This window comes from Sus scrofa, chromosome 4, assembly GCF_000003025.6.
Source record: "Sus scrofa isolate TJ Tabasco breed Duroc chromosome 4, Sscrofa11.1, whole genome shotgun sequence".
NCBI classification, from domain to species: Eukaryota; Metazoa; Chordata; class Mammalia; order Artiodactyla; family Suidae; genus Sus; species Sus scrofa.
In genome coordinates, this window is record NC_010446.5 from 74,210,843 (window position 1) to 74,499,200 (window position 288,358).

The 288,358-nt window shown below is 43.3% G+C and overlaps 4 protein-coding genes, 1 long non-coding RNA gene and 1 pseudogene across 21 annotated transcripts; 2 read left to right on the forward strand and 4 right to left on the reverse strand.

The window, feature by feature from the left end:
- NSMAF (neutral sphingomyelinase activation associated factor) lies at positions 20,646-85,839 on the forward strand. 7 transcript variants are annotated; one of them, XM_021089345.1, is made up of 32 exons: positions 20,669-20,741; positions 24,914-26,090; positions 39,131-39,220; positions 43,678-43,756; positions 43,853-43,920; positions 44,000-44,036; positions 51,470-51,520; positions 53,834-53,905; positions 54,691-54,738; positions 54,837-54,889; positions 62,879-63,008; positions 64,789-64,860; positions 66,311-66,419; positions 68,606-68,782; positions 70,299-70,378; positions 70,875-70,965; positions 71,066-71,129; positions 71,990-72,041; positions 72,144-72,264; positions 72,613-72,744; positions 73,761-73,803; positions 74,105-74,268; positions 75,609-75,717; positions 76,414-76,472; positions 78,919-78,986; positions 79,679-79,746; positions 80,151-80,274; positions 81,130-81,213; positions 82,147-82,297; positions 82,704-82,806; positions 82,907-83,016; positions 83,924-85,839. In XM_021089345.1, the coding sequence occupies exons 2-32, from the start codon at positions 26,032-26,034 to the stop codon at positions 84,016-84,018; spliced, it is 2,763 nt and encodes a 920-aa protein (XP_020945004.1). In that variant the 5' UTR covers positions 20,669-20,741; positions 24,914-26,031; the 3' UTR covers positions 84,019-85,839. The 7 variants fall into 7 exon arrangements, with proteins under 7 accessions (XP_020945005.1, XP_020945004.1, XP_005663139.1 ...); XM_005663082.3 differs by lacking the exon at positions 20,669-20,741 and adding an exon at positions 21,961-22,049; XM_021089346.1 differs by lacking the exon at positions 24,914-26,090 and having other exon boundaries at positions 20,646-20,741.
- On the reverse strand, positions 85,099-146,878 carry SDCBP (syndecan binding protein). 7 transcript variants are annotated; one of them, XM_021088485.1, is made up of 15 exons: positions 146,606-146,878; positions 146,002-146,090; positions 144,568-144,676; positions 139,787-139,856; positions 136,644-136,786; positions 130,147-130,222; positions 127,482-127,531; positions 101,934-101,999; positions 96,808-96,886; positions 94,368-94,477; positions 91,522-91,683; positions 89,594-89,769; positions 88,072-88,243; positions 87,211-87,302; positions 85,099-86,281 (listed from the first exon to the last, which is right to left on the reverse strand). In XM_021088485.1, the coding sequence occupies exons 5-15, from the start codon at positions 136,692-136,694 to the stop codon at positions 86,227-86,229; spliced, it is 1,089 nt and encodes a 362-aa protein (XP_020944144.1). In that variant the 5' UTR covers positions 136,695-136,786; positions 139,787-139,856; positions 144,568-144,676; positions 146,002-146,090; positions 146,606-146,878; the 3' UTR covers positions 85,099-86,226.
- Positions 132,259-161,786, forward strand: CYP7A1 (cytochrome P450, family 7, subfamily A, polypeptide 1). 5 transcript variants are annotated; one of them, XM_005663076.3, is made up of 9 exons: positions 132,259-132,455; positions 132,652-132,706; positions 146,773-146,886; positions 152,468-152,583; positions 154,165-154,405; positions 155,813-156,390; positions 158,476-158,606; positions 159,283-159,458; positions 160,308-161,786. In XM_005663076.3, exons 4-9 carry the CDS (start codon positions 152,504-152,506, stop codon positions 160,605-160,607), a joined length of 1,506 nt encoding a protein of 501 aa, XP_005663133.1. In that variant the 5' UTR covers positions 132,259-132,455; positions 132,652-132,706; positions 146,773-146,886; positions 152,468-152,503; the 3' UTR covers positions 160,608-161,786.
- On the reverse strand, positions 163,909-164,923 carry LOC110260460 (annotated as a pseudogene).
- LOC102158065 lies at positions 177,780-182,292 on the reverse strand. Its single transcript, XR_002343313.1, has 3 exons — positions 181,860-182,292; positions 180,318-180,637; positions 177,780-178,837 (listed from the first exon to the last, which is right to left on the reverse strand). It is a non-coding gene; the product is annotated as an uncharacterized LOC102158065 (long non-coding RNA).
- UBXN2B (UBX domain protein 2B) lies at positions 195,034-226,808 on the reverse strand. Its single transcript, XM_001924982.7, has 8 exons — positions 226,673-226,808; positions 220,493-220,596; positions 215,252-215,402; positions 212,263-212,346; positions 211,365-211,474; positions 207,572-207,709; positions 200,952-201,113; positions 195,034-199,522 (listed from the first exon to the last, which is right to left on the reverse strand). The coding sequence occupies exons 1-8, from the start codon at positions 226,754-226,756 to the stop codon at positions 199,360-199,362; spliced, it is 996 nt and encodes a 331-aa protein (XP_001925017.1). The 5' UTR covers positions 226,757-226,808; the 3' UTR covers positions 195,034-199,359.

Consider the following 288,358-nt stretch of genomic DNA (forward strand, 5'->3'; position numbering starts at 1 on the left):
CACATGCCGTGAGTGTAGCCCTAAAAAGAGTGGCCTGTGGTACAGCAACACTAGGAAGTCCTAGCCAATACCATCCATCTGGATCACCATCACGTTGTTATCCTGGGGCTGGACAGTGTGTAGCAGTGGAGTTCAAAAGTCCTCTTGGGGGAGTTCCCATCGTGGCTCAGTGGAAACCAATCCAACTAGTATCCTTGAGAATGTGAGTTTGATTCCTGGCCTCGCTCATCAGGTTAAGGATCTGGCATTGGCCTGAGCTGTGGTGTACGTCAAAAACTCAGCTCAGATCCTGTGTTCCTGTGGCTGTGGTGTAGGCTGGCAGCTGCAGCTTTGATTCAACCTCCAGCCTGGGAACTTCCATATGCCAAGGGTGAGGCCCTAAAAAAGCAACAAACAAACAAACAAAAATAGCCCTCTTTTGGCCAGTGCTGTGTTCCAATCCATTTCACTCCTTCACAAACCTGATGGAGCCCGAGTGCTGCGGGAGTCTGGCTCAATTAATCAGCGTTAAAATACTTTACCTCTAAAATCATAATCAGGGGAACATGAGCATTTTTCTTGAAAATATTTGAGATGTTTTCCGCTCTGGGTAGAGAGGGAAAATTAAATTACCACATGTGAACTATCTGCATTACAGATTGTCAATGCAAGGGCGGTTCTTTGTCACCATAGCCATGATCGTGACCTTGCTAGTCGGTGATGTGGCAGCTGAGAGGTTATATGGATAAAAAATAGGGTTTCTCTGGTTATTTACATTGACAGTATACTCTGTAAAAGCTATGGGAATAAAGAAAGCTCTTAAACTTGACGTTTTATTTTAGCTGACATATTACTCTTCTTGTTTCAAATATCCCTTCAGCCAAGTTAGAAATTCCAGCCTTTTTATGGTCTAAAGTTCTGTTTATCACAAAGTTTCTTAGTGGCTATTTACTCTAGAATGGCTCTAATACTCTTACTTTCTGGTACCAATTTCCATTCTTTTTTTTCTCCTTTCATTTTATTTTTTGAATTTATTTATTCATTCATTTATTTATTTATTTTGCTATTTTAGGGCTGCACCCACAGCATGTAGAGGTTCCCAGGCTAGGGGTCAAATTGGAGCTGTAGATGCTGGCCTACACCGCAGCCACAGCAACACCAGATCTGAGCCACATCTGTGGCCTACACCATAGCTCACAGCAACAATGGATCTCCAATCCACTGAGTGAGGCCAGGGACCGAACCCAAGTCCTCATGGATGCTAGTCAGGTTTGTTAACCTCTGAGCCCCAACAGGAACTCTGTTTACTTTTGCATTTTTTATTGCTTACAGGATAGTAAAATCTCTGTTATATTAAAGTAACTCATTTGGAGTTCCCATCATGGTGCAGTGGAAATGAATCCAACTAGGAACCATGAGGTTGCGGGTTCGATCCCTGGCCCCGCTCAGTGGGTTAAGGATCTGGCATTGCCATGAGCTGTGGTGTAGCTTGCAGATGCTGCTCATATCGGGCGTTGCTGTGGCTGTGGTGTAGGTCGGCAGCTGTAGTTCTGATTAGACTCCAAGCCTGGGAATCTCCATATGCTGTGGGTTCAGCCCTAAAAAGCAAAAAATTAATTAAAAAAAAAATGTAACTCATTTACAGTCAGTTTACCACAACAACTAGAAATCTTAGCATTTGTGTGGATAGCTAAGTCTATTCTGAGAACCCTGATATTTTTAATCCTTCTTGAAGTGACAGATGTGTCAAGTAAACAAGACATTCTTGGCTAACAATTTTTGCAGTCTCTCTGTCAGAAGCTGCTGGATTTTATGCTAATGGCTTTGTTTATTTAGCAAGTCACAGACATAGTCTCCCAAACTCATTACACTCTTAAAAATTATTGAGGGGAGTTCCCGTCGTGGCGCAGTGGTTAACGAATCCGACTAGGAACCATGAGGTTGCGGGTTCGATCCCTGCCCTTGCTCAGTGGGTTAACGATCCGGCGTTTCCGTGAGCTGTGGTGTAGGTCGAAGACGCGGCTCGGATCCCGCGTTGCTGTGGCTCTGGCGTAGGCCGGTGGCTACAGCTCCGATTCAACCCCTAGCCTGGGAACCTCCATATGCCGCGGGAGCGGCCCAAGCAATAGCAACAATAACAACAACAACAACAACAACAACAAAGACAAAAAAGACAAAAAGACAAAAAAAAAAAAAAAAAAAAAGAAAAAATTATTGAGAACTTGTGTTTAAGTGGGTTATATCTATCGATACTTACCATATTAGAAATTATCAGTGGGGGAGTTCCCGTCGTGGCGCAGTGGTTAACGAATCTGACTAGGAACCATGAGGTTGTGGGTTCGGTCCCTGCCCTTGCTCAGTGGGTCAAGGTTCCGGCGTTGCCGTGAGCTGTGGTGTAGGTTGCAGACGCGGCTCGGATCCCGCGTTGCTGTGGCTCTGGCGTAGGCCGGCGGCTACAGCTCCGATTCAACCCCTATCCTGGGAACCTCCATATGCCGCGGGAGCGGCCCAAGAAATAGCAACAACAACAACAACAACAACAACAAAAAAGAAATTATCAGTGGGAAGTTTTAAACGTATTTTACAATGACAATAATAAACCCATGGCCTGTTAAAGTAAATAGTATATTTGCATAAAACTGCTTTTTGAATGAAATTAATTAGAAGAATGGCACTGTTTCATATTTTGACTTTGTCTTTAATGTCTGGCTTAATAGAAGAAGACTGGGGTCCCATAATATGCTTGTGCATTTAATCCATTGTGATGTGTCATTTTGGCTGAAGTATTTGAAGAAAATCTGATCTCACAGGGCTATGTAGTTAGAAAAAGGAGGAGTGTTTAATAGCCTTCTCACATAACTGTATTTTCTATGTTGATTCAACACTAGAACTCAACAAGTGGTAATTTTGAGAAGGACAGTTGAATGGGGAAATGGAGACCATGTCAGTGAACTTCCTTCTTCTGCTACATGGAACCCAACAATCTGTGTCCCACTCCGAATGGATGTTGGCTCACGTGTAATTTTCTAACTTCCAAATGTTGACAAATTTCATTATTCCTCTGTTTAAAAAAATCACATTTGTTAATATCACCACTAATTTCATCAAGAACATTCTTTTTGGATATTAGGAAACTATCAAGCTCGTGGTGTATGAAGGTTTTTAAAAATTCTAATTTTTGATTCACAGATGTGTGCATGTGTGTGTTTGTGTGTGTTGCTGTTTCAGAGTACTTAGAAAATTTCTTTTCTTTTTTTCTTTCTTTTTTTTTTTTTTTTTTTTTTCTTTTTAGGGCCATATCTACAGCATATGGAAGTTCCCAGGATAGGGGTTGAATCAGAGCTGCAGCTGCCGGCCTACACCACAGCCACAGCAACGCAGGATCCAAGCCACGTCTGTGACCGACACTACAGCTCACGGCAACGCTGGATCCTTAACCCACTGAGTGCATCCTCATGGACACTAGTCCGGTTTGTTTCCACTGAGCCACAATGGGATATCCTATACTGCTTTTTCCCATACATACACACGTAGGATAAAGTTCAGTGTACAAATTAAGCACAGTAAGGGAGGCACAACAATAACCCATTATAAAATAGAACAATTAGAATAATGCACTGTAATAAAAGTTATGTGAATGTGATCTCTCTCAAAATATCTTACTGTACTCACCCTTCCTGCCACAATGTGAGGTGATAAAATACCTACATGAGAAGGGGAAGTGAGGTGATTGATGTAGCCCTTGTGACCCATCATCAGGCTACTGCTGACTCTGGACGATAGGTCTGAGGAAGGTGATCTGCTTGGGGTTGGATGTCAGGACAAGATGAAGGTACGGCTGCGGACCCCAGGCAAGATGCAGAGGGACAGGGCAAGCTTTCATCCTGCAGAGAGTTCCTTTCGTGGCTCAGCAGTAATGAACCCAACTAGGATCCATGAGGACGCAGGTTTGATCCCTGGCCTCGTTCAGTGGGTTGATGATCCGGCATTGCCGTGGCTGTGGTGTAGGTTGCAGACATGGCTTGGGTCCTGCATTGCGGTGGCTGTGGTGTAGGCCAGCAGCTACAGCTCCAATTTGATCACTAGCCTGGGAACCTCCATATGCCACGGTGTGGCCCTAAAAAAAAAAAAAAAAAAAAAAAAGATTTCATCACACTGCTCAGAACAGTGTGCAATCTAAAACTTATGAATTGTTTGTTTCTGGAATTTTACATTTTGTACTTTCAGGCTGAGGTCGACGGTGGGTAACTGAAACCACAAAAAGCAAAACTACCGATAAAGGGGGACTGCTATATCCACAATCCTACCAAAAAGACAACACTGTGAGCAGTTTGATGTATGTCATGTTCTCTGTTTTGTTTAAAGTAGTTATTAGCTCTGTCTATAAAAAGAATAATCGCAGGTAATGCATGTTCTTTCCCCATTTCCATCTAAGATACAACTTACCCAGGTTTTCACTATTTGTTTTCCTTTCTAGAAAGCAGTTCCATCACTTTTTCGGTACAGTCATGTATTAGTTTCCTATAGCTGCTGTGTCAAATCACCATAAACCACATTTCCCTGGTGGCTCAGTGGGATAAGAATTTGGCATTGAAACTGGTGTGGCTCAGGTCACTTCTGGGTCACAGGTTCAACCCCTGACCTGGAACTTCTGCATGTTGTGGGCGTGGCCAAAAAAATAAAAAATTACCATAAACCTACTAACTTCAAACAACACAACTTATTTATTTATTTATCTTTTTAGGGCTGCACTCTTGGTATATGGAAGTTCTCAGGCTGGGGTCTAATCAGAGCTGCAGCTGCTGGCCTATACCACAGCTCACAGCAGCGCTGGATCCTTAACCCCCTGAGCTGGGCCAGGGATCGAACCATGTCTTCATGGATACTAGTCAGGTTCATTGCTGCTGAGCCACAATGAGAACTTCCACAATTTATCATCTAACCATTTTGAAGGGTCTCACTGAGCCAAAACCAAGGTGTCAGCAAGGCCATGTTCCTTTCTGGAGGCCCTGGGGAGAAGCTGTTTCTTTGCCTTTTCCAGTTTATAGATGCTGCCTACATCCCTTGGTCCATGGCCTCTGTCTTCAAAACCAGCAAGCACAGCCATCTCTTGGTCTCTCTTAGCTGTGGTCACATCTCCCCGACCATAACTAGGAAAGGACCCATGTGACGAGACTGGGCAGATCCGGATAATCCAGGATAATCTTGCCATTCTCAAGGTTTTTATTTATGAATTTATTTATTTATTTTTAGGGCTGTACCTGAGGCATATGGAAGTTCCCAGGCTAGAGGTGCAATCAGAGCTGCAGCCGCTGGCCTATACCATAGCAGCAGCGACACCAAATCTTTAACCCACTGAGCAGGGCCAGAGACAGAACCCACATCCTCATGGTTACTAGTTGGGTTCTTAACCCCCTGAGCCATAATGGGAACCCCTCAAGGCTCTTAATTTAAATGCATCTTCAAAATTTCTTTTTCCACATAAAGTAAAGTTTTGAGAATGAAGGTGTGAACATCTTGGGGGAGCTATTCTTTTGCCTTCTTCCACAATAATTAGCAACATGCTAAGGAGGCTTCACTATTTGCAAAAGCAATTTATATCTTTTAAAAGGTAATAGGCTGTCTTCATAGTCTTCACCAGTTATCTTATTTATCAGTCTGTGCTAACATAGATTTGGATGTCTTATTTTGTCCTAACCATGTCTATTTCAAGGCTTATGTTCTAGTTTCCACACTTTTAAAGCATCCAGCAACAGTTAATCCATTTACACCTGTTATTTATGAATATTCTTGAAAAAAAAGATTATATTAAATGGGGCTAGCAACACAACCCTCAGTGATCAAAAATCTAGTCTACTTTGCAATTAAAATCTCTTGGGGGACAAAAAAAAAGGAGTTCCCATTGTAGCTCAGCAAAAACAAACCCAATTAGCATTCAGGAGGACTCCAGTTTGATCCATGGCCTCACTCAGTGGGTTAAAGATCCCACATCGTCATGAGCTGTGCTGTAGGTGGCAGATGAGGCTCGGATCTGGAATTGCTGTGGCCGTGGTGTAGGCCAGCAGCTGTAGCTCCAATTAGACCCCTAGACTGGGAACTTCCATATGCCATGAGTGTGGCCCTAAAAAGCAAAGAAATAAAAAATAAGAAGTAAAATCTTTTGAATGTTGGAATTTTCTCATGACACAGCAGGTTAAGTTTCTGGCATTGTTACTGCAGGGTTTGAGTCAATGCTGTATTGAGGGTTTTGGCCCAGGAACTTCCGTATGCTGCGAGTGTAGGGGGTGAGGGGAGTGGGGAAGAATGCTAATCTTTTTCTTAAAAAAAAAAAATCTCTTGAATGTTAAGGCCACTCATTCACACAGAAACAACCAGTCCTGTTTTCAGCCAATTTTCCAAGTTGATCATCGCCCTAGTGAAGAGATTAAGCAATAAAGGTTGGGTGAAGCAAGTCTTGCTTCTGGAAAAATGAAACAAAGGGAGTCTGTATGTGGGGGTAAAGGGCAAGGGTCAGACACCCTGGAGGGTCTGAAACAACGGGCGAGAGAAGGTTCACGGAAGGAACAAACCACAGATTGTGGACACTACAGTCAGGACATAGACACACACAGAGCACACACGCATGAAGAGGAAATGTATTCATTAGCTAAACTCAGAAGACTAATGGGAGGAGCCCTCTCTGAAATTTGACCAAGATTAAATACAATAGAGGAAATCCAACCTCACAAAGCAAGGTGATAGACGGAGTTGAATCTCTAATTCTTTCCTTCACTTTTCCTTGATTAAATAAGCACGGTCCCAGGTGGCTCAGTACGTTAAGGATCCCACATTGTTACAGCTGTGGCTCAGGCCACTGTTGTGGCTCCTGTTGGATCCCTAGGCCCAGGAACTTCCCCATACTGTGGGTGCAACCCCCCTACCAAAATAAAGATATGCATGGGACAGACACTCTGTGAATTGCTGTGATTGCTATGAATCAGAAATGAGTAATATAATCTCTGTCCTGAAGGAGCTGTTATTAGAGTAAGTTAAACAGGAAGGTAAACACAATTTCATCATCCTATGATCTAAACGTAGACTCTGAACAGGAACCTCAGAGAAGGCTGGGGATTTGGTGTTTACTCTGTTTCACTTTGGGTCGGGGTAGGTAAAGATGGTAACGGGCAGCTCCAGGAGGAAGTGAAATTTGACTTGAATCATGAATGGGAAGTCAGGGGACAGGGAAATTACTAAGCTTTGCAGAGGCGTGGCTGTGTGAACAAGCATATTCGTACTCCCAGTAAAAGCGTCCCTTTCAGGCTTCCAAATCTTAGAGAAATGCAGAAGTGAGCAGTAGCCAGAAGCCATTGAATCACATAATCAGGATCAAACCCCACAGTTTTTCCACCCATCCTGCCATTCTCATCCATCTACCTCTGTTAGCGTTAGTAGCCCAAACTTCTCAAGCCATTGAGGCACATGAGACAACCTTTCTGAATCTGCCTCATCTCCATTCCCCCCCTTTCCCTCAATCCCTGAGTCCTTGGTCCCGTGTGATCCTGGGTTCCCACAGGCAGGACCTTGGGACCAAGAGGTAAGCATCTTCCACACTGCACTGTGCTGCATCCAAACAATTTCTTTTTTCCCTCCTTCAAAAACCAGAATTTTGAAGTTCCCATTGTGGCAAAGCAGAAATGAATCTGACTAGTATCTGTGAGGATGTGGGTTCAATCCCTCACTCAGTGGGTCGGGGATACATAATTGAGGCATAGGCTGACAGCTGTAGCTCCAATTGGACCCCTAGCCTGGGAATATCCATATGCTGTGGGTGCGGCCCTAAAAGGCAAAAATACATACATACATACATACATACTGGAGTTCCCATGTGGCTCAGTGGTTAACGAATCAGACTAGGAACCATGGCCTTGCTCAGTGGGTTAAGGATCCGCCCGATCTGCGGTGTAGGTTGCAGAACACAGCTCGGATCCGTGTTGCTGTGGCTGTGGTGTAGGCCAGCGGCTATAGCTCCGATTAGACCCCTAGCCTGGGAACCTCCATATGCCGCAGGTGTGGCCCTAGAAAAGGCAAAAGACAAATACATACATACATAATACATACCAGAATTTCTTTAGAAGTTAATGGCATCAAGTTTCATCATTGACTGACATCCTGGGAATTCACCTGGTTCAGGAAAGACCTTGGCTCCCTAGTTGCTCTTTCCTAGCCCATCATAACTCTTGATGACATCCACACCTGAATGTCTGACCCAGCCAACCTCCCAGCCGGATGTAAGGACAGGGATCTCCTCTGCTTTGCTCATGTTTACCCCCAGCCCCTAGATTATTCAGGTGCACCGATGTTGGATTAATGAATGAATGCACTGCAAACTATGTAAGAAGATATTTAGAGATAGAGTGGGAAAGATAGAAGAAAGCTCTTAGGAAATATTATGTGCCATGCCAGGAGCTAGGTTTCACCCGCGGAACATATGAGAGTCTCCTGGAGGTGGTCCCCAGCATGTGGCAGAAAATATACATCCCAACAAAGACTTGTCCTCAGATGTCACTAGCAGCTTTGTTCATAGTAGCCAAAAACACCGAACACATCCCGGATTTCCATCAACTGTTGAAGAAATAAACACATTGTGGTAGAACCGTACAAAGATTAGGGCTCAGAATAAAAAGAAAGGATGAACTGGTTTTCTAGGTAACCACACTGGATGAGCATCAGGAACCAGTGCTGGGGGGAGGAAGTCAGACATGTACTACTACAGACTACAGAATTCCCTTTACATGCAAGGCTAGCAAAGGGAAACTAGGAGTGACAGAAAGCAGATCAATGGTATCTAGGAACCAGGCAAGAGTGAGGGATTCCTTACCACAGGGCACAAGGAGACGTTTTAGGGTGATGGGAATATCCATATTACAAGCATGATGGTGGTCACGTGACTGCATACATTTGCGACACTTGATTTTCAACACTTTTTTTTTTTGCCTTTTAGAGCTGCACCTGCCGCATATGGAAGTTACCAGGCTAGGAGTCAAATTGGAGCTGTAGCTGCTGGCCTGCACCACAGCCACAGCAATGCAGGATCCACGCCACGTCTGTGACATACATCACAGCTCAGGGCAACGCTGGATCCTTAACCCACTGAGCGAAGCCAGGGATTGAACCTGTGTCCTCATGGATGCTAGTCGGGTTCGTTAATCACTGAGCCAGGAAGGGAACTCCCAATGACACTCTTGAAATGGATCAATGTTACTGTGTGTAAACTCTCTCTATATAAGCCTGACTGAAAGTGGATTTGCAAATTTACAAATGTTATCGATTACTAGGAGAAACTGAGGAAAGGCAAACTTGAAAATGTTGTTGGAAACACTGAGTCTGGGAGTTCCCTGTTGTGGCGCAGTGGAAATGAACCCGACTAGTACCCATGAGGACTCAGGTTCCATCCTGGCCTTGCTCAGTGGGTTAAAGATCTGACATTGCTGTGAGCTGTGGTGTAGCTCACAGATGTGGCTCAGATCTGGTGTTGCGGTGGCTGTGGTATAGGCTGGCAGCTACAGCTCCGATTAGACCTATAGCCTGGGAACCTCCATATGCCGAGGGTGAGACCCTAAAATGAAAAGAAAAAAAAAATAGAGAAAGAAAAGAAAAAAAAAGAGAGAGAAAGGAAAAAAAAAAAAAAAAAAAGAAACACTGAGTCTGCCCTTCCCTCCCACCCTCTTTGCTCTGAAGCCACTGCTTTCAAGGAAGACTTATGAACTAAGATTGTTTGGGGCTCATGGGTGTATTGACAAGAGTGGAAATTTTGTTTTCTCCCTATGAGGTTACTTAGAGATTTACTATAGTAATGAGGACTTCTTCTGAGTCTTAGGGCTTTTTTTTTAAGGGCTCAGTATTGCCGCTAGAAAGGTAGAGTTACAAAGAAAGTAAACTCTGAGTCAGACAGACACACGGGATCAAATCTGGTCACTGTCACTACTGGAGTGGTACTGGACATGAAATTAAATTGCATAAAACTTCAGTTGTTCTCTTCCAACTGAAATATTTCTATTATGGAAATAATAGAACAGTTTTCAAATTTTGCCAAGATGTCAAGCAGCTCCTAAGGAGTAGCAGGTGACGGCTGCCAGTTCAGCTGGGCAAATGTCCCTAGATTTGGCCGGTCCAGAGACAGTGCAGCCAAATGGACTTGGGAAGTGCAGTACTTAGGGCAGAGCAGGCAGCACTAGCGTCGTGTCAGCCTCTGGCCCCTGCCCCTCAGGTCCCTGGGGAGCGATGAAGAGGCCTGGGTGGGTGTGGTGCCCAGTGGTTCCAAGTCACAGCTCAGGATACCGAGCCTAGGACCCCCCTGCCCCCTGCATCCCCAACCTGGGGGCTGCTGGCAACCGCCCACTCTGTCCTCTGGGGAGACCTGTTCCATTCATTACCCTGAGAAGTTGGCAAGTCTTCTAGGTCCTGGAATGTCTCCAGGGAGAAAGGTTCTCCATCTTTACTCTCCTGGAATGAAAATAAATCCGAGGAAACTTGACTCACGATGCCTAACATGGAGAAGCTGGGGAGATTCATGGAGAATTCTCCCAGCAGGACTGAAGAATAAAAGGAATGCAAAGTACTAAGTTAGTGTCTTCTACCAAGTAATCACATGATAACTTCGGATAGCAATAATATCGACAATTATGATGATGAAGCAACACAGTTAAGAAAGAGCATATTTTTGGGAGTTCCCAATGTGGCACAGCAGAAATGAATCCAACTAGTAACCATGAGGTTGCAGGTTCAATCCCTGACCTTGCTCAGTGGGTTAAGGATCCGGCATTGCCATGAACTGTGGTGTAGGTCACAGACGCAGCTCGGATCCGGCATTGCTATGGTTGTGGTGTAGTGTAGGCTGGCAGCTGTAGCTCTGATTCGACCCCTAGCCTGGGAACCTCCATATGCTGCAGGTGTGGCCCTAAAAAAAAGCAAAAAAAAAAAAAAAAGGCAATAGCATATTTTCTTTAAACATGGCACATCTTTCCTTTTAGAAAGGACATTGTATTTGTTGGAGAAATGTGCTGATAAGTGCTTTTCGCAAAAGCACGTGAGTCCCCTCAGGGTTTGCGTGTTTGCTGACACCAAGATGAAGAGAATAGGATGGATCTGTTCTCTTTTTGTGTGTGTGTTTTTGGGCTACGCTGTCGGCTTGTGGAAATTCCTGGGCCAGGGATTGAACCTGCACCACAGCAGTGACCTGAGCCACAGTAGTGGCAATGCTGGAACCTTACCCCACTGAGCCATCAGGGAACTCCTGGATCTGTTCTCTTTAAGACGTGGAAAGGAACTTGTTCTAAAGCAGTGTTTCTGAGCTGTGGTCTCAACACCAGAATCGGTATTACCTGGGAGTTTAGCAGAACTGCAGATCTCGGTTTCCACCTCACATCTACTAACTCAAAAGCTCTGGGGTGTGGCTCAGCAATCTGCGTGGGTTTCCTTCCTTTTTTTTTTTTTTTTTAATGGCCACATCTGTGGCACATAGAAGTTCCTGGGCCAGGGCCAGAAATTGAATCCAAGCTGCAGTTGTGGCAATTCAGGATCCTTTAACCACTTCACCACAGCAGGAACTCCATTTGTTTTTTGTTTGTTTGTTGGGTTTTTTTGTTTGTTTTTTAGGGCCACACCCAGGCATATGGAAGTTCCTAGGCTAAGGGTTGAATAGTCAAACTGGTCAAAGCTGCTGGCCTACATTACAGCCACAGCAAAGCCAGATCCTTAACTAGCTGGATCCACTGAGGCCAAGGATCAAACCTGCATCTTCATGGATTAGTCGGGTTCATTACCGCTGAGCCACAACGGGAACTCTAGTGATCTGTGTTTTTAACAAGCCCTCCAGATGGTACTGGGGCCCTAGAGAGGCGAGGTTGGGGCAGGGGCAGGGAAAGAAGGAAAAATAGGTATTTGTGAGCCTGGACTCTTTATAGAAGAACAACGTGAGCTTTTCTCAGTGATTGAGTGACTGAGAAAATATGAATATGGATTTTTAAAAGCAGTCTGTATGACATTACTCCTCCCAGGATGTGTGGTTCTCCTGTAAGGACCACAGTGCAGGGGGGTGGGGTGGGGGTGGGCCCAGGTAAAGGGCCTCCCGTGGTGAAAACCAGGACACCTGTAAGAAGCAGGATCTCAGGAGGCTGAGAAAGCCACTCGGACGGAAGCTCTCAGAGACAGGAGGGACATTTGGGGAAGGGTTTTGAAATCCGTGAGCTTAGAGCCAAGTTTATCTACAAATCAAGGCCTGGAGCAGAGAGAACCAGCTTACACATAGGCCGTGATCATAACATTACAGTGGTTAGATGACTCCAACAGAATCTCGAGGGGTTGCCAAGAGACCCCAAGAGAGAAGAACTATTCTTCCTTAAGAAACATAAAGAAGTTGGGGTTAGTAGAGGCAAACTATTACATCTGGAAAGGATAAACAACAAGACCCTACTGTACAGCGCAGAGAATTCTATCCAACCTCCTGGGATAGACCATGATGGAAAACAGTATATGTATGTGTAACTGAGTCACTTTGCTCTATAGCAGAAATTGGCACATTGTAAATCAACTATAATTTTTTAAAAACCCAAGCAAATACAAAAAAAAAAAAAAGACGTAAATAAGGATTATTCTTCCTCAAGAATAAGACTGGAATCTAATGAATGTGGTATCACTCTGTTACAAGTTCTCAGAGAGGAGTCCCCATTGTGGCTCAGTGAAAACAAACCCTACTAGTATCCATGAGGATGAGGATTCGATCCCTGGCCTCTCTCAGTGGGTTAAGGATCCAGTGTTGTCGTGAGCTATAATATAGGTCGCAGATGTGGCTCAGGTCTGGCGTTGCTGTGGCTGTGGTGTAGGCTGGCAGCTGTAGCTCTGATTTGACCCCTAGCCTGGAAACCTCCATATGCCAAGGGTGTGTCCCAAAAAAGACAAAAAACAAACAAACAAACAAAAAAACCTGACTACTAGAATCCATGACAATGTGGGTTTGATCCCTGGCCTGGCTCAATGGGTTAAGGATCCAGCCATGTCTCAAGGTGTGGTGTAGGTCGCAGTGGGGAACTTCCATGTGCCACAAGTGGGGCCCTTCAAAGAAAAAAAAAGTTCTCAGAAATGTAAATGTTCTACTTGACCTACAGCATCTAGTTCTTTGCTCAGCTTATTGGTGTCCTTTTGTTGAGAGGAAAGACCGAAAGGCATGAAACTTCTACATGGCTTTTACTAAAGGTGGAATCCGAAGAGGGACAGGAAAAGGATTTCTAATTCTGACCTCCAAGAAGATGACAGCAGAAAGTGAGAGCCTACTTAGCTTCATTTGCTGTTTTTAGGATAATCTAGCTGTTCAGCGCCTGGTCTTTGGATCTGGACTGTGCAGATTCAGTCCCAGGACCCCTGTTTCTTAGATGGGATCTTGTGCTTCAGTTTCCTTATCTGTAAGATGGGAAAACAGCACCTGTCTCATGTAATTGTCCTGAGGACTAAACAGGCCAAGGCGCACACACAGTGTAAAACAGCTCTTAGTAAATGGGGGTCAGAGGTGGCAGCAGCGTTAGCAGTAATGTCTAGAACCAATACTGTAAGAAAACAGCACTTGAAAGGACATGAGTCAGTGTGTTTGGGGGAAACAGGTAATGAAGAGAGCTGAAAACTTTGTTTCCTGGTGTGGTTAGCTTAAGTAAATACAAACCTCAAGTGAAAAAGTGGGTGCTGGGAGTCATGAAAGAAAGGAAACCAACCTGAAATTCCCTAGACCATAGCAAAAGAGGAACTGGACAGCCAGAAAGCAGACCTGGGCTGGAGAAGTGCTCCAGGGTCGGTTGTGGCCCTGTGACAGTGGTTCGCCTGTAATGTTAAAGAGAAGTCAAAAAATTTAAAAAAGTGTTTTACTAGTCCAGAAATTCACCAGAGAAAAATGCAAAAGGAGGATTTATTAAGATGAACCCCCAAGGTGGTGTTTGTGTACTCTTTCTGGTTTAAAGATGAGTAATAAAGACTATTTGCTGAGTTCCTGTCATGGCTCAGCAGTTAACGAACCCCACAAGCATGCATGAGGATGCAGGTTCAATCCCTGGCTTTGCTCAGCAGGTTAAAGATTCAGCATTGTCGTGAGCTGTGGTGTAAGTTGCAGATGTGGCTCAGATCCCAGCTGTGGCTGTGGCTGTAGTGTAGGCCAGCAGCTGTAGCTCCAATTCAACCCTAGCCTGGGAACCTCCATGTGCTGAGGGTGTGGCCCTAAAAAAACAGGAAAATAAACAAATATTATTTGCTTTTCATTTATAAAAATAACCTATATTCTTTGGAAAACATAAAAGCATAAAGAAAACCAAAATTGTGCATAATCTCTCCACTCAGATACAACTACTGTGAACATTTGCTGTATTTTTTCTGGTACACTTAAAATATACAGAGATTATAGAAAACATATTATATTCTGATTTTCCACTAACATATTGTAGTCATTTCTCTAGGTAATTACATCTTCATTAGGAACAGGATTTTAAATGGAAACATAATGTTCTATTGAATAGATACTCAACAATTTACTTAACCATTGACCTCTCAGTAGACATTTAGATTATTGTTTGTCACTAATTCAAAATAAAATGTAATGACTATTCTTATATATAAATCTTGGTGCAGCTGAATATTTCCTTAGGAATAAATTCCTAGATATGAATTTCATGAGTCTTACCATCTATTTAAATTTCCCTTCAAAAGAGCTGACTCACATAGGCTAATCTCTTCTGACTCTGCCTTTAGTGAAGCCATGTTGTTACCTTGAAATTGACCAGGACAGGAGTATTTACACCACAGAAATTGGTAAACACTCCAAATCATCCTGTTTTCTTCCGGCTCGTGGTTGCTAACCCTCTCCCACCACATACAGGGAAAATGTCCCAAATCTTATTGCTATCAGTAACGTATAAGGATGCCTGTCACATAAGCACTGGATTTAAGAGCATTGATTATTTGCTAATTTGATTCCCCAAAATGGCATCACAATTTTCATTTATTTATTGATGAAGTTGGCTGTATTTTAAAGGATCAGGATCCTTAACCCACTGAGAGAGGCCAGGGATCCAACCTGCGTCTTCATGGATACTAGTCAGGTTCATCACTGCTGAGCCACAATAGAAACGCCAATGTATGCATTTAAAAATAATAATGTATATTTAAACCATTGTTTTATCATTTCCTCCTTACCTTCTAATCTAATCTGATAGGTAACATGCCTGGTAAAAAGTTGCTGGATCTACAAAATATGAGGGAGAAGATCCCAAATGAGGGACGGCTCACACAGTTACAGTCACCTTTACTCCCACAGGGAAGATAAACTTTGCAGATGCCTTGACAGGTGCCCTCTGACAGTTGTAGGTCCCTGGGGAGGGGACACGGATGCAAATGTGGGCTCAGGCAGTTCCCAGGGCACATGGTGATTTTACACCCAGACATAAAAATCAGAATCTCAGAAACAATATTAACTATGTGAGAAAATCGTTAAAATTTTTAAAAATCTAGATTATAAGAATTGTCTGGGGATTTCCCTGATCATCTAGTGGTTAGGATTTGTTACTTTCACTGCTGTGGCCCAGGTTCAATACCTGGTCTGGGAACTAAGATCCTACACCAAGCCGCTGTGATCTGCAGCCAAAAAAAAAAAAAGGGTTGTCTGCAAAAATGATGCAAGGTCTTCTTCCTCCAGTAGGTTACACGTAGTGTCTGCCTAGCACCTCACTGCTGCCCCACAGAATTTTCAGTTGTTTTTCTTCCCTTTTCTCACTTGGCCTAGGTGCTTTGGGGAAAACCGACTCCCACTATCAGTGTTAGAGATGGCTTTGGTCTAAACCCCATAGAAGATTCCATTTCCCTCACTGAACTCTTTGGGAACAAAGGGTGGCCGTGTGACCTCAGAGGTCTGGTCAAGGCCAGCCTTGGACTCTTGCCCTGCATGTTGGGTGCTCCATGTGGTCTTTCACACCAAGGGAGAAAGAACACAGCTGCTTTGCTACCAGCAGCTACCCAGCAGCCCTGTTGGGAGGGGACCTTGACTTCAATTCAGTTAAAAGATGCTGGGAGTTCCCATCATGGTGCAGCAGAATTGAATCTGACTAGGAATCATGAGGTTGCAGATTTAATCCCTGGCCTTGCTCAGTGGGTTAAGGATCTGGCGTTGCCGTGAGCTGTAGGGTAGGTCACTGATGAGGCTCAGATCCTGTGTTGCTGTGGCTCTGGCGTAGCATGGCAGCTGTAGCTCCGATTCAACCCCCAGCCTGAGAACCTCCATATGCCTAGGGTGTGGCCCTAAAAAGCAAAAAACAAAACAAAACAAAACATGCTGAAGGTCTAACATGGAGGGAATCGGCTCTTGCATGAACTTGTCAAGCCACTGGCTCCGGGAATCCCAAAGCACGTTATACTTCTGTTTTCCAGGTACCTGAGCTCAAAATTCTCTGTTATTTGAGCAAGAAGTGAAAGGGGAAGAGCTGGTGACCATTCCCACCTGACTCTTGAAGCTGCTTGTGTAGGTTCTGAGCTTCTATCGGGCCACTTACACAGTAGTCACTGTTTTATTTGTTTTTATTTTTTTATTTTATTTTTATTTTTTGTCTTGTCTAGGGCTGCACCTGAGGCATATGGAGGTTCCCAGGCTAGGGGTCTAATTGGAGCTGTAGCCACTGGCCAATGCCACAGCCACAGCCATGCTGGATCCCAGCCTCGTCTGTGACCTATACCACAGCTCATGGCAACGCCAGATCCTTAACCTGCTGAGCGAGGCCAGGGATCAAACCCGCAACCTCATGGTTCCTAGTCAGATTTGTTAACCACTGCACCACAACAGGAACTTCAATAGTAGTCACATTTTAAAGTTTAAATCAGATCATGTCACACCCAGGCTTAATCCTTCAGTGGCTTCTGTGGCACATTATTAACAATGACAATAATGATGACTGGTCCAGCGCCCTCCCTGGCTCTCTGTGTTCTCTGCCCCCTCCCTCGGGGGCTTCAGCTCCCTCCTTGAGGCTGTGCACTGACCAGTCCTTCTGTCCGGATGCCTTTGCCCGAGATCTTCACACTTCAGTCTCTGATTTCACTCATTTACCAGCTCAGCTTTCATCAGAAGGAGATTCAAGGACTCCCTTATCTAAAACAGTACCTATCCCCTTCAAACTCTATCCCTTCCTCTGCTCTATTTTTCTTTCTTTCTTTTTTTCTTTTTTGGGTCCCTTGCAGCATTTGGAGGTCCCAGGCCAGGGATCAGATCTGAGCCACAGTTGCAACCTAAGCCAGAGCAGTGGCAATGCTGGATCCCTAACCCATCATGCTGGGTTGGGGATCTAACCTGTGTCCCAGTGCTCCCGAGACACCACCAGAGTGGGAGTTCCTGCTGTTGCTCAGTGGGTTAAGAACCTGATGGGTATCCTTGAGGCCGCAAGTTTGATCCCTGGCCTTGCTCAGTGGGTTAAGGATCTGGCGTTGCCGCAAGCTGTGGCAGATGCAGCTGGGATCCAGCGTTGCTATAGGCTGGTAGCAGCAGCTCCAATTCAACCCTTGGCTTGAGATCTTCCATATGTCGTGGGTGTGGCTGTAAAAAGAAAAAAAAGTAAAGTAAAAAAAAAAAATTGAAGGTAAGACTTTGTTTTATTCACACCTGTGTCTCCATCACCTAGAACATTTCCCGGCATATAGTAAACAGTCAACGGATGTTTATTGAAGAGAAAATAAAGAAAGTAAAAGTCTCACAGAGGGATCTTCCTTCAAACTCTCAATGTCCAGTCCTTGGCTGCTTTTACCTTAGCAGTGGGGTACACACTGCTCATCGGGTGACCCAGGAGCATTCCTACCCCGTCTGCCTGGCTGCTTGCCACCGTCCTGCCTGCAATTTTTGTTGTTTTTTAAAATTTTATTTTGTCTTTTTATGGCTGCACCTGTGGCACCTGGACGTTTCCAGGCCAAGGTTGGAATTAAAGCTGTAGCCACTGGCCTACAGCAATGCAGGATTCAAGCAGTGTTTTCGACCTACACCTCGGCTCACAGCAACGCCGGGTCCTTAACCCCCCAAGTGAGGCCAGGGATCAAATCCTCATCCTTACAGATACTGGTCGGATTTGTCACAATGGGAACTCCCTGCCTGCACACTTTAAATCCTTGTTTCCTTACCCTCCACTGCTGCTCTGGGTCTGCCCTCATGAGGGTTCTGGCTGATGAGACATAACTGGGAGTCTTAAGCGTTTTCAGGCAGTGCTTTTGGTTGTCTGGCAAGGGAAACAAACAAAGCTAACTGCCTCTCCTCCTCACTTCTGCTCAGAACCAAGGTCGATGGTGGTGACGAAGCAGCGATCTTGTGACCAAAAGACCACAAGACAAGAGAAAAGGCATGGGACAAATAAGCTCCTCAAACAGCGCCAATGAGAAGATGAGCTCCAGCCACTGACTGAGTTTTCTGTTAAAGTAGAACAAAACATAACCGAGTGTAATTTTAAAAAGTGTGCTATTTAGCATGTTGATTGAGCCTCCTAAGTCTCACCCTCCTGCAGTGAGGGGCAATGTGGAAATGAAGACCAGCAAGTCACTCTTTCCGGCTCCCAGAAGGTTCCAACCCAATGGGGAGACAGACCTGCAAAGTGTCAGGGGAATGGGATTCCTGCCAAAGTCCCGTCGGACTGTGAGGTCTGTCAAGTCACGACCTAGCGCCACCAACCTTTCTGCCTTCTACTGTGAGAAAGAAACGTTCTGGAGTTCCCGTCACAGCTCAGTGGTTAACAAATCCGACTAGGAACCATGAGGTTGTGGGTTTGATCCCTGGCCTTGCTCAGTGGGTTAAGGATCTGGTGTTGCTATGAGCTGGGGTGTAGGTTGCAGAGGTGGCTCAGATCCCATGTTGCTGTGGCTGTGGTGTAGGCCAGCGGCTATAGCTCCGATTAGACCCCTAGCCTGGGAACCTCCATGTGCCTTGGATGCGGCCCTAGAAAAAGAAAAAAAAAAAAAAAAAAAAAAAAAGAAAAGAAAAGAAAAGAAACGTTCTGAGGGAACGGGTATGAGTCGAACTCCCCGTGAACATCAGGGAAGACCACAGAGTCTAGAAGTGGTAGGATTGCAACGGGGAGAAGTGGTGGGAGAAAGTAAACAGGGGTCATAGGTGGAGAGAACAGAGGCTCAGAGACCTAAGGAAGGAATCGTAGCATACACAGGAGAAAGCTGATGTCCGGGCCTCTGTGAAACAGTGTACATCACCACTTCTGACTCAATAAATAGTTAAGTATTTATGCTTTCATAAGGTTGTTTTTTTTTTTTTTCTTTCTTTCTTTTTGGCCACTCCTGTGACATGTGGAAGTTCCTGAGCCAGGGATCGAACCTGAGTCACAGCAGGACCCGAGCCACAGCTGTGACAACACTGCATCCTTAGCCCACTGTGCTACAGGGAACTCCCTTTCAGAAGCTTTTAAAAAATAGCTTAACCAGGAGTTTCCTTCGTTGCTCAGCAGTTAATGAATCCGATCAGTAACCATGAGGTTGCAGGCACGATCCCTGGCCTTGATTAGTGGGTTAAAGATCTGGCGTTGCTGTGAGCTGTGGTATAGGTCAAGATGTGGCTTGGACCCCATATTGCTGTAGCTGTGGGGTAGGCTGGCAGCTGCACCTCCAATTTGACCCCTAGCCTGGGAACCTCCATATGCCAAGGGTAGGGCCCTAAAAAAGCAAAAAACACAAAAAAACTTAACCAGACATTTTTCAAAACACACACTCATAAAAAATATTTATTTTACAAACAGAATACAGTCAAAGCAATATTTTTGTTTCCTCAGATGGCATCCTGCAAAGGAAAGGCACAGAAATTTTCCTAGCTTCAGCTGCAAGCAAAAGCAGCTTTTTAAACCTGATGAGTACAAAGCTCTTGGAAGTTTTTAGATCTTAGTGAAGTGAAAATAAAAACATTACCGAGAGCTCAAAAATATGTTTGCCATCGCAAAATAGCTTCGAGTGGAAATTGTTTCAAGAAAGCTCCTAGTTTTATGAGGATGAAAAATGGGGAGCAGAGGATGTGAGGTCTCCTGCGATGCTTAATCATCTCCATCTAAGGCAGGTGTTAGTACCTCAGACTAACATGGTTAACAAGGCAAGGCCAAGGAAACACGGGCTCGACTTTCTTCAGCCTTATTGGAAGTCCAGTGTTCTGACTCAAACTTCTGTCTCCTGAGGGGCATAGGTTTCAAAGCAACCTCTCATTCATCCTCCACTGAAAGCTTCTCCTTGGCTGTGTACCCTGAGATTTTTCCTCCTGTCTTCCCTGGAAGTTAGCTGCGTAATAAAACCAAGGAAATTCGCTGCTCAATTTAATTCACGCACACCCAGAAGATGGTACCCTCCCCCAGCCGCACCCACTGGCACCAGTGGGAAGGACCCACACAGTGGGCACAGGGAGCAGAAGGAAGCAGCGGGCAGGGAGCCGCCGCCTGGTTCAGTCGCTCAAGATGGCTGTTCTCTTGCTCTGCGTCCAGCCCTGCCTGCCCAGCACTGCCCACCTGCACCCCATTCACAGGCTGACCTTCCTACACGCCTGCTCAGCCCAGCTGCTGCTTGTTCTATCAAAGGGGAGTGAGGAGCGAGACCCTCGCTGGTTTCCCTGGGAACTAACAAGCCCACCTGACCCATTCTCCCTATAAGAACTGGCAACCTCTTCCCGCAAGTGAAGTTTGTCTCTGCGTCCTGCTCCTGATGCCACGCACGCTGGGGTGCCCTGCGGGCTCTGCTTCAGACGGGTAAGCCCCCCTCCCTGGCCCCCTGAACCTCCGACGTCTCCCTTGGCAGATGTTGGCCTCTGTCTCCGGGCCTGAGCTGGGCAAGCAGGGCCTTGGAGGGGCAGCCAGGATGCCCGGGCCACTCCCGTGGACACTGCGATGTGGGGAAACACAGGCCAGGCGTGGAAAGGCTTGAGGAGCCATCCACTAGCACATGGGGCCCGAAGTCCGCCTCGAGAGAGCTTTGACTGGGCTGTGTATCTGAGGTTTCCCTTCATGCCTTCCCCGTGGGCAGGCACCAGATAAAGCCCTAGAATTTGCTATTCTGTGTAATACACACACACACACAGACACGGAAAACAGTAACCCCACCCCCACCGCTCCCACCGAAATGGTACTGGTGGGAATGATCCGTGCAACGAAGACAGAGGATCAGCGTGAAGAAGTCAGAGAAACCAACCCAGGAGGTGGAGGAAGAGGGAGAAGCAAGGCAGGAAAGCCCAAGACGTGGTCTCGGAGGGAGGCGAGGGGGGAGCCCTGCCTGGGAGCTGCCTCCAAAGCCACGTACGCCTGGGCCGAATTCTGAGCGTCCAGAGGGCTGAAGGCCAGACAGTGACCAGTGGACATGGCGACCTGAGGAGCATCACAGTGGAAACAATCCCAGGTGGGGTGGGTTGATGGCCACGCAGGGCAAGGAAATGGGGATGCGTGGGAGGCAGACGACCCCAGTTTTGCTAAAAATGGGGAGCTGGAGGGAGATTTGGCGATAAAGGAAACATCTTTTGAAAACTTTATGTTTGGATAAGAATGATTCCAGTGAGGGAGAAATAAGACAGGAGAGAGAAAGGATAATTACAAAGGAGAAGCCGTTGAGGAGAAAGAGAAGCCGGTCTTTGGGAACAAGTATATATACAGTTAGGAATACCAGGGGTGGGGACCCTGAGCAGGTGCTGCTAAGCTAGGGGGCTTGAAGGGAAGGGTGGGGGACGAAGAAGTTCTCACTTCAGTCTTCCCTCCTTCTCCCCAAACACAAACTCTGGAACAGCAGAAACATCCCCATATGAGCTGTTATTCGAGAAGATGCTTCTGAGCTCATTTCTTCCCCTTCTCTCATCAGAGATGAGGCTGGGAAGTGAAAAATGGCACGAATTGGATCACTGTAAGTGCCGTGTGTCTGCTGGCTGGCAGTTAACGTCCCACGGGCCAGATGACAGAAACCTAGCCTTCCTGGTGAATACCTTTCAGAAGAGTGGCTTGAGTCCTTGAGAGAGGAACTCTTGGGTTGCAGAAGATGCAAACGCATCTCGAGGGTACAGAGAAGTCACAGCTGTAAGTCCTTCGTGAAACGCCCAACGTGTCAGGTGTTGGCTGTAACTGAATTGCTGGGCAGCCCAGAGCTTTCTCAGGCACTTTAAGGGGGGGGCTGAGGTCTGCTAGGGATGAGACCCTGAGCAGTCAGGAGTGATGCTAGTGTTTGTTTAAGCCTTGGGGCTGAGGGTCTGTGGCTTTCCTAGGCCAAGGCTGAGCCTAGTTGAGAAGCAGGCTCGAAAGGTGTCTGGCTCCCTTTTGGTCAGGGAGAGGCTCTTGGTCTCCAACAGCCAGGATCACATCACTTATCACTTAATGTTTAAAAACTTGGATGCTTGTTTTCTTGCCTTATTCCATCTAAACTGCGTTATTCTGAACTTGCAACATCTATTGCAGTACTTCTCATAAAGTTGCCATATTGAACTTCTTGGCAAATTTGAGTTCATGATGTATGGGTTCATGTTTTGGCTATTGGACCACATCACAATTTCCTATAGGAAACATCTCCATCTCTTCACAGGTGTTGGTTCTGTGTAACGCATGGTCATATGAAATAGACTCAATCCCTGTCCCAGGGCACCTGTGCACCTTTATTCATTCCAAAAACATTGTAACAGTGCCCACGTGATGCAGGTCATTTTTTCCCACATACTTAGCTGAAATACACATTGACCTTGAAGCTTTAAAAACATAACCCTGCAGAAACTGGCCTGCAAGTTATGTGGTGTCAGCATATATACAACTTAGAGTTATTTAAGAATCCCTTAGAGTTCTGTTGTGGCAGCAGATTAAGGACACGATGCTGTATCCATGAGGATGTGGGTTCAATCCCTTGTCCTTGATCAGTGGATTAATAATCTGGCGTCCCCTCAAGCTGAGGCGTAGGTCTCAGATGTGGTTAGGAGGCGGTTTTGCTGTGGCTGTGGAGTCGTCCCCAGGGGCTGCGATTTGACCCCTGCCCAGGAACTTCCATAGCCTTCAGGTGTGGCCCTAAGAAGACTCCCTCCAAGGTAAACAACAGGCTAACCTTGAGGCTATACAAAGAAACTGCCCTTCACACGCACTAGGGTAGCAATAACCAAAAAGTCAGATCCCTGTGCCGGGGGTGTGGCCTCTTTTAAAACAAAACAAAAAAAACCACATAAGCATAGCCGAGGATGTGAAGAATGTGGAATCCTCCTACACTGCTGGTAGAAATATAAAATGGTGCAGCCACTTTGGAAAACACTTGGAAGTTTCTCAGATGTCTTAAATGGAGCGGAATTGCTGAGTCATATAGTAACTTGGATATGTAGTCAACAGACATGAAAACATAGTGTCTATACGAAAACTTGGACATGAACGTTCATAGTCATATTTGTAATAACCAGATGGTGTAAACACCTGCGAAGTTCATCAGCTGCTGAATAGATGAACAGAATGGTGTATCCCTACAACGGGATGTTACTCAGCCATAAAAAAGAATTAAGAATTCTTATGTGAAGACCAGGCTGACTGCGTGGTGGGTGTTGAGCGAAAAAAACCAAGCTGAAGATGGGGGAGAAGGAAGGGTTTTATAATTACTCTCGGTGGGTAAGGAAACCACTTGGGATGCTTCCAAAGCCCTGTCTCTGCAACAAGGAAATTGTGGAGGTCTTATGCTGCGGGTTCATGCATATTCATGAGAGGGCTTGGGCAGGAGGCAGAGTCCAAACTTTAATTGATGTCATGAGGGTCAGAAAAGGTCAACATCATTATCACTGAGATTCCAGTAGATCTGGCGGTTGAGTGTGGAGGGGGGATTGAAATTCTGCAAAACCCCCTCAAGAGGGTGCTTTAGGCTAGTCTTCACCGCTGAAATGGAACTGGGGGTCTTCACAATTGATTTGTCCCCTTTGCCTATCCTTGTTTCTCTTGCCTGATATGAGAACAAAACGACAAAGTTAAGATCATTATTACTGAGACCTGCTCCAGGACAAGCCTTGAGGCCAGGCTTAGATCACAAAATGGCTTAAGCCCAAGGTGGCTTCCCTTATGTCCAGATAGCCATCCCTGGCTCCTTTCTGCCCCACCCCACCCCCAAGTCAGGGATGGCCCTTGAAAACACTGTATACTAAAAGAAGCCAGACATAAAAGGCTGGGTAATCTCGGGGTTGCATTTATATGCAATGTCCAAATAGGCCAATTCTTAGGGACAGAGTTGATTGGTGCTTGCTGGAATTGGGGGGCTTGTATGGATAACTGAAGAGTATTGGGGTGTGGGTGGGACTGGTATCTAAAGGCTAGGGGTTTCTTTAAGTCATCAACTAAAAAAAAAACCTGAAAGTTGAGAGTGAAGTTTTATTTGAGGGGAAATTGGGCCTTAAGCCTGGGAGACCACTCGAAGAGGCGACGTGGGGGTGCTGGAATCTTTGAGTTTCCCAACAAAGTGAAGGGTAGGAACAAAGTTTTACAGGTAATCAGATTTACAGAATGATTTATAGAAAACCAGTTTCTGTGGGAAGACATAAAGGTGTGGGCTTACTGGACTCACTCTTTTGATAATGCCTCTCAGCTGTGGGCCAGTCTTTGTTTCTTGCCTGAGTTCCCTCAGGGCTCGCTGGCCCACCTTTGGGAGTGCCTGTTCTCTGAGATGACAAATCTTTTTGTCCACTAACTATAGCCCAGGAGGCAGTGTTTCAGATAGCTCTGAAATACTCCCCTGGAGGAAACGGGGACTATTGTCGTAAAGGGGAAGGGGCCTGCAGCTATGCACACATTTTATGAAGTTTGCTGCTGGTTTCATGAAGGCGGCTAATAGCCGCAGACCTCAGTCATCATTGAAGGATTTAGTGTTTTTCTAGATATGAGATGCAAGAGTTGGGCTCATAAATCTTATAAAAATATCTGAAGACCTGTTCTTCCAGTTTTCCCAGAGCACAGAGTGCCTCACTCCTGGTCTCCAGGCTGAGCTCCATTCCAGGTGCGGTGGGTTGGCAGCTGCAGTGCCTCATGTTTTACTCCGTGTAGAGGCTGATGGCAAGTTCCAAACTTCAGGTGATGCAAATATTTCAGACTGCTGTGGAGCCAAAGGTCTTGTGCCTGAAGCACAGTGAGACCACTCAACTGAAATGTCAGAGTTTGGAGCAGAGAAAGATTTACTGTGGGACCAACCAAAGAGGACGGGTAGCTGGGTGACTCCTGCTCCGAAAACTCCAACTCCTGGCTGGACTTCAGGGAAGAGTTTTTAACAGGCAGAATTTGGGGTGAAGGGTGTGTGACTTTATTGTGATTGGTTGGTGTTCCAGAATCTTGTACACAGCCTGAAGTTACCACCTTCCACGTGGCCGGGGGTCCTTAACTCCTGCAGAAGAGCTCAGAGCCATGAATGTGTGTCCCTTGACCTAGAACTTTGTAGATAGACCAGTGTTTGACCCCTTTCCCTTTGTGTCTGCATTCTCTCACTACCCAGGTTAGTAACCTTTGGAATTCAGGGCAGGCCTAGGAGACTAAAGCCTTTTTCTTCAAACAAGAAACAGGAGCTGCTGAAAGGCCTCTGTGCCCAGGAAGCCCTCCACTGCCCCTCCCCCCCACCCTCCCAACTCCTGCTGGGTTTGAGCTGCAGAGAGATGTCCACACCTGTAATGATCCTAACACCTAGTGAACGGTATGCTTTAGATAGGTGAATTGTTGGGCATGTGAGTTATATCTCACATGTTAAAAACAGTCATGTGACTAATTACCAAGAGATTCTAGACCCAAATGTTGTTCGGAGCTCCTGTGGCCGACGCATTGGCAGTTTACGGGCAAGCTTCCATCTTCAGCTGTAAAATACAGAACTGGGGCGGCGGAGGCTTCAGGGGTGAGGACTGGCCCTCCTGGGTCCCCGTGCGCCCCTCCTCCGGCCTGAGTCACGGCGCCGAGTCCCCACGCGGAGAGGATGCTGCGCTGAGCGCGGCCGACGCCGGACGCCAGGCCGCAGGCGCGCTCCCTGGGCCAGGCCGCCCGCGCCCTCCTCGCAGCGGCGCAGCCGAGCCCGCCCTCCATGGCGTTCATCCGGAAGAAGCAGCGGGAGCGGCAGCTGCAGCTGTACTCCAGGGAGAGGTGAGTGCCCAGCGCGGGGCTGGGGCTCGAGCCGGGCCGATCCCGCGGCGGAGCCGGGCAGCCACGCGGGAGCCGGCGGCTGGGCTGGCTCACCCGGAAGCGGCCGCTCGGGCCCCCGCGGGAGTGGCGGGCTGGGTTCAGCGGGCTGGACGTTCCCGGGTTGGATCGCAGCTCCCGGCCTCGGGCGGCCCAGCGCGAACCGGCGACCACCCGTCCGCGGCGTGGCGGCTGCTGCGCGGTCACCGCGCCTTTTTACTGCCAACCTCAGCCCTAAAGCAAGTGCCCCACGGGGGCGGGAGAGCGCCTCCAGGAAGGCCCCTTTGGAGAAAAGCCACGGGCCAGCTCCCCATACGCTTTGTACTGAGCGCTGGACCTTATCCTGAGTGTACTGGAGGGGAGCTATGCTTCCTGGTCGCTGAGACCCCTGCCGTCTTTATTCCCGGCTTCCCCCCAGGACTTGGGGTCCCCCCTAGCCCTGGGCAGAGGCTAAAACGGGAGAAAGAAGTTCGGGTTCAGTTACTGATCCTCAGTCCCCAAGGAAAGTCCCTCATCTGATGCCCACCTCTGCTGTCATTGTACTTAAAGGTCTGTCTAGTGACTGAACCTGCTGGTCTTAGGGTCTGCGGCCCCAAAGGAAAGGCAGTGCGTCAGTCAGTGCTTTGTTTTGGTTGTGGGAGCCAGTAATCTCGGAGCGCGAGCTGGTCACGTTGTGTGATCAGAGGAGACCGACACAGGAGATCCTGCCGAACATGCAAGTGTAGTCTTTCAGACTTGTGTGATCCTAAAGCAGCTACACTTCTGTAGAGGTGACTGGACCCCCCGGGCAAACTTTATATCCTTTTCTAATCTCGAACGTTGGTTTCTGCCGGAATAGCCATAGTTCGACAGTTCATTTCCTGCTGTAGAGAAGAAGATATACCAAAAAAAGTATCTTGGAAAAGGCTTTCAAGAATGATTTTGGTGGCGGGATTAGCTTTTATCTACAAAAAGCCTTGTTTATTAACAATTGGACCCTAAATAAAGTAACTCACTTGTAGAAGCTGTTTGTAATGCTTGTTTCATGAGGAAAGAGCTTGAATAGTTTCTTTGTTCAATGCCACAAAACATTAAGACTTGGTATTCTGTATTAAATAGATGAATGTTCAAAGTGACATTGTAAGAACTTTGAAACTCTTGAATTGCCATCATGTTCTATGATCTAAGTGTCATTTGTAACAACTCTATGGCCTCTTTGATTTGGGAAAGCTGTTTTCTTTCCATCTGCCAATTATCTTCACTGCAGTCATTTGTGTTTAATTTGGTTTGCTTGTTCAGCTCTGCAGTTTCCCACAAATAGTAAAGTCTGCACTTGAACTTCTGCGTAGAATCTGCTTTGTTGGTCTCCATTGACAACGCACCGGGACAGGCTAGCAGCACTCGGTGGTGACTAGTTCTCAAAACCAAAATCCATATTCATCAGTTAGGAGGCAGCAACTAACTTTCTGAGCATCGGAAATCAAAAAAGGTGCCACATGTTTTATTTTTCTTTGAATCCCCCTGCTGGCTGCCCACATTCTTTGATGCTTTGCAACCTCGGGTTGGTGGACGCATCGGAATGGTGTCTATACGGCAGAGATGGAATGACAGGAATCTTTCACAATCAAGCAGAATCTTTCTGAATCTTAGAATTCTTTCTGAAAGTCAAGAATATTTTAAACCAACTTTATTGAACCCCAGATTTACTGTTGCAGCACAGATGTTTTCTAGCTTATCTCTTTGAGGCAATAAACGTCATTTAGCAAAATGATAGAGGTCACTGACTGCCCGTCTGCCCAAGAGAACTGTTACTTTCCTGGGAACTGTGTCGGAGGTCACCCAGGAACAGCCTCACCTCTTCAGAGTTGCAAGTTCATTCGTCCTGCTCACTCTGCTTGAGAGATTTTTAGATTCTACCATGATCAAATAATGACCCCAGCAAGGAACAACTTGAGGTTGGCATTTATTTCTCAATGTTAAGTTGAGGCTGGTACTCTGAGAGCAGGTGATATTTCTACAGAAGTAGAAGCATAGAGAGACTGTTGGGAGATTCTTACGTTGATGGCTTAGGTCAAGGTGGTAGCAGAAGAAATGGAGAGAACTGGGTGGATTTTAGATCTTCTTAGGTAGAATTGATAGGTCTTGGTGGGGTGGACTATGTGTGGGAGGCATAGAAAGAATCGCAGCTAGAGCTGTCATGTAAAATCCAGGATTTCCAGTTATACTTTCAGATGAACACTGAATAGTATTTTAGTATAAATATCCCGTGTGATATTTGGTACATATTCTAAACCAAAAAAAATCTTTTTATCTGAACTTCCAGTTTAACTAGATGTCTTGTATTTTGACTTGCTAAACATAGGGCTTCAGGTTTGAACAATCATATGGTGGTATCACTTATTGGTGATGCTATAAAGAAACACTCGGGTTAATTTTCAGTATTAGAGAACCAAGAGATACTTAGCTCTTCAGATTAAGTACACCAGTATCCTGGTCAAGACTGAGACGGAAGGAACCATATTGATCTTACTGTTCTGCAATGTTCTGTGCAAGGAAGTGTTAATGAAGAAAAGTGCAAAGATTAAAAAGGCAATTCACACCACCTCCTCTAGGAGGGTTGGGAATGGCAGACGTGTGTGGTCGGTTCGCATGTGACGGCATTCTACAGGCTGCTGCAACTGAAGATATTTCTATTTTAAGATTTAGAAGTGAGCTGTTAAACATCTTCATGTCTAGCAGTGGGGCGATAGGTCTCCAGCTCGTTCTTGAGTGAACAAATTGAGATCCTTTGAGGCATGTCCCTCCTGGGAGAGTGTTTTCTCTCGTGTCATAGAACAGAGGGCCTGAGGCTTGTAAGCTGTCATTCCAAGATAAAACATGGTCGTGAATTCTGTATTGGCTCCAGTATTACATTAATAGTTCTGCAGGCATTTCTGACTTAAACTTTGCTTCACATATTCCACGTGTGTGTAATTCTCTTGGTCATGCCGATGTTAAGTTTCTCGGCTGATGTTAAATGTCTTTTACTTAATACGTTTATTTAGTCCATTGATTCTGTATTTGTACTAAAAAGTACTGGGATGGCGAAGTGGTTTGTTTTACTCTAGTTTAATCTTTAAGACCTAATAATCCTATTCTTTTAATGTCTCTAAGGCATACCTCAGGTGTTGACAATGGAGATAAACTGCTGAGTCAGCTCTCAATTAGGAATGCTAATGTGTTGAGAAATCTACATAACTGATATAAACAAATAGGATTTATTGTTCTTACATAGAAAACTGTGAAAGAGGAAATAAGAGTTCAAGGTTTTTTGAATAACTTAGAATTTACACTGGCTTTACCCAAAATGCATGACTAACCTATCACCGTATTCCTTTGTTGCGGTCTTAAATTAACTTCTTGCAAAAGGGCTGACATTTAAGAAGACACTAGAATCTACTCATAGATGGATTTTGGGTGTTTGCTGTCTGATTTTTTTTCTAATGTGATATAAAATGGACATGGTATTTAATGAACTCATCACTTGGTTTTTCCTAAATACTGTTGTGATTTCATCTTTTACTCGTCACATATTTAACATTTCCAACTCATAGATTTTGAAAATTGCCTTGTTAAATTTTTTTCACCTGTGTTCAGTGAATAAAGTCTGTATAGTACTAATACTTTGGGAGTTCCCTTCATGGCTCAGCAGTTAACGAACCCGACTAGGATCCATTAGGACTCGGGTTCAATCCCTGGCCTTGCTCAGTGGGTTAAGGATCCAGCATTGCCAAGAGCTGTGGTGTAGGTCGAAGACAAATCTTGGATCCTTCCTGCATTGCTGTGGCTGTGGTGTAGGCGGTGGCTGTAGCTCTGATTCCACTCCTAGTCTGGGAACCTCCATAAGCCACAGCCACACCCCTAAAAAGCAAAGGAAAAAAATATAGATACAATATTCTGTGTGTATCTGTTACATTAAGCTTGTTAACTGATTTGTTTGTTTTTTTAAAAAGGCCCCACCTGGGACATATGGAGGTTCCCATGCTAGGGGGCAAGTCTGAGCTATAGCTGCTGGCCTTCGCCACAGCGTGTAGGATCCAAGTCCCATCTGTGACCTGCAAGCCCCAACGCTAGATCCTTAACCCACTGATCGAGGCCAGGGATCGAACCTGTGCCCTCATGGATCACAGTCAGGTTTGTTACTGCTGATCCACAACAGGAACTCCTGTTTAGGTTTTTTATTTAATGACATTTTTTGTGAGAGAGGCTTCATGATGCTAATTTCATCTTGTTTTCATCAATTTTCTGCTACTATTTTCAGGGGATGTTATTAAGTCTATTTAAGCTTAGAATTGATAGCTTCTGGAGTTCCCGTCATGGCGCAGTGGTTACGAATCGACTAGACCATGAGTTGTTCGTCCTGCCTTGCTAGTGGTAACGATCCGCGTTGCGTACTGGTGTAGTTGCAGACCGGCTCGATCCGCGTTGCTGTGCTCTGCATAGCCGTGCTACAGCTCGATTCACCCTGCTGAACCTCATATGCGTAGCGCCAAGAAATACAACAACAAAAAAAAAAAAAAAAAAAAAAATAGCTAAGAAGCAAATCAAACCTTTCATCAATGATGATTTTTTTCTATTTTGCTATTTAGTTTTCTCTCAGTAGTTTGCATTATATAGAATTTTTCTTTTACTTCCACCTTTTCTGTGTCCTTATATCTTAGGCATATTTCTTACATACAGCTTATAATGGACTTTTTATTTTTTAATTTTGGCTTTTTCAGGCAGTGCCTGTGTCGTATGGAAGTTCCCAGGCTAGGGGTTGAATCGGAGCTGTAGCCACCAGCCTACACCACAGCCACAGCAACTCCAGATCCAAACCCCATCTGTGGACCTACACCAGAGCTTATGGCAATGCAGGATCCTTTAACCCACTGAGTGTGACTAGGGATCAAATCAGTGTCCTCATGGATACTAGTCGGGTTTGTTACTGCTGAGCCATGATGGAAACTCCCCCAATTATTATATTTTAAATTTCTGGTTTTATTTGGGTCACTTGCAACTTCCCAGTCATTTTTTTTAAAAAGCCTGTATGTTTGTACCTTTTTGCCCCCCCCCCCCTTTTTTTGGGGGGCCATGCACATGGCATGAGGAAGTTCCTGGGCCAGGGAGCAAACCTGAACCACAGCAGTGGCAGTGCTGATCCTTAGCCTACTGAGCCACCAAGGAACTCCTCTTTGTTGTTGTTGTTGTTGTTTTGCATTTTAGGAACACATTCACGGCATATGGAGGTTCCCAGGCTAAGGGGGGTCAAATCAGAGCTGCAGCTGCCAGCCTATACCACAGCCACAGCAACACGGGATCTGAGCCATGTCTGTGACCTACACCACAGTTCATGGCAACACCAGATCCTTAACCCACTGAGAGAGGCCAGGGATTGAACCCGAAACCTCATGGATCCTAGTCGGGTTTCTTAACCACTGAGCCGTGAAGGGGAACTCCTCTTTGTTGTACTTTTGACATCCTTCTGTTTCTTTAACCTTTGTAATGAGCAGATAACAAAGTAAATTCTCTGTAGCCGTTTTTACAGGTTTGATGAGCAATTTGCTGTGTGTACACTGACCTGCTCTCAGTACTTTCTTGCTTGCTTTATGATCTTTGATCGTGGCCTCCTTGGAGATATTTTTCAGAATTCTTGGAGGCCTGGGTTTACAATGTATTCTTCCAGAAAGTGTTTGCATGTCTACCTGGGGTGTTGGAGACTGATTTGTCTTGCGTTTTATTGGGCTGAATAGGTAGTGTGAGTTCTAGCCCCAAGTGTATGTATGTAAGGCAGGCTTGTGGCTTCAGGTTCTAAAGGACACTTGTTTTGGAGTTTCTGTTTTTGTGGCTCAGGGGTAATGAACCCGACTAGTATCCATGAGGATGTGGTTCGATCCCTGGCCCCACTTAGTGGGTTAAGGCTCCCACATTGCTGTGGCTGTGGTGTAGGCCAGCAGCTATAGCTCCAATTCAATACCTAGCCTGGAAACTTCCATATGCTGCGGGTGTGGCCCTAAAAAGATATAAATAAAATAAAGGACACTTGTTTTGCCCTCAGCCCAGGGCCAAGGTCCTGCTGTGTCCCTCTGGGGAAGGCAGGGTGGGTGTTTTTGTTTTCTACCCTCCAAGAGTCACTGGGGGACCCTGGCTCTCCTCCCCCCTCCCCCACCCTCCATGGTGGCCCCTCTGCTAAACTGGGAAACTGCTCCGTGTCTAAGACTTGCCCTTGCTTTTCCATCGCGTCAGCCAGTATTTAAAGTGTTTAGTAATTCAGCAATCTTAGAGGATCTGTATGGAAACTGTTTTTGGACAGCTAACCTGCCGTAATACATAATCCATTCCGTGAAGTGGAATCCCTGCTGCTTTCTTTAAGCTGAGGTTTATTTAATCTGTAAACCCACTGATTGAGAAAGGACTTTTGAGGTAATCTATATTTCCACCCTTCACTTTATAGTTGGAGGCCTGAGGAAAGTCCAATAGCCCAGATTGGGCTGCTCGAAGGCCAGAGCAGGGTTCTCGGATCCAGTCCAGGCCCTTTGCAGCCTCAGCACTGCTGCTTCCACTTTAAATCCTAGGGTGATACGTATTCTTACGGGAGCTCTGAAACTGAGTGATTCAGGAATGCTCCAGGTTTCCCTGGACATTTGAACCTTGTTACTCTGTGGTCCCTGGGCTTCGCTTCAGCCCTGCCTGGGAACTTGTTTGAAAATGCAGAATCCCAGGCTCCTTCCAGGTCTGCAGCATCAGATTCTGCCTTTTAACAGGAACGTTGGATGATTCAGGCTTGAGAAGCACTGTCATAGATAACACTAATTAAGGCTTCATCTAGATTATTATTTCTTTAAACTATCTTCCACCTTTTTTTTTTTTTTTTTTTGGCTTTTTAGGGCCGCACTCATGGCATATGGAGGTTTCCTAGGCTAGTGGTCAATTTGGAGCTACAGCTGCTGGCCTGTGCCTCAGCTGCACCAGATCCAAGCTGCATCTGTGACCTACACCACAGCTCACAGCAATGCCAGATCCTTAACCCACTGAGCGAGGCCAGGGATCAAACCTGCAACCTCATGGTTCCTAGTGAGATTCATTTCCACTATGCCACAGTGGGAAGTTCCCCACCTTTATCTTCTTGATGGGCTAGAGAAGGCTCCATCTCTCTTAGGGCTGTGGCCCTTGGTGAGGATATGGAAGGGCTTAGGTGATACCTTTGCCATTTGTTCTCACAGGCAGTCGAGACTTAGGAACACTGGCTTCGTGGAGGGTGTCAATGAAAGGGCTCTTGACTTCTTGAAATGTCTTGGCCAGGAAATCACTGCATCTCCCATAGTCAGAGGGGAAAGTTGTTACACTGGAGGACGAGGACCTTGAAATGTTGTTCAGGGGAGGAGGGGCCAGTCATTTACCTGAGAAAACAATTGGCTCAGAGACTAGAAATAACATGTAGTCACGCAGATGTGTCTGTGCAAGTGCATAGAGCGTGGGTAATGTCAAATTGGGTGCTGAACGGGATTGATGGTGTCTTGGGTGTCACTGAAGCTTGTTAGGAGCTCAAGACTGGACTCAGTGCTGGAAGGCTGCAGACCTACTCAGATGGAAGAGCCCATTAGGAGGTGAGGCAGTGGACTCTGAATATCAGGCTCTGCATCTGCAGGGAATCCATGAGCCAGATGGAAAAACCCGGACAGTTTGGAAAGAGGAACAGAGAAGAGAATCACGCTCACTTCTTACAGGCCACCTCAGTGGGTGGAAAAATGGCAGCTGTATACCTGATGTAGCTTGAAAACAGGACATGGCAATTCAGAACATGACCTGGCGTCACCAGTGCTTGATGAGATCAAATTACCCTTCTTGAGTTCCCTTATTGAAGTTTTAAAATATCTTAAGGCAGAGAGGTGGAGAACTTGATACGATTCTGAATATGAAAGAGATTAATTAACCACACAGCAATGATGGAGGCTTTCAGAAAAGGCAATAATATCAAGTGTTTTATTGCTGAAGCCCAAGGGGACTAAGAAGGATTCTGTCCTGCAAGGAATCTAAGGTTTTCGAAGGCATGTATTTAAGTTTCAAGAAAGGACAGTTCTGAAAAGATGGTTGACTCAGGAAGTGTGTTAGACTGTTAAAAATGTAAGTCAAAACATCCAATCCAAATGGCCTTTGAAGTGTTACAGAAAATCAGACAAGCAAACGTGGACCGATGTACAGGTAATGTTCCTCTGAGCTTATAATTAAAAATCAATAGGGCAACAGCCAAGGACAGATTAAGAGGATGTCACAGTCCTTAAGTCAGCATCAAGAAAGTTAGCACCCTAGATGAGTGGTGGCTTTAAAAAGCTACAGATATTTTTTTAAAAAAGGCTTTTTTTGGAGTTCCCCTGTGGCTCAACAGGTTAAGGATCTGGCATTGCCACTGCTGTGCATGGGTTCCATCCCTGGCCTGGGAACTTCCATATAATGCAGATGCAGCCAAAAAAATTTTTTTTTCCAAAAGTTTGTCTTCGTAGCCCCCACCCCCCCGTGCCACAGCATATGGAGGCTTCCAGGTGAGGGGTTAGAATTGGAGCTGTAGCCATTGGCCTACGCCTCAGTCATGCCAGATCTGAGCTGTGTCTGTGACCTACACCACAGCTCATGGAAATGCCAGATCCTTAACCTCACTGATCAAGGCCAGGGATCGAACCTGCATCCTCATAGATGCTAGTCAGATTTGTTTCCAGTGAGCCATGATGGGAACTCCCCCCAAAAAGTTTTTGCTTTCTTTTAAATACTTCTAAAGTTGTGTTTAAAACCAGGCTGCTGCCTGGGTCCTAGCCCAGTAGTGTAAAATCGATAAGAGAAAGTGGCTCTGATTTTGTATGGTTAATGATGCCATCAGAGTGAAAGGGACAGGCTAGTCTCTCCAAAGATGGGTGCGGGTGCAAAAGGCACCTGTGTGCGAGGTCTCCTGGCATGAACTCCTAGGAGAGTTTGAGTCTGGAACCAGGTGGCATACTTCAGTGGTCTAGGGACTTTGAACCATAACGGAAGAGCATAGTGCATACATAGGTTTAGTGCTAATTCTAGGTCAGGCAGATGATTTAAATCATTGAAAGAGGAAGTTGTCACCAGTCTCTAGAAGGAATTCATTTTGAAGTCCCTCTAATGCCGACCTTACCTCTTTGGACAGCGTTCCAACTGGTAGGTTAGGAAATGCAGTAGATTTGGTTCAGCTGAACTTTGGCAGAGAATAATTGTTTTTGTGATGTCTTAATGGCAGAATTGAGGAGAAATTGATGTTCGTAAGAGTTGGGTGGAGTAAGGTTGATTTGACTGTTCTGAGGTTGCTGTCAATGTATGACTGGGGGAGCTTTCTGCCAGGGTCACAGGACTGTGTTCTTGGCCTTGTCTGTTCAACGTTTTCTTAACCTCACTCCTTGTTTCAGAGGCCATTTTAAGAACTTACGATGATGCCTGATTTATAAACTCTCTAGGTGTAGTGCGGGGGGCAGCCTGGCTTATCCTAAGGGGAGTGTTGGGTTATTCAGATAGAGATGCAAACAGGTGATGCCCTTTCCTCTGCCACGTGTGCATCTCGAAGGTGCCCCGCCGCCCTCCCGTGTCTCCATCCTCCTCAGTCCAGGGAAGCCTGGTTCACATCTGCACCCCGGAGAAGGGATGGACTAGCTCGTCGCCTGGCTCCGCTCTCTGGGTCATTGTTGAGTGGCTGTGAGTTCGGGGTCACTCGGGGGCCGCCCGGAGGAACTTGTTTCTGTCGTTGGTTCGCGTTGAACAGTATGCTTTCAAGTTTAGGTGACAGCAGGATGGGGAAGCACCTGTTTTAGGAAAGTTAAATCGAGGAGGGAATCACTTTATCTCAGGAGAATGCCCCTACACCTCTGTAAAGATGGGTTTAGCTGAGGAATGCGCGGGAGCAGGGCCGAGAGTCTCCTCAAGAAATAACTCGCACACTCTGGTATAACGCTAGTGAGTGAGATAATCAGATTATAGACGTGTTTAAGTATCTTGAAAGCGTGGAACCTTTTGCTCCATAGGATACTGAGACTTTATTGTAACAATTTTTACTTATAAAAATTTTAAAACAGGTATAACTGAACACTTCAGTGAAAAGAAAAAAGTTTCTTAATCCTTTGGCTTTGAATAGTTGGTTATATCTATATCATGTCAAAGATCCATTGATAGAAGTTTATTTCTGAGCTTTCCATTCCATTGGTCTTATGTCTGTCTTTATGCTGTGCTAATACTGTGATTGCAGTATCTTTTTGAGGCTCGGAGCTGTCAGGCTTCCAGCTTTCTCTTTCTCTGTTTTGGGTATCTGATTCCATGTGGACTTTAGGATTTTTTTTTTTTTTTTTTTGCTTTTTTGGCCTTTTCTAGGGCCACTCCCACGGCATATGGAGGTTCCCAGGCTAGAGGTCTAATCAGAGCCATAGCCACCGGCCTATGCCAGAGCCACAGCCACACAGGATCCGAGCCGTGTCTGCGGCCCACACCATAGCTCACAGCAACGCCAGACCCTTAACCCACTGAGCAAGGCCAGGGATCGAACCCACAACCTCATGGTTCCTAGTCAGATTCGTTAACCACTGCGCCATGCCAGGAACTCCAACTTTAGGATTTTTTTCCTATTTCTACAATAAATGCCTAGTGAGATTTTGGTAGGGATTACATTGAACCTGTAGATCACTTTGGGTGGTATGGACATTGTAAGAATATTAAAGATAGGATTATATTTTAATAACTATATGGAAGACCTGGTTGTTTATGAAGGCTGCTTGTGTTTCACAGCAATAAAAGTATGCCTTTGTCATGTTGACAGATAGTTACTTTACTCCTAGGAGGAGGAGTGTGGAGATGGGAGGAAGGGTTGCCCAGCTCCAGCCCAAGCAAAGGGTTTCAGCTTATTAAGAGCGAAAAGTAAGGGGCAGGGTACTTAGTAAGCATCTCTCTGACTTACACCTTCTTAGAAATCATCTGCTGCATCATCAAAGGACTGTTTCTCGCAGTCCTAACCCTTGTGATTGTATTGAAATTCAGAGTAAGTATTAATCATGAGTGTTTTATGTTGAGCTCTGGCAGTTTAGCCTGTGACTAATTCTTGTTCCTGGAATTTAAAATGTAGAACAGGCCAATAAGAGTTGCCTATTGTGGGAGTTCCTGTTGTGGCTCAGTGGGTTAAGAACCCAGCTAGTGTCCATGAGGATGTGGGTTCCATCCCTGGCCTCACTCTGGGGTTAGGATCCAGCGTTGCCACGAGCTGTGGTATAGGCTGGCAGGTGCGGCTTGGATCCCACGTGGCTGTGGCCGGTGGCGGTAGCTCTGATTCAACCCCCAGTCTGGGAACCTCCATATGTCGTGGGCACAGCCCCCCCCCAAAAACTCAGAAGAAGTGTTGCCTATTATGATAAAGCTGGTTCCTGTTGTCATTCTATGGGTTTTCTTTCTGTTGATTCAATTTTAAGTGAACTGTATCTTATTTCACAGATAGAACTTCTTCCTTGTTAAGGATATAGTCTTCTGACCTTTGCTTCTGACCTTTGCATTGTCTCAGGTCCTTCCGGTTGTGTTCTGCTTGTTTGGTCTTTTTTCCTTCGTGTGAGAGGCTGGTGATCTTGGTGTCTGTTCATCTTCAGGTGTGAAGCGTGTGAGTCTGTGTCACTGTGGGCAGCCTTTCCTGCTGAGCCTCCCCGCGGGATAATGTAGGAGGTTCTTTGAAATGCTAGCATCCCTAGGTCTTTCTCTAGGGCTGTTGCGTTTTTTCCAGAAATAATCCACCAGGCTGATGCTTGGAGTGTTAGATGACTTCCTGCTTTCTGCTTAATCACCTGCTTTTCATGCCATAGCCCTGCTAGCCACCGCCTTGGGGTCTAGTTTGGAGCCTCTCATTTAATTTCTGTATTGAAATAGTGTGGGGAGAAGCAGCCGGGAGGAATCTGACCACTGGCCTCATTCAGACTTTCAGCCACACCCCAGCCCTGTCCCTGTCCTCTTGGTACGTGATGTTGGTGCCCTGCCCTCTTGGTCGTGGAGCTTCCTGGAAGTCCCGGGGCTCAGCAGGTTTTCTCCTGACTGGTACCTTCTGGGGCATCTGCTGTTCCTCCTGTGTCTGCTTGCCATTTCTCACAAATTTGATAGCTGTTTATGTCCTTCCAGTTTTTTTTTTAGTTGGTGGGTTTTGCTACTTAGAAAATACTTGTTTCCATTTCAGTGTTGTTTCTGAAGGGAGCAGAAATAAACATGTTCCTTCTGCTGTGTTTAGTCGAGATCCCTTCCTCCAGTACAGCAGAACTTCAAGACCCATTACAAGTGCCACGTGAAACGCTTTGTGAAAATGTTTCCCCGTGATGCTGGATGTGCCTGTGCCGTGGATGTTTCCTGGTCCTTACCCCCAGACGAGCAAAACAGCTGTTCTTTGCCATGTATTTGTTTCTGTGGCCATGCAACTAAATTGATACTTTTTGTGTTTAAAAAAAAAAAAAAGTTTAAAAAGGGGGGAAAAAAAACTTCTATTTTTGTTTTTAAAAGGTTAAAGCATTGAAAACTTTATTTCGGGCTCATTCAGTTCATGTAACCTATTTTTATCTTCAAAACACCCACTGTGTACAAAGCATTTAGATGGGGGAATAGCTGAAGATCTGCCTGGCAGAGGCATCTGGTCTAGTGAGAGTAGCAAGAGAAACTCACCCGACCTTGGACCGGGTGTGTGGTGGGAAAGCCAGGTGTGAAATCCTAGGAAACAAAGGATGGAAAGAAACCCCATAGGTGGGAGAGCTCTGGGCTTCGTTTGAGCAAGAGTCAGTCTCATTTCATGAAATTTGGAGTTTAAGGGAGTAGTGAACCCACCTGGTAAACAATTGATTTATGTTTTGGCATATCTGGGCACATCTCTCTGGATGAGTACCTGACACATAAGTATGTGTTGATTTAATGGTTAGAAATTTGGGAACACATGTGAAACATTCTGCTTTCTTGTATTTAAAACCTCATGTTGGTTTGTCTTTTTCCAAATTCAGGTTTTCCTTGCTCCTGCTTAACTTGGAGGAATACTACTTTGAACAGCACTCAGCTAATCATATTCAACACAAGGGCAGTCAGAGTGAAAGGTAAGGGAGTTGGTGGGGTCTCTGGACTTACTGACTTTGCTATTGGATATTTTAACTTTTTTATTTTACTTTTTTTTGTTTTTTTGTTTTTGCTATTTTAGGGCCATGCCTGTGGTATGTGGAGGTTCCCAGGCCTAGTGGTCTAATTGGAGCTACATCTGCTGGCCTACACCATAGCCACAGCAACGCTGGATCTGAGCCATGTCTACAACCTACACCACAGCTCATGGCAACACCGGATCCTTAACCCACTGAGCGAGGCCAGGGATTGAACCTGCATCCTCATGGATCCTAGTTGGGTTTGATATTGATACCCTGTCTGATATATTTAAAATGAAATGTATGATCATATAGATTTTTTCCCCTTTTGTATTGGGAAAGTAATGAGAAGAAAGGGGTTTCTGTCTTGCTGTCATAACTTCCAATTTTTTTCAAAACTAAGCGTGTACTAATTCTTAGGTGACAGGTGTCTAGTATCTTAAATCAGCTGGGTAGGACTCTGATTTTATGCCATGGATTTTCTTCTTGCATCCCTTTCGTATTTATACTTAGTCATTTGGATGATTATTGTTATAAAGTAATATTATCAGCTTGCATGGTATAAAAATCAGTCCTTTGAAGGAAACAATTTGATTTGAGCTAGAAGAGAGCAAAATCAGTCCTGTTTGTATTTTAACTACGACTTATTGTAAACAGTTCTATTTCTTTGGTCATACTTGTTGAAAGCTGTCAGCAAAAGTATCTAATGGAGAGGTTTTTTTGGGTTTAAAATGTCAACCTTGAATTAACCAACGTAAGCCTGTCTCAGCAAAAATGTATCTAGTATTCATTTCCTTTGGTGTGTCACCTAACCACTGCTACAGCTTAGAACATGATTTGATATTAGATAAACTTTTTTTTCTTTTTAGGGCTGCACCCATGGCATATTGAGGTTCCCAGGCTAGGGGGAGTCGAATCAGAGCTGTAGCTACTGACCTACACCACAGCCACGGCGATGTGTGGTCCAGGCCATGTCTTCGAACTACATCACAGCTCACAGCAACACCAGATCCTTAACCCACTGAGCAAGCTTAGGGATCGAACCCTCATCCTCAACAGCCACAATGTGGGGTTCTTAACCCACTGAGCCACAGTGGGATCTCCCTCCTTATGCTTTTTTAAGAGAAGGTATTTTGGAAGTTTCCTTGTGGCATAGCAGGTTAAAGATCAGCATTGTTACTACAGTGTCTTGGGTCACTGCTGTGGCACGGTTTACTCCCCGGCCCTAGAACTTCCGTAGGCTGCAAACAAGGCCAAGAAAAGTGTTTGGTAGCTCTGCCCTCTAAAAAGGCCTAGAGACAAGTCGGTAGCAATTGCCACCCTGAGCACCACTACCTGCTCAGAGGAATCAGGCTTTTTGGGGAGGTGCTGAGTGTGAGTTGGGTCGGGAGGTGTATGAGGTGAGTCTGGAACTTCATGTCATACTGACCAGTCAGGAAAGTATAAAACATGACCACACACAGAATGAAAAGGGCATGTGGCCACTCCGGAGATTTGGGCAAAAAATGAGACCGATCGAACATCAAAAAAGAATGAATCAAGCATTTTTCCTTCTTTCCTTGGACAGATTGTCCTTCAGGGTAACCAGATGGCAAGTAAGGAAAGCTGCTCTTAGATGACAATTCTAGGTGACAAACACAGGGTGAAGCAACTTTCAGTCCCTCATGGATGATGGGTCTGCCTCAAGGGCTGGCAGACTACAATCTCATCTGGCCTGTCCTTTGTTTTTTGTGAAGAGAGTGGTGTTGGAGCACAGCCACACCCACTTGTTGACATTTTGTGAGGTTGCTTTCCTGCTACAACAGGATCGAATGGTTGTCAGAGACCACGATGTCCACAAAGTTGAAAATATTTACTCTCTGGCTCTTTATAGAAGTTTACCAACCCGTGACCTGGACAGGAGCTTTGGTGTCTGCTAAGCCAGCAGGTGTAAAGCTGATGATTCTGTATATTCTGTATAAGGAGGGACCCCCGGGGTCTCCCCATAGGAGGGCAGCAGAGGTGCGCTGCCTCTGACATATTCTCATCAGAAAAATCAACCCAGGATCTGGTCAGGTCTTTTCACCTTAGCGATCTCGTAAAGGAAATGGGATGGAGGAAAACCACAGGGAGGCATTTATCAGAGTGCATCGGGTGGGAGAATGAAGATGCTTCAGCTTGAGAAGGAAGACCTATCAAATGAAGTGTGGTATGGACTTTGGTTTCAATTTGAGCAAACCAACCCTAGAGAGACATGTAGGAAATAGAAAAATTTGAACAATGGCTGTATATTGATAACATTAAGGAATTTTTGTAGATGTGATTATGGTAGGTCATTTGTTGAAAAGAGATGCATGTTGAAGTAGGACCAGATGGAAGTACATGATGTCCAGGATTTTCCCTAAAACCCAGCGCGATTCTGGGGTGTTGGTCACAAAAGAAGAATGACTACATGCGAACAATTGTTTGCAATTGTGATTGATACTTGGGAGTTTTCTATCTGTATTTAAGTTTCCATAAAAGTACCTAATTATTATTAGGTAACTGGATCTGTTAGGAACATGGAAAAAAGATAAAATCAACATTTAAAAGATCCTGGAGTTCCCGTAGTGGTGCAGTGGTTAACGAATCCAACTAGGAACCATGAGGTTTCAGGTTTGATCCCTGGCCTTGCTCAGTGGGTTAAGGATCCAGCGTTGCCGTGAGCTGTGGTGGAGGTCACAGACATGGCTCGGATCCCACATGGCTGTGGCTCTGGCGTAGGCCCGCAGCTGCAGCTCCAATTCGACCCCTAGCCTGGGAACCTCCATGTGCCGCGGGAGCAGCCCTAGAAAAGGCAAAAAGACACACACACAAAAAAATCCTTTTGAGGGAGTTCCCATTGTGGCTCAGCAGGTTAAGGATCCAGTATAGCCTGCACACAGATGTAGGTTCGGTCCCTGGCCTCACTCAGTGGGTGAAGGATCCAGCATTGCCACGAGCTGTGGGGTAGGTCGCAGATGCATGCGGCTCAGATCCCACATGGCTGTGGCTGTGGCGTAGGTCCACAGCTGCAGCTCCAATTCCACCCCTAGCCTGGGAACTTCTCTATTCTCCAGGTCCAGCTATAAAAGGGAAAAAAAAGTAATAAAACGTTAAGTAAACCCCAGTGGTAGTAATTACTTTGGTCCTGACTGTTGAATAATTTCATACAGATTAAATATACTGAACATATTGCAACAGCAATTATATTTTTTAAATCCAAATACTTAAAACGTTTAATAATCCTAAAAAAGATAAAGATCCTCTGAGGAAGACTTGCAGACCACATTGTCACCTTCGGTGTGACGTGCCTTCCCATCCCCTCGTTGCGCGTGGACGTGCACAGAGGTGGGCCTTAATCCTGTGGTCCAGGAAGGGGGTGAGATTCCTCTGGAAGAGGAGGACTTGACCGGCAAAGGGGCACAGGGCCAGAGAGCAGGTAGGACTTGCTAGAGTAGAAGAAAATCATTGCTTCAGGGAAGAGGCCCCTGGGATGGGCAGAGTAAGGACACGGGGCAGCAGCGAGAGAAATCGCCCCAGGGTCTACAGGTGGTTTTCAGAAACATGAGATCCTTGGAGTTCTGTACTTGTAGACAAAATGTGCCTTGGAAACTCATCGTAGGGCAACTTTTTTATAAGGTAATGTTTCAGCATTCCTTAACCTGTGTTCTGAAGACATAGTTATTGCCTTGGTTTGATGGTTGATAGAAGTCATCCCGTCAATACAAGACAAGATGTATCGATGTTTATTAGCTTCAGGCATGGGGTGCACACTGGCCTGTAACGCGCTCAGGCAGCCCCCTCCACTGCCCCAGAACTTACTGGAGAGCCCCGTAAACGTCCCAGGAAAGGAGGATAACTGATCGATGTGACGTGACAGCAGTAGGCAGATCTTTAGACTTGCTTAGTATCCGAGAAGTAGTTTTCCCCTGAATTCCTACATACCCCAGACTCAGCCGGTAAAAGCATTTTATCTGCTAAATTCCAACTTATTTTTCCACAATGATTAGAAAAATCCCTTCTCTAATCATTTTTAGATATTTAGTGTTGCCTTCTGAAGGGCTCTTTAAGATGAAATTAAAAGTCAAAAGAATTGACCACAGACAGGCTGGAATCGATGTTTAAGGATCAGAAAATTGTTTCGCTTTCAGAGCAGTTCTGAGGACCAAATGTAGTAGCAGAAATAAAACACACGGGACAGTGCTCAGCCAGTGAAACCATGTTGCAACACACGCAGATTCTTTAACCTCTAGGGAGGTGGAGATAGTTGGAAAATACAGTAAAACAATTTTCCTTTTCATACCCGTTTCTTTGATCTTTTATTAGTTGATGCTTTAATCATCTGCATTCTAGTTAAAATGTATTATTCTTTTGTGACTTTTATATTTGTTAATAACTCTTTGAACTTTCATCTCTAGGAAAATCAGAGGCTCCTTAAAAATATGTTCAAAGTCAGTGATTTTTGAACCGGATGCAATATCCCAGCCCATAATTAAGGTAAATGCATTTTCAATGCGAAAAGAAACAGCCCTACTTTTTATGTGTTTTACCTTGGCTTATTTTCATTAATATTTTTCTCTCAATTTTATTTAGATTCCTTTGAGAGATTGTATAAAAATAGGAAAACATGGAGAAAATGGAGCCAATAGACACTTTGCAAAGTATGTCATTGTCACAACTGTTTAACTTAATGTCTGCTCAAAAATTTTCTATATTTAATGACTTTTATCTGCATTTTAGGACACTATCAGGGGAGATTTCACTCATTTTCAGTCAGGTAAGAAGCACTTAGTAAATATTTTTTCCTAACCTGAGTGGACATTTAAATACAGGGAGTTCCCCACTGTGCCTCAGTGGTAATGAACCTGACTAGTATCCATGAGGATTTGGGTTTGATCCCTGGCCTTGCTCAGTGGGTTAAAGATCTGGTATTGCTATGAGCTGTGGTGTAGGTTGCAGACGTGGCTCAGATCTGGTGTTGCTGTGGTATGGGCCAGCAGCTGCAGCTTCTATTCGATCCCTCACCTGGGAACTTCATATGCTATGGGTGTGGCCCTAAGAAGAAAAATAAACACATATTTACATACACACAATAACTTTTTTAGCGTGATGAAATTCCTTGTAGAAATATCAAATGAAGATCCCTGGAATAGATGTTTAAATGCTTTTAAAATTGAGTCATTGAGCAATGTGCTTTAAAAGCAGTGATTCCTAATGGGATCCGCAGTGTTTATTAAGTGTGATTCCTGCAGCCTGAAGTTCTGGGGGGTGGGGGGTCAGGGGGTGGGTTGAGCTAAAGGTGGGAAGTCTGAACAGCATTGCAGGGCCCAGGCTGACTCGTGATGACAGCTCAGGATGCCCAGTCTCATCTAATTGTGGATGCTTGGGGTCATGACCTTGTACTCACCTCAGATTTGTTCGGTACAGATTGACGCGACCAGTGCTGTGCTTAACACTGGCAGTATAGTGATAAATTAAAACATGTTTTTTTTTCCCTCCTGTCATACACAGTTGACCCTGAAGCAAAGCAGGGGTTAAAATTCACACAGTTGAAAATTCATGTGGTACTTAACTACCAATAGCCTCCTGTTGTCTTAACCAATGACATTAGCGCTTGATTAACACATTGTATGTTACGTGTTATATACTCGTTTCTTATAATAAAGTAAGCTAGAGAAAAATGTTATCAAGGAAATTATAAGGAAGAGAAAATGCAGGACTGGACTGTCTTTACTATAAGTTTGTCTGTTTATAAGATGCATTATGACTGGGGACCTATATCAGTGTTGGCTTCTATGATACAAAACAGTTTAGATATTAGATGTGCCACTAGTAACATTGGGCATCAAAAATGAAATGTGAAAAAACCTATCTATTTGCAAGTATAATGATCCATGCATTGATAGTGAAGCGGCAGCAGTGCGATTGCTTTATCGTAGCCTAGTGTAATCAGTACGGTTGCTTTACAGTAGCCCAGTCTATACACTGCCTACCCAGTGAGTTGTAACAAGACTGTTTCGGCACATAGTATTAAATTGGATGCATTATACAGTATTAGAAACATCATCACACGTTCTTGGGGTTTTCTTTGGTTTTGTTTTTATATTTGTGGCCGTGGCCATGGCACGTGGAAGTTCTTAGGTCAGGGATTGAACCTGTGCCACAGCAGTGATGATGCTGGATCCTTAACTGCTAGGCCACCAGGGAATTCCTTGGAACTGACTTTTTTTTTTTTTTTTTTTTTTTTTTTGCTGCCCCATGCGTGACACATGGAGTTTCCAGGCCAGGGATCAGATCTGAGCTACAGTTGCAACCTATGCCAGATCCTTGACCCACTGTGCTGGGGATCAAACCCGCATCCCAGTGCTACAGAGATAGTGCCAATCCACAGTGGGAACTCCAATGATATATTAAAAAAAAAAAAAAAAAAAAAAAAAAAACCTATGATGCTAGGCTAGGCTGACATGCAGTTCCTCCAGTTAGATAGGCATGCTGTCCAGTAATGCACTTCTTTGAAAAGCAAAGTTAGGAAACAATAAGGAAACTAACAGGTGATTATTAAATGTTACTCCTCTTTGGCCTGTGTAAGGGTAGCCCATCCTCTTTGGTAAAGTCTCCATCCTCGTCTCGTCTGTCCTCATGTTGAGCGGGAGAGGGATTGGTTGCTGCTATCTGACAGGTGACAGAGCTGGAGGAGGTGAAGGGGAGGCAGAGGGGCAGCCACACCCAGTGTAACTTTATGGAAAACCATAATTTCTGGCTGGCTTTTTGGCTTTGTTTCTCTAAAAATGTTGTCCTGTTGTCCAGGCCTCCCACCATTGGTAGTCGTCAGTGCCTGCATCACCAAAGGGTCCCTGTTGCAAAAGATGTCCAGGCAGCCTTAGTAAGCAGAGCCTTCTGCCGGGTTGTCTTGTGTTAGTTTCTTTCCTGGCTCTGCTGCTTCTGCATCGTCTTGCTCGTCGTCTGGGCTGGGTTGGAAGCACTCATCTCCGTCACCTTGTCTTCTCTTAAGACCTCTGGTGTGGTCTGTTAGCTCTGGGCTTTCTCCAGGGTCTAGATCTAATGTTTCCCTCTGCCTTTTGTTGCCGTATCCTGATCTCAAGCTCATGATTTCCTTGGTGGGCTCTGTTGTAGGTCCTGTGATGTGTGCTCGGCCCCTGGACACGGTTTGCTCCAGCAGGAGTGGACCGACTTCATCTTAGGGCAGTCACGCTTTGTCTGTAATAACCGTGGCATCTTCAAGGGTGTATTCCTTCCCGTGTCTCACAGTGTCTTTGTAGAGGCTCCCTTCTGCGGCCTGCACAGTCCTGTCCGTGGAGCACTGCGTGTGAGGAGCCTTAAAGCTCCTTATGCGGCCCCCGGCCCGACCCGCAGACTGAATTAGAGGCTGTGTTTGACACTTCCCGTGTTGAATTCATGGGCTTCTGGGAGGCCAGGGGAATTGTCCAATATCAAGAGAACTTTGGAAGGCAGTCTCTTACTTGCAAAACACTTGCAACTTCAGGGACAAAACATGGAACTCGTCCATAAAAACTGTCCTTGTCCAGGCTTTTTTGTTGTACAAATGAAAGACTGGCAGCTGGGCTTATCTTTTCCCTTCAAGGCTGGGGTGTCAGCAGCTCTACTGAGAAGGGCAGTCCTGGTCCTAAACCCCACTGCGTTCGCCTGCCCCTTCCTGCCTTAAAGCCTGGTGCTTCCCGTGGTACTGAATGCAGCTCCTCTGTGGGATTCTTTTTGGTCTGATTTCAGCCTGTTCAGGGCTGGTGTCCTTTCTCCCCAGGGTTTTCTTAAGGGCGTCCGGGACGACCTGTCTCCCCTTGGTTGGCTGGTACCTTGACGGTTTTGAAACCAGACCTCTTGATGAAACCATCAAGCCGCGATTTGCCTCCATTGCATCCTCCAGCTTTAGGGCCTCACCTTCCTTTTGCTTGGCGATGTCACATGGTGACTTTGCTTTTCCTCAGTCATATTGGTCTCTAGGGACGGCTTTCTTAAAGCTGTCTTGTACCTACATGGAAGGTGCATCTTTAATATGAGATAAAGTATTTCACAGAAAGTGTCAGGTTCTCACGCCTGCTGCGTAGCTGCTTGATGGCTTGGTGAATTTCCTTCCTTTTATTTTTAAAACAGTGGTCCTTACACTGGATTCATGGTATCTCGAAGTGGTGGCCACTGCGGCTGTGGACCTGTCTCTGGTACCATCCTCCACGTCATTCAGGCTTTTCTCGTAACATCCCGACTTCCCTGTCTGCTTCTCGGGAGCACTGCCGGCATCACCAGTGGCACTTCGTGTGGGTCCCATGGTATTATTCAGGGTTTACAGTAATACACTAAACACGAGGAAAAATGGATGAGAACCATTACCGAGATACAATTCGCTGTAGAGACAGCTGCTTAGGCGGAGATGGACAGCGTCACGCGACCTTTTGAGGCTCCTCTCGACACTTAACCTCAGCGCAGTAGCACAGGAGGTGGCCTTGGAGTTGTGACAGCGTTCGGTGTGCACTGTGGTCACTACTCTGCCGCTGGGACTTAATGCGGCATCTTCACGTTTGTTTACATGTCTCACAACCACGAAGAGCACCGTGTCCAGTCTGTGTGTGGGTTTTGATAGGTTTGTGTACATTTTGTGGTTGTAAACGATAAGAGACTAGTGTCCACATGTTTTATGGACTCAACCACCTACCTTTTTATTTTTTTGCTTTTTAGGCCCACACCTGTGGCATATGGAGGTTCCCAGGCTAGGGGTCAAATCAGAGCTACAGCTGCCAGCCTACACCACAGCTACAGCAACACAGGATCTGAGCCTCATCTGCAACCTACACTGCAATTCACAGCTACACCGGACCCTTAGTGAGGGAGGCTAGGGATTGAACCTGCATCCTCATGGATACTTGTCACATTCTTTTCCACTGCACTCCAACTGAAACTGTGACATACCTTTTTTTAATTTTTTCTGTATTTCTAAGCCCTGCAGTTCATCTTCTTTCAAATTGCCCCAAATCTCCACAACTTCCCAATGTATTTATTGAAAATGGAGTTCTCCTGTGGCTTAGCGGGCTAAGGATCTGGTGTCACTGCTGTAACTCGGGTTTTGATCCCCGGCCGCGGGCGAGGTCAAAACATGGAAAGAGTGCGCATAGAAGTGAACCCGTGCAGTTTAAACCCATGTTGTGCACAGGTCAACTGCACTCGGTTCACCTCCGGGTGTTTAAGGAAGTGGAGAGGAGCGGCGATCACTAGCGCTGTCTCTGCCGTGAGTTCACCACCGTCACCTTTAAAAAGCGAGCGCGGGGAGTTCCCGTCGTGGCGCAGTGGTTAACGAATCCAACTAGGAACCATGAGGTTGCGGGTTCGGTCCCTGCCCTTGCTCAGTGGGTTAACGATCCGGCGTTGCCGTGAGCTGTGGTGTAGGTCGCAGACGCGGCTCGGATCCTGCGTTGCTGTGGCTCTGGCGTAGGCCGGTGGCTATAGCTCCGATTGGACCCCTGGCCTGGGAACCTCCATATGCCGCGGTGAATTTCCTTCCTTTTATTTTTAAAACAGTGGTCCTTACAAGAAATAGCAACAACAACAAAAAGACAAAAAATAAATAAAAAGCGAGCGCGGTAGGGCCTCTGCTCTCTGCACAGCCCCAGCTCCTTGAGGTGTTTGCACATGAATCATTCTGTGATCAAGTGGGAGTGGGGACGTCATGGGACACAGAGACAGATTGCTTTAGGATTGATGCAAAGCGTCGAGCTTCATGGGGTGAACGGTCGGGAGCAGAGAGCCTCCCTGTGGCTTTTGGGTCACTTAACCCTCTCGTTCATGGGCCTTGTTACTGGGTATTGAAGATGATGTTATGAAAGCTGGGAGACACCGGTTCGGTGATTTTTTTTCTAGGCCTGCTTTCCTTGATTCTAGTGACTTTAGGGGAGAAGATATTGCAGAGGCTGGCTTGGATTTCCTGTCCCTGGGGTAGGTGAATGCAGTCACCACCATCTGTTCTGTCGGGGAAGGAACACCATTACTGACAGTCCCGGCCCCCTGCTGTGTTCTTGTTATGTCTATAGTGTCATTCTACACGTGGCTTTGTTCTAGAACATCGATATCTTGAAAGGAGTAAGTCCTTTTTCACTTGGAAGTTCAGGTTCAACGATAAAATTAAAACGTTAATAAACGTAAAGATTAAGCCCCCAAATCCGTGCACCTCCTTCGATGGCTAAGTAAGAGGTCTTGTATCCAACAAACTCAAAACCAACTTAATCTCGGGGTGACGAGACATAAGCTAGCCTTTCCAGTCTTGAGCTTCCTGGTTTAAGCACACCACCCAAAAAACCCCCTCAACTTCCATGTGTGTTTGGTTACTTACCAGGTCACAGGGTTTCGGAGAAATGCGTTATGGTTCTTAAGGCTTTAGAGAGTTTTGCTGGCAGAATAAAAAGGGTGTATGTGAATAGTGCTCATGCATCCTGTGAGAATTTTATTCAAGGCTTTGGAAATAAGAGAACAAAAATATGTGTCCCCCTACCTTCAGTGGGGAACAGACAGCAAGCAGGTATCTTCTATAGTGTCAGGGATGATAAATGCATGCAGAACATGAAAGCAGGACGGAAGGACAGCACGAGGAGAAATGCAGGTGCTGCTTTGGATCTAGTGGTCAGGGAGCCTGGAGGCTGGAGGAGGGGGAGCCTCACTGTGACCATGACCCCGCCACGGGGTTCCGGGTGCAGCAATGCCAGAGGGGCCCTGCGGCAAGTGTGTCCTGGGCAAGGGGCAGCCTGGTGGGGGGTGAGAGAGGGGCGGGGAAGGCAGGTTGGAGCAGGGCAGGGTCCTTGTCGGGGAGGAGTTAGAATAGGACAGGACCCAAGGGGCCTGTCTGCTCTGTGTCTGAGCCACGCTGGAGGCTGGATGGAGACCCCGCTCAGGAGGGGTGAGCACGGGGAGTGTTGGGCTCTGGAGCACAGGGGGACAGCAGTGGGAGTGAGAGATGCTCAGAGTCCAGGCGTGTTCCCAAGCTAAGCCAAGCCTGACAAGCCCTGATGGTGAGAAGGCGAGAGGTCCTGGCCAAGGCCAGCCGGGTGGACAAGGGGACCCCTTACTGCAACCAAGAAGCCTGGGAGGAGCAGGCTTTGTGAGAATGTGACCACCCCGAGGAGGAAGAGGGGGCTGGTGGGCATTCAGGGGCCCAGGCTGGGTTTCAGGGAGAGGTTGAGACCATGGCCCACTTCCACTTACTTACATTAGGCCCTGGGGGCGGTTTCCCAGACTGAGGGAAGCGGCTGGGCAGAGAGCAGGGGCCCAGGACGACAAGCAGCACTGCTGAAGTCACCAGCAGCAGGTGAGGGGAGCCAGCTGGAAAACTGCTCCAGGGAAAGCCATCAGCTCTGTCGCATCTGAGAAACCGAATCAAGAAAGTCCCGAGAGAGAGTCGGTGACACGGTGACCTTGTGCCTTCTTTCTGACCTTGCCAGGAGCAATCACAGTAACACAGGATTGGAGGAAATCTGTCGTGGGCCCAGGAAAGTACAGTCAACTCTTGCAAAGAGTTTTGCTACAAAAAGGGAACAAATGGCAAAAGAAGGATGTGAAACCAAGAGAGCGTTTTTAATCTGTGTTTTAAGTGGGAGAAAGTGCAGCGTGTAATCCTAAGAGCTAGGGTTTTGGATAGCCGCCAGGTGGGGGGTCCTGTTGTGCGAGCAGAGCTGCTGGTGTGGGAGGCCAGGCAGACCCTCCCTCAAAACCTGAGGGAGGGCGGGATGAAGGGTACAGGTGCCAGCAAGTTGCTGGCTCTGGTGGGGGTGTTGCATGTTTGACACGGTTACTGGTACCTGGTGTGAGGACAGGTATCCTGGGGGGTGTGTGTGTGAAAACACTGAATGCCTGCCGCCTCTAGGGAAGAGAAATTTCTTTGTTAATGAATGAATTTCATACCTCAGTGACTTTGTTTTACCCACTTCTTAGATTAGCTTCCTTCACTTGTCTACCTTGGTCCAAGTGATGACATTCATAGGACATCTTAGACCTTGTGTTTATCCAGTCATGGGTGCTACCTTATTGTCTTGATCAATCTTTTTAATGTTTATTTTATCAGAACTTTAAAGCCATGCTATTGTTAATGCAAGTGTGTTTGGAAACAGATTCAGTAACAATGACTTAAATTTGATTCATAACCTCCTAATCTATAGTAACTCATTACAATGACAATGTTTAATTTATCTTTCTCAGGTATATTTCATTAAAGAACACAACATTGTTGCACCATATAAAATAGAAAGGGTAAGTAAAACTTTTCATTTATCCTCAGCCGTTTAAATAATGATTTTGCACATTAAGATTCTGTGTGTCTATTAACTTTAATGAAATATAATGTGTTTAAAAGCCTGTTGCTTAACAGTTATAGCAAAATTCCCCAAGGGAACCACAGACTTTAGGCCAAGAGACTTAATTCGCTTTTTAACTTTAATGTCTCTTATAGAAAGAAAGCTTAAAAGTGTGGATTAAAAGTTGAACTCAGTTGCATCGTCTGTAAGATTTATTTATTGGTTATCACGAGAACTTCTTTCAAATATTTGAAAAATGTCTCTAGGCTACACCCTTACTTAAGAGCTCAGTAACTTACAAATTCTCCCGATAGGGCGGAGGCTCTGAGTGAACATGCACACGGGACTTGTCCGGTGAGCCCAGGCGGTACACTCAGCCATTCTGGGCTTCATGCAGTGCCTTGTGCTTCCGCTCAGTGGGTACAGGGCTGACTCCTAGCAGAAGAGCTCTCACAGGACCTAGAGGCCAGTGCTCCTTGTAACGACACCTTGAATTAGGAAGGCCACCCTTGCTGAGCAGATGCTGTCCCTCAGGCTGGATCCCAGTCCTGGTCACAGGCAGCCGCCTCTGCAGTTTATGTACAGGAAGCGCTTGGCTGCTCCAGTCTGTCAGGAACGGTGAAAACTGGAGAGCGAGTTACTCTCAGGCGGTGCCGTTGGCCTTTGGGGAAGGAGGGGCCATCTCTATACGACAGCCTGTTCCCACCCACTGAAGGACCTGTCTCTGCCTTGGGTGGCACCTCCACTCACTGACAAAAGTCCTGTGGGGGTGGTGGGACCCCCCCCCAGGTTGAGCCACCAGCTGGTGCGCCCTCCCTGCCAAGGCTCCCGGGACACCCCCTCAGTGCAAAGCTGCTGAAGGACGCATAGGAGGAAGGTTTTCTGAAGCAGAGAGATGCTCCTTCGCTTCAGTGTGAGTTGGGACACCGAGGGCCTTTCAGGTTAAAAGTGGGGGGACCATGACGTTGAGGATGACAATGAGATGATGGAATAGGAAGCCCAGATGCTCATGCTTCTCACAAGAGACCGATTCCTTTGTGAAACGAGTGTGGAGCGCCCTGCGCCCCAGGTTAGCCCGAAGTGAGCCACGTTGAGGCTGGTGGGGACGGGGGGTCACATGCTTTCGTTGAAGCCCCTCTCCTGGCCTGGCGCCAAACAGCTGGGGCGGGAGAGACGACACAACCGTAAGTCCAGTGTTCTGGCTTTGGGGGCAGCTGCATCTCTGGGAGCTCTCAGGACCTGTAATGCCGTAGTGCTACAGCCCCAGGGGGTCCTCGCAGCCTAGAGCCATCCCAGCAGACTTGCCCTGGGGGGAAGGAGTGAGCTTGACACAAACTGTCACAACACATGCACAGCCAGCCTTGGAGCACCCGAGTGTACGAAGGGAGAGGCTGACAGCACAGAGGAGGACAGAGGAGACTCACACCCACATTCAGTAACAGATGCATTATCCAGACAGAGGCTCGATAGGGAGATGGCCTCGAGCAGTTCTCGGGTCAGATGGACCCCGTAGACACATGCAGGACGTCCTGCTGACAGCAGGACGCTCGCTTTCTTGAGTGTACATGGCACACCCCCCCAGGGCAGATCACAGGTCAGCAAATCTCAGAAGACTGGAGTCTCTCCTGGGAATCTTTTCCAACCACAGTGGAATGAAGCTAGAAATCCACAGCAGCAAGAAGACTCACATGTATGTGGAAATTAAACACTTTTGAACAGCCAACAGGTCAGAGTAGTTGTTAAAGGGAAATTAAAAAATACATCAAGGAGTTCCCACTGTGGTGCAGTGGGTTAAGAATCCAACTACAGTGGCTTGGGTCACAGCTGTGGCTTGGATTAAATCTCTGGCCTGGGAACTTCCATAAGCCTTGGGTGTGGCCCTTTTTTAAAAAAAAAAAAAAAAAAAAAGCAAAGAGACCTCAAGATGATCAATGAAAACAGAGCAAACCTAACTTAAAAGATAAAGCACAAGAAGTCCTAAGAGGGGGAGTTCAGAGTGATAAACCCTTAGCTTAAAAAAGGGAAAGATCTCAAAGTAAAAAAACCTAACTCTAAACCTCAAAGAACTAGAAAAAGAAGCGCAAACTAAGCCCGAAGTTAGCAGAAGGAAGGAAATAACAAATGTAGCAGCAAATCTGCTGGGGCACTCTGCTCACCAGGGCCCGCCTTCCGGGTGCGCAGAGGCGTGCATGGGCCAGCGGGGCTGCGGACAGGTTCAAAGCTAAGTTCCTGACTGCTGCTGCTCTTCCTTTGGCTTGTCTTCTTTTAGGGCACAATGGAATATGTCTTTGAATTGGATGTTTCAGGGAAAGTGGAAGATGTTGTGGAGACATTGCTGCAGGTAAGCTGGTGCTTAACTCAGACACTCACTGGCAAACTTGGGCAGAAGCTTTTATTTACTTTTTGGTCTTTTTAGGGCCGCACTTGCTGCATATGAAGGTTCCCAGGTTAGGGGTCGTATCTAAGATGTACCTGGCAGCCCACGCCACAGCCACAGCAATGCGAGATCCAAGCCACGTCTGTGACCTGCACCACAGCTCACGGTGATGCCGGATCCTTAACCCACTGAGCAAGGCCAGGGATGGAACCTGCATCCTCATGTATACTAGTCAAATTTATTTCTGCTGAGCCATGATGGGAACTCCAGAAACTCATTTTTATAGAATTTCATATTTGTATGTCTTACCAAAACCGTAACCTCTGTCACATGAGACACATTTCCCTGAATATGTTGAACTTGAAAACTCTACATTAGGGGAGTTCATGCTTTGGCTTAGCAGGTTAAGCACCCAGCATAGCATCCATGAGGACACAGGTTTGATCCCTGGCCTTGCTCAGTGGGTTAAGGATCCAGTGTTGCCGCATGTAGGTTGCAGCGTAGGTCACAGATACAGCTTGGATCAGGTATTGCTATGGCTGTGGGCAGCAGCTGCAGCTCTGATTTGATCCCTAGCCTGGGAGCTTCCCTATACCTCAGGTACAGTTGTGAAAAACGGAGAAAAAGGTACATGTTGGGAAGAAGCTATATAGATAGATGAGAATTGCTTTTTGCTGTTACTGACAGAGTGGCGGTGGTTTTTCATTGCTTCTAAGGAAATAAATTACCATCTATTTATAATATCTTAGCTTCACAGAGCATCCTGCCTGGACAAACTAGGGGACCAAGCTGCTATGGTAAGGTTTTCTAAAGATCTCTTTATTGTGAATTAACCTGTACTGCTCTATCAGTTATAAGCACTTATACCCATTTTTAAATGCTTCTGTTTTAATAGATAACAGCTATTTTGCAGTCACGCTTGGCTAGGACATCCTTTGACAAGAACAGGTAAGTTCTGAGTGATTTCTGTGTCCTGATGAAGATGGCCTCTGGCACCATCATCTTATGCCTCATTTGCTGGTCCAGCACCGATGCTGGGCGTGATCGACCACCTCCCCAGACCAGCTCGTAGGGGCGGCAGGAGTCAGGGCCTCCTTGCCGCTCCCCCAGGGTGTGTCCATCACGAAGGCAGTTGGCTGATGCTCCCCAGGATCTTCCGGTCTGTGAGGTCCTGTCCCTTCACACTGTCCCAGCCTCAGCCCAGGCCCCCAGCCCTGCCGCTCAGATCACAGGGCCGGCGTGCAGCTCGTCCACGTGCCCCCAGCCCTCCTCCTCTGTCATCCTCCCCAACTGTCCCTGATGCGCTGTGAAAATGCATTCTTTGTAAAGAACTTATTTGTTTTTACCCCGTGTCCCTCGGAGGCTCTTCCAGACCCTCCCGTTGCTTCAGGGGAGGTCTCATCCTCACCTGGCCACGGGGCACGCTGGTGGCTCTGCTGGAATCCCTGCTCTAAGTCTGTCTGCTGTGCGGTTCTTGGGGGCCACATGGTCTCTTTCCGTCGAGCCTCTGCTCTGAACACTCGGCCTCTAGTGCTCGGCCCACTCTTCCTGAGTTGTCTTGTTTCCGCTCAGCTGGCCGTTGTTCTGGAAAGACCTTCCCAACCCCTGGGCTGTGATAGGTACCTTCCTATGGTATCCTGGAGGCTCCCAGAGGCTAAGTTCTTAATGGTCTAATTTTTTTTTTTTTAAGCACCCCATATATCTTCTGCAAGTAACTATTTTAAAAATAGAGGTTTTCTACTAGTCTGTTACCGTGTTTGTTTCTTGCCATAAGTAGAGTTGAGCTGTTTGACTCTGTCTCCATCTGCCGCCCCATGTGTGAATTAGGTCGCTCTAGGACAGGCACGGGTTCTGGGAGTGCACGGAGGCTCCCTCATCCTATTTTCCTTTGTAACTTCTGTCTTCACTATTCTTGGTCTTAACACGCTTTTGCATAAATTTAGAATGAGCTTGTCAAGTTCCATAAAGGAAAAGGCTGCTGGGATTTTGATTATGATTACAGTGAACCTCCCCATTTAGTTAGGCCTTCATTTTATTTTTTTTATTTTTGCTTTTTAGGCAACATATGGAAGTTCCCAGGCTAGGGGTGGAATTGGAGCTGCAGCTGCCAGCCTACACCACAGCCACAGCAATGCCAGATCCAAGCCGCATCTGCGACCTATACCACAGCTCATAGCAATGCCTGATCCTTAACCCACTGAGCAAGGCCAGGGATCCAACCCGAATCTTCGTGGATCCTGGTCAGGTTTGTTAACTGCTGAGCCACAAAGGGAACTCCTAGATGTCACTTTTATTTTAGATTTTTTCATTTGGGATGCTTCCAGTTTAGGACAAAATAGAACATATTGGTTGAATAGATTCACTTATGGATTGTTATGTGCTAGGCTTTTGCTAAATAACATTAGTTTGCAATATTCTTTTTATTGCTATTTTTGTGAAACTTATGACCCTTATGCTACATTTTAAAATATTAAAGAACTACCGGTTAAGTCCTCCAGCCAATAATGTGTTTTCTGTTATTTATGTTTATTTCCTTTGTTTTGTTTCACTTATATAGCATTAATTTTCTTTTCAGTTTTGTTCTTGTAAGATGGTAGTTAAATGGATTGCTGTGGGAGGAAGAATAGTTTCCATTTTAGGAAGGAAAAGGAATAATAAGCATTAGCTTCTTTTGACCTCCTTAGAATGCATAATTTTTCTAAGTAGTAATTTAGACTTTAATCCTGGGCTTCAGCATGATAATTAATTTTAAAAATGGTTCTTTATAAAAGTTTTAATCCAAAGTGTTAGGCTAAGGGACTTGAGGAAGAAATTTTTACAGCTTAAAAGGGAGTTACTGCAGAATTCTATACTTCCTCTAAAAAAATAAACTTTTACTAAAATAAGCTTTTGGCATACTTCAAAGGAAAGCCTTTTTAATTAAAGACATAAAGGATAACTGTATTTTTGTTTGTTCTGAAAAGCTTCAAAAAGTTTCAGATCCTCAACAAGTTGAGAGAATAATCTAATGAGCACAGTTACCCTCTGAGTCACCAGGTATTAATTTGTCAGCATTTCACTAAATTTGCTTTGGTTCTTGTGTGCTCATGCTCCTGGCTCTGTGTGTGTGTGTGTATGTCTGTATATATAATGTGCATATGTGTGTCTTTATTCAACATATGAATATAAATTTTTTTCTGAATCATTTGAAATGATGCTGCAGGACTTGATGACACTTCCTCAGTAACTAGTTCAGCAGGTACCTGTTACAAGGAAGTTCTCTGACGTTCATGCCTCCATACTGTTATAATACTCAATTAGCAATAATTGTATAATGCCAAGTAATTTATAGCTCCATATTCAGGTTCTCTATTTGTACCCCCAAAATGTCCTCTTTAAAATACTTTCATTTTAGCCTTAGGCGTATCAAGTTTTTCTCCCATCCAGTGTCCCCCCCACCCCATTGTTTAGTATACAGATGCTGCCACCCTTTGTTGGGTGTAACTGTATTTTTTTTTATGCTATCAAAATTTTCCAATTATTTGTTACTGGCTTACAGAAAGTTTTTTTTTTTTTTTTTTGGTTTGTTTCTTGTAATTTTTTTTTTTTTAAGTGACCTTGCATCCTGTGACTTCTAAATTCAAAATTTACTCATCAGTCTTTAGGAGTTACTGTCGTGGCTCAGTGGTTAATGAATCCTATTAGGAACCATGAGATTGCAGGTTCAATCCCTGGCCTTGCTCAGTGGGTTAACGATCCAGCGTTGCCATGAGCTGTGCTGTGGGTCGCAGAGGTGGCTCAGATCCCGCTCTGGTGTAGGCTGGTGGCTACAGCTCCGATTAGACCCCTAGCCTGGGAACCTCCATATTCTGCCGGTGTGGCCCTAGAAAAGGCAAGAAGACAAAAAAAAAAAAAAAAAAAAAATTTTACTCATCAGTCTTAGCAGGGTTTTTTGTTTTTTGTAGATTCTATAGAGTTTTCTATATGTGTAATCTGTGAATAATGACAATTTCTCAGAAATTCTTGTGGCTTTTATTTCTTCTCCTTGCTTCACTGCACAGTTAATTAATAATGTGGTGGGAGCAGACCTCCTTGCTTTGTTCTTGATCTTATAGGAGAAAGGTTTAATGTTTCATCATCATGGAATGTTGATAGCTGTAGGTTTTTCATAGATGCCTTTTAAAGGAATGAGGAAGTTCCTTTGTATTCCTGGTCTGCTGAGAGTATTTTAAAAAATATGTTTACAATTTAAATACTTTCTGTGCATTTGAGATCTTTTAATTCTGTTAATATTATGAACTATGTTGATTGCTTTTGTTAAAACAATCTTGTATTGATGGGCTAAATCCTACTTGCTTATGTATTACCCTTTTTATATTTTGCTGGATGTGCTTTGCTAGTAATTTGTAAAGGAATTTGTGTCTGTTCATGGATGTTGCTGCGTAAATCTTAGTGTGAGGTTTTGCTGTCAGGGTTATGCTGACCACATAACGGGAGTTAGAAACGCCTCTTTATCTTCTTTCCTAAAAGAGTTGGTGTAGGATTGTATTTCTCCTTTAGAATTTATTGGTGAAGCCATTTAGGCCTGAAGTGTTGTTATAATTACTCAGTTTATTTACTTGATTCATAGGACTCTTGCTTGTCTGTTTCTTCTTGTGCCTGTTTTGGCAAGTTGTGGTTTTCAAAAACTTTTTCCGGTTCATTTAAGTCGTCAGATGTAGGCCCTCAAGACTGTAATGTCCTGGAGTTCCCGTCGTGGCACAGTGGTTAGTGAATCCGACTAGGAACCTTGAGGTTGTGGGTTCGATCCCTGGCCTTGCTCAGTGGGTTAAGGATCTGGCGTTGCCGTGGGCTGTGGTGTAGGTCACGGACTCGGCTCGGATCCCACTTTGCCATGGGTCTGGCGTAGGCCGGTGGCTTCAGCTCCGATTAGACCCCTAGCCTAGGAACCTCCATATGCCATGGGAAGCGGCCCTAGAAAAGGCAAAAAAAAAAAAAAAAGATTGTAATGTCCTTTTAACCATCAGCAGGATCTGTACCGATGGTTCCTCTTTTTTATTCTTTATATTGATGCTTTGTGTTTTCTTTCTTTCTGTATCATTATCACCAGAGCTTTGCCAATTTCATTAAGCTTTTCAAAGATCTAACTTTGGACTTTGGTTTTTTTCTGTTTTCCCATTTTATATAAAATTGAGGTCTGCTCTTATGATTTCCTCCTTTGGGCTCACTTTGTTTGGTTTTGGTTTCTGGTGTTTTTGCTTTTTAGGGCCACACACTCGGTATGGAAGTTCCCAGACGAGGGGTCTAGTTGGAGCTGCAGCTCCCAGCCTACACCACAGCCACAGCAACTCAGGATCCAAGCCACGTCTATGACCTGCATCGAAGCTTATGGCAAGGCCAGATCCTTAACCCACTGAGTGAGGCCAGGGTTGAACTCCCATCCTCATGGATTCTCATCAGCTTCATAATCTGCTGAGCCTCAAGGGGAGCGCCCTTCCCTTGGGCTTACTTTGGATTTAACTTGTTCTTTTTCTAGATTCCTACACACAGATCACTGATTATAGACCTTCTTTTGTGATATAAGCAGGACTAAGACAAATTACCTCTAAGCCCTGCTCAGCTACACCCCACGGATTATGAACTGTTTACAATATCATCCATGTAAAATATTTCATGATTTCCTTTATCATTTCTTCTTTGGCCCATTGGGCTTTTCTTTGGGTTGTTTAGAAGTATGTTTATCTTCTGCACATTTGGCAGTTTTATTGTTTTGCTATTGATTTCTAGTTTAGTACTGTCTTGGTTCAGAGAATATATGCCTCAGTGCTTTGATATTTGTAGAGATTTGTTTATGGTTCCACATGTGGTCTGCCTGGCAAAGGTTTCACAGGCCCTGAGAGGGATGTGTGCTGTGAGGTTGTGGAGGAGAGTGTTCGGCTCATGTCATTCAGGTCCAGTTGGTTGGTGGTTGTTCACATCATCTGTACTCGACTCTTTGTGGACTTGCTCTGTTGGTTACTGAGAAAAGGGTTTTAAAAGTTCCCGCATCTTTCTGTTAAGGCATCCTTGTCAGGCTCTGTTACTGGGTTTCTGTACCTTTTGATGTGTGATGTCGTCTTCATAAAAGGAACCCTTCATCTTGAAGAAATATTCCTCCTTGTCCATAAGCCACTCCAGTTTTCTTTTTGATAAAATGACTTTTCCATATCCAGTGGGAAAAACAAAGTGTTTTTGTGTTTTCCTGCATCTTCTTTTACACCTAACACAATCAGACATTTTAAACATTTGTCAAATTCTGATAGATGGTATATGATATCTGACTATTTTGGTACCATTTTTTTTTAATATTTCCATTACAGTTGATGTACAGTGTTTTTTCAATTTCTATTATAAAGCACAACAAACCAGTCATACGTGTATACATTATTCTTTTTCTCACATCATCCTCCATCATGTTCCATCACAAGTGACCGAATATAGTTCTCTGTGCTACACAGCAGGATCTCATTGCTTTTCCACACCAAATGCAATAGTTTGCATCTTTCAACCTCAAATCCCCAGTCCATCCCACTCCCTCCCCCTCAGCAACCACAGGTCTGTTCTCCAAGTCCATGAGTTTCTTTTCTGTGGAAAGGTTCATTTGTGCCATATGTAAGATACCCAATATAAGCGGTATCATATGGTACTTGTCCTTCTCTTTCTGACTTACCTCACTTAGGATGAGAGTCTTCTAGTAACAAACTATAGAAATGATCCCTGAAAGTAGTTTCACACACCAGTTTTCTTAAGTGTTGTGATTGCATGGTATATCCTTTTCTACCATTTTACTTTTAACCTGTGTCTTATTCCGTTTCCAAAAATACACACTGTTTATAGTTGTCTTGCTTTTTATACAGTCTGATAATCTCTGCTTGTTAATGGGAATGTTTAATTGACTTACAATTTTTTTTTTTGTCTTTTCTAGGGCCACTCCCTCGGCATATGGAGGTTCCCAGGCTAGGGGTCGAATCGGAGCTGTAGCCGTCAGCCTACTCCGGAGACACAGCAATGTGGGATCCAAGCCACATCTGCGACCCACACCACAGCTCACGGCAATGCTAGATCCTTAACCCACTGAGCAAGGCCAGGGATTGAACCCGCAACCTCATGGTTCCTAGTCGGATTTGTTAACCACTGAGCCACAACGGGAACTCCCTAATTCACTTATAATTAAGTAACTATTGATAGTTGGTTTTAAACCCACTCTGTTTCCTAGCATTTTGTTTGTTCGTTGTCTCTGCTTCACTTTTCGTTGCTGCCTTTTGGGTGAATGTGGTATTGTTAAGGATTCGTCTTGTTAGCTTTATCACTTGGTGTCACTCGGAGTGTGCACTTTGAGGGGTACAGGGTGTACCTACAACAGGAGTATCTTCTATTCCTTCACACTCACACACACAAGAACCTTCCTGCAGTGTGTTCCCTATAGCCCCTCCTGCCCATTGTGATCTGTGGTCTTATATTAGATTTCTACATAAACCGGAGAACCCCTATACAGTGTTGTTATTTTAAAGCTTTCTAAAGAATTCTGGTTACATACATTTGTGTGTACATAAATGTAAAACACTGACAAGTAATCTTTTTCTGTCGCCTCGGCTATTTGAATATTGACGTCCCACTGCTGGTCTTTGCTTCCTGCAGACCCAGTGCTGCATCTGCTGGGTCATTTCCCTTCCGCCTGAGCTTCCTGTCGTGTTTCTCTGGCCCGGATCTGATCAGGGCAGATTCTACCCAGCATTTCTGAAAATACATTTATCTCACCTTCATTTGGGCAGGGTATTTTTTGTTGGAAACAGGATTCTGGGTTGATGGGGTTTTCTTTCACTACTTGAAGGATTTTTTTCTTACACTGTGGTGTCTGTCGTTCCCTGTGAAAAGTCACACCATTTATCTTACTGAAGGAGCCAGACTGGTCTCATCAGGGCTGGGGATCCCGGCACCTGGAGCATTTGGCGATGCCCACGTGCCTTTCCGCGGAGCTGCCAGCCTCTGCCTAGGGAGGCTCCCTGCGCTTCGCCCCACGTGCTCCGCCTCCACATCCCCACCCTCTGGCGACTCCCTTCCTGCCTCATCTGCAGCCCTTGCCCACCACAGAAGGTGGCTCCTCCTGCCACTCAACGCTGGGTCCTCCCTCTGGGCTGCTTGAGCTTTTTCATGGGTTTCAGAACGTGAGAGTTTGCAGCCCATCTGGCTGCTGTTCACGGTGGGGGGAAGCTGGGGGGCCCCTCCCAGGCCCAGCTGGAGGGGAAGCCTGCCCTGACGCTTTTGTTCTGTTACTTGTGGGGGAGACCTATTGGTAACCCAGTTATTTAGCTAAGTAATTGCCTTAAAATATTGATGATTCGGTTGTTTCCCTTCTATTTTGTTTAGTAAAGCAAAAGTCTTTTATTTAAATTTAGGAGGGAATAGCAATAGCAATCACCTTTGACTGGTTTTACAGACTGAAACCCACAGAAGACTATACCTTGGAACTGCTATTCAAGTAATTATGTACTCAGTGTTATGAAGGGTGGTGTGAAATAGATGCTATCTATGCCAAAACGGTTTCTGTGACTGTAAAAATAGGTCTTGATGACACAAATAGAAAATTATGTTAATGTCAGAATGTTTCAAGGCCGACTTATTTGGAGGAGGAATTAAAGAGTTCAGCCAAAGGGTTGCTTGGTATTTTTTTTTTTTTTACTTGCCTGCCTTCTCTTCGATACATAACCTCAAATGCTTTTTAAAAACCAAGTACTCGGTATACTATTTTATAGTCAGTTTTATTTAAGCGGCTAATTTATGTTACCATTTTTCTTGCATTGAATGTAATGTTCAGATGCTTGTTCTGCAGAGTCGCACTGTAGCTCCCTCACATAAAGTTCAGCCTAGAAAATAGATGTTTCTGATTTTTCTTGCTTTTGCTGACAAATATATTCTCAGATTCCAAAGTGTTTCTGAAAAGCTGCACATGGAATGCAAAGCAGAAATGGTGACCCCTCTGGTGACAAACCCTGGACACGTGTGCATCACTGACACCACCCTGTATTTTCAGCCTCTCAACGGGTACCCGGTAAGGAGACTGCAGGCCGCGGGGGCTCCTTTGCGCTGCAGTTTTTGTCTTCAAGCTCTCTTTCCCATGAACTCGACTTCACAATTCCAGGATTCTCATGTCCTATGTTTTGGGGAGGAGGAGAAGTACCTCCCTGTTCCCATCCAGCGTCTGGTATTTGACAGGCTCCCTGTGTTGTGTGATCCTAATGTCCACGCATCAGAGGCTGGGCTCTTCTGACTTAGGTTCAGTTATTTCGGGGTCACGTGTCTCCATGTTGTGAAAAGAACCCCTGCCCCATGACTCTGGTGAAGGGTCCCTGGAGGTTTATTCTTTCTACTTGGAAGCACTTCTGCAGAAGAGCCATGAAATATACTAAGAGATGGATGTTTTCTGTACCTCTGCCCACATGTACACCTAAGTTGGTGTTTCCTGATTTTCTTTCTTTACAAAGAAAATCAGCCGCCCCGAGTCTCTCCCTAGAGGCGGTCCTCTGCCGGCCGCTGCGGAGGTGCACGCGTGACCCTGTTGTTGGGCAGCTGCAGCGCTGCTCCCTGAGGGTGGAAACAGTCCTCTCTTTCACACTGGGCCAGAAAGTCAGCTCGGATTTCTGTACTAAAACGTGTGAATATTGGCTGCGTTATGTGGATCTGGCCCCTCTTCAGAGTGGTTTGTTGAAAGAACAGAAATCCTAATAGATTGTATGTTTGAGCCATTTGGCAGGAGCTTCAAGAACAGGAGTGTTGAGTTCCCGTTGTGGCTTAGTGGTAACCAGCCTAACTAGTATCCCTCAGGATGCAGGTTCGATCCGTAGCCCTGCTAAGTGGGTTAATGATCCTGCGTTGCCCTGAGCTGTGGTGTAGGTCGTGGACGTGGCTTGGATCATGTGTGGCTGTGGTGTAGGCCAGAACCTGCAGCTCTAGTTGGACCCCTAGCCTGGTAACATCCATGTGTCGCACATGCTGCCCTAACAGCGATGTCCACCAGGGGTGGGAGGGCATGCCTGTTGGGCCCTCTGGCAGACAACACATTGCTACTGGCATTCCCTGGTGTAATGCATTAGCTGGGCCGTGGCTGTGGCTTGGGCAGGTACTTTCACAGAAATAGAGTAGTTAGCTCTTCCCAGGTCTCTTGCAGTCCTTGGCCCGTCTTCAGGCAGCAACCCCAGCCCCGGCTTTTAGCCAACCTCAGTGCCTTTTCTGACCTCCTTCATCTTACTAGTCTCTTAAGGCTCTAGAGAAGCAAGGAAATTTTCCTTCAAGTTGAGAGTCTGGTTTATATTCCAGCTGTTTATGAGCCTTAATACACTATAGGGTTTAAGGAGGTGTAAGAGATTCTAAAAAAAAGTGTCAGTTCTAAGCAAACCATAGGCCTATAGAAAGGGAAAACCTATAAAAAGCAAGAGGTTGTATACACCAGTCCTCGAATATTCCCTATCGCCATTCAGGGCTTCTGAACACAAGCTGCCTATTCTTGCTTGGCCCTTGGATTAAACCTTTCTCCTCTCCAAACTCCAAAAAGGAAAAAAGAAAAAAAACCCTTATCACTAACAACCTCACCTGGGAGATGGAGGCACGCATTATTTATTTTGGGGTACGGAGTGTGTGTGGGGGAGCATGTCCCCAGTCCAAAAGCTGGCGAAGAGTAAAGTGAGGTGTGTCCTGCTGCAAGCGCTGTCTTCCCAGTTTCTGTTGGTAACTCATCTGGAAGGTGGGATTGGGCTGCCGTTTCCCCTTCCAGACGCTGATGGGCGGCTTCTGAGTCAGTGTTGATGTTTGAGACGGTCTTTCTACTCTTAAAGAAACCCGTGGTCCAGATAACGCTGCAGGACGTGCGCCGAGTTTACAGGAGGAGGCATGGCCTCATGCCATTGGTGAGTTTGTGGAACCATCCCGTCCAGAGGATGGGGTCCCAGCTTCCGTTTTGCCAGTGATTTATTGACGTATGAACACCTGGGGCACCTCTGGAAAGGACGGGTGTGGGGTTTTCAGAGTCTGGGCGCTCCTTTTTGGGATGAGCTGGGCGTTTACAAAGGAGTAAGTCTGTAGGCAGCAGGGCTGCTGTAAAAATGATTTGGGCTCCAAGAGCAGGAGTGCTAGAGGGCCTCGGGTTTCTCCTCTGAGCTGAGTTCTCAGGGCTCTGGGTTCCTGTGGGGGTGGCCCTTGCAGAGCCCACCCCGGGCTCCCCGCCACCACCTTTTCGAGCAGCAAGGTCTCCAAGGCAAGTTTGGAAGCTCTCAGTGAAGCTGTAGCATGTTCACTGCTAACTTCTATTAAGTGGGCCCTCAGGCCCCGGGGGAGAGAGAAATGGACGAAAGGCCCATGTAAGTCCCCTCATTGTCCTCCCCACATTCCCCCAGGAGGCCCGTGTCCACCCTCCTATTGGTCCCGCAGGCTTACTGTAGAAGCCAGTCCCATGTCAGGCTTTAATTCAACAGCAGCATCTGTGTATTTGTTCTCCTTTGAAGATGCACTAGTCAGCTGGTGGCATTACATACAAAAGCATTGTGGAATTTTAAGTGCCTCATTTTTGTATTTTATATTTATGAGATTTAACCATTTCCTGCCTGTTTTACTTAAAAGGCGACTCTCCATTTCTAGTGCTACTAGAGAATGAGGGGAACAGATCCTATTAAAAATCTCCACTTGTTTTGCATAGAGAGATGAATCAGGAAGAGAAGAACTAGCCATTGATTCAGTATCTTCGGTGTCCTAGGCGGTTTATGGACCGTGTTTGTTTCCTAGCCCAGTCCATGTGGGGTTGATGAGACTCTATTTCACAGTGAAGTTGAGACTCCGGGGGTTAAGGCCCTGAGTTCCCTCGCTGGACATGGTGAAAGGCTGTGTGAACCAGGCCATGCTGAACATTCATCCTCTCTCTGTTCCCGTCCCATCTTGGCCTCGCCAACAAAGCATTCACAGCCCATAGTTATCTGGAGAATAATTGCAACCTACTGGTTGGATGAGTTATTCAATTATTGGTTAATTTGACGTAATTATGATTTAACTTCAAAAAGAAAGTTGAACATCTGTGTTTGAAGATCCGTGAAGACACAGACCAGCCAGGTTTGAATGTCACAATAATAGATTCACAAATGCTCTTTATGAGTAAAAATACTCCACACCACAAGGAGTTTTACAAAGTTTAATTGAGGCACAGGACTTGTCCTTATACAGATCGAATTCATAGCTGGGGAATATGCATTCAGGACCTCCGAATAAACAATGTAGATGTGTAATTGAAGCATCTTTTGGTCTTGGGTCGCTTATCTTGAGATTGGAAGGTGAATGCAGTGCTGTTTGTTTTTCTCTCTGGATTTGTAGGGCTTGGAAGTGTTTTGCACAGAAGATGACCTGTGTTCCGACATCTACCTGAAGTTCTATGAACCTCAGGACCGAGACGACCTCTATTTCTTTATTGCCACGTATCTAGGTTGGCTCTCAGCTTGTGTGTCTGTCCTGTGAGGGTGGTTCGGCTCCTGAATGACAGGGCTGGGGAACAAGAGAAGGAAAAGGCTGTGTCCAGAACCACCTCTCTGTGGTTCAGCTGACTTCTCAGCAGTAACCATGGTTAGCAGAAAAGCATTTTAGAAATGAAGAGAAATAGAATGGAATTTGGTGGTAGTTCACTCTGATTCTATGTTTTAAAAACTCTTGACAAATGTATTTAAATGTTTTTTGGGTGTCTTAATCCCCAAGATGAATGAATTGTAAAGATCCACCTAATTTTTTCTTTTTTTTTTTTTTTTTTTTTGCCGCCCTGTGGTATATGGAGTTCTGGGCCAAGGATCAGATCTGAGCCATAGTTGTGGCCAACACCATACCTGCGGCAACGCCAGATCCTTAACCCACTGTGCTAGACCAGGGATAAAACCTGCATCCCAGCCCTGTGAAGAAGCCACCAATCCCATTGTGCCACAGAGGAAGCTCCCACCTAGTTATTTTTATGTCCAGTCTTATGTTTATGAAAACCAGGATTCAGTTTCTTCCTGGGAGACGGTGAATTACCCAGTCACATGGTTGCGGTCCTTAATCGTGATCTTGATTCCAAATCTGGAAGACAATACAGAAGAACGAATGAACCTTCTGTGGTTCCATGGAACTCAGTTCGCTTTTAATATTTCCTCAGTCTTCCCTGGGAGATGCGAGTTTTCCTACCTTTATCAGAACACCAGTATTTTTCTTTTCAAGCATAAACATATTAAGTTGTGCAGTTGAATTGTTTTCAAAGGTGCTGGGTGGCTAAAGTGGAATAATTTTTTTTAAAAGATGTTGGCATTTTATTAATACCATCTTCAGTCTGTCTGCTGCTCCAAACATAAAGTGAAACTGCTTATGAGGTATAGTGAGTTATTTACTTAGACATTTTCGCCAAGGAGGAATAGTTTACTTTCAGTAAAGAGCATTTAATTTTACAGTAGGTTTAGCTTTTTTTTCCCCTCACAGTAAGCTATTCACTTAATGTGTATCAAATATAGCTTTGGTATAAGTTTACTGTTATCGCCTGTATTCTAATTTTTTCCATTTAATTTTTCTAACTATAACAAGATTAGAACAACAAAACTCACTGTCATGGTGAGTCCTAACTCAATTCAAAAAACTTGCCAGGCCTAAAGTCTGCTTGTTTGGAGTTTATTGATGAGATGGTTCAGGCTTTCTCTGAGATGTTCTGAGAATGGAAAATCAGAATATGTGTGTGTTTTTTTTTTTTTTAAGCCCTTTCCCTAATAGCTGACTAGAGAAAAAGTTGGCAAAGTATATATTAATCAGCAAATGAATTAGATACGTTGTTGCAGATAAAAAGTTGAAAGCAGGGTTTTCTAAACAAAATAGACTCATTTTGACTCCCTTTATAGGGAAGGTATCATTGGTGCCACACAATCTGTGGTTGCATTTCTCCTGTGGGATTTCTGCCAGTGGTCTCTCTGGCTGTTCTAGTTTGAGAAGTTGCATGCTCCTGTTTTCCTCACTGTCAAAAATAATACACAGTCATTGACAAATTAGCAGTAGCACCCTCCCATCTTCCAGATCTAAAAGAAAAAGATTTTTTGATTTCATAAGAAATGTAGGAAATGAGCTTTTACAAATGGTCATGGCTTCTTCAAGGCATTAAAATTCTAACACATTTGGGAGTTCCCTAGTGGCGCAATGGGTTAAGGATCCTGAGTTGTCACTGCCGTGGTGTGAGTTTGATCCCTGGCCTGGGAACTTCTGTATGCAGCAGGTGCTGCCAAAAAAAAAAAAAAATCCAGAACCAAAAAAACCCTCAAGCACATTTGGAAGGATTCTTTGTTAGTGCCTAGTATAGACTGTATGGATATATATTACCATGTAATATTTCTATATTGGCACCATACTTTATCTGTTTCATACCATAGATTTCATAGAGAAGGATGTTTTATATATCCTGTACTTAATAATTTTCCCTTCTGGATCTTGGAGATGCTCACTTAAAGGAACAGCTCTGGTGAAAACAAACCATAGCCTACCTTTCTTAAAGCGTACTTTTTGAAAAACTTGGGTCGAAGGCTGTACGTGGGACGCCTCCATGGCGCTTGTCTAGGCGGGGGATGCATGGGTAGGAGGACAGAGCTCAATGGCCCCATCTTGTCCCCACAGAGCACCACGTGGCAGAGCGCACGGCCGAGAGCTACATGCTGCAGTGGCAGCGCGGGCACCTGTCCAACTACCAGTACCTGCTGCACCTCAACACCCTGGCTGACCGCAGCTGCAATGACCTCTCCCAGTACCCGGTGTTCCCCTGGGTCATCAGCGATTACTGCAGCGCCGAGCTGGGTACGTGCCGCCAGCAGAGGGCGCTCGGTTTCCCTTCCCATGTCCCTACTCAAGGTGGCCTCTCTCCGGCCACCATACCTGCTGGTCATATGGATTGAACTGTTTCGCAGTTTTCTCTGTGGAATTTAATTCCTTAAAAAAAAAAAAAAAGCACTCAGATACTTGAAAGACTACACAGAGCGTGTAATAAGCCCTTGTTACCATTATTACCTATAAGTACCTGGTTTGAAGTTACTTGTTCCACTTTGAAAACAGTATCTCAGGTTATTATGTTACTTTAAAATTCACATTAAAAAATGATTACCAAAAGCAATAGCTATTCATTATAGAACACTTAATACTAAAATACTCAAAAATTATCATGTGACAACCATTTTAACTTCGTGGTGTATATACATGTATATGCATATCTCAAATTATTTTTATTTTTTGTCTTTTTTTCCTTTTCTAGCACTGCACCTATAGCATATGGAGGTTCCCAGGCTGGGAGTCCAATCAGAGCTGTAGCCACCATCCTACACCAGAGCCACAGCAACGCGGGATCCGAGCCTCGTCTGCAACCTACACCACAGCTCATGGCAATGCTAGATCCTTAACCCACTGAGCAACGCCAGGGCTCGAACCCGCAACCTCATCATTCCTAGTCGGATTTGTTAACCATTGCACCACGACAGGAACTCCTCAAATTATTTTAGCAAAAATGTGATTGTATCATAATTTTATTTGGTAGTGTCTTATTTTGTCTTTTTGTCTTTTCTAGGGCCACAGCTGTGGCATATGGAAGTTCTCAGGCTAGGTGTCGAATCGGAGCTAGAGCTGCCAGCCTATACCACAGCCACAGCAACGCCAGATCCGAGCCGTGTCTGTAACCTACATCACAGCTCACAGCAATGCCGGATCCTTAACCTACTGAGCAAGGCCAGGGATCAAACCCGAAACCTCATGGTTCCTAGTTGGATTCTTTTTCCGCTGCACCACGACAGGAACTCCTAAAATCAAGTCTTTTTTTTTTTTTTTTTTTTTTTTTTTTTTTGTCTTTTTTGTTGTTGTTGTTGCTATTTCTTGGGCCGCTTCTGCGGCATATGGAGGTTCCCAGGCTAGGGGTTGAATCGGAGCTGTAGCTACCGGCCTACGCCAGAGCCACAGCAACCCGGGATCCGAGCCGCATCTGCAACCTACACCACAGCTCACGGCAACGCCGGATCGTTAACCCACTGAGCAAGGGCAGGGACCGAACCCGCAACCTCATGGTTCCTAGTCGGATTCGTTAACCACTGCGCCACGACGGGAACTCCAAGTCTTTGTTTTAATATCAGTATTCAAAGCATTTGCAAGCTAGAGATACTACTCTTGAGTGGTTGTCACTAACTTAAAAGTTCTAACCTTCACAGCTACATAAATAATGATCAGAAATGCTATCATTCTAATGGATCTGCCTTCATTTTAAGAGAACTGTTTATTGTTTGGAAATGTGTGCCTGTGTGTCAGTTCAGGGGCTGATGTTGTTATTTTATAGATTTGTCAAATCCAGGAACCTTCCGGGACCTCAGTAAGCCAGTGGGGGCCCTCAACAAGGAGCGTCTGGAGAGGCTGCTGGTGAGTGGACTTGGGGATTCCTGGTTTCTAAGGAACCCTGGGAGCCCAGGCCTGTGTTCTTGTTGCACCTGAAACGCATATCTCCAGGACTTGGGTGGGGGGCTCTTCATCTCCCTTCCTGCCTGCCCACCCCTCCTTCCCCAGGAATGGGAGTTTAGCTGCTCCGAATGTGCATTTTTTGCCTACAGTTCAGGAGGTAGGAAGCAGGCTTACAGCTTTATTTTCAGGAACATGCTCTCTGGTGAATCGCCTAAGAGATGCATAAAACTTGTTCATTTCAATTCAGCCCGGACATTGTTTCCACTGAGCCAAGAAAACCAGATCCTTGTTGCAAGGATGCTGTGTTTATTCAGATTTCCCTCCCCTTTTATCTTCTTTTCCTGTAGTAAGAGGGAGGTGGGGACAGGATGTCTGAGCCATGATTTCCTTAAACTCTTCCTCCTGGAGTCTGTTCTTGAAGCCAACACTCAGCGCTGCTTTTCTCCACGTGTTGCAGACGCGCTACCAGGAAATGCCGGAGCCCAAGTTCATGTACGGCAGCCACTACTCCTCCCCGGGTTACGTGCTCTTTTATCTTGTCAGGATTGGTAAGAGTGCTCATGTCCCAGCTTAGATGTTAGCGCAGGAGGTCCCTTCAGTGGTTCTGAGATGTTGTTAACTCCGGTTCTCCTCCCTCCCCGCCCCCAGCACCAGAATACATGCTGTGTCTGCAGAACGGAAGATTCGATCACGCGGATAGAATGTTCAACAGGTTCGACCCGATGCAGCCGCCATCGCCGCTTTTAGACTTTCCCTTTACACGTGCACCGTGTTTATTTCAAAACACTAGATATAAGCAAAAATCGAAGGACATGTAAAAAAATATCACTACAGGGACTATATCTATTCCTCTCAGGTTTTGTGTAGTCATTTGTGTATGTGTATAAATATGAGAATATAGTTTTTTGTCCTGCCTTTTGTAGTCTTGTAGTAGATTTTGCACAAGACTCTATCTCCATACTATTAGGTATTCTTCAAAACAGTGATTTTTTTTTTAAATTCCTGTATCTTATCCTAATGTGTGCCATAATTTAACTATTTAAACTGTTTATGGTTGGACATTTAGACTGTTTCCGACATTTCATTGTTCTAAATAATCCTGCTATAAATTGAATACAGTTCTGACTGTATTTTTATTATAAATATATTTCTTCAAAAACATATATGGAGGAGAAAATGTTTGTTTGGCATCTGGCCATGCTGAGACAATGCTCATTTTGAGCTGTCTTTCTAAGCTCTGCATGTGTTTGTTTATAATCTCTTTTTGAAAAAAGCAATTAAAATAGTGCTAAGTTTTCAGTGTTTAAGCACCTGCCTTTGAGGGCCCTTGGATTAGCCCTGGGTAGGTATGGGTAGAGGCTCCCGGACTCGACGTGGGGGTGTTCCCCCACCCCCGGCCCATGTCCTGACTCTGCGCTCACTCCCTTTGTGGGCTGAGCTTTCAGTAAAAGGGTGGTTTGGGGGATTGGTTGGGAGCTCTGGGTTGAGAGAAATGATCTAGGGCCTAGAAAGGCTGCTGTTGCTGTTCCCATACCCTGGATATAAAATCACTTGAGTTCTTTTCATATTTAGTATTGCAGAAACTTGGAGAAACTGTTTGGATGGTGCAACTGATTTTAAAGAGGTAAGCCGTTCCCAAGCTGATGAGCCACCGGCTTGTCTTCTTAACTGCCTCACAAAATGTCTGTTGCTCTTTTTTTTTTTGTTCTTCCCCTGAAACTCTCAGCTGATTCCAGAATTCTACGGTGAAGACGTCAGCTTTTTGGTGAATAGCCTGAGGTTGGATTTGGGGAAGAAGCAAGGAGGGCAGCTGGTTGAAGATGTTGAGCTCCCGCCGTGGGCCCAGAGTGAGTACCACCTTCAAGTGCAGACAAAAGAATTGCTAGGCCTGAAGGTGTAACTTCACTGTTTACTTAGATCTTTTTTAAAGACAGTGTAATTCTCCTCCTGAATGAGATAAGTCTGTGAGTCTGATGTAAAAACATGAGCATGTATTTGAAAGACCTAAATGTTGTACAAACAATTTTTGCCACCCCCGCCCCTCCCCTCGCCAAAAGTGTATTTTTTATGACGAGGGGGAAACCTCAGTAGGAAAACTCCCCCTTGCCCACCCTGAGGCTTGAGATGCATATGGGGAGACAATGGAAATGGGAAGGACGGCGTGGTGACGTGGGGTGTTTGGTGCTCCCTGCCAGGTCCCGAGGACTTCCTCCAGAAGAGCAGAGACGCGCTGGAAAGCGACCACGTGTCCGAGCACCTTCACGAGTGGATCGATCTCGTGTTTGGCTACAAGCAAAAGGGGAGGGATGCTGTTGAAGCCCATAACGGTGCGTAACCGTTATTGAAGCGTCCTTTAGTGTTTGATGGAGATGAGAGAGAATCCCCCCCCCCCCCCCCCGCCCCAACCACGATGAGCTTGTTTTCTGGGCAGAAGACCTTAGCTCAGCAGCCAGGGCCTCCTGGCTCCAGGACCCCGGGTTAGATAATGAGTGAAAGAGGAGGAAGTGCTTTTGCCTAAAGATGCCTCCTTTCTGTGATCCTCGGGTCTTTTCCTGAAGAATTCTAGTTTTAGCCTGGGCTCTCCAGCCGTTCAGTGATTTCTGCTAAAACTCAGACTGGAACAGAACACGACTCCGGATCCCACGAGGGGTCTTTGTAACTGAGCGGAGAGCAGCGAGCGGCGGCCAGCTGCCCTTCAGCATCACCTCTTCAGTGTGGGTTCCTCCCCTGCCCACGCTCCTCCGTGTTGCTGGCCAGGAAGTGGCACTGACCGCTCTTGCCTCGCAGGTGCTCTGTGCTCCCTGGGGCTGAGGGCTGCTGCTCACCCGGGGTGAGCCCTATGCTGAGGTGATACCACCTTGCTGCCACTTAGTTGCTGCTCAGGGAGGGATAGAAGTTCAAGGGTTTTTTGTTTTGTTTTGTTTTGGTATTTGCCCAAGTGGGATTTTTTTTTTTTTTTCCCCTTTTTTAGGGCCACGCTTGCAGCATATGGAGGTTCCCAGGCTAGGGTTGAGTTGGAGCTACCGCTGCTGGCTTACACCACAGCCTCAGCAGTGCGGGATCCAAGCCACGTCTGTGACCTACACAGCAGCTGACAATGCTGTATCCTCAACCCACTGAGCAGAGCCAGGGATCTAACCCACATCCTCATGGATCCTAGTTGGGTTCTTTAACCCCTGAGCCATGACAGGAACTCCCCAAGTGGGATGGTATTAGGCTGATTTGCAAAGTGAAAATAGGTTTCTTTGACTAAAAGCCTAAAGTTGTTGCGTCTTTAAAATTGTGAATAGAATGTTATAACAAGACAGTACATCTTTCAAGAGTGTTTTGTATCTTTTCTCAGTGTTCCATCCCCTGACCTATGAAGGAGGTGTGGACTTGAACAGGTATTTATTTCTACGTCTATAAGGAATTTCTACTTGCATTACAAATTACCTTTTTGTCTAAATAATTCAGTTATTTGATGATATGAAGGTATGGAAATGTTACAGTGAACTATAGCTTACTTTCGCCATTCTGTAAGACACTGAGCCTCAAAAAATTACCTAATGGTCTAGACAGTCCTGACACATGGTCGCTGTTCTGAGTGCAGGTCCCCCTCTCTCCCGTTGACCTGTATTTTGAAATCCCTGCTTTCAAGGAGCTTAAACCCAGCAGTCACCACATGGCCTGTGTTTTGTCCTACAGCATCGAGGATCCTGATGAGAAGGTGGCCCTGCTGACCCAGATTTTGGAGTTTGGGCAGACACCAAAGCAGCTTTTTGTGACCCCCCATCCTCGAAGGATCACCCCAAAGTTTAAAAGCTTGCCCCAGACCTCCAGTTATAATGCCTCCACGGCAGATTCTCCAGGTAAGTTTTGTCAAGAGAACAACAACGTGAGCACCCTCGGTTTCTCTTTTCCATTCAGGTTGTTTCTGAAGATTCTAAAAAGATGAAACATTGGGCAGCTTCGAGACGATTTTGTTTCGCTGTCTTTTCTCCTGCACACCAATCTCGTTTTTAACTTTTGACCTTAAAATCAGAACACTTATATTTTGATAATTTAATGATCAAAACACTTAACATTCTGATAATTTAACGAGATGTGGCGGTATTTGTTGTTTTTATTGTTTACATCCTTCTCCCTGGTTTTCCAAGCTGGTCTTTGATTTGTAGCTGCTGATCCACCCTGGCTGTGGCCGCTCCAGCAGTCCCGCCACCCTGCTCCTTCCTTCAAGAGAAGGAAATGATATCCAGCATCCCTGCCTCTTACACCCCCACACAGACCTGGATTTGATTCTTACTCAGTCACTTGAACATCTACAGCGTATCTGTGACCCTGGTCTCATGTGTGGTATTTGGAAGGAGGAGAGAGCGCTCCGCCTCCTCCAGTTATCGTGGTTCACGTCCCACATGAGACGGTCTCAGGCCCTGGAAGGCGGACCCTGTCCAGCAGCAGTATTGCTTGCTTGCCCATTATTGCCAGTCCTCTCCATGCCCCGGCGTGGCCAGGCTACTCTAGGGCACAGCCGAGCCTCCCCACTCCCCACGGGCTGGGTCATGAGGACCGTCTTGTGATGCCTCTTAGTCACCAGGCCCGGCCACCAGGGTTATTTTAAAAGGGAAATAGTCCAGCCCTTCTTAGAAGTGAGGGCACCGCCCGGCTGGCCCTAGCCAGGGCGCCGCAGCACTTGGTTTCATCTGTCTCTCTCCCTCTCAAAACCAAACTCCAGTGTTCTTGGGGAACCGTCACAAAGATTAATGAGGGAGCAATGACCCGGCCTTGTATTTCTAGACGCTCCTAACTTAGAAGCCAAGTGAAAACTTGGCAAACCCCAATAAAAATATAAAACACTGTAGGGAGTTCCCTGGTGGTGCAGCGGGTTAAGGCCCCAGGCTTGTCACTGCCGTGGTGCAGGTGTGATCCCTGGCCCAGGAACTTCCAGTGCCACAGGTGGGCATGGCTAAAAAAGACTAGTACTCAAGGGTACTTTTTAATCTTTCTCCAAGTGATTTTTATTTTACTTAAATTATACAGTTTATTCTCATCCCTTGATGACATGGAGCTGCAGATCAAAGCAGTTCCATTTGGGGCAGGCCTTTTGCTTTCTTGGTTGTTTGCTTTTAATAGAAAATATTGGGATTCCGACACTCGTCTCTGCGGCTGGTTAGAAATTGAGCTGCCTGACTGAGTTACCATTTACATGCAGTCTCTCCAGGGGAAGAGTCTTTTGAGGACCTGACCGAGGAGAGCAGAACACTGGCCTGGAGTAACATCACCAAACTGCAGCTCCACGAGCAACACAAGATCCACAAAGAGTAAGAGTGTCGGCGTCGGCCTGGGGTCTTGGCCCGGGGTGAAGCGGCTCAGGCGGAGTCAAGAGGGATGTTCTCTTTCGAAGCTGCCTGGATCGTTTTTTGTCCCCAAACTGATGGGCTTTGGTGGGCAGGCTTGGGAGGCATGGCCTCCCCTGATCTGTCCTGTTCTAGAAAAGAAATCCCAGGCCCCTCGTCCTGTCTGCGGGCCGTGGGGGGAAGGGACGGGTCCATCCACTTCCGACCGATGGCTCCACGTCAGCACAGCCTCCTGCAGGGGAACCCGAGGTCCCACCTTACACGTCAGAACGGTGGCTCTCCTCTTCCTCGGCACGCGTGTGGAGAGGGACCTTGTCGCAACACGCGTGAACCTCTGAGAGGACGTGGCTGAGTAGCAAAGCAAGGAAGTGGCGGGGGTTCCAGTGGCTGGGCTGGCAGTCAGCTCACCGCAGGTCAGACTCATCACACGGCGGTTGGGGCCGAGAGGGGACCTTTCCAGCCGCAGGTGTTGCCAGAACAGCCCGAGGAGCTTCAGGGCGGTGACTCGGTTGTGGCTGGTGTGAGCAGGGCCAGGTCCACAGACAAGCTGGGAAAAAAAAATGATAGAAACTTGGACTTAAATGAAAGCGAGGCCTTGAAAGAGACCGAGGTCCTGGCTCATGGTTGATGGTAATTTGTACAACTTCGCTTTTCCAACAGGGCGGTTACTGGGATCGCCGTCTCTGGCAATGGGTCATCCGTCTTTACAACCTCACACGGTATGTTTTCCTACATGAAAGGTGGGTTACCTGGAATTTCTTTTTTCTTGCCTTTTTTTTCCCCACCCTCCCCACCCCCTGCCTCCCCGGCATATGGAGGTTCCCAGGCCTAGAGGTCGAATCAGAGGTGTAGCTGCCGGCCTACACCACAGCCACGGTATCAGGGGATCCGAGCTGCGTCTGCGACCTACACCACGGCTCACAATGCTGGATCCTTTGGAACCTACTGAGCGAGCTGGGGATTGAGCTGCATCCTCATGGGTAACAGTCGGGTTTATTTCCACTGAGGGTGACGGGCACGCTCTGGCATCATTTCTTAACTCCCCAGGACCGTACCTGCCTGGGCCACCTCCACGTAAAATTTGAGCAGTTTGTGGTGTGTTGCAGAAAATGTCATTGTTAATTGGCCAAAATCAAGATTGGACAATCCTTTCTGCTGCTGATGAGTTTTCGCAGAATTGAGGGGACAGCAGTGGCTTCATGGCATCACTAGTGGGGATGCAGATGTGTGGGGACATTTTTGTCACTCGGTGTATATTTCAGGGTGTTGGTTTTAGGTCTAGCGTGAAATCTAATGGGTGCCTTGTTAATGTGCTTGCTGGTTATCATGATTCCTCGGGAGCCCTGAAGCGCCTGGCTAATTAGACTTGTAACTAGATCTCAGTGACACATTAGAATTTCACTCTTTTGATCTTGAAAAAGGACTGAGCATTTAGCGGCGCCTGTTTCCCCAGCCGCTGCTGTGCTGGCAGTTTGCACAGGATGTAATGAATCAAAGCGTGTCCTTCCCCGTCCTGCGTGGGAACGGGCACTTGGAAGCAGTGACGATGAGAAGGGTTGTGGGACTCTGGCGTGGACACGTTAGACTGCTCCTGTTTCTGTCTTCCCCGTGGGGAGGCAGCTGTGAGGAGAAGGCACTGTCCCGTCACACGTTGCGGGTGTTGACAGTCACTGCTCTCAGCTGTGATCCTGGTTCAGTCCTTCGCTTATACAGTGAATCTCAGACATCCTAAAAGAGACCTTTCTACAAAGCACGGGAAACAACCCTACCAAAGACCAAAGGACGTTTCCAAGGCCACAGCGCCCTGACCGGAGGAGGCAGCTGTGCTTTTCTGGGTCCCCACCGTCGGCCTTGCAATGTCACTGCACAAGACAGAACGCCTCTGCTCTGGCCAAGCTGCATCCTTGGCTGGATTTAAGTCCTTCATCAAGGACTTAAGCCTCAGCAGTTTAATAAGCCTCTTGCTTCTTTGTGAACTTGCCAAATCAGGGTGTGGGTGTGCTTTTTAGCCAAAAGCTTCTTTTGTTCCTCTGTTTCCTCACTCATAGTAATGCAGTCACTGGCCCATATGCATTTATGTTCACACTTGACGTCCCTAATTCACATGGACCCTGACATCCCCCCTCCTCCCCACTGCCCGTTACAGTTCCCGCCCAGCTGTACAGTGTGTGTGTGAGGGCCCTGGGGCTGGTGGGGGAGCAGTGTCTCTTAGGAGAGGAGGCCTCTGATTTTGAGAAAAGTGTCTTCACAGGGCAGGCTGGCTGGTGGCTCCTGTAGGAGCTGCAGTGCACTCCACGTGTTGGTGCTGGTAAAAACTAGGCTGAAATGTTAGACAATCCAGAAGAAATTATTTGACTCATCTGACTTACCACATTGTATGATTGCAAATTAGGAATTTTAAAATTCTGTATTCCTTTTTTTTTTTTTTTTTTTTTTTTTTTGGTCTTTTAGGGCCATACCCACGGCATATGGAGGTTCCCAGGCTAGGGGTGGAATCAGCTATAGCCATCAGCCTACACCACAGAAACGAGGGATCCAAGCTGCATATGAGAGCTACACCACAGCTCACGGCAACGCCAGATTCTTAACCCACTGAGCGGAGCCAGGGATCGAACCTGCATCCTCATGGATGCTAGTCAGATTCATTTCTGCTGAGCCACAATGGGAACTGGGAAAATTCTATATTTCAAATACAGGATGTTAGAGCACATTGTACTTCGGGAGTCTTACTGTTCAGGGGTTACCCTGATGTCCTTTTAAAGCTTCTGTTAGGCAATGATATTAAAAGCTTGGACACTTTAATTCCTAATTTATTGTGATTTAGGAAGTTAGTGGTTCTCTTACGTAAGTGCCAGTAACATACTGGGGTGTAGCCCCCACCGTAGATGGGCTGGTTTAGAAAAATGTTACTGCCAAGAGCCTTTTGTTTTCCTTTCATATTAAAATTGCTTCCCCCCCCCCCCACCTTTTTAACTTCAGCCTCTGTCAGTCACTAGGCTCAGCTCTGCCTTCAGTTGTGGCTTTCACTCCTTGTTGCTGAGCCACGGGTCCTCCCGGGGGATGCTCGCCGCTCCATCACCTCCCTGTTCTCAAGCACGCGCACTGCTGCTCCTGGAAGGGTCGGGAGAGCGTTCTTACACGTCTGCTTTGTCGTTATTACATTAGATTCCACCTTGAAGATGTTTTCCAAAGAATCCAAGATGCTCCAAAGAAGTATATCATTTTCAAATATGGTGAGTTCATTTTAATGCCACGTCAGTATTATGATGAGAATCCAGGGAGCAGTTTGTTTTATGCACATGTATAGTATATATATTTTGTTTCTTTCCCAACAGTGGGGTCGATTCTTGTGTGGTATCTATGGAAGGCCTTAGATTCCTTCTAAATTAGATTTTTTTTCAGGTTGCCTCTTTCTTTTAAAATGATTTCATTTGTAACCTAAAAAGCTTGAGGTGCCACCCAGTGGAATTCTCCTGAAGACGCTTGGCCTTTTTTGGGACTTTCAGACTAAATATTTATGTGCTTCTACAGAACTTAATGCATTTCTGAGTTAATGGGATACCTAATATTAGAAAATCAATTCTGAAAAACCAAACACACAGAAATCTTGAAATTTCCTGAAGACTTTTGGATGTTTTCCTTCCTGACCTGAGTGGGATCCAGGGCGGATGTTTGGATTCCTCAGGACGGCCCCCTCTGATGTAAGCAGGGGTCCCTCAGCTCAGGGCGGCGAGGGCGTGCAGACCCCCTGCCGACGGCCAGATCCTGGTACCCTCCGCACACTCTGACTTCCCTGCACTGGGGAGGAACCTGGGCATCTGGAATCAGCCAGATGCAGAGAAACCTCATCACTATGAGGAAGGCCAACGTGTACTTAAGAGTTTACACTGATTTTTGTAAATCAATATAGTAATTTGTATTTCAGGCTTTATCATCGTGTTTCCTTTTACCCGGAGATGCCACCGTCGCAAGCTCCTCGTGGGATAATAACATGTATGTGCCTGGCCTGCTCCTTCCTGATTCTGCGCAGGTGCAGCTCCCGTTGGGGATGTGCGGCGGGAGAGACGGGGTCTCCCACTGTTGGCAAAAAGGAACAGATCTGTTAGCTGAGGACAGTTGGATTTGGATCTAATAATTTCTCTGGTTGGATTTGATTTTTCTCTACGTTTTTAAATTGAGGTGAAAACACAGATGTGAGCCAGGCCTGGAAATTTCTAGTTCTAAAATCGCATTTTGAGTTATTTTGGTTCAGTAACACGAGAGCAAGTAATTTGTAATTCCAGTGGGCCTTAGTCAGTAGAGAATTAAACAAAGGAATGCTTCTTGAAAATGTATTTAAGAATCTTAAGACGAAGCTGGAATGCTGTTTTAATAGTTCTCATTGTCTTTTATGTTAGCTATTTTTATTCCATAGCATTTGGAAGACGCCAGGACACACTGATGGGACATGACGATGCTGTGAGTAAGATCTGTTGGCATGACAACCGGCTGTATTCTGCATCCTGGGACTCCACCGTGAAGGTGAATCCAAGTGTTTGGATAATACAAATATTATAAGCTATCCAGCTCCCTGCTCTTAATGCGTTCAGTCAGTTTTTCCTGGTTTTCACCAGGCGTGTGATAGAGGGATATTGAAGGTTATTGCCTGCGTTTGTTCAGTGTGTGTACTTCTTAATATAAGACTTTTGTACTGTGTGTTCCACGGCGGGTTGGAGAGCCTTGAGGTCACTGAGCAGCAGACCTAGAGAACCAGAGCAGCCCTTCTTAGCTAAGCTAATGCAGCCACGGAACTAGCAGTTGATCAGCTAATGGGCAAAGAGCAGGTTGAAGTGGGGACTAATTAAAAGATGACTATCTCATTTAGAGTGAGAACATACAAATGCACACTCCTTCACCATTATTGACGTCAGACCATTCTCGGCATCCTTCAGTTTTATTCTTGAAACCACACCAGTGCTCATCATCTTTACTTTCCCGTTTGCATTTACGTAAACAGAAAGCAAGCACCTACTACTGTTAGAGCTCCTTTTAATTTAAGAGTTTTCACCATCCCTCCCGCCCAAGTTGTGGTGGCCAGTTAGTTGTTTTGCCTACAGCTAATTTCAGTAAGTGTCTTTGGGGACCTGGCTTTTTCTCAGAACACTGGCTGACACGGCAGCACTTCTGCGCTGCTCCTTCTCTAGTTCACCCAGTACTTCAGTCATGCAAGTCCGGGTACCGGCCGCCCGAGGGCGGGAATACAAGCTCCGCAGCTGGAGGGGAGCAGCCACACGTACCCTTGTCTGCAGCTGCATTGAGTGCAAGTTGTTTAGTTGGAGGTTGTCCTGAACGCCTTAGAGCCTCGGCGGTGACCTCCTGTGCTGTGCTCCATCCTAGGTGTGGTCTGCGCTTCCCGCGGGGACGACAGGCGCACAGAGGCTCCAGTTTGAGCTGCTGGCGGAGCTGGAGCACGACGTGGGCGTGAGTACCAGAGGGGCGGAGGAGGGCGCGGACCAGCTCTTGCTTCCTTCCTGGCACCTGACCCTTCGGGCTTCCAAATCGACTTGGCCTTTTTTGCTCTAGTTTGCTGTTTCTTTGCGAATCGGCTCCAATCCAACTAGATTTCCCAAAGAGCCTTGCCTGAGCTCGGCCTTGCCCGCTTGGGTCCCCCCTGCAGAGCCCAGGCCGGTGCCGAGTCCCTTCACCTGCTCCATGGCCACGCGGCCACCTCTCAGACGCGGCCTGGATGGTGGTGAAGGGATGCCTGGTGCGCACAGTCGGCAGGCGAACTGGGGTTTAGTGTGTGGTTTAAGAGGGGCTCGCGGTACAACCCGGAGGTGAGCCTCCCCAGATCCGCCACGTGGACCCGCTGCGCTTCCCCCCACAGTGCTGACTCCGCATGGAGTCCTCCCGGAGACACCTTGGGCTTTTTGGCTCTGTTTAAAGCAGGCTTACATCACCTTAGCAGCGGTTGACAGTGGTCACTGGCCCATGACGAAGGCCACTTTTACGTGAATCTGCACTCTTTCGATGTGGGGATGAAATTAATCTGTTCTTATTGTTCACGTATTTGGATGCTCTGGGAAATGGAGGAGTGACCACGATTCTAAACTGAACGCGGGAGTTCCCGTCGTGGCGCAGTGGTTAACAAATCCGACTAGGAACCATGAGGTTGCGGGTTCGGTCCCTGCCCTTGCTCAGTGGGTTAACGATCCGGCGTTGCCGTGAGCTGTGGTGTAGGTTGCAGACGCGGCTCGGATCCCGCGTTGCTGTGGCTCTGGCGTAAGCCGGTGGCTACAGCTCCGATTCAACCCCTAGCCTGGGAACCTCCATATGCCACGGGAGCGGCCCAAGAAATAGCAAAAAGACAACAAACAAACAAACAAACTGAACGCGGCGTGTTCTCGTCCCCAGGTCGACACAATGAGTTTAAATGCTGCGAGCGCACTGTTGGTCTCGGGCACCAGAGAAGGCGCCGTCAATATCTGGGACCTTGCCACCGCCACCGTCTTGCACCAGATTCCGTGTCATTCAGGGACCGTGTGTCATACTGCTTTCAGCCCAGGTAGTGTTCTTTCTAACACAGGTGGTAATGGGGTCCTGGAATTATCTTGGAATAAATAGTAAGAATGTAAATAGGAAAACACTGTTTGCTGGCAGGAGGCCCTGCCTCTGGGTAAAGCTGCTTGGTGCTCTGCAGTGCATTGTGTGTGGCCTTTGTCCCTGGGAGGAAAGCTGTGTGGCATAGTTCCTCAGCTCCCCAGAGAGATGATAAAGGTGTAAATGAATTCACACCAAAGGGCCTTCCGCCCAGTGTCTTGGAAACAAGCATTTCAAGGAGAGAGTCGTCATAGGTTAAATACAATAGCTCAAGGGAACCTTCGGCCACTGGCTTCAGAAATACTACCTCAGATTGATCTAGAACACCCTTCTGAAGCTGTAGCCTGTCTGTGCTTGGCCTCGTGTTACAGATAGCCGCCACGTCCTCAGCACGGGAGAGGACGGCTCTCTGAACGTCATAGACGTGCAGACAGGAATGCTCATCTCTTCCCTGACCTCGGCTGAGCCCCAGAGGTGAGCTTGCGGAGTCCGTGGTGAAGACGCGGAGGGGCTCTCGGGCATGGAAGACGGGCATCCTGATGAAGGCTGAAGGGTGGTTTCTGAATCCTCGCAGGTGCTTTCTCTGGGATGGGAATTCGGTTTTATCCGGAAGCCAGTCTGGCGAGCTGCTTGTTTGGGACCTCCTCGGGGCAAAGATCAGTGAGAGGATCCGAGGCCACACAGGTGAGTGCCCTGCCGCTGACCCTTCCCCTCTCCCTAAACGCGCCCCCAAGCCTGCTTTCCCACCAGCAGGTGTGCTCTTTTCAGGCAGACAACGCCCTGTGCGCCCCTGTGCAGTGGTCGCTCCCCTCCAGACCCTGGTGGGCCAGCGACCCGCATCTCTTGCATCCTCCAGGATTTGGATTTATGCTGACAGACGCTTGACTCCAAAGTGGAAGTTATGACATTGACTTCCACAGGGAGGATAAAAACAAAGTAAAAGCTGTAATTGTTTAAATGTGTGCCCAAAATCATTATTTAAAAAAATGAAAAGGCAGAAACCGTAGAACAGCAATGGATGACACTGAAAACTAAGTCACTCTCCCCCTGACTCCCACCTCCTCCTCGCAGGACTTGGGGCCCTGGATGTTGCCTTGCTGTCAAGAGGCCTTGTGTATGATGTCATTGTTCAGCCCACTGGTCTTGCGCTGTTTTCATTTTGCACGTGTTCCTCCAAGCATTTGGAGGATTTGTGCAGTTCATTCTTGTAGTGTCTGTGGTTCTAAGTACCTACTGACTTCCCAGCTTCGTTCCCTTCCCCCGTGTGGTTATTTAACATTATACATGAAAGTGATGTATCTGTGCTGTTTTCCACAGCTCACTAGCTTTAACATTTTCGACTCCGTCCAATAGAAACGGAAAAAAATGGGCAAACACACCAGCTCGTTTTCCCTCACATCTGACTTTTCACTGCAGGTGGACAGAATATTTGTATTCTGTTCTGCATCGTAATTCAGTTTCTTAATCCTCCCAGGTTCCCTGTGCTGAGCAGTTTAATTTGTAGTCTATGCAGACTGTGGTCAGTGCTCTGGGCTGACCTTGGGGGGCCTCCGGGCAACTCACACCCAACCACACGCCTCTTCCCCCGCAGGCGCCGTGACATGCATGTGGATGAACGAACAGTGCAGCAGTGTCATCACGGGAGGTGAAGACAGACAGATAATCTTCTGGAAGTTGCAGTATTAAGTGCCTTTTCCTCGAGTATTATTGAGCTCTAATGTTTAAGCCAAACTTAAATGACTATTTAAAAGTGAATGTGCAATGATAGTCATCAGACGTTTTACACATGAGAAACTTGTGGCTTAAACTTCACAAATCATGGTGACTTCACTGAAGGCCACTAGTTGTCATCCTCTAAAGCAGATGAAGACGTGACAGCAGTGGCGAGAAAACAGGTGGTCAGCCCAGGATTCCAACAGAAGACAGGTTTGGGTGGCAGAGCCAGTAGCTTAGATCCTAAAGCCAGCTGGGGAAATTTCCAGAAAGCACTGAACTTGAGGATTTTCCAAGAAAATGTGAGTATTCTCTGCTACTGCTGAGTCAGTGTTACGTCTTCCTAATCACAAGCACTGTTCATCAGGTTTGGGGGTGTGTGTTTTCATGGAGTGGTTACTTTCTATAACCTCTTGTCCCCAGGTTCTAAGAACCTGGGGAAGGATTAGCAGTTCTTATAACAGTTCACTGTCTATAGGAACAGTTTTTCATGATAGCTATTATATGCTCATCTTTTCTATGGTATTAAAAATATTTTTCTGTAATATTTTTCTGAAATGAAAGCAGTTTTCATTTTCTTATTTAAATGACTTACTACAAAGTACTAGGAACTCCCATGTAGTGATCCTTCTAGAAAACCGTATGTCGTGTGCATGTCATTCTCATACTTTGGGAACTGTCCTCAGACCCACATCCAGACAGCAAGATAAGAGACTCAGAAACACGGCTTGGCTGGCTTGTCTAAATTTCAGACCAGGTAAGCTGTGAGGCAATAGCACCGACTTTCTTTTATATTCAACCTCTGAACCACAGAAATTACGTGACTTAAATTTCCCACCCTCTTTAAACACTGTACGTCATCTTGAATGTTAAACATGCCTTGGCCTGGGTGTCGCTGCTGGGAATCAACAGGGCCCTGGAGGCCTCTGGTGTATCTGGGCTCCCCAGCTGGCAGCCCTTCTCCCGACACTCAGACCCTCAGCACGGAAAGGCTTTTCTCAGGCGCCTGCCTCTCCCACAGGCCTGATGTTTCCAAATGATTCAAAACCAGACTAAAATTTAACTTTATTTTTAATTAAAATAGGCAGAAACCAACAAAGAAAGGATGAAGAAGTGCCATTGTCATTTTGTTTACAGAGAAGTCGGGAAATAGAACAGCTGATCAGGAAAACATTCCAAGCCCGTCCCAAAGCAGCTAGGATACAGGTTTATACATAAATGCCAACATTGGCTATTATCCCACTTGTCTACAGATGAAAAAGGGAGTTGAGGTTTGTCCTACTTAGTACAAGAATTTTTACATTTAATAGATATATAGTGACTCATTTCTCAGAAAGTGATAACTAGTAAGTGTCAGAAGAAAGAAGTTGCCATTACACAATGACTAGAAAATCTCAGATGCAACTAGGCAGCTATGCTGAGTAAGCTCAGCTACATTATGTAGCTGATGTAGCTATATGTACATTACACTGTTCTGGGCTAGTGTGCATTTCAGCTGAAGAACTGCATTTGGGGTTTTAGAAAGGCAGCAAGAGTAAGTTTGGCTTTCATTCTAGATGCTTAATGTAGTTAAGGCGACAGTTCAAGCAGAGTAAGTAAAGGTAGTTGAAAGGTAACGATATTCACTACACCTGCTGCAGCTTACAGCCACTGTGATGCCTCCATGGAATGAAACCCACATTAGGTTACTTAACTGGTGTGTTTACACACACACACACACACACACACACACAGGGAAAAGAAAGTAATCCTTCTAAATGTGCTAGAGAACACAGTACAAATGGAAAATACACCCTAGACTTGAAGTACTAGGAACAGCAATGCTTGATGCCTAGGCAACGGTGAGGGGTTCTACACACAGCCGAGCTTGCGCCAGGCGTCCTAATCTAATCCCATGGCTTGAAAGAGCATCAGGTTTCCAGTAAAGAAACTAAGCTACAAAAGTTTCAGTAAATCAAAGTTTTCACCTCTCTGAAACTAGGCTAAGGCTACAACTATCTTGAAGTCTGAACAAGACATCAGATGAAACAGTTAAGAGGCCAGCCTGCCGGAACAGGAAGGCCCTCGCGCAGCATATGCTCTCTGGCTCCTCGAAAGCTTCATGTGCATAAGAGAAAGTGAAGTCACTGAAGAGGTCGCATGGAGAAGCTTGGCACCGTTTCCACTGTGCTGCTGCGACTCTTAGACCTCAGGGATGGTGTGATCCATCAGGCTTTTCATGATGCTGGGTGCCATCCTACAAGAGAGTCACTGTCATTAACTACTGAAGTTTGGGATTCTTTTTTTCAAAAAGGTTACATGTTGGTCTAAGAAAACTTCAATTCAAGGGATGGAAAGCAAGGTGTTTTTGTTTTTTGGTCTTTTCGTCTTTTAAGGGCCGAACTAGTGGCATATTGAAGTTCCCAGGCTAGAGGTCGAATCTGAGCTGTAGCTGCTGGCCTACACCACAGCTCTTGGCAACGCTGGATCCTTAACCTACTGAGCGAGGCCAGGGATTGAACCTGCATCCTCATGGATACTAGTCGGATTCGTAGCCACTGCACCACAACAGGTACTCCAAGGTTGGTTCCCCCCACCCCATGAGTTCAGATCCAAAGGGTCTCAGGTAATCTAGCTGTTTGCAAATACCCAGTATGAAAAGCTATTGGTATCCTGGCCAGTATAGTTTCACAAAATACAGGTTAAGTCCTTGTATATATTACAGTGGTTATTAGTTGCAGAGACATGTGGGGGAGTTGTCACGGGTTTAGGAGAAGTGAGCTCCTGAAGGGTTAGTCCTAATGAGGACTGCCCCCCGCCCATGTGGGCTGCGCTCTACCCAGCAGCTTGATTTCTTCAGTTTTACTGCCATGTGCAGGGAGGAGCCCTGGTTTGGGGCGGGGGGGGGCAGAAAGCACCCTTTATGAGCCACGAGCAGATCCTACTAGTCAGGGAAGCTGTAGGCAGTTTCTCGGCAACTGAACTGAGCCTGCCCACCCCTCTGCTCCTGGTCCTCCTGCTTGTAGGAAATGTCGGAATTCAGAACCTGGACTTTCCAGATAGGAGAAGCTATGAGGGGTCGACCTGATTTAAATGATTTACTAAAATTTTCTACATTATGCCAATGTCATCTGTTGAGAATTAATTTAAGCACAGTGCTTCTATGAAGTCAGATGGTCTGCTTACCGTTTAATAATATGTTCGAAGATAAAAGCAGGCATGATTGTGATAGTGATGACATTCCCAGCTGTTGACAGTATGTCTGCAATCTGAGAGTCCTGTTGAAAACACAAAATTCTATTCAAGCTTCATTAAATATATTCTTGCTGAAGAAACATGTTAAATGTCTCTAAAACCCTGACTCTTGGTATGTATATATGAACTGGTAAGTAAACGGACTGAATATCCACCAAGTCACTTTTTCATCACCTTTCCCCATATGCACCATTGATTGCATAGACCCCCCTGGTTAACTGTTTTTGTGGGTTTTTTTTTTTTTTTTTTTTTTAGGACTGCATCCTTGGCATACAGAAGTTCCCAGGCTGGGGGTCAAATTGGAGCTACAGCTGCCAGCCTACACCACAGCTCATGGTGACACCAGATCCTTAACCCACTGAGCAAGGCCAGCAATCGAACCCACATCCTCATGGATCTGGGTTCATTAACCACTGAGCCACAATGGGAACCCCCTCTGTGTGTATTCTTAACCAAAGCTGATGAAGAAATGAGAAGGTCTTAATGAAAAACCTTTAGACCTCAAGCTAGTTTCATTTAGGCATTTGTGGAGGGAACAAACCATGAAGAAGTTCTTTCCTACAACTCCAGGACTGAACAAAACATTCATTCAGAATGTCAGCAGTTTTTAGTGCTCAGGTCTCCACAGAATTCTAGATCCAGGGCCCTGTTACAGAAACCCCAATTCTACACAGAGCACTGCCAGAGCCCATCTCCCCACTGAGCTGCTATATTCTGGTCACTATGAAGACAGCATCACTGAAACAAATGAAAAAATGACAACTGCAGAACAAGACAAGTTCAGATGGTGACCTTTAGTCCAATGACATTCTGTCCATTGACCTCGCAGATGCTGTGTTCTGTGAGAAGGCCGTTTCTGGCTGCAGAACTGTCCTTCACTATGGAGGTGATCTTCCCGTTTTTGAAGATAAAGCCAACATGTCCAGTACTGTCCTTATGCATGGTAACTGTCCGTTCAAAGGGCCTGTAAGCATCATAGGTTCAGTTTAAAAACTTAATTCCAAGGTAAACATTTTAATGGCTTTGTTCTGCCATACTGGATATTTTGTTACAATAACCTCAGTGTTGTAAGAGCACCTTACTATTGTATAGTGCCAATTCTGTGCATTCATAGAACATCCTGGCATAAGATTTTTTATTCCTTGTGGTTCATGTAAAAGGAAATCTTAGACTTAACGCATTGGCTGTAGGTGGTTTATCAATATGCTTTTTCCTTCACTGTAACAACATTGAAAGAAGATCGGTGAACAAAAATCTGTTAAAAAGTGAATTTTTTTTTCCGTCTTTTTGCCATTTCGTGGGCTGCTCCCGCGTCATATGGAGGTTCCCAGGCAAGGGGTCGAATCGGAGCTGTAGCCACTGGCCTACGCCAGAGCCACAGCAACGCGGGATCCAAGCCGCGTCTGCAACCGACACCACAGCTCACGGCAACGCCGGATCGTTAATCCACTGAGCAAGGCCAGGGATCGAACCCGCAACCTCATGGTTCCTAGTTGGATTCGTTAACTACTGCGCCATGACGGGAACTCCAAAAGTGAATTACCTTTTAAAAATGAATTAACTTCACTGTTCTTAGGGTAATATTTTACTGATAAACCTTCCTAGTATTTCTCACGTCTTAATTTTGAAAACTCGTTGAGGGTATTTTTGCTAGTTTAAGAGGAGGTGTAGTAAGCAGTGAGACGGAAGGCTCTCAGGAGATTTGCAAGCTGCCTGTCTGCTCACAAGCTTGTCCCACCAGTTGCAGCTGCTGCGTTACTGCACAAAATACATGTTCTGTCATCAAAGGACAGTCCTAGCTTCTCCTAATCCAGGTTACTCTCTGAAGCTTTCCTTGGCTACAGAGCAGAAATGGCAGATACCTGCCTGTGTGAGAAGCAAAAACACAAAGGTAGATAAAACAGGTGTACCTGAGAGGATTAAAAACCCCAAAGCTTTTAATGTGACCAAGGCCCCCCTCGACACCTGTGAGGCTAGGAAGGAGATGCTCAATGAACTAAAAGGCTCAAGGCTGCATCCTTCCAGCCCAGAGGCACCCTGGGGTTTCTGAACCCCTGGCTCCAGGTGTGTCCACCCCCAGCAGGAACCCAGAAAGCGAGGCTAAAACACCTGCTTAGTGACTCTAACCTTGCATTTTCTACAGAACCAGATTAAGACAAAGTAACTTTCCAGAGGTGTATGCAAAACCAGAAATGTTCAAAAAAATCAAACCACAGAAGAAAAACCTACCCCACCCAACTCCAAGTTTAAAAGGCTAATACTACGTTTACAGAATCTCAAACACCCCAACTCTTGCCGCGTCCAGTCAGCTCACCGGTCCCGAATGGTCATGGTAATTTTCTCTCCAAAGGCTTGCTTGAGCACCTTGTGGGCCCGGTCCGAGCTCCAGCCTGCACAGTTCTCCCCGTTGATCTGGAGCACCTGGTCCCCGAATCGCAGCCCAACTAATGAGGCTGGAGAATTTGCCTGAACAAGCTGAACAAATATGCCCTGGAGAATAAGGAAGTCACTGGTCATTTACCACTGTTTAGGAATCCACCCTGGTAATTATAGAAAAAATTACATGTCTAATGTCATCCTCAAGAAAAATTTTATCAAGGCAATACCCTAAGAAATAGGTTAAAAAAAAAAGTGAGATCTTGGAAATTTCTACCTCAAATCATGACCTATCTACCCCCCCTCAGTCACCCCCTCGGTCTAAATTAAATACAAGCTTCTGCGATTTATTTAGGGAGGAAGTGAGTAAAGTGTTATAAATTTTGTGATTTACAGCCCTTTTAAAAAAAATGATAGTTTATCTACTTGAGTCATATAATCACTTAAAACAGCCTATAAAAAAGATGAGCATGGAGCTCCTGTCATGGCTCAGCGGAAACGAATGTGACTAGACATACAGGAGGACACAGGTTTGATCCCTGGCCTCCCTCATGGGCTAAGGATCCAGCATTGCTGTGAGCGGTGGTGTGGGCCATAGACGAGGCTCGGATCCCAAAGCAGCTGTGGCGCAGACCAGGAGCTATAGCTCTGATTGGACCCCTAGCCTGGGAAATTCCATGTGTTGTGGGTGTGGCCCTAAAAAGACCAAAAAAAAAAAAAAAAAAACCATCTTCAATACCACTCCAGTTTAAGAACTGAACCCACATGGATAGTTTTACTTTGAGACTTATGTCTGTCAGTCTTATCACAGATGTTGAACACAATACAAATACATATAAAAGAGTAAGCCTGATGAACACAACAAAGTATCTCCAAGGCTAGCCAGCTCCATTCTCCCATTTCAAGCTGGGCTGGATGTGATCTCATGTGCCTTATTTCTGGAATGAACCTGAAAACGAGGCAGCTTCCTGCAAAAGTCAGGTCAAGGAGCTTCAGCCAAGCGGACACACGCAGTGCAAGGCTAACTGCTGTGGCGGATGGGCCGTGGAGAGCGTGGGTTCTTTCTCTGCTGGGGAGCAGGGGGCACAGCATAAACTATTCATAGAAGAGGAGGGCAGGGCAGTGAAGTCCAAGCTGCTCAGAGCCGACGTGTCTTGCCCAAACCACAAGTGTGCAAAAGACACGAGACCCTCACACCTCAGGGAGGCAGGCCGGCGGGCTGGGGCTTCCTGCCAAGACCAGCTACCTGCATCTTCGGCCAAGTGCCACAAAGACTGGGCACACACAGCAACAAGACCGAGCACTGAAAAGGAATCAAGTACTGCAGAAAACCACAGACACAGTACAGACCCAGCAGGTCCTCCACCATCCTAGATGCTTCCTCCGAGGGGCCAGTGTTAAGTTCTTCAGTCTGGTAGGGTAAGAGGTCCACTCACTGCTGCCCAGAAAATGCCATATTCAACTCAAATGTCCGAAAGCCAAGCCTGTACCGCCACATCTTGGCTTAGATGACCCTCATTTAGTTTATTTAGCTTATTACATATGAGACCACTGATTCTCACTGGTCAGTCTTCTCTCAACTTCCACGAGTGTTGCCTTAGCCAGAATTCTAACTGTATAAACTGTTATAATACCTGCAGACTTAGAACTTTATTCTAGGAAGACAACTTCAAAAAAGAAAAATCCACTGAAAATAATATTGGAAGTCACAACTTTGCCTCTTCAGAATAGGGCATCTTGAGATTTAAAATACTGTCAATTATAGATACCATTATAGTTAAAACATTTACATTTTAAATTAACATTGTTCCCTTAATATCCTCTAAGCTATTTAGACAAATTTAGGTAAATATTAAAAATACTTACATTATCTACTGATTTAAGCCTGAGCCCAATTTTTCCATCTTGATCCTTACATAAAATGACTTCACGAATCCCTTGCTTAATTTCTGCTCTACGGATTCCAGCGTCATTACCAGTTACAGGAGCCACCATATAGTTCATGCTGGAAGGTCTTGCAACCAACTGCTGACAAAAACACAAATATATACAATATATACAAACAGTCTCCCTAAAAAAATCTAAAAAATATATTCAGTTGTGGTTTCACAAAATGTAATCTGCAAATTACTTCCTTCAGATAGTCTGATTTTTGCAAAAATGATCCTTTAAAAGTTTTGCCTCATGATGTTTAATGTGGACTTTGGCTTGTCTTCAACTCAAATGTATTATCCTTGAACTTTTATAAAGGCCATATCACACTGCTGAAATTCGCACAGCATCTTCCAGAGGGTTCTGTCATATGACCTCATCTTCAACAATCTACTTACCCTTTCAGAGTTTCTATAAAAAGGGTAACTTTAAATCCACTGTGAAGACTGAAAGAAAAGTGTACATCAGATGAGTGCTGACCCACACAAGACAAACATTTCTCACCTATGGATTAACCATCTCTGGACAAACCAGACTGCCCTAGAATAGCTGCCCCAGGGCTCAGTAAGGTACTGTTTCAAGATCCTCATATTTTTCAAGTTTTCTTGAAGCACTGACCTACCTAATAACTGTGGTGCTCAGAGTAGCAATAATAGGGAAAACTACACATACATATACTGCAGACTGCAAATTGATTTGTTCAGAATTCATGGTAATTCCAACAGCACATTCTAAAGTTGATAACGCACAGCAACGCTACAAATTACAATACCAGAAAATATTGTTTTTAAGGAATTACAAAGATTCAATGATTATAGGGGACTATAAATCAAGTAATGAGATAGAAAAAGAAAAACATAAGAAAATGAATTTAGCTTAGCTGGAATATAGGACAAAAAGGAAGAGCTTTGGAGTGGGTTTTCCTTTTGGAAAAGTAATTTTTTTTTTTTTTTTTTTTTTTTGCTATTTCTTGGGCCGCCCCTGCGGCATATGGAGATTCCCAGGCTAGGGGTCTAATCGGAGCCATAGCCACCAGCCTACGCCAGAGCCACAGCAACGCGGGATCCGAGCCACGTCTGCAACCTACACCACAGCTCACGGCAATGCCGGATCCTTAACCCACTGAGCAAGGGCAGGGACCGAACCCACAACCTCATGGTTCCTAGTCGGATTCGTTAACCACTGCGCCACAACAGGAACTCCTGGAAAAGTAATTTTTATTTCTTCTAGCAAGTATTCTCAAGAACTTACTACATGTTCTTCCACTGCGAGCATATGAGCAGCATCCTATGACCTTTGCCCCCTTGCCCATTCTGACAAATGACATGTGACAAGGGCTACTCTCACAACCTTCCAGATCAGCTCTGCTTCAGCTCCTGCCCTTCCACTAACCATTCTCCACACAGCAGCACAGAGATCAGATGATACCCCTGATTATCTTCCACAATGCAGACCCCAGTCCCTCACCACCACTAACCCTCCAGGGCCATCTGCCTCCACATTCTGCCTTGTCTGCCATCACCAAGGCCTTATCTTGGGTCTACAAGTTCTCTTCTGTACTTGGAGTTCTCTGTATGTACTGACGTGTGGCCAGCAAAGCATAAAACACTTAACATGGGTCTCTTAATAGACAATGTTGAACCTCAATTTTGTGAGGAATTGCATCTTTTAAGGGGAAACTACTCCATAAAGAAAAGTGTGGTTATACTGAGTGGTCGAAGGAGCAGGCAGCGCCAGGTATGAACCTCCTACCCATCACCTGCAAACCCACCAGTCCAGACTCCACTTGGACTGTGCAAAAGACACTGTCCTCTGTGGTTCCTGGCCAGCACCCTGAGAGGCACCAGAGGGAGACAGGGTGGCTGGGGGAGGGGCAGGCGCCTGGCTCCTTCCTGTCTGCTCTGGCTTTGGTCCGCACTGCCTGGAGCTAGCCCTTCGCCCTGCCGGCAGCAGTGGATTCCATTCTCCAGACTTTACCACACCCCCAAATCAGACCTCCAAACCCCTCCGAGGTGACAGTACCCACAGCAGTGTCCCCTCCTCTGAGGCCCGGCTCACACCCTGAAACTCTAACCTCTGACCTGTCGTCAGAGAAACAGCTACTTTCTGCAGAGACATCTGTGTTCCATTTTTGTTTTAAATATTTACTATGATTTCTATTGTCCCAACTGGGCCCTGACTGATGTAAGCAAGTCTTCCATAAATTATTTGGTGAATAAATAAAGGCAGGTACTGTATCCAGCACTAGGATCATGGTGCATAGGCGTGGACCCTGTTGTCAGGAAGTTAAGTATTTCACTACAAGTGCTGTGGCCTTACAGCAATAATCTGAACAAAAGACAGACATTATATTTAAGCCAAGAATTTGGAGTCTAATTTCATGAAGCTTTAGACTTCAGAATGCTGAATCTAGGAGCAACTCAGTACTGCTGGAAAAGAGAAGTTACTAAAGGAAAAGTAAGAGTCTATTGTAATACTCTGGGTTAGAAGTACAGAAACCCTGAATAGGCGTATATATAGCAGGACTAGAATGGGAAACATGATAGAAACAGAATCACTAGGTCTCCGTAACTGGAGAATGGACTGGTCAAGGCATCTGAATCTTTAACTCCTAATAACTTAGAAAAGTAACAGCACAAAAGGAAGTAGACTATGTGAGAAGTGACATCCTGAGAAGAGGCCAACGCTAACATTATAAATCTTGGGGTTTGGCACAATGAGGAATTAGCTTCTATCTATGTGTAAAGTATGATTTTATGTAATTCAAAATTCATACATACCCCCTGAACTGGTGCTCCAGGGACCACGGCCATATTTGTACGAATTTCTTCTTCATTTAAACTCAGGCCCATGTACTGAGAGAGCTCCGGATATAGTTTAGGATAGAGATCTAATAAAAATGAATGAACAGAGAAAGGGAAAAAAAAACACTGGTTGAAAATTCAAAAACTGTTGTTATGGACTTCTACTTGTACTAAAAAATTACATTTAATTTATAAAATCTAGAATAAATTTAAATTAGCTACTTGGAAAATTCCACTCTATCTCTGTAATGACAATTAGAAATGGATAAAACAGAAAAAGTTACAGGTGAAAGTAAAATATGAAGACATTTGAACTGAAACCTCAGATTTCTAAGTACTCAAGAGTAAAAATAATTTTTCTAATTATCTTCCCTCTCCTTTTTTTTAAGCCTAGTTGATTAGGAATTTTGTAAAGATACCACTGATTCTCCAATTAAGAAGAAGTGACCAGGAGTTCCCATCCTGGCACAGCGGAAAGTAATGAGGAACCATGAGGTCGCGGGTTCAATCCCTGGCCTCTCTCAGTGGGTTAAGGATCCAGTGTTGCTGTGAGCTGTGGTGTAGGTCACAGACATGGCTCGGATATGGCATTGCTGTGGTGTAGGCCGGAAGCTACAACTCCAATTAGACCCCTAGCCTGAGAACCTCCATATGCTGCGGGTGTGGCCCTAAAAAGACAAAAAAAAAAAAAAAAAAAAAAAAAAAAGAACTGACCAAAATGTATACTGTCAAGTCAGCTGCTTTATAACTAAACAGCTATAAAATTATTCTTCTGAACCCCACCAAAAAAAAATCAAAGCTTGTAAATTTATTTAGTGTCATATCATTTTAATTGTTAACTAATGATGGAGTTCCAGTTGTGGCTCGGTGGTTAACAAACCCGACTAATATCCATGAGGACTTGGGTTCGATCCCTGGCCTTGCTCTGTGGGTTAAGGATCTGGCATTGCAGTGAGCTGTGGTGTAGCTAAGAGTCATGGCCTGGATCTGGTGTTGCTCTGGCTATGGTGTACGCCAGCAGCTGCAGCTCAAATTTGGGAACTTCCATATGCCAAGACTGCTGCCCTAAAAAGATGACAAAAAAAAAAAAAAGTTAACCAATGAAATCTTGGGAAACAGGACATTTAAATACTGAAGTACTGAACTGAGTGGTACAGTTAAGTACAAATATTTCCAAAAGCTCTTTTTCACATGTTTTATTTGTGACTTAAAATGGGTCTTCTATATTTTGGTTTGTGTTTTTTTGTGCCTATGGCATGCAGAAATTCAGACCACACCATGGCACCGACAATGCTTAATGGCTAGGCGACCAGGGAACTCCCCAAAATGGATTTTCTAAAAGGAACAATGTTATAACAGGTCACAAAAACCTATTTAACACTCCTTTTGTATCTTTAGGTCATGTTATTTAAGGGTTCTGTCCTGAATCCCTATGAGCGCAGAAGGAAAAGGGATCAAAGAGAAGGATATGGAGCCTGAGTAGATCCCAGGATTCAGGAAGTGCCCTCAAAAGGAGGCGGCTGGAATTTTCAACCCTGCCCCCACCCTCCACAAGTCCTGAAGAGACAGAGGACAGTTAGGAAAGTTCAGTTTTTTCACAAATGAATCACTCCTAGGTTAAGGACTTATGTATGAGCACTGAGACTTAAGTAACTTAATTTTGATTAAGCCCTAAAACACACCTTCATACTCAATTTTTTTTTTTTTTTTTGGTCTTTTTGCCATTTCTTGGGCCACTCCCAGGGCATATGGAGGTTCCCAGGCTAGGGATCAAATCGGAGCTGTAGCCACCAGCCTATGCCAGAGCCACAGCAACTCGGGATCCGAGCCGCGTCTGTGACCCACACCACAGCTCACGGCAACGCCAGATCCTTAACCCACTGAGCAAGGTCAGGGATCAAACCCACAACCTCATGGTTCCCAGTTGGATTCGTTAACCACTGCGCCACAACGGGAACTCCCATACTCATCACTTCTTGATTAAAGAATTATTTTTTGGAAGAAAAATTTCCTACTACTAGAGGAAATTATTTTTTTGGCTTTTTAAGGCGACACCCACAGCACATGGAGGTTCCCAGGGTAGGGGTCCAATCAGAGCTACAGCTGCCGGCCTACACGACAGCCACAGCAACACAGGATCCAAGCCATGGTGGCAACCTACACCACAGCTCACAGCAATGTCAGATCCTTAACCCACTGAGCAAGGCCAGGGATTGAACTTGCAGCTTCATGGTTCCTAGTCGGATTGTTTCTGCTGCACCATGACAGGAACTCCCCTATTACCAGGTTTTAACCACCAATTTCATGAGGCATGTTAAAAAAAAAAAAAAAATCTTGCAATCCCTCTTTCAGCAAAAGAAGGCTTAGTTAACAAGTTATCTCTGTTTAAGGAGAATGAACCAAAGTGTAAACCTACTTCCATCTTGAGAGACAGGAACAGAAGCTTCAGACAAAATTGCTGGGTTGGCAGGGTTTGCAGAAAAAGCAGTTTGAGCCTGAAAAAGAAGACAATTCTAACAATTCTATAAACATACTTAAACTTCTTATATAAATTCTTATGTAATTTATAAGTTAAATCCAGTAAATCCAAAAAGAAACTAAAACACTATTTTTAATCAAGTCTTTTTTTTTTTTTTTTTTTTTGCTTTTTTAGGGCCATACCCACAGCATATGGAAGTTCCCAAATTGGAATCGCAGCTGCCAGCCTTCGCCACAGCCATAGTAACGCAGGATCCAAACTGCATTTGAGATCTACACCACAGTTCATAGCAATGCTGGATCCTTAACCCACTGAGCAAGGCAAGGGATCAAACCCACATCCTCATGGATACTAGTCAGATTCGTTACGAATGAGCCACAATGGGAACTCCCAAGAAATTTTAACTTCAAATTTCCAGCAATATATTTTCAAAGAAAATCACAAATCAAAAATATATTTCATATTATAAATATTAAATGCTATCCTAGTTCCCATTGTGGGGCAGTGGAAACGAATCGATCCCTGGCCATGCTCAGTGGGTTAAGGATCCGGCATTGCCAAGAGCTGTGGTGTAGGTCTCAGACAAGGCTCGCATCTGGCGTTGCTATGGCTGTGGCATAGGCTGTGGCATAGGTTCCCCTAGCCTGGGAACCTCCACATGTGGCAGGTGCGGCCCTAAAAAGCCAAAAACAAAACAAAACAAAACAAAAAATGCTATGCTATAAAACTTGACTAACCACATTTTTTATAATCAATATTTCATAGTGCTACTGCAAATTAATATTTTCAAAATGCATTATAGAATGGTTACACATTTTACATTTTTATTATTCTTTTGCTAATAAGTCTAGGTAAAAATATCTTATTTACGTAAGAAAAAAAGCTCGATCATATTCCTATGAAAAGTCATCTATTGGAAAAACACCTAAAAATTTAAATACTAAGTTGTCAACATTTATGTTCCTATTCTGGCATATCCCACTGAAATAATCCTCATCTACATTTTAGCCAGCCTAAGAAGGGGTTATGTTATATACTAAATACAAAAACATTACAAACTATGTAAAACATACAGACATAAAAATGATAAAGGAATTTTTGGCTGTTAACTTTGTCAAAGCTTTGACAATATGCACACTTATCAATACTACTCATGTGCAGATATGCCAGGAACCCCTCCCAGGCTGGCTTCACAGCCCATGTCGGACTAAGTGTTCCACTGATGAAATGCTTCCCTTTACAGATGCATCTGACTTCCTAAAACGGCTGCATGTCACTGATTGACAGTAAGTGTTAAAGCCATCTCTAACATCATTTTTTACTTAATAATCAGAAATATGTCAATTAAGTAATGAGGTTTATCCCTATGTATCAACCTAGCCCTAAAATTAATGCTAACAGTAGGTCCAAAGATGCCTGGAGAGATGGAAGCTTAACCTAATTAAGGAAAGCCTACAAAAGCACATCACTCATTTGGGCTGTAAATGTTCTGATATGCTTGTTATTCAGTCACTCTTTAAGAGTTATTGTTTCATAATTTGTCATAATCTAAATGGGAAAAAAACACAGCATGAAAATAAGTATGCTAAATTTTGAAAAATTTTCACCAATTATCAGTTAAAAGGAGGTGTGGCCAGTGGACTGCTTCTTGGATAATCTCTAAGAATACTGTTCAGCACCAAAATGAAGAGCTATCAAGGCATGAAAAGACAAGGAGGGACCATGAATGCACATTCCTAGGTGAAAGAAACCAATCTGAAAGGGTGTTATGATTCGACCCTCCGAAAGGCAGCATCATGAGACAGAGTTCCGTGGTTGCCAAGAATCAGCAGGGATGGAGGGAGGAAGGTATAGAGCACAAAGGTACAGAGTATTCTGCGTGATCACCAGCTCTGGCCGAGGTCACCACACACTTGACCAAAGCAAACAGAGGGAAGAACAGAGAACACCACCAAGAGTGAACCCAGATGTAACTATGGATGTGGGGTGGCAACAGTGTGTCACAGTGGGTTCACCCACCCTGCCACTGTGGTGAGGGTATTGGCGTGTGGGAACTGTGCCAGGGGAGAGGGGAACTGGGGGGCGGGGATCACTGAGACAGAAACTAATCTTTCATTCAATTTTGCTGTGAACCTGTAACAGCTCTGAAAAACATAATTCACTAATTTTAAAAAATTGATCATCTTTTACTTTGGTTTATTACTTTCTATTCTTTCATTCATTGCTATTGTTCTTATCCAATGAATACTGAAGTAAGTACATAAAAGCTCTCTGCAAATTACTATATAATTTGTAGTAAAAATAAAAGATGGTACAAGGGTTTAAAGACTCTAAGCCATTAAATGCAGCAAGCTATTTCATACTCATCTGAAATCTCAAACAAAAAAATGGGGGACGCCCAAGGAGCTCACAGTTACTTTGGGAACACACCATTTCTGACACTACAGAATGCTCTTGGAGCTGGCAGGACAATCTCCACTCACTGTGATAATCAGGAAATTGACAAAAACCACTGTTTCTTAAAAGCTTATTCTGTGTAGGTTTGACAACCACAGGCTCCTCATAACAGACAGATAGGTGCAGGGATTGTCTGATGCTAAAACCCACAAAAAGCAAAAAACAAACAAACCAAAACACCCAAGTATGACCTATCATAGAAAATGAAAAACAAAACATAAACAGCCTAAGACTTTAGTGGCTAGGTTAGGAATATTTTTTAAATCCAATTAGTACTAAAACACGATGTTCCCCCACCCCCTGACCCCAGGCAGCTAGCTTTCTGCTTGGAACACAGCCTTCTAATGGAAATACCCATATGACCTGCATCTCCTTAAAGAAGGTCATCCTGATATAGGCTGTAGCCCTCTTATTTCTCCAATCCAGCATTTGTCAATACCAACTATTTCTTTCCTTTTCTGCTGTTTTCAAAATGAAAAACCCCTGCTCAAATCCTACTATGGTTATTCCATAAAAACCAACAACAACAAAAAAAAGACAAAAAAATCATTCTTTCAGATCCACCTGCAAATCCTATCACTTAGTGCTCCGATGTCATATTAACAGCTTATTATTCTTGAGGGTGAATATTCCGAATAAAAGCTTCTCAAAATCAAGTGTGTCTGTTCGGATGAACTTTGTGGAAATAAAAACCACATGAGAAAAATAACGACAAAAACACCAAAGAAAAAAGTGATAAGAGATCTGAGATGTTTCTGAACAGCCACTTAAAACTGTGTGGCATCAAAGCCGTGGCAGGTGAACAGGTTTCAGAGATTTTACACACCACCAATCAACATCCACAGGGAATCAATGATGGAAAACATGTGTTCTTGATTCCGCCCCCATGCCAAAGGCATCCAATCACTGCTACAAGGTTAACAATTTCAGCTACACAGTTGTTACTATTTCTGCTGGGGTTTTTTCACTCTAAAAGAGCCAACATTTTGCATAAAAAACACTTGTATTCTTGAAGTTGCTTAAGACTTCACACAAATTTGTAGCAAACTTTTTATGCTCATTAAATAATTATTAAAAAGTCAGGGAGTTCCCGTCGAGGCGCAGTGGTTAACGAATCCGACTAGGAACCATGAGGTTGCGGGTTCAGTCCCTGCCCTTGCTAAGTGGGTTAACGATTCGGCGGCGTTGCCGTGAGCTGTGGTGTAGGTTGCAGATGCGGCTCGGATCCCGCATTGCTGTGGCTCTGGCGTAGGCCGGTGGCTACAGCTCCGATTCGACCCCTAGCCTGGGAACCTCCATATGCCGTGGGAACGGCTCAAGAAAAGGCAAAAAGACAAAAAATAAATTAATTAAAAAATAAAATAAAATATGGCACAAATGATCCATCTACAGAACAGAAACAATGGTGGACATGGAGGACAGATATGTGTTGGTGAGGGTGGTGGGGGAGAGGGAGGGATTGGGATGGATTGGGAGTCTGGGGTTAGTAGATGAAGTACTAAAGAATTTCAACACATTTATCATATCAAAAAGATTTTAGGGATTTCCCGTCGTGGCGCAGTGGTTAACGAATCCGACTAGGAACCATGAGGTTGCGGGTTCGGTCCCTGCCCTTGCTCAGTGGGTTAACGATCCGGCGTTGCCGTGAGCTGTGGTGTAGGTTGCAGACGCGGCTCGGATCCCGCATTGCTGTGGCTCTGGCGTAGGCCGGTGGCTACAGCTCCGATTTGACCCCTAGCCTGGGAACCTCCATGTGCCACGGGAGCGGCCCAAGAAATAGCAACAACAACAACAACAAAAGACAAAAGACAAAAAAAAAAAAAAAAAAGATTTTAGGAATAAAGTATAACAGGGAGTTTGATTCATCTTGCCAAATTAAAAGAATAACCAACTTTATAAGAGATCAACTTGAAAGTAAACTGGAAACAAGATGCAATTAAATACTATGATTCTCTCTAGCTAAAAAGAATAAAAATTTACAAAGAGCAAGAACTGATCCCACTCCTCAACTGTCTCCTTAAGCAGAAGCATCTATCTCCAAAGTTGGAGCTGACATAAAGGACCACAAACATGTCAGACTTGATGAGTTAGAAACACTGCCACTATGGCAGGAACCTGTGAAACGCCTGCTGCTTATGTCTCAAAGGAAATCAATTACTATGCTTTCATTGTGCTTTTTTACACTAAAAGCAGCATGTACCTCCCCCATTTCTATAATTGCTAGAAAAAGTAAAGAATTAAAGATTGGTCATATCTAAGGCCCCAAAAGAACAACATATGGATCTCAAAAAGACAATACCTAAGAAGCTGGGGTATATTTTACCAATTTAAAAACGTATTCATTTTAAACCTTAGTCATTAAATCAACCTATCTTTGGAGTTTAAGTCCAGTTTCAAAGATATAACATCCTGTGGCCATTCAGAGTGAAATAAAGAATAATGTCTAGCTTTTCTAACCTTTTCATTAGAAAAAACTGAAAAGAAGTTTATAAAGTGTTAAACAAACACACCTGCTATTTAAGTTTCCTGTCCATTTCACATCACCAGAATGTATGGCAGACAGAGTACGCGGGGAAAAAAAAGGTACTTTAACAATGTAAACATACCTGGATCACCTTGTCTACCTTCAGGTCTTCAAGAGATGGGTAGAGAGACATTTTTGCAGGATTTTTCTAAAGGAAAAACAAAAATTCTGTAATTCAGATTTCGCTGAAATTTTAGTAGTATATGTGGCCAGCGGCATACACATAAACATGTACAAATGTTTAACACACAAGGTATTTAAATTGCAAAACACATGGAAAAATACGACCATCCAGCTATAGAAAAAATTGTTTACATGAAGAGTTACCAAACTACCTCTCCCTCCCAGAGATGATCAAACTATACCCATTACAGATTTTCAACGTCCTTAGTAAAAGCCCCTTTATTTTTAAAGTTTAGAAAATCAAAGAGAAGGATTATGTGACTTGCTAGCTTACACAAGTGCTTGGCAACTGAGTATTATATCCCTCCCATAAAAATCTACAACAGCTCACGTGTCATCTATATAGAAAACCTCTACTGTTATGAAAAATATGTATTCACACATATTACATAAACACATTATAGAATAAAACACACGCACCAACTTTGGCAGTAGTTTTTTCTTTGGGAGACATGAATGAAACAGATGGTAAGAGACTGAGGGATAAAGGGGAAATTTTTACATTTTAAACAGTTCTATATTGTTTAATGATTTTTTAATGACTCTGACTTGCTTTTTGTAGTAATTCAAAACAGAAATCTCTTAAGTATTACAAGGATATAGACTGAAATTCATTCAGCTATTCTGAGAGGAACAATTTCTTTAAGCCCAACAAAACAGAATACATTCTAAATTGGTATAGGGTTTTACATGCCAATTTTTTACCTCCCCAAATCTACCCATGACTGCCTGCTCTGTGAAAATGGAGATGGGCCCTTTAAATACTGCCAGCTGGCAGGTCAGCAGCGGAAGCAGGAGGTACACTGAAGGAAAGGGTTTTTCTCCAAGTTCCAGTCTACTGCTCCAGCCAGGCTCCAGCCACATGTGCCTCTCCAGCATCTTGTCCTGCAGGAAGCAGCTTAAATACCCAGCTCCTTAGGTGTGGGGCAGCCACCTGCCCCCACTCCCCTGCACTCTGGCACAGGCAAGGCACCCCCACCCCCTCCATGGAGCAGCTTTCCCTAGAGTCCTTCCTGGGGCTTGCATCAGGCTCCAAGGTGCAGCATCTCCCTGTGGATGGCCTTCCCCAGCTCTCCACAGATGACGTTCCAGCAAGTTTGGTATCTCAGCTGCTTCGCCATCCACTGAGTTGCAACTGCACTCCCTCCAACAAAGCCTGGATCCCAGACACAGGAAGAGAACAGCCTTTTCCTGGGACAGTCCATCTCAGCCCCGGCTTAGGAGACATTTATTCAGTCTGCTCTTCCTGTATTCATTAAAATTCTCTTTACTTACTAGCCAATCCCTGTCTCTTCAATTATATTATAAATTCTGTACACTAAACTTTCACTGTTAAAATTACTATATGGTTTATCTTTTAGTAGGATACTAAATAAGTTTCTTTTAAAATTGATATACTTCACATACCATAAAGCCCACTCTTTTAAAGTATTATAGAACATGTGGCCTTTTGTGTCTCGTTTCTTTCACTTAGAGGAATGCTTCCAAGGTTCATCCAAGTTGTAGCACATACAGCACTTCATTCCTTTTTGTGGCTGAATAATATTCCATTGTACAGATATGCCACTCTTGGGTATCTATCAATCGATGACATTTTGGGTGACTTTACATTTTCTGACATCAATAATGCTAATAATGCTGAGCATCTACATCCAAGTTTCTGTGTCAGCATATGTTTAACTCTCTTGGAATACAGCTGTGTCAGGTCACAGGCTGACTCTATGTTTAACTTTTTGAGGAAGTGAACTGGTTTCCGAAATGACTGCACCATTTTACGTTCCCAATAGCACGTGTGATGGGTCCCACTTCTCCATATCTTGCCCAATGCACCCGTCCCTCGGATTCTGCAGGGCACTGGTTCTGGCAGCCCCCACACATGAATGCTCAATCTCATATAAAATGGCACAATACACACTTGCTACTGTCTTTTTTATTACAACCATCCGAGTAGATGTAAAGCAGCATCTCACTGTAGTTTGGTCTTATTTCCCTAATGACTAATGAGGCTGAGCATCATTCCTGTGCTTAGAAGCCCTTGTACATCTTTGGAGAAATAGCTATTCAAATCCTTTGCCCATGTTATTTATCCTTCTTGCTTAATTGTCCTGGGGTGAAGCCTCCAATAAAATGCTGATCAGAAGTATGATACAATTTGAAGAGGAAAACAGGGTTTAGGTTTGTGAACAAAATGTAAATTCTTGAGACAGCAAAATCACATATGGCGTAATTCTATTAAATCCATGGAAAGAAAATGAAGTACCTTTTGTATCTCAGAAGTTGTTTCCCTAGAAGCTTTCTCCTTAAGCACATTTTACTTAAACTTTAACCATTTTATCAACATTATAAACAAAACCATTTTAAATGCACTAGAACAAATGAAATGTTGAGTGGTAATCTCGTGCTATTTCTACGTTTGGTTCTGCCACTGACCGCCTACAAGGACTGGATGAGTGGTTCATTTCAAAACTGAGTAGTTTTATTTTTTTTCCCCATAGAAGTTTTTTTCAAATTTTATCTCAAGTTGTCTGAACAACTCTGAGGTCACTCATACCCACACACTCAAGCCTAGAAAAGAAATGGGCTTTACAGCACTTGTGAAAAATAACAAACATCACCTCAACTTATACTTTTTAAAAAATTTAACTGGTTTAAGTATGCTCATCTTTATTAAATTTCACCATTCTTCTAAAATACAAAGCATTCTTCAATGATTTTATTTCCAACTACTTTCTTGGCCCAATTTCACTGAATTTCTTTCCAAACATTACAACGTTCCAGCCACAAACTACTTGCTATTTCCCAGCCAGGTCAAGCACCTCTGTGCCTCCACAGAAAAGCTGTGTCCTCTTCCTGGAATATCCTTCCAGAACTTTTCTATCAAAATGTTAGTCAAGAGCCACTGTGTGAGGTCACCTCTGTGACCTCAGGCTGACATTATTTCTCTCAATTCGGCAGTTTCACCCTCACCTGACATTACTCTGTTGCTTGAGACCAAGGCTCACATTTAACTTTTTATTTATCTAGCATGATGCCTTATCCTGACAGGAAACAAATGTCTACTAAATATTTTGGCCAGTATTATTAAAATAAGAGCAAACAAGATATCCCTAAAATTTTTATCAAAAAATTTGTTTCTTATCTTACGAGTCTACTACTTTGCACATAATACAATTAAAAGCTTTCTAAGAGAATAATAAATTCCTGTATTATTTTTCTGAAAGGCTCTGTTAACTCACACCTGTAGTATATTAAAATCTTTGACCTGATACTAAGTGTCAAAAACAGCCCTTTTAAAAGAACCACAAGGCTACTCTCGAAATTCTTTCAATTATGCTCGGAATTTCAGAATGACCAGTAATGAGATTTAAGAGGATTCTGAAAATATTTTCACAGTGTGAGAATTTTCATTTTATTCTCACTTGAAACTATCAAACACCATTACTGTGCCAACTAAGGACAGAAATTCTATTTCCAGGCTGTCCATTTGGCTGACTATAAATCAGTAAGAAGGTACTTACTAATGTCTCTCACTGCTCTTGAGGTCAGTAGGCAAAACACCCCGCCACTGACTCTAACAGTCTAATCACAACGTCCCTGATGTCACATCTTCACCTTTTCGGGGCTCCATACTCACCCTAACCCAGGTCTGGCCCACACTGTGCTCTCGGCAACCCCTTCAATCTTGTTGCCTCATCGAAGGCCTTGTGCCTGGGGCATGCCAGGGCTTAGAAAAGAACTCCCAAATCAGTTTATACTAGGAATTTCCCTGTGCCTGAGAGAGTTTCAGGTTTTTTTTTTTTAAACATCTGAAGACAAAAAATACTTGACTACCCTGCTTCAGCGGGCATCAAGTTTTCCACCTGACCCCCTACCCCCTCAGAGTAAGTTAACGTCCTTAATCTTTAAATGTGTGCAGAGACAAAGACCTCCAAACACGCAGATACTCGATGTGTTATTTTGTTTATTCTTTTTTTTTTTCCCTTTTTTTTTTAGGTCAGCACCCGAGGTTCCCAGGCTAGGGGTTGAATGGGAGCTACAGCTAGCTGCCTGCCTACACCACAGCTACAACAACGCAGGATCCGAGTCACACATGCGACCTACACCACAGCTCAGAGCAACACCGGATCCTTACCTTAACCCACTGAGAGAGGCCAGGGATTGAACCTGCAACCTCATGGCTTCTAGAGGGATTTGTTTCCACTGCACTATGATGGGAACTCCTGGATGTGCTATTTTGAACATCTAGTGAACTTGCTTGCCAGCTGCAATGCTCTGATTGATGAAGCAGGAAACATGCTGGTCAAGTTTTCCAGTTAATATCACCTAAAACAATAGTACTCTTCATTTTGAGTTATTAACTCATTCCTTCTCTCAAACCACCCACTATGAAAGGTCTCGCTTAAAAAAAAAAAAAAAAAAGGAATGATGTGATTGTTTACATTAAAATAACACTGTCTGCTCAGTTAATCTGAGTTATTTAAAAAAAATAGTCTAGGGATGATGAAAATTCAAAATTGCAGAATCACTGATCATTAAAAAAAAAAAAAACAAAAAAAACAAAAAAACACATGCAACACATCTAGCGTTCTGGATTTCATGGCTGCCACTCAGGGGACACCTCCTGATCGCCTGGCCTCGTTCTGGTGGCCAGCGGGGCATACATTCATGGGTCCCACAGGACTGACTGCGGTGCTCCTACTGATAAGGAGCAGGCCACTCGGCTGGGGAGGGAGGGCTATCCCCTGTGCAGGGAACAGGACCCATATGACATACTCACCCTAAAGGCAGCTTCAGGTACCAGGAGGACTCCGACCAAGTCCCCTCCACCACTTACAAGTCAACAGTGGGCTGCATGTGCAAAGAGGACAACAGCGCCATCATCTGGCTCTGGTTGAACAAAGGTGAGACCCAGTGATGGTCTCACTGTGGCACCCAGGACAGACTGGTGCCCCAGCAGCTGGCCCACTGAGAAAACCATTCTTAGCAGGCTCTCCCCCAGGGCACAGTGTCAACAGCAGACTAAAAGGCACCTCCAGACTTGCAGTAAAAGGCTATCACCTTATCTTCATAGCTGTGGCCTGAAACACACACCTAGGGGCTGACTCTAACTCTCTCGAGACTAGGAGGCCAGGCAGGCACCACCTCTGCACCTTCCCTCTGCCCCATGTACAAGCCAGGCATACCAACTTTTGTGGCTGCCACCCACAGGGTACATCTCTGGACAGACTGACTCTGGTGGCTGATGAGGCTTGTATTCACCAGTTCAGCAGGACTGTAGCAAACATTAAGTGGCTACCTTGCCATAGCTCAGTGCAGAGGGAGCAGATAGAAATGCATATTTCCCAGTCTTCCCCCGAAACAGGTCTCTTTGCATATCTGAGAAGCTCCCGCCTGAGGGGCTGGATTCCCATCAGCGTGAATCTAGGTGCTGACTGAGATCCTTCCCTTAGGGCCAGAGACAAACCCTGGCACACCCTCAACTACTGAGAGCCAAAACAATCAAGTAGGATGCTTGGAAAATTAAAAAGGTAAGAGACACAACCAAGAGCTAATGCAGAGTTGAATGAGAAGCCTCATCTCCTATATGAGGTCAGTCATTCAGGACTAGGAAAGTTTGGCTGTTTTATCTCACCACTGGAATAAATAAAGATAATCAAGGAAAATGGAGAAACAGAAGACTATGACCCAAAGACCAAGATAAAGCCTCTGTAAAAGGCCTTAATGAAAGAGAGAAATGATTTACCTGATAAGGAATTTTAAATAAGTCATAAAAATGCTCACCAACTCAGAACAATGGGAAAACAAAGCAGAATTTCAAAAGATAATAGAAAATATAAGAAAGCACCAAGTATAAACCATGAAACTGAAAAGTACAGTAAGTTAACTGAAAAACACAACAGCAGCTTTCAACAGACTACATGAAGCAAAATAAAGGAGGAAAGAACTTGAAGAAAGGAAGAAATGAACCAAAAGACAGGGCAGTGTAACTCATCTGATCGGAGCAGCAAAAAGAAAAAAAGAATAAAAAAAAAAAAAGAAGGCATTTATGAGAAAGCAAGCTAACCAATATTTGCATTATAAAGGTCTGAGGGAAAGAGGCAGAAAACTTGTCTGAAGAAATAATAGCTGGAAACTTCCCTAGCTCAGGGAAGGAAACAGACAGAGAGTTCCACAAGACATACCACAATTAACATGTCAAGAGTTAGAGACAAGGAGAGAACCTTAAAAAGCAACAAAAGAATCCTGTTATGTACAAAAGAACCCCCAAAAGACTATGAGCAGATTTTTCAGCAGAAACTGCAGGCCAGAAGGGAGTGGCACGATATACTCAAAATGCTGAAAGAAAACAACTGTCACCAAGAATACTCTACCCAGAAAATTTGTGCTTCAGATTTGAATAAGTAGCATTTCACAAGCAAAAGCTAATGGAGTTCATCACCACTAGACTAGCTTTACAAGAAATTTTAAAGACATTTAAGTTTAATTAATAACAGCAAACAAAGTATAAATCCTACTGGTAAAAGTAAATCTACAGCAAAATTCAGAATAACTTAAAGCTACAATGATGGATTAAATCACTTATAAAGCTAGAGTAGGGAGTTCCCGTCGTGGCACAGTGGTTAACGAATCCGACTAGGAACCATGAGGTTGCGGGTTCGGTCCCTGCCCTTGCTCAGTGGGTTAACGATCCGGCGTTGCCGTGAGCTGTGGTGTAGGTTGCAGACGCGGCTCGGATCCTGCGTTGCTGTAGCCCTGGAGTAGGCCGGTGGCTACAGCTCCGATTCAACCCCTAGCCTGGGAACCTCCATATGCCGCGGGAGCAGCCCAAGAAATAGCAACAACAACAAAAGACAAAAAAAAATAAAAATAAAAAGCTAGAGTAAAAGTTTAAAAAGAGTAAAAAACAAAACAAAATTATAACTCCCATAACTTATTACGAGAAACACAGATGAAAAATGTAAACTGTGACATCAAAAACATAAAACATGTGGGGTGGGTAAAAATGTAGTGACAAAGATGCTCACCTTGCCACTTTTATTCAACATGATAGTGCAAATCCTAGTCAGAGCAACCAGGCAAGGAAAAGAAAGAAAAGGTATCCGAATTGGAAAGGAAGAAGTAAAACTGTCATTACTTGCAGGTGACATGTTATTACATACAGAAAATCTAAAAGTCACTAAAAAACTGTTAAAACTAATAAATTCAGCAAAGCTGCAAAATACAAAATCAATACACAAAAATCTGTTGCATTTCAATAGACTAGTAATATACTTTCAGAAAGAAGTTTTGAAAAAACAATTCCATTTACAATTGCATCAAAAAGAGTAAGATACAGAGAAAATAAATTTAACTGAGGGGAAAGACCTGTACACTAAAACAGTAAGACACTGATGAAAAAAATGGAAGACAACACAAGTAAATGGAAAGATATTCCATGCTCATGGATTGGAGAAATATTGCTAAAATGTCCGCATTATCCAAAACAATCTAAAATTTAATGCCATCTGTCAAAATGTCAATGGCATTTCTAACAGAAATAAAACAAACAATTCTAAAGTTTGTATGCAACCACAGAAAACCCCAAATAGCCAAAGCAATCTTGAGTGGAAAAAGCAAAGCTGGAGACACTGCATTCTCTTTCAAACTACAGTGCAGAGCTATAGTAATCAAAACAGTATGATACTGCATTAAAAACAGACACATAGGAGTTCTGGTTGTGGCGCAGTGGTTAACGAATCCGACTAGGAACCACGAAGTTGCGGGTTCAATCCCTGCCCTTGCTCGGTGGCTTAACGATCTGGCGTTGCTGTGAGCTGTGGTGTAGGTTACCGATGCGGCTCGGATCCTGCGTAGCTGTGGCTCTGGCGTAGGCCAGTGGCTACATCTCCGATTCGACCCCTAGCCTGGGAACCTCCATATGCCGCAGGAGCGGCCCAAGAAATGCCAAAAAGACAAAAAGAAATAAAAAAAAAAAAACAAAAAAAACAGACACATAGATGTAAGAGAATGCAGAGCCCCCAAACAAACCCACTCATACACAGTCAATTCATTTCTGACAAAGGCATCAAAAATACACCATGGGGAAAGGACAGTCTCCTCAACAAATATTACTGGGAAAACTGGACAACCATATAGAAATGAATGAAACTGGACCTCATCTCACACCACACAAAAATATCAACTCAAAATGGATAAAATTTGAACCTAAGACCCCAAACCATAAAATTCCTAGAAGGAAACATCAGTCTTAGCAATGACTAACTTAACACCAAAAGCAAAGGCAACAGAAGAAATACAAGTGGTACTATAACAAACAAAAAAGGTTCTGCACAGCAAAGAAGAGAGTAAGTTGAAAAGGCAACTAATCATGGTAGAAAATATCTGCAAACTGTGTACCTGAAAAGGGACTAATAGCCAAGCTAAAACAAGAACTCGTGTAACTCCATGACAAAAAGTAAAATACCAAATAAATAAAAAATGAGCAGAGAAGCTGAACTGACATTTTCCCAAAGAGGACATACAGATGGTCAATAACTACTTGAAAAAGTGTTAAACATCATCAGGGAAATGCAAATCAAAACCACCTCACCACAGAAAACTGAAATGCTCATCAGAGCAATAACCTAAAGTACTACCATAGGGGAGTTCCCTGACCTAACACTTAAGGACTCGGCATTGTCACTGCTGAGGCTTGGGTTCAATCCCTGGCCTAGGAACTTCCACAGGCCGTGAGCATGGCCACACATACACACACACACACACACACACACAAAGGACTACTATACGGTAGCAAAGTAAAAACCTTAAGGTCCTAAAACATTGTGTCTTCAACTTTAAGTTCAAAAGGATAATCTGGAAATCTTGTTAATACAGATTCCTGAGTCCACAGAAACTGAAACAGCAAGTCTGGAGTAGGGTCTAGAAATCTGCCCTTTAACCCTCTGCATACAATCAGGGACCAATGGACACAATTTCACCTTTTGCGTTTCATTTTTCAGAAGTTTTACTTCGTGACTTTTACTCTTTCTTAGAGATATTAAAAAAAAAATTTAGAGTAAAATCACTCTACCTTAAAAATATCACAAGGGTTCAACTGGATCCTTTTATAAATCTAAGATCCATTACAGAATCTCAATGAATTTACTTTTCCCATAACTTGAAATATTTTTGCTATTTTATCTAGGAATTAATCATTACTCATCAGTTATTCCCTATTCCCAAGTATGCCAAAAAAAAAAAAAAAAAACTAAAATGACAGAAATAGGAACAAAAAGTAGAATCATTCCACTCAATTCATTCTAGGAATACATCATGTCATCCTTTAGCTTATACTGCCTAAAGTAGTGCATCCTTTTCTAAGGATGTATTAAGTTTGGAGAGAACACCTTTGTAGCTTTTTTTCAAATGTATTCATTGAACACTGCAGAAACTGAATTTTTACGACAACAAGGCAATTGGTCAGGTATGAGTTTTCAGATGAAGATATCTTAATTGAAACTCCTCAAACTCAAAATTCAATGAGTAAACAATATACCTGTACATAAAGAAATGTTTCAGTCATTCAGAAGGAAGAACTTTATCATGCAATATTTTGAAACAAGTCCTTGGATCCTGTTCTACTGAAAGGATATTACCATCTTCTTTCATCTTTTGTATCTATACATCAAAACTTACTTGACATGGTTTGTAAGTAGCCAAATGAAGGCAGGTGTTTAAACAAAGGTGACCAGATGAAAACAGTAATGCAGAGAAAATTTTAAGAATCTGTTGTGCTGATTATTCCAAATGGTGTTTATAAAAGTATAAGTGAAAATTTTTTCAAATACAGAAGTAGATGGTCATCCTCTCAAAGTCACAAGCAATTACAGTCTGCAAAAATACTGCATTTTTAACAATGCAAGTACAAAAATTACCAGAGAGTAATCTTAGAACATATTAGAGATGTACATGAAATCTAGAATCAGTATTGTTTTGACAGCCAAGAACTAAAAGTAATGATAAGCTAGGACATATTAGAGATGTAGGTGAAATCTAAAACAGTTTTTATAAAATGACTATCTTCCAACTTTATGGAAGACAGGTGGTGATGAGCAATCAGCTGTACTAAAAGATGCTGCCCATTTCAGCTACATCTATCTTCAAAACCAGGAAAATTTAGAATAAAAATTTGGGTTTCTTACATTTATTCAAGTTTTTATTAGAATTCTGTTTCTAATTAAGACTATTTCACTAAGCTTTTATTTTCACTTTTGCAAGTTATTCATAAAGTAATCTAAAATATAAAACAAAAATAAAAAATATCCATTGGACCCAATCGATAAATGGCAATGACCATGTTTTCTAGTACAATGAAGATTAATAAGCATTCCAGATGGTTCACATATGGTATCAAGGAGCATACTTTGAAAAATCCTAAACAGTCTTTTACAGCAATGTTTCTCAAATTTGGTTAATCATCATATCACAATTATTTGGGCACTAGTTAAAATAATTTCCCAGGCTGACACAGATTTCCTGGAAGGATTTAGGAATACTTCTTTTAATAAATATCCAGGGAGATTCTAATGATAAGCCATTGAGAACATGGTCTTATGAAGTCCACTCTAAGTAGAATTTTCTTTCCATAAGATTCCACTTCCCACCTATTAAATTGGCAAAAATTCAAAGTTAGTAACACTGCCAGATAGTAAGGCTTTAAGAAACACTCATACATTACTGCTCAAGTGTAAACTAGTACAATTTCCCTAAAGAGTGAGTTTGCAATATCTACCAAAATCATAAACCCAGTAATACTACTTCAGGTTTTAGTCTACAAACATATCTACACACAAAAAGGGAAAAATGTAAATAAAAGTTTATTCACTGAAACACCAACTGTAATAGCAAAAATTCTTAAAACAAAGGAGGTACTTCTACACAAAATACTGACAGAGATCCAAAATATCATTAACTAGAAAAAACAAAGCGTGATTTAGAGCAGTATATAAAGTATGCTTACATTTGTGTTAAAAGGGGGAACTTAAGGAATCAGAAAAAGCAGCACAAACTAAACAAACTAGAAGTAAGGAATTAAAGATTAGAACAGAGATAAATGAAACAGAGAATCGGAAAAATAAAGGAACATCAATGAAACCTAAATTTGGTTCTTCAAAAATATCAAAGTGACAAAGCTTTAGCTAAATGAACTAAGAAATAAAAAGAGAAAACAACATGTTAGTCTGAAATATTACCACTGAGTCTACAGAAATAAAACAGGTAAGAAAGCATTATGAATTGTACACTAAAAAATTAGATACCCTAGATGAAATGGACCAATTCCTAGAAACAAAATCTAGCAAGATTAAACAACAAAGAAAACAGAAAATCTGAATAGACCTATACCCAGTAAAGAGACCGAATCAGTAATCAAAAATCTCTCAACAAAGCAGAGCACTAGACATGACCAATTTATAGGTGAACTCTATTAAACACTTAAGGAAGAATTACTACCAATCCTTCTCAAAATTACACCAAAAAAATGAAAGAGAAGGAACACTTTCATTCTATGCAGACAGCATTACCTTGACATCAAAGCTGGATGAAGACACAAGAAAGAAAACTACAGACCAACAGCCCCTATGAACAATGATGCAAAAATCCTTAACAAGATACTAGGCAAGCGACCTCAGCTGCACATTAAAAAGATTAGCCACCTTTAAACAAATGGGGTTTATTTCTGGAATACAAAGATGGTTCAACATATGAAAACTGTTCAATGTAAGTAACATCAACAAAATGAAGAGAACAAACACAGTCATCTGACAAAATTCAACATCCTTTTACAATAAAAACACACTACGGAATAGGAGTAGAAGGAAACTACTTCCACATAATAAAAGCCGTATGTGCAAAACTATAGTACAATTGTACTAGTTAACATTTTAGCAGTAATGTATGAGTGTTTCAAACAGGTGAAAGACTAAACATTTTTTTCTCTGAGATTAGGAACAAGGCAAGGATGCCCACTTTCAAAACTACTCTTCAACATAATACTAGAAGTTCCATAAGCAATTAGGCAAGAAAAAGAAACAAAAGGCATCCAATTGGAAAAGATGTACAGTTTAACTCTTTCTAGATATGACCTTATTATATTTAAGATTTAGAAAGCCCTAAAGACTCCACACACACACACACACACACACACATAGAACTAATGAATTCAGCAATGTAACACAACAGTCAACAGGAAAACCAGCTGCATTTCTACACATAATGAGCAATCTAAAAAGGAAAACACAAAAACATTTCCATTTACAGTAACATCGAAAAGAAAAAAACTACTTAGGAGCTGTTTAATCAATGAGGTAAAGAACTTGTACAATAAAAACCTCAAAAAACTGCTGAAAAAAATAAAGAAAATACAACTAAATGTAAGCCTATCCCATGTCCAAGGACTGCTAGACCTAATATTAAAATGTCAATACTATCCAAAGGAATAACACAGAATCAATGCAATCCCTACTGAAACCTCAACTTTTTTTTTCAGAAATAGAAAAAAATCCTAAAATTCATATGGAATTTCAAGGAACCCAAAATACCCAACAATCTTGGGAAGAAAAAAAAACTGTAGAACTTGCACATCCTGATTTCAAAACTTACTAGAAAGCTACAGTATTTCAAAATGGTGTAGTACTGGCATAAAGATACGTCTTTACAAATGGAACAGAATGGACAGTGTAGAAATAAGCTCTTGTATATATACAAGGTCAAATGATTTTTGACAAGGGTGCCAAGACCATTCGACAGAAAAAGACAAGTCTTTTCAACAAATGGTGCTGGGAAAACTGGGTATCCATATGTAAATGAAAGAAGGTGGACCCTCACTTAATACCATAGGTACAAAAAATTACCTCAGAATGGATAAAGGATCTAAATGTAAGACTTTTCTCAAACAATAAAAACTCTTAAACCAGGACAAAAGATTCCTGACGCTGGATTCGGCAAAGATTTATTGGATATGACACCAAAGGAACAGGTACCAAAAGAAAAAAGATATATTGGTCTTCATGAAAATTTTTAAAATTTGTGCATCAAAAGACACTAACAATGGGAGTTCCCACTGTGGCTATGAACCCAACTAGTATCCATGAGGATGCAGGTTCCACACCTGGCCTCCCTCAGTGGATTAAGGATCTGGTATCGCCAGGAGCTGCAATTAAGGATTCGGGAGTTGCCAAATCAAAGATGCAGCTGGTATCTGGTGCTGCTGGGGCTAGCAGCTGCAGCTCTGATTTGACCCTTGGCCTGGGAACGTCCATATACCACAGGTGCGGCCCTTAAACAAACAAACAAAAAAATACTAATAGAGTAAAAAGACAATCCATGGAATGGGGAAAAAAAATTTGCAAATCAGATGTAAGAGATTAATACCCAGAACATTTAGAGAACTCCTAAAACAAAAAATAAAAATTAAAAACATAAAATCAGCAAAGATCCTAACTTGACATTTCTCCAAAGAATATAGAACAGCCAACAAGCACACGAAAAGATGCTCAAATCACTAATCATTATGGAAATGCCAATCAAAACCATGAGATACCAACTCTCACACCCACGAGAGTGACAACTATCAAAAAAAAGTGTTGGTGACACGTGGAAAAATCTGAACCCTTATTCACTGTTGGTGGAAATACAAAATGGCACAGGGGCCATAAAAAAAAAAGTGTGGCAGTTCCCCTAAAAAATTGAAAATAGAATTCTATATATATATCTAGCAATTCCATTTCTGGGTATACTCCCCCCAAAACTGAAATCTGCATCTGAAGAGAGATTTTTATATCTGTGTTCAGAGCAGCATTATTCACAGAGATAACTCAAACGTGGAGGCAACCCAAATTTCCACCAACAAACGAATGGATAAGCAAAATGTGGAATACACACACACGGAAATGTAATTTTGTTGCCTTAAAACGGAAGGAAATTCTGCAACACACAACTACATGGGTGAACTTGAGGACATTATGCTAAGTGAAATAAGCCACTCACATAAAAGACAAAAACTGATTCCACTTATGAGATCCTTAGTAGTCAAAATCATAAAGATATCAAGAACAGCAGTGCTTGACAGGGGCTGGGGGGAGACACTTTATACCACTCTTTGATTCAATGTTGAGCCATTTAACTGGTTACCTCTTCGGAAACTAAATAAATGGACAAAAAAATGTTGGTGGCATTTGCAAAGAAATTAATAAATGCGAAGATAACTATTACTAAATGTTAACAGGTGTTGTTTGGGAGAATCTATCTTTTACGAAACTCTTGGCATTTACTACCTAAAAAAGAAAGAACCTAAATCCAGCAGAAACAGGAAAAACAACAGGTGAGTCATGTTCATTTAGGAACTATTCTCTTCAACAGCAGGTTTATTGCCAACCACAGGTAAGTTCTTCCTCATGATTTTTACATTCTTCTTCTACCGCCCAATCGCAAAAATTACTGTTGCCAAAGTTAAATAGAGACTGTAACGGAATGACTATTTCCTGAACCTATTAAAAGGCATTTCCTTATTTTTATTTCGCAGCAAAAACCACATGATCCGTAATATTTACTCGCCATTTAAAGTTTATAAAGTACGGTGGCCACAGGGAAAATGGGAAAAACAAAACATTCTTACTGTTTGTCCTCAACCTCAGATTTTTAAAAATTACAGAATGGACAAATTTTAAAGTAATCACATATATAGTTGAGATAGAAATTACCAGCCTGCGATTGTTTTACCACATAATTTCCTTTTTTTAACCAATTATTTCCTTTGAAACAACTGGGTGTTATGAGTTTGGTGAACTACATATACTAAGAGCTGTGTATGGTGGAAAAAACAACAGTACACAAGTTATGCAGACACTACATACAGACTAGATAAAGCTAGACACTTCTTTTTAGAAGTTGGCACATTATAAGGCTCCATGACTCAATCCATTTTGGTGATAAAGGCAAACTTTCCATATCCTTTGGGCTCTGCTCTCACATCATTACAAGGAAATCCTGAAACGAAAGCTTTGAGTCACGAGCCCTCAAGGGACGTTTCCTTCGCAGCCGCGGAGCGGGAACCGCGGCTCCTTCCTCCAGCTTGTCCAGAAACCCGGCCCCGAGCAGCCTCCCCACCCCCACCCCCCCCCCACACAAAGTCAAGGCTTCACCCCAAGAGGACGCCTCCTACCTCCCGCCAGACAGGACGCTGCGGTGAGGTCGCCGAGAAAGAGCCCGGGGACGCGGCGCCCGGACGACCCGGAGACCGGAGCCGCCGCTGTCCCCTCACCGCCCGGGCCGCCTCCGGGAGGAACAAAAAGAGTCGAGGCGGCCGCGGGTGGGGGGCTGCGGGCCGACCACGGGCTCCGTCCTGGCCCCGGCCCCCAGTCCGCAGGGTCGCCGGCAGCCAAGGGAGCCGCTCGCGCAAACTTTCGCCCCGGGCCGCGGGCGCCGGGAGGGGCGCGGAGACCACCGACGACAGGGCGTCGCCGTCGACGCGAGTAGCTGCGCCGAGACGCCCCTCCACTAAGCGGCCCGGGGACTCTGCCCCTCCGGTTCCGTCCCCGAGCCCGGGACGCCGAGGGTGCGCCCCTCTTTCCCCCTGGTGCTCACCCCGGCCGTAGGTACCTGATCGCCGCCGCCGCCTCCGGTCACTGACTCGGACTTCCGAGACCCGGAGCGAGGAAGGCGGCGCGCGCCCGAGGACCGCCTGTGAGGCGCGTCACCGCGCCGCTCCCCCCTTCCGCTTGCGCAGGCGCGCAACGCTCTGTCAGGTGACCCCGTCGCCAGGGTAACAGGGCGCGGGCGGCTCAGCGGCCCCCACTATTGCAGAGATTGGGGATGTAGAGCCCCCCCTTCCCCCAGCCAACCTGCTCCCCTCTCTGGGCACTTCGTGACCAGCGACGCCACTCTTCGTCTGCCTCATTCATGATGGTTCCCATCACCTCGAACACAGGGAGCCCCGAAACCCTAGCCTTTGGCGATTTCTTGGCCAGCCTTGGACTTCTACCACCGTGGTCATATTCATCACCACCCTCTCGGTTGACCGCTCTACCTACAGGCTCTGAAGCCTTCCTCTCTCTAACCCTTCCCAACCCCTGCCCTCTTTGTGTTACAACTTGTTTGACTTTTTTTACCCTCTGCCCGTCTGAGCTAAAGTTCACGGGTTGTTGAGGGTTATGTGAGGTAGTGCACAATAGCTGTGTCCTAACACAAAAAGTGAAAAACTGTTTCTTAAGGGCTATGTTCCAGAAGATGTCCTAAGAACTTGATGTATACAGTAGTCTTATTTGATCCTTACGTCTATCTGAGATATTCTTGCTGTGTTTGGTTTGTTTGGTTTTTTTTTTTTTTTAACAACTGCAGGTACTGGCTTGTGAACTTCCCCAGGCCAGAGGTAGGATCACAGCTGCAGCTGCAGGCCTGCACCACAACCAGGGCAACACCGGTTTCAAGGCTCACCTGTGACCTACAGCTTGCAGCAACTGCTGGATCCTTAACCCACTGAGCGAGGCCAGGGATCAAACCTGCATCCTCAGAGACAAGGCTGGGTCCTTAACCAGCTGAGGCAAAACAGAACACTGAGGCAACATCTTTAGCTTGTGAAGACACTGAGGCACACTTTACCTAAATTTTCCATACTTACCATGGAGTAACAGAGCACTTGACAAAATAGCATTTATTACCTTAGAAGCATTTTATTTCTAGCTAAATTATTTAGTACACAATAACCTAATCTGGGGCAAAACTAGTAAAAGTCTGAGCATAAAAGAGGTGACAAGTATGTAATATGTAGACTGTGCCCTCAGAGTCTGAGGTCTAGGTGATAAAATAGATATTTAATTGGATTGGGAAGGAAGAAATAAAACTAGTTTTGTTCACAGGTGGCATGGGTTATATAGAAAGTCCCAAAGAATTGGCCAAAAAAAAAAAAAGTGGTTATAGCAAGGTAGCAGAATTCAAGTTTAACATATGAGCCAATTGTTTTCTTATATAACAGTAGTAAACAATTAGAATTTGAAATTAAAGGCACAATATCACTCATACTGGCACCAAAAAATGGAATAAAATAATTAGGTATAACTGACAAAAAATGCACAAAATCTATGTGAGGATAAGTATAAACATTCTAATGAAAGAAACCATAGTATTATACTAATAAATGTAATGATAGCCCATGTTCTTGGATAGGAAGACACATTATTGTCTTATATCAGTTTTTCCCAATTTGATACATTTGGCACAATCTCAGTCGAAATCCCAGCAAATTATTTTTGAATCCTAACAAACTGACTAAAAAGTTTTTACAGAATACAAAAGGCTCAGAGAGCCAACACAAAATGGAAGAAGGGGAACAAAGTCATGGGCCTGACTCTGCCCAGCATCAAAACCTACTATAAAGCTAGAGAAATCAGACAATGTGGGATTGGCAAAAGACTAGAAAAATAAATCAATGGAACAGGATACAGAGCCCAGAAATAGACATGCACAAATATATTCAACAGATCTCTGACTAAAGAGCAAAGGCATTTAATGGGTAGTCTTTTTTTTTTTTTTTTTTTTTTTTTTAAGGGCCACGCCTGTGGCATTTGGAAGTTCCCAGGCTAGGGGCTGAAGCAGACCTGCAGCTGCCAGCCACAGCTATGTAGGATCCCAGACACATCTTCGACCTATACCAAAGCTTATAGCAACGCTGGATCCTTAACTGACTGAGTGATGCCAGGGATTGAACCCTCATCCTCATGGATACTAGTCTTAACCCACTGAGCCACAATGGGAACTCCCAATGGATAGTTTTTTCTAATGGTACTAGGACAACTGGACCTCCGTATTCACAAGAAAAAAAAAATCTAGACAAGACCTTACACTTTTCACAAAAATTAATTTGAAATAGGTCATAGACCTAAACTTAGCACTCAAACCGATAAAACTTCTGGAAGATAACCTAGGAGAAAATCCAGTTGAACTCTGGTTTGGTCATAAGTTTTAAAATGAAGCACCAAAACCACAATCCACGCCAGAAATAAAAAAAAAAAATGACAAGATAAGACTTAATTAAAATGTAAAGTTTCTTCTTTGTGAAAGACATTGTTTAGAGAATGGAAAGATAAGTCACAAACTGGGAGAAAATACTCTTGCAAAATGCATATGTGATCAAGTCTTGCATCCAAAATATTCAAAGAACACCTAAACCTCAACAGTAAGAAAAGAACCCAATTTAAATCTGGGCAAAAGATCTGAATACACACCTCGCCCAAGAAGATCTACAGATGGCAAATGAGTGTATGAAAAGAGGCTCAACAGCATGACATTAGGGAACTGCAAAGTGAAATGACAATTTGAAATACACCACTACACACCTTTAGAATAGCTAAAATCCAAAACAATGCCGATGCCAAATAGCAATGAAGATGTGAAGCAACAGGAATTCTCACTCATTGCTGAGAGGAATATAAAGTACAACCAATTTAAAAGGCAATTTGGAAGTTCTTAAAAAGCTCAATGTAGTTTTGTATGAACCAATTATCCTGCTCATGTATATTTGTTCAAATGAGTTTAAAACTCAGGCCCACACAAAACTCTGCAGCTTTATTTATACGTGCTCAAAACTAGAAGCAAGCATGATATCTTTCAACAGGTAAATGGATAAACTCTGTTATGTCCATAAATGGATCATCCAGCAATGAAAACAAATGAACTATCAAGCCATGGAGGAACCTTAAACGCATATTGCTGTGTGAAAGAAACTAGTGTGAAAAAGCTACATCCTGTATGATCCCAACTATGTGACGTTCTGGGGGGAAAAGTAAAAACTTAAAGGCAGTAAAAACAACAGTGGTTGCCAGGGATTTGGAAAATATGGGATAAGATATGTGAACCCAAGGAAATTTTTTTAGGATGAAGCTATTTTATATGATACTATGGTGGTAAACACATGACATTATGGATTTATCGAAAACCACAGACAGGACAGCATGTGGTAAAACTATGTGTGTGTATATATATATTAGCCTTTGTCCCCAGTTTTGGATCAGAACTTCAAATACCCTTGAGTTGGACGTCCTGTCGTGGCTCAGCGAAAACGAATCTGACTAGCATCCATGAGGACACAGGTTCAATCCTTGGCCTAGCTTAGTGGGTTAAGGATCTGGCATTGCCATGAGCTGTGGTGTAGGTTGAAGGTGTGGCTTGGATTCTGTGTTGTTGTGGCTGTGACGTAGGCTGGCAGCTACACCTCGGATTTGACCCCTAGCCTGGGAAACTCCATATGCCATGGGTGCAACCCCACAAAGACAAAAAAACAAAAAAACAAAATAAACCCCACTGACAACTCATGAACCTCCAAGGGTGGTTATGTCGTAATTATGCTAATGAGGTGGCTCCTGGCTGGAGTGGGATTGAGGAGAGAGGGCTCCTCAAAGCTCTGTGATAATGGCTGGTCACCAGAAAGACCATACATGCGATTAGAGGGTTGGTACCTATAGCCCCACTCCCCAACCTTCAGGAAGGAGAGGGTGCTGAAGACTGAGTTCATGCCTGGGTCAATAATTCAGTCAATCATACCTGTGTAATGAAATTCCAAAGAAAAAGTCTGAACATCTGTGCTTGATGGCACGTCCTGGTTAGTGAATGTATCCATTTACCTGCCAGAAGAGTGTCCCCAGTTCATCAAGGACAGAGGCTCCGGCCCTTGGGACTCCTCTGGACCTTGTCCTGTGTGTCTCCTCATCTGGCTGTTTATTTGTATACTTTATAACAAAACAGCAATCAGAATTATAGTGCTTCCAGTGAGTTCTGTGAGTCACTGTTCAAACTTGAAGGGGCATTGTGGGTGTCTCTAAATCTGTAGCCACATTGGCCAGAAATAGATATCATGAAGATGCCATCTGTGGTCCTTATGTGATGTGGGTGCAGTCTCATTAGAGATCCTGTCCTTTGAGGAGTAGGAACTGATACTAACTCTGGGTAGCAGTGCCAGATTAAATGAAATTGTGGGACACCCACCATGGTGTCAAAGAACCCTTGATGGAAGGGAACACATGCTAGCCAGGAGTGAACCCTGATGTGCAATAATGTATCAAGATTGGTTCATCAATTGCAACAAATGTTCAGACACTTACACAGGAGGTTAAGAAAAGGGGAAATTGGGGAGATGGAAGTACATGAGAACTCTTGGTACTATTTCCTGAATTTTTCTGTAAACCTAAAACAGTTCTAAAAAAAGTCTATTAAAATATAATAATTACACAAATAGAGTTGCGATAGGTGTTGAAGAAAATGCTCAAGGGTATGTAGAGAATGGATAAACAACAAGGTCCTACTGTATAGTAGAGGAAGCTATAGTCAATATCCTGTGATAAACCATAATGGAAAAGAACATGAAAAAGAATACATGTATGTATAGCTGAATCATTTTGCTGTACAGTAGAAATTAAAACAATATAAATCAACTATAATTTTTTTTCTTTTTTTGTTTAGGGCCACACCCACGGCATTTAGAGGTTCCCAGGCTAGGGATCCAGTCGGAGCTACAGCAGCTGGCCTACACTACAGCTACAGCAACACAGGATCCTTAACCCACTGAGGCAGGCGCAACCTCATGGTTCTTAGTCGGATTCATTTCTTTTTCTTTTTTTTTTTTTTGTCTTTTTGTCTTTTTTGTCTTTTGCTGTTGTTGTTGTTGTTGCTATTTCTTGGGCCGCTCCCGCGGCATATGGAGGTTCCCAGGCTAGGGGTTGAAACGGAGCTGTACCACCGGCCTACGCCAGAGCCACAGCAACGCGGGATCCGAGCCGCGTCTGCAACCTACACCACAGCTCATGGCAACGCCGGATCCTTAACCCACTGAGCAAGGGCAGGGACCGAACCCGCAACCTCATGGTTCCTAGTCGGATTCGTTAACCACTGAGCCACGACGGGAACTCCCGGATTCATTTCTGCTGCGCCGCGATGGGAACTCCAACTTTAATAATTTTTTTAAAAAAGAAAAAGCTTGGAGTTCCCTTGTGGCTCAGTGGGTTTTAAGGACCCAGCAGCTTAGATCCCTGGCCTGGGAACTTCCACATGCCTCAGGTGTGGCCAAAAAGAAAAAAGCTTGAGCAACTATGGAAAGACATTATAAGGGAACAAAAATTAGCCTAAGAGTTCAAGGAAGGCATCTTTGACAATGTGGCTTTTAAGCAGAAGAGTAAGAGTTTGCTAAGTGACAAATGGAGGGAAAGTGAGTCAAGCAAAGAGAAGAGCAACCACAAAAGCACTGTGGTTAAAGTGACACTTGATGTGGTTCAGGATTGGAAAGGCCCTTTTGGTCAGCACAGCGCACACAGTATGAGAGGGATGGCTGAAGGTGAGGCTGGAGAAGTAGGCAGGGTCGTCCAGGAGCTTCTGAAAGGAGTGACATGATGAGATTTGCATTTCAAATGACCACTCTGGTTACTGCTTGGAGGGTAGACTGGAAGAGTGGGTAAGTGTGGGATGCACAGTGACACACAGGGGACTATTATTGTAGTCCTGATGTCAACCACAGCGCAGATGGAGGAAATTGGGGAAATTCAAAAATATCAGATAATAGGAATAAAGAATCAGGAAGACTTAGTGGTCGGTGGGATGAGCAAATAGGTGGATATCGGCACATCTGCAGAGGTGGGGGAAGGGGGGGAGGCAGAGGGAGGGCACAGTAAGATGAGCAGCTGCCGGAGGTGGGAAGGTCAAAGGTTGGTTTTTGCATTGATTAAATCCGAAGTAACACGTGAGTTAGTGGTGGTGGTGGTAGCTGAGTCATGACTCCCCGAGATACCCATGTCCTAATCACCCAAACCTGTAAATGTGTTACCTTACATGGTAACAGGGACTTTGCAGATGTGATCTGGCTAAGCGTTTTGAGATAGGGAGACTGCTCTGTATTATCCAGTTGGGTCTCTTACCGGGTGGATGGGGAGGGGGGGGTGGTGGCCGAGAGGCTAGAGGATCAAAGTTGGCTATAGAAGATGTAAGGAAGAAAGCAGAGATCCAAGTGATGTAGGCATGGTTCAAAGAACACAGGCAGCCTCTAGAAATTGGAAAAGATAAGGAACAGATGGAGTTCCCGTCGTGGCTCAGTGGTTAACGACTCCAACTAGGAACCATGAGGTTGGGGGTTCGATCCCTGGCCTTGCTCAGTGGGTTAAAGATCCAGCATTGCCATGAGCTGTGGTGTAGGTTGCAGATGTGTCTCGGTTCCCACGTTGCTGTGGTTCTGGTGTAGGCCTGCATCTACAGCTCCGATTAGACCCCTAGCCTAGGAACCTCCATATGCCCTGGGAGTGGCCCAAGAAATGGCAAAAAAGACAAAAAAAAAAAAAAAAAAAAAAAGGATCAGATTCTTGCCCCGGGACTCCTAAAGGAACCAGATCTCTCAAAATCTTGTTCTGCAGACCTTGGTGTGTCCATCACCTCTGTCTGCAGAAACTGGAGACCTACTCCCTAGTGAGTAAAGGGAGAACAAGTGAAAATCTCTGTACTGGACAGTAAACCCCCCAGCTCCCTTTTTCCATCTGCCCATTGGCTTCAAGAACACTCACAGTCAGACTTGTCACCATCTCCTGCCTTCCTGCAGGTAGTAGATTGAAAGATTCCTTGACTTCCCTAGTAGTTAAGGGTTCAGTGTTGTCACTGCCGTGGCTTGGTTCAAGACCTGGCTCAGGAACTTCCACATGCTACAGGTGTGAAAATAAATTAAAAAAAATGTGTATTTAAAAAGTATAACAAAAACATAAATTCCTAGAAGGTTTAGAAGGTAAAGTCAATGATATGTTCCAGAAAGGGCAACTAGTATTTCAAAAAGATGGTAAAAGAGAAATAAGATCAAGGATTGATCCAAGGAGTCTAGCATCCAAATACTATGAGTTCCAGAAAGAAAAAACAAAGATATGTTCCAGAAAGGGCAACTAGTATTTCAAAAAGATGGTAAAAGAGAAATAAGATCAAGGATTGATCCAAGGAGTCTAGCATCCAAATACTATGAGTTCCGGAAAGAAAAAACAGTAAACCCAAGAACAGCACCAGAACTGGAGAACAAATGTCTCTAGGATAATAGGACCACTGAGGACTTAAAACAATTCACCTTCAGAAGGACTCACACCACAGCACATCACTGTAAAATTTCACACCTCAAAGAGAAGATCCCAGAAGTTCCCATGTAGAAGAAACAGGTCACATACCTATGGCTGAAAAATCCGAATAGGTTTGAACTTCTCACCAGAAATGCCTGAAGCTGGAAAACAATGGAGTGATGCCTTCAAAATTATGAAGGAAATTGATGTCTAACCCAGACATCTATGTGGGGCCAAGCACTATCATTCCAGCATGATAGAGTGAAGACACTTTTATATCAACAAGGCATCAAGTTCTGTCAGGCTCCCTTTGTCAGGAAGTAAATGACAAAGTTAATGTATATTTGCTGCACTTAAGAATACTCCAAAAAAAGGAAAAGGGGAATAAGAAGGTGCCTGCGGCATAGAGGCATCAGCACAGGAGAGAGGCGGTCGGAGTCGAGGGATGACGTTGAAGGGAGATGCTGGGATGGCGGCCATGCGGGTCCCACGTGAAACTGGGTGACAGAAGGTTCTCGGATCAATGTCTCCATGAAAAGTAATAAATTTGAACACAGAGAGTCCTGCTTCTGGCAGTGGAGAGGTGAATTAATGATAAGAAATTAGAGTACAGAGCAGCAAAAAAAAAAAGAAGAGGAAAACTGACCAAGAAACATATCATTCCATACAACTCATCTTTGAATTATATATATATATATATATATATATATATATATTTTTTTTTTTTTTTTAAACCACCGCACATGTGGCATATGGAAGATCCCAGGTCAGGAATCCAGAGCTGCAGCCTACACCACATCCACAGCAACGCAGGTTCTGAACCACATCTGCTACCTATGCCACAGTTTGTGGCAACGCTGGATCCTTAACCCACTGAATGGGACCAGGAATAGAACCCACATCCTCACAGACACGGTCAGGTTCTTATCCCGCTGAGCCACAATGGGAATTTCCATGTAGATAGAGTTAAGATCAAAATACGACTGGTTTAGGCCCAAACCATGATCATAAGTGAGCAAGAAAGCTAATGTAGTTATTTTCCAGAACATGCTACCTTCTTTAGGACTTTTAGTGGTCTGATACAAAAACAAGACCCACAAATATGAATATACACTAACAATTACCACGTGGGGTGTGACAACCCCAAGGTGTCACTGCACACTAACGTCCCTTAGTGTTCCATGCTATGCCGAAAGTACAGTGCTCTTCCTTAAAAGGGTGCCTCTCAGGTCTTTTTCTGTTTATAATGTTATTTACGGGAAGGTGTAAAGATAATAAATCACACACCCTTTCATGCAATTTTCCGAACTGAGACTGTTGTCCCTGTCAGGCTCCTGAGATGTGACCAGAACTCTCGTCATCAGCCTGGTTGTTATTTCCAAAGATTTAACTTCACCATAAAGACAAACACAGCCAAACCCTTGGGATCCCTCGCCCTATGCAATTACGCAACTTCCTCTTCCCTTCTGAGACCTCGGCCGCAAGATGCCCCAGACTGCCCTCAAGGCCTCATGACTTCGGCTTTAGTCCGGACACATTTCCCTCCTCAGGGTTTTATGTCAACAAGGTTCTGAATAATGCTTTGTGGAGCAGTGAAACCACCACTCAAACCACTCCTCAGCTGACTTTCCGGGAACAAATGTGTTTATGTCCACTTTAGAGAACCTCACTTAAGAGAGTGTATAGTCCTAAACAAATTGAAAATGAGATGTTGTCAATTCAGTCACTTCTTAAATGTACAGGGGGTGCTCCCGATTTAAAACGAAAGCTGAAACAAGTCAGTTTGCAAAGCTTAGACATCTGTGAAAGGTGAATAATCATTTTTTTATTGTATGAGTAAGTATTATTTAGGAAATACTACTTTTTCAGTTCGGATCGAGTGTAGCTGGTTATTTGACAGAACATTCCCGTGTGAGTGGTAGTAGTCTCTGGAGCTAAATTACCATTTCCCCAGCTACTTATAATTTTTACAAAGCCTTTTCTCTTTCTTTTCTTTTTAGGGCTGCACTTGCAGCATATGGAGGTTTCCCAGGCGAGGGGTTCAATTGGAGCTGCACGTGCCAGCCTACACCACAGCCACAGCAATGCAGGATCCTTAACCCACTGAGTAGGGCCAGGGATCAAATCTGCATCCTCAGGGACACTATGTCGGGTTCTTAATCCGTTGAGCCACAACAGGAACTCCTACAAAATCATTTTTTAAAGTGCTTTCATCAGAGATTATTTTGCCATAGTGAAGTTGGTATCTATATTAAAGATTCCATACAGTCATGAACTATGTCTTTGACATTTGATAAAAATATCATTGGTGAACATATAACTTGCAAATGTAAGTTAAATTAACTTACAGGGTGGCACTTGGCTCTTCTTTCAAGTCTGTATGTTGAATCCTGTTTTCCTAAAAAGATAAAACAAATTTTACCATGTTTAGAAATTCTTTCCTGCCTCAACATAGAAATATTTTGTGGGGCTACTGAAAAGTTTTAAAGCAAAGATAAAATAATGTGAGTTTTACAAAAAAGAATTTTACCAAAAAGGAGTTTCAATTGGGTCATTTGTTTCAAGGTTGTATTTTCTACCTTCTTGGACTGGCCACGATGAATAAAAATTGCAAGGAGATAAATGTAAACATATCCTACCCCCCTTTGTACAGGATTCCTACAGTAGAAAAGTATAAAAAGTTATCAATACATAAACATTTACTGTGGTAGCTTTGAAATAGCCATGCTGGTAAAAGGACGCGTTTTTTTTGGTACATCGATGTTCAGAACTATTATAGGAACACTGTAATATTTTGTGACTACTTATATTCAGTTTAATTTTTAATCATCTCTGGAACATTTAAGAACATCTGGGTTCCATTAAGAATGTACAACCAGGAGCTCCCTTGTGGCTCAGTGGGTTAAGGACCTGGCAGTGTCACTGCAGTAGCTCAGGTCTGATCCCCAGCACCAGTCACATCCTCATGCTGTGGATGTGACCCCACCCCCCCTCGCCAACTAAACATGTAAAGTCATTGAAATATCTGAATACATCTATCCCAGTTCCTCAGGAGACGTGCCACCCTGCCTTCAGGCTGCCCTCAGGCTGCCCTCTGTCCCGCCCTTTCCTGGATGCTGTTTCTCCCCCACAACAGGCGAGGGTTCTTTCCATGCAGCAAAAAAAAAAATTGTATTTGCTTTTTGCTGTGGAATTCTACTTGGCTTTCCTCCCCACGCTGTGAACACACACCCTTAGAAAGGATGCCAAATCTTGGTTCCAAGTTACACGCGGCCCCAAGAGTTCCAGATGTGCAGAATCAACCATTTTAGTTGTGCTTACATCTAAAAATAGAGCCAGGAAAGTGTGTAACTCCTGCGCTGTAGCCTATGGAACATTGCTATAGCTTCTTCCATTCATGTCCTTTCCTGTGTGTGGCTAACAGGACACCTGCATGAACTTGACTTTGGACCTCACCTCTACCCTACAGCTCTTGTTACAGTCCTGACCATAAAGCTTTAAAAGTAATCAGAAGTGGTCTTTACTTTTCCTTCCCTGTGGTTTCTTCAGTATTAATCAGAACTTCATCTTACAGAAACTTCCTGAGGGCTGGGGTTATGCTTTAAACGGTCTTTGAGGCCCGGCACAATGCCTGAGGAACAAAAAACTTTTCTGGAATCCTAGAATTACCGTATTTTCCTGTTTCTACGAGCCACACTGTTTTCCACACTTCAACAACTTAGAACTTAAGATTTTTGTAATCATCAGTATCAACAGGATAATCCAGCTGCCGGGAGAGCAGGAGCTCGAGACAGTTTTCTTGCCTGCTCAGTGGTTCCTTCAGGGTCACCGGAACCTGGAGAACACCGGGCTGCCTTATCCACATGTACAGCACTCCAACTGTTTCATTTTGTTGTTGTTGTTGGTTTTTAGGGCTGCACCCGCAGCATATGGAGGTTCCCAGGTTAGGGGTCCAATCGGAGCTACAGCTGCTGGCCTACATCACAGCAACACCAGATCCAAGCCGTGTCTTTGACCTACACTACAGCTCACGGCAACACTGGATCCTTAACCCACTGAGCAGGGCCAGGGATCAAACCCGCATCCTCATGGATGTTAGTCAGCTTCGTTTCTGCTGCACCACAACGGAACTCCCAAACTGTTAAATTTTTAACTTACGTCTGGATTCCTTGTTGTCATCGAAAAGCCCTTCAAAAAAGAGGACACAATGAAGGGACTCAAAACCACTAGGTGAGAAGTAGAGTCCCTGTGCAGTTAAACGCAATAAAACCAGGCCAGAAAGTGTCGGTATTCTGTGATCTCTCCTGTGCGTGATTTGAGAGGTCTGATTTCCTGAGGGTTTGCCTCTGCTCCAGAGAGTGACCCAAGGCGACATCCAGAAAGGAGGTGGACCAAACAAGCAGGAGAAGCTCTGAGGTGTGAGACTGGGGCTGGACACAGAAAATTGGGAGACTGGGGTACACGGCTGATATTTGAAGCCAAAGGCCTGGACAAGGAGCCTCAGAAGAGCACAAGGGTGATGAGACTTGTACGCCCACAGGAAGGTGCAGAGATGGACTCTCCGACCAGGACTCTGGGAGGTGAGCAGCCCTCTGCACGTGGCCACTCACAGAAAATGGGAAGAACTCCACGTGCTTCGTACAAGGAAATCTCCTGTTTGAAATATAGGGCTGTTTGTGGAACTCTTGAAAGAAACAAGAGTTACCCTTTAAAATCTTAAATCTCAAATGCCAAGGCAGGATGTATGGTCCCCACCACAGAGTGGGAGGCACCAGAAATGGCCTATCTCTTTTTTCATCAAGTTAGAACTGGCCCCGTGTGGCCTTACAGCTCATTCTTTCTGGTTTCCCCAGTAGAGCTGCAAGAGGCTTCTCATCGTCGTCTCGTCACTTCTCTGTACACTCAAGCATATGCCCTCAGCTCCGTTTCCCCAGGAACCTCCTTCCCCACCCATCTGAGTAACATGAGCCTCTCTGGACCCCAGAGCTCCGTCGCCATCGCCCTGGTCCTTACCCTCTGCTCTCCTGCATCCCTGACTCCTGCATCCTCCTCTTCTTGCTCCATTTTGGAGGACAGCATCCTCTAGTAGCTGCTGGAGAAAAGGAACATGAAAGGTCAAATGTGTAAGGCTTTGCATTTTTCAAGACACCAGAAAAGCATGGAAAGAAGCAGGCTGCAAAGTCAACCTGGACTGAAGACTTGGTGTTAAGATGTGAAAGAGGAGTATTTGGGGTTAGAGTTTACTCTGATGCTATTCTTACTATTGCCTTTAAACCATCAGTTCTTTATATGAGATCATATATGCATTCACTTAGAGCTTTTCATTCCACAAAACACATCCACTGAAAACAACAGGGCACATAGGCTAAAAGACATCAGGTTGAGGCAGATCATACCACCCAACTTTGTAGCAGGAGCACCAACAAAAACAGTGAACCTTTATTAAAAAAAAAAAAAAAAAGCTTCCATCAATCTCCACTAGTCTTTGAACTTGGGGGCTCGCATCTTCTTTGAGATACAGAGGCTTCTGTTTCTAAGAGACCAGATTTATCAAAATTAGAAATAGAATGAGGGGAGATGTCATCTCTTTTAAACACAAAGGACAATACTTTTGCAACTTTCTGCTCTGTCTCCACGGGCGTACCAGACAGTTTAATGTTGGGAAATGCACAGCAGTTTTGACACCACTAACCCAGCCCTCACTTTCACTAAAAAGAATGTACCTCTGCAGGATTTCTTTCTTAAGATGTCTGTATATTGCCACAGTCCACTTTTTAATTGTGCAGAGAGTCTGCTCGTGATCTCCTGGAAATCATATGCTGGCCAGCACTCTTACACCAATATCGTCCCCCACCTGTCAATTGCGTATGGGACGATCCCATTGCTGAAACACAGGTGACAGCAGAACAAACTATATATACATTTTGTTCCTTGAAAGCCTTTAGGGAACACACCATCCCTAGAATCCTAACACTGCCTTGGTTTGCTTTTTTCGTCCCATTTCCTCAGTCCTTTCGCCATATTTTTTTGCTCAACAAGCAAGAAAAGAAAGTATGCTTGATTTAGTATTGGGTTCAGCTGCCTACAGAAACCTAAAGTAGCTTAAACAAGACAGACATTAACCATCCTCACATAAAAGAAATTGAGAAGATCGCTCACCTTGTGGTGCACAATGCCTGCTCTGCTCCGGCCATCACACCCACATCCCGATAGAAGAGGAAGAGCAGATGGGCCAAAAGGCGCGGGCCCCCTCCTTCCTTTCATGAAGGGGTGAGGAGAGAGGAATTTCCCCCTCTACCCCTCTCCTGTTCTTGTGCCTGGACTAATAATAAAATTGGCACAAGGCCAATTAACAGGAGAAAAAGAAGTACATTTTAATTGTGCAGAGGTCTTTAGAAATGGGACCTAAGAAGGGGCCAAAGCAGGCAGCTTTTGGACGTTTTAGACCAAGAAACAGTACATTAGTGAGGAAGCCACAGGACAAAGAGACCCAAGACTTGGTTGCCCAATTAGTGAAGAATGGAAACAGAGTTCGGGCTTGGGGGGAGTCAAAGTAGTAACAAGGTTTGTTTGTACAGCTTCTTGGCCCCAAATTACCAATCCTGGGTGATAAGGGTGTCCTACTTCCAGATGGGGCAGTGGGGGGGGGAGCAGACGGGAGGGTCAGAATGTTTCTCTTGTGTTGGTCATTCCTTAAGTAACTTCAAAATAATCCATGTGCCACATTGAGGGGGCACATTTGGGAGGCAACAGAAGCCTTCTGAGAGGTTTCAGAGACCACTGACATTACATCCCACTGGCCACATCTAGTTGCAGAGGGTTCTAAGCAGTAGCATCTTGTAGCCTTGGGATTCTGTCATTAAAGAAGAAGGGAGAATGGGTATTGGGAGGCAATTTGCGTCCTTTGCCTCAGTGTTATTTCAAAATATTAAATACATATTGAGCATTTTTCATATCCCAGAAAATGTCAAAGATAAGTAAAACCTGATTTCTATCAGTAGAGAGAGTGACAATATCATGTGCAGAGTTTAGTCATAAAAATTCAGGGTAAGTCACAGAACAAGGGTTCAAGCCCAGTCATGGGTGTAACCCCTGAGTCACATTGGTTTAACTCACTTTATATAAGAGAGACTGCCACATGCTCCACAGTCACTGCCAGGGACAGAGCCTTCTCACACAGGGAGGAGGAAGAGGACCCAGTTGGGTTAAAGCGCCCAGAGACTTCTGGCAGGAGAGGCGGCTGTGCTCCACGCCCTTCAGATGTGAAGTCACAGCGACCTTCCGGAATCTACACGACAGCTCAGCTAAAACTTCAGGGCTAGGTATGGAAAGTGGGGTGCCCCAAATAGAGTCACTGCAAGGCTTGGAGGGGACCAGCTCTGACACAGAGTCAGAGAAGTGAAGGGGGCGCCGGGGCCGAGGCCAGGAGGCACCTGCACGTCTGAAAGAATATCCAGATGCGGGGGTCGGGGGCGGCTTGGTGAGGATGCGACCCTAGAGGTTTCCTTCCCCCCACAGGCCACGTCGGAGCCGAGAAGTCAGCCGAAGACCACGCCGTCCACCCAGCTCGCAGGTAGGGCTCCCTTGGGGCAGAGGGCCTGTCCCTTGCTTCCCTTCCTCACATTTCTCAACAATCCATCACCCTTCACTAGCCCCAAACCCCTGCTGGGCCATGCTGCCTTTCCTGCAGCCGTTAAGGGATAAGAGCATCATTCCATGTCCCACCTAAGGGGTGGATGGCACTGTCCATTCTCTGAGTCCGAGGCAGGGAACGAGGACACAGGTGGTCCTGAAGAGCTTTGGCCTCTTCGGCTGGGACCACCCTGCACGTCCAGGAGAGACAAGGGGAGAGTAGGAAACCCGCACCCAAAGGGCTCTATTGCTGAGAAAGGGGCTGCCTGCCTCTGCTTCCTGCTGCCCCTGTAGCAAAATGTGACAATCGTAGTGCCTTCGGGCAGCACACAAGTGTTAGCGCTGTGCAGGTCAGAAGTCGGAGATGGGTTTTGTGGGCTATTCAAGGTGTCGTGTCCCTTCTGCAGACTCTAGGGGAGAACGCACCTTCTTCCCTCTCTGAAAGGAGGGCCTGTGCACCTTGGCAAATGGGCCTTTTCCCCACTTTCAAAGTGCATCACCCAGGAGTTCCTGGTTTGGCTCGGCAGGTTAAGAACCTGACTAATATCCATGAAGATGCGGGTTTGATCCCTGGCCTTGCTCAGTGGGTTAAGGATCCAGTGTTGCTGTGAGCTGTGGTTTAGGTTGCAGATGTGGCTCAGATCCGATCCTGCGTTGCTGTGGCTGTGGTGTAGGCTGTGGTGTAGCTCCAATTTAACCCCTAGCCTGGGAACTTCCATATGCCACAGGTGCGGCCCTAAAAAGATAAAAAACAATAACAAAAAAGTGCATCACTCTGGAGTTCCTACTGTGGCTTAGTAGGTTAAGAGCCTGACCTAGTATTCATGAGGATGTGGGTTTGATCCCTGGCCTTGCTCAGTGGGTTAATGATCCGATGTGGCTGTGGTGCAGGCCAGCAGCTGCAGCTCCAATTTGACCCTTAGCATGAGAAATTCTATATGCTGCAGGTATGGCCCTAAAAAGAGAAAAACAAAATCGAAGTGCATCACCCCAAACTCTGCTTCTGTGACTACCTCTATGTTCCTCCCTGGCCCCTTCTAAGGCCCTGGGATGACAGGTGGGCCTCCCAGCTCAGTGTCACTAATTACACCTGCAAATCCCTGTGGCTGTGTAAGCTAACACAGTCTTGGTTTCTGGGGATTAGAACGTGGATATCTTGGAGGGTTACTAGTCTGTCTCCTACATCACTCTGGTGCCTATGGCCACGACAAAAACAGGAGATGTTTAGCTTCTGCCTTGGATGCGACTGTTCAAGGCCAGATCTGATGCAGCGAGCAGGCCCCCTGCTACAGGGAGCATGCCAAGCAGGTCCCTGTGGGACAGCCTCCTCCCCTGGACACCCAGAAGCATCTGGGCAATGCGCATAGGTGTGGGGGGTGGGCTTTATGTCCTACCACGAAGAAGCACGGAAGGAAATTTTAGCCCCAAAGATGGATAGGAGAGCTGATTTGCAGGCAAGAACCTTTCACAGGAACTCCAAGCCCAACTAAGTAAATATAAGAACATTATTCATATTGAAAGATTAATTTCTAGTAGCACATATATGTCTGCACACACACACTCACACACATGTATATATGCACTAGCTCTTAAAAAGTAAGCAAACATTTGAAAGTGCAGGTTGCTTCTAGATGTAGGAATTGGGGTACAGAACTATTAGGACATAATCCTGGAGATCTGCTTCTATGTATATATTCTTCTTATATATCATTTCAACAATATACATATTATGGCAACTATACATGCTTTTGAACACGCACATGTGTGTATACATCTCTATCTCCTATGCCACAAGAGAGAAGGAAAATTAAACATAAAGGGAAAACCCCGGAGTTCCTGTCGTGGATCAGTAATAACAACCCTGACTAGGATCCATGAGGATGTGGGTTCAATCAATGGCCTTGCTCAGTGGGTTAAGGATCCGGCATTGCCGTGAGCTGTGGAGTAGTTTGCAGACATGGTTCAGATCCTGCATTGCTGTGGCTATGGTGTAGGCTGGCAGCTGTAGCTCCGATTCCACCCCTAGCCTGGGAACCTCCATATGCAATGGGTGCGGTCCTAAAAAGACAAAAACAAACAAAAACAAAAACAACCCCACAAAGCCTCAAGCCAACAAAGGTAGGAAGGGGATGGGAATTAAGAGAAAGTGAAAATTGGCAAACAAAAAGTAGGATGGTAGATAGGAGAAACCAAAATAAAGGTGAAAAGGATAATTTCATTCTATTCAAAGACAGAAGCTTTCCTACTGCAATAGAAACACATTTCAGGTCTTTGGTATTTAAAAACCACACATTAAAAATTTTAAAATTACAAGAAAGGAAGAGAGATATTAACTTCTTTATGTTAGTGCTTGCCTTGAATAATACAAAACTAATTAGACTATATGGCAAAAAGCTTTACTAATGAGACATTCATTCCTTAATCATGAACCTACGCAGTTGTCCCTTGGTACCCACTGGGGACTGGCTGCAGGACCCTCATGGACACCAAATCTGTGACTGCTCAAGTCTCTTATATGAAATGGCATTTGTATATTACACAATCCTTGCATATACTTTAAATCATCTCTAGATTACCCATAATGCCTAATATAAATGCTGCATAAATACTTGTAAACACACTTGTAAATGCTATAACAGTGTGTACATTCAAGTTTTTCTTTTTGGAACTTTCTGGAACAGGCTGGTTGATTCTACAGTTGCAAAACCCATGGATACTGTGGGCTAACTGGATATATCTATCAACACAGCTTAAAATACAGAGTGAGCAAAACCTGACAGAATGATGAGGAGAAATTGATAAACCCTCAACCATAGTAGGAAAGTACATTAGAACTCAGAAATCAAACTAAGAATAGTAAGGATATAAAAAAAAACTTTAGTATAATGAATAATTCTTATTCATAAAGGAATATAGAACCTACTCTTAATATATACCAATATAGTAGTTTATTGTAAAATCCACATGGAATACTCAGCAAAAACTGATAAATTTTTGGGCCATACCACAAATTTTCAAACAGAGCTCCAAAAGTGGAATTCACTTAAGATCACATTCTCTGACCACAGTGCAGAAGATGTGGAAATTTCTAACAAAATGATAAAAAGTCAAAACAAAATGCACCTTCTCCCTTTAGAAATTTACAACCTTCCTTTTAAAATACAGCAGATCCTTGAACAATGTGTGGATTAGTGGCCCTGGTCCCCCCACCCAGTCAAAAATCTGCATATAACTTTTGCCTCCCCCCAAACTTGACTACTAAGGGCCAACTGTTGACCAGAAGCCTTACCCATAACAGTAGATTAACACCCATCATGTATGTGATACATATTTTATATTGTATTCTTACAATAAAGTAAGCTAGAGACAAGACAGGGTTAAGAAAAATCATAAGGAAAAGAAAATACAGTCTCCATACGGTACTGTAAATCAAAGCTGATGTTGTTTGTTTACAAACTGAATTGTCAGGACCTACATCAACCTCGTCTGATACAAAAGAATATTGCAGGATACAAAACACTGTGTTACATGTATTACCAACACCAGACATCGGAGTGGAAAAGAGGACGTGAAAAAGAAATGCACATTTACTTACAGGCGTATCGATTCAGGAGCACTGACAATGAAGCAGGAGCAGCACGACTGCTTTGCAGTAGCCCAGCCTATACACTAATGAATGAATCATTATAAAAATGTTATGGCACGGAGTATTACAGTCCTATTCCTAACACAGTATTGGGCATATTGTTACACTTAAAACACTTGTGATGATGGGCTGACATGCAGTTCTTCCAATGATGTGAGAGGCATACTGTACAGGAAGATCATTCTTTGAAAGCAAATAGTAAAAAACAAATTTTATATTAACTATCACTCACCTTATGCATATGAAGGGATAGGCTGTCCATTTCAATACAAGTCTTGCACATGATGTTCTACCTGCATATTTTTGCATATTTATTGAAAAGAACCTGGGTATCAGTGAACCCCAATGTAGTCAAACTCTGTTGTTCAAGTATAACTTTCGGGTAAAGAAAAAATAGAACAAGGGTTTTAAATTAACGTACTTAGGGCATTCTTTTAAAAAAAAAAATGACTCAATGAATTTTATGAAATTTAAGGGTATTTTTCTATATCAAGTAAATATGAAAACAAAAACCATAAACAAAATTGCTGGACCTGATATTTATCATTCATTAGTTGGGTTAGAATCAAACTTTCCTTGTTTGCTTAGTCCTTACTAATTTTTGTTTACATAAACCAGGGAAACAGTTTGATAACAGTCTGCATAAACCAGAATTAGGAATTCACAACTTACTATGTGCGAAAGAGATTTAGGTAAAAATGGAAACGTCTCTTTGTCTAAATGAACTCTCTAGGAACTAAGCTACAAAATACCCACTTAATGGTCAATACTGAATATGCAGATGAAAGAGTGTGTGGTAACTATAACTTGAGATCTGGCAACCTTTTGATTTTTTTTTTTTTTTTTTGTCTTTCTGCCTTTTCTAGGGCTGCTCCCACGGCATATGGAGGTTCCACAGGCTGGGGGGGTCTAATTGGAGCTGTAGCCGCCGGCCTACGCCAGAGCCACAGCAACGCCAAATCCAAGCCGTGTCTGCGACCTATACCAGAGCTCATGGCAATGCCGGATCCTTCACCCACTGAGCAAGGCCAAGGATTGAACCTGCAATCTCATGGTTCCTAGTCGGATTCATTAACCACTGAGCCACGACGGGAACTCCAAGTTGATCCTTTAATTTTATTTTCCATTATGTTTTCCCTGATCCTCTTGCCCTTGATAATAGCAACTACTCTTCAAGGCTAGGAGTCCATGTATAGCATTTAAAATAAGAAACTCTCCCCTCGAGTGATAGTGGCATGACTTATAACCATCTGATAAGCCCTCATATTTAGGGAAGACTGAATTGTACCAGTGTGCCCTTATTGAGTGGCCTCTATGTGGAGAAGCATCCAAGGGCTCTCTTAAAAATGCCCAGTGATATGTCTAGGAGGAATCCATGGGAAGAGGCTGAGCTATAAGGCAGCAAACATACCTACAGAGAAGTGATCCAACTCTTTTTTGAAGTAATTGATAAGCAGAACCAATGTCTTGAAACAAACAATTATTGGTAATTGGTATCGACACATTAAGACTTTAAGACAAGGTCTGAACAAGTGGTGTGTGAACAGAGTGAGAAAGCAGACCAGAATATATCCAGCAATTTTTTAGTATAAATATTTCACCAGCAAGGTGAGCTATTCACCAAGTGTCCACTGATATGACTCCAGGTGATAGAATCTATAAAGAGACTCTTTTCAACTTTGTATTTGTGCTGTATGACAGGGATTCCGGGTGGGGACAGTTCATGGCAGCCAATCATTAAGAATTCCGTGGACCAGAGAAACACACTGAACTAGAATAAGAACACACAGAAAGGGCTAAGTTCTGACCTGGCTGTAGGAATGGATTCAGGGCTGGAGTGGGGCTGGCAGGGAGGTGGAAGAGAGGGCAGGGCAGGAAGGGGAGTGGAGAGGAGATTGGCAGTCTCTGGGCAGGGCTGTGGCTGTGCACAGCTCACCATGCGGTGTGTTAGAGCCACTGAGACCTAGTCATCCTTATGGGTTAAGTTGTCTAACCTAACACCTGGGATCAATCAAGAGCTATGGTGGACCAGGTATAGACAACCTGTGGAATGATAAAAGGTGTTCAGGTAAACTCGGAACTAGCGTTTCATGATAAGTCACGGGATGCTCAATATGTAGGTCCCACAGGAAGCAGAACTGAAAAATGCCGGGTAAGTAATAAGAGATCAAAACCAGGCATCTGGTGCAGCAAAGGAGGAACATAGATATTGCTGAAGCATTAGAGCTTGTTCCAAGTTCTAGGGTTTGGTATCAGAGTCTCTTGGTAGGTACAGATCTGAGATCTGCCCAAGTTTCCACATCCACAGAAATGTCAGTTCTCCATTCTCTTCTAACCAGAGGTCTTTGATTTTTATCTTGGGCAAGGTACTTCCCAGCTACCCTTTCTCTGCGGCTATTCCTATAGGAGATGGTAGTGGCTCGGTTTGGGAACCCTGGCATTGTCACTGCAGTTTCTGAAAACTATCTGCCTTGCTCCAGACCTAGGGGACAGTGGGGGCCGCATCGTACCACTACTGCTTGGGCAGATCCTGGGCAGTTCTCACATTGATCCAAGTCTCAATAAATGATGAGCTAATGAAAGCAATTCCTCTCCTTATGAATAGTGCTTTGAAGGCCACAGCCTGAGAGGCTATGGAAACTCCAAGATCATCTCTGTCAGTTTAAACCAACATAAAACAGTGTTATCGACTGCCATACAAAAAGTCAACACCATACAGAGAGGCCATAAAGTTAGTCATTAAACAAACTAAAAACAGGGCAACACATGGCCTAATGAGCAGCCAGTTTAGAATTCATAGACGGTGATCTCTGAGCAGGGGGTTGAGCCCCCATGTGGGACAGCCCTGCCTTTGTATGTCATTATTTCACCGTTTATGGTGCAGCTGAACCACGTAACAGCCATCTTCTTTCACTGTGTCCTGGGTAATGGCCAGATACACAGATTTCTCATGCCTTCAACACATCCATCAATTTCCAATCAATAAACGCTGAGAGGTAAACTAAAGCACAGACTCTTTAGAAATTGTGCCTCGCTAGATAAGGCTACTTGGCAATTTGCCATGCCATGGTGCTTCCTTCATTTGGGGAAAGCAGGTAGATCACGTACACGATCACTTAGGACAGGAGGGTTGAGGGTTTCACACAATGTGAGGCCATGCCCTCCTCGAGGGGAGATTTCTATCAACTGGTGCAGCAAAGGAGGAACATAGACGTTGCTGAATAATGCTTCCATGGAAATTTGCTCTTGCTTACTGATTTGGCCCACATCTTTGAGGAAAATGGAAGAAGTCTGTCTTTCAGTGCTCCTCGGGGAACAAAACAAAACAAAAACAACTGAAAAGTTACACAGCTAAACATCATCACTGCCAATTACCTTCAGATGCAACCACCAGGCTGTTCCACAGAGGTGGTCTGTGAAGATAGCTCTTCTGTTTGTGTCCTTCCTAAGACCAAAGGGAGGGGGGTTAGTTTCTTCACTGTACACAGCTCTGAAATGATGTTGGAGAAATCTAAATATAATATGGTTGAGATACCACAGCAGGGAATATTCAGTTACTCAATGATCGCCACTACTTCATCTGACACCTGTCTTTGGTCACTCAGAATCTCACTGCCTTATGAAGAAAAATTAACTTTGATGTCATAAAAGAAAAAGGGTATTTCTGCAATCTTTGAGTATGAATAATTTTAAACAGCATTAATATGAAAGTCAAGTGAAAACAGAGCCTTATAAACAGATTAGAAACCTAGAAAGATTGAAAACAAGCTAGGTCTCCAATTGATGAGAACAGGCAAAGTGTATCAAATAGTCCCAAAGAAAGGAATGAATAAATATAAAAGCAGAAATGAAACAGGAAATGATAAACATAGATTTGACCAGTATCATCAAAAGTTATTTGAAAAACTCAAATAGATGAAGCTGACCAAAGAAGAAAGAAGATACATATAAACGACAATAGAAACAAGATAAAAGTACAGGCACGGATTTTTTTATGTTATAAAAAAGCCAGCATGTACATTGTCTATCAACACACATGGAAATTTAGATTAAATGATTACCAGAGAGAAGCCATGAGCTGAAGAATTGCCACCACAGGTGGGTCAGCGGTCCAAGTGCTTCAAGAAGGTGGACAGTGGTCAGCAATGGACATTTCACAAGGAAACCCTGACTGACAGCTTAGGATTGGGGACAAAATCCTCTGTGCACAGAGCTGGTAATAAGGAGAATGGAGAGGAAGGAGGAGGATAACGAAAGACGACAGAGGATGAGAAGGACAGGGAGACGGGAGCAGGGAGGGCAAAAACAACCTACAGCATAATTACAGACTTAGAGGAAAATTGAACAATGATTACTCTGAGAAATGTATTCAACAGGCTTATAGGATAAGTTTTTTAGGGATGATGGTTTAACATAACTTTTTTTTTTTTTTCTGAACAGTTTGCCAGCAGATCTCACAGTTTCTCTTGTCTTAGTTATAGATAGATTTCCCAAGTCTGATTTGTGTGTGTGCAACTGAAGCCTCTCCCCTCCACCAGGTAACACCTGACTTAGGATCAGAAACCTGCAGGGAGAAAGGAAGGTGGTCTCCTATTTGTCTCCTCAGGGACAGCTCCTCTGGCTGCTTCCTACACGTCACCCTCCTCTCACCCCCTTCTCCCACTGCCACCCGCCCACCAGGCAGTGAGAGCTCTGCCTGAAGCTTGTAAACTCTTGGGCGGTTGCCAGCTGGCCTCCCTCATCCATTTCGCCCTTCCTCTGACCGGCTGCTTGGTAGAGTCTTAGGGCTCAGCAGGCGGGGGATCTCCCATCAGCAAGCCCTTATTTGTAACTCACTCTGAGCTCCTGCTCTCTTGAAACTTCATCCCACATGCCTGCGACCTTCCTACCAGAGCATTCCCCCTGCCCCCAGGTCATCCATTTGGGCAAGTCGTCTTCAAGATGACTCAGCTGGACACATTCTCCGCCCAATTCTGGAGGCTGGGCTGCTTTCCCTTCTGTCGCCCCCGTGGCTCCAGCAAATCTCTCAGCTGGGTGGTCCAAATGCCAGGGGCGCATGACAGGCTCCTGGAGGAGAGCTGTGGAACCTCCTCATTTGGTCTGATAAGGGAAGAAAACCCCTCAGGCTCCCATCATCTGCACAAGGACAATTTTCATCAGAGAAACCTCACTCTTGACCTCTCATGAAGAATTCCTCATCTCCACTAAAACCCCTAGAATACCAGACAAAAGAAAATAAATTTTAAAAAGGTATCCAACTAAGCAGCTTTTCCTTATTAGTCCTCTCTCTCAGGATACAGCCTTCTGGGAGTCCTGGCTTTATCTACCTTGGCTGCATGCTCCAGCTGGCACAAATCGGGGACATTCTAGTTCCCCTCACCATTCTGACTTTCTGCCCCAGTTGTATATTTAACCAGAGTCAGCTCATGGCCAGAAACACCCAAGCCTTCCTATTGAGCCTCAATTCCCAGTATAGACTCTCCCTTCTCTCACGATGAGTTATTTCCTGCTAACATAAAGGGATTTAAGTTTCATCGTAGATGGCTTCAACAAAAAGAAAAATGAGCCCCACTCAGAAATAAACAAAGCAGGCAACAGATCCAGACTCAGAGATGACCAAAATGTTGGAACTGACAGGGAATGTAAAACAACCCTGATTAAAATGTTAAAAGATCTAGTGGGCTAAGTGTACAGTAGGCACTAACACATGGGGAATTTCATTAGAAAGATGGAAACCATAAACCAGTCAAGTAGAAATTCTAGAAACAAAGGTGAGTTCAGAAATGAAGAATTTCCTCAATTACCCTACTAGCAGCCTGGAAGCTACAAAAGAATCAGTGAATTTGAAAGTAAGTCAGTAGGAGTTATAGAAACTGAGACACAAAGAGAAAACAGAATAATAAAGAACAGCTGTGGGCTAATAGAGACTAACATACGTAAATGCAGTCCCAGAGGAGCATGTGGAAGGAGTAGAAGAGTATTTGAGGAGATGATAAGCCAAGAATCCCCCCCACCACCCGACCCCCCAAAAAAAAAATCAATAAAAGAACACAAGCCAGAGATTCAAGAAGGAAAAAAAAAAAACCCTAAAAAAACATCATTGCCAAACTGCTGAGCACCAAAGTTAAAGGAAAAATCATGAAGACAATCAGGGTGGAAGCCCTTCACCTGGAGACCCAACCCCACAGTCTGGCAAAACCACACAGAGCTCAGTATGAGTGGAGAAGTGGCTGTGACAGGCGGTCTGACCTACTGCTAGGGTTCCAGTCTTTGTCCACATGCTGTGAGAATGGAAAAGCTCATGCAGACTAGTTCTGTCATCTCTGGGTTTGGAGCTTCTCCAGGTCCTGGCACTTTGTCTTACCATCTAGTTTTGGAAATACCAGTGTTTTGGTTTACAGCAACAGAATGGCGGCTCCTCAAGCCTAGTTTTGGTGGCTCCAAAGTGTGGGGTGCAGGACGGGGCTTTGTTTCTAGGAGTTGAGTTTCTACAGTGTTTTCTAGGTTCTAGTTCATTGTTCCATCCGTGCGAGTTAAGGAAACCAGACAGAAGTAACCCTAACTACAGAGGAAATGTCTGTGTACATGGATGTCCACTAGAGGGCGGTATAAGCATTAACATTAAAAAAAAAACCTGACAATCAGATTTCTAGCACAAACACACAACAGTGGAAAAAAAGTTAAGAACTCCAAAGTAACAAATTTAACTTTTCATATTACCTTCTGGTTTGTGCTATAGTTGGGGCATGTTTAATATTTTTTAAAAAATGCACATTAATAGGAGAAAAAGTAAGCAAATGTCAGATACAAGCCTCAAAATATAGGAAGCAAAACAGAATTTAGGAGAGAAGATAGGCAATTCAACAATAATAGAGGCTTCAATACCTAACTTTCAAATTTCAAATAACTTTTTACCTTAAGAACCTAGAAAAAGAAGAGCAAGATAAACCCAAATCAAGCAGCAAGAAGGAAATAATAAAAATCAAAGCAAAAGTAAAAGAAATTGAACATAGAAAAATAGATACAATTGACAAAACCAAAAGTTGGTTCTTTGAAAAGATCAACATTGATAAATCTTTAGCTAGATGACAAGAGAGAAGACTCAAATCACTAAAATGATGAATAAACAAGGAGACATTACTACCAACATCACAGAAATTCAAAAAAGAAAAATAAGAGAATGCCAAGAGCAACTGTATGCAAATAAATTAGATAAACCAAATGAAATGGGTTCATTCCAGAAAGATGCAAACTTTCTAAATTCGTGCAGAAAGAAATAAAATTTTGAGTAGACCTTCAACACGAAAAATACTGAAGTCGAAATTAAAAAAATAAAATTCCTGGAATGAAAAACTCAGAACCAGATGGCTTCACTGGCAAGTTCTATCAAACACTTAAACAAGAATTAACACACAATTCTTCACAGATTCTCCCAAAATTAGAAGAGGAGGGATTACTTTCACATTCTACAGTACCAGTTTTATCTGATACCAAAATAAGATAAAGTTACCACAATAAAATTAACCACAGACTGGAGTTCCCATCATGGCTCAGTGGTTAACAAATCTAGGAACCATGAGGTTGGGGGTTTGATCCCTGGCCTTGCTCACTGGGTTAAGGATGGGGCATTGCCATGAGCTGTGTTGTAAGTCGCAGATACAACACAGTTCGGATCCCGAGTTGCGGTGGCTCTGGCGTAGGCTGGTGGCTACAGCTCCGATTAGACCCCTAGCCTAGCCTGGGAACCTCCATATGCCACAGGTGCAGCCCTAGAGAAAAAAAAAAAAAAAAATTAACCACAGACCAATATTCTTTATGAATACAGGTGCAAAAATCTTCAACCAAATAAATATTTGCAAACTGAATACAGCAACATGTGAGAAGCATTATAAACCATTACCAAGTGTGATTTATCCCAGCAACACACAAGTGATTCAACATGTAAAAAATAAAATTAAAATAAAAATAAATGAAATACATCATATTAATAAGGATAAAACCCCCATGATTATATAAATAGATGCAAACAAGATATTTAGTGAAAATCCAACATTTTTTCATTATAAAAACACAGAGAAAATAAAACCTAGAAATAGAAGGGCCCCTCCTCAAGATGACAAAGAGTATCTATGAAAACTCCACAGCTAACATCATACTTTAATGGTGGAAGATGAAGCTTCTCTCCTCTAAGGTCAGAAACAAGGCAGGGCATCTGTGCCCTGGCCACTTCTATCAACACTGTACTGACGTTAGATCCAGGGCAGTCTGGCAAGAAAAGGAAATAAAAGATACATATTTGAAAGGAAAACCCAATTTTCAGAAGACAGTATCTTTTTTATAGGGTGGCATATGGAGGTTCCCAGGCTAGGGGTAGAATTGGAGCTGTAGCTGCTGGCCTATACCGAAGGCTACAGCAGTGCAGGATCCAAGCCGCATCTGCCATCTACACCACGGCTCACAGCAATGCCAGATCCCTTAATCCACTGAGCAAGGCCAGGGATCGAACCTTAGTTCTCATGGGTGCTAGTCAGATTCGTTTCCACTGAGCCACGATGGGAACTCCAAGAGAACATTATTCTTGCATGTTGAAAATTGTAAAGGATCTCCTGTTGTGGCTCAGAGGGTTAAGAACCCAACATAGTATCCAAGAGGATGCAAGTTCCATCCCTGGACTAGCTCAGTGGGTTAAGGATCTAGTGCTGCTGCAAGCTGTGGGATAGATGGCAGATACAGCTTGGATCCAGTTTGGCTATGGCTGTGGTGTAGGCCTGCAAGCTCTGGCTCTGATTCAACCCCTAGCCTGGGAATTTCCATATGCAAAAAAGAAAGAAAAAAGAAAATCACAAAGTATCCACCAAAAAACCTTGGAGCTAATAAACAAGTTCAACAAAAGCAAAATCAGCACCCCCAACATCAGCTTGTTTCTATACACTAGCAATGAACAATCTGTAAATGAAATTGCAAAAACAATTCCTTGTAAATAGCATCAATAAGAATAAAATATCTTAGGAATACTTTTTTTTATGGCCACACCCACGGCATATGGAAATTCCTGGGCCAGGGACTGAATCCAAGCCATAGCTGTGGCAACGCCAGATCCTTCACCCCACCTATCCTGAACCACACCTCTGCGGCGACGCAATTCTTAACGCACAGCACCATAGTTCGAACCTCCAGGAAGAAATTTAACAAAGAGAGTGCAAGATTTGTAAACTGAAAACCTGAAAATGTCATTGAAAGAGATTAAAGACTTAAATAAATGGAAAGACATTCCTGTTAATGGATCAGAAAACTTAGTGTTAAGAGGACATTACTCCCCAAATTGATCTACAGAGAGAATTCAATCCCTATCAAAACTCCAGCTTTTTTTTGGGGGGGAGCAGAAATTTACAGCTTCATTCTAAAATTCACATGCAAATGTAAGCGATCGAGAATATCCAGAACAATCTTGAAGAACAACAAATCAGGAAGACTCACATTTCCTGATTACAGAACTTGCTACAGGCCTATAGTAATCAAGACTGTGATGCTGGCCTAAGGATAGACACATGGATTGATACCAAAAAAGAAGTCCAGAAATACATCCTTACCTGAACGTCAGTTGATTTTCAAAAACTGCACCAAGAGATTTCAATGGGAACATTCATTTCCACAAATGCTGCTGGACAACTGAATACTCCTGCACAAAACAGTGAACAAGGACCCCCAACCTTCATACCATATACGAAACTTAACATAAAATGGACCCAAAGCCTACATGTAAGAACTAAAACTGTAAAACTCTTAGGGGGAAAACAGGCGTTAAGTCTTCTTGACCTTGAATTAGGCAATGTTTCTTAGCTATGGCACTCAAAGTATAAGTAACCAATTAAAAAAATGGGTAAATTGGGCTTCGACAAAATTAAAAGCCTTTGTGCACTCAAAGATACTATCGAAAAGGCGAAAGACAACCTGCAAAAGGGGAGGAAATGTTGGAAAATCCTATCTGTGAGGGTACGGCCTGCAGAGTACGGAAAGAACTCTTACACTCAAACAAAAAGACAACCACGGAGCTAAAAAATGAGCAAAGGATTTAAACAGACATCCTCCACAGAAGATTTACAAACCGCCAACAATCACATAAAAAAAAAAAAATGCTCAACATGATGAGTCATTAGGGGAATGAAAATCACCAAACGCATAATGAGATATTACCTCATACCCACTCTGACGGCCATAACTAAAAACAGAGACAATGGAAACTGCTGACAAAGCCCTGGAAAACTGGAACCTTCTTACATTGCTAGTTAGACTGTAAAAGAGTGCACCCACTTTGGAAAACGGTTTGTGCAAAAAAGTTAATGGGAGTGTTCCCGAACCAGGTTTGTTTGCCCAGCGCCCAGACAGCCAGAAGCCAAGACACCAAGACGCTAAGGTTGGCAGCCGAGGAAGGGGTTGCTCACGAGGCCGGGAAATCGAAAATCCACCTCCCAAAGGTGAGGGGCTTGGGCTATTTATGGACTAAAGCCAAGGCGTGGCTGGTGTAGGGGCGTGGGCAGCGTGGGCAGCGCAGGCAGAGGTGATTGGAGATGAAAGAAAGGCGAGTGAACCTTCCTCCTGCGCAGGTGCAATTAGCTGTGGATGCGGGGTCTGAGGGTGGGGGTTTGCGTCCTCTGATGTCAAAGGTCCCGGATCAGACATTTGAGCAGGAGCAGTAGGAGGATCTGTGGCCCCAACTGGCTTGAGCTCAAGCTGGACACAGCTGAGTCCAAGTTCCTGGCCAACAACTCAGGAAAGCATCTTGTTTAGGCTACGTGGAGGGCAATTAAAGTAGCTTGATGAGTGAAGGCAGGTGGCAGCACATCATTTCTCGAGCAAGTTACAGGTTAATGGACCTAACTGCTCTAGGTTTCAGCAGAGCTCCGATATGACCCTAGGACCCAGCAAATCCACCCTTAGCTGTAGACTCAGGACTGAAAACATACATTGCCACGGAAACAGGAATGTGAATGTTCACAGCAGCACGATGCATAACAACTAAAAAGTGGAAAAAAGTCCAGCCTTCCCTCCCTCTTCCCCGCGCCCATCCTCCCCTCCCGGTGTCTCCTTCCTCTCTCCCCCTGGGCTCTCTTACCCTCCAGGTGAGGTTGGGGGGACCCCTGGGTCCCAGGGACCATTGCTCTCACTTTCCTCTGTCCTGGATAAACTCAGATTAAGGAGAGACTTAAAGCAAAGCTGCCACTTAGCTTTCAAGTCCAGTCCGAGGCCCCCCGTTACCTAGGGGGACAGGTGTTCTCCTGTGACACAGCACAGCAGGGGCTGCACTGGGGCTCAAAACAGTATTTGAGGATAAGATATTCTGTATATACTGTAACAACACTGGTTTTTTTTTTCTAAAATAAAAGATGAAGACGTGACTCAAATGGGAAGACACTTTGCCTAAGAGCTGCTTATGAAAAGGGACCCCCCCACCCCCCGTTAATCCCAACACGACCCCTCCCAGCCCTTTCCGCATTGTTCTGCCTCTGACCCAGGGGCCCATCCCCCGCCCCAGTGAGGCTCCAAGAATGGGCAAGGTTTTGCATTAACGGAATTGATTTGACTTGTGAATTCAAGAAAACAGCTGGTGTGACTCAGTCGCTTGACCACATTCACAGCTCATTCTACTTAGAGGACCCGCTGATGGGTGAATCCCCAACCACATTCACAGCTCATTCTACTTAGAGGACCCGCTGATGGGTGAATCCCCGTGAGCTTTGTTTACTGCATTTCTTAATAGAAACCTCATCTGTGCCATCGGGTTACATAAGCGAATAGGCTGAGCCGTTCCCTCTGCTTTCGGTCCCTCTAGTTCCCAGGTTTTGCCTGGATCTGTTGGGCGGAGCTGGGGTGTGGGACACGGCCCCTCTGCTCTCTGAGGCCCAGGAGGAGCTCTCTCTCTACTGGCACCGTGTGCCCTTCACGGTGCCTCACACCCAGGGGGATGGACAGACTCTGGCAGGCGTGAAGGCTTTCGATACTAAGCCCGGTCCATTCCAGGCCTCTGGCAACTAAAACACACTCCTTTCTGCCTGAGGGGGTCACTTACCCTTCTGCCTGCTGCTGTGGGAACCCCACAGGCTAGGCCTCCTGGCTTCCTCGTGCACCACTGTGTTCCCAGTGTAGACCACCGCCCCGGCACATGTAGTAGGTGCCTAGCGTGTGTGTGTGTGTGTGTGTGTGTGTGTGTGTGTGTGTGTATGGGGGGGGAATAAAACTTCACAATGTCAAATGTAGCAGAGAAGAAAAAAGCAAGCAAACAACGTTCCCACTCAGCTTGCATTTATTTATTTCCGGTCACTGGGATCACTTTGTCACAGAATCCACACCCGAAACTCTATGTGTTTGACTCACCAGGAACCCTGGTGGGTATTTCTTTGCAGCCTGTTAATAGTTTTGAGAGCTGTTAAGAAGCATCTGAATTCCCCCTCACCAGAGAGGCAGCACGTTAGGGGTGTGATAGATGCCATGTGTGGACGTGTGACAGTAATAAGAAGTGACACATGCAGAGGAAAGACAGAAACTGTATGTAAACAAGAAAAATATGAGTTGATATTCCCGCCTCAGCTTTTTCTCAGCCCACCAAGGAGAACTGGGTGTGTGTGCTTCCTGGGCTTTCGTTGTGTGGAAGAGGGACGGTGTGGCCAAAGCGGGAAGACCAGCCTGGGTTAGGAGAATCAGGCTGCACCCGAGGGAGCTCCTGCAGTTCTGAGAGAGGCGTGAGGAAGGCAAGACTTAAGAAGTTTTCCTGGAGTCATCAATGGACTTCTCTTTTACCATTTGGAAAATCTTTTTTTTTTTTTTTTTTTTTGGTCTTTTTGTCTTTTCTAGGGCTGCACCTGCATCATATGGAGGTTCCCAGGCTAGGGGTGGAATCGGAGATGTAGCCGCTGGCTTACACCACAGCCACAGCAGCTCAGGATCCAAGCCGAGTCTGCGACCTACACCACAGCTCACAGCAACACTGGATCCTTGACCCACTGAGCGAGGCCAGGGATCGAACCTGCAACCTCATGGTTCCTAGTCAGATTCATTAACCACTGAGCCACGTCGGGAACTGCCTAGAAAATCTTTTAATTTTGCCAAAATTATAGAGTCACAGGAAGTTGCAGATAATTCCAAGGGGTCCCAGGTACCCCCTTTCCCCCCACATGTTCATTTCTATTTGTTTGCTTGAGAGTTGACTCCAAAGCGTTAAAATGTTTGGCTGTCAGATGGCTGTGTTCTCTGACTATGATACCCTGTTGTGACAGCCACTAAAGGTTCTGCTTTTAACGGAGTCATGTAGAAAACAGACATAGTAATTCAATAAGGCATATCAGTCTAAATATGCTTAACATACACAATGCCTTGCAAAAATCTAAATAGATGGAGAAATCTAGGTACTGCCACACAATGCTTGATATTCATAATTATGATGACAAATAGCCTGTGAAAAAATATATACGGTCTCTGTTTAAGGAGGCAAGAATCATGAAATAAATCTATGGATTCTGTAGCCAAAAACTGGAAACAAACCAGATTGCCCCCCCACATCCCCCGGCGGGAGACCAGTTATTAAATCATAGTACATTCAGTCAATGCAAGACTATGCACACGTAAGAAATGAAGAGGTCTATACAGACACATATATAATACCTACATATTGTGGGAAATACCCGTAATACTGTATTCATTTTTTTTTTCTGTCTTTTCTAGGGTCACACCCGTGGCATGTGGAGGTTCCCAGGCTAGGGGTCTAATTGGCCTACACCAGAGCCATAGCAACTCGGGGTCTGAACTGCATCTGAAACCTACACCACAATTCACAGCAATGCTGGATCCTTGTCCTACTGAGTGAGGCCAGGGATCGAACCCCCAACCTCATCGTTCCTAGTCGGATTCGTTAACCACTGAGCCACGACAGAAACTCCTGTATTCATTTTTTAGTGCTATAAAAAACCCGAAGTCTTTCCTAGAACCCCATCATGGCGTGTGTGTTTATGTGGCTCACAGGCTCTCTCCATGCTGTCAAGAGCGATGGCCAGTTTCGTTGTCGTCTTCCTTGACCTCAGTGTAGCACTTGCGATGTGGATAATCTCTCATTTTGCTTCCAGCACCCCTCCCTTTGCTTCCTGTGCGTTTTCCTCCTGGCTTGTCTGGACCCATCTCCTCTTTTCCTGCTCTCTGACTGACCTCAAGGAGAGAGCAGCTCTCTGGGCTGACATTGGGCTTGACTCTCTTCTGGCTTTATTGCGTCCCTCAGTGATCTGATAAGGTCTTTGGGCTTTAAATGCCATCAAATGCCAGTGACTTGAGATTCCTATTTCCACCCCTGACTTTCCTCCCTAGTTTCAGACTCAAGTTCAGTTGTCCACCTGACAACACAGCGATCTGCATAGCTGAGGCGAGCGTTTTGATCTGTTGCCCTCAAAAATCTCTCTCCCCGCTCTAAAGCATCCCTATGGCAACTAGCTCTTGCCTATCTTTTGGGCTTGTGTCTTCACCCAGGTTCCTCTTATTCATCTCCTCCCATCTATCCTACTTCTTTCTGCTTCTTAATACAGAGAGATACCCCAGGTTCCCTAACTCAGGACTTTGGCACCTGCTGCTCTCTGCCTGGAGTTCTCTTCCTTCTGTTTTTCACTTGGCTAATCCCTTCTTGTCATTCAGATCTTAGAGGCTACCTCCTCTGAGAGACCTATCTATCTCCCATCACTCTCATCTCCCAGTAGCTCTGTAGAGCTTGTTTTATTTTATTCATGTCATATCTTATTATCTGTCTCTCTACTGAAATAGTTTATTCATTAGAGTGGGGGGATTGGTGTGGTTTTTTTCTGGGTTTTTTGTTTGTCTATTTTGTATTGTTTTTTTGCTTTTTAGGGCGGCATTCATGGCACATGGAATTTCCCAGGCTAGGGGTCGAGTTGGAACTACAGCTGCCAGCCTATGACACAGACACAGCAACGCAGGATTTGAGCCACGTCTGTGACCTACACCTCAGCTCAGGCAACGCCAGATCCCCGACCCTCAGAGCGAGGCCAGGGTTTGAATCCGAGTCCTCATGGGTACCAATTGGATTCAGTTCCACTGCACCACAACGGGAACTCCCTTCATTAGAGTAGGAATCTGTTGGTCTTAATAATCCTGTAGCCAGAATGCCTTTGAAGACTTCTTGGCACAGAATAGGTGCTCAATTACTGTTCAAGTGTGCATAGAACTAAAGTGTGGAAGGAAAAATATCAAACAGCGGCTGTTACCTCTGAGTGAGCAGTAATAGAGGAGGTAAACTATGAATTGACTTTCCCTTTCGACCAAGATATGTTTCAGTTAGTCTTCAATTGTTTGAAATGAAATTGTATTCCTTTAGCAATCAGAAAAATTACAGAACATATTTCCAATTAGAACAAAATGGCTGATGAAGTCCGAAGGCTTTAAGATAAACTGTTTTTAACTGGAAGATGCAATTATGTGGATGTTTGGATGCATCTAGAAGATGCATTTTTCAGGACATTAGGTAAGTAACATGTTACCATATATAGTAACATGGCTATGATTTTGTAAAAGTATTGAAACATGAAGCACAGAAACATTTCACTCAGTTCACTTTCCTTTGAACTTGGCCACTATCTCTCTGATAAATCATTTCAACTGATTTCTTCTCAAAGGTAAAAAGACTAAATCATTAGCTTAATAATTACACTGATTTTTCCTTATTATGGCTGACATCTCTATGTGAGATGTTGATCCTGTACAGATTTATTTGTTCTTTTTATAAGCATACTAAATTTGTAATATTAGCTGTCATTCCCAGGTTTGAACATTAAGTCAACATAGGTTTGAGAGACCTTCAACTTATCAAGTATTGCAGGTCTCTGATTGTTTTGGATCCGCTTCTGATACCTGTGGACTTAGTTCAAGGCCAGTTCTTTTTTTTTTTCTTTTATTCCTAATAGGGTGGTTAATTGTTTGCTTTGGTCACTCAAGTGTACCATTTTACCTTATATATAATGTCTTGCTGGAGCCTCTGTTGTGACGTCCTTACCTTTCTCGCTACAGACGCTCCTCCTCGGAAGTTTGCAGGTGATTCACAAAATGATGAGCATATCTTTGCTTGGGGGGATTGTGACAGCAGTGTGCTGTTGTTTATGGCTTCTTCTTGGAATGAGGAGAAGGTAAGGGAAATTTTACCTGTAAATTGCATTTTTCTTCCTTCATTTAATGCCCTTTTACCTTCACTGTTATACCATAAAGTTGGTTTTCTGTACTTACCTGTGCTAACACTTTCTTCCTTAAGTTTTTAAATGAAAACATTTTGATTTAAAAATTTTAAAGTATCTTTTTATATCTCACAATCTTTTGTGAGGTATAAAAAGATACTTTAAAATTTTGAATAATGACAGTTTCCTTTTTAGTATTGACATATACCAATGGTGATGTAAAAATGGACAAACCTGTTAAACATCACTGGCAGAAATTTTATAAGCTCTATGTGTGCTTATATGTCCGTATAAAGAGAAAGTCTGGATAAGTCAGGATACAAGTGGTAAATTGGATCTGCAGTTCCCATCTTAGGGATTAAATAGATGCTTTGATTAACTAAGTGTTCTCTTTTCAGTCAATTCTTATGTGTTGTGTAGATTCAGCCTGGGCTGGACCAGAGCACAGAGCCTGCATCCATCATTATATTACTCTTTTTTTATTAATGATAATCAACCATGGCAAATTGGGAAACTGCTAAATGTATGAGACATCACTTTTATTTGTATGTATCATTTATAATTGGTTCAAGAAATACAAATAGAGTCAGAGATAGAGCCATAGTTTTTTTAACTTCTGATTGGCTCAGAGACCGTGTGTGTGTGTGTGTGGAGGAGGGGGGTTATGTAAATATTCTCTGCAATATCAACTTCCAAAAACAGAATTACCCAAGGCAGGTGTATCTTTAGTTCTGTAGATTGTTATATGTTGTCTACCTTTTATAGGTTTCTTTGTCCATTAAGATATTTTAATTCAGGCCTGATAGTTTCTATTTTAATTAAACTACTTACCTGCAAACTATGAAAAGAAAATTAAGTCTTTTACGCTATGTCATTCTACCCAGAGGGATAGTGGCTTATGTTGGAAAATAAACATTTATATTCTTAAATAAAAACATTTAAAATAGAAGGAAAGAGCATTGAATTATCATCAATGATCATGGCAATACTTATCTGACAATTTCATTTTATAATATGTTAATTTATCAAATATTTCCCTCTTCAACTATCATTACAGAAGAATAATATATTTAAACTATGAAGATTTTGAAGACTTCAATTCTGCAATTCCTCCTGTTATGCAGTATTCTCTATCTTTAGAGAAAACACATGAAACATTTTGAGATACTTGGGGAAATGATGCCTAGAGAAAAAATCAACACTAGAAAGTAGTTTCATCTCTCTATCAAGAGCAGAAAGCTTATTGGTCTTGTTGATCCTATCCTCCTCATCACCGGGAACAGTGCATAGCGCATATTAGACATTCGCTGTTTGTCGAATGTATACACATGGATGGATGGATGGATTTAACTATCACTGTCACTAGCATATCCTGTTACTAGGTTAATCTAACTCATTTTAGTGAAGGACCCCACCAACAAGAAAAGTATCAATACACTAGCATTTTGAAGTCAGTGGTAAAAAATGAATGTAAATAGATAGAAATGAAGAACGATGTGTAATTTCCCACATCTGTCATCTATTTGTGTCTTACAGGCAAACGGGCGAACCACCTCTGGAGAGTGGGATAATTCCCTATCTGGGTTGTGCACTGCAATTTGGTGCCAATCCTCTTGAGTTCCTCCGAGCAAACCAAAGGAAACATGGTCACATTTTTACCTGCCAACTCATGGGAAACTATGTCCACTTCATCACAAATCCCTTGTCCTACCATAAAGTGTTGTGTCATGGAAAATACCTTGACTGGAAAAAATTTCACTTCACTGCTTCTGCAAAGGTAACTGGGTTTGCATTTATACAGTGATTGGTTTGTTTATTATCTACTTTTCATGCATCCATCTATTTCATCATTTTGATTTACTCGGATTTACAGATAAAGATGTTGACGAGGGTGATCCTTACATGGAGATTCTTGGAAAAACAATGTCTTTTTGTCTTTTTAGGGCCGCACCTGCATCATATGGAGGTTCCCAGGCTAGGGGTCTAATCGGAGCTGTAGCCACCAGCCTATGCCAGAGCCACAGCAACGCGGGATCCGAGCTGCGTCTGCGACCTACAGCACAGCTCACGGCAGTGCCGAATCCTTAACCCACTGTGCAAGGCCAGGGATCAAACACCCAACCTCAGGGTTCCTAGTCGGATTTGTTAACTACTGAGCCACGACGGGAACTTCCTCTTTGAAACATAATGAATCAAATTAGACTTAATCTCTTGGTACTAATTATTTTAAAAAGCAAAATAGGTATAGATTTGCATTTCTTAATCAGCTTATGAAATAAAAGTTAAATGTTTCACTGAGCCAGAGGGCGCTATATGAATGAGACATGTACAAACCTCACTCATGTAAATGATTTCTACGCAAGACCCAGAGCGCATGCAGCATCTGCAGACACAACCTGTGTGCCAAACAATTGATTACTTTTTTTTTTTTTTGGCTTTTTATGGCCACACCCATGGCATATGGAGGTTCTCAGGCTAGGGGTCCAATAGGAGCTACAACTGCTGGCCTACACCACAGCCACAGCAACTTGGATCCGAGCCATGTCTGCGACCTACACCACAGCTCATGCAACACCTGATCCTTAACACTCTGAGCAAGGCCAGAGATCAAACCCGCAACCTCATGGTTCCTAGTTGGATTCGTTTCCGCTGTGCCATGATGGGAACTCCCAATTGTTTAATTTTGTTAAGGAATTGACCAGATATTTTGGGACCACTTAATGCAATCTAAGAGGCTCTTTTATAGAGAAAATCTTAATCAGTATTAGCTGAGCCTCTGCAAAGAAATATTAGACATGGTCTCTGCTACTAAGTAACTTAAAGTCTGGTTCTAGTCTAGAAAGAATACAAAAGAGAACAAATGATTAAAAACCATTCTTGATTAGTGTCAAATTAATGTGCAAATTAACGCAGAAGCATAAGGAAAATATGAAATAGAAGACCGGAGTGGTTGTGAGGAAAGTTTTACTGATAATCCGGGATTTAAACTTGGCCTTGAAGGAAAGGCATGATTTGGCCATTTATCTGTACATTTGTAAATTTGCTTTGAAATTGTATGTAAGAAGTCCAGTTTCCCTTTCTTTAACAAGGAGAGAATCATGAAAGCATCTAATTTGTGTTTCAGCCATTTGCAAATCCTAGGTCAGGTGTAATTTCATTTTTCACATATTTCATTTACCATTAGGCATTTGGGCACAGAAGCATTGACCCCAGTGATGGAAATACCACCGATAACATAAATAAAACTATCATCAAGACCCTGCAGGGTGACGCCTTGAATTTGCTTGCCGCAGCCATGATGGAAAACCTCCAACTTGTCCTGAGACCCCAGGTGGCCCCCCAACCGGAGAAGCCCGCCTGGGTGACAGAGGGCATGTATTCCTTCTGCTACCGAGTGATGTTTGAGGCTGGCTACGTCACGCTCTTTGGCAAAGACCCTATAGGGCACGATGCACAGAAAGCACTCATCCTAAACAACCTTGACAACTTCAAGCAGTTTGACAAGATCTTTCCAGCCCTGGTAGCAGGCTTCCCGATTCATGTGTTCAAGACGGGCCACTATGCCCGGGAGAAACTGGCTGAGGGCCTGCGGCTCCAGAAGCTCAGAAAGAGAGACCACATCTCGGAACTGGTCAGGTTTCTGAATGATACCCTCTCCACCTTAGATGACGCAGAGAAAGCCAAGTCGCTCCTCGCTGTCCTCTGGGCATCGCAAGCCAACACCATTCCGGCGACTTTCTGGTGCTTATTCCAAACGATTAGGTAATGACTAGTAGCTGAAGTCATTTATTTATTTTAGTAGAATGCAGAAATTCAACCATTCTAACTAAAAAAAAAAAAAAGGAGTTCCCATCGTGGCTCAGCGGTTAATGAACCCAACCAGCATCCATGAGGATGTAGTTCAATCCCTGGCCTCACTCAGTGGGTTAAAGATCCAGCATTGCTGTGAGCGGTGGTGTAGGTCACAGACACAGTTCGGATCTGATGTTGCTGTGGCTGTGGTATAGGCCAGCAGCGGCAGCTCCAATTTGACCCCAGCCTGGGAATCTCCATATGCCACAGGTGCGGCCCTAAAAAGCAATAAATAAATAAATAAATTAATTAAAATAAAACAAAATAAGAATGTGCCATTCACCCTTGTAAATGTTTAACAGTATCAGCTCATCCTCTGAAAACAGCTGTGACTGGTACAGGCATCTCACAAAACAGAGACTCTATAAAATCTCAGCTCCCAGGTGAGATTCCAGGGAAGGGAACCCGCTGGTACAGGGTCAATGCGGGCTGTCTGCTCCCAGAGCCCTTGCTCTAACTCCAGGCCGCTTTTCATGATGCCTCCTTAAGTCCATGAATTTGGTCTTCAGAACATAAAAAGACTCTCATGATTGCCACGGCATCGTCAGTGAAAGACGCAGTGCCCATACCTTCCTAATTTGTGTTAACTGCTTTTTTCTTTCATTCAACTAGTCATCACTCACTACCTTACTACAGCCAACTCTGGTGGCTATAGATCAAACATTATATATTGTTATTGATGGGGTTTAGCTAGAGTTTGCCTTTTAAAACTCTATATAACAAAAAACCTACATGCAACCTACATTTTGCACAACGTGATTTCTTTTAGGAATTTGACATTCAAATGGTTTATTGACTTCTTCCAGTTAAATTGGAAGTTTAGTGTCACGAAGACACAGAATTACTACTTCGTACGATTGGGAATGCCAAAGGTTCATTGAGGGCTGATAATTTTATGTCTTTAATATAAAAAATATCTTTAAGCAATTTTAGATATTAAAAAAAGTGCTAATCTGTGTCCAAGGTTAAATGTCTTCCACAGTTTTTACAAGAGAAAGCACCATCTGGAATAAATTCCAGTTTTCACAGTAAGGTTACACCCTGAATTTTATATCATATAGGGAATGAGTAGCTATTTTACGATAATCACACAAAGACTTATCAGTCAGACATTTCTGAGGCTCAGTTTCTGTGATCCTGTTCTATGGATATGTTGCCACGGCACCGAGTGTACAGAAAATGTCAGTGCACTAAAATGAAGCAGCATTCATTCCCCTAAAGTGTTAGAAAAATAAAGTATCTTCTAAATGGAAACGATGTTCTACATGGACTCACATGGATTTTAAGGGTACATTTAAATTTCCTTTGGCACTTTAGCCAGCATTTTGGAATTATTTTATTTATTTATTTATTTATTTATTTTTAAGGGCCACCAGGTGCATCATATGGAAGTTCCCAGGCTAGGGGTCAAATTGGAGCTGCAGCTGCTGGCCACAGCCACAGCCACAGCCACACCAGATCCAAGCCTTGTCTGTTACCAGCATTGCAGCTCATGGCAACTCTGGGTCCTTAAACCACTGAGTGGGGCCAGGGGTAGAACCGACATCGTCACGGATACTAGTCGGGTTTATTTTCACTGAGCCATGATGGGAATTTTCTGATTTATTTATTTGGTTTTTTGGCTGCCCTGTGGCATGTGGAAGTTCCCGGTCCAGGGCTCAAACCTGCGCTGCAGTCACAACCTGCACCAGCACTGCAGCAGCACTGGATTCTTTACCCACTGCACTACGCAGGATCTTCCTAAGACTGTTATCTTAGGTGGAATTTTCCTTCTCAATTTCCATGCATTTGACTGATTTGACCATTGAATCCTTATCAGAATCATTTAAAAGTCTGGCCAAACTCTTACTTCTATGTAGCAAGATGCTTTTAAGGCAACAGTTTTTGCTAATATCCAAGGACTTAAACACAACTATAAAATAAAGTAAAAAATCAATGGGAATGTCCCTTTCCCACTTTCTCTGTATCTTTTCTTTTTCTCTTAACTTTTAATAGGAGCCCTGAAGCAATGAAAGCAGCTTCTGAAGAAGTGAATAAAACACTGGAGAAGGCGGGCCAAAAAATTAGCTTGGACGATAAGCCTATTTATTTGAATCAAATAGAACTTGACAGCATGCCTATACTAGGTGGGTTTGGGGTGTTGGCTCTCATTTGTGATTTTATGTACAACCATGTGATAGCGCTTAAAGCATGACAATAAAAAGGACAGAGATGGGAAGGTCAGGCAGGAACTCGTCATTATATGTATTTTAGCTATTCTCAGCCGGTTCCTTTGTGCCCTCTGTGTCCTTACCAGAACACAGGGCATTATCACACAACACCAGGAGTGGAATGATCAAAACGAGTTCTTGTCAACACCCAGGTGAAGCTGCACTAACCATCCGGAAAAATATTTTTACAGAAAAGTCTTCAGATATTGAATCTCAACAGTGATAAACTTCGAATAATTCCCATAAAAGTGATTTAATGATTTTTCCAATCATGTCAGATGGCTAGTGTTGTGTAGAACTAAGATGATCTTTCCTGAAAATTATGAAAGTCTAGTTTCTATTGATGACCAACAAGATTACATCTTTGTCAAAAGATTGTTAACTCAGATTATCAGATAAAAAATACATTGGGATACAACCAAATCATCGATCACAGCACAGAAAAACTGGAGACGTTTTTACCTGGCCAGCTTCCCAGAGTCTGCTCAGCTTTGTGTTGTTGGCTGCTAGAAGGATTTCAGACTCTGCATTACTTGCCCTTTAAATACTTTGTCCTTCCTTCTTTCTTCCCGCTTCCCTTTAAAACGTTTAGACAGTATCATCAAGGAGTCTCTGAGGCTTTCCAGCGCCTCCCTCAACATCCGGACTGCTAAAGAGGATTTCACTTTGCACCTCCAGGACGGATCCTATAACATCCGAAAAGATGACATCATAGCGCTTTATCCACAATTAATGCACCTGGATCCAGAAATCTACCCAGACCCTTTGGTAAGTGACTCTTCCTCAAAGTTCAGCATCGAGGTGATGTCTACCCAGGTTGAAATAAAGAGGAAAGTTACGATGGCAGGGTTGATTTCATCATCAAACCTACAGGGATTCTCTCCTTTATTATGTCAGATATTCATATATTTTGGAAACTTTAGATGATGCTTGAATTTTTAATTTTTATTCCTGATTTTTGTCATCACATAGTCTCTACTAGATTATATGTGCTGTTGTGATAATAAAGCTGCTGCCTTTCTTCTTCCTTAAAAAGTGCCTCTTTCCAAATCCAGGAAATTAGGGGCTGGTATACAGACTCCTCTAGTTTCTGATCTGAATCCTTCTTTCTAGTTCTGCCTCTTGGGGGAAGGAACTAGTCACCCAGGCAGGAGTGGAGGTATAAAGCTTTCACATTCTCTTTCTCTCTTTTTTTGTCTTTTTAGGGCCACGCCTGTGGCATATAGATGTTTCCAGGCTAGGGGTCGAATCCAAGCTGCAGCTGCCGGCCTATACCACAGCCCCAGCAACACTGGATCCAAGCTGTGTCTGTGACCTACACCACAGCTCATGGCAACACTGGACCCTTAACCCCCTGAGCGAGACCATGGATTGAACCCGCATCCTCATGAATACTGGTCAGATTCTTAACCCTCTGAGCCACAAGGGCAACTCCAGCTTTCACATTCTCATCAGTTGTCCTTAAGTTCTTGTTTCTTCTTACTCTCTGATGGAAGGTGGGGCATTTGTTAAATTGCTGATAGGTTGGATTAAAAAAGAAAATTCCTTCCCAGTTAAGAAAAAGAGAAATTCCTTTAAAAAAATAGCTTATGAATGTGTTTTGTCTCTTTATCACAGACTTTTAAATATGATCGCTATCTTGATGAAAATGGAAAGACAAAGACCACCTTCTACAGTCATGGACTCAAGTTAAAGTATTACTATATGCCCTTCGGGTCAGGGGCTACGATCTGTCCTGGAAGATTATTTGCTGTCCAGGAAATCAAGCAATTTTTGATTCTGATGCTTTCCTATTTTGACCTGGAGCTGGTGGAGAGCCACGTTAAATGTCCCCCCTTGGACCAGTCCCGTGCAGGCTTGGGCATTTTACCACCATCAAATGATATCGAGTTTAGATATAAACTCAAACATCTGTGAACATATGGTTGGAAAAGAGGACAGCTGATGACGTTACAAGACTGCAGATTACCAGTCCCTTTGGACAGACGCTTGAATGGTAGTGGAACGGAGGTGGCAGCAGATCCAGTTGTGTTCACTAGTGCTTGCTTGTGCATCTAACCAATCTAGTGATGGTTTCCAGATGCTATTTCAGACTCTGCAAGGGAAAAACAAAAACAAAAACAAAACTAGTGTCTAGAAGCACCATAATTTGTTTCCATTTGAATAAGTCAGTGAATATTCATAGAACCAGGGACTGAAGATTATTTTCAGAGGAAAAAGTCTTTTTTTTTAGGGTGGAGATATTCCAATTGGCAAACTTTTTTCTTTTTTTCCTAAGGAAAGAGTTTTATTTTTATAAAAGCCATCCAACTATTATGAAAAAGGTACAAATTCACGTTTTAGTGAAACTGCATGATTTTTGACCAGATGTGGGGTGCTTCGGGTGTAAATGTGTACGATAAAGGATATTTTGAAGGACACATCACGCCTTGTAATAAAAAGGAAATGTTTTTCAGGTTTCCCTCTACCCAGAATTCATGATTTTAAAACAACTATCTTGATATCCTGAAAATATTAAAGATGGTTTTGATATTTTCCCCTTAGGTTTTAACTCACTGTTACTGGAAACCCTAATGTCCATGTCAGCTTTCGGCAATCCTGTCCATACTTTCTTTTCATTAGATTTCATATTAATTGGAAGACTTTTTTCAGAAAAGGCAGGTTTTTTTTTTTCTGACATTACTAAACATGCCTCTATGAAAAGAATGTAGCTCTCATGTAATATATTCTAAAATTAAAATTGAGTGAATATGCCTAAAGTGTTCGGGTATGAAACATGCAAAGAATTCATTAAGTGTGGCTTGCACTGTGTTTTATTTAAATACTTTTTATCTTTAAATGACTTGTAGTTGAAGGAAAAATAACGTAAGCCACATGGTTGTGTTTAACTACTGTGTACAACAGTGCTTTGGTAAAATATTTTAAGTACTGAAGATATTAGCTATCATATTTTTATTGATATTTCTGTTTGTATGCGTGAATTATATTTAACCTTTTCCTTGTACTACAAATACTAAGAATATATTGTAACATTTGATAATGTCGAAATGATTCACCTTTCAGAAATAAAAGTGTAAATTTATTATGTTTTAAATGTTAAATATTCAGATTTTTTTGTGTGTGTGTCTTTTCTTGCCTTTTCTAGGGCCGCTCCCACGGCATATGGAGGTTCCCAGGCTAGGGGTCTAATCAGAGCTATAGCCACCGGCCTACACCACAGCCACAACAACGTGGGATCTGAGCCGCGTCTGCCACCCACACCACAGCTCACGGCAACACAGGATCCTTAACCCACTGAGCAAGGCCAGGGACCAAAACCCGCAACCTCGTGGTTCCTCGTCGGATTTGTTAACCACTGCACCATGACGGGAACGCCAATATTCAGAATGTTTAAATAGTCACCTGCCGATAAGTGGCAACAGTTTTGTTCATGATTCATCTCTTAGAAAAAGCAAAATAATTATTGACTCAAAAATCTCCACACTTCATAAAGTTCATTAAAGATTTTTTAACTTGCTATTAAATATTGCCATGGAATTATCGCCTACAGAAGTTATTTTTCACATTGAGAAAATTAAGCTCATTCAGATAAGGCTCAAGATTAACCAAATTCTGTTTTATAGAAAACTGTTCTAAAATAATTTCTAACATAGCTTCCTAATATTTTTTAAGTTTTACTGAAGAATAGTTAATTGACAAGGTTGTGATCATTCCTGCTGTACAACAGAGTGGCCCAGGCGTATATACACACACATCCATTCTCTCTCAGATTCCTAATATATTTTATACAGGCATAACTCGGAGAAATTACAGGTTTGATTCCAGACAACCCCAATAAAGCAAGTCACATTAATTTTTTTTTGTTTGTTTCCTAGTGCATACAAAAGTTATTTTTTACATGAATTTCAGTCTATTAAGTGTACAATAGCGCTATATTTAAAAATATACATACCTTAATTTTAAAATATTTTATTGCTAAAAAGTGCTAATCATCACCATCTGGTTTGATCTTCTTTCAAAATTACAGTCAATCCTCTCATACTCTGCTGCTGCTCTGTCAACCACATTTATATGTTCTAAATTCTTTGTTGTCACTTCAGTCTTCCCAGAATCTTTGCCAGGAGTAGATTCCATCCCAAGATACCACGTTCTTTGCTCATCCGTAAGAACTCATCATGCGTTCAAGTTTTATCATGAGATGACAGCAATTTGGTCACATCCTCAAGCTCTGTTTCTTTTCTCTTCTTTTCGTCTTTTTAGGGCTGTACCTGCAGCATATGGAGGTTCCCAGACTAGCAGTCGAATCACAGCTGTAGCCACTAGCCTACACCACAGCCACAGCAACGCCAGATCTGAGCCATGTCCGCAAACTACACTGCAACTCAACCTTAACCCACTGAGTGACACTAAGGATTGAACCCATCCATCTCTAATTCCAGCTCTCTTGCTGTTTCCACATCTGCAGTTCCTTCCTCCACTGAAGACTCGGAGCCCTCAAAGTCATCTATCAGTGTTTGGAATCAACTTTTTCCAAACTTCTGTTAATATTGATATTTTTGACCTCTTCCCATGTATTATGAATGTTCTTAATGGCATAGAGAATAAAGAATCCTTTTTCAGAGCATTTTCAAATTACTTTGCCCAGATCCAGCAGAGGCATCACTATCTATGGCAGCTATAGTTTTATGAAATAAATATTCTTCTTTTTTTTTTTTTTTTTGGACATGTCTACAGCATGTCGAGGTTCTCAGAGTAGGGGTCAAATCACAGCTACAGCTGCTGGACTACACCACAGCCACAGCCATACCATATCTGAGCTGCCTCTGCAAACTACACCTCAGCTCATGGCAATGCTGGACCCTTAACCCACTGAATGAAGCCAGGGATCAAATCTGTGTCCTCATGAATCGAAGTTTTGTTACCACTGAGCCATGACAGGAACTCCCAAAATACATATTTCTTAATTAATAAGACTTTACAGTCAAAATTACTTCTTGATCCGTGGGCTGCAGAATAGATGTTGCGTTAGCAGACATGAAAGCAACGGTAATCTCCTTGTCTATCTGTATCAGAGCCCTCTGGTGACCAGGTGCATGGTCAATGAGCAGACGTATGTATACACACACACACATATGTATATATATTTAGGGCTGTACCCACATCAAACACATGGAGGTTCCCAGGCTAAGCAGGCTAGGGGTTGAATCAGAGTGTAGGTGCAGGTCTATATCACAGCCACAGCAACGCCAGATCCGAGCCGCATCTGTGACCATCATACCTCAAGGCAACATTGGAGCATTAACCCACTGAGCAAGGCCAGGGATCCAACCTGTATGCTCATGGATACTAGTCAGATTCATTTCCACGGAGCCATGACAGGAACTCCAGCAGAAATATTTTGGAAGGAATCTTTTTTCCTGAGTAGTACATCTCAGCAGTGGGCTTAAAATATTCAGCAGACTATGTCGTAAGCAGGCTCTGTTGTTCCATTTATAAACCACAGATAGAGTAGATTTAGCATCACTCTTAAGGGCTCTAGGATTTTCAAAATGGTAAATTAGCACTGGCTTCAACTTGAAATCACCAGCTGCTTTAGCCCCTAATAAGAGAGTCAGCTTGTCCTTTGAGGCTTTGAGGCCAGGCAGTGACTTCTCCCCTCTAGCTGGGAAAGCCCTGGATGGTATCTTCTTCCACTGTAAGACTGTTTTATCTACAGTGAAAATCTGCTGCAGAGTGTGGCTGTCTTCGTGAATATTTTAGTCCCTCTCCTGGATAACTTCCTGCAGCCGCTACATCAGCACTTGCTGCTTCACTTTGCATTTTGATGCTACAGAGACAGCATCTTTCCTTAAACCTCATGAACCACGCTCTGCTGGTTTCAAACTTTTCTTCTGCAGCTTCCTCCCCTCTCTCAGCATTTATAGAACTGAGGTGTTAGGGTCTTGCTCTGGATTAGGCTTTGGTTGAAGGGAATGTTGTAGCTGGTTTGATCTTTCATCCAGACCACTAACACTTTCTCCATATCAGCAGTAAGGCTCTTTCACGCTCACAATTCCTGTGTTCACTGGACTAGCATTTTCCGTTTCCTTCAAGAATGTTTCCTTTGCATCCATATCTTGGCTGACTGGTGGAAGAGTCTAGCTCTCAGCCTGTCTCACCGTGGTCATGCCTTGCTTGCTAAGCTGCATCATCTCCAGGTTTTGATTTGAAGGGAGAGACATGTTGGCGTTCCTGTTGTGGTACAGTGGTTAAAGAATCCGACTAGGAACTATAAGGTTTTGGGTTCGATCCCTAGCCTTACTCAGTGGGTTAAGGATCCGGCATTGCTGTGAGCTATGGTGTAGGTCACAGACGCGGCTTGGATCTGGCGTTGCTGTGGCTGTGGTGTAAGGCTGGCAGCTGTAGCTCCGATTCGACCCCTAGCCTGGGAACCTCCATGTGCCATGGGAGTGGCCCTAGAAAAGGCAAAAAAAGACAAAAAAAAAATGATGAAGGGAGAGACATGGTGTTCTTCCTTCTGCTTGAACACTTAGAGGCCATTGTGGGGTCCAAATTCAACAAGGTGTCATCTCAGGAAATAGATGCCTGAGGAGAGGGTAAGAGATTGGCAGTAGGTGCAGCAGTCAGAACACACACGTGAAGTTTGCTGTGTTATATGGACATGGTTCTTGGCGCCCTAAAGCAGTTACAATAGTAGCATCAAAGGCTACGGGTCACATAGCAGCATAGCAAATATAACAATAATGAAAAAGTGTGAAATATTGCAAGAATTACAAAAATGTGATACAGACATACAAAGTGAGCAAATGGTGGTGGAAAATGGGGCCAGTAGACTTGCCTGATGCAAGGTTGGCACAAATCTTTAATTTGTAAAAATATAAAATAAAATGCAGTATCTGCCAAGCAGAATAAAGCACAATACAATGAGGCGTGCCTGTCACCTGCTGAGCACATCCTACATCTCTCCACGTCTTTCTTCTTCTTCTTCTTCTTTTTTTTTTTTTTGGTCTTTTGTCCTTTTAGGGCCGCACCTGCGGCATATGGAGGTTCCCAGGCTAGGGGTCTAATGGGAGCTGTTGCTGCCAGCCTACCTCAGAGCCACAGCAATGCCAGATCCGAGTGTGTCTGCAATCTACACCACAGCTCATGGCAACACTGGATCCTCAACCCACTGAGCAAGGCCAGGGATTGAACCCACAACCTCATGGTTCTCAGTCGGATTCATTTCTTCTGCACCACAACAGGAACTCCTCTCCACATCTTTCTTCTTGTAAAGTTGGGGTTGGCAGTCGATAGATCTGGGGGCCCAAGGTGTTGTCTACTTGCTTTTGTGTAGAGGGAATGCTAAGCATGGTTTTTACATTTTTAATTGGTTGTAAAATAATCAAAAGAATACTATTTCATGACACATGGAAAGGACATGAAGCTCAGATTTCCACGTCTGTTAAGTGAAGTTGTGCTAGGACCCAGCACATCTGGCTCTGTGCACTGGTCTAGGGCTGCTCTTACAATGCAGTTGCAGAGCTGGGTGGTTGTGACAGAGACCAGGTGTTTGCCAAGCCGACAACATTTACTCTCTGGGCCTTTACAGAGAGGGTTTGCCAAGGCCTGTTGTAGAGCAATCCCAAAGGCTGTTTCATTTTATACTTTTCTTAACTTTTAAAGAATGCCCTAGTAGATGAGACATTCTTTTTCACTTTTAAAAATAAGCAGGTGAGGGGACTACACTAAAACAATAACCAGATGCAACTTTCTTGTAAACAACTTTCATTTAGAACTTTTTTTTTTTTTGGTCTTTTTGTCTTTTTTCCTTTTCTAGGGCTGCTCCCATAGCACATGGAGGTTCCAAGGCTAGGGGTCTAATCAGAGCTGTAGCCGCTGGCCACAGCCACAGGTACAGCAACACGGGATCCGAGCTGCGTCTGCAACCTACACCACAGCTCACGGCAATGCTGGATCCCCAACCCACTGAACAAGGCCAGGGATAGAATCCGAAACCTCATGGTTCCTAGTCGGATTCGTTAACCACTGAGCCACCATGGAACTCCCATTTAGAACTTTTTTGAAGGCTAAACCATCCCATTTAGCCAAGAGATCTTAATATAAAATAGGGGCCTAAGGTAAAAAAAAAAAAAAAAAGACAGTAACCTGTTATAAGATCAAACGGGCCTAGAAAAGAGATGTTAATGGCTAATTTTTTTTCAGAGTCACTGTGTTCCAGGTTCAGCCTCAAACACTTCACATGTGTGATCGCATTGGAGCCTCATAAGAGTCTTGTGAGGTGCTTGGTACTCTTACCTCATAACAAGGGGAGGAAGGGAATTCCAGAAAGTGTCAGTTCTGACCCAAGGTGACAGTGCTGGCAGGTGTCAGAGCAGTGGGGTCTCTACTCCAGAGCTAGCATTCTTCGCTCTGTGGCACATCCATGTGACAGACTGTCTTGACTCAGTCGCTGAAGACAGGCCATGTCAACAACATCCACAATGTTCTTTCTATCCTAAAATCTCCACTGTTTGGAGGTCACCTGGCCAGAGGGTGAGGACACGGCACCCGCCATGCTCAGCTGGTCCAGGGCTGCCAGGACGCTGAGCACCCCTCACCCACCCCCTTGCAAGGACTCTAACCCTGATCTAGGACAGAGGGCAGTGTTAAACCAGGCCTTCCTCCAGCTCATCACCAGCCTGGACTTGTGAACTGTGGAAGCTCACATGGTTCCTCTTGGATCAGCGGGAGACATTTTCCAGCTGACTGGGTCTAAGGGCTCGTTCTCATTAATAAATGATGAAATGCCAGCACCATGCTCACCAGCCCCTCTCCATCCACCTTGGTTGATAACAAGGCAGAAGTTCAAACCCGGAAAGTGACACCAAGACAGCAGCACAGATGCTTCGTAGAGCCCTGAAGGCTATTCAAAGCGATTAGTCTAAGCTCTCATTTGAGTTAGAAGCTGACATCTGGTCAAGGAGAGATGATTATGTAAGAAGGCTGCACAGCAAGTTACAGGGCAGCCTTGGTCCTAGAAACCTGTTTGCACAGCAAATACATGTAACATTAAGAACCCCAAACTCCAAAATAGAAGCACTAGGTTTCTTAGCCTTCACACAGTCCATTTCTTCGTCTCTAGTCTCAAACCTGAAAAAAATTTTTAAAAAAGCATAAACTTTAACATGAGTCTACTTTGACAAAATCCTCATTTTTACTGAAAAAAAAAAAATGTACACCCAATGCCTGGGCTCCCCAACTCATTTGTCAAAGAGCCGCTGTCCGGTGAGGTCGCCCAATCTGTTGCAAAGTTAATTAGAATACAGACGCAACACTTAGCTCAGAAAGACTTGCCACAGATTAAAAGAACAATACTTTTAGAGCTCCTGTTGTGGCTCAGCAGGTGAAGAACCTGACCAGTATCCATGAGGATACGGATTCTATCCCTGGCCTAGCTCAGTGGGTTAAAGGATCTGCCTTGCTGTGGCTGTGGTATAGGCTGGAAGCTGTAGCTCCAGTTTGACCCCTAGCTTGGGAACTTCCATATGCCATGGTGTGGCCCTAAAAGGCAAAAGAAAGAAAGAAAGAAAGATGGTTTGAAAGCGATTTAGTTAGAGTTTTCAAATTCTCTCTTTATAAGTGCCCACTTTGGGGCTTTATGTCTGGTTTCTCCCAATCCCTGGAGAGGAGACAGGGAGGAGGGAACCAGGAGGGGCTGAAGGGGTACAGCTTCCCTTCCCCACTATCGCCAAAGCTATACCTAGATCCCTAGAGGCTCTGACACTCCCAAGGTCACAGACATAGTTAAGTGTGACCAGATCTGGGCTCTCTTTTCCCCAACTTGGGCAAATGCAAGCTGACTGTCATTAATTTGAAGCATGAGCTCACATGACAAGGGCTGTCCCAGGGATGAGGTCCCCTTGTGGCCCCGGGAGGACAGACCATCAAGCTGAGTCAGCAGTCAGTTTCTCAGAAATGTGGCCGTGAATCCCTTTGCCTCATCACTTTCTTGGAATGACTCCAGGGAGCAGCAGCCCTACAGGGAGAGTGGTTCGATTTTATTCAGCTCGAGCCCTCACCGAGTGGCGCCACAAGCACAGTAGGCGCACACACGTTTGGGAACAGCGCCCAGGGGAGGGAGGACTTGTGCGGAGGCGGTGTGCTCCAGCGTCGCTGTTTTTCTGAGTCCAGGTGCCAACAAGTTGCAAACGCCCTACCTGGCTGCTTTGCGAGCAGTCTTTTTGCTTCTCTATTGATCGCCCCCCTATTAAAATATTGGGAAAGAGTTACACACAGAACTGAGGACATAGCTGGCGGGGCTCAGGCCCCCGCTGCGTGATAAGGCGGGTTTACTCTTTGTGAAAAGCATGCGGGGTTCCCGCAGGGGCTGAGGAGAGAGGGGGGTGCCACTCCACAGCAGAGATGGGTATGGAGAGAGGCCAGGCAGGGAATGAACAGAACTTTCTGTCCTCCCGTTTGGCATTAATTTATTGAATACCACATATTTATGCTCAATTTTGTCATTCAGGCAGTTTCAGAGACGTTCAGCCTGTGTCATCAGGCCTTTGCTTGTGGCCGGGCGAGGCAACCCACCCACAGCATGGTTTTCCTGGCTGGAAGACGAAGCAGTTAACACCAGTCACCTCTTAGGTTTCTGCTCTTGTTATAATTAGGTCAAGCTGCTTATCTCATAATAATAGAAGCCCATTGCCAGCGAAACACTGTCAAGATTTATGACGTCTTAGGAGTTTTCACTGGGGCTCAGCAGGTTAAGAACCTGACTAGTATCCATGAGGTTGCTGGTTTGATCCCTGGTCTCACTCAGTGGGTTAAGGATCTGTTATTGCCATGAGCTGCAGTGTAGATTGCAGACACAGCTTGGATCTGGCATTGGTGAAGGCCAGCAGCTGCAGCTCCAATTCTACCCCTAGCCTGGGAACTTCCATATGCCACAGATATGGCCCTAAAAAAAAAAAAAAAAAATTATGATTTCTTTCAACTCAACCATGTTTAGACAGGCCTAATTTAAAAGTTGTATGTTCCCATAGATTCACTTGTGAACCGAATGTTTGGAACACACACCATATATTATTGGAGAAACTATTTTATAAGTGAAACTAAAATTCCCAGAGAAAGGCACAAAAGCTAATTTAATCCGTAACATCACATGAGTCATTCTGTCAAATAATTGTGCAATGCAGAAGAAAAGAGGGGGAGATGCTTCAGCATGACTATTTTATTTTATTTTTTGTCTTTTTAGGGCCACACCCACGGCATATGGAGGTTCCCAGGCTAGGGGTCGAATTGGAACTGTAGCCACTGGCCTACACCATAGTCACAGAAACATGGGATCTGAGACATGTCTGCGACCCACCCTAGAGCTCACTGCAACAGCGGAGCCTTAACCCACTGAGCGAGGCCAGGGATCGAATCTGCATCCTCAGGGATACTAGTCAGATTCATTTCCATTGAACCACCACAGGAACTCCAGCATGACTATTTTAAATTCACCAGGAAATAGTGTTAATTCATCTTGAAAACAGATGTTTCAAAAGAGGATGGGCAACAGAGCTCGCCAGGCACTTCCAGAGGAGCTGCTCTGCAGGAGGTGGTGTAGAGCCAGCATGTCCAAGATATGGAGCCTCACAGTTTGGCAGCTGAGGAGAACAAGAGGCAGAAGCTTATTTCCATGTTTCCTCAAAGCCTGTCCATCAGTTTACTTTCCGTTTAGCTGTATGGCTGGTGGTGGGAGGTGGAGGGACAAGGCGCCTGGCAGGTAAAGGAGAGTCTGAGGAAAAGGGCAGCCGGTTTTCTCCAGCTGCCATAGCAAAATACACGGGCCTGGGGGCTGGCCGTCTCAGATTATGGGGTGACGGCGGGCTTCTCAGGCCCTTCTCCTCCCCGAGATGTCACGTGACCTTTCCCCCCTGGGGTCCCGTCCTCTTCTTCCAAGGAGCCAGTCACACTGGATTAGGTCCCCCGCCGCCACCATGACCTTGTTCACCCTTAATTACTCTTTAAAGTCTCTATTTCCAAATACAGTCACATTCTGAGGTACTAGGGGTTCAACCATGAATTTTGGGAAGATGCAGTTCAGCCTGGGTCAGCAGAGGGAGGAGAGGAAGCAAGAAGACAGTTAGAGGCCCCAGGGCTGCCTCTCAGCAGGTGCACAGAGCTGGGGGGGACAGGGGCAGGGCCCTGGGTTAGCCTCACCGTCCCTTGCGTGTGTGTGTGTGTGTGTGTGTGTGTGTGTGTGTGTGTGTATACAGCTGGGGGTGACTAAGGAGCCTCCATTCTCATTCCTGTGAATTTTACTTTTCCCTTCTGGGCCCTAAATGCCAGTGCCACCACACACAGGCTCCATGAAGGGCACTTTTATACCATTTCCAAGGTCATGAGCAGGAAGCTGGCCAGAGGGCTGTGCAGCCCCCTGGAGGGCACACTTCCCAAGGGTCACTTTGGACCTGGAGAGCAGAGAACTGTAGGCTGCCCTCACAGACAGTGCCACCCAGGAGGCAAGCAGCCCCTCCCCCCAAGCTGGACAGTCTTCAGGGCATCTCCCTGGGGACTTTCAGGATGTTCCCAAAGCAGTGACTGCTGTGTGTCTCACTCTTGCCCACGCCGAATGGGAGTGTTTTCTCGCACTTATCCTGCCCCTCCCCGCCCTGCTTCCTCAGCTTGGGTCTCCAGGTCAAGGTTGGGCACCTCTGACTGATGGCACTGTCGGGGGGATCCCTCAGGAAGCGGGGGCGGTGAGAAGAAGGGATGGTTCCGAGGTGGTTACAAGGCAGATTGGTGCAGAGACAATGCCCGGGGCTCTTCACATTCTGTTTCCTCATCCTCTTCCTGTCAAGTCCTGCTCCCCTTGCAGCGGGGTTGGGGCTGCGTGGCCGGGTTCTGGCTAACTGGATGAGACCACAGCACTGGAGGGGACTCCCAATTTGGCTTAAAAACCTTCCTCAAGATCCGAGACTGCCCTTTCCCTGTGCCGTGGTGACTTCAGATGGTATATTAGAGATAAGCATGTGATGGAGAAAATCCACCTGCATGTTGCATCAGTGAGAAGAACACCTGCACAGTCTTAAGTCACTGAAACGCTGGCCGTCCAGCCTTTTCTAACACGGACATCACCTCACTGTCTTTATAGGTCTCTCTTTGTTTACTTCTTCCCTTGTGACCTTCCTTGATATTTACTTTCATAAAGATTTTGTATTTTACATTCCACGTGTTCACTCACTCCTGAGAGTCCACGGCAGAGCTCTGCTCTTCCAAAGCCTGGAAGCGCTTCTCAAGCAGCTGATCTGAGGCTTTGCTTCCCAGGTCTCAGCTTTGCTCTCCTAAGTTGCGCCCAGCTGCTTCTGCAGCTGAGGCAGATGCAGGGTGGGTTAGCTTGTTCTCCGGTGGCTGTGAGAGCGCTGAACCCTAATCCCTAGACCACAACGGTCGGCAGGGTTGATGGGGGTCCCCAGTCCAAGTCCCTTTGGAGAAAAACTTTGGCAAAGAGTTGGAGAGCCAGAGAAAATACATGGAGGGAAAGGCTTGGAGGGGGCAGGGGAGAGACAGACAGAGAAAGAGAAAGAGGGTGCCCATGCTTTGGGGGTGCTTTAAGTCATGTGTATGGGGCTGTCCTTCCGGTGCCCTCTGGTCAATTGTCCCACTTTGTCTGGCCTTGAGTCCATATTGGGCCTGACTCAGGGCCTCCCCTGTGTGCGCATCTGCATCTTATAGCCAAGATGGATTCTGGCACAAGAATCTCTGGGAAGTTGACAGGATGGGGGGTCTGACATTCCCCTCCCTTCTCTGTCCCCTGAGGAAACTGTGTGCATGTGTAGTTCAGGAGGTCTCCTGGCCCTCAAGAATGAGACATGGTGGAGTTCCTGTCGTGGCACAGTGGTTAACGAATCCGACTAGGAACCATGAGGTTGCGGGTTCGGTCCCTGCCCTTGCTCAGTGGGTTAACGATCCGGTGTTGCCGTGAGCTGTGGTGTAGGTTGCAGACGCGGCTCGGATCCCGCGTTGCTGTGGCTTTGGCGTAGGCCGGTGGCTACAGCTCCGATTCGACCCCTAGCCTGGGACCCTCCATATGCCGCAGAAGCGGCCCAAATAAATAGCAAAAATAAATAAATAAATAAATAAACAAAACAGATTTATAGAAAAAAAAAAAGAATGAGACATGGTAAATCAACTATATTTCAATTAAAAAAAAAAAAAGACTTAAGGGCTGCTGGGGTCAGGTTGTGCCACCCATCGCACTGGGAATGAGGATTTACAGAAATGAACAGAGCCAGTTCCTGCCCCTAAGACGTTTGGGGTCTAGTCCAATCATGTCAGAAGATGGATCTAATCCCAACACCACACATACCTAAGGGTAGATTGAAAATAACCCGGTATTTTGGGGGGTGGTAGTTAACAAGTGACCTCTTCTTGCAGAAAGAACAGACTCCATCCTGTGTTAGAGCATCTTAAGTGGCGGGTGGATGATACTGTTTCAGGAGCGTGAGGATGTCTTCCCACAGTTCCACGGTCAGGCCTGGAGGCAAATGCGCTTTTGCGCTGGCCCTGTTCCGAGAAAATGATGGCTGCCTCTACCATCTGACTGCTCGCTCACAAAACACCAAGGGTTGTTTTTCTGCTTGATTCATCAAAACTCTCTTGCCCTTAGCAAGCTTCATGTGCCATATAAGTCCTGCAAAGCAGCCTTGGGGGCCCAGTGCTCCAAACTAAAAACTTGCATTGACTCTCTTCCAGTGCTGTCTCATGGTGTTTGAAATTTTGGCAGGAAACCTGCAGTCAATAGTTGTTTGCAAAGTATTCACCTTGGTTACCTCTGGTGAAATGATGTAAACATTGCTGTATCTTTGGTAAATCAGGTAGCCTTTGACTCCAAAGTCATTTAAGGGCAGTGGCAAGGCTGAACAGTAGAGTAGAAAACCCAACTCTTGCCCAAACATGGCATGGTTAACACACACACACCCACACATACCCACACACATGCAATTAGGTAATGTTTTGCAGTCATATAAAATAAGGGCAGGGAAAAAGTATTTTTACATAATGAAATCTCTATAAACTAGAAGGCAAACTAAAAATGATGCAAGCCAAGGAATTCTGAGAAGAAACAAAACAACAGTTACCCCCTGGCACTTAGAGGTGTATTTTTTAGATCACCTAAATATGTAAATACCACTGTAACATACAGTTCCTCCAGAAAATATGCCTGCCATAAAGGACTAAGCTAAGATGCTGGGATAATGGCCAGGTGTCTACTGTCCAGGTAAGTGCCTCACTCCTGTACACATGTATCAGGGGGCAAAATCTCAAATTACTAAGTGATATGGACCTTCCTGAATGTCCCAAACTGTGATGGCCCTCAAAGAAGGGTTCTAAGGGACCCTCTCATGATTGTGGGGCAAAGCCTTGAGGAATACAGGGTGTTGACTCAGATTAAATACATCCTTGGCTTCTGTTTTTATGGAGGACTATATTGAAGAGGTCCTTATGTTCAAATATATTCATAGAATGTACATGGTGGATGGACAGGTCATGTTGTAGTTGCTCAGTATCTCTAAGCTAAACTGAAAAATAACAAAAGATATTGCTGAACCCAGATGAAAATGATTTGATAATTTTGTGGGAAACTAGGAAAAAAGTTTCCAGTCAGAGTTATGTCCATCAGTGCCAGATGAGAAGACTATACGTGGATTTTCTGTACACAATCACAGACACACTCACACACAGATGAAGAGGAAAGGAAGAAAGGAGAAAAAAAAAAGAGAGTGAAGAGAATGACACTGAAAGGAGCAGGGAGGGAGGAAGCCTGGATTTCCCTGCAGGTGGTATGTCAGGGCTCCCCGCCCTGCTACGGGCACAACTGCTCCTCCTCAAACAAGAATCATTCAGGTAAACCCTGTGAGGTGTTCATGACAAATGAATGTCTTTGAAAGAGGAGACAGATCACAGGGAGCACTGATAAAATTTAGAATTTTAGAAAGTCTTTGATCAGTTTATTTCGTGTGCATGTCTTTTTTTTTTTAGGGCCATACCTGTGGCCTATGGAGGTTCCCAGGCTAGGGGTCTAATCAGAGCTGTAGCCACCAGCCTACACCACAGCCACAGCAATGCCAGATCCGAGCTGCGTCTGGGACCTACACCACAGCTCACGGCAATGCCGGATCCTTAACCCACTGAGCAAGGCCAGGGATTGAACCTGCATTCTCACAGATACCAGTCTGGTTCATTACCACCAAGCCATGTCAGGAACTTCCGGATAAGTTTCAAATCCTCATCATGAAATTATTGTAAAAATAATTCTGCTTGAATGTGAATAAGGAATGTGCTTGGACCAAGCAGTCAACACAAGCATCACAAATAGCTAAGTGCCCTCACTAATACAGGCCTTATGAAGAAATCAACTTCTCAGAGTTCCCTGGTAGCCTAGCACTTAAGGGCCTGGTGTTATCACTGCTGTGGCATGAGTTTGATCCCTGGCCCAGGAAATTCTACATGCTACGAATATGACAAAAAAAAAAAAAACAAAAAAAACAACAACAAACAAACAAAAAAACCCAAAAAACAAAAACAAAACCCACAAAATAAAACTACTTCTTAAAAAAAAATCAACTTCTTAATGTAATAACATATTGGGTTTTAAACAAACCAAATACCCAGCAGCTTGGTTTAATAGTTGTTTGTTGCTATGTAACCCATCACACCCTAAACTTAGTAGCTTGAAACAAGGAACATGGACTCACGGTTTCAGGGGCCAGGAGTCCAAACCTGTTTGCTGGGTGCCTATTGCTCAAGGTCTTCCCGAGGCTGCCATCCTCTCAAGCCTGAGTAGGGCTGAGGAATCTCTGATTCCAGGCTCACAAGTGCAGTTGCTGGCAGACCTCAGAAAAGTGCTCTCAGGTGGACTTGTGTGGGCTTCTCCATGGGGCTCCTTCACACCATGGCAGCTGCCCTCCTCAGGGTGAGGCATCCGAGAGCCAGAAAAAGGGAACACCCCAGAGGGGCTCCACAGTCTTTTTTCACACAGAAGTTCCAAGGTCAGGGATCAAACCTGCGCCACAGCAGTGACAATATTGGATCCTTAACTATGAGGCCACCAGGGAACTCTCCCTGCAATCTTTTTATAACCTAACACTGAAGCAATATCCCATTGCTTCTGCTGTGCTCTCTTTGTCAGAGGCAAGTCAACATTTTCGGCTTCCTGAAATGACTACACAGCCCAAGACAATCTACAGGTTCAGTGCAACCCCTATCAGAATACCGAAGGCCTTTTACACTGAACTAGAATAAATAATTTTAAAATCTGTAAAGAAACACAAGGGACTCTGAATAGCTAAAACCATCTTGAGAAAGAACAGAGCTGGAGGAAACACATTCCCCGACCTCAGACTATCCTACAAAACTACTCAAAACTACTTTCTGTCTCTGTGGCACAGAAAACAGGCTGATAGATCAGTGGAACAGGATAGAAAGCCCAGAAATGGACCACACACTTAACAGTCAATCAATCTACGACAAAGGAGGCAAGAATATACAACAAGAAAAGCAGATCTCATCACTGAGCAGTGCTGGGAAAACTGGATAGTATGTATAAAAGAATGAAATTGGAACATTTTCTCACATTATATACAAAAATAAACTTAAAATGGATTAAAGGCCTAATGCAAGACCAGAAGCCATAAAACTCCTGGAAGAAATCATAGCCAAAGCTTCATAAATCATAAATCCTAGCAATATTGTTTTGAACCTGTCTCCTAAAGCAAAGGAAATGAAAGCAAAAACCAACAAATGGGACCTAATTAGACTTAAAAACTTTTGCACAGCAAGGAAACCACTGACAAAATGAAAAGACAGCCTACTGAATGGGAGAAAAATATTAGTTAATGATATGACCAATAATGAGTTAACAGCCAAAATGTATAAATATCTTATATAACTCAACATCAAAAAACCCAAACAACCTGATTAAAAAATGGCATAAGACCTGAATAGACATTTTTCCACAGAAGACGTGCAGATGGCCAAGGGGCACATGAAAGAGCTTCAATATCACTAATCATCAGAGAAATGCAAATGAAACCACGATGAGATCCTACTAGTCAAAAGGGCTGTCATCAAAAAGACCACAAATAACAAGTGTTGGCAAGGATGTGGAGAAAAGAGAACACTTATACACTGTTAGCGGGAATGCAAATTTGTACAGCCACTGTGGAAAACAGTGCTGAGGTTTTTCAAAAACTAAAAACAGAACTACCATATGACCCAGCAATTCCACTCCTGGGTCTATATCTGAAAAAAAAAAACAACAACCACTAATTCAACAAGATACAGGTACCCTAATGTTCATGGCAGCATTATTTACAATTGCTAAGATACAGAAGTAACCTAAGTGTCCACCCACAGATTTCACACACACACACACACACACACACACACACACAGTGGAATACTACTCAGCCACATAAAAGAATGAAATTTTGCCATTTGCAACAACATGGGTTGAATTTGAGGGTATTATGCTAAGTGAAATAAGTCAGACAGAAAAAGATAAATACTGTATGATATCACTTAAATGTGGGATCTGAAAAATAAAACAAACTAGTGACTATAAAAGGCAACAGACTCATAGGTGTAGAGAACAAACTAGCAGCTACCGGTGGGGAGAGGAAAGGGGGAGGGGCATGACAGGGGAAGGGGATTAGGAGGTACCAACTATTATGTGTAAAATAAATAATCTACAGGGATATACTGGGCCATATAGGGAATATAGCCAATATTTTATAATAAATAAAATGAAATATAACCTTTAAAACTGCATCACTAAGCTGTACACCTATAATGTATGTAATACTGTACATCAGTTATACTTCCATTAAAAAGAGTTTTGGGGTTCCCATTGTGGCTCAGTGGGTAAAGAACCCGACTAGTATCCATGAGGATTCGGGTTCAGTCCCCAGCCTCCCTCAGTGGGTTAAGGATCCAGCGTTGCTGTGAGCTGTGGCGTGAGCTGGCAGCTGCAGCTCCAATTTGACTGCTAGGCTGGGAACGTCTGTATGCTGCAGGTGCAGCCATTAAAAAAAAGAAAAAAGATGTTTCAAATCCCACTCAAGGACAGGGATATAGAAGGCAGGGATTGCTGGGGCCACCTTAGAGGCTGCCTTCCACAGGTGCCAGGGGCCTGGATTCTGCAGCCAGGATGCCTGCAGCCACTTCTCTGTCCTTCTGCTCTCTTGGCTCACAGTCTTGAGCTTTCTGTGCCTCAATTCCCTCACCTTTAAAAAGGAGACAATAAAGCTGAGCTGTATGTGGGGTCAATGAGCGCTTAAAACAAGGCAGAGCACTAAGTAAGCCTCACAGAAGTTTATTATTACAGGGGTTTGCTTAATGCTCTTGGTTTCAGAATGTTCTAGGGATAAACACGAGAACTTTCTGTATTATTCACATAATTGGCAATGCATTAAGAGCATCAGCTGCAGAGAGAGGGTGCTGAGAGAAAGGAAGAAGGTTCAGCATCCCGAGTGGCAGAGTCTAGCTTCCCCCTCTCACGGGAAGGGTCCCCCATGAGAGGCAGAGCTGGCCAGTGTGAACCCATATCTCCCCGTGAAAAGTCTGCAAGTCAGAAGTCTCAGAACCCGAAGAGCAGCAGCTTCAACCATTTTCCCAAAGGTCCCTTATCTCAATTCCTGCAGAAAACAGGGGACGGGAACCTCTTGACTTTGCCCTTCAGAAAAAATACATTTGAGAACTGTCCTCTCAGCCCAAGGTTACAGGGTTCCAATAAAACCTAAGTCAAAGTAAACATAGGCTTGCAAGTCACTATTGACCTCAGGGCATGGCTCTGCCTCCCCACCAGACCTGAAAACATGCCACTGCCAGCAAAGAAAATCTGGAGGGAACTCACGGGTTGACTGCCAGGCTGGAGGGTGCAGGCACATGCGCAGTCAGAGGCCAACCCGCAGCCCTGCGAGGATCACACATCACATAGGGCACGGAGGCCCATCTCCCGAAACATGTCTTCTTCAAGTCGTAGCACAGGGAAAATTTTAGAGATTTTATGACCTCTATCCCCTGGCCCATGTTCTCAGGAGAAAAAGACATGTAAGTCACCTCGCAGTTTCTGCAGCTAATGACCTCCGGGGATGGCAGTGACAGGAATTCTGTTGAGAGTTTCAAAATTGATTAAATCAGACTAAATCTCAAGTACCTCATTCCATAGAATATATACGTATATATATATATTTTTTGTCTTTTTAGAGCCACACCTGCAGCACATGGAAGTTCTCAGGCTAGGGGTCTAATTTGAGCCAGGCTGCCAGCCTACGCCACGGCAATGCCAGATACGAGCCCCATCTGTGACCTACACCGCAGCTCATAGCAATACTAGATCCTTAACCCACTGCAGGAGGCCAGGGACCAAACCCACATCCTCATGGATACTAGTTGGGTTCTTAACCCACTGAGCCACAGTGGGAACTCCCATCTAATATTTTTAACTGAGACTACTACTACTAATAATAAACTTACTGCATGCTTGTTATGTATTCAATGTGGTGCTAAGGGCTTTCGCAGATTGTCTCATTTAACCCTCACAACCACCCTGTGAGGTGGTTACACACACACACACACACACACACACACACACACACACACATTTTTTCTTTTTTTGGCTGCACCCATGGTGTATGGAAGATCCTTGATCAGGGATCAGAACTGAGCTGCAGCTTCCACCTATGCCACAGCTGCAGCAATGCCGGATCCTTAACCTACTGTGCCACAGTGGGAACTCTGAGGCCTGTACTTTAATCATTTCTTTTTACAAATGAGGAAACTGAGACTAAATGAAGTTAAATAACACATGGTCAAGGAATGGTCGGAGCCCTCAGGCCCCAATGCAAAGCCCCAAAGACCTTCTGCTGCTGACGTGAGGGGAAGGCATGGTTGGTTGTGGATGGGCATCTTCTCCTCTCAGAGTTGGGGCCCATGCTGAGGATAGGCTCTTGCTTTGGGAGAGTCTGGAGTCCCAGGAGGCCAGGTCACTAAGGACCAGCAGCACACACTGAGGATGTGGGGAAACCAAAAGCTCCATCAGTAGGACTAGCCACTGATTCCATGGCATAGGGATTCCCCCGGGGAAAGAACTGGTCTGAGGAACACCTGCTGGGTTCAGGGCAAGTAGTTAAGGGAATGGAGTTCCCAGGTGGCTCAGCAGGTTAAGGATCTAGTGTTGTCACTGCTGTGGCTTGGGTTACTGCTGCGCTGCGGGTTTGATCTCTGGCCAGGGAACTTCCATGTGCTGCAGGTGCCACCAAAAAAAAAAGAAAAAAACTGCTCTCTTCCGCCCGAGCACTTGGGCAGCAGGGGTGGGACAGAGGCATGGGGCGGGGGAGGTGGGGGGGACGACGTAGAGCTGTAGCACCAGGGGCATCTGAAGAGGATGAGCCTGCACACAGAGGGTTCTGCTGAGCCACGTTCAGGCTGAGGACATGGGGAAGCGGGGCTTGGATGAGGGCAGTAAACCCCTATCTGCAAAAAAGAAATACGACAGTCACTGCCCCTCAGCAAAGACAGCCCGTGACGGCAGGACGGCAGGTGTTGTGGGGACTCCCGGCCCTGCAGTTCTGGGTCCCTTTAGCTGACCTTGATCGTGGTGTCTTGGAAGAGCTGCGTCCTCGTGGTCACATCTGAAGTGGGCTCTGGGGCATCGGTGCTCCTGGAGGGCTGCTGAGGCCAGTCAGGGGCTGAAGCCGCTCTGCTTTCCGCCCATTGAGAAGGCCGGCCTGCATGGAGAGGAGGCTGAGCCCAGAGCTGAGGGAGGTAGAAGGGGGAGGGCCAGGTGCCACCTGAGTTCCTCTTCTTGCAGATCAGGCAGCCCTTCCGTCCTGCTCCTTAGGTCCTCCCGAGGGTTGGTGACATGGCTGATGAGTCCATGGCAAGCAGGAGCCCTCACAAACGCAATCCTGTAATGAATCATCGAAGGTATTCTATTCAACATCACACTCAAATGCGTGGGCCCAGACTAAAGTTCTAATACTTTTTTTTTTTTGGTCTTTTTGCATTTTCTAGGGCTGCTCCCACGGCATATGGAGGTTCCCAGGCTAGGGGTCTAATCGGAGCTGTAGCCACCGGTCTACGCCAAAGCCACAGCAACGCGGGATCTGAGCTGCATCTGCAACCTACACCACAGCTCACGGCAATGCCAGATTCTTAACCCACTGAGCAAGGCCAGGGATCGAACCCCACAACCTCATGGTTCCTAGTCGGATTCGTTAACCACTGCGCCACGACGGGAATTCCTAAAGTTATAATACTTTTGGCCCCATTTTTATTACATAACCTTCAGGCAAAAAAAGATCAAATATTGTGGCTATATTAGAAGCAGGTGCATTTACTTAAGAGGCATAGTACATGGAAATCGATCATAATGAGTGACTTCTAGATGCTCCGATCTTGCTCCAGAAGGTCAACTAAGTTTGTATCAAAGATAAAACATCCTCAAACTCTCAATGGGTTAAGCACAATATGGTAGACACTCTGTTTTGAAAAACAAGGAAACTCTGACACCTGCTACCACACATGTGAATCTTGAGGACATTATGCTAAGTGAATAAGCCAGTCACAAAGGGACAGATACTGCATGTTGCCACTTATGGGCAGTACTCAGAGTGGTCACATTCGTAGCGGCAGAAAACAGAACAGTGGCTGCAGGGACTTGGGGGTGGGGAGGTGAGAAATTGTTGCTTAAGGGGCCGATTTTCAGATTGGCCACCTGAAAAGAGTTCTGGAGATTAGCTGCACCACAAGGTGAATGTACTTAATACCCCTGAACTTAAAAATGGCTAGGATGGTAAATTTTATGTTTATATCACACACTCATTCACACACACACACACACACACACAACTGGTAGACTCAATGCTGTGGAAACTTGCTGTTGCTAGAAAACAAACCTAATGGTTGAAAAGTTGGTCCAGATGTTAGATAACTTTTCACTCGAATACTTATGCATTTGATGATAGCATTATCCATTATTTTCCCATCATGGTGCACATGGGAAATCATTCTCTTGGCACACGGAGGACAGGAAAAGCCTGCTAGAAGCTGGAGGTCATTGCATGGGGGCTCTCTGGTCCCAGCACCCAACCAGCTCGCCAGGTGCAGGCTGTCTCTGCCCAGAGTTACCTTTCACCACATCTCCTGGGTCTGCTCACGTGGTGGTCACCTTGGTCAGTGGCTTGATTCCAAAGCTGACAAAGCGGTGGCATAACCTATAGTCTGGGTGGTTTGGCTCAGGTTGTTGTTCTGTAGCTGATTTCATCTGCAAAGCCTTACACACGCAGGCAACATGTACTTCGTAGCAGCTGATTAGCTGCTATTAGCTGGCCCTCAGATGTTAGTCAGAGAGACTAGATTGAAGATATGAACAAGTGTTAGTGATTTACTAAAGTAGGTAAAGCACAACCACCAGACCCGGAGACATTATTTTTAGGGTGACTTTTGGATGTGAATATAAAAAATAATTGATTTTGGAAGACTTATTTCTTCTCCCTATCCCACTATCCACAACTTCTACTGAAATAACTTATCCTACCCTGAGTGGGTATTTTCTTTATTTTTTTCTTTTTGTCTTTTTGCCATTTCTTGGGCCACTCCTGCGGCATATGGAGTTTTCCAGGCTAGAGGTCGAATCGGAGCTGTAGCCGCCGGCCTAGGCCTGCGCCACAGCAACGCGGGATCTGAGCCTCGTCAGTGACCTACCCCACAGCTCACAGCAACGCTGGATCCTTAACCCACTGAGCAAGGCCAGGGATCCAACCGGCAACCTCATGGTTCCTAATCGGATTCGTTAACCACTGCGCCACGACGGGAACTCCAAGATGTTATTTTCTAAAGTCACATAATAAGGGAAATGGATCCCTCAAATTGAGCATTAGCACTGTGCTCTGTCATTACATGTGATGTATGAGCAAGTATGCTTATTTCCAAAACAAAGAAAAACTTCTCTGTATCTTCAATCAAATGTTGCCTCTGTTAGAGTCAATCTTGACTTTTTTGAAATGACACTTTAGGTAAAAATGTTTGAGGCTGATGTTTCTGGAGAATCAAAGTACAGCAAACTAAAGGTGATATTCCAGTCTTTGAGAAGTAGGGTTAATTTTCCATCTCCTTGGTCTGGGTGGGCTCCTGTCTGACTAGGAGCGATGCTCCGTATAAAATGCTGACTTAGCAGAAGCTTTGCTCTCACAGGAATCCTGCTTTGGCATACAACAGGTTAAACCCATCTGTGAGCTTGGATATGCACAAACCTCACTGAATTCTGGAGAATTTTATCTAGAGTTCAAAAGTCAACCAGACAAGGGGAGGAGGAGGGAGTGGGATCAACAGGGAGTTTGGGGTGAGTAGATGCAAACTATGACATTTAGAATGGATAAGCAATGAGACCCTGCTATACAGCACAGGGAATTATATCCAATCTCTTATTATATCCCATCCATGATGGAAGATAATATGAGAAAGGGATGTATATATATGTATGACTGGGTTGCTTTGCTGTACAGCAGAAATTGTCACACTGTAAATCAACTATATTTTGATAAGAAAAACTTAAACAAAAATTCAACCAGAAACAATGCTAGGAAAGTGGGGAGACAAGCATAGATGGCTTAACCTAAGCTAAACATGAGACAATCCATCCAAAGAAAGCTCAAATAACCCTTCACTAAGGGCATAAATGACTAGCATTTACATCTATATTTGTTTTATCTCTTTCCATCCTGGTCACAGCCTTCAAAACAATCTTGAAAGCATTTGAAAGTTGAATCTCCCAAGAACTGATCAACACTGATTTCCTGTTTGGGGAGAAATGAGCAGGTTTCTGAGTCAGCTTGTGATGATTAGGCTCAAGTGTCTAGAGGTCTTTGGAGAGAGGATCGTGACACTTACCAAAGGGGTGGCTTTGTTTTTCATCAAATGCCAAATTATTTAAAGAGGACAGACCGCTTTAAATGCCAACAAATTTTAGAGCAAGTAAAAGGAGTAATTGCTATTTCAGAGAGTTGTGAGCAAAGCAAAAGCGCGTTGAACCAATAGATGGTAGACGAATAATAATGTATTAAGTTGTGTAACATTTTATAGGAGGGACGTAATCTGTTTAAGATCTCACTGGTGGAAAGTGGGAAGTAATGACTAGGATTCGAGGTGGAGTCCCTTCCTCTTCTCCAAGCTGTGCTCCCTCTACAGCCCACATAGCGCCTAACGACGCCCACATGAGACACAGTCACTGGAGAAGTACACAACTTCAAACACGTAATAACACACTGCGCCCATGACCATGTCCATCCATGAACACTTAACTGGAAAGCTGGTTTAAGCATCTGAGGTCATGGGAGATGCAGGTGTTGTTGGTCGCTTAACTGAAGGGCAAAGAAAAACAGCAAGAACTTTCGCTACTTGCCAGCCCCTGGTTCATGTTGGGTACATCTTATACTGACCACACACTAGAAAGTATTTAAAAAAATAAACCTCTCCAAAAAAGCAGGAGGATCCAAAGCTGGTTCTATGGATGTGCGTTCATTGATTTAGGACCATGGGTTTTTTCTTCTCTTTGTTTTGGTTCCTCCTGACATGGCACACTTTTCAAAGCTTATAAATATACAGGTTGACACAAAGAGGTCAACTCATAACTCTATCTACTAAGGACAAAGAGACCTCAGCGGGGGTGAAGCGCGTGTTGGTGTGTATGCTGGAAAGCTCAGAGATCGATGGCAGCACGGCCCTGAAGAACGTAGAAGCTTCCAGAGTCAACATGAACCCGAAGGTTATATACAGACTCCGCTCAACTCTGAACCCAATAGCCAAGATCAAGGCCATTTACTGATAGAGAGAGACCTTGAACAGTATTTATTAAGGCCTTTTTTTAAAAGCACCACAGCTATTTGGGAACACAGAAGCCACAATGCGCTTGATCCCTTGTGTGCTCCATTTTTGTGTTTACGCTGAGGTGGTTCTCTATTCTTAGGTCTACAAACTCTAGGTAAATGGCTTAAAAAAAAAAAAAAAAACTGAGATACTTTAGCCCCGCTTTCATGGAACCCAAACTGTTATGTAATGGGTGGGGCACATATGCTATTCTAAGGAAGGCAAACTTGATTGGATGAATCCCCCAGCCTTTTCCACTGGTTCGGCTGAGGGTTAAGTTTTGAAGAGAGACAGAAAAAGGGGATTGTCTCCACTTACTAGAGAGACTTTGGAGAGGGGCTGGCCTGATGGCCTTAGTCTGGAGGTTTGGCATGGAATACAGTGGCCAAAGAAAGATCCCTCGGGATGGATGCAGGAGGGAGTTTTGAAACTAGGAGGTTGAGTGTGTGAAGCTGTTTGCGGGGCTGTAATAGTTCATTCTCTTTCCCCTGCAATCTCCCTTTATCAGTGTCGGCTGTGGAAGAGGCCTCTCATGGGGAGTTTTGTTTTTCTGAGCTTTGCATTTTGTCGGGGTGCATGGGGGAGGAAAAACCACAGGGTGTCAGTTGACACCCACATCAATGCAGTTACAGGACAGGAACTGTACTGGGGGGCGGCGGGCTGACCCCTCCGAAAGCCACCTACTTAGAAGCCAGGAGCTTGGGGCAAGGCTGCTGAGGGCAGTGATGGGATGGAGGGCTCTGGGAAAGGGCTGCTGATGTCCCGGAAGGCAGGATGGAGGTGGGAGCTGATCTCTGGAAATTAGAAGGAAGGGAAACCACAGCTGTTCCTAGCAGAAGTCCTTTGTTGGCCTGTGTTTCTCTCTCCCCTCCCTCTTTGGGAAGGGGATTAGTTACCAAGTATGTATCTTTACACAACTTCGAATTTTCTCACCCTTGGGAGATATTCTTTAGTTTCTCCATAACTTTGTCGTGGGAGCTCTGGGTCGCTTTTCCAGGGCCCCTGGGGGATGGAACTGAGCTCTGACTCCAGGGCAATGTTTATTCTACCACGCTACACGCAGGTGACACGGACCTTGGAACGTCTGGAGGGCGAACTTCACTGGGGGCAGGGGGCCCTCTGCTGACTTAGGCTCTACAAGGCCCCAGTCGAGGAATTTAGCCTCATTCCTCTGGTTCCTACAGTTTAGATCTCCCCCTGGTGATGAGTGTAATGTTTGTTGATTGTACTCAGGCAAACCACACGCAAACTCAGCCCTGACAATCTATCGTCTAATAATTTTAATACCAACTGAGGATCCTTGTCTGAGTCAGTGACTTCATCGGGGACTGAAAAGTGATGATTTTGCATGTTTGTTTAGCTCCATCTGCCTGTATTAGCTGGTGTTCTGTAAAGTTCAGCTTTCACTTATCAACTAGGACTACTGGTTTCTAGAAATAAAAGTCTTCCTGGAAAGGCAGAATTAATGCAAAAAGTTTTCAAAGTCAGGAGCTGGCTTAATGTCTACCTCAAATGGTGACAAGGAGGTTTTAGTGACCATCTGATAATCATGGAGAACTTTGGGAGTTTCACAGACCTAACTCATCTCACTTAGTGATCTCGATGCTCAAATGGGGCCACATTAGGCCGCTGGGAACCACATCATCCCGGCTTTTGTGTCCTTGTGATGTGACCCCAGTGGCCTTCGAAAGCTTCTTTACTTTGAGGCCCCGGATAACCTGAGCACCCGTACGTCCCTCTTCCTAACCTGGAGCCAGCCTTTTTCCAAGGGGCTCTGGCTATTTTTAGTCTGGAATAATATTGAGACCAAAATTTGGGCTAGAATTTTTTTTTTTTTTTTTTTTTTGTAAGTAGTTTCCCCCCACCCCATAACGAAACTGTAATCCCATGGCGAATGTTTTCTAACTTGACTTTTTTCACATCATTATTCTACTAGACATGTTTCAAAAAACTAAATAGTGTTCTAGGAGTTCCCGTTGTGTCGCAGTGGTTAACGAATCTGACTAGGAACCATGAGGTTGTGGGTTCGATTCCTGGCCTTGCTCAGTGGGTTAAGGATCCGGCTTTGCTGTGGCTCTGGCATCAGCTCCGATTAGACCCCTCGCCTGGGAACCTCCATATGCCTCGGGAAGTGGCCCTGAAAAGGCAAAAAATAGTGTTCTATAAAGGCACCATCATTCTTACTGAATAAGTCTGTGCAGTCAGAGTCTAACATAATTTTTTTTTAAAGGCTATTAAATAGGAAGCCTAGGAAAACTGTACTGGCCTGCAAAATTTTCACTGTCTTTAACCTATTGGTTAGTGCTATCCTTTACCAGCTATTCCAGATATTATGAGACTAAAATGTTTTTATTAAGAATTCTCAAATTCTCTTCCCTGTAGACAGTCCTAGAAAAGCAACCTCCAAAGGAAGAGACTAAAAAACACACGCTACATTTTCTCTGGGTTTATTTATGGATTTCTGCTGAGTTGTATCATTTTCCCAGCTTTACCTCCATCATAACATCTGTAGGCACTTCTATTGGTCAGGGCTTAATTTTGTGGAAGAGAATCAGAATTTAGAACTGCAGGACTGTGTTCTAATCTAGTTCTGGGGGTGAGAAAACGGGCTGGCAGAGCCGGTGGTAGAGGTAGGAGGAGGAATTCAGGACGTCCCCACCCACCCCAGCCCCTCCAGTCCCACTTGCCACACGGCCACTCAGTGCCTGCACAGTTTGGGAAGAGGAAAAGGTCAAGATCAAACTAGAACTCACTATGGTGAGACCTGGTGACCGAAGCCGGAAAAGAATCAAGAATGGAAATCCAAGCGATCAGCATTTAGCCACAGAAAACAGGAGGGGCTCCAGTGGTTAAACACACACACACACACACACCCCCCCCGAAGGGACGAGGGTTACAAAGTCACGTTACAGCAGTGCATGAAAACAGAAACTACCCTATGGAAAGGGTGGAGAGCCTTCGTGGGGCATTTTGAACGCTTTCCGGGGAGAGTGGCTGGTGGAAAAGAGAGCATCCAGGTGCTGTTTAATGGACAACATCAAGCAAAAGACCCCAAGCCTAGGACACTGACATTAGCTGTATGTTTATGCTTCAACATTGCTACATTTCTAAAAATGCGAATTACATTTTGCCAAGTATTTCTTATCTATACTGTGGGAGGTCAGAAAAAAGCAGTGCTCCATGATATTGATGTCTGGGTAATTCCTAGTTCTTCTTTTAACAACTTTTATCCTCTATTTTATTAAGATATTGAGGCGTTCCCATTGTGGCTTATTGGGTTGAGAACGGGACACGGTGTCCATCCATGAGGATGTGGGTTCGATCCCTGGCCTCACTCAGTGGGTTAATGATCTGGTGTTGCTGTGGCTGTGGTGTAGGCCAGAGGCTACAGCTCTGATTTGCCTGGGAACTTGCATATGCCACAGGTGCCGCTGTAAAAAGCAAAACAAGTTCACAAAAATATCAACTCCTTATGTTGTACATCTGAAAGTAATATAATACTCTAAGTGGCCTATACTTCAACGAATAAGCAAACAAGCCAGCGAAGGCCACGATGATGATGACTTAGGTTCCCAGGGCCCACACCCCCTCTGGTGGAGGCCATAAAAAGTCACCGAATTCCCACACACCGATGTCCTAATGTTACCTGGTCAGGGGTAACTCGAAGACTTTGTTTTACTATCAGCAACACCTTGAGCTTTGTAAAGATTAACAGGGCTTGTGGCCTTCGATGTCTATTGCCAGATGATGACATACGAAAAATCTTTTTCTTCACTCACCATTTGACCCCACGTGGCTCCTCCTCTATGCATGCGTCCTGGTGGTAAGAAAGGCAGTTCTTCCTCCTCTTCAATCCTGGGCTGTTCAAGAGTGGAATCATTTTGTGAAAGAAGTTAAAGTGCAGTCAGCAATAGTATTTTTGATATTGTTCAGTGCTGCCAGGCCCTGATTTCTGCTGCAGCAAATCTCGTATTACACAGAGTGGTCTTCTCGCTACCCCTCCCTCCATATTTTCATATATTAGATTTTTTAAAGGCTGAATTATGAACTTTTCAGAGTTCTAGGTTTATGAATCTCGTTGGCTTTCAAGATATCCTGGCTCGTAGACGTAAGAATACTTGCACTATAATGACATAAAAAAGAATTTGATATTTCTATCTCCGGCTTAAAATAAACATACAATGTTTTTCAAGAAATAGTACCCAACGCTTTCAAATAATCTGCCTTTTATATTACATCATTCTTTTATTGTTATTATTTTTTGGCTTTTTTGTTTTCATTGTTGTCTTTTCAGAGCCACACCCGCGGCATATGGAGGTTCCCAGGCTAGAGGTCTAATCGGAGCTGTAGCCGTCGGCTTATGCCACAGCCACAGCAACTCGGGATCTGAGCCATGTCTGTGGCCTACACCACAGCTCACAGCAACGCTGGATCCTTAACCCGCTGAGCAAAGGCAAGGATCAAACCCGCAACCTCATGGTTCCTAGTCAGATTTGTTTCTGCTGCACCACAATGGGAAGGCCTCATCAAAAAAAAAAAAAAATTCTTTTTGGTCATGACCACAGTCAGGGATCAAACCTGTACCACAGCAGTGACCTGAGCCACAGCAGTGACAATGCAGGATCCTTAGCCGGCTGAGCCACCAGGGAACTCCATGTCATTCTTGATGTAATAAAATTGCTAGGAAGATGGCAAACATTGAGGAAAACTATAACACAACATTGAACTGCATTAGAACACTCCACACAAGAAAGCTGAATGGAACCCAGATTACCAGATCATTATAAATTAACACTTCACCTGAGGATGTTTCTGGTGGTGAAACCAAGAACTACCATGTTAACTGAATATCCTTTAGAATTTGATTTCATATGCTGAAAATTACTTAAAATGCTGAATACTCACCATATTTGCTGACTATGCTTTAAAAAACCACCTAATTTTTTTTTTTTTTTTTTTTATCCTTTTTAGGGCAACACTTGCAGCATATGGAGGTTCCCAGGCTAGGAGTCTAATCAGAGCTGCAGCTGCCTGCCACAGCCACAGCCACAGCAATGCCAGATCCGAGCCACGTCTGCAACCTACACCACAGCTCATGGCAATGCCGGATCCTTATGAGCAAGGCCAGGGATTGAACTTGCAACCTCACGGTTCCTAGTCGGATTTGTTTCTGCTGAGCCACAACGGGAACTCCTTGTACATTTTTTTTCTTTTTTTTTTTTTTGGGTCTTTTTGCCACTTCTTGGGCTGCTCCCTGGGCATATGGAGGCTCCCAGGCTAGGGGTCTAATCGGAGCTGTAGCTGCCAGCCTACGCCAGAGCCACAGCAACGCAGGATCTGAGCCGTGTCTGCAGCCTACACCGTAGCTCACGGCAATGCCGGATTGTTAACCCACTGAGCAAGAGCAGGGATCGAACCCCACAACCTCATGGTTCCTAGTCAGATTCGTTAGCCACTGCGCCACGATGGGAACTCCGAAAACCACCTAACCTTTTATCAGTAATCTCGAGCATCCTGATCGCTCTGTGTCCACTGCACATGGTCAGTGGAAATGAGGCTGACTGTCCCCAGTGTGGCAGCCCAAGGGGAACCAAAGCACGGCAGAGGAGGAGGACATTGGCTTCGTGTGATCCTTCCCAGGTCACTGAGCCTTGTCCCCGTGAAGACAATGGGGACACAGGTTCTGTTTATCAATTGGCTTCTAGTGAAGGCCTTGCCCTGATCCTGTCCACACTTGGCTCTTCTCCCTACACATTTTAGGGTGGAGAAGAGGAAGGCAGGAGAAAAAAGAACAGATCCCAGGCCAGTACCACCACTGCCTTCAACCCCCACCTCCTTGCAGGACAAAGGTTTTTAGGTATTTTGAGTAAAAGGAAGAATGACTGCTGTTTACAACAGGAAGGAGGAAATAGCCACAGAGGCTTTTGCATCCACTTACCTGCAACTGTGTAGGTAAAACTCCAGCCTTGATGGGAGCACCAGCTCTTTAACTGGAGAATTTAAAAGTGGAGTTAAGGGGACCTGGTTGTAGCCATGAAACAAAAAGCTGGTCATAAAACATAACAACCTCTAGAAATGCAGACATCTCTTATAATTTTATTTTCACCAATAGATTAAGTTAAGGTAGATCCTCCTATTTTAAAAAATAATTTGGAGAAAGAAAAAAATATAGATTGAGACTCGTCCCGTGGTCCCTTCACCTGGGGAGATGAGAGCAGATGAATTTGCTTCTCAGGCTCACTGAGCTTGGGTGTGACTTAGCATTAAATCTAGCCTTTTTGCTCTTTTCATTACAGCTAAACCCCCAGGCTTAAGATTCCTGAGGACACACTTCCATGTTAAAAGTCCTGTCTTATTTCTACTACTGCACAGACGGAACCCACTTCACTTAGAATTATAAGCTTTCGTACCATGTGTCATATGAAATATACTGAGGATTTTATACTTCTGTTAAAGGAAACATGAAGATTAAATAAGCACTGCTTGAGTAAGTGAACCTACATAAAAGGGTGCTACTTAGGAATACCGACAAGAGAATTTTATCATTCTTTCTGAGAAATCATTTCAAGAAGAACACTGAAACTCATATATGTTTGCAGAGATCTTGGCCTGTTTATTAAGGTTATCTGGAAATCTGTTAACTCCAGGTCATTTCTGCCTTCTTTGCTTGCGTGGAAGATTGGGTAATGTGGTTAATTTGGAAAACAAGAACAATATATAATGACTAGTGAGTTTTTTGTTGTTTTTTTTTTAAATAAGTTCAGCCAAATTGAGAGCAGAGCCAAAGTCAACAGCTCCTCAAACTGGTTTGATTTCAAAGGCAGGAGTGGTATGTGGTTAAGGCCTCTAGTGTTCTCTGATTTTCTGCAGCTTTTCAGTTAACAAGAGTGCTGCCATATACATTAGCACACTCCTGATTTATTGTGATTCAATTTCATGAACTCAATGTTCACATTTCCAGGTCTCAGCATTAAAGCGAAAAATGATGATGGAGTATTACACTCAAAACTAAAATATGAATGGAGTTCCCGTCGTGGCACAGTGGTTAACGAATCTGACTAGGAACCGTGAGGTTGCCGGTTCGAACCCTGGCCTCGCTCAGTGGGTTAAGGATCTGGCATTGCCATGAGCTGTGGTGTAGGTCACAGATGAGGCTCAGATCCCGTGTTGCTGTGGCTGTGGTGCAGGCTGGCAGCTGTAGCTCCGATTAGACCTCTAGCCTGAGAACCTCCATATGCTATGGGTGCGGCCCTAAAAAGACACATACACACAGAAAATTAAAATATCAATGGCCAAACATTTAGAGTAAATTATGTGATGTGAATAAATTAAATAGCTATTTTAAGATGGATATGAAAGTACAATCTATAAGAACCCTATGATAAGCAAACAGATTACATGAGGCATGAGCAGTGGGACTTTGGTGTGAGCAAACTGAACTTAGCCTGTGGAGAGGTTTCCACCACGTCTTTCTAGAGCAGGTTCTTCCTTATCTCTAAATGTCTAGGATCATAGCCCCTCCAAGGGCTCAGACATTCCCAGGGGCCTCACCTGCTCAGGTTCCTTGGGAACATGTTCTTCAACCTCTTCACCCCGGTCCTTCCCCAGCAACTGCCAGGCCCCTCGCTCACAGGTGTAGCTGCTCCCATTGGTGGAATGAGTCGAGGCTGCCACTTCCAGATCAGCTTCCTCCTTCTTCTTCCTTTAAACCCAAACAAAATGCACACATGTTTTCTATCAACAGTATTGACGCTGTTGGCAGGCTTCAGAATCTTTTTTTTTTTTCCCCTTTTTGCCTTTTCTAGGGCCACTTCCCATGGCACATGGAGGTTCCCTGGATGGGGGTCTAATTGGAGCTGTAGTTGCCGGCCTACGCCAGAGCCACAGCAACACCAGATCCCAGCAGCGTCTGCAACCTACACCACAGCTCATGGCAATGCCGGATTCTTAATCCACTGAGCAAGGCCAGGGATCGAACCCGCAGCCTCATGGTTCCTAGTCGGATTCGTTAACCACTGCGCCACGACGGAAACTTCAGAATCTCTCCTTTTTAAAACATGAATTTTTCCAAGGTTCAGGGGCCCATTCTTAATTCCCTGACCTATGACTTATTGACCATGTACTGAGTTACTCGCACATTTCAGTTGTTCTAGGCTCTAAGGACATAGCAGTAGATAAGAAAAAACCCCTGTTTTCACAAACCCACATTCTGAGAATCTGTGGCAAGAAATTCAGGGAGGGGAGTTGGTAAGACAGAGGCTGCCCCAGGGGCTTGGCCCACGTCACCAATAAACCCAAACCAGCCTGCGTTTGTGGACACCTGTCAAGGAATTGTGAGGCACACCAATTGCAATCCTTGGATCCAATTCCGCTTCAGTGGCTCCCCTCGCCCTAGAAAAGGGGACCCACCAGGCTTGAAGGAAATGCCCTGCCTTGCAGCCGGTCACCCCTGTCTCCGGGCTGTGCCTCTTCTAAGCCCCTATCGACCCACGCTTGCTCCCCAGCCCCATCACTGCCTGAGAGGCACTGTACCCCCAAAGCCTGGACTGTTTTCTCCTGGATCAAGGACATCAAACTCACCACTAAACTGTCTTAGTAATGTCACCTGATGGGAACAAGATAGGGTGCCTGAATATCAGGAGATAGGGGTAAAAACCAAACAACCTGTCAAGATGCTACTGGCATTGCTGAGGCAGGGCGGTGGGACCAAGGAACAAGGGGACGGTTTGGGTGGAAGCCGAAGGGCAGGGGGAAGAACCTTTCTGAAGAAATCATATTCAAGCTGAGGTCAGAGTGACACCCGACCGTGAGTTAACACGCTGCCCGCCAAGCACAGGACTCTGCTCTGAGTGAGCCCTTGATAAATGTTAAACCCAAGCAGGTATCTTATTTAAAACTCCTCCTGCAGTTCCCGCTGTGGCGCAATGGGCACAGATTCGATCCCTGGCCGGCACAGTGGGTTAAAGGATCTGGTGTGGCAGTAGTTGCAGTGTAGCTCACAGCTGTGGCTTGGATCTGATCCCTGGCCCAGGAACTCCATATACTGCGTGACAGCTAAAAAAGGAAAAAAAAACAAAAAAAAAAACAAAAAAAACCCAAAAACCAAAAAACTACTCCTATTGCAAATGAATCACACACATTTTTAATATTAAAGAATAAAAAGATTAATTTGAGTAGCAGCAGAACAGCTATGTACACAATATTTCAAACCATATCATTTACTTGAATTGTCAACATTTATTTATTTCAGCCGTGCCCAGGGCATGTGGGTGTTCCCGGCCAGGAATGTAACCCTCACCACAGCAGTGACCTGATCTGTAGCAGTGACAATGCCAGATCCTTAATCAAGAGGCCACCATATAAATATTTATAATAGGTTTTCAAGGGGGAGAAAAAACCCTCACCTCTCAGCCTTGGTGTTACCATGAATTTATACTATGCATATATGAAACTTTTATTGGCATAGAGTTTGATAACACTAATAAAATGACCACCTCTCCTCAGAGAATGTTAAATCTGACACCAACTTGTAGGAAGGATGAACATTTCTTTCTACAATGTGTTACTTCTGAGCTTACAAGTCCAGACCCAGTTAAAAATTCCAGGCTGCTAACAATAAACACATAAATAAATGAATAAAACAAAATTCCAGGGTACTAACAATAAGAACAACAACAACAACAAAAAATCCAGGCTATTGGGAGCAGGACCTCAACTTGTATTCAACTGTGTTCATGCTTTCACTTCCAAGCCTACTGATTATCTGACTCTGTGGTATTTATGGTTGCTACTTCCCAACTGGCATTGACTCTGATAGAAAACTGAAAACTAAATTTTCCAAGTTCTTGATCCTAGGATAAAAATGACAAAATCTATTAACATGACAAGAATCAAGCCTTTCCCACAGAGACAAAGATGAAAAGCAAAGTGGGAAAGTTACCAAATAGAGAAACTCCAATGTAGGACCTAATTAACCATGTTCTAGAGCTAGCTGTTAGCTCTGGGCCACATGAGTGATTTATATGTGCTGTACACGCACATACACACCCCTCATACACAGGCACTGGGGCTCCTTTTATAAAATATTTACTTGGAGTTAAAAGACACTTTAAAATTGAACAGAGCCTTTATACAAGTGTTTTATGACACACTGGACACATACCTTTATTGGCATCAGGGACAAAAACTCCGAAGGGGAAAACATGAGGCACTTTCTCAACAACATACATTGTGACAAGGTTTTCAGAGATCCATTGTGATAAAAAGTTAAACATTTGCACCTTTATTTTGGTGGAATAAAAACAAAATCAGTCATGGGAAACCAAGATAACACTGCTACAACTCAGTTCCTCCTGCCCATCAAAAAAATGAGCCAGAGCTACTCACGCTTAAAATACTCCAGGAAGCCACTCAAATAAAACCGCAAATTGAGGCCATCTTGAAAAGGATTTTCAATGACTTTCAGGGAAAACATTCTTTATTGGTAAGCAGACACTTAAAACTTTTTACATGTCATGCAAAACAACTGACATCACACATGGTTGTCTGTTCATTGTTAACAATCTTTCCAGAGATGATCATAAATTTTAAAAGTTACAATGACTACAACAGTAAAAAGAATTCAGGAGAATTCTATATGAAGCAAAACCCTCTGCAGAACACGACAAGTGGTTCTTTCCTCTGGATGTTTAATTCTCCCCCCACGGGAACCTATTCTGGAAGACTAGTATGTACAGAAGTGGCAGTTGTTTCTGTATGTGCATCTGTAGGCACTCGTTTAACTGATTAAAAAGAAACTGCAAGAATAAAATGTCAAATAGTCTTCCACAGGGTTTGGTTATTTTTTTTCCTCCATTTTCTTAATCAAAAACAGGGAAATGCCCTTTTGCTTAAAAATGTGCATTTGTTTCAATAGATTATTTCCTTAGGAAAACGATTTTGCTCCTTGAGAATAGTTTTCCCTTGGTCACCTTTCTGCACAAAGACTGGCTTTCGGTGATGTCGTGTGTGTGTTCTATGTTCTCTGGGTCGATTTCAGTTACTGGCGGGCACAGGGCCTCCTCCCGTAAGGAGGAGACTTGGGAACCGCTTCTCTCTCTATCCCGACGCTGACACCGAGGTGGAAACTCTCCGCGTGGTGGCAGCGAGGGCACCGCTTCCAGGGGGGCGCTTCCGGCCGCAGCCGCCACCCCCCGCCCCACCCGCAGGTAAGTGCAGCTCCCTGAAGCCACCCAAGCCCCTGAGACAGGTGGAGTCCGAAGCTCCTATTGGCACATTCAGGTCAACTGGCAGTGAACAGGCAGGCAGGCGTCTCTGGCCACCGGGAACCGGGTGCCACTGTGACGCATGCCGACAACCGCGGAGGCGGCTTTGGCAACTGGGCTCTGGGCAGCAGGTGGGAGAACCCCGGAGGGCGGCAGAGAGAGCTGAGATTGTCTTGAACACTGTGAGCAGGTACATGGACGGTGACAGCAGCGAGGGTGCTGAGGAGGTGAGGGGCGCACAGAGGACACCGGCGCTGCTGGGAAGAAGGGCAAGGTTACTGAAATGAGGACGTTAAGGGCGCTGCTGGTGAGGGGAGTCAGGAAGGAGCAACACGTGCTGGAAAGTGAAGGCAAAGAGAGTCCCCGCGATATGGTGGCAAAAGCTCCACTGCGCTGTGACTGCAGTGACAGAAAGCACTCAGTCCTGAGGAGAAACTTCAGATATTCAGCAGAAGAGATTTCGGAACAAAGTGTTAACAGGTGCAGCCTGCTTTCTTCTTACAGATTATAGGAGGATGTGAGAGGAAATAGGTAAGTTGAGGGAAGGGCCGTTAAAAAAAGAAACAGGGCGTAATGACTTGGAACTTCTCAGCTTACTTGAAAGACAAAGGCATTAAAACGAAGAGATTCACTGCCCAGAAAGCCTGCTCTAGGGAAGACGGAACAGTGCACTGGATGACCTCTTGCTAGTACCAGAGAAAGATAAAAAAAGGTCACATAAAAGGCTCTTTGAAGAGATTAAGGGTGTTACTCAAAGGCCCCTTCAGCCATCTCAGAAAAAGCCAAAAATGTGAACTGGATTAGCTGGGAAAGTTCTGTGTAGTAGCCTCTAGTTTAATGGAGTGAATCTCTTGTAACATACACAGAAGATCTATATGTTTCTTGAGAAAGTTACACCAGCACACACTGCCATTACACCAAAAGGGACAGCGGTTCTATGAATGAAAAAAGGAGGCTGGGCTGCCCACAATTCCACAGGCAAGAAATAAGCTGAAAAGATTACTCAGCTGTAAACACTGAGTGCCCCCAGCATGGGAAAAAAAGAGGTGACTGAGTGACAGTCTCAAGCCTAGAGGATGCTGCTGTGGGCACAGATACTCCCTGGCTTTGAACCTAATGCAGTGCCTGGTGCAACTTCCCAACTGCTTGACACTGGTGGCTCCTTCTTTTTCATTCCATCTTCTGTTTTTTTGAACAGGAATGTCTGCAACTATTATTCTCTGCCTGTCTTATCATTATATTTGGGAGCAGATAACCGGTTTCCTGGGTTCACAGGGGCCCAGCTGGAGAAACCTTGTCCCAGGAATCATACTCCGATCCTCACTCCTACTTTTGTTTTTTTTTGTTTTTTGTTTTGTCTTTCTGCCTTTTCTAGAGCCGCTCCTGTGGCATATGGAGATTCTCAGGCTAGGGGTGGAATCGGAGCTGTAGCCACTGGCCTACACCAGAGCCACAGCAACGTGGGATCTGAGCCGCGTCTGTGACCTACACCACAGCTCACGGCAACGCTGGATATTTAACCCACTGAAGCAAGGCCAGGGATCGAACCCGCAACCTCATGGTTCCTAGTCGGATTCATTAACCACTGCGCCACGACAGGAACTCCCTCACTCCTACTTGACTGAGATGATTTAAGTGAGTTTTGGGACCTCTGAGCTGGTGAGATGCAGGTTAAGGTTTTGCAATTTAGGTTGATGTTGTAATGGACCAAGGATTCCGAGCACTTGGGGAAGGGGAGATGTTTATGTGGAACGTGAATCTCCAGGCGGGAGTGGACTGTGGTGGATATAGCGCTTCCTCAAGTGTTCACATTCTAATCCCCAAACCTACGAATTTGTTACCCTATGTGGTAGAAGAGACTTTGCTGATGTGATGAGGTTAAGCACTTTGAGATGAGATCACCCTGAATGACCAGGCTAACCAACTGTAACCACTAGGGTCCCTGTAAGAAGAAAGCCAGAGAATAAAAGCCTGTAGTAAAAGATGCCGGGACAGAAGTGGATCCGAGGGATACAGCCGTAAGTGAAGGGGTGCCAGCAGTGTCTCTGAGGTGAAAGAGGCAAAGAACAGACCACCCCTGGTGCCTCCAGAAGAAACCTGTGACATGTCACCTTACATGGCAAAGGGGACTTCAGGGATTTGGGGCTACTATGGACCACATGATGGGGAGATAATCCCAGACTATCCAGTAGAGCCAATCTAATTACATGAGTCCTTAAAAGCAGAGAGCCTTTCCTGGCTGTTGTCAAAGAAATGTGATGAACAGAGAAGAGGGAGAGAGACACAACGTTGCTGGCTGTGAAGACAGAAAAAGGAAGCCACAGGCCAAGGAATGCAGTGGCCTCTAGAACTGTAAGGCAAGGAGACATTTCTCCTCTAGAGCCTCCCCAAAGGAACGCAGCCCTGCTGGCACCTGACTTCAGCTGCTGAGGCCCATCTGAGACGTCTGACCTATGGAAGTATAAGAAACCTGGGCCATTTTAAGCCACTGAATTTGTAGTAACTTGTTACAGCAGCATAAACAACTAACCCGGAGTGGTGACTAAAGATGAAATGGTATCTGGGAAGACGAAAAAGCCTTTCTTTCATTCCTGCTGTAGCCTCCACCATCAGGAAAAACGTGGCTTCAGCACGTAGGCAGACATTCATGCTGGTAATTCTTCAGATCCAGTCTGGCCGACAGGATTTACACTCCTGAATGTCTACACTTGTTTTGCCTCAGAGCAGAATACATTCTGGGTTGAACACTTAGAACAGTGTTTAGTAGAAACAGTGGGTCCTGGACCCTAGACAAATGTGTTGAATGAACAAATGAATGTGATCAAGGTAGGCTCTGAGAGACTGTAACTGCTCTATTTCAAAACAGAGTCTTACACATCTTCTCAAGAACTGCTGGCCTTGATGTCTTTGTTTCTCATTTATGATGGTCATAGTTCTGGAAAATATTTTAAGTCTAAACTGTATTTTTTGGCAAGAGTAAAGTAGCTAAATCAGCAAGTAAAAAGGATGTGTAAATCTTAATAGGAGGAATAACTGTTTGATCAAAGTATTTCAAGATCAGAATAGAGATACTTTTTAGCATTGCACTACAGAAAAATTTTCAAAGTATCAGATCAGAGGATTTCTTAATGGCTGTTAATCAATGCAGCATCAAGAACTTTAGTGCAAATTCACCAAATGCATTTATCAAAATGGGGTTTTGTTAATTTTCTCTGCAAACAAATGCTATTACATTAACTGAGCATGTAACAAATTGGCCTGCCTGAATATTTACAATCTATCAACAGAAGACAGCCCTTGCAACTAAAACCTCAAACATATTTACCTCAAAATCTATTCCTAGTCCAAATTCATCTATGCTAAAGCTAGACGACAGAATAAGAATAAAACCAAAATGCATCTGTATAAATAATAAAAATAATTTTTTACGCTCTAGGTATTTTCCTCACTAATATGGCACATTATTGTTCCTACGTGCTACTGCATGGGCAGGAGCAGTATCATTTTAGTTGCTGGAGTATCACAGTGTTAAGAATATCTGCTTCTTGTAGTGTCAGGCTTTCATCTGTTAGCTCTTTGTTTGGAAATGAAGTCACGAGAATAAAGTCAAGAGTTGCAAATTCGGGACGGGACTGTACAATAAAGTCCCGAACATCCAGGATCCTGAAGAAATAAAACAAAAACAATTTGTGATACAAAACTTTTATTGTCATTTAAGCTTTTAGCTAAAATTAGATAATTAAAAAAAAATCACACAATTATAATCCTTATTTAAATATCTTATAACCTTAATTTCAATGGATACATTTGTCTTAGTTTTGAGATAAAATGTGAGCACAGGGCCCTGCTGCACAGCAGAGGGAACTCTACCCAATATTCTGTGATCACCTATCTGGGAAATAATCCATAATAATCCATACCTGAGAAAGAATGGCTGTGTGTACATGTATAACCGAATCACTGTGTTGTACAGGAGAAATGATCACAACATTGTAAATCAACTATACTTCAGTAAAACTTAAAAAAATGAAAAAAAAATCTGAGGATTAACTTTGGATTGTATCTAACATTTACTTTCACTGTTAAAGGACACAATTTTGAGGTTAATTATGTACTTTAAGATAAATGTCAACAAGGTTATTACACTGAAAGTACTGGGCCTACTTTTTTCAGAGTATAAAATATCTCAGCAGCACATGACCTAGAAAAAGGTAGCTTAGATTGGTCTGTATCAATATGATTCCGTAACTATGAGAAGTGTAAATTAGAAGAATAATTTTTAAAAATCACTTTCACATACACACAGTAACTCAACTAAGATCATAAATGAATCTTAGTGGGACACAAGGAACAAATAAAAATATCTTATTAGCACAACAAATGTACAAATGTTAAAACGACATTTAAAACCATTTATCTGAAGTACTCAATGACAGCACAATTAAACTTTATTTACCCTACAAATTTATGTTATCAAGAAAGTTAACTCCAATCAGAATTATCATATATATATATATATTTTTTTTTTTGGCTTTTTAGGGCCACACCCATGGTACATGGAAGTTCCCAGGGTAGGGGTCAAAATGGAGCTACAGCTGCTGGCCTACACCACAGTCGCAGCAACTTGGGATCCCAGCCATGTCTGCAACCTACACCACAGCTCATGGCAACGCCAGATCCTTAACCCACTGAGTGAGGCCAGAGGTTGAACCCAAAACCTCATGGATAATAGTTGGGTTTGTTTCTGATGGGCCACAGCTGGAACTCCAGAAATATCATAAATTTTTAAAGAAGTCCAAATAAGGTTTCACTATATAGTAAATCAAATCTGACTCAACTTTACATTGTTTTAGCAACAGTGCAAAACTGTAGATTTTAACAATTTTCTTTATTTTTGAGTGGTATCTGGATCTGCATCAGTACTTGGACAGTTTACCGAGGATGTTTAAACACTGAGTGTTACACACAGCTATTACCCTTTAGGAGTTTTTGTCTTGTCAAAAACTTAATTCAAAAGTAAATCTAAAGAGTCTCATATGCTTTCCTACTCAAGCTGCATCCAGGTTTACAGAGCAAGTGACAGCAAGCTTACCTGTGTGTACTATTGAATCTTTGTATCAAGCGGCTCCCGTCGGCTAATCTGATCTGAATTTTTGTCGTTGGCACTGAATCATCAATGAGAACAACTGCACTGAGCAGAGACTTCTCCTCTTCTTCTGGGGAGGACGGCGTGCTGACTATTTCGGGTGTGAGGCTAAGGAAGAAAGAAGGATGAAAGAATGAGAATGGGGACCAGAATCTGTACGGCCCCGCTGACTCCACCCTCATCAGTTACCGGTGTGGATCCTGTGATTCTGATTCAGTTTCTCCAACCTCTTTTGAAAGCCTAACCCTGTGCTCCTTCCTCCTTCATCCCTCTGCACTTTCCTGAGACCGTTCGCAAGAGTCTTCTGTCAGAAACCTGAGCAGCTTGGGGATGACGCCCAGGGACGAGCCCAAGCACGGACGGATGTGGTTTCCAACTCCAGCTCTGGTAACTGGGTGAACTTGAGTAAGTAAATTAATCTCATCGAATCCCAGTTCTATTATTTAGAAAGTGGGGGGAAGTAAAATTATGTTCTATTATAAGTCTATCCAACCAATGAGCCTTAATGTAGTGCTGACAACAGCGTTTCCAGAGGTACCAGCTATTTTTGGACACATCATCAGCACTTAGCTATGAATTTAAACTTAGTTGATGTTATTTAAAAATATCTGATTTCAGTAGTTACTGCTTTTCAAAGGAGAAGTAATTCCTAAGTGTTAGTGAGAAGTGAAATTTAATCTACTGTGATGAGTTTAGAAGGAGCCTTGTGTGACAGGGTATCTGGCCGCTGGGCCGTGATTACTAGTGACCTTGGTGCCTTCTAATGTGAGCAGAATGCTCCGTGGTTGTAAGCAGAAAGTGAACATTAAAAATAGGGGGCTTTTTGATTAAGAAATGAAAATCTATTAAGAGACATTTAGCCAAGTTCTTTATACCCATCAAATCTTAATCCCCTCAGTCATCTGAAGGGATTCTTTGATAGTCTTCATGTTGGCACTCTCTCAAATACTGAGACTTAGAGGGCACCCTATAACTGATGTTCCTTTGAAAAAAATAAGCATAGATTAGTATAAAAGTCCTATGAGCATGTGAGTTTTAGTCTAGTGTAAACCTATCTCATCATGACTCACACCCATCCTAAAAGCTTCTCAGAATATACAGCAAAGTGGGAAAATTAACAGGCACTTGCTGCTAATACTTCTGGCTTCCTTAGCTATTTCCTGGCACTTATTTTAGAACGAATTTCAGAATGTAGATGATAACGATATGAAAAAGGAAAAAATGAGGATCTGCAATCACTGCTCAGGATTAAGGACTTTTCTTCCAAGACTGGAACTGAGGGCTGGAACAGCTGCTCTGCCAAGCTGGTGACTGTGCCAACAGCCCTGGCCTTGCACAGCGAGCGGGTGAAAGCCGAGGGGATGGGAGATGATGAAGGCAGGGGGCCTCTTGGCCCTCCCTTTGCACCCCGGTAACCGGGTCTACACAGTGTTATCATATCACCACCAGCACCGCTTCTGCCGCTGCTGTTATTTCATTTAGAATCTGACGGAGGGAGGCACTGTTGCCCAGCAGGTGACAGCAGGGCTCCAGGGCGCAGCTCCAGGGTTGACTCTGCCCCTCCCCCCAGTCACTTCACTTCTTTGTGCCCAAGTTTCCTCCTCTGTGAGCTTGGACGGCAGCACTGCTGTAAAGGGGAAATGCATCAGGCACACATGGACTAGTGCTCTCACGGAGCTGGCTCTGCCTCCCAGTTAGCCGATAGCACTGGGGCTCTCATCCTAACAATCAGGGAAGGGAAAGTTACTGTCATCGGCCACCGCCAGGTGAGAAAGCTCAGGTTCATTGTGGGTTCTTTCCACGACATAAAGCTGCCTCATATTGCTGTTTGTGTACTCTAATCCTTTCTGTTTAAAATAGATTCTGACCAGGTAAGCTTCTGCTGAAAACATCAAACTAATTACAGGGCGGGGACTCCAGGAAAGAAAAGCTTTCATGTGCTTCTTTGTAAGATGTGTGTATGTCATATGAAACTGCAGGGAATATAACACTGAGGACTGGAATGAACTTTCAAGATAACTTGGGCCAATCACCTCATTTTACAGGGAAGGAAACCTCAGTCACAGAGACAGCCGAAAAGAGAGGCAGTGAACAAGCTGGTTAGTGTTAATTTTTTTTTTTTTTGTCTTTTGTCTTTTTTTCAGGACTGCACCTGAGGCATATGGAAATTCCCAGGATAGGGGTCCAATTGCAGCTGTTGCCACCAGCCTACACTACAGCCACAGCAACACCGGATCCTTAACCTACTGAGCAAGGCCAGGGATAGAACCTGCAACCTCATGGTTCCTAGTTGGATTCGTTTCCGCTGCGACACGACAACGGGAACTCCTAGTGTTACTTTTTGAAGTTAGTGTCACTTTAAAAAGTTACATTAACTTTAACTTTCAAAGTCATAGCTGCTTGTTACTTCAAATATCTCATCATTCAATTTATCAAGCCGTAGTGACATTTTAAATATACTGTATGTACATTATATTACAGTAAAAAGAAAAATTTTAAAAGAGGAAAGTTAATTGCTACAACAGGCTTTCTAGGCCAAATGGAGGAAAGGATGTAGTTTGGAAGTGGGTTGATTCCCCAGACCTTAAAGGGCAGTGGTGAGGACCGTTTAATAAACTCAGAGGCTAAGAGCAACGTAGTAATAAAGCTAATTCTTGTTAGGCTCTATTTTCTCAGGGAAGCTGCTGGTGGGGGGAGGGTCGGGGGAGGGGACTAAAGGGAGGCGGGGAGCCCTGGGAGCAGTCCTTGGAGAGCAGGAGAGGCCAGCCCCCTGCCGGGCAGACAGCACCGAACCACACAGGCAGACCCAGCCCGGGCTGCACAGAGTAAGCAGGGCTGCGGAACCGCTATGTCGGGAAATGAAGCAAAGGCAGGAAGGAAGGGCCTTTAGACTCTGGAGAAGAGAGGCTGATCAAGGGTCTGGGGACCAAGACAAAGTCACATGTCAGGTGTAGTGGCTGGAAGGGGGAAAATGGCAACTAGAGCCTTTTGGATGCACAATGTGACAGGAGGCAGTGACTGCTCTTAGGCAGGAAATTCCAAACACGATTTTTATCATCACACACCAGCTCAAAAGCCTACTGTGAATGTCCATTTGTTAGTCCTGCCGATAAAGTGACTCTGAGACGTTCTAGCTCTACCTGGTTTGCCAAGCTCATTTTTACTCAGAAACTGTCCTGTTCGACCACCGTGAACCTGCAGTTCTACAGCTGTGACTCGCCTGTTCCTACAACTTTATGTGAGGGTACTGGGTTAAATTTGTATTGCATTAGGATTACCCCATAATAATTTTATACCACAATAAATTTAGTTTCCATCTATGTAAAGTTATACTTGCAATTAGACTGCTAACTACTGAATCATTTCTAATTATCTTTTTTTTTTTTTAAATCTTTTTAGGGCTGCACCTGCAGCATATGGAAGTTCCTAGGCTAGGGGTAGAATCTGAGCTGCAGCTGCAGGCCTACACCATAGCCGCAGATACATGGGATCCAAGCTGTGTCTACAACCTACACCACAGCTCACGGCAATGCAGGATCCTTAACCCACTGAGCGAGGCCAGGGATCGAACCCGCATCCTTATGGATACTAGTCGGATTCTTAACCCACTGAACCACAACGGGAACTTCTGTTCTTTTTGTTTTTTTTAAATCATCTGTCTCTTCAGAAAATAAGTCTGAAACCCATCTGATCCTTAAGCCACTGAGCGAGGCCAGGGATTAAACCTGCATCCTTATGGATCCTATGCTGGGTTCTTAACTCACTGAGTCACAAAGGGAATGCCCTGTATTTTAAAATATTTCTTAATGTGAAGCCTTCTGACATGTCCATGCTATCCTCACTCTCTCAGAATACACGTACTCAACAATTCCACGCTGGGACTCATGGGTTTAACGAGGCTCACACCAGCATGCTGATCTCCTAGTGGAAATTCCCTAAATAACAGAAGCTGAAAATGCTAAGGATTACACTTCCCAGACTCCCCTGCGGCCAGGATCGTGTACATCTACCCTTCCTCCAGCAGGTTCGAGACTGTGAAGTGATGACGTGGCTCTTGGTGCCCAAGGTGCTAGAGGCGCGTGGTTCTCCTAGTGCCATCCTGGTGGGAGGGTCGTTCTGGGCCCTGGCTTCATGGGCACTGAGCAACTGATGGGGACACAGGAGGCCTTCTCTAGAAAGTTCTCCATTGTATTTGCTTCTCCTGACCAAGGGAAGCTTGGTGTGTTAACTCTTCCAGAAATGCTATAAATTGTCCAAGGCTCTGTAAGAAAATTCTTACTATTTAATACAGCAAGTAGATTCTGTTTTCTGTAATCAAAAACCCTGACCTTTATGACTAATGACTAACACAGTATCATCACCACATATCTTTGCCATTCTCATCCCTCATTTTCTTTTCTTTGGTCATTTTCTCTAGTTATCTGCCTTATGAAGAAAAGGCTGGAATTTATATTGCGATCAGATAAAAAAATCCTTTTTGTGAGTGCGGTTGCCAGTTGTAATCACTGGGTCTTCTCAGCTGCCTTCCCTTTAGGCAACCTTCTTCAGTTTCAATTCTAGGTTTGCTATACAGGTGACTCTGGACCAACATGGGTTTGAGCTGGGCAGGTCCACTTATGCGTGGCTTTTCTTCAATAGCAACTGCTATTACAAGATCTAGTATAGAGTACTGCATGATCTTCAGCTGGCCGAATTTGTGGGGAATTGTGGATACAGAGCCAACTATCAGTTATAAGAGAGGATTTGACTGTTCAGAGTCAGTGGCCCTGGTTCCACAGTCTGAGTTGTTCAAGAGTCAACTGTACTTCCACTAAATAAGATACGCACTCTAACATTAATTCTTGGTCACGAATGTAAATATAAAGAATATATATGAAACAGAGATAATTGGGCATTTTACTTGGGTTTTAATTAAAAACTACCACATCAGCAAATATTAAGTCATAAAAGAGAAGTGCTGAAAAATATTAAAAGTATCTGGGTAGGAGTTTCTGGTGGCCTAGTGGTTAGATTTGGCACTTTTATTTATTTATTTATTTTTTGTCTTTTGTCTTCTTAGGGCTACATGCATGGCATGTGGAGGTTCCCAGGCTAGGGCTCTATTCAGAGCTGTTGCTGCTGGCCTTCCCAGAGCCACAGCAATGCGGCATCCGAGCTGAGTCTGCGACCCACAGCACAGTTCATGCAATGCTGGATCATTAACCCACTGAGCAAGACCAGAGATTGAGCCTGCAACCTCATGGATACTACTCGGATTCGTTTCCACTGTGCCATAATGGGAACGCCTAGATTTGGCACTTTTAATCTCCAGTCTGGGAACTGAGATTCCACATCAAGTGGCTGCATGATGCAGCCAAAAAAAAAAAAAAAAAGAAAAGAAAAAAAAAATCTGGGGTCAGAGTTATGAAATCAAAAGGAGGGAAGAAATAGAATGATTCAGGAGAAGCCTGACTGTGTTGGCAGTAAGGAGATGAGAGCGAAAAGTTCCAAGCAGATCTGTCCTAAAAGCCAGGTCAATTCCTGTTACTGTGCGCTCCACACATCTCAGAAGTCAGCCTCTCATCAAAGACGAAGATATAGAAAGGGAGACTTGAGATATAAGACAGGTGAAAGAACGGATACTGAATTCGTTCCTTTGCTGGGAAATGAATGAGGAAAGAGAACCTGTGTGCACAAAGCACCTGAAAAAAACCTGGAGGGGAAGGACTCGCATCGAAAGGACAAAGCGTGTACAAAAGGGACGCTGGAAGTTCAGCCACAGTTCAGCACGCCACCTGCAGTAACGTGTGGACAAAGGGATGGTCACGCTCCACCTGCACACTTTACAAGGTTCAGGAAGAGCCGAGCTGTGGCTGTTACAAGGGAGCCCACTCAGACATTCCACCATGCACGCTGGCTTTGTCTGAATCATGCTTGGCAAAGTCCCGGGGTTCTTTGGAAAATGTCTCAGAGAAAATTCCCTCTTCCTACAATCAGAGAAGTTCTATATCTGTTTCTATAACTTGAAGGAAGAGTTTGGCTGCTTAAAATATACGGCAAATAACCAATTTAAGCACACTGCTTTTGCTTTGGGAGCTCAACAGCTACCTACGGCAGAGGGATGCTTATAGCTGTGACCTAAAGTATCTACGGTTTTCAGCTCATCAACATTTCCCCTCTCTGAGCCCATGAAATCGTAATCAGAAACAGGCGGGATGATGGCTTGGTGGTAAAGAGCACAGGCTCCATAGCCTGAATGCCTGGTGTGACCCCCGCAGGCTGACCACTTACTAGCTCACCCATGGCAAACGACTGCATTACACAAGGAGTAATAAGAGGACCTATGCCGAGGAGCTGTTGTGACGATTAGAGGGTCAATGCAGGCGAACGTGCCTAGAGGGCCAGGAATGTGGTACCTGCTGTCTAAGTATTACCTGCCAACACTATCACCAGATTTGCACATCTAATTCCATCAGCAAGGTCTATACAGTTCGTATTTTAGTTTTTACTTTTAGGTGATTTTGCTTTTCTTTTCAAAGCAAATGCATATTGAACAAGACAAGTGTTTTTCTCAGCTAGGATCTTACCTTCCAAGTTTCTGTCCCTCTCCACTGAAAGCCTTGAACCTCAGCCTGGGCTTAACATACTCCTGATCCTGATGGTCCTCCATATCCAAGTTCACGTGGCCGCCACGGACCAGCCGCTGAAGCTCCAGGGGAATCTCTCTTAAAAAAGGGAAAACCACAAGGAGATCACCTCACGCCTGCCAGAATGGCTGTCATCAAGAGAACAAAATAACAAATGTTGGCGAGGATGTGGAGAAAAGGGAAGCTCCGTACACGGTTGGGGAGAATGTGAACTGGTGCAGCCACTGTGCAGAACAGTGTGGAGGTTCCTCTAAAAACTAAAACTAGAACTACCATCGGACCCAACAATTCCATACCCGGGCATATATCTGAAAAAAGCAAAAACACTAATTTGTAAAGATACATGCACCCCAATGTTCATAGCAGCATTATTTACAACTGCCAAGGTATGGCAGCAACCTGTGTCCATCCACAGAAGAGTGGATAAAGAAGAGGTGATGTTTTAAAACATAGGAAACCTCATAATATTAGACATCAAACTGAGTTCAATATAGTTTATATCCACATGAAAAAATAAAGAAGATGTGGTGTGTGTATATATATATATATAGACATACATACATACACACAACTGAATGCTACTTGGCCATAAAAAACCCAAAATTTTGCCATCTGCAGCAACGTGGATGGACTTGGAGGTCATTATGCTAACTGAAATAAGTCAAAGACAAATACCGTATGATCTGACATGTAGAATCTAAAAAACACAGCAAATTAGTGAATATAACAAAATAAGAAGCAGACTCAGGGAGTTCCCACCGTGGCGCAGCGGAAATGAATCTGAATAGGAACCATGAGGTTGCGGGCTTGATCCCTGACCTTATTTAGTGGGTTAAGGATCTGGCGTTGCCATGAGCTGTGGTGTAGATCACAGATGTGACTTGGATCTGGCGTGGCTGTGGCTGTGGTGCAGGCTGGCAGTTACAGCTCTTATTAGACCCCTAGCCTGGGAACCTCCATAGGCCAGGGGTGCAGCCCTAAAAAGACAAAAAGACCAAAAAAAAGCAGATTCAGAGATCCATTACTAGTGGGGAGCAATATGGGGGTGGCAGAGTAGGAGGTACACACTATTGGGTGTAACCTTTAAAACTGTATTAAAAAATAAGAAAGACTTTTTTAAAAAGGGAAAAAGGTTTTAGTTAACTTTTTAGAAAATAAGTCTATACAGCTGAAACTGCTATAGTTAAGTTATGAGCTTGAAAAGAGCCATTTTTGCTTCATTTACAATTTAAAAATTCCTGTGATGATTGATTAGTTCCCAGAGGTATTTTTTTTTCTTTTTTTACTACTCGATGAATTTATTATATTTATAGTTGTATTTCTTTCTTAGTGCTGCAACAGATTTCTCCTTAGTGACTCTCCACCCTGGGAGTTTTGTTGTCACGGTGAAGCTGCAGTGCTTCTGAGCGTAAGAAAGCCGAACTGCTGGGCAGCAATTTACAGCTAAGTCGGCACTAGAAACCCTGGGAGGACGTGATGGTTGATGTAGATATTTATTGCTAAGTCCCCTGGGGAGTCTAGAAGTTTGCTGGGGTGACTGACTGTCGTGCTACGTGTGAGTACTCCCCTCCTTTGGCGTCAGGACCATGGCAGGGGTTGGGGGTCCCTCTTGCCCAGTGAAGACTTGTCTCGGGTTCCACAGAAACAGAGGGCCACCGCCAGAGTCACATGGATGACAATGATGTTTATAACATCTGAGCCTAAAACCTAAGGCTCAGGCTCCACCCCACATATACGCAAAAATTGTTTTTTCCAGGAACTCATCTGCCATATAAACCCAACACTGAACTTTGTTTTGTTTGGAACCCTACCAAGTCCCTGACCGCGTGTCACTTAAAGTAATTAAGCTGCCATCTTCACACACCCCGTTATGCTGTTTCATGTTTGTCACATTTACATGAGAAGGGCCTGACTGTACACAGGTGCTAACTATTGGACTTCTCTGTTATGTTACCTGGGGTGTCACACCCGGGCGTTTATAAACTGAAGTATGTCTAATTTTATAATAAATAACCTTCCTCACTTCTTCACCATATTCAAGATAAATTTTTTTGGGAAATAAAATGCATAGATAGATTGTATTATCTGTAAAGTCTTCACTGAGGATAGTGAAGGTGGTGTTATATTTGCTATGAAAAGAGGGCAGTGATTACACAGTTGACGACCACTCTCTGATCACGATCACTTTTTCTCAAGGAGTCTTTTCTAAAACTGTCCTTGATCATAATTTGTACCTGAGGCTATGTGTTGGCTCAAAGGAGAGAAACTCTCTTAAGTAGCCCTGAGTCAGGGAACATTAGCCCACAAAGTTTCCCGAGTGTTTGCATTTAATAATAAACTAGTTTTGACCCATATTACAGCACATTCGCCATCGTGTTCTCTTCTCCCACCGTATTGAGGTAAGAGTCAATTTCAACAGGAGTGTTGCTCTTCACTCAGCAGACAAGCGCCTCCCAGTGACTGCAGGTTTCCAGGTCCACAGCACGGACTCCAGCTCTTAGTTCCGTATTTACCACTATCTCAGGACAGCTTCCCACCTTTCTTGAGGGCTTCCAGCCCACTTATACCATTTCTTGCCTTTCTGTGGTATTCTGACATTATCCTTGTAGAATTCAAATTCAAAATCCATTAGTGTTCTAAAATGTCCTTCCCTTAAAGTTCCTTGACCAGCTCAATTCCAACAAGTTTCATCTCCACTCCACTATAGCTGCTCTCCTTGGACAGATTTTATCACTTCGAAAAGCCCCCGCTCAATTCTATAACTCCCTGCTCCAGCCCTTCACTGCTACCTAAAGCTCCCAGTTCATGAACAGCCTAAGGTGTTTAGCTATATTTAAACTTAGGGATGATCACACTGTCAGCTAGTGAGAGCATCATGCAGGAAAGCTTTCATCATCATAGCAGAATCACTGATTCCTTGTCTTTTAGCAGGAAGGGCTGGTGAGTTACGATGTTCTTTCAATGGGTCAGAGCACCGTAAATCTGGTTTACTTTCACAAATTATAACTTTATTTTTTAATTTTTTTCTTTTTGCCTTTTCTAGGGCTGATTCCGCGGCATATGGAGGTTCCCAGGCTAGGGGTCTAATCAGAGCTGTAGCCGCTGGTCTACACCCCAGCCACAGCAACTCGGGATCTGAGCTGCGTCTGCAACCTACATCACAGCTCACGGCAATGCTAGATCTTTAACCCACTGAGCGAGGCCAGGGATTGAACCTGAAACCTCATGGTTCCTAGTCGGATTTGTTGACCACTGAGCCATGACGGGTACTCCACAAATTATAACTTTAAACTAACCTTCTGAAATCTTCTGCCAGCAGTAATGCCACTTGCAAAGGTTTCTAATATAAGTTGCTGAGTTTCAGGTATACATGCAACAAGTCGCCTTGTCAATGGTAAGCAGGACAGTGGCTTAGTGGATGGGCAGCTCCCTGCAAACCAACTCACTAATTTATTACTTTATGTCTGTTCTCCAATTGGAACTATAGTTTCATTGAATTTTGAAAGAGACCAATGTCTACTGCTCCCCCTGCCGAGCTAAGAACTAGTAACCTATAGATAGCAGCATGTCCTTTATATACTGAAAAACACCCCTCCCCCAAGCAAATGCTAACATAATATATTCTAGTACCTCGCTCTTAAAAACCAGTGGAGCATCATTGAACAGTGGTCTGTTTAAAAATTTAACAAGTCCCACCCTCAGTAACAAGTAGAATACAAGTAATACATCTTACCCTCTCTTAACAGACTCCAGAAACTGGGCATTTGTTGGGTCACTGTAAGGTCTCAATTCTCCATCATCTAAACTGAAACCATTGCTCCAGAGTTTCAGCAAAATCTGAACCTTTTGAGCATATGAAAAAAACAAGAATCCATCTGCATTAAACAATTTTAAGTTTCCAAACATGATATTTATGATTTACTTTATTTAAAACATGGAATTATTTGTCCTATTCTTTATTTGGTTAAAATAAAGACATAAATGAAACCATGAGTGTTTGTGTAGCAGATCTGTATTTAGCTTAACAAACTGACAGTGGCTAAAATAGCAAAGGTCCCACCGCTGGGCCCTGGCCTTGAAGTGCAGTTATTCGTGGTTCACTGAGAAGACCAGAGTCACAGGAGTGCCCAGAGGCCACCCCATCCCCTCTCTGTCATCGGTACCCCTGTTCTTCTCTGCGGAAGAGTCTCACTATTCATGTCAGGGAGCGGGACACAACCTCCAGGGACCCTCCCGGGCAAGACCATATGTGTCTAAAATGAAAGGACAACCCCCAAATTTCAACCCCTAAATGACTTTAGGCATTTCTATGTTCATAACTCAGCTAATTCTATATCATGATGGCATGCCATTTTTCATAATCACTATAACATATATGTAAACTTTATTGGACAGTGAATCATACCTCCTTTCAACAAATAGTTATGTATCTCTAAGCGTGAGGCATGACTGAGACACAAAATACAAAATTTGAGAATGAAAACTTACACATTAGTTCTTTTAATCCATGCTTCAAAAAAATAACAGAACAAAAAGATATTATATTTATATTATCTAATTTAAATTTCATAACAAACAGTAGTAACTAGAGGCAAAAATGCACAATTTTTCATTTTCATTACTATACTTACATCTTGCAATTGACTTTCTCCATAGATGTATTCAGATCGCTTACAAAAGGAATTACCCAATCTATATCCTCCACCTGTAAAAGACTAAAACACACAGCAAATGAGCTAGAAATTCACTAAGGCTTATTAAACAAAATGTTATGATAATGTGTGATTTTTTATTTTATTCTCTTTTATTTTATTTTGGTCTTTACCTGTGGCAATATGGAGGTTCCCGGGCTAGCGGTCAAATCGGAGCTATAGTTGCAGGCTTACACCATAGCCACAGCCACAGCCATGCCAGCTCCAAGCAGCTTCTGTGACCTACACCACAGCTCACGGCAACGCCAGATCCTTAACCCACTGAGCGAGGCCAGGGAGCGAACATGCATCTTCATGGATATTAGTTGGGTTCGTTTCCACTGAGCCACGATGGGAACTCCTGTGATATATATTTTAAAGCTAGATCAACTGTAATTATCCAGACTAGTTTACACTTTCCAGGACATTTTTCTATTAAAATAAAAGTCTTATGTTACAGAGAAGTATACTCTAGTAGGAAATCATGTTTCTTCCCATAAAAACATTAGTGACTCAGCAGCTGAAATAGCCCAGGCCAACCTTAAACAAGAAATGCATTTATACAATGAAATAATATTTTCAAGTAGAAACAGACTTTAAAAACCCACCATTATTGGAGTTCCTGTCATGGCACAGCGGAAATGCATCCGACTAGGAACCATGAGGTTGCAGGTTCTATCCCTGGCCTTGCTCAGTGGGTTAAGGATCCGGCATTGCTGTGAGCTGTGGTGCAGATTGCAGACGTGGCTCGGATCCTGCGTTGCTGTGGCTCTGGCCTAGGCCGGCGGCTACAGCTCCAATTAGACCCCTAGCCTGGGAACCTCCATATGCCGCTAGTGCAGCCCTTAAAAATACAAAAGACAAAACAACAACAAAAAAAACCCCACCTTTATTATTTTACGTCATAGTAAAAATTATAATTCTTGAATCATATTTCACAAAATAGGAGTTTCATAGAGAAAAGAAGAATTTTTATGAGTATAAATTACCCTGAAGAAGAGACCTATGCTTATTTTATAAGCTGCTTTGATTCAACTGTTACAAATCCACTAGATTGAATTTTTTGTTTTGTTATACTAATCACAAGCGCTTCTGTTTTTCAGGTAAGACAGTATATGAGTTAAAAATGCCACTCATTTTAATCACCACTGATACCATAAATGAGCTTTTAATTACTACACTGCTTTGATGAGGTAACTCAGTTTGGGAAACAATAATTATAAGAATATATGACAACTGTACACAAAAAGACACCTGGAATCTTCTTCAATATATACCAGTACTATGCCAGTTAATGTAGTCATAAAAGCTGCATAAAAGCTTTATAGGAAGTTAAGAAGGCAGAGACAAGTCGATGGAGAAAGGAGAGGCTTTTCAACACATGGGATGAAGTAAATGGCCATCAATAAGGAGAACAGCGACTCTCATGTAAATCTCATGGAAAATTAATGCAAAATGAATCATAAGTTTAAATGTAAAATGTAAAAGTAGAAACATTTTCTAGACAACATGAAAGAAAATACACAGTTAGGTGAAGAGTTCTTAGACAAGACACCAACAGCATAATCCATACAAGAAACAAAATGTTTGCAAACTGTCTATCTGACAGCTCACACCTATTAAAATATACAAAGAACTCTCGGAGTTTCCGCTGTGGCTCATCGGGTTAAGAACCTGACTAGTATCCATGGGGATGTGGGTTCAATTCCTGGCCTCACTCAGTGGATTAAAGAATCAGGTGCTGCTGTAAGCTGCCGTGTAGGGCACAGATGTGGCTCGGATTTGGTGTTGCCGTGGCTGTGGTATAGGCCGGTGGCTATGGCTTCAATTCGACCTCTGGCCTGGGAACCTCCATATGCTGCGGGTGTGGCCCTAAAAAATATATGTGTGTGTGTGTGTGTGTGTGTATCTAAAGAACCCTTAAAAATCAACAGCAACAAAAAAACAATCAAAAAAATCCAATTAGAAAATGGGCCGGGGTCAGTTTACTAGAGAGGATAAGAAAGATAATAGCAAATAAACAAAAAAAAAAAAAAAAAAAAAAAAAAAAAAAAAAAAAAAAAAAAAAAAAAAAAAAAAAAAAAAAAAAAAAAAAAAAAAAAAAAAAAAAAAAAAAAAACACTTTAAAAAAACTAATTTCTACACACAAACATGAGTGCTCACAGTAGCTATATTTCTAATAGCCAAAAACTGGAAAACGCCCAAGCTGTTCCTCAGTAAGTAAACAGTTAACAGATGGCGGTACATCTACCCCATGAGTGCTACATGGCACTGAAAAACAACCATCTTCTCACATACTCCGTAGCTCTGATGGTTCTCAAGGGCACCAGGCAGAGTGCAAAAAGCTACTCCCCAAAGGTCACAAACTAAATGATTCCATTTGAGAAACACTCACAGTATCACAAAATTACAGAGATGGGGACATCAGTGCGGCCAGGGGTTAGAGCCTTGGGGGGCCAGGTGCAGATATGACTACAAAGGGGGACAGCAAGAGGGAGACCTTTGTGATGACAGAACAGCACCCAGACTGAGTCGGTAATTACACATGTGATACAAGGACACGGAGCTACATACATGCCCTGTTCCAGTGTCAAACTGCTGCCTCTGCTCCTCAGCCCTAATCATGCTAGATGTAAGAACCATGGGGGCAAAGGGGGTGAAAGTACACAGGACCTCTCAGCATTCTTTTTGCAAATTCCTGTGAATCTATAGTTACTTCCAAATAAAAAGGTAAACAGAGAAGTTTCATAGAAATGTAAGAAACTGCCTCAACTTTCAACCGTTAATAGAAAGATTATAGGCTTATAAAAATAATGCAAATATCTGAAACAGAAATGTACAGTTAGAAAAACGACATTTGCAAATAACAAAAATCTACAGGAGAACAAATGTATAAGCAGCATATTTCGTTTTAAGATTCAGTGCTTACCTTAGATTTGTCATCACCTGAAGCTCTTGTGGCTTCATTCAGAGGGACGGCCCCATGTTCTCTTGCCTCTTTGAAGAGTTCATTCACAATTTTCCCAGTTGAAGGGCGAACTATATGTAATCCGCTGTATCCATGTTCACTTGAATAGAACCTTTAAACATCGCAGCTCATGAATAAAAACAGAATGCAAACATACACCACTATAAAACAAAAAGCTGTACAGTCTTAGGAAGTGACTTTTATTGAAAAAGAGCCATTTCTATGACCTCTGTGGAAATATCTAATTTTGAAAATGAGGTTAAGGAATTAAGTGGTAAACAGTTCATTTACTTTCTTGCAGAGTTTGCAGAGATTCTGGTAGTGACCTGCCTGAGAACTGGCGTTTCTCCCTCCCTCACCCTCATCTCCTTTACAGCTCAATGGGGAAGGGCGGGGGAGGTGCTGACAACCAGCAGCTAAGTCCCTTCCAGGAGGAATCCAAATCCAGGATGACCTGGTTAGTGAGGAGACTTCTAGATTTAGACAGTGGTAACATCTAAATCTAGACCACAGGGCTACACAGGAAGTTTACTCCTCAGAGAGTTTCGAGTGAAAAATTAACTCCTACCCTATGTTAAAGGTAAATAATTTAGACCACAATTTTTTCAGTGTATTAACTATGTAATGAATAATTTCTCCTCTCTTTTCTATATCATAATGGACCTAGGGAACACAAAAAAATTTCCTTCACCTAAAACAGTACCCTATTTTATCTTTTGAGATTTTTTTCCAATAAAGAATATCAGAAAACATAGCCAATAAAACATCATCATGGAGACTTCCCATATCCTTAACTCCCCCTACCCTCCAATCTAGTTCCCAATTTGCAATGAACTGACTCACAAAAACAAAGCAAAGGAGGAAAATTACATCAGCCCTGGAGACTAGGAATAGAAGCCACCTTCAAGACTTGCCCCAAATTAACATATGCAAAATTAAACAGGAAAGGAAAGGGGAACCCAGCTTTCAATTCACTGTAAGTGGAAGAAAGATCCATGTGGAGAACAACGGACACCAGCAGAACCACACTAACAAGGCCGCTTCTGACTGCTGAGGGCGGGTTGGGGAGCATCCAAGCTGCCAGGGCTCTGGGCAAGTACACTGCAGCCTGAGTTTGCCCAGGACAGGAGCCAAGAGATGCCAGCCAAGCTGATACTCAGAGGGCCTAATGCAGCAAAGCAAGGCTGAACACTGCCATGGCTAGCTCTTAAGACAAGGGTCAGTTACATGGAGCTTGACAGCAGATGCCTTAAATGGAGCGGAGGGGAGGGGAGGGGGGGAGCTTCTAGCTGCAGCTACTTCTGTTGTAGCCCCTTGCCTCACTGTCTTGTGTCCCTAATCTGGCAAAGTACAACTACATATGCTCCTTTTTACAGAAAGCCATCCAAGGAAAATCTGACATAGAAAAGGTTTATTAGCTTCTTCATAGTCACTGATTTTTATTACCTGTGTAAGAAATCTCTGCCTACCTCAAGGTCATGGAGATAGTCTATTTTCTTCTAGAAGTTTTACTGTTACCCACGATCCATCTGTTTCTCCTTTCATAATTAAGTATGCCTGCATACTTCACTCTCCTTCTCTGTTTAAACTCATCTGATGATCAGCATTCGTCCACTCCTGCAGGTAACACCCTCCTCAATATGGATGACTGTCAAATATGTTTTAGACCCTTACTCCTGACCCAGTGCTGAAATGAAAAGCACCTACTTGAATCAAGTTCTTCTCTTCCCATTGGTGATCACATTTTCCCTGGATGCTAGATTAAGAACCTTTCAGTCTTCCTCTTGCCCATTCACTTACCCTCTATATTCCATGCCATCACGTTTCCACAGTAAATTCTTTGAAAGGATCCCACATTGATTTCACCCTTTCTCCTGCATTCCACTGACACCTCTCTAACCTAACATTTTTATGACCATGTTCTTTGGATTAATGTAGTGGTTTTCTTTTTGGTTTGTCTCCTTATCCTGCTCTCTCCATTATTACTGATTTTATATTGCATTGCCAATCCTATTTTCCTAAAAATATAATAACATTTACCCAGTGTTCATTTATTCCTCCTAACAATGGCATTATCCCCATTTTACAAAAAAGAAAAGTGAAGCTTAGGCAATTTAAAAAACTTGTCTACTGGCAAAACCTTATTACAGCAGAAAGAAAAAAATTAGAACTAAGGGGTGTCTATCTCCAGAATCAAAGCTTTTATCACTATATTATGGTTTTTTATCATAAAATTTACATGCAAAAACATATCCTGGCTTTCCTGTGCCTTCCACATCAGTCAATTCTCCTTGGCTTTCCAGGCCATCTACGACGTGGCAGCAACCAGGACTGGATGTGTAATTTGTGGGGCCCAGTGTCAAAATAAAGTATCAGTATCCTTGTTCAAAACGGAGTCAGAATTTCAGAATTTCAGAATTTCAAGACCATACAGCAAAGCAGCATACCGAACTCGAGGCCCTTCCCAGCATGGGGCTCTGGGTAGGCACGCAGGCCACATGCACCTATCTCAGGCCCTGACACTGCCACCTACTGACCTCATCTGCCAAGAGTCTCCTCAGTTCTGCTGCTCCTTTCCCAACCCCTCTTGTCACCTTTATTACTTTTTCTTCCATGTCTCTTTTGTCCTTATCTTCTGTGCTTCCCATGTCCTAATCTTTTAAGGCTCAGATGGATACCACCTCATACACTTATCTCACTGAATTCTCAAGACCTTGTATCTGATGACTTGGAAGGGCCATTTTATAAGTTCTCAGGTTTTTGAACAAGGAGACTCACGTTTTTAAAAGTTCTGTGACAGCCTTTTGTGGATGAATATGGAAAAGCAGATGTCAGGCTAACTTCTGGGAATTTTTCTGTAAATCTTGCCCCCCTCTTGCAAATTAAAAACATAGAGCACATTATGTCTAGAACACTTAAATTTCACATTATGTACAGAGTGAAAATATGCTGGCTTAAGATGACAATGAACAGATGAATGTTTTGATATCGAATATGGTCCAAGAAAGCAGATTATGAAATAAGACTGTTTTCTGGACCAGACAAAGCAGCAGACATATAATGAAAGTGGGCAGGTGTCAATGCTGAATGTGAAGTCCAAAGAATGGCACACTTAGTATTCGAAAATATCACCCTTATCAAAAAGAAAAGATGGCCAAAAATTTGCTTCACATTGTATTTTAAGCAGATTAAACACAGCATAAGCCTTAACCAATATATTTAAGGCAGTTACTTTTGGAAATGTGAATAATCCTAGAAATCAAATCTGCGGCACAAAGCCCTTAAAAATTGCATTATCAAATTTTAAGTGTTCATGGCAACACGATTTCAGATGGCATAAAATACAAGAAAAAAAGCACTCACTGAAACATCATAAAGATTATACTTGAATAGCAGGGAAAATATTAATACATTAATCTTATTTTAAGAAGTCAAATATTCTGATTTAGTAGACCAGCAAATTAAGTCATGCAAAATCTGTTCAAATAGGGGAACAGTGGTTAAATAGTTAATGAATGAAATTTGGTACATTAATATTTTAAGTACTTTCAATATTTCAGAGACTGGATAAATTAAGGAAGCAGTTAAATACATAATACACATGATATATGTGTGAGTATACATGTGTATACACACATACACACATCAAAAAATAATAAATGAAAAGGAAGGATATTCACATGGTGCCAAGCTACCAATCTGTGGCTTAGAAGGAAAAACTATAACTTCCAGGGCAGGGAGGGTGCTTGGCACCTGAACCGAGTGACCATAGCACCAATGATGGGAAAGCCTAAAATCATGGGGCTCCTGATGTAATGCAACAAACAGCAGAAAATATCACTTACTGGTATTCCTGACAAATAGGTTTAATAAGAATCTAATCATGAGGAAATAATGACCTTGAATGTGGGACATCTTTAACAAGACATCTGGCCCAAGTGCTTCAGAGTCAACGTACTAAGTTTTAGATTAACAGATGAGCTAAAAAGAAACAACAAAAAGGTGGGAAGAATGCCCTGGATTCAGATTCACAACAGGCATCAGGAATGGAAAGCATGGCCCCTGCTTGGATACTGCTTGGTCCCAAAGTTTCAAGAGCTATCTGACTATGGGCCATGCATTGAATGGTTTGTGTAACCAGTGCTCGTTTTCTAAGGTGTGATGTGTTATCAAGGTAATAAAGGAGTGCGCTTCTGCTCAGAGGACGCAGGCGGGAGAATCTAGCGATAAAGGGCTGTGGAGGCTGTGGTTTACTTCCAGACATTGAGGAAAAGCGAGAGTGTGCACGCGTGGCCTGCCATGACATGTTAACAAGTGGTGAATACCAGTGGAGCAATACAGCCTCTATTTGCTGTCCTAATCTTTTGATAATCTATGGATTTGAAAACTTGTAATCTGAAAAGTTGGGGTAAAAATTATAAACATTGTTCTTTCTTTCCATTTGGGTGCAGAAAGATATGTCATTTTTATCTCCCCTCCAGAAAGAATGTAGAGTAGTGATAAATAAAAAAGAACAATTTCCCGTGAATTTTTCAACTTTTGGTAAAATAACAGACTTTCTGAGAATGAGATATAATGAGAGAATTCAGGTTTCTCCCCTGTAATGAGATTCCTGGTCCTAAAAAGACATTAATGAAGATATTCCTGTAAACAAGAAAGCTCATGATGATAAAATATACCTGGTTCTTATCTCTTATCTTCATCGTTGGTTCCTTTGGTAGCTCAGGGATTTTAACAATTGATACTATCTAGAAGATCACTACCTGATGTGTCATCATCCAGCGGAAGAAAAGACAGAATCCTGAAATTAAAGACTCTTAAATGGAGGAAGTAGACACAGAGGGGTTCCATGGATGGGCTTTAAGAAACATACAAACCCTTACAAAGGACTGACAAAATCGTACATGAACCTTGCTTTGGGGGAGGGGGCTATAGCTCTGATCAGCTCTTCGGTGAGTCCTATGACTCACAAGAGAACCACTCCGTCCAAGAAAAATACAATTCAGTTTATAATACTGTATGACATCTACCAAAGTACTTTAAGATAATTTGTCCGTAAGTTTCTTCCAGCTTTCTATTATAGTTTGGGACATAAAAATATTTAATAAGTTATAGTTAAAAAACATTCCAAGGCCTTTGCAAATAATTTGGGATTAGTGAACTAAAAAGGGATACGATTTTTAAAAACAAGACAAAACTTACCTTTGAGGTGGTGTTCGCGGGCTTTTAAAGCCTGTAGCTTTAGGTCTATCGGGTTTGGAAGCTTTGCATTTCACTTCGTCTTCATATAATTCTGCCAAGGCCAACTATAAAATGACACCTTTGTTATAAAGTATACACTAGAAGTAAACCCTTCTACACAATGAGAGGTTATGAGTAGAAAATTAACTTGTAATGAGTAGTAAAGATTTCTAGTGAAAAATGAAGGCTGCTTTTGAGAAGATGACTCCCTTTCAAAATACTAGCATTGTATCTCTTCTTTTATAAAACTAACCAAGCTGTGAGCTGTGATGCAGGTCACAGATGTGTCTCAGATCCAGTGTTGCTTTGGCTGTGGTGCAGGCCAGCAGCTGTAGCTCCTATTCAACTCCTGGCCGGGGACCTCCATATGCCGCGAATGCCGCCCTAAAAAAGTACATAAATAAAAACAAATTTATAAAACTAACCGAAATGCCACATGTAGTAGAAAATTACAGTTATAATAATTGTTTAATTATTGTCAATGAACTATTCAACAGTTTTAAAAACTGTATTTGGTAACAGGTCATTTTCAAAGTTGGACCTACCATTCTTTTAAAAATACTTAGATGTTTCACAATAATGTCTGCTTGTTCTCAGATCACAAATACTTCATTTAGCTATTCAAAATTTTCAAAATCCAGGTACATAAAAACCATTTCAAAATTATTCTATTTAAAAGTTTACCAGACATATAAATTTCATCAAGCTTGGGAAAATGACTTCTAAAAAATAAAAGAAAATGAATTATATATACTTGTCCATATATTTTATATAACTTTTAGAAAACAATATTACCCAATTAGGCTTTATGGACATATGGCTGGATAACTTCAAAATGAAATCAATAAAGCATCGTTTTTGAAACTGAAATTTTATAACATTATCCAAATATTTCATGACTATACTTTCTTCCCACTTTTAACATCCTTGGACAATTCAAAAACTTTCCTTAATGCCCCTTGTGGCTATTCAATTATAACTGGTATGATAGTAATCTTCGAAAATCTTCTTTTTCTTTATTGGAACAATAATTTATTTGACTGTTGGAATTTAGACAATTTTAAAAAAATTTTAAATTATAGTTGATTTGCAATGTTCCTTCAATTTCTGTTGTACAGCAAAGTGACCCAGTCATACATAAATGCACATTCTTTTTTTCCCCCATACTATCTTCCATCATGTTCTAACTGGAAAATCTAAAAAAAAAAAAAAAAAAAGACAAACTCACCCCTCAAAACCCAGAGAAAGAGCTCCTTCTAGAAACACAATAACTATGAAAACTACCTCCAAAGAGTCTTTCCTCAGCAGGAAAAGAAAACTAGGGAATGGAGGCAAAGTCAATTACCTAAAAATTCTATTAGTCAACTTTTAAAATATCAGACAAGAAAACAAAAATGAAAGGCTTTATTTTGCTTCCCTAATTTTTAACCCTCGCCCCAGCCCACATATAGATCAACTTTCATTTATCTAACGTGGCAACTTTGCTGGAAATCCTAGTTATAAAAGTGCTGTGTTGCCTAAAAGAACTGAATTAAAATCCTAACTTAGGCTCTTACTGTGTGACCTTAGGCAAATTATTTAACTTCTCTGAGCCTTAGTGCCTTCATCTTTTAATGTCTATTAAATACTTACCTTCAGGGCTGTTTTAAGGATTACGGAATGTATGCGAAGCACAGGGCAAGTGCTCCACTACCAGAAGGGATTATTTTGAAATGCTCAACAATGACTACATACCACAGTGTGTCATTTTCCCATAAGATCCCTTTTCTTCCTGCAGCATCACCTATACATCTTCTATGGTCTTTTCCTACCTTATCTTCTCCAAAAAGGAAAAAACAGACAAACCGCCCAGGACAAATGAAAGATGCAGAGAATGACAAAGACAACCAGACACTCTGATTGACTACCTGGGTCCAAAGTTTTCAGATGTTTTTCAAAATGGCATTCCTCTGTGGATTTCCTCATGAGCTGATTAGATTGCTCCAGGAATTACTTTGAGGATTTTCACATCCCCATCAGTGGAAATGTTATCTGTATGTGAAAGGCCCATTTTGGCCATCCTTCACGGAGCCCTTTCTAATTTTTTGAACTAAAATGACATTTCTTTTCTAAATCCTCAGAGCATATGCCATCCTATTGTTGACATTCATAGTAAACATTATATTGTTATCACTTGTGTACTTTTCTGTTTTGTCCCACCTGTTTCCCAGTTTCTAATGTAGTACTTGACAGGCACCCAACAAGTTCTTGTTGAATTACGTAGACTACAATACAACATGAATTATAAAGAGAGACACAGACAAAGTTATAGATTTAAAAACTGAGATTACAGCTGCTGGACAGTTTTGTACCTTCTTCATCTTTTGCTTTAAGATCTGAATAAACCCTGTCAGTCAAATAATATATTTTTTTCTGTTAAACAAATGAATAATACAAACAATGCCTTTTGACTCCATGGAATGTGGAATATATATTAACAAAACAGGAACATGGAGAAAATTATATTAGAGCAGGGAGTCCATGTAGATGAAAGGTCCTGGTTATTAATGGACATCATTAACTCAGAGAAAAATGAATGATTTCGAGGGCATTAATGTAGGATCCACAATGTCCCTGGAGCACGACAGGGCATAAGTTCATAAGCAAATTGTTTTAAAGGAAGGGAATTTATATTATTGGACATAGCAAATGACACCACATCAGAAGAGGAAATGATTAAACTGATCAAAATAAACTGATATATTGGTCAAAACCAGCAGAAAACAACAAAATCTCAAATAAAGAGATAAAAATACATGCATTGTGAATTATCAGGACAGAGTTCCATGAGCTAAACAACTCGATTATGAAGATATATTTCAAAAACACAGAGAGAACCAAGTATGCAAGCATCGAGAATCTTTTCTCCAGATTTGAAATGTGAAGAATGTGACAAGAAGCTGAAGGCAAAGTAATTGCAGGTGAGAACAACAGCATGGAGCCAAAGATGCAAAGTACTGGAGCTCCCCCGCTTGGAGAGACAAGGGCCGGAAGGTGGGATGGGGATTTTAAATCTAGAAGAGCTACATCAGCATCACCTGGGCGCCTCTGAAAGCTGCAGATGCACAGCCACCACCACCTCCCCCAAGACCAAGGGACTGAGAAGTTCTGGGGTGGGGCCCAACAGCCCTGCTTAGACAAGCCTTCCAGGTGGCTCTGCTGCGCTTAAAACTGAGAAGCAGACTCGTCTCCTGCAGGAAGAGGCTGCTGCGGCAAGTGTAACTCAGGGTCAGACAGTCTACTCCTTTCTCACTCCCAGACTCCTCTCTGCCCCCACCCCCAGCCCGCTCCTAATCCTAAGAAGTATGAGGTTGCCCCAATGCTCCCCAACTCCAACCTACCCAGAAATAAAAATATACAAACAGAAATCTTTTCCTTTCATATTATTCTGGAGGAAATCTGGGGCAGAAGCATATACTTAAATACTTTAAGCAACTGTTAAGGCCATGTATGGAGGGCTGAGGGGCACCAGAGGAGACAAGGGGATCTGAAAATGCTCAAAAATACTAATGAGCCTGAGGTTCCCGGGGTGAGTACTGTCACTGACAACCCTGTCCCCAACTTCCCCTCTGCATGTTCCCAATTTTGGAGGTCGAAGGGGCCCAAGATCTACTTGTTGATTTGAGAGAGAGAGCACTTGCAAAGACACCTGAAAACAACCAAAGTGATAACGTGTAAAGAAACACGCTAGCACCGAAGGTTTAAAGATACCTAAAAACAACCAAAGTGAGGGCGTGTAAAGAAACAGACTAGTATCAAAAGTTTAAAAGAATTGGACAGTGTTCTTCTCCCCAACTGGTTTTTTGGATATTGATTATATGGGGATTATCTTGCTATTGTTTAATCAAGCCATGCTTATTTTAAGAGTTACTCAGTTTTCAATAGGTACTTTTACTTTCTAGTCAACTCGCTGTAAGAGGCTTTCCCGGTATCATTGAGGAAAAGGGTGATTGTAACAGGAACAAGTAAAAGTACCCCTAAGTGTGTACACCTTAGCTGCCACACTAAGGTGCACTTTTGAGTTGGATGCTCACAGGGCTGGAAGGCTTTCTAGGCTATCAGAAATCGCTCCAGATTTAGATGCCCACAAATCCTAGGAGGCGTGGCAAAATAAACATGGCTAGATTAAACAATAACACGATAATCCCCACATAATCAATATTCAAGAAACCAGTTGGAGAGAAGAACACTATCCAATTCTTTTAAACCTTTGATACTAGTCTATTTCTTTATACGTCATCACCTTGGTTGTTTTCAGGTGTCTTTGCAAGTTCTTCACATTTTTGTTAAATTCTAAAGGAAACATTATCAATACTTAGCATATTTTATATACCAAATCACATTCATAACAATATCAGTTAGCTACCTAAACCTACCTACCAGAAGGTAGATAGGAGATGAAAAGAAATCCTATTTTCTAAGTGATGGTAGAAAGTAAGGCTTGATCACAGTTAGGGACATCTATCATATTATCTCCAACAATTAATCATACCTTAATCTAGTGGATTAAGTCTAAGTGTCAAGTATCAGACAATCATTAACCAAGCTGTTCTCACTTTCCACATAAAAAGAAGAAACAGGTTTTCAGGACGTGATATTAAGTTATAGTTTTAACTTTAATGGCATTAGATTGGACTAACCAGGGCAAGTGATAGCATTTCTCTCCTTTTAAGGAAAAAGAACCAAATATTTACTATGCAAGTAACTGAGCCAGGATAACATGGGACCGAAGAGGCACTTATAGACATTTCTCTATTTCATCCTTGACACCATCAACACCACCTCTTGTTTAGAAAATAAAGACACGGAGGATCAGAGAGGTTAAAACACTTTCCCGAGATTCACACTAAGTGGCAGGGCCAAATGCAAACCCAAGCTGTTCTGACCAGAAATTCATTTTTCTCCCCAACAGCATATGTCTCTTAGTGGTGTACAACAGAAGAGATGAGGCAGATAAGACCTTCCTACTCCTTGGTTGTTTACTACTGAACAGACTTACGAACACTAGAACTATGCTACCTTGACTTTGTCTCCTGACAACTGATCACTCCATTCTCCAAATTCAACATTTTATGCACAGCTTATCTTGGCACTCAGCCATACTCCATCTGAAAACGTTATGCTAAAAATATTCCTATATTATTTCTGCAAATAATAGTGAAATGCCTTTTATACTTCTATACTCTTCATCAGTGTCACAGCCTCCGCGGTAGATTTGATGTCCTATTTATCTCTGCGTTCCCAGAGCTTAGCAGTATGTTATAGGACAGGTATTCAGTATCCGTTCATTTACAGATACACAATGAAAATGTGACCATAAAGTAACAGAACTTTTCTACCAAGGCTTGGATTTAGTGCCATCTATTTTTAACGATAGTTCCTTACAGATGTTTGGTTGTTGAATTTTATCAATGATCTTACAAAGAGACAGTAAAAACGAAAACAAACCAAAAAAACCCCTAAAATGAGTAGTAAGATTTGGTGCGCTCATATCTGGCTAATGTCAACGTCCTTCAATATTAGCAAGTTTTATCTTCCCGTTTCTTCTGTGCAGTCTTTTCTGTACTGTAGCTTTTACAACCAAGCTGTGCAGTCATAGGGTGAAATACTTTTTAGGTTACCCCTCTACAAGAAAAAGCTATCTGATAAAAAGGAACCCTCTTTACATTTAAGTGATCAAGCCAGAAACAGCCTCCAGGATAAGCAAGATCAGGCCCGCAGAGGCTGTGACTTTTGAAGTGATGCTGATTCCCCTATGGCCACAGGAGAGAGAGCTTTCTTCCAGAGTCTCCTGCCCGAAGCACCAACCTGTGAAGTACTCAACCGACCCCGTGAAATGCCATTCTAAAGCAACAGCTGCTTCTTAAACTGCAAGTGGGGTGGGGGAAGCGAGGCAGGGGCACCCGAGGAAGCAGCGCTCAGACACCTGTTTCTACCAGCACCGCGGTCCCGCGCGCCGCCCGGGGAGACCCACGGCTCCCGAGTCCCAACTCTGTCCCCGGGCGGGTCTGGGGAAGGCTCCGCCTCGGCCACAGCGGCCCCGACACGCCCCCGGCCGCGCCGTCCCCGCCGCCGCGCCCTCACCCCTGCCGCTCGCCGCACCTGCAAGTCCCGCGCGCTCGGGGGCCGCGGCCCCGGCGTCCTCGGCTCTTCCTCGCCCGCCTCGCCGCCACCGCCCTCCGCCATCTTTCACCGGCTCCCGACGCCGCCGCCGACGCGCCTCCCGCGACTTCCGGGGTCGTTGCCTGGCAACCGCGGGGCGGGGCGGGCGGGGCGGTCCCTGCGCGCCCCCGCCTCCCCCAAGGCCCGCGCGCCCCCGCTTCCGGCGCCCGCCCACCTGTCCTGACCCGCTTCTTTCCCAAAAGGAAGTGGCCTCAGAATTTTCTCGCGGAGTAACCTCTTCGTAAACCCAGGTTCCCCAGGTCCCACGCCTGAGGGTGCTCGGAGCCGCCCTGGAGGGCAGCACGGACTGGCGGGTTCTTTTAAACCCACGGTGAAAACGTCCTCTGGATGTTTCATCTGATGAAAGGCGCATCCTTACTTTTCCAGTCTTGGTCACATTCTCTCCTTTCCCTACCAAAGACTGGGTGGCACGGTCGCCCCCGAAGCGTGAATTGGGGTTGAGGAGGAAGAACACAGTAAACGCTCTTTGAGGTCAGGAGACTACTAAATTCTCTTTATTCATCTCAGTTTCATTCAAACTCCTGTCTTATCCCAGGCACTTTTATGCTCCCGGATGCAAAGGTAAAAAGAAGTAGTTCCGATATTTATAAAACTCACAGTCTAGTGGGGGAAAGAGAAATATAAACATAATAAAATGCCATTTGCAGTAGCGCTTTGCAGGGAATGTTATGAGTGGACTGTGGAGTGGGGAGGGGAGTATTCTGCTATGAGCCCCATGCTGGGTGCATTTTATGTGTAATCTCCTCTATCCCTCTGCCAGGTAACCGTATTATACCTGAGGAAACCAAGTTTCAAATAACAGTTTACTCTGTTGTAAGTGACGGTACCAGATACTAAACCTTGCATTTGTTGGTTGTCCCAATATTCTTTTTAGTACAACATTCTGCCTAGAAATCTCTGGCTCTTCTTTACGTCCCACGGAGCCAATGGTATTTTGGCTGACTCTGAAGGATAAGTATTCGTGGTAGACTTTGGACCAGAAGGGACCACAGGGAGAAGCATGTTTGAAATACCATGTTCGTGCTGATAAAGTCCTGCATGGCGAACCTTAGGAGAAGTGACAAAAGAGGCTTGGGGATTGGGGAATGTGGGTGCAGATCTAGACTCAAGATGCAGGCCTAGGAGTGGTGCTAAAGGGTCTTGCTTTAGTGAAGGATGAGGACTACGCCCTGGGGCAGTGATTGTCAAGGCTGATGCACACTAGAAAACCCCTTCCTCCACCCTCTCCCCATCTTAGGAACTCAGATTTAATTAATATGGGGTGACCCCTCAAGCGTCTTTTTTTTTTTTTTTTTTTTTTTTTTTTTTTGTCTTTTTGCATTTTCTAGGGCTGCTTCCATGGCATATGGAGGATACCAGGCTAGGGCTGTAATCGGAGCTGTAGCTGCCGGCTTATGCACAGCCGCAGCAACGAGGGATCCAAGCTGTGTCTGTGACCTACACCACAGCTCACAGCAACGCCAGATCCTTAACCCACTGAGCGAGGCCAGGGATGGAACCCAAAACCTCATGGTTCCTAGTCGGATTCGTTAACCACTGAGCCACGACGGGAACTCCAAGAATCATATTTTTTAAGCTGCTCCCCAGGTGGACTATGCTTCTGACCATGATAGTGTACCTGGTACTGGACTTGCCCTTCCAATCCCAGCAATGAAAAAAGCTAGATGAGATATCTGAAATGATTATTTTCAGACATTGAATCAAAGGCAGCACAGCTCAGATCTGTGCTATGCCAGAGAAGGGAAACAAGCAAGATGAGCTATGTTTGCCCTGGCTTTCTGCCTGGAACTCTCCTACATTGCGGGTGGGAATGTAGAATGCTGCAGCTTCTTTGGAAAATAAAGTTTCTTCTAAAGTTAAATATTCATTTATCATAAGACCTAGCATTGACTCTCCTAAATATTGACCTAAGAGGAATGAAAACATGTTTACAAAGATATTTGTACCATGATGTTCATAGAAGCTTTATTCATAATAGCCCCAAACTGGAAACAATCCAAATGTCCATGCACAATGAATGGATAACACTTTGAGAAATTAGTACAATAGAATACTACTCTACAGTAAAAAGGAAGAAATTACTGATTCAAACGCCATAGATGAAGCTCAAAGATATTATCTTGAGTAAAAGAAGCCAGATGTGAAAGAGTAAATATTGTCTGATTCAATTTTTTTTTTTTTTTTTTTTGTCTTTTTGCCATTTTCTTGAGCCGCTCCCAAGGCATATGGAGGTTCCCAGGCTAGGGTCTAATCGGAGCTGTAGCCACTGGCCTATGCCAGAGCCACAGCAATGTGGGATCCGAGCCGCATCTGCAATCTACACCACAGCTCACAGCAATGCCGGATCCTTAACCCACTGAGCAAGGCCAAAGATTGAACCCGAAACCTCATGGTTCCTAGTTGGATTGTTAACCACTGAGCCATGATGGGAACTCCTATCTGATTCAATTTATATAAAATTCTGGAATAGGCAAAACTGCTGGCAGTAATTTAGGGTCATCTCTTTGGGGAAGGATAAACTTGAAGAATTTGAAAAAGGATACATGGGAACTTTTTGAGATGATGAAAATGTCATATCTTTTTTTGGTGGTGATAGTTACACAGATATAATTATATATATATTAATATACACTTGTTGAAAATACATTGAGCAATATATACTTAAATTGAAGGTACTTTATTATGTGTAAATTGTATATTTATGAAATTGGTTGAAAAAAACCTCGGATAATTCTGTTATCCAACCATGGGTGAGAACCACTGGACTGAAGCAATTGGGAGCCATTTGATGATGCGTGATTTAGAAAGACGAAGAGGCCTCAGTGTATAAGTTGAATCAGAGTTATGAAATTCGAAGATTATTGCAACATTGAGGCGTGATTAGGACTCAAATATGCTCCGTGGCAGTGAGTAAAGAGAGAAGCAATAATTGGTAAAGATATTAGAACCAGAGCCACTTAATTGGTGCTGGAGACTCACATGGGAGACATATGAAAGAAGGAGGAATAAGGAAGGACATTTCAGGTTTCGGTAATGGGATTCGGCAAATGGTGCTACCTGTAAATTATTGAGTTGAAAGGGAGAAGCAGACTTGAAAAGAAAGACATGAGTTTGTTTCGGATATTTTGTGGCTTTGTTTTTTCTTTTGTTTTCCTCCAGTTTTACTGAGCTATAACTGACATAGAGAATTGTATACATTTAAGGGGTACAGCACAATGATTTGACTTACATGCATCATGAAATGCTTACCAAAGGAGGCTTAGTGGCCATTCATCAAATTGCATAGATACAAAATAAAGTAAATGAGATCATTTACGAGATCATCGATTTAAAGTAATCACGTATATTTCTGGTAAACCTCATGGTAACCAAAAATCTATAATAGACACACATACCCACACACACAGGAGAAGGACCCTCATGGTAACCTCATGGTAACCAAAAATCTATAATAGACACACACACACACACAGGAGAAAGGACCCTAAATATAGCACTAAACATCGTCATCACAGGGGACTCACAAGGGAAGAGAGCCTTCTGGACATTTTGAATTGGAAGTTTAAGTGGGACTCTATGGGGGAAATGCCTCATGGAGCAATTGCAAATGTGAGTGTAGCTATTAGGAGGTGAGAAGAGAATTCTGTTTTGGAGATACGGATTTGGTGTTGACTGTACGTGAGCGATAGCGGAGAAGGTGAGGCTTCCTGGGGCTGTGTGAGATGTGATAAGACTCAGGGACCGAGGATACTCAGAAAAGCCAATGTGGAAGGACGCAGCAGAGAAAGGAGAACATTCAAAGTCGACTGTAGGGAGAAGTCAGAGGGAGGGGAAGATGAGAGAGGGACAGACTAGTGACAAGATGGCTTCAAAGAGGAGACCAACAGTGTTGTTTCGTGCAGATAATCAAGATTAGGACTGGAACCTGTCCACTGGATTAAGAGAAGGATTGCTCTACCAAGGTCACCATGAATTTCCTAGACAGGAAAATCCATATTTTAGGAGTTTGGGAGTGATAGCTGGGACAGTGAAGCTATGTTTTCAACAGACTTCAAGTCAGTGGTGTGCAGGAGGTGGCTTATACTGGCTAGGGAGAGCCTTTGGTTAAGTTTTCAGAAATTTTACAGTCAGTTGTTAAACACAGTCATTATTAAAAATTGGAGTTCCCGTCGTCGTGGTTCAGTGGTTAATGAATCCGACTAGGAACCACGAGGTTTTGGATTTGATCCCTGGCCTTGCTTTGTGGGTAAGGATCCGGCATTGCCATGAGCTGTGGTGTAGGTCGCAGAGGCAGTTCAGATCCCGTATTGCTGTGGCTGTGGCGTAGGCCAACAGCTACAGCTCCAATTGGACCCCTAGCCTGGAACCTCCATATGTTGTGGGAGCGGCCCTAGAAAAGACAAAAAGACAAAAAAGAAAAAAAAATTAAGGGGAAGAAGAGGAGGGGTAATTTAGGATTATGGGATTAACAGATACACACTACCATGCCTAAAACAGATAAACAACAAGGACCTAATGTATAGAGCAGTGAACTATATTCAGTATCTCATAATAACCTAATGGAAAAGAATTGAAAAAAAGAATATAGATATATACACATGTATGTATAACCGAATCACTTTGCTGTACACCTGAAACACACAATATTGTAAATCAACTATATTTCAATAGTTAAAAAAGAGAAAAAATTAAATTACATACACTTACAATGAAATCATATTAAAAACCAATGTAATAAATACTCAAAAAATCGGAGTTCCCATCGTGGCTCAGTGGTTAATGAACCCGACTAAGTGTCTGTGAGAATGTGGGTTTGATCCTTAGCCTTGTGCAGTGGGTTAAGGATGTGGCGTTGCCATGAGCTGTGCAGATGTGACTCGGATCTGGCCTGGCTGTGGCTGTGGTGTAGGCCGGCAGCTGCAGCTCCTATTCGACCTCTAGCTTGAGGACCTCCGTATGCCACGGGTGTAGCCCTAGAAAGACAAAAAAGCCAAAAAGAAGCCCTCAAAAGTCATTTCCAAATGATTTAAATACACTTTATTATTATCTGTGCCCTAGGTTTTATTATCAATTTCTATGCTACATACATGTTGTTATTGTCTATATATTATTGTATCTCGCAGTGGGGATGCTGTGTAATAGCAGTGCTGTGTACACCTCTTCCCAGCCGTGCATTCAGTGACAGGTTGTTAACTTGAAATTCATCATGGTGGAAGCATTTACACCTCAGAACTTGGCAATTCTCACAAATAAGACCTTGTTTTATCTTTTGTTCATGGACTGCTCAAAATTTAAGAATGTGGTGACGAAAATGTTTACAAGGCAGTTGAGACTTAAACGTGTGCTATGTCCGTAGCTGCTATATTGTGAAGAGCAACGGAGAAAAAAAAGGGGCATATTGTTTCAGTAATCGAACGTGATTAGACAGGAAAGAAGTCGCTCACGTCATGTCATGGAAAGTAAGAGGAGGTTTTTATGTCTCTCAGATCTTATGAAAGTAAATGAAAATGTCAGCTGACATTCACGGCAGTCACCTGCCCCTCTTTTTAGCCTGTCAGGACCGCCACAGTGTCTCTTCCCATTCTTCTCCAAAGAAATATAACCACAGGTACCTCGCTTCCCCTCCATTTCTCTGTTTTATTCTCAAAGTGGTAAACAGGGTTCAGGAGTGATGAAACTTATTTATCCTACTGTTTCCTACCATTCACCATAAGCTATAAGGCAGTCATTTTTAATTCCTCTTTTCCCTGTAACCTCACAGTTTGTTTACCAAATCTTTTGATTTCTTCTCCAAAATATCTGTCTCCTCTCCTCTTCACCCTCCCTGCGCTGGCATGGTAACATTCTTTTTCTTGTAACTGAAATAAAATAATAATAGATTTAAAGTGTACAGTGTAACGATTTGATAGATGTTTATTTCCTGGAAGGATTCTCCCCATCTGGTTAATTAACATACCCATCACCTTGCATATGTATTTACCTTTTGTGGGTGTGTGGGAACTTTTAAGCTCTACTGGACTAGAACTTCAAATCTCAAATTTCAGTTATGCAACGCAGTTACCTATAAACGCCGTATTTTATATGCGATCCCTTGTCTTACAATGGAAAGTAGGCACGTAGACCTCTTTCAAGGAAAAGGGTGGGAGATGGCCATTTCTGTCTGCTCCCTCGGCACTGAGCCCTGGGGTGATAGCCACTTAAGAACTGTTTCTTTCTGTGCTACAGCCCAATAGGTCCTACAGATGCAGTCGCACTGGCCACCAGAGCCAGGCCATCAAGGGGTATGTCTCCTGGATGAGAGCTGCAAAGACCAAGGCATCAGACATGTGGACGAGCTCCTTCTAGGGAGAAGGTGTCACTTGGAGGGTGGCAGAGGGAGGGGGCGGAGGTGGCTCCTGCTGGCCTCCCCCAGTTTCCATGGAGGAAGCAGTGGGCCCCTAGGTATGTGCTACCTTAGGGCTGACCCTCGGGCTGTAGATTTTAAGGACTGCACACAGACCTCTTTAGGGAAAGACCAGGAGATGAGCATTTCCTTCTGCGGCTTCTGCATTTGTGCTGTGTGTGTGTGGGGGGGGGGGGGGGGCCACAGTGAATCCTTGCAAGCCCGCGAACAACGCCTTCTTTGTTTGCTGTAGTCTTGTGGGTTTTGTGGACCCGAGCCTTGCTGGCTTTCAGAGCCCGGGGTCCCTTAGATGGAAGTTTGAAAAGCTGGGGCTTTAGATGTTGGGTCCACCCCTGGCTCCTTGGGGGAAGCTGGCCGTTGCCTGGAGTCCCTCCTGATTGTTGTCGCTGCTCTGGGTGGGGCTTCCAAGAGGAGAGTTGCCACTTTCCCACCTGTTTTGATGTGGATTTTTTTTCTCATTTGCCCGAGGTGCCTGCCGTGTAGGAGTTGTCCAGCTAGTTTTTGCATCTCTTTCACGGGGAGCTGCACTGTGTGGAGCTGCGGATTCCACCTGTGCAGGGAGGAGGCCAGTCTGGGCCCTGCCCTGCTGCTGCCTTCCGTTGCTTTACTTCTAGAACTTCTCCACCCATCAGATCTCACTTTTCCTAAAGCTTCTTTGGTGTAGTTCTCAGATTTATTTAAGCATCCTCGACTGATAATTCTTCACATCTGGTCCTCTCAGGGCCTTTTTTTTTTTTTTTTTCTGTCTTTTCGCCTTTTCTAGGGCCGCTCCCGTGACATATGGAGGTTCCCAGGCTGGGGTCGAGTCAGAGCTGTAGCTGCTGGCCAACATCACAGCCACAGCAACACGGGATCTGAGCCACATCTGCAACCTACACCACAGCTCCTGGCAACGCCAGATCCTTAACTTACAGAGCAAGGCCAGGGATCGAACCCGCAACCTTGTGGTTCCTAGTCGAATTCGTTAACCACCGCGCCACGACGGGAACTCCAGGGCCTCTTTATAGCAACTGCTTTCTAACTTTTAAAATTTCAGATCACATTTTCTTGCTTCTTTGTCTATCTAGTAGTTGTTATTTGTGTATCAAATATTGTAAAGGATGCATTGCAGGAGCTCTGAATTCTGTCATCTCTCTCTCTCTGAAAAGTGTCCTTTTCTTTTTTTTTTTTCTTTTTATAGCTGTACCTGTGGCATATGGAAGTTCCTGGGCCAGGGGTCAACTTGTAGGTGCAGCTGTGGCAAATGCTGGGTCCTTTAACCCAATGAATGAGGCCTGGGATAGAACCTGCATCCTCATGGAGATAACGTTGGGTCCTTAACCCTCTAAGCTGCAGTGGAAGCTCCAAAAGTGTTTTTTTTTTTTTTTTTTTTAATGTGGGCTTATTTATTCAACAAGAAATGTTCATTCTGACTATAATTGATTAGATAGGCATCAAATACATTCAATAATAGGTAATTCCTCACCGCTGTTTGAAACTACACACAGTTAATGGACTGCTTTTTCTATTCAAATGAGATAAGTGGTTTTTATAATTTTTTTGTTTAGTTTAATTGAGTCAACCAGTTGTTTCAGCATCCTTATAAAAAACCAGTGGTGGAATCCCCGCGTGTGCTTTTGTATTGACTGTTGTGACCTAAGTCCAATTAGTCAAACAGATGCTTGGATGAGGGAAGTGTCCTCACTGAATTAGATCCTTCCTGCCATCACCCCACCCCAAGCTGACCACTTCTTTCCTCCACCAGCTAAATCAGCAATTTCCTTGAATGCCATCATTTTGGAAAGTGTTTTTTTTTTTTTAATTATTAAAAAGTGTTGTGTTTTGTTTTGTTGTTTTGCTTTGGAGGCAGTAATTCCTAAGACATAGCCTTTAGTCTCAAATGTGACCCTTTATTTTACAGAGGCTCCTCTGGGGTGGGCGGGTCAATGGAAAATTCAAAGTGGTTATTGAGTCCCTCTCATTTGGCATGACTTGAACTCCAAGCGCTGCCTCTCACGAAGAGAAAGATGTGGAGTTTCTGGTGGGTTAAGGATCTGGCATTGTCCCTGATGTGGCTCAGGTTGCTGCTGTGGTGATAGTTGGACCCCTGGTCTGGGAACTTCTGTGTGCTGCAGATGCAGCCAAAAAAAAAAAAAAAAAAAAGAGAGAGAGAGAGAGAGAGAGCGAGAGAGAGAGAGAAAAGGAGTGGAAAGAAAGAAAAAAGAAAAAAAAAGGGAGAGAGAGATGCTGAAACCTCTGTGAAGCTCACTTAGGCTCCTTCTGCTGCTTTCTGTTTGTTTTCCTGGACAGTCACCTTATGTATGCTCAGTAAGGAGGTAGGCAAGGACTTGAGAGGAGTTTTGCACAGATTGGGGACTCTTCCTTTGTCTACCTCTTTGCTAGGATTCTTCCTATTTTTTTTTTTTAATCTTTTTTGTTTTTAGGGTCTCACCTGCAGCACATGGAAGTCCTAGGCTAGGGGTAGAATGGGAGCTGTAGCTGCTGGCCTACGCCACACCTGCAGCAACACGGGATCCGAGCTGCATCTGCAACTTACACCACAGCTCACAGCAATGTCGGATCCTTAACCCACTGAGCGCGACCAGGGATTGAACCTGTGTCCCCATGGATGCTAGCTGCATTCGTTAACCACTGAACCACAACAGGAACTCCCAGATTCTTCCTCTTGATCCCTAGCGCTGAACCTTGACCTCTGAATCCTGGGGCCAATGAGCCTCCTCTTTCTACTTGGGCTCCATCTCCAGTGTTCAGGGCATGTTTAGGGGAGTCAGTAGATCCATAGCAACCAGCCTGCTTTCTTTCACATCACCTGTGACGTCTGCCTGCCTTTGGTCATGCTTGAGTCCAGAATTTAGAACTATTATTAGGAGATCATTTGATACAACCTTTTGTATCACTGCTGAAAATGGAACCTCTAGTTACTAACATTGTTTGGAATTTTGCATTTATGTTCATGAATGATTCTGGCCATTCACTTTTCTTTCTTAGAATGTCCAGTTTATTCTGGTCTTACTGAATGTCTGGGGAACCGGTCTCACTTTTTTTTTTCTAATTCCATGGAAGAGCACCTACTATGTTGACCAGTTGGTTTCTTCAAGTTTGGATAGAATTGGTTAGTCAAGGCATTTGGAGTTAGACTTTTATTTATGGAAAGTTTTCAAATTACAGAGCACAGAGCTCTGTCCCCAGTCCTGGGCCTCCTGTTCCCTTGCTGTGTAGACACACATCATGAGCTCCTTGATTTTTCTCTCCGGGTTTCTCACTGTCTATAGAGGTGTGATAGACGTACCATCCAGTGGACGAGGAAATGTAGCTAAGAAAATGTGGTGAGATAATAAGCACTACACGATTCCCAGAGAGCTACTTTTTTTTTTTTTTTTTTAAAGAAAAAACCCTCTGAAACCACCGACGTCTTCCCTCTGTCATTGCAATAGGAGAAGTTAGAATTGCTCTCAGACGGGGCTTCAGAATGAGGCAGACATTGCATCACGCTCACACTTGGCCTTTGCGGTGTCTGTTTTGGCTGTTCACACTCTTCCTGGTCCTCAGCTGTGTGATGCGTTACTGTGTGTCTGTTAGTGAAGTATTTCAACAGGACACAATCACCAGGTGGAGCAAGGATAAAATAGAGAGTAACAGCCATCAAAATTGCATCTCTATTCACCTGCATCTAAAAATAGAGCAGTTGAATAAATGCACAGAATTTCAGTGCTTTGCTGAGACTGGCCACGAGTGTTCAATAAAGGACTGGATCCCAATATGATCTTATGACACAGCACAGGAGCACCAGCAGGATTGATTTTCGGCATCGTGGAAGACCAGATGCAGGCTGAGACCTTGGCCCTGTCTAGGGGTGGCTGTCACTCCCGTGGGTTAGTTGTGATCACTTCATCAGCCCATATGCCATCTACCTACTGCAGAACCGTCCCAGGTGCCTGCAGGAGGCCACACGGGGCACTGAGAGACTGACACCTCTGAGCTCTTGGGAAGCAGCACGGGGTCTGGGGCGGCCCAAGGCCCTGAACCTCTGTCAGTGAGCAATGCACGTCACCCCCTGCCTGTGCTTCCCCTGCTGGGAAATGCTGACCACGAGCCCTGGCTTTGCCTCTTCTCACCACTTCCTGCAGTGTTGATCAGAGGGGTCTGAGCTTTCCGAGTTCACACTCCCCTCCAGGCAAGGACCACTGTGCTTTGCCTGGTGACCCTGGGCTCCTGTGTTCAGCTGTCCCTTCAGACTCTGGGTCTGTGTCTCCCAGTACCTCCCATCCCCCGCCAGTCCCCCAGGACATGGAATTCAGCTTCTTTACTGTTTTCCACAGTAGATCTACATATCTTCTCTGCTGTAGGTTTGAAGAGTCTGGGAACGGTTAGCATCTTTGATCTTGTTCCAAACAAACACTACTTAGTGTGAATTTTCTGTCACCTTTGTCATCTTGCACCGTCCCCAGGGTGAGGGTGGGATTTCTCTCTCTCTGTTTCCCAAATCCAAACTCCCCATCCTCTATCAATCAGAACAAACATTAAAAAAAAAAAGCAATTATTGGGAGTTCCCATCGTGGCTTAGCAGGTTACAAACCCAACTAGGATCCATGAGGATGTGGGTTCAATCCCTGGCCTCCCTCAGTGGGTTAAGGATCTGTCTGCTGTGACCCGTGGTATAGGTCGAAGATGTGGCTCAGATCCCACGTCGATGTGGCTGTGGGCGTAGGCTGGCAGCTGTAGCTCTGATTTGACCCCTAGCCTGGGAACCTCCACATGCCTCAGGTGTGGCCCTAAAAAGCAAAAAAAAAAAAAAAAAAAAAAGAGCAATTATTACTGAGCAGTTCTCTGCAGTTTTATCAACTAAATAAGATTCATGTGTTTTTGAACATTCAGGGATCATTTGAGAGGACTACATGATTGTTCTTGGCTTTATGAGGTTAGCTTGGCTTGTGAATGAAGTGTCCTGGATTTAAAAAAAAACAACCCTCCGCAAAATCCCCAAACAAACCCATGTGTAATGTAAAAAATGTCCACCAGAGGGAGGACCAGCCCTCAGGCGTCAGCTGTGACTTGAGATTCCAGCTCCAGCTTCCTCTTAATGATTGTGAAACCTAAGACTGTGAAATTCTCAGGAATTATATGAAATTCTCAGTGTTATATAAAATATACATTAAGAGAGGGTTAAAGACACTACTGTGATGATTTGCTATGTAGATATGTAAAGTTGAATTTAGTAAAAGAAAGAGCGAGAGAGCGAGCGAGAATGAGAGAGAGGGGTGGAATTGCTGACTGCTGATGTGAAATTTGCAGTGGTTTTTTCCAAAGGGCCTGATCCAGGAGACATGCAGCAGTGTGGAGGTGGGTGGGCCAAGGCTTTTGGCTCATCCAGTGGCCCCCAATTTTGTCTCCATGTTATTATTATTATTATTAAACTACTACTAGTATGGTTTTGGACATAGGAGTTTAATTACCTGCTAGACCATCCAGATGGAAGTACACAGGGAAAGGATGGAAGCAGGTCAGAGACTTAGGTGTGAGACAGGCATTTGTATACCAGTTGAGGTTTATACATTTACCAGACCAGACTGTTTTGTTTTTTTTTTTTAAACATTTATCAAAAAACTTCTTACCACAGAACAAAACAATGTATTTAAACACTTCCAGAATTGTCCAAGTTATTTTTAACACATAATTTCCCCCCACATTTCTTGAATTGTCAATTTGTATGTGTGTGGGTGTGTGGGGTTACCCCAAATGCCCCAATTTTTATTTTAGTCCTTAGTTTATACTTCTGGAACAGGGTGCCCTAAACTGAAACCTTTTTCTAAGCCTTGGGTTTATATCTGACCCCTGTAAAATGTGTATCTTTTAATGAAATTGTCGTTCTCAAAGATCTGGGAAAAAAGTATGCATTAAACACCTATAACTTCATCTCCATTTTGGTTATAGTGTAGCAACTTATCCTCTAACCCACAGAGGTCTGTCAAGTGAGTAAAGCTGAGTTTCTTGTTTCCTCCATCAGTGGCCTGTGGCTTCTCTACTTCTTCATTAACCACTCCTGGTTTGGGCGGATTCTCACACAAAATTGTCTTGGCAAAACCTCAGCCTGGCCCACGATCAAGGGATGCACCTGCATTGATCTTCTTGAAGGTATTTTTCAAATATGTCCTTTCTTTGAATTCCCTATCTGTGTGTTGGACATTTTCTTGAAACTCAGAAGGTTTTCTCTGTCCGAGATGCTGGTTTCTCTGAAAAGGGCTGTTTTCCTCATCCTTGACTGTGAACCGTTTCACCACCCCGTGATGGCCGTTAAAGGAAGACTGTTTTCCTAACTGGTCCTCTGGGTGTTGGCTCACGGATGTCTTCCTGAGCTGTTGGTGTGGGGGACGGTGGGTGGGTGTAGGCCTGCATGGTGCTGATTCTGATGGGCTTTCTGTCTCAAAACTGCAACCTTGGTTTACCTGGAGGAGAGGGTGCTTCCTACGCTGCAGCCCCAGCCCGGGGGATTGGGGGGTGGGTCCAGCTCTCAGGCATCCAGCTGCCTCTCCCTGCCATCCTGGTTACAGAAAGCGAGGGCAGCAGTCTGGGCAAGAGCTGGTCCCATGGTGGGGGAGGGGGCTCGGTAGGCATCCAGGTACTTCAGTGTCACAGGGCTGCCATGACAAATTACCACCCACTGAGTGGCTTAAGATAACAGAAATTGGTTCTCATAATTCTGGAAGCCAGAAATCTGAAATCCAGGTGTCCCCAGGGGTATTCCTTCAGGTGGCCCTAAGGGAGAACCTAACCCCTGCCTCTGTCCCAGCTTCCAGCGTTGGCCCTCAGTCCTTGGCTTGTATGTGCATCGGTCCTGTCCCTGCATAGTGGTCCACATGACGTGGCTGTATCTGTAACTTATCACTTATTAATTATGTTTAGGTTGTTTCCAGCGTTATTTCATTTTTTTGCTATCACCAATAATGCTGCAATGATGATTTGTGCAGAAATAGAAGTAGAATAAATTCCTAGATGTGGAATTCCAGCATCAAAGGCTGTGTGATTCACATTTTCGATGGATACAGTCATCTGCCCTTATCCACAGGGATACTTTCCTAGAGGAAGCCTGAAGCCACAGATAGTGTACACTAGGTTTTTTTCCTTCCCATACATACTGATGATAAAGTTTAGTTCATAAATTAGGCACAGTAGGGGATTAACACTAAGTAACACTAAAATAAACCATTATAACACGCTGCAGTACAAGCTTCGTGAATATGGTCTCTCTTTCTTGCTCTTAAAACATCTTTCTGTACTCACCCTTCTGTGCTGATGCGGGATGATGAAATGCCTGCATGATGAGATGAAGTGAGGTGATGACATAGGCATTGTGACCTAGTGTTGGGCTACTACTGACCTTCTGCCTATACATCAGAAGAGGATCCTCTGCTTTGGGGTCCTGGATCATCAAACTCTGGTAATGGTGGAGGTTGAGTGTCAGGTGTAGATCATTTCGGTTGTTGGGGCTCCAGGGTGGGACGGAGCAGATTCCAACACGGCTTGCAGTTTAAAGTCTATGAATTGTCTAGTTCTGGAATTTTCCATTTAATATGTTTGAACTGCGGTTGACCCGGAAAGCGAAGGCACAGGGGAAGGGAAGGGCTGCACCGTGAAATTACCAGCAAACTTTGGCACCCGTTTGCTCTCTCACAGTTTAAGAGGGAGCCTGTCTTCCCACCCAGTTTTCCATACTCTTTTAAATTGTCGATCCGAGAGTTGGAAAGTGCTGTCTCCTTTCTTTCTTTAATTATAGGTGAGAAAATAAAACGGAGATATGAGAAATAAGATTGCTCTTACTAAATAATTCGGTCAACAGTCACCTGTAGGAGACACCATAAGAACTTCATAGAGATTTAGCTCTTAATTGTTCTAGGAGTCAGAAAAAAAAAAGGGAGATTATAATAAATGATTTTGATAAGAAAACCAACTTTGCTTTCCCTTCATGAGTATTCTAACCATTATTGTAGTGGACACTGACAACGAACCTGGTGTCTTATTGGAAGACAAGTTACAGAACACAGACCATGGGCCTCAGAACAGACGGAGTTTAGTTATTTATAGAATTGGTCTTGTGTAATCATCTTATATATAATTAGCAATGTGATTTGGGGCAAATCATTGAACTGTTTAGTCCTTATATGTCTTTTTTCTCATGTGTGTAAAGTACAGGGTTAGGACCTCAATACCTTAAAAAAATGTGAATTCAGGAATGTCTAACTTCAATAAATAACTGTTGCTCCTGAGGATTTCCAAAACGAAAATTTTTCCTCTTCTAATTCTCCAGCAGGTGGTGACATTCTAACACTCAAAATTGTTACTGATCTAGTAACTCATTCACCCCTTAGGATTCATTTTATAGAAATATTCTTTGCCATTATGGTAAAATTTTAATGTTATAAATACAAAGAATGCATTTATAAAATTTATTATTTACATTAATATATGCACTCAGGGTAATGATTGTTAATTTGTTCTTTTCATGTTTGTACAAATCAAGCTCCAAATCCAGTGACCTCAGATGACATGGTTTCCAATCTGTCGCAGTTTCTTTAATTCGGTTAATTTTGTAAATAGTTTCCATTTTAATTAATTAATTTACTTTATGTGAAGACGAAGAGTGGATACCGATGGAACTCTATCTTATTGAAACTTTAAAATTACTGTGTGAGAAAATTTCTGAAGGAGAGCCTCAACTAAGGTCTGTAGATAACTTTTTAGAAAGTCAGTTTACAGCCAAGGACACCAACCAAAACGGTGAAAGTTCACCAAAGTTGTAAGATTTTAGTGTAATTTTCAAAACATCAATTTTAAACATATGTTAATAATACAAAGTTAGAAAATAAAATAAAGAAATAAATGGAATAACATAGCAACAAAAACTTTGTATAATGGATAGTGATTTCTCTTTTAACATAAAATATATATTCAAGGAATATAATAAAACCTTAGTAGGAAAAACAAAGGAAGACACTCATAATCATTGGGATTAAATACAGTAAATGAAAATGCCATTTAAGTTAAACATAGATTAAATGTAAATATTTATTAAGAGCCTGAGGGAACATTTTATATAACTTGACAAGTTAATAGTAAAAAATCTTTTGGAAAACATCAGCAAGCAAGTACATTAAATAACTTTTTAAAGATCATAATAATAGACTTACTCCATAAAAGTTACTAAACACGTTATGAGACTTTTGTCAAAATTAAATAGTAACTGGAGAATAACGTTAAATGCGATCTTGGAAATAAAAAAAATTAGAAATGATTATGATAAAGATGTTTTATTCCCCAAATGTAGCATGCTTGCAGATCTTTATATCATTTAAAAGTATCTGTGTTAATACGAAACACTTCTATAAGCCTTGACCCTGACAAATGCCACCAATACAGAACCAACACTTGTTCTTAATATGGAGGTTAGAAGACCTAGAGTTATTTGTGCTACTTAGAAAAAAAAAAAAAAACCTTTAAAATTTTGCTGTATCTTAAAAAGAGAAGGTTTAGATTAGCAATGAGGAATCAGAAAGAATTGTTACACTTTGTTTCTTAGGGAAGACACATACTCTTACTGTAAAAATGTTAGGTAGGACAGGCAATGTCCTGCATTGATTTAGGAGGTATTATCTGAAATGAAGGATAGAGATGAGATAGAGAGGCTACAGATGTCCATTTTCTTTTTTAGAGAAGGAATGCATAAATCCTTGCTATCAAAACTCTTCCTATCTGAATACAGGAACCTAGCAGACTTGGATAAGTGTTATCTAAACACTTATAATCTGGACTCAGGGACTAAATAGATAAAGATAATAAGGGATGCTTCTATATTGTTACTATTACGGATCCGAGCAAAATTGAAAGGAGAAAGGAGCCCAAGAAAACTGAAGTTTAAATTTCGTAAAGTGCAGTCAGGTCTGTGTGGGCATAAAAGCCCTCCCCTGTGTCCTGGGCACCCAGCTGGACCGCCTCTCCCAGGCTGCCTTGTAGGTAGGTCTGGCCGCTTGGGCACAGGTGAGTTCACCTCTTCAGACCAGCCCCTCCAAACCTCCTGTGTGATCCCCACACTCTTCCTTCATCTCCAGGCCAAATGCAGAGGAAGGAATTGCCCAAGGACTCCAAGGCCGGAGGAAGGGTAGAGCTGCAGGTGCAAGGAGCCTGGTGCCTTTGCTGAGGCACAGCTTTGTGTGAATGAAAAATAAACTTTTACTATGAGATTTGCTGTTTTACAGCAACGAGTGCTACTTATTCTAACTAATACATGTTGCTGAATTTCTCTATTTGTCAGATGAAATTTTTAGTTGAAATGAATGTATGAAGGGTATCTCATATGCCACTCTCTTCACTTACCATTTCCATGAACTTACTTTCATATGTAAAGAATGTTGACATGCTCACCATTTTTAACACCATATTTCTATTTCTATTTTTAATATGCTGTTGTATTTCTTATCCAATCTCAACTGTTTGACACTAAGTTTCCAATTTGTCACTGTAAGTTATGCTTCTCAGTACCTCTGTACCAATTATTTTGGGGATTTTACCAAAATGAATTATCTGGTCAAATAAATGAATGGGTTGAAAAGGATAAATGTGGTCAAAGGCAATCAGATGAATTCCTAAAAATCGCTGTGTTATGCAAAACTGTGTGATAAAAAACATGACCCACTGAAGAAAAAAATGGTCATTGGGCTTTATTGAAACTAAAAACTGCTCTGTGAAAGATACTTTTTAGACAATGAAAAGATAAGCCAGATTTTATGGAAATACACAAAGAATTCTTAAAATTCAACAATACAAAAAGAAACAATCCAATAAAAAAATGGACAAAAGATCTTAACAGACCCCCTCACCAAAGAAGACATGTAGGTGGCAAAGAAGCATAAGAAAAGATGCTCAACGTCATATGTTATCAGGGAACTGGAATTAAAACGATCAGCTACAACTAAGTACCTAAGAGAATGCTTAGAATCCAAAACATTGACAGCACCCACTGTTTTGGAGAGCCTGGAGCACCAGGAACTCTCATTTACTGCTAATGGTAATGCGAAATGGTGCAGCCACACTGCGAGACAGTTGGGATGTTTCTTACAAAATTAAACATACTCTTACCAGGTGATCCTGCCACCTCGCTCCTTGAGTTGAAAACTTAATTGCACTCAAATGAGTTGAAAACTGATGTCTACGCAAAAACCTGTCTACAAATGTTGAGAGCATCTTTATTTATAGTTGCCCAAACTTGGAAGCAATCAAGGTGTCCTTCAGCAGGTGAATGGATAAACAACCCGTGGTAGACTCCTGCCACGGAATATTATCCAGCAATGAAATGAAATGAGCTATCAAGTCATAGAAATACACAGCAAAGTCTTAAATGCTAAGTGAAAGAAGATGGCCTGAAAAAAGCTACACACTGTAGGATTCCAACTATAATTCTGTAAACGGCAAAACTATGGAGACAGTGAAAAGATTAGTGGTTGCTAAGGGCTCAGGGGAGGCAGAAATGAACAGACAGAGCACAGGGGATTTTAGGGCAATGAAATTATTCTGCATGGCTCTGTAATGGTGGAGACATGTCATTATACATCTGTCAAAACCCATAGAATGTACAACACAAAAAGTGAACTATGGACTTAGGTTAATAATAACGTATGGATACTGGCTTATCCCATGTAACGTGTACCCTACTTATGCAAGATGTCAGTAATAGGAAAACAGTGGGTTTGGAAACTCTTTGCTTTTTGCTCACATTTTCTGTGAATATAAAACGCTCTAAAAAAATAAGGTCTATTGCAAACAGCAAATAAATACCACAGAGCAAAAATTGGATTTGGGGAGTTCCCTAGTGGCTCAGTGGGTTAAAAATCTGGTGTCATCACTGCTATGGCTGTGGGTACTTCTGTGGAATGGGTTTGATTCCTGGCCCAGAAACTGCAGGCATGGCCAAAAGAAAAATAAATTTAGAGAAGGGGGATTGGGGGCATGGTACTCAAATGCTTTATCAGTGGCATAAATGGATTTGACAGATAATTATTTATTTTTTTATTACTATTTTTTGGCCGAGCCCATGGCATGCAGAAGTTTCTGGACCAGGGATCAAACCCACACCACAGCAGTGACAATGCTGAATCCTTAACCCTAGGCCACCAGGGAACTCCAGATAATAATTTATAAATAATATTTTTAAAATACTTTAAGAGCAAAACTAAAAAAAACCCCAGTACAATTGTCAATGTTGATGTGACAAAGAAGAAACAGTTGGACCTATTGATACTGCACGCCTTTGTGAATAACGTGTATACAGAATTGGGGGTGTGGATGGGCGTGGCCCATACACTTGGTACATGGAGAGAGCCTGTAGAGAGAATTGATGGTGGGGGTGTGGTGTTTTGGTTTTTCCTACCCAGTGTAGGGGGTGTAGTATTCCTGGTGCTTCTTGCAGACAAAATCACCCATAAGGAAATGGGACAGTTGCATTATGCCCAAATTCTTCTCAAATAACTACTTAATTGTGCTAGAAAAGCTTTGATTTTCAAGGCAAACATTATCATGAAACTGGCTATAGTATTAGGAGGCTTATAGAAAACAGCAGGTGTTTGCTTCTACCATTTCTACTCCATGACTCTGTCCAGAGCCATGACTTTCCACACTTTTTGTCTGTTCCTTCGGGTAATTGGGTCCACATTATTTTAACAAACTGCTTACGTTGCTGTTTCTTTAGTTGTAAATTTTAGAAGTTAACTACTGCATGCGTTTAGCTTTGGAACATTGCTCACAGCTGTCCCCCCCCCCCCCCACCGTGGTTGTGTGTGCAGACACTGCGTTGTCATGACTTTGTGAATATTGTTTGGTATTAAGTAGTGTAGTGCGAATATCTTTCCTTTCCGGCAGGGTTTTTGTCTTTAACATGGACTCTTATTTTTGTATTTGTTATGGTTGGTTTCACAGCTGTGTTGTGGTAGCTGAAATTTGTTTGATGCATATATCATTCCTGCTTCTAGTGAAATTTTAGCACTGACCTTATTTTTATTAGTTCTTTATATAGTCAGAGTATGAAACTTAATTTTTTTTTTTTTTTTTTTTTGTCTTTTTAGGGTCGCACCCATAGCACATGGAGGTTACCAGGCTAGGGGTCGAATTGGAGCCACAGCTGCTGGCCTACACCACAGCCACAGCAACTTGGGATCAGAGTGGCGTTTGCAACCTACACCACAACTCTCAGCAGCGTGGGATCCTTAACCCACTGAGTGAGGCCAGGGATCAAACCCACATCCTAATGAATCCTAGTCAAGTTTGTTAACTGCCGAGCCATGAAGGGAACTCCTTAATTTTTTTTTAATTAAAAAATATTTTAAAAGTATAGTTGATTCATGGCATATGCACACTGAAGTATATGGAATGACTGGCCAATGGGGACCTGCTCTATTGCACAGAGAACTCTCCCCAGTATTCTGTGATCATCTAGGTGGGAAAGAATGTGAAAGCGAATGGATGTGTGTACATGTATAACTGAATTACTCTGTTGTACAGCAGAAATTATAACAACCTTGTAAATCAACTATACTTCCATAAAACTTTAAAAAATAATTGTGGTGATCATTGTACAACTATAAATGTAATAAACTCATTGAGTAATAAAAAAAATAAAAAATGAAGAAAACATGCAGTTGATTTGGAGTATGATACTTTTATGTTGTCAGTTCTGGAATTTGATTGTTTTATTTTTAAAAACATTTATCTGGAGTTTCCGTTGTGGCTCAGTGGTAACAAACCTGACTAGTATCCATGAGGATGCAGGTTTGATCCCTGGCCTTGCTCAGTGGGTTTAGGATCCAGTGTTGCTGTGAGCCGTGGTGTAGGTTGCATATTTGGCTCAGATCTGGCGTTGCTATGGCTGGAGTGTAGGCTGGTGGCTACAGCTCTGATTCAGTCCTGGGAACTTCCATTTGCTCGGGGTGCGGCCCTGAAAAGAAAAAAAAGACAAAAAACAATAAAACATTCATCTAAGTAATAACACAAAAACAAATGTGTTTTCCTATTTTTTCTGACATATATAGTTTCCAGTGTGCGTTTTACATTTGAACTCATTCAGAATTTTTGGCGGTGTGTGATGTGACATTTGGCTCCCACTTATTTCTTCTCCATACCGACATCTAGGACTCCAGACATCTCATTGCCAGTAATTTTCTCCCCACTGGCCTTGCTTTATTTGCTTCTGTTTGGAATTATGTGTGGCTAATTGTTCACGTCTTTTGTATTTTGAAAGCCTGCGTTGTTCTCTCTTGGTTGCTCAGTAGGGTCGGTCCTGGGACTCTCTTTCTATGCAGATGAACTTGGTTCCCTTGAGTGTTGTTTCAGTCCTGCTGGCTCTGTTCCCCTAGTCTCTGTTACGGGGCGATTGGGTTACCCCACTTTCCTCCCTCTGCCTCATCTCCTTGTGATTCCGCTGGCGGTTGTCCTGGTTCTGTGCTGGTGTATCTTTATCTTAACAGGTGTCCCCCTTATTCACAGTTTCATTTTCCGTAGTTTTAGTTGACACACGGTCAGCCATGATCCAAAGATATGAAATGGAAAACTCCAGATGTAAACAATCCTTAAGTTTGAAATTGCACGCCGTTCCGGAGCAGCCTGATGAAATCTCGGGCCCTCGGGGACGTGCATCATCTCTTTGTCCCGTGTACCCCTCCTGTAAGTCACCTAGAGACCTAGAGACTGTCTGGTTGGTTATCAGATTGACTGTCTCGGTATCTCAGTGCTTGTGTCCAAGCGACCCTGATTTTGCTTAATAATGGCCCCAAAGGGCAAGAGTGTGGGCGCTGCAGTTCCAAGGCAGCAACAAGAAGCCCTAGGGTGCTTCCTTGAAGTGAAAAAGTGAAAGCCCTTGACTTCAGTAGGAAAGAAAAAATATCCTGTATTGAGATTGCAAAGATCAATGACAAGAATGACTCTTCTACCCATGAAACTGTGAAGAAGGAGAAAGAAATGTGTGCTAGTTTTGCTGTCACTCCTCAAACTGCAAAAGTTATGACCACAGTGCAGGATATGTGCTTAGTGAAGATGGAAGAAGCATGAAATGAGTGTGATAAGATGTTTTTGAGGAATGGAGGAGAGACCACATTCACACAACTTTTTTTTTTTTTTGGTCTTTTTAGGGCCACACCCATGACATATGGAAGTTCCCTGGTTGGAGGTTGAGTTGGAGCTGTAGCTGCTGGCCTACACCACAGCCACAGCAGTGCAGGACCGAGCTTTGTCTTCGACCTATACCACATCTCACAGCAACACCGGATCCTTAACCCACTGAGCAAGGCCAGGGATCGAACCTGAGACCTCATGGGTACTAGTCAGATTCGTTTCCACTGAGCCACGACGGGAACTCCCAGTACTGTGTGTTATTGAATGAGATTTGCACCTGGCGCTTGCAAAAAGAGGACGAATTGAATTAGTAGCCTATTAGTTGAGATTTAAAAGAATCATATTTATGATGAAGGAATTTAGCCCAGGGTAAATACTGGAATGCAAAGGCTTAGCTTCTGATGACCAGGCTCAGGGTGACTTGCAGCTCCCTCTTCCTGGGAATATGGATTGACCTCCTGGGCCCGAAGTGGTCCTTGGGTACATAGCATTTCTTGTCTTTGCCACTTCTTGGTCCTTTACATTCTGCCACGTAGAGCTGTCACCTTCCTGAGTGTTGGTTTTTTTAGACCCATCTGAGCGATAAGCTCCTTGAAGGTGGGTCTCTACTAAGTTCCTTCTCTTGTGTATCTTGTGGTGTCTAGCGCGATTCTTCACACAAAGGAGATGCTCAAAAATATTAACTGACTGAAACTTAGTCAATAACTTTTGATCATAGAATCCCCTAGTGTAAAATTTTACCAATAAGCTGTAATTTTCTTCTATTATGTTCTGACACATACATACTCACCTTTTTTTTTTTTTAAGTTTTCTCATGAGGTATCTTTGCTGACACATTAGATTTTGTGACTCTTGATTTTGCTAGATCAAGTGTGACTCAGTATTGCTAACTTCTACCTAAAAGGGCATCTTGAAGGGTCATGCCCAGCATATGTCAGCTTCACATCTCTCTTGCCTTTTTCTCTTTTGCAGAACTGCACTTTCAGAGATGTTTTTCTTCTCATAGCACAACACACAGGAAGTTCAAAAATACATCTATAAATGTACTTCTCAGAAAATGTTTTGGCGTGCAGGGTTACTGATTAGAAGCAGGCTCTCTCCTGACTTCAAGAGTATCCTGATTAGATGGCGTTATTTCCTTTGTGGCTTAAACAACCGTATATTAACCTGAACTTGAAACCATCACTTCCAACCTCTTTTTAAATTGTTAGAAATTGCTAACCACTAGCTGGGTAACAAGGGTAAAGTGAAATTCATCATTTGTTTTTTTGCAGAATAAATGAAACTTTAGAAACAAAAGATACATTTGGCTCTTGTGGCACTGACTGATGGAAATTGCTCAATCTAGCAAAAATTCATAGGTAGTAAAGATGGTAAACCAAAGTTATGATTGAACAGGTAACTTCACAGCAAAGAAAGACCCTACAGGGTCAGAACACAGCCCCAAAAACATTCCAAAGAGGGTTGTGTTGGTAGGGAATCTCTATTCATTGTTAATTTAAAAATGAAGATGTTTGCTTAAAAAATATCTATTTAATTATTTAGCAAGGTCTTTAACATTCTGAAAGAACTTATCACAAGGTCTTAAAGAAATAGATTTTTCTAAAGCCATTTTTGTAAGGCAGTTGTATGGCTTTATTGAAATCGGCAACCCTGTGTTGAGTGTGCAGTGTGTATTTTAATAGATTAAATCATTAAAAGTTAGATTGATAATTTTTAGGGTCTAATGCTATGCCTTTAAAATAGCAGTTCCAGGAGTTCCCTTCGTGGCTCAGTGGTTAATGAACCTGATTAGGATCCATAAGGACGCGAGTTCGATGCCTGACCTCACTCAGAGGGTTAAGGATCTGGCGTTGCTGTGAGCTGTGGTGTAGGTTTCAGATCCTGCTCGGATCTGGTGTTGCTGTGGCTGTGGCATAGGCCAGCAGCTACAGCTCTGATTCGACCCCTAGCCTGGGAACTTCCATATGCTGTGGGTGCGGGCCTAAAATAGCAAAAATAAAATAAAATAATAAAATAAAATCGCAGTTCCATTTGGCCAAAAAGATGTCAGTGCTCTTATGAAGTGCTTCATATGTTTTAAATGAAGCAGGATCGCTAGGGTCTGGGATGCCGCCAGCCTACGGGGTGGACTGTGCTAAGCTTGAAGAGGAATCCCTAAAAATGTTTTCATGGGGAGCACTGTAATGATCCCATTTTCATAAAATGCTCCTTACCCTCCACTCTCCAACAGGGGACCCACCCCTTCTGGTTTTCTCTTGCTCAGCTCTCCCTGGCTGTGAAACGCTTGCACAAAAAAGGCAGAAGGACTAGACTCACTTTGGAGTTCCCTGGTGGCTCAGTGGGTTAAGGATCCACTGTTGTCACTGCTGTGGCTTGGGCTGCTGCTGTGGTGCGGGTTCAGTTTCTGGCCCGGGAACTTCTGCATGCTGCAAGTGCAGCCAAAACACGTGACCAAAAGATGGAGTCACTTTGTACATAGGTACAAACCACATCCATTAATTTTGTCACTAAGATGGCTGGCTAGTGAAATTATCGAGCTAGAAGAAGTAGGAATAGCTTGCAGCTACATTTTGGCACTTACACCTGAGTTGGCATTGGTTTGACCCATATGAAGGGCTTAACCTTGGTGCTGGTTATTTGTGGAGTTTAGAGGGGAAAGCCTTCTTGTGGGTGAATAGAAACGAAGAAACCCTCTAACCACTAAGAAGGACTTAGAGTTTTTATATAACGAGGGTGGCCTAGGGTATCTGGAGTAAATAGAAGTAAATTGCCCACAGTTAAGTGTGTTAGTTCAACACATGTCTCTTGAGGAGACAGCACTGGGCTTGGTGCTGGGGTATAGAGACTCTACAGAGGTCCTCTCACAAGGAGCAGGGGGCACATGCAGTCAGAACGCCATCTTCCAATTGTGTATATAATACCGTCTTCAGATCCATAATACAAAGCGCCTTTTAGACACACTTCCATGTATATGTTTCTGATGTTTTCTGCGCGTCTACATTTGTTTTCCCATTTAAAACCGGATGCATAAATGGCCACTTCAAGACCCGTGAGCATCCAATTTAGGTTTTTCTGTATTTTAATTTCAGCGTGATAGGACTTTCACACTTGTCACAATTATCTTTTCTTTAGTATCATCACACTCTTATTTTCTCCATTTCCACCCATTTTAATAAACTTCAAAGCAGTATTCCGGGAATTGCCTCTCAGACGGCTGATTGATCGAGGTGGTAATAGGGCAGAAGTGCAGATGTTTTCTGAGAGACTGTGTACTATGCTGTGGCTTAAACTGTGCATTTGGGAGCTGGTGTACAAAAACCACATTGGTGCAGGGGTGGGGGGGAGTGTTTTAGGCACAAGAGTGATTGATCACAAAAATTCTGGTTGTAAGAAAGGCTAATAATTTGAAGGGCTACCCATAGATCAGATCATTTCAGTTTGGTACAAAGTGGTAAGCTGGACATTAGAAATGTGCATTGCATAACTCTTGAGAATGGGGAATGTTATTAGAAAAAGAATAAAATCCCTAATTCCAAGGAATTTAACATTTGAATAACCTAATTGGTTGATAACAGAATAAAAGAAGGTGTGCAAATAGAGGGTGCCAATAGGTTAAAATTACTTGACTGAACTTTGCTGCATCCCACCTGGGTGTGAATGTGAAGTTTTTGATTCCAGGTAAACATTTGGAAGGCCCTCTTTCTTATTTTTCATCACCGAGTTTTGTGGTTGCCAAACTTTTGCGACTGGGGACTCCCTAGTTGCTAGTGAAGGTACTAGGGACTCTGCAGCCTGCAGATACTGCCTAGTGTGGGCCTTCTGGGGAGAGGGTTTGGTGTGCTGGTTGTGTGCCCTCCTTAAGGATTGTGGTTCCCTGGGAAGGGGCTGGTGGGAATGAAGAAGCAGTGACTGTGAGTTTTTTTTTTTTTTTTTCCTAGTACTCAGAGTTCCTATTATGGAATTGATATGTTATTTTGTTGTGGATTTTTTTAAATTTTTTTTAAAATTTTCCCACTGTACAGCAAGGGGATCAGGTTATCCTTACATGTATACATTACAATTACATTTTTTTCCCCCACCCCTTGTTCTGTTGCAACATGAGTATCTAGACAAAGTTCTCAATGCTATTCAGCAGGATCTCCTTGTATATCTATTCTAAGTTGTGTCTGATAAGCCCAACCTTCCGATCCCTCCCACTCCCTCCCCCTCCCATCAGGCAGCCACAAGTCTTTTCTCCAAGTCCATGATTTTCTTTTCTGAGGAGATGTTCATTTGTGCTGGATATTAGATTCCAGTTACAAGTGATATCATGTGGTATTTGTCTTTGTCTTTCTAGCTCATTTCACTCAGTATGAGATTCTCTAGTTCCATCCATGTTGCTGCAAATGGCATTATGTCCTTCTTTTTTATGGCTGAGTCGTATTCCACTGTGTATATATACCACATCTTCTGAATCCAATCATCTGTCGATGGACATTTAGGTTGTTTCCATGTCCTGGCTATTGTGAATAGTGCTGCAACGAACATGCGGGTGCACGTGTCTCTTTTAAGTAGAGTTTTGTCCGGATAGATGCCCAAGAGTGGGATTGTGGGGTCATATGGAAGTTCTATGTATAGATTTCTAAGGTATCTCCAAACTTTTCTCCATAGTGGCTGTACCAGTTTACATTCCCACCAACAGTGCAGGCGGGTTCCCTTTTCTCCACAGCCCCTCCAGCACTTGTTATTTGTGGATTTATTAATGATGGTGCGAGTTTTGTTAATAGCAATTTACCCCCTCCAGCTTTTCCTCCATCTCTCTCCCCCTCGAGTTTCTTAGCAGGACCCCCTCTAAAAATGCATGCTAATTCCTCCCTCCCTCTCTCCCGGTCTTCTTTCTGTAAACATTTGTTGAACATCTACTGGCTCCAGGAATTCTGGCTTGGTGCTTAGAATAAAGGGAAGAAAGAAAAAAACAGAGTCAAGTGTATGTATAAGTGAACCAAACAAAAATTCTAGCACTACGAGATGAAAATAGAGTAGTCTGTTTCCATACTTCTTGAATTTGGAAGAGATTTCTTCAGCAAACGACCATGAAGAAAAAAACGGTGAACACCAAGAACTTCCACAGAGTAGTGTAATGATAATGACAATAAGAAGAACAGTAATTATAACAATAATTACATCAACTGATGCACACGTACCAACTCAACCAACATGTTGAATCAGATGTTGTTTAAGTTTTACAGATGAGAAATATGAGATACATAGATAGTAAGTAACTTTCTCAAGGTCACATAGATAGTGCATGGCAAACAGCAGATTGATGGAAGGTATTTGGAAATTACCTAACAGACAAAGAGGAATTTTCCAGACTATGTAAAAAACTCCTATATCAATAAGAGATTGTCCAATTTAAAATGGGCAAATCAATGAAAATCCACATGTCCGATGTCCACTCTGCATGTGAAAATATGCTCAACTTCATTGACTAGTGGGAAAGTAGAAATGAAGCCAGTAACGGAAGGCCAATTTTTATCCATCGTGCAGGCACAAATAACATATCTGGCAATGTCAAGCCTTTGTGGAGACGTTTTAGAAGCAGTACTTTCATATACTGTCTGGTGGAAGTCAATGGTGGCATAGAAACTTTGGTTGCATCCAGAAAAAAATGGAAACAAGCATGCTAGGAATCCACTTCAGAGAATATATATCCAGTACTGTGCTGGCAAATGTACTGACTGGCTTTCCAGTTGGCAGTGGGTGGTGAGTCTGATTTGTAGGTTTGCCATTTCCCATAGTGTAAATGCACGTAGTCAAGCAACTCCCGTTACATGGCTGTGGGTGGGGCAGGAATCATGTGCACCACCAGCTGTCACTGTCACTGGAAGCAGGTTGGCACACCTGGTCGTAAACTCGAGAGATGCAAACATATTCACTGAAGATGGTTGGCAGCAGTAAAAGTTTAAAGGAAAGTAAAACTCTGTTAATAGAGGAATGAATACACAAACTGTGGTTAAGTTGTCATGAGGTCATACTGCAGTAGGAAGCAATGAGCTCTTTCTATGTACATTGCTAGAGAACTGTAGCTGCACTTATTGGATAGTTCTCAAAACAGAATGTGGAGTGACTCAGACAAATTATACAACATTATTATTGTATCATTCTATAAAACAATATAATAACATTTTAAATTCAGTATAGGCGTCCAAAATGGAAAAGTGGAATAGAAAGTTAAATGTCAAAGTTATACGTGCCTTTGGCGTGTGTGAGGTGATAATGATATGGGGTGTGTGTGATGATGATTAGATACTGAATTAGTAATATCTGTAATATTATTTCTTTTCTGACAGGATCACCTCTCAGCCTCTTTGAACTTTGTGTAGAAAAACTCTAAAAAGATTTATTTTTATTTAATCTACAGATTCATCAGTTGAAGATGCATCATTCTTTTTTCTTTTAATTATTTTAATTTTTTTGTAAACCATTATAGCTGGTTTACAGTGTTCTGTCAGTTTTCTACTGTACAGCAAGGTGACCCAGTCACACATACATGTATACATTCTTTTTTCTCACATTATCATGCTCCATTATAAGTGACTAGATATACAATTCCCAGTGCTATACAGAGGATCTCATTGCTTATCTATTCCAAAGGCAATAGTTTGCAGAAGATGCATCATTCTTAATACCACCTTTTCTGGAATCAAAGTAACATTATCATGTTAAACATGCATATCCATTGTAAGGCTTATCATCTCTTAATGTTCAGAAACATTAAAATGTTTACTCTGGTGTGCTCAAAATGAAGGCATATGATAATCCAGCTAACCTCGATGGTTCAGCAGCTGTCAGGCATAAAATTTCATTACTTTCATTTTTTTTCCTTTTTTGGCCACACCCATGGCATATGGAAGTTCCCGGGCCAGGGAACGAATCCAAGTTGTAGCTATGAGAAGTAGGCGTTTTCTAAACAAGTGATGTTACATATTTTCAAGTTTTTATTTTTTTTTCAAAGAATTTTCATCTCAGTCTTGCACTATGCTTTTTTGTTGGGGGATAATGGAATTGTCAGCCCCCAAATGCTGAAATGCCTGGGGCCACAGAAATCTTGAAATGACCTGTTTGATGTCTACACAGAAGGTCATTGTAAGAGCCAGGAGCGGAGTCCAGGTTTCCTAAAGCCTGGCTGACTCTGATTCTTCCTATAGTTTCATGCCAAAACACACAAGGCCATGCAGACTTCTTCTGGGGCAGGAAGTCTACTTGATCTAGTCTGAGAAACTGTGTCGACAGTGTTTTTCTTTATGCCAATATTTGGAAAACTGCAGCTACTACCCAGAGCCCATGGGAAGAGGAGCTGGCCATTGGGCAGATCCCTTTCTCTCTGTAAAAGCTGGCAAGTCATTGTGACATACAAATACAAATCCTGAGAAGATTAAAAAAAAAATTCCAAGGTAGTCAATCATTCAGCCCCGAGAGAAGCAAAATCTGACAGGTGTGGCATAAAAAGAAAGGAAGGAAGGAAGGAAGGAAAGAAAAGGAAAGGAAAGGAAAAGAAAGAAAAGAAAAGAACAGAAAAAAGAAAAGAAAAGAAAAGAAACTCTAGGAAGCCTACAATCAAGTTGAAATTTCCTTCTTGGGAAGCGTGGATTGAAATGACCCGGCTATTGGGGTAGAATTGCCAGAAAAAATTCAAGACTCTGAAAGAGAACAGTTGGGACATATATTTAAAAACTGTTATCTGAAAGGCAGATGTGCCTAGGGATCATGTGCTATTATTTGCTAAACCCGGCAGCATGATGTTAGGGACCTTCCCTTCCCTCCCCTCCACATTGACACTCGCCTAGTTGGTGAAGCGAAGAGGCTTGTGAGAGAAACCCCCTTGCTCCTTCTGAGGAAAGGTGGTACAAAGGAGAAAACCATTAGTGCCTTCCTTAATGATGAACATTCTTATGCCACTGGAGCCCTAGGAAGCACTGGCTTTACCTTGCTCTTCGCTCCTTCTCTGCCCTCTCTGCTAAGTGTGCCACCTGTCACAAAATAACCTGTCCTTTTGGGATGCTTGAGAAACGTCCACAGCCTTGTCCAGCAGCGGAAGGTTTGAAAAACGAGGTTGCCATTTGCTTCTTCCAGCAGAACAATAGCTTCATTTGCTCTTCCATTCCATATGTATATATTTGCACTTTTATACAATGTAGTATATATGTATGTTTACATATTCATATATTCTTTATTTGGAATTATGCTTTCAATACAAATTGGTAAAATGCTAATCTTGGGGCATAAATTTACTCAGCATCCATTATCTGCCCAGCATTGGTGAGCTTTGGGATATGGAGAGGGCAGGTGTGCTCTGTCATCATAGAACTTATAGTGTTAATTTACAAACTTTGCAATAATGTGTGATGAATAATACGGGAGGAGTACAGTATGCTTTTTGGTTAGAAAACCACTTGGACCTTCCACGTGATTAAAATACATTTTTTAGGATTTATTTTGACTAGCATTTAATGAGCTTTTAAACATTCATCTTTCATGCCTCCAGGAAAAAATTCTCTAATATGGAGCAGAGGGAATTTGAAATACAAGTCAATATCTTATGGCGATATGGGGTGCTCTCTGAGTGCCTTTGTTTGAACTGAAACTCATCTCTTGGAGTACTAATAAAATTATCTTAGGAATTAAGGCAAACATGCTAGCAAATTACTTTCTTTTTTGAATCTAGCAAAAGGAAACCAAATCCAGCAATAACAATCCGGTTAGGATTTTGAGGAAAGCAATTTAATGAAAAAGCCCAAGTTAAGCTTCGGGACTCCAGTCCTGAAGTGAAAGTGTGTGTGCGTTTCATTGTGAGATGAAGAGATGCCCCAGGATTACAGATGCTAATGTTATTTACTCTGCTTCCTCGAGATTGTCCTCTTTTGCAGCAAGGGGTCCCTTAGAGTGGAGGGAGGGGTGAGATACATGAAATGCTATCCTGGCACTGTAAGTAAAACCTATTTGTACCTAGAATTCAGAAGAGCGTTTGGTATATTCACAGGCAATGCAGTAGAGTCCGGCTTCCCGTGTAGCTGTAAACGCCTCTGTCCCAGAATCCCTTTGCTTTTCATCAGTAAAGCAGAAGTTTGAGTGGGATGGCTGAAGAGTGACTCAGATCCTTGAGTACAGCTCCAGTGACCCCTCCCACTTGGTCTGTGCAGAAAACAAAACAAAACAACACAGAGGTTTGCACAAATGAATACCTCCCAAAAGGAGAAATCAGGGCTGCAACTTCATTTTCATCCAGCCTTGTTAGGCTGAAACCATTTTGGGTCATTTAGAGTTATTTTAAAGAGTTATCTTATTATTTCTATACTAGAACCTAGTAAAATGTGAAAATATTATCACAAAATGAATTGATTTCTTGATTCCTTTACCCAAACACACCACTCTGATACTAGAGCAGTATTATCATATTATCTATGGCAGCTTTTCATTGCCAAATTGAGGAAGATCTGATTAACTTGGGAATTTTTTAATGCCTGAAATTAGTGAAATCCTTTGATAAACACAAACACATTGTTTAGTAAAATAAAATCTTATTGGGTTTTCTCCTGTGGTGCAGGGGGTTAAGGATATAGCATTATTACTGCAATAGTTCCCGGTTGCTGCTGTGGTACAGATTTAATCCCTGGCCCAGGAACTTCTATATGCTGCCATTGTAGCCAAAAAAAAAAAAAAAAAAAGACCAAGCAGAAGCTTATTACAAAGAAATCACAGTCTGCAGGGATGAATAAAAAGCATATACCTGAGTGTGCATTTATCAGAAAATGTTCCATGGTGGGCAGGGCTTTTTGTGTCTGTTTTGATCACTGCTGTATCTTCAGCATGTGAAAGTGACTAGCCTGTAAAAGGCACTTAGGCCATATTGGTTGAATGAATGATTTCTTAAATAGGAAAATGAAAAGGCGTGCTTGGGAAAAGCAAGTGGGGGGTAAGTGTCCCTCCTTCTCCCCTTCTCTCTGTTAATGTCTGTGTGCTGGACAAATAGCAAGTGAGCGACTGCATCACTTTGAATCCTAGGCTCTAGAAAGAGCGAAGTGAAGTAGACAAACATCATCTCTGGCCTCTGGAACACCCACTGGTTTAAATCACTTTGCCTATTGGATGGTGATGCATCTCCAGGATTAGGGTACGTGGCAAGCTGGCCATGAGGGTTGATGCCACGTGAATACCTCCTCGTGCCTGAGGAGAGCTCCCTGGTTTTAGCACCATTTAATGGGCTCTGCCTGTGACTAGCATGTGGATGAGAACCAGAGAAAGGTGTAAGATTACCCAGGATTATTCACTAACTATGGTTTGTTGCAATCAGTGGACAAAAGCGTGTTTTGTTGTTTGCAAAGATATGAAAATGACTTTGTAACATGGAATTTGTCATTTTTCCCAAGGGTATCCATCATCCTTAACTGTTTATTGTTTCCTGTTGTTTCAAGTCAGTTTTCATTTTGACCCCAATGCATCTTGGTCAAATCTCCCCTTCTCCTCAAACTAGAGGCCCCATATGCCCAGAAAGTACTATCACTTGTTCCCTGAATACTACCTTGCTGAATCATCTCAACATTTACTGTGTAATGTTGGCATGCCAAAGAATTTATTTAACATAGGTCTGTGGGTTTTGAAGCACAGCCATAAAATGGACACAGTGAGCCAGTACATGGCTGCTGCCTTTACCCACATGTTGCTTTTTCATTCTTGCTTCTCAGCTTTTGCTCGTGCTGTCTGTCTCTGCCTGGAATGCCTCCTTCTGCTTCTCCCTACACAAACCTGCACCTTCGAAGGTCCAGTCAGGTCCCATCTCCTGCGTGAAGCTTTTCTTCATGGAGCCCATAGTGTCCCCTTTCCGGAGTTCCTACAGTGCCTGAGTGTCATACTGCTCATGGGCACTTTGCTGTCTGCTGCTTTTGTCCTGTGGGGCTTCCCTGTGCTCTGTGTGTTTCTGGGAGGCGAGGCTGGGAGGCAGGAGCTCTCCCTTCTCCTGCATGCCCTGACACTTGTAGATTCTTGAGAGTTGCTACCAGCAGAGGTAGAAGATTCTACTGTCTAGATAAACAAGATAGCACTCAGAACAAAGAAAGGGATTGCAAAGCAGGTCTCTGACCTCTGTTTGACCTGACCCTGGGCAGTGTAATTAACTTGTTTTGGATAATTTCCTCGATTGTACACGCACACACACACACACACACACACTCATTTCATAGAGTTGTGAAAATTAAGTTAGATGATATGTCTAGAAATTCTGTGTGTATTGGCTTTCCATGTTTGCTTATCTGACTTATGTAGGGTATGTCCAAAGAAGTCAAATGTATTATTACATAGCAATGTACTTGAGATTTTATTGGTGACAGAAAGACTTGCTTGACATATGGAACAACCCTGAGGTCCCGAGCGAACATCGTTCATCCATTCATATCTTTATCATTTTTGAATTATGGATTAGGGCTTATATTCTTTCAGTCACCTTGGGATCTCCATTTCAGTTTAATTGAACCACATAATTTAAACAATGAATAAGTTCAGCAAAACCAGATAGACAGTCTGGTTCAGACCTTTGAAGTTTCCAGTCAGGCATCCCAAAACAACAGAAACCAAATTTCAAGGAAAGCTTTGAGATGGAGCACCAGTTATGAGAAACACGATCCAAAGAGAGGTGACTCTCAGACGTTACGTTTATTATGCCAATGTTGTCTTGTTAAGAAGTGGAAGTCCTTTTACAACATCTGGAACAGAGATTGTGCTTCTAGATCCAAGAGTGGTTATCAATATCATTCAAAATTTCTGGATTTTGGAGTTGAGGGAGTTGTAGGTTTTTACCCACTGCGTCAGTGTTCAGATGGGGAAACTAAGGCTGGGGGGGGGGGCGGGCGTGGTTCTGTGGCTTGTCCAGCATTACAGGTCTGATTGGTGCTGAGCCTGGGCTGAATCCCAGGCACCGAAAACCTGAGCCCCGGGTCTGTTCCCTAAGATTCTGTGGCCCTGGGACTTCTAATTTTTTAGTGTAGTGATGTTCAAGCTTTTTGAAATCCGTCAGTCTCTTTTACAGATGATCAACAGGCAAAACAGCTAAAACCAGACTTGCTATGTTGGGGGAGCTTTGAGAAGTGGGCAACACACCTTTCTTGCCCTAAGTAGTGGCAGCCAAGATACTTCCATATAAACCTCCCCTACCCCCTCCACCCCCCCTCCCGCCACCGCCTCTGCAGAAGGGTTAAAAGATCTGGTTTGGTGTGTTCTTTCTTTAATTGTAGTAGATATTGATGCACATTCTTTTTTTCTGGTTTTATTGAGAAATAGTTGACACATATCACTGTACATGCTTAAGGTGTGCAGCATAATGGCTTGATTTACACATATAGTGAAACAGTGATCACAGTGGGTTTGGTTAACTCCTATCTTCTTGTGTAGATATGGTAAAATGAAAAAAAAATTCTCCTTGTGATAACTCTTAGGATCTACTCTTTTAACAGCTTTGTGTATACCCTGCAGCAGTGCTCACTATGCTCATCGTGCATTACATCCTTAGAACTTATAACTGCAAGTACATTTCTTTTGACCATCTTTATCCGATTCCTTTTCCCCCAACCCCTGCTACTGATTTCTTTTTCTCTGTGAGGTTGGTGTGTTTTTTGTTGTTTGTTTTTTCTTTTGTTTTTGTTTTAGATTCTGCATTTAAGTGAGAACATACAGTATCTGTCTTTCTCTGTCTGACTTACTTCACATAGCGTAATGCCTTCAAGGTCTATCTGTGTTGCTGCAAATGCATGCCCTTTAACATTTTTTTAAAAATTATAGTTGATTTACAATGATGTGCCAGTTTCTGCTGTGTGGAAAAGTGACCTAGTCATACATACATACATACATACATACATACATATATATATATATATATATATATTCCTTTTCTTATATTATCTTTCATCTTGGTCTATCCCAAGAGACTGGATATAGTTCCTTGTGCTGTAAAGTAGGACCTCATTGCTTATCCATTCTAGATGTAATAGTTTGCATCTACTAACCCCAAACTCCCAGTGCATCCCCCCTACCCCCTTGGCAACCACAAGTCTGTTCTCCATGTCTGTGAGTCTGTTTTATAGATAGATTCATTTGTACCACATTTTATAGTCCACATATAAGTGATATCATCTGGATGCATATTCTTAAATACTGATTTGCAGGTTAGGGTTGATGGATAAAGATAATTTTTTTCAAGATCTAGGTACATTTGATTACTTAGGAAACTGAAGCAGGAAAACTAGACACAGAGTCATTGTGTGTGTCTTCATACGTTTATGTTAACACAACTCATCTGTAATTTGAACACTTCTAATGCTGTGTTCTTGCTTTTGTGGCAGATTGTGTCCACATTAGCAATATTTTAGATAGCAGTTGAATCTCCACAGAAGTATAAACGTTTGGTAACCTACATGCTGGAAGGTTTACTTAATCTTCACTGTATGTTGCTGCCATGCCTCCTCTACAGCATCAACTGTGGCATTTTTATGCAGTTGAAAGGGCACTTGCTACTTGACAGAAGCCATCCCTTAATATGCTTCTTCTATGTGCTGTCATGTCAACCCCATCCTTCCAGAGAAGCACTGTTTCTACATGAAGCCATTGGGAGTTGGAAGTCAGCAAAGAAAGTCACACACTCTCAGGGTGGACCAGCTGTGCATAAAGATTTAATCATTAAATTCGCTGAGTTGAAGCCTTATACCCAGGTGCCCCTTCAAATGACAGGAGAAAGCAGACAGCATTATGAGAAGACAGTGTTGCTATGCCAGGCTGTCACTGCTCTTTCAAATCTTTCTTTTATTAAATAATCAAATCCTTACTTGGGATTAATATATCATATTAACTGACAGCTTATATTCTAATACAGGAAAAAACAAACAAACAAACAAAAACCCCTAATACCAGACCATTGTAGAGGACAGAGAATGAACATTACTGACACAATATACCATTTTCAATTTTGGAAAGCCTTGAAAATTCTTGTTTTTATTCATTCCTTCAAAAAAGAGTTACTGAGGGAGTTCCTGTCGTGGCTCAGCAGTTAGCAAACCTGACTGGCACCCATGAGGATGTGGGTTCAATCCCCATCCTTGCTCAGAGGATTAAGGATCCAGCATTGCTCTGAGCTGTGGTGTAGGTCACAGATGTGGCTTGGATCCTGTGTTGCTGTGCCTGTGGTATAGGCCAGCAGCTTCAGCTCCGATTAGACCCCTAGCCTGAGAACATCCATATGCTGTGCGTGCAGCCCTAAAAAAAAAAAAAAAAAAAAAAAAAAAGAGTTACTGAGTACCAAATATCTACTGAGCTAAGATGAGGGAGTTTAAAGACATACTTAGTTTGAGCTTATGATGAGGATGAGGAAATGCACATAACTAAAACACTTGCTATTGATGAGGGCTGGAGCTGGTGCAGTACCAGAGGGCTTTGCAAACCAGAGGCTGAGCAGAGCCTTCTGAAGAGAGAGTTTCAGAGACATATTGATATTTGGAGAGTGTCCTTAAATGTGAGAAATACTTCAGCATCACCAAGGCCATGGTCACAATGCAAGGCTGGGCAGGCTTGTAGATGTGCCTTTGAATTCCTGGGGAGGAGTAGAGACTTGATGAAGGGTTGAGGACATCTACTGGGTGATAGAAGCTGACGGGCATCCATGAGCCTGGGGTTATATACTCAGGATCTTTTTTTTCCTTCTTCTTTTTAGGGCTGCACCTGCAGTATATAGAGGTCCCCAGGCTAAGGGTCATATCAGAGCTGTAGCCGCCAGCCGATACCACAGGCATAGCAATGTCAGATCTGACCAGTGTCTGCGACCCACACCATAGCTCATGGCAATGCCACATCCTTAACCCACTGAGCAAGGCCAGGGATTGAACTCTCGTCCTCATGGATCCTAGTTGGGTTCGTTTCCACTGAGCCATGATGGGAACTCCCTAGAGTCAGGATCTTGATGAACTTCTGAGGGTGGGATCAACCGCCTGGGAACTTCAGTTACATGGAAGACAGGTCTTTTTAATGATGAGCTGTCTGGAAAATAGAATAAATGTGCCATTAAGTTTGGTCTTATTTGTAATGTTCATGCCAAGGCACAGCCATTTCTCTGTGCCCTAGAGGGAGTTAATAAGGGTGGAGGGCAGTAGTTCTCGGCCTTGACTGTGTGTTATGCTGAGCCCTACCTCAGAAAATTAACCAAGATCTCTGGAATGGAGCCCTGCCATGTGTAATTTTCAAGAAGATGCAGTTGATTTTAATTTAGAGGCAGGGTTGAAAAACTGGAAGAGATAAACTATAAGTTTCATTTCTCATTTCAGTAATTATGTGGTCATAATAAAATAACCAAGTTCATGTCTTTCATAAGAAAAATTCCATGCTATCTTATAAATAACATACATTTAATAGCTTCTCCACCTCACGTGATGGTGTGAGAAGGAAAAAGACCTATCTTGATGTGTTACAGAAAGTGGGGTCCGATGCTGGCTGCTCTAAAGACAATAAAGAGGCAAGGGGGTGGAAAGAAAGGTTTGCTTTATTTTATCTGGAGGCTAGCAACCAGAGGTCAGGGGAAGGGTGGACCTCTGTCCAAAGACTGACTCCCCCCCACTGAAGTCAGTGGGCAAGAACTTTTATAGGCAGAGAGGGGGGTTACATGCAGAAACAGCACAGTCAGCTCTGACAGTCATCTTGACATTGGTCATGCGTGGTCCAGCTAGCGTCATCTTGGTTGTTTTACATACAGCTAGTCTTCAGTTCCAGGGTTGGTTTGTTCCCACTTCTTTGAGGCCAGTTCTCAGAATTGAGGCAGCTGATGTCACAGCTCCAGTCTGCGTGATGATGCAGTTAACTTCTTCCACCTGCTGGGGGTTTCAGTAGCTACAAGACAGCTCACAGGACATGGCTCAGAACATGATCTATAGCCTTTGAGGAGGAATGAAAGGTCCTTGACTTTACTTTAACAACTATATTGTTTTGCCGTTTGATTGTCTTCCTTTGCTTCTGCATTTTCCTCACTTCTCTGGTTAAATTTCTTCTTTGACTAAAGTTTTTCTACAGACAAAAGGCAGGCAGAGTGAAGGAAGGACCATAGGGTCCATTTCAGATGTGGACATTTGCCCCCCAGATGTCAAGATGCCCAGAAGTTGAAACTCACTGGCCAGTGACCTCTGTACAGAGATTCAGCTGTGTTTCCTTCACCTGCCTCCGCTTTCTGCTTTGGAAAGCAAGGAATGGTTTAAATTTGTATATTTTACTTGCAAAATTACACTTTCAAAATGTAGCCTATTTTTCATCAGGATGTAAGAAAACTTCCAACCTTTTCCTCTATCATATCACTTCAAATGTCCCCTCTGACCCTGAGCTTGCCTGTCCTTTGTTCCAAGTAAAGTCGACAGTGTGTTAGGTCCTGTTAAAATAAATGACTATTGATCGTTTCCCATGATGTCATCCTCTAACTCTGCTAGAATAGAGTACTTTTATTCTTGTTCTATTTGATCTTTCCCTTTTATTTGAAAAAAAATGACAAAACAAACAAGAAGTCTTTTGAACTTTTGAAAGAAGGCATTGAAAACACAATCCTACTTGGAGAAATCCACCCGGACCTTGATAGAATTCATTCATTTCTCAGATATTTGCTGAGCACCAAGTGCATGCCAGACTTGGACCAAGGAGTGACCAAGTTCCAAGTCCTCCTCCCCCCACAGGGCTTCACTTCTGGAGGGGTCCCCAGAAACAGAGCTTGAAGTAAGGATGATGGAAAAGTGATGAATGTTTACCTGAGATATTTCAGAGTAAGTAAGTGGCATCTACAGGGATGTGAGTAAGAAACTCATCACACAAATCCATATTTTCATGTAGTAATGCAGGCACTAATGACAATTAAAAAGAGGAATAATGAGTTCCCATTGTGGCTCAGTGGTAACAAACCTGACTAGTATCCATGAGGATGCAGGTTCAGTCCCTGGCCTCGCTCAGTGGGTTAAGGATCCGGCGTTGCTGTGGGCTGTGGTGTAGGCTGGCAGGTGTAACTCTGATTTGACCCTTACCCGGAAACTTCCATATGCTGCAGGCATTCAAAAAAAAGCAAAAAAAAAAAAGTGTTAAAAAAAAGAGGAATAAGCTAGTGGATTGGGGGGGGGGTGACTTGAACTAGAGTGGTCAGACCAGACTTCAAAATCCGAATATGCTTGTTATGGGACTGTGGTGGAACAGAGATAAACTACTAATGGGAAGGAGGGAGGGGGTTTGGTGTAATATTCTAAATGTTCTAAAATGTTCTAAAACCCGGATTGTGGTGCTGGTTGCACAGGTCTCCATATTTATTTTAAAATAATTGAATTACACACTTACAGTGCGTGAATTTTGTGGTTTGGAAATTATCCTCCACTGAGACTGCTGAAAAAGGAAATTATGCGTGAAGTGCCATCCTAATTATTTTTTCTAAATATTTCCTTATAGCACCAATTTAATAAATAGTCACGACCATTTTACCTTGCTTTTAAAAAAGCTAGACTTGGAGAATAACAGGAAGAAGAAAAACTCAAGCAATTTGGTCCTTGACTCTCTTAGATCTCTCCAACGACGTGTAGACAACTGAATTCTCTTGAGTAGTGGAAGTCAGGAAGCTGGGAGAATGACACCTGGTAGATACCAAGAGACCATCTCCTTCCCTAAAGTGATCTTTCAAAACTGGTAGTTGTTATACAGCCAAGTTTTTCCTAAAAGTTGCTCAGAGGCAACTCTGCTGAAATACTAGAGAATCACCACATCATTGTACTTCCCTGACTTGTGATGTGTGTAATGATATAATTCAAGTGATTCTTTTTGCCCAGAGACCTTAGACGTCTTACCATGAGCAAATACTATTTTCAAACTTGAATTGAACTTGTTTGCAAATTAATTACACAGTATCTTTGCTTCACTTGCCTGCACAGTGATCCTGTAACTCGGAAGGAAGTGTGATTATTTTGTACCTGTATTATTCAGAGCACAGTTGTGTGATCATTAGTTTGAGTCCCTAAGACAGAAACATCCACGTCTAGTCGGTAGCAAGAAATTAGAATGCAATTCCTGTCTTCTCCAAGCCGACTCTGTGTTCGGCTGGTGATAAACTGTATTCTGTTGGCAACAAAATGATTGCTCAACAGGACAAATGTGGTATTGTTTTCTATTTGTAAGCATGAAATTCCAGTCTCTAAGACTGGTTAGTGTGCCCCAGCCTTCAGCACTTCCATAGCCAGTGCTTATGTAATAAGCGTCTGTGCCCAATCACTTAAGGGTGACTTTCTTGATGACCTTGTCAGAGGCATTCTGTTGGCAAGTGGGGTTGATGGACACTTGGCCAGCACACAAGTGACAGAAAACGCATCTGTCACAGTGGATTCACACCCCTGGTACACAGAGCTCACGTTAGAGATCAAGTTGCCAAAACCGATATTCTGTAGTATCGCAGATTCTGTTTCTGTGTCCTTTTGGGTGGTCACCTGTGGCTAAGTTTGGCAGAAGAGGCCTAATGAGGAGGTTCTCCCATGGTCGACTTTGTAGCCTGATTTCAATCTCTCAGTGCTAGTCTTTTCCCTTTTTTGCCAAAACCTAACCGATTAGTCTCACAATCTTATTTTGGCAGGTCATACTCATAGGAATCCATTCCAAAGAGGAAAGAGGCGTATGAGGGAAAGTAAGAAGGAAGATAAAGCTATAAACTGCACGAGCTCTGATTCTGCATTTAAAAATCACCCAGGCTCTGGGAGTTCTCTTGTGGTGCAACAGGTTAAGGATCAGGTTCTGTCATTTCAGCAGCTTGGGTTGTTGCTGGGGTGTGGGTTCAGTCCCTGGCTGGGAACTTCCATATCCATGAGCCTGGCCAAAAATAAATAAATCAAAAATAAATGAATAAATAAAATAAAAGAAAATAGAATAAAATGACTCCGGCTCCCCCTCCAGTGATCACCTCAGGTGATCATGGGGAAGTCAATTACCTGCTCTAAAGCTCCTCTTTATAGTGGGAATGGGTTGCTTTTAAATTTTTAAAAAATTATTTATTTACTTATTTATTGTCTTAGTGTAAGTGAAGTATTATAGGTAGAGCACTTAGCATAGGGCCTAGCACTCTGGAAATGTCAGCTATTATTATTATTATTTTTTTTAGAAACATATTTATTTATTTATTTATTTTTTGTCTTTTTGCCATTTCTTGCGCCGCTCCCACGGCATATGGAGGTTCCCAGGCTAGGGGTCGAATCAGAGCTGTAGCCGCCGGCCTACACCAGAGCCATAGCAACGCGGGATCTGAGCCGCGTCTGTGACCTACACCACAGCTCACGGCTACGCCGGATCCTTTAATCCACTGAGCAAGGGCAGGGACCGAACCCGCAACCTCATGGTTCCTAGTCGGATTCGTTAACCACTGCGCCATGACGGGAACTCCTCAGCTATTATTAATATTTAACTTTTTCATGTTTTGAATCCATGATAATTTTTCAGACCAACTTATCTCTTTCACCAAACCTTTAAATCATAAGAACAGTGATAAAGGGATGTGTTTCGGTCTAGTAGAGCATTGATCAGGAATAGTCTACTTAACATTACAGATCGTTTAAGATTTGCCTGCATGGTGCTAAACCTCAAATTTGGGGATTTTGATTAATATGCTGCTTGTATGTATTTAAAAATTGGTGTGGTTACTTTTAGAACTGATGCTGTGAATGTACAAATGCATTTGTCGTTAAGTTCCAGTTTCTTCATCAGTACTGTTGGATTAGTAATGTCTGTCTTATAATTACATCATCAAGTGCACTCATGATAATGTCAGAAGACTAAACCTATCTCTTGGCATGCTTGGGGATGATCAAAAAGAGTAACAGCTTGAAGAGAAGGTCAGGATCAAATTTAAACACAAGGGGCAACACCCTCCATCCATCCATCCATACATATGCGTGTATATACACACATATATACATATATATATAACATTTTTCTGCTTGAATAAATTTCCTTCTATAAGGTTTCAGACAATCTGACAATCTCTGCCTTGTGACTGAAATGTAAAACCCTTTTAATTTAATTATTAATGTGGATAGATTTATGTCTGTCATCCTGCTAGTTTGTTTTCTATTTGTCTCATCTATTCTTTGAATTTTTCTCTTTATTCTCATTTTCTTTTGGCTTAATTGTTACAGTAATGTATTTTAGTTCCCCTATTGGCTTATTAGCTATATCTCTCTGTTTTACTTTTTTAAGTGGCTGCTTTAAGCTTTTAAATAAACATCATTCGCTTATTACCATCTGTGTGTATATTACACTGTGTCACACACAATGTAAATTATAGTACATTATACTTTTATCTTACCCATTTCATCATTTTTGCTGTCTTTACCATACACACTATATGTTTACATATATGTCCCATTATTTTATTATTATTTAGTCAGTCAATTATATTTTAGAGAAGTAGAAAGAAAAAAAAATTTGTTTGTATTTCCCCATTTATTTACAATTTCCAGTGTTCTTCAGTCTTTGTGAAGTTCATAATTTTTTTTTTTTTTTTTTGTCTTTTGTTGTTGTTGTTGCTGTTGTTGCTATTTCTTGGGCCGCTCCCGCGGCATATGGAGGTTCCCAGGCTAGGGGTCTAATCGGAGCTGTAGCCACCGGCCTACGCCAGAGCCACAGCAACGCGGGATCCGAGCCGCGTCTGCGACCTACACCACAGCTCACGGCTACGCCGGATCGTTAACCCACTGAGCAAGGGCAGGGACCGAACCCGCAACCTCATGGTTCCTAGTCGGATTCGTTAACCACTGCGCCACGATGGGAACTCCACATAATTTTTTTTTTTTGACAGTGATTTTATTTTTGCAGTGCAGGTCTGCTAGTGATTAATTTTTTTCAGCTAATTTCACTATGAAAATATTTTTATTTTGTCTTCATTTTAAGAGGCATTTTTACTGACATTGAGTTCTAGATTAGCAGGCTTTTTCCCCAAAGCACTTTAAAGATGCAGTTTTTTTGTCTTCCATTCATTATGTGCATTCATCATGACCATCTTTTCCTTTAGGTTCGTGGTCATAGTTATAATTAATTCTGTATCATAATTAGATCTGTGTCTATTAATTTATTTTTTCCTTGATTTTGAGTCATGCATTCCTGCTTAGCTATATATCTAATATTTTTTATTGTATCCTATGTAGTGTGTATGATGTGTTGTGTGGAGTCTGAATATCTTCCTTTAATGGATATTGAGTTTTGTTTTGATAGCCAGTTAATAGTGCATCCTTTTTGCCATATTAGCCTTCTTTATATTCTTTAATAGGAGAACCTACTTTGTTTTGAACTTAGTCCTAGAGCATGGCTCTTACTCAAGGGTGTGGCTGTGTAGGCAGCAAACTACTCTAATTGGACTTGCCCTCTCAATGTCTCTCAGTACTCTGTAACCTCTGATGTCACCAAGAAGGTCTCTGGCATAAGGCACACGCTCTTTGCTCCTCTATTTAGAGTCTCACCTTGCAGATGTGCTCTGCAGATGCCCAGCATAGCCCTTGGCCAAGGGCTCAAAGTTTATGCAGGTTTATAGGGAGACCTGTGCTTTTCCCGCTTCTCTAATATCCTGCTTTGCAAATTCCAGCTGCCTCAGCAGTCCCATTCTGTTCATCCCAGCTCACTGAAACTGCGTTTTGCTTGGGCTTCCCCTCCCAGAAGGAATTTGCCCTGGGGCAGAAAATCAGGATTACTGTAGTTTATGCTGTGTGTTTTCCTTCTCTCGAGGTTCATAATTCTGTGCTTTCTTTTTTCAATGCCTGAAAGCAATTGCCTTACACATTTTGTCTGGTTTCATAGTAGCTTTTGGTGGGAGGGAAAATCTAAATGGTCTGTTAAGGTTGGAAGTAGAAGTTCCATATTCAGCTTTCATATTCTGATCCAAATTATTGAGGGTAAGCTATAAATCCCAACATGATTTATCTTGACACCCTCTTCTCTGGGTCAGTTTGTCTTCATTAAGATTGTGCTTGGGATAAACAAGTCAAAATATCTTAAATGCAGTCTTTTTTCAAGAGACTAAGGTAAATCTATAAGATAATGTAAATATCAAAGTCAAATTTAACTATTTTTGCTCTGATTCACTTCTTGATTCTTATAGATGATTAAGAATTGAATATTTTAGACTAGATATAATTTCCTATATCAGGCCTTTTGTCAAATGAAAGTCTTTTTCTCTCTCACTTATTTTATATGGTTGTACATGTGGCATATGGAAATTTCCAGGTCAGGGACCGAACCTGAGCTACAGCTGTTGCCTACAGCAGTGCTGGACCCTTTAATCCACTGCACCAGGTCAGGGATCAAGCCTGCACGTCCACAGCAACCCAAACTGCTGCGGTGGGTTTCTTAACCCACTGTGCCATGTCAGGAACTCCATTTTCTCTCTTCTTTTTAGGTTTGATAATAGAACTTTGGTCAGAAGGTGGTTTTAAATGTCTGCTCATATGAGCATCAGCTGGATGTTCTAACACTAATTGTATAGTCCTATAAAAAGACTAGACTTTATGCTGATCAGAAGTAATAAGAATCTTGGATTACAAATTCAGTATGTATTGTAGATTTCAGCTTCTAGTCTTAGTAGTGGAATGTATTGGCTTTCTGGAAGTTCCAATAAAGCTTTTACCCAGCTGTTTTGGTTAATTGTATCTTTTTGTGTGCCTCAGAGAGACAGAATGCTAAAGCTTTAACCTCGAATTAATTTTTGTACCTTGCCAAACACACTAGGACAAAAGGTTGAATTTCATACAAATTCAGTACAGCAGTATATTGAATCAAGCATGTTTTCATATCACTTGAATCGCAAATGTGCTGGACTTTTACCCTACTGCTACCTAACTCTGTTAGGAGGCTTTTAAATCTAGAGTCTCCTTGGTTCATTTCTCATATATGCTTTTGGGTCAATTACAACTCTGCCTCACTGCCTGCCTTGTTCTCTGCCAGCAAGATAAACACTGACTAGAGCCTTTTATCCTAGCAGGGCCTCTCCAGATACTGCATTAGAACAACTTTTCTCTCTTCTATGTATTATTTATGGGATTTTAAGTTTTTCTTTTACTTTGGGTGTGAAACCAAAACTTTCTTATGCAATGTAGCAGATGTGGTGATAAGTAAAAGTGATTACCTGTCTTCCTGTGATTTCGTCTGTGGCACTTCCTTCAGCTAATCACTTTCAGCTGAGTTATTTCCTGGCACTAATACTATGAACTTGGGTTTACAGGACTTTGTGACTGAGGGATATTTTAAACCAGGCGTGTTGAAGGATGACATAGCGCTGTTTTGAGCAGAGGCTCTTTATACGGTGACAGTGATCACAGATCCATTCACCATTGCATGTCATGGCTCTACTTACCCAGATAACCAGTCACCCACACGAGAATGCAGTTTGCCTTCTGCTTTTTGATGACTGTTCCCCGAGATAGTGTTTCTTAAAGACTATCCATCAAGTGCCTCCCTCAGAATCGTCCGGGGTGCTCAAGCCACACCCAGAAACCTCTACCAAGTCTTTGAGGTTGAAGCCTGGAACTCACTTCAACAAGATCCAAGGTGGTTCCTGGGCACAGGAAAGTTTCAGAGCCACTTTCTTGAGGGGAGATATTTTAATATCCAAGTTGGCAGAATATTTACTCCTTTAATCTATGATCTGATGAATTCGTTTACCAGGTGATTTAGTGTTAAATATTTGGTCTCGGATTTTGCATCGGTGCCTATTGCTGTGCTTATTGTAGTCAGGTTTTCTGTAGCCTGGACCAGTCATGGCTCCTTCGCGGGGTGGGAAAATTGATATTTCCGGTTTTGTCTATATTGTCAATTTTAAGTAACACCTACACCATTTCTCAGCTTTTTAATGGGATATAGAAAAGTCACCCTTATGGTTCAAATCCTTCTTTTTAAGATCATCAGTTTTCTGGACTGATTTATTATTATCATTGCAGGTGATCCCAGCATTGTCTCTCTCCAAACTGGGACCCATTGTCCTTCCTGGGATCTGTGTAACTTTCTGCAGACATTGTTGTTCATGTTAAAGAATAAACTGAATGCTCCAGAGGATACTCTGATTCTCCGATGTTACTAACCATGCAACTACTTGGGATATCTGCCAGGCCACTCACCTTTCACTGGTCTCCTTGCTTCTGCTCTCTATCCTACAGTCGCTTTTCAACATAGCAGCCAGAGTGATGCTTAAAAACATAATTCCTATCATCTCACTCCTTGCTCAGAATGCTCCACAGGTTTCCTGTAGTGGATGGTCTGGTGCCCAGATGCTCCTCCCAGGACTGAAGCACTGATTTCCCCAGATGCTGGGACAGTTGGCAACTAACAGCCTTCAGCTGAGTCTCTCACTAGGCATTGCTCTGGGGCAGAGGGTTGCCATTTCCAAGGACCCCGTATGGCAGCCTGAATTCCTTGATGGTTGATGCAGGGGGTTAAAGCCTGTCTTGTAGTGGCCATTCTAACCCCAGAGCTCCCAGTGGGATGGGCTGCATCACAGTCCACCTTTTCCCTCTGCCAAATCCTGCTTCTTTCTCTTTTCTGTAGCATGAGACCACGTCCCCCAAACCTCGCACACACACATTGCCCCTTTGAAGTCCGTCCCAAGGAACTCAACCTGCAGCACTTCCCATCTCATTTAGGACAGAGCCAGACTCCTCCCCAGTGAGGTCCTGTGCAAACTAGGCAGGGCTCTGGCCTGTCTCCAGCCTCCTCTCCCCTTCTCCTTTCTGTTCGCTTCATTGTAGCCACCATGGTTCTCCTGCCATTTCTCAGACACTCCAAGTTTGATCCTAGTTTGCATGGCCCGCTACCCAGAACAGAACCCTTCCCCAGAACTTGGCATAACTGGCTTCTTGTCCCTGTTCAAAAATCATCCTTAGAGGGCGCTTCCCTGATGGGCCTTCCTAAGGTGCGTGTCCCTCCCCCCACCAGCTTCTACCTCTGCACCTGGCTTTACTTCATAGCACTTCCCAAATGACATATTATTTCTTGTTTCTCTTACTTGAATGGAAGGCTTATGAAGTCAGTTGTGATTTTTATTTATTTATTTATCATATATACATATATATATATATATATATATAGTTTTTTTTTCCTACTGTACAGCATGGTGACCCAGTTACACATACATGTATACATTCTTTTTTCTCACATTACGTGTTCCGCCATAAGTGACTAGACAGAGTTCCCAGTGCTACACAGCAGGATCACACTGCTAATCCATACTGAAGGCAACATTCTGCATCTATTAACCCCAAGCTCCCAGTCTCTCCCACTCCCTCCCCTTCCCCTTTGGCAACCACAAGTCTATTCTCCACGTCCATGATTTTCTTTTCTTTGGAAAGCTTCCTTTGTGCCGTATATTAGATTCCAGATATAAGTGATATAATATGGTATTTGTCTTTCTCTTTCTGACTTAATTCACTTAGGATGAGAGTCTCTAGATTTTTTTTTAAATTGAAGTATAGTTAATTTACAGTGCTATTTTAGTTTCAAGTGTGTAGCAAAGTGATTGGTCTTTGGATTCTTTTCCATTATAATTTACTACAAATATTGAATATTTGTAGTAAATTATATTCCCTGTGCTATACAGTAGGTTCTTGTTCTTTACCTGTTATACTAGTACATATAGTAGTGTGCATATGCTAATCTTAAACTCCTAATTTATCTCCCCCCGCCCCCTTCTATCCCCTTTGGTAACCATAAGTTTGTTTTCTATGTCTGTGAGTCTATTTCTGTTCTGTAAATAATCATTTGTAGCATTTTTGTAGATTCCACTTAAGTGATATCATATGGTATTTGTCTTTTTTTGTCTGACTTACTTCACTTAGTATGATAATCTCTAGGTCCATCCATATTGCTGCAGATGGCATTATATTATTCTTTTTTATGGCTGAGTAATATTCCAGTGTGTATGTGTTTGTGTATAACTGTGTATATATATATGTATATCAATCACATCTTTTTAATCCATTCCTGTGTTGATGGACATTGTGTTTGCTTCATATCTTGGCTGTTATAAATAGTGCTGCTATGAACGTTGGGATGCATGTATCATTTTGAATTATGATTTTCTCTGGATAGATGCCCAGGAGTAGGATTGCTGGATCGTATGGTCTGAACCTTTTTTTTTATCAAGTTATTTGTGAGGTCAGTCTTGTCAGTGCTCAAGAGTAGCTCTTGACATGTGGTGATGTCTCGGGAAATAATTTCGAGTGAACAGAGGAATGGCCTCCACTTGACCCAGTCAACTCATGCAAAATAGTAGGGATAAGAATGTATATCTGTTTTACTCTCTGCTTTTTAATCTTCGCATTTAATAGTTTCACATATCATTATATGTTCATTTCTTATTTCTGCCATTTATTGGCTATGTGACCTTAGGTTGTTTTTAACTTCTGTGCATCAGTTTTCTTATCCACAAAATGTAGAGAACAGGGTTATCTGTTTGGAAGATTAAAGTGGTTAGAAAGAACAGTGCCTGCAATGTGGCAACTACTCTGCAAGTGTTAATTAGCTGCTGTTAAAATTATTATTATATCCTTTGACTTAAAATTAAAGTCTATTTAAAATGCTTAAAAATAACTTAGCACAAATATGTTTACTTACCTAACCACCTTTTGTTTGACCTTTAGGTTGTTTCCATGTTGCTTTACTGTCATAAATAATGCTGTAATAATATCCTTGGACATGCCTTTTCTTGCGTATTTGTAATTATTTCCTTATATGCCAATGCCTGTAAATAGAGTTATAGTTACCATACTACACACTTCTATTATTGGGGGGGGTTATTTGCTGTAACAAATAGACTAAAAAAGTGTAATGGCTTAAATACAATAAAAGTTAATTTCTTACTCAGATTTCAAAGTGAGTGTTGCTGAGTCCCTGGTCTCTGGCGGTATTGAGCTTGGACATCTCTTGGATGCAGCCACCAGGGTTATCACACCAGCAGCTTCAGGCCAGTGGAAAGAGAATCTAAAGGATGAGGAAAGCACATCTCTTAAGCTTCATGCACAGAAATGATGCTCCTTGCATCCGCTCACATGCCACTGGTGAGAGTGTGTCCCATGGCCTCACTTAGATGTTAAGGGGGCTGTGAAATGACCTGGCCAGCTCAGTCACTTACCCTGAGTTGCATGAGTCTTTGGTGCACCTGTATCTGTCTCAGCCACAGCCAGTTTTAATTCTGTTGATAGATTATGCCGAATAACCCTCTGGAATGATGGTACCCATGTGCCTAATGAGACAGCATCCATCTCTCTCAAAGCAGAGGCAGTGTAAATATGCAAATATTCATGGGCCTTGTGATACTTCTTGGAGATGTTGCCCTCTTATTTGGGGTATAGAGGTGCCAAACAATTACATCCTTCCTCTGAAGGTTCTGAACCAAACTGAAAATACACCCAGAAGTCAGTTGAGGGTCATCATGTAGTAAATCCGGTGAGCTGAACGGAGACTGTGCTTAAGTCTGAAGTCAAGAGACCGCTTTCAGCTATCTTGCCTTCTCCCAAAGTAGATTGGAGGCCTGCTACGGTAGAGGGTATAGCATCTAAAGAGTGGGTTCAAGGGCAGATGGCTGCCCTGGAAACAGCCACCTGTGATGTACCCATCAAGGGCAGGAAGGCATATGAAAAAAAAGTTGGGCTTCAGATCTGTTCAAGGAAGGCTGACTCTGACCCTTGACCCAGGTTTTTTTATTGGCTAGGAGAAGGGGTAAGTAAAAAGAAGACGTACACCACGAAGACAGACCAGTACCCAGAATGAGAGCCACCAGACCAAGCCAGGCGTGAAGGATGAGCCTTGTGCCTAATTTTAGCACAGATGAATCACCCTCCATCCATGAGAAGTAGAGAAAAGTGAATGCTTCCTCCCTAACACCTCAAGGAGAAGCAGAGGCCCCAAGTCTGGAGGCTGAGATGGAAGTTGATTTCCTCTTCTACTCACACTAATCCTTCTGACAGGTTTTAAGAAGGAAAAGCTGACAGTGGAGGAGGCAAGGGTATTGTCTTAAGGTTCGGATCGTATTGAAATAGCAGATTTCATTTTCTCAAGTTGAATCGTTGAGAACGTGGTCATGTGGCCACATGTAACCGAGGGAGACTGTATCATGTAGCCTGGCATGTGCTCAGTCATGAAGGGATTTTGATGGATGTTGAGCTGTTGTCTCCATTACACTAACCTGATGCCATCCTTCTGTCTGCAACATCAGTCTACCCATCTCAATTTCTCTGCCCTCCTCAAGAGTGGGGATGTATGAGTTCCCTGGTGGCTCAGCAGGTTAAGGATCCAGCATCATCACTTCTGTGGTTCGGGTCATTGCTGCGGCATATCCGTGGTTTGGGAACTTTCATATGCCATGGTGCAGCCAAAAACAAACAAAAGAGTAGGTATATAGAGAGAAGAAAAATAGATGATTGCAATCACAATTTCTCCTTCTGAATCTTAAATAGCTTCCGAACTGCTTCTAGGTTGGGAATGATGCCAACCAGAGGATGCTGTTGCCCTGCTGTGGCCATTTTACTATCTAGAATTAGAAGGCAAAGGTGGTGTTGGATGGGCCTGCCAGCCCTTTCTTGTTTTTCTACCCCTTAACCCATAGATATGTGGTCCAGAAAAGTCCAGTGCCTCAAGTCAGTCTTCTGCCAGTGAGTCTGTGGTATATTTATTAGGTATGAATATTCCTGGAGGAACTTAGAAGTGTGCATTGACTTAGCAATGTTCTTCAACACATGCACTGAAAGGTACATCATTTAGATGAAACCTTTGATGGTTAAGACTTTTTCAGGAGCTGTGCTGGGCAATTTCAACTAGGATTTTTGGTATAACTAGGTGATACTGTGAAACTTTCAACCAAGAATATAAATTTTGCTCTTAAATGGCTCAGAGTCTAAGTTTAAATGAGTGATCAATGAAAAATGTGAAAAAACCCCAGCTTGTTCATAAATTGCACAGTACATAGTCAGTCCTTACCTGATGATCTTAAATAAGGCTATTCTGCCTCTTCTTTTCTATTCAAATTGGGAACAATAGCAATGAATAATTGTATGGCCTTCAGCATTTTATCCTCTTACACAGATGACTCAAAAGATAAGATTTTATTTTGGGCAGATGACAATGGAATGATTTGCAAGCCTCAGGCCCAAGCTGAGTAGGATAGGCTAAAAATGTTGACAGTATTTTAAACTGTGAAATAAACTTTTATCATTTCATTTGGAATGATTCCCCCAAGCTTATTCTAGATATCTCCGTTATGAAAATGAAATATTTTATCTAGGTGTAAAATTACTTTTTAAATGTAATTTCTTCTAAAACCATAAATCTAATATTCAGCACACTTTTCAAAGCTATCTAAAGCTGTAATTTCTCTTGAATGTTAACAAATGCCTACTGGCATGTTATTGCTAAATGTCCCAACTGAAAACTCATGCTTCATCAGTAAGGACAAAATGGAGCCTCTTTTGGTTAGAGAATGGGTTATGGTAAGCTCATTCACAGATGCTGTTGGTGGGATGCTGGATCTCTTAGCTGGGGCCACTGAAACACAATGCCATAGAGTGGGGGTATAAATGAGATATAAATGATACACTTATAGCTCATAGTTTCAGAGGCTGGGACGTCCAAGACCAAGGTGCTGGCAGATTTAGTTTTTGGTGAGGGCCCCTCTTCCTGGCTTGCAGATGGGTTCCTTCTTGCTGAATCCTCATATTCGCACATGATGGGGAGGGAGACATCTCTGGTATTTCCTTGTAAGGGCACCAATCCCATCATAGGGAGTCCCACCCTCACGACCTCATCTAAACCTAATTCCTTCTCAAAGACCTCACCTCCAAGTACTATCGTACTGGGGGTCAGGTCATCAACATATGACTTACGGGGAGACAGGACTATTCAGTTCATAACAGTGGGTGAACCACATCTTGTGTTGAGTCTTTGAGATTCCGAAACCAACCTAAAGACATGAACCTTGAGTTCTCTTGTGGTGCAGTGGGTTCAGGATCTGGTGGTGTCACTGCAGCAGCTCAGGTCGCTGCTGTGGTGAGGGTTCAATCCCTGGCCCAGGGAACTTTCACATACTGTGAGTGCTTCCAAAAAAAAAAAAAAAAAGGGCATGAGTCAGGCTGAAGGAAGAGTCCGGGGGCACAGGAAAGAAACAGAAATTTCATAAAACTTCTACATCCTTTTAATGCTCAGAGCTGACTCCTTTGCCCTAACATTCAAAGCTAGAAAATGCTTCTATCTATGGTTACTCCAGACGTGGAGGCAGAGTTAGAACATCAAGGAAGAGTGCTGAATGGAAGTAGACTCGTGGATTATGACAAAGTGTCAACTTTAAAATTATAACTTAAGGAGAATTGGAGAATATTGGGCCTGTATGTTCTAAATATTTAATGCTATTAGTGTTTTGAGAGCCGGCATGTATATACACTATAACTATTTAATATTTTCTTGAATAGTTATAATAAAATACTAATTAAAAAATAAATTTTATTGAAGTATAGTTGATTTACAGTGCTACATTAGTTATAAGTGTATAGCAAAGCGAATTAGTTATACATATACATATATTCTTTCTTTTTCAGATTCTTCCCCCATATAGGTTATTAAAAAATATTGAGTAGGCGTTCCTGTCATGGCGCAGTGGAAATGAATCCGACTAGGAACCATGAGGTTGCAGGTTAGATCCCTGGCCTCGCTAAGTGGGTTAAGGATCCGGTATTGCCGTGAGCTGTGGTGTAGGTTACAGATGTGGCTTGAGTCCTGTGTTGCTGTGGCTGTGGTGTAGGCTGGCAGTTGTAGCTCCGATTAGACCCCTAGCCTGGGAAGCTCCATATGCTGCAGGTGCGGCCCTTAAAAAAAAAAAAAAAAAAAAAGACAAAAATATTGAGTAGAATTCCCTGTGCCGTACAGTAGGTCCTTGTTCATTACTTATTTTATATATAGAAGGTGGATTCAGTAGGGTTTGCTGTTGGATTTTGTGTGGAGTGATGTAGTGAGTAAGCACAGAGAGAAGTCAGGCACGACTCAAGGCTTCAGACCTAGCACTGTAGACATGCACGTGTTCTCCATTGTTAAAGGGACAGGAATATCAGGACCTCTGTTTTGGAAGTCGAATTTGAGAGGTCTATTTGGCATCGCAATACTGGAGATATTGAAGAAGTAATTGACTATGTGAGTTCAAATTTCAGGATAGAAGTCTGACTGAACTGGAATGAGCATACATATTAGTTTAATGGAACGAATATGCAATGAATATATGTCCATTCTAGTTCAGACAGATTTGAATATTTCAGGATAAGCATATACACACATTTCAGGATAGAATGAATGAAAACATACACATCATCAGCAATAAATAATGTTCACTAGCATGAGGTTGGAGATCACAAAGGGAATATGTATAGACAGAAGTCAGAGACCTAAGTCCTTGGGTACACCATGTTTAGAAGTTAGGGAGATGAGGCAGAATCCAGAAAAGCAATGAGGAGTGGCTGGCAGGGAAGGGGGAAAGTCATGTGTTGTGGAAGCCAAATGAAGAACTGCTATCAGTAGGAGGATGTGCTCGGCATCAAATGCAGGTCAGTAGATTGGTGGAGTCAGAGGACTGAGAATTGACCATCAATGTAGTCATGGCAACATTGACGAGGCAGTTTCAGGGGCTCAGTATGGATGAAAGTCTGATTTGCGTGTGCTTAAAAGAGATTTTAGGGAGAGGAATGTACATTGTTGGGTGTAAACACTTGTGCTTTTCCAGCCAAAGACCACCAAGCTTACACTGTAGTTGAGCAAGTAAGGTTTATTGCTCATTATAATGAGGGAGACCACACACTGTGGGGACCAGTGAGCATCTCAGCAAGGTGCTCTGTAATTGCAGGGAAGGTCTGAGGAATCAGATCTTTGTTCTGGAGTGTAGGCTGTCTGGAAGCCTCCACCCTATGCTTCGCTGTCTTAATAAATCTTCACAGGAAGGCTAGAATGAGGACAACACTGTGGTGACTTTAGTCACTCACATTGGTCAGGAAAAGAGGGTGTTGGGTAGTATCGTGCTTTTCACAGTGACCTTGTTGTTGTCTGTCCTTAGATAAAATGATGAAGTGGGCTTACTTTTCAACTGCTTTGTCATGGTCACAGGGTGACCTTGTCTGACGTTGATGCTCTGTGAAATTGTTTATGTTCAAAGGAAGAGCACCAAGGTCCAGCTGTGGGTGGTGTACGGTTATAGACCAGCTGAGGAAAGACTCTGGGGGAGGAAGTAGTTTACACAAGGCTGAAGTTTCGTAACTGAATGTTATTGTATGTGATCCATCTCTTGTTCCTCAAACCAAATAATGAACATGCTTTGTCCCCACTTTTGATCTCACTTTTCCAGTTCTGAGGCTTTAAGTTTTGGGGATTAGCATTTACCTAGCACATGATATTGAAGTCTCATTAAACTGGGCAGAAGACAGTGATACATGAAATCTTAGTAAAAGTCTAAGTTGTAATGCTTCAGTCTCATTAGCTGGATTTGCCCATAGAAACAAAGAGATTATGCATTCCAAACGGATCAGTAAGGTACTTGAGAATATCTACTTGAATATATCAAGGTCCAAAGTCTTTGGTTGGGTGCTCTTTTCATGACTGTGCTTCTTACTGGAGAGAAATGTGCTGTATTTTCTGTATAAGCAGTAAAATGAAGCCCCTTTGGCTGTGGGTTAGTATCTATTAGCTGTACTTAATTTTATGGAATATTGAATAGTTACTTTAAAAAAGTTTTTTATTAAATTAACTGTTAACACCATCACATTAACAATAATTTTGGATATTAGAAAGACTTTTATTTTCTTGATATTTTTTTATTTTGTACATATGACAGGAGAATCTAAAAATTATATTCAAAAAGCCAAAATGAGTATACATTTGCATAAAATTAGTCCCATAGAAGGTTTAATTTTATCTCCCACAGTTTAAGTGATTTTTTTTTCAGCTGTTTTCCAGTTGGATGAACCGAGACTAGTTACCATAACAACTGTGGTTATTACCACTGAGATAAATGGCCTCTTCTTACACCAACACACTTATCAACATTTTCTTGGTACAAATGTTAAAAATTCACAATGTAAAAATAAAGTCTTCCTCATACCCCCAGCCACCAGGATCCTTCTCTGAATACATTTATGGTTATCAGGTTCTTTTATATTACTCAGAGATAGTCAATGCTTATATAAGCATTTCACATATATTCTTTTAATCTCACACGAATGGTCTAAACTTGTTTTTTTCCACTTAACAATGTATCTTGAGGATTGTTTCATTACAAAATACATAGAACTGTTTCATTCTTTTAAGCAGTCTATTTTATAGCTATGCAAATTTTAATCCCCTATTATTCAAAAAATCCCCTATTATTGGATATTTAAATTATTTTCAACATTTTTCTATCACAAATAGTTCATCATTTAACAACTTTGTACATGTCCTATGTATTTGAGGAGCATGTTTCCAGAGATAAAATTTCTGGGTCAAAGGTCATTGACATTTTAAAATTTAGTGTCTCTTACCAAATTTCTATGTACAGAAGTTGTACCAGTTTCTACTCCCACTAGCAGAGTGTAAGAATGCCTATTCCCCATACCATGACCAAAGTGCCAGGTGAGCAAACATTTTGATTCTTGCCAGGCTGTTAAGACAAAAAATGTTACTGACTATAATTTTATTTTTTTTTTGGATTTTTAGACATTTCTTCTTCTTCCTCTCCTTCTTCCTCTTCTTCTTCTTGCTTTCTAGGGCCAGACCTGTGGCATATGGCGGTGCCCAGGCTAGGGGTTGAATTGGAGCTGCAGGTACCAGCCTACACCACAGCCACAGCAATGCAGGATCTGAGCCGTGTCCGCGACCACCACAGCGCATGGCAAGACAGGATCCTTAACCACTGAGCAAGGCCAGGCATTGAACCCAAAACCTCACAGTTACTAGTCGGATTCATTTCTGGTACGTCACAACTGGAACTCCAACAGTTCTTCTTGATATAAAATTGCATTGTTATAGTAAACATAATAGTTTCCTCAGTTTATTATCTTTTGACGTTGCAATCAATTTTCTTTAATGGTATCTATTTACTTTTTTGGAATTGACTTAATTTTGGATTTTCTGGGGTCTGGCTTTAGGGTCGTCTAGACAGGCTTTCCCAACTCTGAAGTTATCAAAAATAAAGTAGATATACAAACAAGGCAACACAAATAAAAATTTTCTTTTATAATATTTTCTCTGGTAGTTCCTGTTGAGATGCAGCAGAAACAAATCCAATTAGGAACCATGAGGTTTTGGGTCCGATCCCTGGCCTTTCTCAGTGGGTTAAAGATCCAGTGTTGTGGTGAGCTGTGGTGTGGGTTGTAGACTTGGCTTGGATCCAGCATTGCTGTGCCCTAGCTTGGGAACCTCCGTATGCCATGGTGTGGCCCTAAAAAGAGAAAAAGACAAAATAATAATAATAATAACAACAACATTTTCTCTGATATTTTAATATATTTAAAAATTTTGACAATGTTTTATCTGGATTGTTTTGGGGTATAATGTATGAGTTATAGCTTCAAATAAAAATTTTCAGTTGCCCATCTAATTGTTCTGTTATCCTTTAATGACTAATTTATGTTTTTACCATCAAAGTGAAATACAACCTCTGCCATATACTAAATTTCCACTTGAATTTGATTGTATTACTGGACTTACTATTCTGTTACCTTAATCTGTCTATTCATGTGCCTTGTGCTTAGTATTTAATAAGGCTAGTTTCCCCTCAGTACTTTTCTTTTTCATAGTTTTCCTGGCTACTGATGTTTTTCCTCACTTGTATCTTCGTGTGGACTTTGGAATGAGTTTATGTAATGAAAATAAATCCATTGGCAATTTGTCGATATCGCATTTAGTTTTCACATTTACCTTAGAGAGAATTTATGTCTTCAGTTGATCCTGTCCAAGAGCACATGAGACTTTTCCATTTGTTCAGTCTTCTCTTGAATAATACTTTCCACTGCTAATGTGTTTCTGTTTTCCCTGCCTTTTCTGTTTTATTAATGTTAAACTGTTTTCTGGCAAATAGGTACGCAGAACCATCAGGACTTTATTGTGGATTCCACCTTTTGTTGATCTAAATATATTTAAAATGTTTGTGATTGGATGTCAGTTTGGGGGGACTTTCTGTTCTGCTCTCCATATGTTCTTTTTTTTCTGTTACCAATATTATGACCTCTTAGTTCTTCTAGCTGCTTAATAACTCTTTATATCTGGAGGACAGTCTGCATCCTACCCTACAATGTCAGTTATTCTTTTTTTTCCCTTTTTTGTCCAATTCACAGCATATGGAGTTCCTGGGGCAGTAATCAGATCCCAGCCACAGTCACGACCTAAACCTCAGCTGTGGCAGTGTCGGATCCCTAACCCACTATGCTGTTCTGAGGATCAAACCTTCCCAATGCTCCCAAGATACCACTGATCCCATTGTGCCACAGTGGGAACTCCTCAGTCATTCTTCTTAAATCTTAAAATTAGTATGGATCCCTATAAGACCCTGGACAGCCAAAGCAATCTTGAGAAGGAGAAGGAAGAAGAAAGCTGGAAATATCACAGTCCCTGACTTAAAATTATATGACAACAAAGCTATAGTGATCAAAACAGTATGGCATTGGCATAAAATAGACACATAGATTAATGGAACAGAATAAAGAGCCCAGCAATAAACCCACACATGTAGAGTTGATTAATTTATAACAAAGAACCCAAAAATGTACACGGGGAAAGAACAGTCTTGAATAAATAGTGCTGGGAAAATTGGACAGCCACATGAAAAAATGAAACTGGACTATCTTACATTATGCACAAAATTTAATTCAAAATGGATTAAAGATTTATATGTAAGACCTGGAGTTCCCACTGTGGCACAATAAGATCAGTGGCGTCTCTAGAGCACTGGGATGCAGTTTCAATCCCTGTCCTGGTGCAGTATGTTAAGGAGCCAGCATTGCCGCAGCTGTGACATAGGTCGCAACTGTGGCTTGGTTTATCCCTGGCCTGGGAACTCCATACGCCATAGGGCAGCCAAAAAAGAAAAAAAAAAAAAAAAAAAAAAAAAAAAAGACCTGATACCATAAAGTTCCTAGAAGAAAGCATATGTGATAATATCATTAACATAAGTCTCAGTGATGATTTTTTTAATCTGAATTTTTTTTTGAATCCAAAAACAAACACAACTAAAGCAAAAATAAACATGTGGGACCATATCAAACTAAAAAGCTTCTGTACAGAAAAGGAAGCCATCAACAAAATGAAGACATTTTGTGGCAAAAAATATTTTGAAATTGTATATCTGATAAGGAACTGATATCCAAAATATATAAAGAACTCATATAACTCGATAGCAAAAATCCCTAAAAACAATTCATTTAAAAAATGGGCATGGAGTTCCCGTCGTGGCGCAGTGGTTAACGAATCCGACTAGGAACCATGAGGTTGCGGGTTCGGTCCCTGCCCTTGCTCAGTGGGTTAACGATCCAGCGTTGCCGTGAGCTGTGGTGTAGGTTGCAGACGCGGCTCGGATCCCGCGTTGCTGTGGCTCTGGCGTAGGCTGGTGGCTACAGCTCCGATTCGACCCCTAGCCTGGGAACCTCCATATGCCGCGGGAGCGGCCCAAGAAATAGCAACAACAACAACAACAACAAAAGACAAAAAAAGACAAAAAAAAAAATGGGCAGAAGATCTGAACAAACATTTGTATAAAGAGGACATACAGATGGCCAATAGGTCCATGGAAGAAGGCTCTATGTCATTAATAGTCATGGAAATGAAATTCATACCACAGTGAGATATCACCTCACACTTGTTAGAATGGCCATTTTCAAAAGATGAGGCAAAGATGCAGAGAAATGGGAACCCTTGTGTGTTGTTGGTGAGGATCTAGTTTGGTGCAGCCACTATGAACAGTATGGAGGTGCATCCAGAAATTGAAAGTAGAACTACCATATGATCCAGCAGTTCTACTTTTGGGTATTTATCTGAAGAAAATGAAAGCACTAATTCAGAAAGGTATCTGCACCACCATGTTCATTGCAGCACCATTTGCAATAGCCAAGATATGGAAACACCCTAAGGGTCTATCAATAAATGATTGGATGAGAAATTGTGGTGTATATACAACGGAACTTTATTCTGCCACGAAAAAGCATGAAATCTTACCGTTCTTACATGAGTGGATGTCGAGGGCATTATGCTAAATGAAGTAAGACAAAAACAAATGATGGGCCTTATACATGGAACACACACACACATATTGAACTCATACATACAAAGAATAGATTGGTATTTGCCAGAGTTAGGAGGTGGGGAGTGGGAGAAATGGGTTTACTGCTTTTGTTTTGTTTTTAGTTTAAATTAAAAATAAAAAAGAAGAACTGCGACAAAGCTGCAGTAGTTAGAGCTGCATCAGAAATAGATTGATAGGTCAGTGGAACAGCGTGCAGAGCCCAGAGGTCACTCATACATAATACGGACATTGGCTGTGAGTGGAACAACAGTGCACCTTGCACCTCTGACCTCTAGGGGGAAGCACACTGCCTGATAGGCCTTCCCAGTTTCTGGAGACGGTACACCCCACATTGGGGAAAGCCATTCCAACTCTTACATAAGGGGACACAGGCTGGCTGCTCTGAGTGGGGCCAGAACAGCAAAGGGCTCAGCAGCAGGTCCAGACTGTAGGACACACAGCCCTGCCACTTGGGCCATATGGCCTAGACAACTTGGCCTATTAGAGTAAAATTGTCAGAGGTAGCAAAAGATGTTGTGTGGCACTTACAGCAATCCTCAGTGCAAGAATTATCACATGATGCCTTGCGTTCTAGGGCAAGGCATTATAGAGGAACTACAGACCTTTTGATAAGCAGCTAAGCATGCTACTGGACCCTGTCTGCGACAGAGTACTTGACCTTGGACAGCAGTGGGCTGTATTCCCAGAAGCTGAACAAGGGGCTTAGATGCCATGTCATCAATGACTGCTACCGCATCACCTCTCCCTTGGCTTATATCTGTTGCCCAGTAAGGTCTCCTTTATGAGCAGTTGATGGAGAAAGAAAAAACCCAAGCTTGGTTCATGGTTGGACTGGGTCATGATGTGCATGTGAGTTGAAAATGGCTGGTGGTCGTATCCACCTGCACTCAGGGGCAGCAGTGAAAGAGCATGGTGAGAACACCTCCTCCTGGGCCAAAGCACCCAGCAAGCCATCTGCTTTATGCGGAAAGAGAAAGTGTCTTCCCTTTACACATGTTATAGGTATAGGTTACAATACACATAAGGACTCAGGAGCCATGGCAAATAGCCAGAAAAAAAGATTAAAAGATTGCAACTCATTCTGCTTTCTTTACACCAACAGAAAAATTGAAACACTTATTTCATGTTTCATCATGGAGTCAACATCATTCAAAACTCTATTCTACCTAAAATCATTCCAGTTGGAAAAGACTTAAATTGGTGTTTGTAATAACCCCAGGATTACTATCAAATTTGTTGTCAGCCAGATTACTATACTTGTAACAAATAAATATTGGTAAACCGAGCTAATTTACATTTACTGCCTCATTGCATCTGATAGCCATGAAGCTTTACAAATCTCCTGTGCTCTTTCCATTAACAAGATTATTCATGTCATGAAGGTAGACTTCCTGTCCCCCTCGAGTCCTCTGGTGAGTCTCAGAAAGCAGGGGTCTCTTGTTTATCTCTTCAACCAGAAAAATAGTCCTATCAAGTATTCAGGCAGTCACATGATGTCAGATGGCTTTATAAGCAATGTGTCAGTAAATTTACTTACAAAACAGGAACATTAAACTTTGGATTCTAGGAGTTCCCTGGTGGCTCAGTGGGTTAAGAGTCCAGGACTATCACTGCTGTAGCTTGGGTTCTATCCCCGGCCTGAGATCTGCCACATGCTGTGGGCATGGCCAATATAAACAAAACATAAACTTTGGCTTATTATGTAGATTTGAGAAGCTAGATTTTATTTATTTATTTATTTATTTATTGCTTTTTTTCGGGGTCACAGGTACAGCATGTGCAAGTTCCCAGGCTAGGGGTCAAACCAGAGCTATAGCTGCCGGCCTACACCACAGCCGCAGCAACGTGGGATCCGAGCCACGCCTGCATCCTACACTGCAGCTCACAGCAATGCCAGATACTTAACCTGCTGAGTAGGGCCAGGGATCAAACCCGCATCCTCATGGATACAAGTTGGGTTTGTTAACCACTGAGCCACAATGGGAACTCCCAGGAAGCTAGACTTTAAAATAATTATTCCTCGAGCAACACTCACTGTTCCTATGTTAATAATAAATGTTTAGTTTGACCTTTTGATTAATAAATAATAGTTTGACGCTGATATTTGATGCTTGCACCACGGCCTTTTCCTGGTCTGGAGCCCACAGAGACATGTGCCTGTTGAGTGAGTATTTGGGAGGTAACTCACTCATCCAGAGTGAGTTGGGTGCTGCATTAACAAATATGAATTGGATTTCAGTAACAAAGTGTAAGAGATATTAAATATTGTAGTAATAATTTTTATTTTAATGATGAGTGAAATGATAATATTTTGGGCATATTGGGTTAACTAAGTATAAACTCCTATCATTGCCATTGGTTTAGTGTACTGTACAAAATATATGTACACACTGGGCTTCAAGGTATGCTACCCTTTTTTTATTTCACTAAATTCCTTACCATGATTGAGTGTTAAACTCAAATTTTTTATACCGATTGTGGTCTGTATCATCTTTTCCCCTTGATCCACGCACTAGAACCACAGTGTGTTAGATAAATCTATGGGAAGGGCTGAAGCGTAGTCCCTGAATGGGACAAAAGCTGTGACAACATAAAAGCAAAGCGTGTGGTCCTAGCTCGACTATCGTGATGGCATAAGGCCGTCAGCACCGCTCAGGCGTCTACTCCAGAGAAGGAGGATTCTGCTCTGCTTCTTCCTCCCCCACCCTCCACA

What these genes read in the sequence shown, in the direction of transcription:
- NSMAF (XM_021089345.1), top strand. Translation starts at nt 26,032, where the DNA reads ATGGCGTTCATCCGGAAGAAGCAGCGGGAGCGGCAGCTGCAGCTGTAC. An exon ending in CACCATATAAAATAGAAAGG is followed by an intron (nt 51,521 to 53,833) that starts GTAAGTAAAACT and finishes GTCTTCTTTTAG; the next exon opens with GGCACAATGGAATATGTCTT. An exon ending in ACCTCGGCTGAGCCCCAGAG is followed by an intron (nt 82,807 to 82,906) that starts GTGAGCTTGCGG and finishes GAATCCTCGCAG; the next exon opens with GTGCTTTCTCTGGGATGGGA.
- SDCBP (XM_021088485.1), bottom strand. Translation starts at nt 136,694, where the DNA reads ATGTGCAAGACTTGTATTGAAATGGACAGCCTATCCCTTCATATGCAT. An exon ending in AGGTAGACAAGGTGATCCAG is followed by an intron (nt 96,887 to 101,933) that starts GTATGTTTACAT and finishes CTTCTTTTTCAG; the next exon opens with GCTCAAACTGCTTTTTCTGC. An exon ending in TTCGAACATATTATTAAACG is followed by an intron (nt 86,282 to 87,210) that starts GTAAGCAGACCA and finishes ACTCTCTTGTAG; the next exon opens with GATGGCACCCAGCATCATGA.
- CYP7A1 (XM_021088746.1), top strand. Translation starts at nt 146,752, where the DNA reads ATGGGAGTGTTCCCGAACCAGGTTTGTTTGCCCAGCGCCCAGACAGCC. An exon ending in CTTCTTGGAATGAGGAGAAG is followed by an intron (nt 152,584 to 154,164) that starts GTAAGGGAAATT and finishes TGTGTCTTACAG; the next exon opens with GCAAACGGGCGAACCACCTC. An exon ending in AAATCTACCCAGACCCTTTG is followed by an intron (nt 159,459 to 160,307) that starts GTAAGTGACTCT and finishes TCTTTATCACAG; the next exon opens with ACTTTTAAATATGATCGCTA.
- UBXN2B (XM_001924982.7), bottom strand. Translation starts at nt 226,756, where the DNA reads ATGGCGGAGGGCGGTGGCGGCGAGGCGGGCGAGGAAGAGCCGAGGACG. An exon ending in CGAGCGCGCGGGACTTGCAG is followed by an intron (nt 220,597 to 226,672) that starts GTGCGGCGAGCG and finishes GTCATTTTATAG; the next exon opens with TTGGCCTTGGCAGAATTATA. An exon ending in CCGCGAACACCACCTCAAAG is followed by an intron (nt 215,403 to 220,492) that starts GTAAGTTTTGTC and finishes CGATGTTTAAAG; the next exon opens with GTTCTATTCAAGTGAACATG.